Below are 288,358 nucleotides of genomic sequence, written 5' to 3'. Positions count from 1 at the left end.
TACTAGTTACGAGTATACTATCTCTTTATCAACCAGTCTATATATTAGCAGCAGACACAGTACAGTGCGGTAGTTCACGGCTGTGGCTACCTCTGTGTCGGCACTCGGCAGCCCGTCCATAATTGTATATACCACCTAACCGTGGTTTTTTTTTCTTTCTTTATACATACATACTAGTTACGAGTATACTATCTCTTTATCAACCAGTCTATATATTAGCAGCAGACACAGTACAGTGCGGTAGTTCACGGCTGTGGCTACCTCTGTGTCGGCACTCGGCAGCCCGTCCATAATTGTATATACCACCTAACCGTGGTTTTTTTTTCTTTCTTTATACATACATACTAGTTACGAGTATACTATCTCTTTATCAACCAGTCTATATATTAGCAGCAGACACAGTACAGTGCGGTAGTTCACGGCTGTGGCTACCTCTGTGTCGGCACTCGGCAGCCCGTCCATAATTGTATACTAGTATCCAATCCATCCATCTCCATTGTTTACCTGAGGTGCCTTTTAGTTGTGCCTATTAAAATATGGAGAACAAAAATGTTGAGGTTCCAAAATTAGGGAAAGATCAAGATCCACTTCCACCTCGTGCTGAAGCTGCTGCCACTAGTCATGGCCGAGACGATGAAATGCCAGCAACGTCGTCTGCCAAGGCCGATGCCCAATGTCATAGTACAGAGCATGTCAAATCCAAAACACCAAATATCAGTAAAAAGCCTCTTTTTTTCTTTGCGTCATGTGCTGTTTGGGGAGGGTTTTTTGGAAGGGACATCCTGCGTGACACTGCAGTGCCACTCCTAGATGGGCCCGGTGTTTGTGTCGGCCACTAGGGTCGCTAATCTTACTCACACAGCTACCTCATTGCGCCTCTTTTTTTCTTTGCGTCATGTGCTGTTTGGGGAGGGTTTTTTGGAAGGGCCATCCTGCGTGACACTGCAGTGCCACTCCTAGATGGGCCCGGTGTTTGTGTCGGCCACTAGGGTCGCTAATCTTACTCACACAGCTACCTCATTGCGCCTCTTTTTTTCTTTGCGTCATGTGCTGTTTGGGGAGGGTTTTTTGGAAGGGCCATCCTGCGTGACACTGCAGTGCCACTCCTAGATGGGCCCGGTGTTTGTGTCGGCCACTAGGGTCGCTAATCTTACTCACACAGCTACCTCATTGCGCCTCTTTTTTTCTTTGCGTCATGTGCTGTTTGGGGAGGGTTTTTTGGAAGGGACATCCTGCGTGACACTGCAGTGCCACTCCTAGATGGGCCCGGTGTTTGTGTCGGCCACTAGGGTCGCTAATCTTACTCACACAGCTACCTCATTGCGCCTCTTTTTTTCTTTGCGTCATGTGCTGTTTGGGGAGGGTTTTTTGGAAGGGACATCCTGCGTGACACTGCAGTGCCACTCCTAGATGGGCCCGGTGTTTGTGTCGGCCACTAGGGTCGCTTATCTTACTCACACAGCGACCTCGGTGCAAATTTTAGGACTAAAAATAATATTGTGAGGTGTGAGGTATTCAGAATAGACTGAAAATGAGTGTAAATTATGGTTTTTGAGGTTAATAATACTTTGGGATCAAAATGACCCCCAAATTCTATGATTTAAGCTGTTTTTTAGTGTTTTTTGAAAAAAACACCCGAATCCAAAACACACCCGAATCCGACAAAAAAAATTCGGTGAGGTTTTGCCAAAACGCGGTCGAACCCAAAACACGGCCGCGGAACCGAACCCAAAACCAAAACACAAAACCCGAAAAATTTCAGGCGCTCATCTCTAGTATATATATAGCGCTCTGGTGTGTGCTGGCAAACTCTCCCTCTGTCTCCCCAAAGGGCTAGTGGGGTCCTGTCCTCTATCAGAGCATTCCCTGTGTGTGTGCTGTATGTCGGTACGTTTGTGTCGACATGTATGAGGAGAAAAATGATGTTGAGACGGAGCAGATTGCCTGTAATAGTGATGTCACCCCCTAGGGGGTCGACACCTGAGTGGATGAACTGTTGGAAGAATTACGTAACAGTGTCAGCTCTGTATAAAAGACAGTGGTTGACATGAGACAGCCGGCTACTCAGCTTGTGCCTGTCCAGACGTCTCATAGGCCGTCAGGGGCTCTGAAGCGCCCGTTACCTCAGATGGCAGATATAGACGCCGACACGGATACTGACTCCAGTGTCGACGGTGAAGAGACAAATGTGACTTCCAGTGGGGCCACACGTTACATGATTGAGGCAATGAAAAATGTTTTACACATTTCTGATAATACGAGTACCACCAAAAAGGGGTATTATGTTCGGTGAGGAAAAACTACCTGTAGTTTTCCTGAATCTGAGAAATTAAATGAGGTGTGTGTGATGATGCGTGGTTTTCCCCCGATAACAACTGATAATTTCTAAAATGTTATTGGCATTATATCCTTTCCCGCCAGAGGTTAGGGTGTGTTGGGAAACACCCCCTAGGGTGGATAAAGCGCTCACACGCTTGTAAGAACAAGGGCTTTACCCTCTCCTGAGATGGCCGCCCTTAAGGATCCTGCTGATAGAAAGCAGGAGGGCATCCTAAAAGGTATTTACACACATACTGGTGTTATACTGCGACCAGCAATCGCCTCAGCCTGGATGTGCAGTACTGGGTTGGCGTGGTCGGATTCCCTGACTGAAAATATTGATACCCTAGATAGGGACAGTATATTATTGCCTATAGAGCATTTAAAAGATGCATTTCTATATATGCGTGATGCACAGCGGAATATTTGCCGACTGGCATCAAGTCAAAGTGCGTTGTCCATTTTTACCAGTAGAGGGTTATGGACACGACAGTGGTCAGGTGATGCGGATTCCAAACGGCATTTGGAAGTATTGCCTTATTAAGGGGAGGAGTTATTTGGGGTCGGTCTTTCAGACCTGGTGGCCACGGCAACAGCTGGGAAATCCACGTTTGTACCCCAGGTCGCCTCTCAACATGAGAAGACGCCGTATTATCAGGCGCAGTCTTTTCGTGGGCAAGCGGGCAAAAGGTTCCTCATTACTGCCCCGTGACAGAGGGAGAGGAAAAAGGCTGCAGAAATCAGCCAGTTCCCAGGAACAGAAACCCTCTCCCGCCTCTGCCAAGCCCTCAGTATGACGCTGGGGCTTTACAAGCAGAATCAGGCACGGTGGGGGCCCGTCTCAATGAATTTCAGCGCGCAGTGGGCTCACTCGCAAGTAGACCCCTGGATCCTTCAGGTGATATCTCAGGGGTACAAATTGGAATTCGAGACGTCTCCCCCTCGCCGTTTCCTAAAGTCGGCTTTACCGATGTCTCCTTCTGACAGGGAGACAGTTTTGGAAGCCATTCACAAGCTGTATTCCCAGCAGGTGATAATCAAGGTACCCCTCCTGCAACAGGGAACGGGGTATTATTCCACACTGTTGTGGTACCGAAGCCGGACGGCTCGGTGAGACCGATTCTAAATCTAAAATCTTTGAACACTTACATACAGAGGTTCAAATTCAAGATTGAGTCACTCAGAGCAGTGATTGCGAACCTGGAAGAAGAGGACTACATGATGTCTCGGTACATCAAGGATGCTTACCTTCATGTCCCAATTTACCCTTCTCACCAAGGGTACCTCAGGTTTATGGTACAGAACTGTCACTATCAGTTTCAGACGCTGCCGTAGGGATGGTCCACGGCACCCCGGGTCTTTACCAAGGTAATGGCCGAAATGATGATACTCCTTCGAAGGAAGGGAATTTTAGTTATCCCTTACTTGGACGATTCCCTGATAAGGGTAAGATCCAGGGAACAGTTGGAGGTCGGTGTAGCACTATCTCAGGTAGTGTTGCGGCAGCACGATTGGATTCTCAATATTCCAAAATCGCAGCTGATTCCGACGACTCGTCTTCTGTTCTTAGGGATGATCCTGGACACAGTTCAGAAAAAGGTGTTTCTCCCGGAGGAGAAAGTCAGGGAGTTATCCGAGCTAGTCGGGAACCTCCTATAACCGAGCCAAGTCTCAGTACATCAATGAGATGGTTCTGAAAAAAAAATGGTGGCTTCCTATGAAGCAATCCCATGCGGCAGATTCCACGCAAGAACTTTCCAGTGGGACCTGCTGGACAAATGGTCTGGGTCGCATCTTCAGATGCATCAGCGGATAACCCTGTCACCAAGCACAAGGGTGTCTCTCCTGTGGTGGTTGCAGAGTGCTCATCTTCTAGAGGGCCGCACATTCAGGACTGGGTCATGGTGACCACGGATGCCAGCCTGCGAGGCTGGGGAGCAGTCACACAGGGAAGGAATTTCCAGAGCTTATGGTCAAGCCTGGAGACATCACTTAACATAAATATCCTGAAGCTAAGGGCCATTTACAATGCTCTAAGCTCAGCAAGACCTCTGCTTCAAGGTCACCCGGAGTTGATCCATTCGGACAACATCACGGCAGTCACCCACGTAAACAGACAGGGTGACACAAGAAGCAGAATGGCAATGGCAGAAGCTGCAAGGATTCTTCGCTGGGCGGAAAATCATGTGATAGCACTGTCAGCAGTATTCATTCCGGGAGTGGACAACTGGGAAGCAGACTTCCTCAGCAGACACGACCTCCACCCGGGAGAGTGGGGACTTCACCCAGAAGTCTTCCACATGTTTATAAAACTCGACAAGTATTGCGCCAGGTCAAGGGACCCTCAGGCAATAGCTGTAGACGCTCTGGTAACACAGTGGGTGTACCAGTCAGTGTATGTGTTCCCTCCTCTGCCTCTCATAACCAAGGTACTGAGAATTATAAGATGGAGAGGAGTAAGCACTATATTCGTGGCTCCGGATTGGCCAAGAAGGACTTGGTAACCGGAACTTCAAGAGATGCTCACGGAGGATCCGTGGCCTCTACCTCTAAGAAGGGACCTGCTCCAGCAAGGACCCTGTCTGTTCCAAGACTTACCGCGGCTGCGTTTAACGGCAGGGCGGTTGAACGCCGGATCCTGAAGGAAAAAGGCATTCCGGATGAAGTCATCCCTATCCTGATCAAAGCCAGGAAAGATATAACCGCAAAACATTATCACCGCATTTGGCTAAAATATGTTGCGTGGTGCGAGGCCAGTAAGGCCCCGACGGAGGAATTTTCAACTAGGTCGATTCCTACATTTCCTGCAAACAGGAGTGTCTATGGGCCTGAAATGGGGGTCCATTAAGGTTCAAATTTCGGCCCTGTCAATTTTCTTCCAAAAAGAACTAGCTTCAGTCCCTGAAGTTCAGACGTTTGTGAAAGGGGTACTGTATATACAGCCTCCTTTTGTGCCTCCAGTGGCACCTTGGGATCTAAATGTAGTTTTTGGGTTCCAAAAGTCACATTGGTTTAAACCACTTAAATATGTGGAGTTAAAATATCTCACATGGAAAGTGGTCATGCTGTTGGCCCTGGCCTGGGCCAGGTGCGTGTCAGAATTGGCGGCTTTATCCTGTAAAAGCCCTCATCTGATTTTCCATTCGGACAGGGCGGAATTGAGGACTTGTCCTCAGTTTCTCCCTAAGGTGGTTTTCAGCGTTTCACCTGAATCAACCTATTGTGGTGCCTGCGGCTACTAGGGACTTGGAGGACTCCAAGTTGCTAGACGTTGTCAGAGCCCTGGAAATATAGGTTTCCAGGACGGCTGGAGTCAGAAAATCTGACTCGTTGGTTATTCTGTATGCACCCAACAAGCTGGGTGCTCCTGCTGCTAAGCAGACTATTGCTCGTTGGATTTGTAGTACAATTCAGCTTGCACATTCTGTGGCAGGCCTGCCACAGCCAAAAGCTGTAAAAGCCCATTCCACAAGGAAGGTGGGCTCATCTTGGGCGGCTGCCCGAGTGGTCTCGGCTTTACAACTTTGCCGAGCAGCTACTTGGTCAGGAGCAAATACGTTTGTAAAATTCTACAAATTTGATACCCTGGCTGAGGAGGACCAGGAGTTCTCTCATTTGGTGCTGCAGAGTCATCCGCACTCTCCCGCCCGTTTGGGAGCTTTGGTATAATCCCCATGGTCCTTACGGAGTCCCCAGCATCCACTTAGGACGTTAGAGAAAATAAGAATTTACTTACCGATAATTCTATTTCTCGTAGTCCGTAGTGGATGCTGGGCGCCCATCCCAAGTGCGGATTGTCTGCAATACTGGTACATAGTTATTGTTACCAAAAAATCGGGTAATTGCTAGAGATGAGCGCCGGAAATTTTTCGGGTTTTGTGTTTTGGTTTTGGGTTCGGTTCCGCGGCCGTGTTTTGGGTTCGACCGCGTTTTGGCAAAACCTAACCGAATTTTTTTTGTCGGATTCGGGTGTGTTTTGGATTCGGGTGTTTTTTTCCAAAAAACCTAAAAAACAGCTTAAATCATAGAATTTGGGGGTCATTTTGATCCCAAAGTATTATTAACCTCAAAAACCATCATTTCCACTCATTTTCAGTCTATTCTGAATACCTCACACCTCACAATATTATTTTTAGTCCTAAAATTTGCACCGAGGTCGCTGGATGACTAAGCTAAGCGACCCTAGTGGCCGACACAAACACCTGGCCCATCTAGGAGTGGCACTGCAGTGTCACGCAGGATGTCCCTTCCAAAAAACCCTCCCCAAACAGCACATGACGCAAAGAAAAAAAGAGGCGCAATGAGGTAGCTGTGTGAGTAAGATAAGCGACCCTAGTGGCCGACACAAACACCGGGCCCATCTAGGAGTGGCACTGCAGTGTCACGCAGGATGTCCCTTCCAAAAAACCCTCCACAAACAGCAAATGACGCAAAGAAAAAAAGAGGCGCAATGAGGTAGCTGTGTGAGTAAGATAAGCGACCCTAGTGGCCGACACAAACACCGGGCCCATCTAGGAGTGGCACTGCAGTGTCACGCAGGATGTCCCTTCCAAAAAACCCTCCCCAAACAGCACATGACGCAAAGAAAAAAAGAGGCGCAATGAGGTAGCTGTGTGAGTAAGATAAGCGACCCTAGTGGCCGACACAAACACCGGGCCCATCTAGGAGTGGCACTGCAGTGTCACGCAGGATGTCCCTTCCAAAAAACCCTCCCCAAACAGCACATGACGCAAAGAAAAAAAGAGGCGCAGTGAGGTAGCTGTGTGAGTAAGATAAGCGACCCTAGTGGCCGACACAAACACCGGGCCCATCTAGGAGTGGCACTGCAGTGTCACGCAGGATGGCCCTTCCAAAAAACACTCCCCAAACAGCACATGACGCAAAGAAAAATTAAAGAAAAAAGAGGTGCAAGATGGAATTGTCCTTGGGCCCTCCCACCCACCCTTATGTTGTATAAACAGGACATGCACACTTTAACCAACCCATCATTTCAGTGACAGGGTCTGCCACACGACTGTGACTGATATGACGGGTTGGTTTGGACCCCCACCAAAAAAGAAGCAATTAAACTCTCCTTGCACAAACTGGCTCTACAGAGGCAAGATGTCCACCTCATCATCATCCTCCGATATATCACCGTGTACATCCCCCTCCTCACAGATTATCAATTCGTCCCCACTGGAATCCACCATCTCAGCTCCCTGTGTACTTTGTGGAGGCAATTGCTGCTGGTCAATGTCTCCGCGGAGGAATTGATTATAATTCATTTTAATGAACATCATCTTCTCCACATTTTCTGGATGTAACCTCGTACGCCGATTGCTGACAAGGTGAGCGGCGGCACTAAACACTCTTTCGGAGTACACACTTGTGGGAGGGCAACTTAGGTAGAATAAAGCCAGTTTGTGCAAGGGCCTCCAAATTGCCTCTTTTTCCTGTTAGTATAAGTACGGACTGTGTGACGTGCCTACTTGGATGCGGTCACTCATATAATCCTCCACCATTCTTTCAATGTTGAGAGAATCATATGCAGTGACAGTAGACGACATGTCCGTAATCGTTGTCAGGTCCTTCAGTCCGGACCAGATGTCAGCATCAGCAGTCGCTCCAGACTGCCCTGCATCACCGCCAGCGGGTGGGCTCGGAATTCTGAGCCTTTTCCTCGCACCCCCAGTTGCGGGAGAATGTGAAGGAGGAGATGTTGACAGGTCGCGTAACGCTTGACTTGACAATTTTCTCACCAGCAGGTCTTTCAACCCCAGCAGACTTGTGTCTGCCGGAAAGAGAGATCCAAGGTAGGCTTTAAATCTAGGATCGAGCACGGTGGACAAAATGTAGTGCTCTGATTTCAACAGATTGACCACCCGTGAATCCTTGTTAAGCGAATTAAGGGCTCCATCCACAAGTCCCACATGCCTAGCGGAATCGCTCCGTGTTAGCTCCTCCTTCAATGTCTCCAGCTTCTTCTGCAAAAGCCTGATGAGGGGAATGACCTGACTCAGGCTGGCAGTGTCTGAACTGACTTCACGTGTGGCAAGTTCAAAGGGCATCAGAACCTTGCACAACGTTGAAATCATTCTCCACTGCGCTTGAGACAGGTGCATTCCACCTCCTATATCGTGCTCAATTGTATAGGCTTGAATGGCCTTTTGCTGCTCCTCCAACCTCTGAAGCATATATAGGGTTGAATTCCACCTCGTTACCACTTCTTGCTTCAGATGATGGCAGGGCAGGTTCAGTAGTTTTTGGTGGTGCTCCAGTCTTCTGTACGTGGTGCCTGTACGCCGAAAGTGTCCCGCAATTCTTCTGGCCACCGACAGCATCTCTTGCACGCCCCTGTCGTTTTTTTAAAAATTCTGCACCACCAAATTCAAGGTATGTGCAAAACATGGGACGTGCTGGAATTTGCCCATATTTAATGCACACACAATATTGCTGGCGTTGTCCGATGCCACAAATCCACAGGAGAGTCCAATTGGGGTAAGCCATTCCGCGATGATCTTCCTCAGTTGCCGTAAGAGGTTTTCAGCTGTGTGCGTATTCTGGAAAGCGGTGATACAAAGCGTAGCCTGCCTAGGAAAGAGTTGGCGTTTGCGAGATGCTGCTACTGGTGCCGCCGCTGCTGTTCTTGCGGCGGGAGTCCATACATCTACCCAGTGGGCTGTCACAGTCATATAGTCCTGACCCTGCCCTGCTCCACTTGTCCACATGTCCGTGGTTAAGTGGACATTGGGTACAACTGCATTTTTTAGGACACTGGTGAGTCTTTTTCTGACGTCCGTGTACATTCTCGGTATCGCCTGCCTAGAGAAGTGGAACCTAGATGGTATTTGGTAACGGGGGCACACTGCCTCAATAAATTGTCTAGTTCCCTGTGAACTAACGGCGGATACCGGACGCACGTCTAACACCAACATAGTTGTCAAGGCCTCAGTTATCCGCTTTGCAGCAGGATGACTGCTGTGATATTTCATCTTCCTCGCAAAGGACTGTTGAACAGTCAATTGCTTACTGGAAGTAGTACAAGTGGGCTTACGACTTCCCCTCTGGGATGACCATCGACTCCCAGCAGCAACAACAGCAGCGCCAGCAGCAGTAGGCGTTACACGCAAGGATGCATCGGAGGAATCCCAGGCAGGAGAGGACTCGTCAGAATTGCCAGTGACATGGCCTGCAGGACTATTGGCATTCCTGGGGAAGGAGGAAATTGACACTGAGGGAGTTGGTGGGGTGGTTTGCGTGAGCTTGGTTACAAGAGGAAGGGATTTACTGGTCAGTGGACTGCTTCCGCTGTCGCCCAAAGTTTTTGAACTTGTCACTGACTTATTATGAATGCGCTGCAGGTGACGTATAAGGGAGGATGTTCCGAGGTGGTTAACGTCCTTACCCCTACTTATTACAGCTTGACAAAGGCAACACACGGCTTGACACCTGTTGTCCGCATTTCTGTTGAAATACTTCCACACCGAAGAGCTGATTTTTTTGGTATTTTCACCAGGCATGTCAGTGGCCATATTCCTCCCACGGACAACAGGTGTCTCCCCGGGTGCCTGACTTAAACAAACCACCTCACCATCAGAATCCTCCTGGTCAATTTCCTCCCCAGCGCCAGCAACACCCATATCCTCCTCATCCTGGTGTACTTCAACACTGACATCTTCAATCTGACTATCAGGAACTGGACTGCGGGTGCTCCTTCCAGCACTTGCAGGGGGCGTGCAAATGGTGGAAGGCGCATGCTCTTCACGTCCAGTGTTGGGAAGGTCAGGCATCGCAACCGACACAATTGGACTCTCCTTGTGGATTTGGGATTTCGAAGAACGCACAGTTCTTTGCGGTGCTACTGCTTTTGCCAGCTTGAGTCTTTTCATTTTTCTAGCGAGAGGCTGAGTGCTTCCATCCTCATGTGAAGCTGAACCACTAGCCATGAACATAGGCCAGGGCCTCAGCCGTTCCTTGCCACTCCGTGTGGTAAATGGCATATTGGCAAGTTTACGCTTCTCCTCCGACAATTTTCTTTTAGGTTTTGGAGTCCTTTTTTTACTGATATTTGGTGTTTTGGATTTGACATGCTCTGTACTATGACATTGGGCATCGGCCTTGGCAGACGACGTTGCTGGCATTTCATCGTCTCGGCCATGACTAGTGGCAGCAGCTTCAGCACGAGGTGGAAGTGGATCTTGATCTTTCCCTAATTTTGGAACCTCAACATTTTTGTTCTCCATATTTTAATAGGCACAACTAAAAGGCACCTCAGGTAAACAATGGAGATGGATGGATACTAGTATACAATTATGGATGGACTGCCGAGTGCCGACACAGAGGTAGCTACAGCCGTGGACTACCGTACTGTGTCTGCTGCTAATATAGACTGGTTGATAATGAGATGTAGTATGTATAAAGAAGAAAGAAAGAAAAAACCACGGGTAGGTGGTATACAATTATGGATGGACTGCCGAGTGCCGACACAGAGGTAGCTACAGCCGTGGACTACCGTACTGTGTCTGCTGCTAATATAGACTGGATGATAATGAGATGTAGTATGTATAAAGAAGAAAGAAAAAAAAACCACGGGTAGGTGGTATACAATTATGGATGGACTGCCGAGTGCCGACACAGAGGTAGCTACAGCCGTGGACTACCGTACTGTGTCTGCTGCTAATATAGACTGGATGATAATGAGATGTAGTATGTATAAAGAAGAAAGAAAAAAAAACCACGGGTAGGTGGTATACAATTATGGATGGACTGCCGAGTGCCGACACAGAGGTAGCTACAGCCGTGGACTACCATACTGTGTCTGCTGCTAATATAGACTGGTTGATAATGAGATGTAGTATGTATAAAGAAGAAAGAAAAAAAAAACCACGGGTAGGTGGTATACAATTATGGATGGACTGCCGAGTGCCGACACAGAGGTAGCTACAGCCGTGGACTACCGTACTGTGTCTGCTGCTAATATAGACTGGTTGATAATGAGATGTAGTATGTATAAAGAAGAAAAAAAAAAAACCACGGGTAGGTGGTATACAATTATGGATGGACTGCCGAGTGCCGACACAGAGGTAGCTACAGCCGTGGACTACCGTACTGTGTCTGCTGCTAATATAGACTGGATGATAATGAGATGTAGTATGTATAAAGAAGAAAGAAAAAAAAACCACGGGTAGGTGGTGGTATACAATTATGGATGGACTGCCGAGTGCCGACACAGAGATAGCTACAGCCGTGGACTACCGTACTGTACTGTGTCTACTGCTAATATAGACTGGATGATAATGAGATGTAGTATGTATAAAGAAGAAAGAAAAAAAAAACCACGGGTAGGTGGTATACAATTATGGATGGACTGCCGAGTGCCGACACAGAGGTAGCTACAGCCGTGAACTACCGTACTGTGTCTGCTGCTAGTATAGACTGGATGATAAATAATGATATAAAAAATATATATATATCACTACTGCAGCCGGACAGGTATATATTATATAATGACGGACCTGCTGGACACTGTCTGTCAGCAGAATGAGTTTTTTATAGAATAAAAAAACACCACACAAGTCACACGACGAGTGTTTAACTTTTTCAGGCAGACAATCACAATATACTGGTGGTCAGTGTGGTCAGGTCACTGGTCAGTCACACTGGCAGTGGCACTCTGGCAGCAAAAGTGTGCACTGTTTAATATGTACTCCTGGCTCCTGCTATAACCTATAACTGCTCCCCAGTCTCCCCCACAATTAAGCTGTGTGAGCACAGTCAGATATTATACATAGATGATGCAGCACACTGGGCTGAGCACAGATATGGTATGTGACTGAGTCACTGTGTATCGTTTTTTTCAGGCAGAGAACGGATTATATTAAATAATAATAAAACTGCACTGGTGGTCTCACTGGTCAGTCACTAGTATAACTAACTAACTACTATCAGCAAAATTCTGCACTCTCTGAGTACTCCTCCTAAGCTCCAGTAAATGAAATGTTTCACTCTCACTCTCCTATCTATTTCTAAACGGAGAGGACGCCAGCCACGTCCTCTCCCTATCAATCTCAATGCACGTGTGAAAATGGCGGCGACGCGCGGCTCCTTATATAGAATCCGAGTCTCGCGATAGAATCCGAGCCTCGCGAGAATCCGATAGCGTGATGATGACGTTCGGGCGCGCTCGGGTTAACCGAGCAAGGCGGGAAGATCCGAGTCGCTCGGACCCGTGTAAAAAAACATGAAGTTCGGGCGGGTTCGGATTCAGAGGAACCGAACCCGCTCATCTCTAGTTATTGCTGTAGTGAGCCATCTTTTCTAGAGGCTCCTCTGTTATCATGCTGTTAACTGGGTTTAGATCACAAGTTATATGGTGTGATTGGTGTGGCTGGTATGAGTCTTACCCGGGATTCAAAATCCTTCCTTATTGTGTACGCTCGTCCGGGCACAGTATCCTAACTGAGGCTTGGAGGAGGGTCATAGGGGGAGGAGCCAGTGCACACCAGGTAGTTCTAAAGCTTTACTTTTGTGCCCAGTTTCCTGCGGAGCCGCTATTCCCCATGGTCCTTACGGAGTCCCCAGCATCCACTACGGACTACGAGAAATAGAATTATCGGTAAGTAAATTCTTATTTTTTCTTCTTGCCAGATACGAGTCATTCTATTTTAATGGGACCCGTACATCTATTTGCGGCTTCCCCTTTCTGACCACACCAATCCAATGCGCCCTTTGTTGATCAAAAATGCTGATTGACGTACATCGATGAAAGGTGATCCGACAGGGAATCCGCAACAAAATGCATGTTAAAAATTCCTGACTCACAGATCACGATTATTTTGAGATCAGAATTGACGAATCGAGGATTACCAACATAGAGTATATTGAGTACAGTTATCCTACGCGACTGCTGGGCTTCACGTGACTAATGTCACTAGAGGGACCGGCAGCCAATCAGAAGCAACAATAGCAACAGCTTCCTGATTGGCTTTGGTCTCCCCAGGCTCTGCCTATCACAGTTTGCCCATAGGAATGAATGGAGATGCGCGTCTCAATTCATTTTCTATGGTGGGTACCGCTTACTTGGAAAAACCACAAGGGTCACCCACAACTGACCTTGTGGTTAAAGGGGGAAACCACAAGATCAATTGGGGATGAACCTTGTGGTTTTTCCAATTAAGTGGTTCCCACCATAGAAATGAATGGAGCTGATCCCCAGCCACAGGCATCAGGAGAACGGATAAATGCCACGATACTCCCCTGATGTATGGGACCCATTAACTTAGGGATTTGTTTCCCTCACTGCCTTGCAGAACTTTTCTAGTCCAGAAATATTTATTGGGATTTACACTGAATGACTGACATGTCCCCGCACACATTACATTATATGTTATCCTGGAGACTGTGTTGGCCACTTCAAAACCTTAATGTTCAACATTGTACTCTGTGTTTGATTTTTTATTTCAACAAAATATACGTGAAACTGTTCAGTTTCAATTATTGTGCTAACTCCTTCACCAAATAAAAAGCATGCTTATATCTCACAATGGGGTAAATTTACGAAGATGGGAGTTCTATTTAAGATGGGATGTTGCCCATAGCAACCAGTCAGATTCCAGTTATTATCTTCTAGAAGGTGCTAGATAAAGGAGAAGTAGAATCTGACTCGTTGCTATGGGCAACATCCCGTCTTAAATATTACTCCCATCTTAGTAACTTTACCCCAATGTGTCCAGCTCAAAATCAATAGTAGACAGCCATTTTTATCCTTTAAAAAAACAAATGGGAGTCAACTTTCTTGCAGTGGAAGGGTTGCCCATAGCAGCCAATCAGATTTTGGCTATCATTTATCTGTCACATTCTTGAAAATGTTAGCTAGACTCTAATTGGTTGATATGTGCAACACCTCCATAGGTGGATCCAGGGGGTGGGGGGGTGGGGGTGGGGGCACTCGGGCCCGTGACCCCCCTGCCGTTTCTGACTTCATTTTTTTTTCAAAAGGAGAACAGCAGCAGCACTACTACTATTTCCGTCAGTCAGATTTGATAAAAGAGCCAGCAGGCACAAGGACCCGCCACGCCTCTAACAGCAATTCCGTGTGGTAACCAATGGGAAGCTCACACCGCAACCTACCTTCCCCACTGCCAGCCAGCCAGAGTCCAGCCCAGGCGCAGGGTTCAAATGCCAGCATGGAGTAAGACTGTTACTTATGACGGCACAGAAGGCTTCATTAGCCCTCACTGCACCGCACAGTTTCCCAGCACTTCCTCCTCCACTTCCTTTACCACCATGCTAGGTGCAGTCACACTCAGCCTCAGCTTGGAGAAGGCGGCCCGTGTGATTGTGACAGGGCTGTCCTGCAGATGTCTTATGCTGCTTGTTGGAGATCCAGCTGGCTGCTTCTGCTAATCAAAGATGGGCAGTTCATGTCCTGCAGTCTGAGTCTCAGTGCAATGCCCAAAACAAGGTATGCTGCACCTGCCACCACCAACTAAACACTTTAATAATTATATTGTGCTGGGGTGCCTTCCAGGATCCCATAACTAATGGAACAGGTGACCAACATTTCAAGGCCCAATCAGCCTTTTCATCAGGGTGAAACATTGGCAATAAACCAGGATGCGCTCTTACAGCCAATCATTACCTGATGGCATATTCTGTGAGGCCACGCCCCCTGAGATACCACACCCCTTATTTGGGTGCAGGCGTGCCTTAGGTGCATGTAAATATAACTAATGCCGTTTCCCTATTATGGTTCCCCGACTTTCATTTTCTTCTGGATCCGCCCCTGAACACCTCCACTATTGTAAACCTGCACTTTAGTAAATGTACCCTATGTGTCCTTCTGTGATGCACAGAAGTAGGAACCCTCCTGCAGTGTTTACTCACAAATTTTGGAATAAATGTACTGTATGAAGAAATGGTGACAGACAGTAAAGGTTTTCAGTGGCCGCCTATCACAGTAATATGAATATCTTCTGTTGCCGTAACTTTTATATTAAAGAGGGCAGCTGAGGGACGCCGGCTCTCTGTCAGGGCTGACTGGCAGCGGGGCAGCTTGCCGGGCCTCACATACGCAGTAGACTGGAAGCTGGGACTTGAGTTCAACTTAAAATCTAAAAAGGAAAAACTAAAAAAAAAAAAAATATGGAGCACTAGTCTCCTTACCATATATAGATATTTGGGGGGGGGGGGTAATGTAATAAATTGCGAGATAAAGGCATCATCGGGCTCCTGGCGAATGAGCTGATTTTTTTTATTTTTGAAGTGGCAATAGTTTGAAATACAAAAACAACCTGGTTTTGCTTATTAAACTATTGGCACTTAAAAAAAATACCCATCCCCTGAACTTCGTTTTGTAGGTAGATTTAAGCTTTAGAAATGTGGTCTAATAATAATAATAATAATAATTATATTTATATAGCACTTTTCTCCTACTAGGACTCAAAGTGCTTTACAATTGTCTTTACAGTTCAAAATACGAAATAAGCTTTACAGTAGATATTAGTGAAATGCGTGAGAAATAGATTAGTCTTTAGTCTATTTTTGAAGGATTCTATAATGGGGGCTTCTCGGGATCCGGTCTCTAGGTCGACAGTAACTAGGTCGACACTATCTATGTCGACCACTACTGGTCAACAGTAACTAGGTCGACAGGGTTACTAGGTCGACGGGGTCTCTAGGTCAACATGGTCTAGGTCGACAGATCAAAAGGTCGACATGAGTTTTTCACAATTTTTTTTCTTTTTTTTTTTAACCTTTTCAGATTTAAGGATCCACGTGGACTACGATTGGAATGGTAACCTTGCCCGAAGCTCGCGAGCCATGCGAGGGGACGATGTGCACTAATTGGGGTTCCCGGTCACTCTACGAAGAAAACGACACCAAAAACTAAATGTCGACCTTTTGACCTGTCGACTCAGACCATGTCGACCTAAATACCCTGTCGACCTAGAGACCCTGTCGACCTAGTTACTGTCGACCAATAGTGGTCAATCTAGACACTGTCGACCTAGTTACTATCTACCTTCCATACCACACCCTAATTCTCGCACTGAACTGGGAAGAGAGTTCCATAGAGTCAGAGCCAGTTGAAAGCTCGACCCCCAGATGAATTATGGGAGACTCTAGGTACTGCTAATAATCCTTCAGCTACAGATTGCAGTAACAGAGTGGGGCAGTATGGAATCAGAAGCTGCTTCAGGTACCTTGAACCCTGGTCGTGTAGGGCTTTGAAAGTCAACAAGCCAATCTTGAAAATGATTCACCATTTTACAGGCAGCCAGTGGAGGGAGTAGAGAATGGGTGTTATGTGGCTGGAACGTGGCTGGTTGGTTTATAGTCTGGAAGCTGCATTTTGTACCTTCTGCAAGCGGTGCAATTCTTTTGCTGGGAAACCCAGGTAGAGGAAGTTACAGTAGTCTAGGCGTGATGATACAAATGCATGTATGACTTTAGGCAGGTCTTCTGAGGGAATGAGATGATGGAATGAGGATTTGATTGTGGCTGATATCTGATGTTTACGTGTCAGGCCACCATCCAGGACAGCGCCAAGGTATCTGCAGACCAAGTTGAAGTATTTTGTGGTGCACAGCATAACACATAACAGGCATTCTGTAGACACCAGTGTCAATTAGTGTGACATATTTCACATAACATCACACAACAACACACCTCTCAAATTACATGATGTCGTATACAACCAAACTTACTCTTCAGCTGCGGAATAGCAATAACAATATCAGACTATGCAATCTGACATATTAATTCACCACAGATACATAACTCCGGGAACAGGCGTGACAGCAAACACAATCTCCAAAGCTATCTACAAGACAAACACACGAGGGAGAAAAAGATCATGATGTATCAAACATTGGAGAAAGATAAAGTAACAATTGATCAGCTTCTGTCATGTTACAGGGGATTTAAGGGTCTATTCATGAAGCAGTGAAAAGTGTAGAGAAGGGGGCCTGTGGAGAAGTTGCCCCTGGCAACCAATCAGCAGCTCTGTAAAATTTTATAATATGTAAATTATAAATGTTACATCAATGCCGATTGGTTGCCATGGTCAACTTCTCCACTGGCTCACTTCTCCACACTTTTCACTGCTTCATGAATAGACCCCTCAGTATGATTTCCCGGATGACAGGATGCCGACGGTCACATGACTGACACCAGCATCTCAATATTGAAGATCCCGATGTCAAAGGGGGCAAGCATTTTTACCGCCTCACTTCCCCTACCCTGCTTACCAGAATTTACAGTAGGTGGGTGACAGGGCCCCAAGAAACTGACATGGTTTGCTTGTTAGGCAAGTGTTGTGTATTGGGGCTGCGTCAATCCGAGTCTCCATCTTCTTTCCAGCAGAGGGGGTGATTGGATGCTATGGACCTAATTCAGACCTGATCGCTAGGATGTGTTTTCATACAGCCAGCGTCTGAACTGCGCATGCGTATGCACTGCAATGCACAGGCGCGTCGCTCCGTAGTGACGGGGGATCGGCGGGCTGCAACGGGATGTGTGAGAAAAGTGATCGCACGGGTGATCGCAAGGTGACTGACAGGAAGAGGCCGTTTGTGGGTGGCAACTGACCGTTTTTAGGGAGTGTCCAGAGAAACGCAGGAGGTACGCGGCGGTTGGAGGGAGGGTTTCTGACGTCAGCTCCGGCCCCAATCATCGCACTGGAAGAGTAGGTCCTGGGCTGTGCAGAGACTGCACAAACTTCTGTTTGTGCAGCTCTCCTGCACATGTGATCGCACCCTTGCACAGCGAGTTCCCCCTCCCCCTGTAGGTGACGACTACCTGATCGCAGGGATGCAAAAAACGCACCCTAGCAATCAGGTCTGAATTAGGCCCAATGTCCCTACTTTATTTTTCTCATAGGTTTCATACATCTCCCCTTGAGTCGTTAAACTGTACGTAGAGATCCAAAGCCCGACAGTACCCCAGTACTTCAAATCAGGGGCATCAACAAGGCAGGTTCCGCTGGCTCATTTCCTGAACATTTCCTTGTGAAATTTTCAAATTATAATTTGCTTGACCTCAAAGCCACTAAAACCCGTGGGTGGTCATTCCGAGTTGTTCGGTAGCTGCATTCGGTCGCTGTGCAGCAATGAGGCAAAAAAAACGGCACTTCTGCGCATACGGCGCAATGCGCAGGTGCGACATACTAGTACACCGAACTATGTAGTTTCACACAAGGTCTAGCGAAGCTTTTCAGTCGCACAGGCAGCCACAGAGTGATTGACATGAAGTGGGCGTTTCTGGGTGTCAACTGACCGTTTTCAGGGAGTGTTCGAAAAAACACAGGCGTGCCGGGAAAAACGCAGGCGTGCCGGGAAAAATGCAGGCGTGGCTGGACGAACGCAGGGCGTGTTTGTGACGTCAAAACAGGAACTGAACAGTCTGAAGTGATCGCAAGCGCTGAGTAGGTCTGGAGCTACTCTAAAACTGTACAAAAAAACTTTGTAGGCACTCTGCGATCCTTTCGTTCGCACTTCTGCTGAGCTAAAATACACTCCCAGAGGGCGGAGGCCTAGCGTTTGCACAGCTGCTAAAAACTGCTAGCGAGCAAACAACTCGGAATGACCCCCATGGTGCACTGAAATGGTGGAGAAACCTTGTTATTGGCTGTTACAGAGGTGGGGCTGCAGCACAGTCCAAAATTCAAATAGGGGAACCGCACCAACTGCCAGTGAGTCCCGGCTGGTGATGTCTGGCAGAGTTTGGGGTGGCAGTGGGTGTGGCTCATCTATTTGAATACTGGACTGTGCTGCAGCCCCATCCCTGGTGCAGCCACTGGCATGGAGGTCCAGGAACAGAGCATTTTGGGGCAGATGTAAGAACGTCCGCTATGTGCATTATGCACATAGCGCACGTTATATCCCGCTGTTACCCGCTTCCCCTGAATGTAAGAAGCGGCTAACATTGGGATTTTAACTAAATGCACACAGCGCATACAGCAATATCGCCTGCTGCCCTGTGTGCATAGGAAGGCGATGGCTACCTGATGTATGAAGGGTGAGGTAGCTCCTCACCGCACGTTACTCCCCTCCGGTCACTTCTCCAGGTTGGGGCTGGCGTTGGCTCTGTTCTTAAACAATCTTTTTTTTTTTTGTTCTTATTCATTAAACTTTATTGTTCCTCAGTGCTGGGAGATGTGGACAGCACCGTCACATACTCCTGGTGTGCCTTTCACGGGAGAGCCGGTGCATGCGCACAATGCACTCCACTGCACAGAAGGCAGCCTACTGCGCATGCGCCAGAGCAGAGGTAATTCCGGAAAGGAAAAAATGCGCGGGAGTGGGAACAGGTAATAGAGCGTATGCGCGGGAGCGCACCGATCGGCGCTATGAGTCAGAAGTTCACTTCACCTGGGGCCAGATATAGTGCATTGCTATCAGGCGAGGCAATCATAAATCAAGGTGTTATGTGACGGCAGATCACCGCGAAAAAGCGGTGAAGTGCCAAAGCAGAAATAAGCATCTTTAAGGTAATCATAATACATCTTCCCCTTTGTACCTAATGGAATGGGTCATGTTGGAGGCTATGCAGGCAGGTGTGATGGGGTAGTGAGATGGGGGGTGTGGTGGGGGGGGGAGTGGGAATTGTGGGGGGCAGTGGTGTGTCCAGGGCCGTCTTAACAGCAGTGTGGGCCCCTGGGCACAGCAATGCACTGGGGCCCCTACCCATCCTCTATGGGGGGGGGGGGGTTTCTATCTTCCGCTCAGCATGTAGGACCTGGAGCAGTAATTTCTGCTAATTACTCCTTTACTGCACAGATGGGGCGGGAGGGAGAACACTAAACTGTAGAAGGTGGTATTGGGCTGAATGAAGGGGCCCCGGTACATGACTTCCAGGGTGGTATGGGGTGTTTAATACGTAAGGGAGGGGTCGACAGTGGAGTGGGCTTAATATTTATCATTTTCTGGTCAGACAGCAGCTTGCTTGACTGCAGATATCTCAAGTTCCTGGAAAAAAAATTCTTAGCTTTGAATGGGATAAAAAAATTAGAGTGTCTCACTTGTCAAGAGGTACTGGGGACTTGGAGATCAGAGTTCAGGAGCCAGAGCAATTCACCAACAAATATATAAAACTGCATATTAGGCGTGTGGAGCTTGAGCAGTACCCAGCTGCTTGAAGGCTGATATCTCTGGCTCTTGGCACAGTAGAGACAAGCTGCTAGTGTCCACTGAAAGTGGAGAGTCTCAGCTTTTGAAATGTACCCTCAGAAAAACTCTAAGTCATACAGAGCCTGAGATATCTGGCTGGGAAGAGCAATTACCAGGCTTGGATGGGGACCACTGCTTTGAAGTCAGATATCTCTGGTTCCCTAGGGCCGATTTTCAAAAATCTGGTACCCCTGGAAAGAGGAGACCATCAGCTATCAGCTTATACTCCTGTATACCTTATACTCCTGGGGCCCTTGGGCAAGAGCCAATTGAGCCCATTCGAAAAGACGGCCCTGGGTGTGTCAGGAGAGCAGTGTGAGCTGTGTAAGTGGTGAGGGCAATGAGATATGGAGGGACCAGGAGAGAGCTATGAAAGGGGTAATGAGAGGGCTATGGGGAGATATGAGGGAGGTAACAGTTAGAGACAGACAGCGGAGGGCAGCCAATAATGTTGTGTTATGGAAAACAAATATGGTGTATGTGTGTGTTATGGTGCCCTTACACTAGTGCGATTTTGCCTGTTTTCATCCGATTTCGACGCGTCAGTCTGAGTAATTGGATGAAAAGTGGCAAACTGCAGGTCAATCCGATCCGATGCCTGGATCAGAACCTGTGGATCGCAGAGGCTGCACTATAGATTTCTCGGAGGCGGCGGGCTCCGGCAGCCTTGGCATATGATACATCGTATGCCAAAGTACTGTATACGATGTATCGTATGCGATCCTGCCGCCCGGGGAGATGTTGGGCAGTTCAAGGGCAACATATGTGACTTCTCCCCTCGGAGAAGTCGCACTAGTGTATTGCCATCTTTAGTGTGTGGGTGTGTGTGTGGATAAACGCATGACTTACATAATTATATAGATAGTGCTCTCAGCCATTCTACAGGGACTGCAGTCCGCAATGAACTGACAGGGCTCCAGCTACACTGCGATTCAGCCGTCTGCAGCATGCAGGATCAGCGTTCACCGGTGGGTCTCATGTCACAGTCCAGCAGCAGCAGCGGTGCGCTGTTACTTGCTGCAGCACAGGCGGAGCGGTACCAGGCAGGAGCTGTCCTGTCCCTTATTGCAGGTATTAGCAGGGTTCCTGGGACAGAGACGATTAACTCTGCAGCAATAGCGGGTGCGCCGCAGAGCTCAGTTTGAAGAGCAGTGGTCACACACTTGGATCCAACTGTGAACCACACACTGGTGCTGCTGTACATACAGAAGCCCCATTCAGGGTTTGGCGCCTGGAGGCAGATGTCTCCATTGCCTCTGGGAGTTATGACCCTGTTTGGATGACCCCAGATGCCATGATGCCACACACTTTTAGTTGCTGCAGATATAATGGTTGCTGCCACCAGAAGCCCACTTTGGATCTCATGTAGGAGATTAGATGGCGAGAGAGAAAACTATTTTGTTTGTTTTCTCCTCTTTCTCTGCTCACATTTGATTGGCAGCTGAGAACAGCTCTGCTGATTGGCTGCTGCCTGCGGGATCCAGTGATCTGGTGGTGGGGTTTATCCCTGCGATAAGTGTGAGCAGTCACTTTTGTTGTTCTGGGTAGTTTCACCACACACAGTAGAGATATAGGAGTGTGTTGCGACAGCCACCGTCGGAAGCACTGCACTAAGTATATCTGTGACTGGCCACATGCGTACACAGAGACAGGCACACTGTTGGGAGAACCGCTGCTTTAGTAACATCACAACGCTACAAAGAAGCATTTGGCTTCATATTCTTTGGCAGAAATTGCTCACAGATCAGACTGACTCATACACAAACCCATTCAATTAACCCGCAGTTCACGGCACAGGCATTTATGTCAATCATCCAATCCATTCATGTGTCAATTAAAGCGTAATATGGTAATCTGCCAGAGATTCTCAGGACAATTCTGCAACACTTCTCAGTTCCCATTATTATTACACAGTCTATAGTCACACACTAAAGGGCCGCTCCAACTAAATGCCCTGTCTACTGAAGCATAACACATATTGGGGGTCATTCCGAGTTGATCGTAGCTAAATTTAGCACAGCTACGATCATCTTCCCTGACATGCGGGGGGACGCCTAGCACAGGGCTAGTCCGCCCCGCATGACAGTCCAGCCCCCTCCCCGCACAAATACAAAAGCATCGCACAGCGGCGATGCTTTTGTATTTGTGGAGTAACTCCCGGCCAGCGCAGCTTCTGCGGCTGGCCGGGAGTTGATGGTCACTGCCACTGGCCAAAGCGGCTGCGTGAGACGTCACGCAGCTGCCGCGGCCCGCCCCCACAACGGTCCGGCCACGCCTGCGTTGCCAGGACCGCGCCTCCTAAACGGCGGCTTAACGCCCCCGTCCAGCCCCCTCCCGCCCTGCGACCGCCTCTGCCTGTCAATCAGTATGGTAAGCCTAGCTATATACAGTTCATATACACTGCTGACTTTTGCAATTGAAAGAATCTAAATTAATCTTGCTGTATTGTATCGTGCAACAAAATCAGTGGCCTAGGGGATAACTGAATGACAATATGGCCTGGTCTGCGTTATAACTGAATGACAATATGGCCTGGTCTGCGTTTCAGTTACATCGGCAATTAAGAAGTAGTTTTATCTGCGCAGTCTCCTCTCCTGTATGAATTGTAATCATTTAGAACTGAGGCTTCTCACCGCGACTTACACTCCGGGTCTGACTGTTACTTCCAGTCCGTCTTCGCCTCAAGGTCAGCAGAAGTAGAAGTACAAAAGTCAATCTGAATGTCACAGGGATTTAAGATGAAATAAACAGGGAAGCTGGATATGGTATTTGGAGATGGAATCTAATATGACACAATCTCTCTGCCAAGTACAGGACTATACAGAGTACAGGACACGTAGAGGCCAAGAGTCAATCAGTAAACAAATTGCGGTAGAATACGGTCATTAGGTCGACCACTATTGGTCGACATGCATTAGGTCAACATGGTTACGTGGAGAACGGTCGACATGCGTTTTTCACTTCTTTTTTATTAATTTTTTTAACTTTTTCATACTTTACGATCCATATGGACTACGATTGGGAACGGTAACCTGTGCCGAGCGCAGCGGTAACAGAGTGAGGCACCTTGTCCGAACCATGGCGAGCAAAGCAAGCCATGCGAGGGGAAACGGTGCACTAATTGGGGTTCCCCGTCACTGTATGATGAAAACGACACCACAAAAAGTTTTAAAAAAACAACATGTTTACCTTTTTCCACGTCGAACTTGTTCATTTCGACCTAATGACCGTGTCGATCTATTTCAGGTGTCGACCAATAGTGGTCGACCTAACGACTGTTGACCTAATGCATGTCGACCCTATTACCCATACCCGTATATTTAATATGAACTGGATCTTCCATAGAAAACATGGTCAATGGAAAATGATTCCAATCCTTAATTATTCATTCTCCCATATTAAAGTAGAAGTGAAAAGATTTGTGTAGACAGTTGATTTCTGGATCAGCTGTCTCTGCACCGGAACAATTATTAATTGCTCCGACGCTCACGGTGAATCAGAATGTTAATTATCGAGTGCCCGATCGATAAGTAACATGATGAATGTGCCCCAGAATCACAAGTGAAATAATTATTTCCAGCTGTAGATCTTTTAAAACAGATCAGAGATCAGGTATTTAATCCCACACAGAGTAAAGAATAATCCTCAAAAATCTAAATAATAATCAGCATATCACAAATACCATTTGGTTCTACAAGTTTTATAAGGTAGTGTGCTCCCAGGAATCGAATACCGGGTACTCAAACAAATGTAGATTAGAAAGGTATAGGTATTCGGTCAATTTGCCCGGCGGTCAGGATACCGCTGCCGATGGCGGTCCCGACACCCGCTGAAATGCCAGCGGTCGAAATCCCAACCACCACTTGGGTGGTAGTCCACGCTACCACCCGACGGGGAATAAATTAGTGTGGCATCCTAAGGTCGCCACTGGACCCGAAGCGTGGTGAGAGCAGCGAGCCCACAAGGGGACATGATACACTCATCACCGCCAGTATTCCAGCTGTAAGGATTTCGGCGTCAGTCTTCTGACAGCCGGGATCCCGACAGCTGGAATATCATACTGATTCCATTAGATAAACTAATCACAGAAGGTTATTCCTTTGTGGAGCACTCTTTTATATGAATATGTAATGTTGGTGGAGGAGGAAGGCAGCCGCCGTACTATGCACAGTTCACAGACACTGGGACCTGCCGTATGCACAGTAGCGGTGCGGGTACTGCGTATGCGCAAAACCATGGCATCAATGGACTGCATCTGCTGCAGTCCATAGAAGCTGGCTAGGGCTGACAAGGCAAGGAGCTAACTTCCTACAGGAATTCAGCTCTCTGCCTATCGCAGCCCGCGCTGGCAGTCCCGGACAGCTGAAACACCTCCCAATGGGACTGCCTGTAGTGTCTGTGAGTGACAGGTAGGACTTCCAATAGGAAGTCACTGCCAGTCACAGTGAAGCCAGTATAGTCTCATGGACTGCATCTGGCTCCAGTGACAGTGAGTTGGGTGGCTGCCACTGATAGAATAATACAAAGAAGATATTTCTAACGTATTCTTTGTATTTTTCATATACTTTGTAAAGTCAAAACTTTGGAGTATACTGGAAATCCATGCTGCCTGAAAATATGTTTCATAAAGTTGTGAAACTTTGGAGCTGGGGGTAATCCTTTTAAGGTACAAAATGAGCGGTGTTGGAATACCGGCCCACCACGACCCAGGTGGTATTGAGCGCTTAGCAGGAGGGAATTCAGCAATGAAGTCCATGGTGGTAACATGTATCCATGGAAGATCAGGAGTTGGAGGATATAAAATAGGTGTCGGAGTGGCCTTGCACTAGTCCACGCCCATGTTCGCAAATGTGACAATCAAAAGTGCTGGGTATGATATAAGTTGGTGCGTATTGTAATGGGCCGTATCACAATTTTCCAATGGGTCCCAGGCAATTCTAATTTAGCCCCTGCTACTTGTACATTGGTAAAAGGTCCTTTGTAAGACATTTAGACTCTGCATATTAATTTACATATCTAGGAATTTTTTTTTTTAAATTACTTTCCATCTCTGCTCCTTTAAGTTTCTCGCTCCGCAATGTTCCGCCGTCAACACCTCATAAATATACTGTTTATTTGTACTTCTTTCTCATCTAAACTATTTCCCATTATATTTATGTGCCAGGTTAGGATGGCAGAGGGGCCCATAAATCAAGGGAATTTTAGCCACTTCGCACCTCCTATATATAGGCTGCCACTTCTTCAGAAGCGTTTGGCAGTAGCTTTGGAATCAATCTATTTCTAACATAATGTTTGGGGCTGAAGTGTTTCATCGGTGAGGCATCCCAGGGGCTGAGGTCATTGTACTTCCAATGCAGGTTAAAGTGCTAGCTCTTGTTATTACTATCAATCAACTTGATCTTGTATCCTTGACAGATACTTTACTCGATTAAACACAGAATTCGTTTTTGATAATGAATCTCCCAGGGCGGATGCAGAAAAAAATAACATTATGGGCACTTGCGTTGCCAGTGCCACCCGCCTGGTATTATACAGGATCAACCTGTAATTGAAAGGGACATAGGGGGTAATTCCGAGTTGATCGCAGCAGGATTTTTTTTTAGCAGTTGGGCAAAACCATGTGCAGTGCAGGGGGGGGCAGATATAACATGTGCAGAGAGAGTTAGATTTGGGTGGGTTCTTTTGTTTCTGTGCAGGGTAAATACTGGCTGCTTTATTTTTACACTTCAATTTAGATTGCAGATTGAACACACCACACTCAAATCTAACTCTCTCTGCACATGTTATATCTGCCCCCCCCCCCCCCCCTGCAGTGCACACGGTGTTGCCCAACTGCTAACAAAAATCCTGCTGCGATCAACTTGGAATTACCCCCATGGTGCGTCCTGTATTGATTCAATATGGAATGCAGTTTCTGCAGTTTTTAGGTATGGTGTCACTGGTCTCACCGTGGTTCTGGTGCCCAGTGGTGACGGGGGCATCTGTGTGTAAGGCGGAGCTGAGTGACAGAGCTTTCAGGCTGTGTGATGCTTATGCTAATGAACGGTGTGCAGCGTTGGTATGATACCTGTTGTATGGCCACCCAGAAGCATTCAGGCTGAACATAGGCAGCCAGGCGCCTATCCAAAACAACCGCCACAGTCCTTCCTTGGCATCCTCTCCTGGCCCTGCAGGCTACAGTAGGTGAGACAACTTTAATGTGAGAGCGTCAGACAGAAAAGGAGCTAGGGCAAAAGGAGGCTGGAGTGAAAAGAAGCAGTTGGCTGGGAAGACAGGAGGCTGGAGTGTCAAGAGACAGAAGTCTGAAAAAACAGGAGGCTGAAGTGATTGGGGGCAGTAGATTGGAGTGACAGGAGGCTGGAGTGACATGAGCATGAGGCTGGAGTGACAGGTGGAAGAAGTCTGAAAAGACAAGAGGCTGGAGTGACTGGGGCAAAAGACTGGAGTGAAAAGAAAGGCAGGAGGCTGGAGTGACAGGGGGCAGAAGTCTGAAAAGACAGGAGGCTGGAGTGACAGATGGCAGGAGAGGCAGGAGGCTGGAGTGACAGGGGGCAGAAGTCTGAAAAGATGGGAGGCTGGAGTGACAGGAGACAGAAGTGTGGAAAGACAGGAGGCTGAAGTGATTGGGGGCAGTAGATCGGAGTGACAGGAGGCTGGAGTGACATGGGCATGAGGCTGGAGTGACAGGGGGCAGAAGTCTGAAAAGATGGGAGGCTGGAGTGACTGGGGGCAGAAGACTGGAGTGACAGGAGGCAAGAAAGGCAGGAGGCTGGAGTGACAGGGGGAAGAAATCTGAAAAGATGGGAGGCTGGAGTGACTGGGGCAGAAGACTGGAGTGACAGGAGGCAGGAAAGGCAGGAGACTGGAGTGACAGGGGGAAGATGGCTGGAGTGATGGGCAGGAGGCTAGAAAGGCAGGAGGCTGGAGTGACAGAGGGCAGGAGGCTGGAGTGACAGGGGGCAGGAGGCTGGAGTCACAGGAAGCAGGAGACTGGAAAGACAGGAGGCTGAAGTGAAGGGGCAGGAGGCTAAAGTGACATGGGCAGGAGGCTGGAGTGACAGAAGGCAGGTGGCTGGGAAGACAGGAGGCTGGAGTGACCAAGGGCAGTATTCTGGAGAGACATGGGCAAGAGGCTGGAGTGACAGAAGGCAGGTGGCTGGCAAGACAGGAGGCTGGAGTGACCAGGGGCAGTATTCTGGAGAGACATGGGCAAGAGGCTGGAGTGACAGAAGGCAAGAAAGGCAGGAGGCTGGAGTGACAGGGGGAAGAAATCTGAAAAGATGGGAGGCTGGAGTGACTGGGGCAGAAGACTGGAGTGACAGAAGGCAGGAGACTGGAGTGACAGGGGGAAGATGGCTGGAGTGATGGGCAGGAGGCTAGAAAGGCAGGAGGTTGGAGTGACAGAGGGCAGGAGGCTGGAGTGACAGGGGGCAGGAGGCTGGAGTCACAGGAAGCAGGAGACTGGAAAGACAGGAGGCTGAAGTGAAGGGGCAGGAGGCTAAAGTGACATGGGCAGGAGGCTGGAGTGACAGAAGGCAGGTGGCTGGGAAGACAGGAGGCTGGAGTGACCAGGGGCAGTATTCTGGAGAGACATGGGCAAGAGGCTGGAGTGACAGAAGGCAGGTGGCTGGCAAGACAGGAGGCTGGAGTGACCAGGGGCAGTATTCTGGAGAGACATGGGCAAGAGGCTGGAGTGACAGAAGGCAAGTGACATGTATTGAAAGAGGGCAGGAGGCTGGAATGAGAAGGGACAGGAGGCTGGAGAGACAGGAGGCTAAAAAGACAAGTAACAGGAGAAGGCTGGAAATACGTGGCAGGAGGCTGGAGAGACACAAGGGACAGGAAGCTGGATGGGACACAGGGACGAGCCTGGTTGAACCTCTGTTGTATAATGATGACATTGGTTATATTCCTACACAAGCAGGCATCTTCCGGACCATATGATCTCATACATGTATAGTAAATACCGACAGAAGACTGTCTGCCCAGGAATAATCAATATCTTCAAAGGTTCCTCATTGCAGAAAAACCACCATATCGGTAAGGTGTATTTTTATTTACTACACAAAAAAACAATATATACTCTTTCCCTGTGCCCGGGCATGTTGGAAGGGGAAGGGGGGGGGGGGGGTTACGGGGCAGCAGAGACCCAGGTTAGTTGCTGGGGGAGACATTGGAGAACTAAGGTTGATCCCTGGCAGCGGAAACGGATCCCTCACACCAGCACTGCAGAGAGTAGCCCATATGCTTCTATGGGATGTCGCCAGCAAAAGTTGGCATTCCCCTCTGTGGCGCTGTCCTGGCGACCGGGGGTTAATGCATTCGGAAAATGTGGGTAAACGGGGGTTACCCGCATTTTCTGTCCCACACCCTGTAATATGGCAGTTAGTAGCTGATCGGTTAGTACTTTATCTCTCTTTCTATCTCCTCTATATCTCCCCTTAAGAGGCAAATCTACTTTGCATGGGATTGGCTGTAAATTCAAATCCAACGACATCATGTAGTGTCTAAAGTAACAGTATTTACTAAGCATCATTTTTGACTGTCCAGTTTGTATTCGCTGTTGAGGTCCATCAGTTCGTAAGACCCTATCCCGCTGCAAGCCAGATGATTGGCGGCATTAATAAACCAACATTTATACCCCTTTCTCACTGCACAAATAACCCGGTATCGACCCGTCATATTGCTGGGTCGATAGGGGTCGGTGTGCGGTGTGAAAGGGGCCATGGTCGAATTCCTGGGTCACCTGACCCGGTAATTCAACCTGAGAATAAAGCAGTGTTATTCCCTGGTTGAATACCGGGTCATGGGCGACCGGGGATCCGTTCACTACTTAGGGAGAGGTGGCGCAGAGATGAGCTCATCTCCCAGTGCGCCCCCAGTGCCGGCTCCGCCCCCGGCCACTATGGCATCCCATATTGCCGGGTCGGGAAGCCTGCTGTTAGGGCCCAATGTCGGATCCCACTCGGGAAGGACCTGTCTCCAATTCCCGGGTGGGATCCGGCATTGGCGATTTGAAAGCGGTGTTAGTGAATCTACCCCCTAGTGTAAAAATCATCAATGGTGAACTAGTTTTCACTTGTGTTCTAAAATCTGTACTGATGACGGTTTCCCATAGGGTTTGCCTGGTATGAGAATATCACGTTCCCCGGACAGGCGCGGTGGCTTTCTGTCTCTTCAGCCATAACCCTGTCAGCCGTGTTCTCCAGATATGTGTGGCTATGGTGTGCATAGTGTTAGGGGCCTCTTTCCTGGGTGTAAAAGGAGATGCCTGAGTTTACATGAACGCTGACAGTGAGAAAAGTCCTCCCTATAATCAATCATCAACTGGTTGCAACACGTTAAAGTCACGTCTATGCAGATACGAGACACTGAGGAGACTGAAGGTAAAGCAATTAAAGAAAAAATGAAAATGTATGGGCAGAGAGAAGTGAACGGCAATAGGATTTATTACACAAGTACCAGAAGACTATTTGCTGCTAAGCTTTGTCACTGTATTATATTTATTGTCTGTTCTGTATCACAATTCCGCCTCATGTGACGCTATATCTGTACACACCTCTTGCTAGTTATATATATATATTACTGTATAACAGGAAGAATAAGTGTGTCAAGAGTGTGTGCGTGCTTGTGTATGTTTGCGGACATGTAAATCACTGCGTTAATGATTCATCTCCCTGCAGCTGGAATATCATCTGACCCAGGAGCGAGGATGACTTAGTGGGAGAACATTCATACAAACATTGTAAAAGCTCAGATTGGGACGAGAAGGGAAAGGATACAGAATGTTTTCCATATTAGCCAGGAAACAATCCAAAAAATGGGAATCAGGTATTTTGTAAGCAGGAAAAATCCCCCCCCCCCCCTTCATTGACCTGGCACCAACTGAAAAACTGAGCTCTCAGTAGGGATGGCCATCGACCATCGATGATTCAAAATAATCGATGGTCTATGATTGATGGTAACTACTTTTACCATCGATGGGGGAAAACCAGATGGTTTCCCACCATCGATGATAAAGAGCTATCAAATATTTTTTTCCACGCCCTGACACCCGCGAAGCCACACACCCGACCCTGATTGGCCCGCGTCTAGTTCAATACTAAAGTAATGGTGACTTTTGATGGGCAAAACCATAGATGGTTCCTATACAGATAGTTTCCCACCATCGAGGTTATCCACCGATGTTACCATCGATGGATAACCCACCGATGGCCATCCCAAACTCTCACTGCCTGGAGGCGGGGTTAGGGAGGAGGCCCCTATGCATCCTGGGACAGCTAAAGCTTTACCTGCTGGTGCCTCTGGATCAAGATCCACTCTACACTCCGATGTTTCCCTGTGGAAACCAATGTACCCTGCTGCAGAAAAATTATTCCTAAAACCTAGTTGTCATTCTATATATATACACCTTTGGTGAACTACAACTACCAGCTATAGGCGATGTGAATGGTAGATTTGAAGCTGTTAGGCAGGGTGGGGCAAATAAAAATCTTTTTTTATGCAAGTTACTTATACCACTTTCAGACATAAAATCCCGGCTACAACCCAGCTCGAACCCGGGACACAGAGCACGGGTTGAAGCCTGGGCTACCACTTTAATACATGGGTGACAACCCGGATTATTCCCGGGTCACCCCCCTTCACACCATAACCGGGTCTTCCAGCCTTCAGTAGGGGCGCTTGGAGGTGATCTCATCGCCCCTCACGCCTCCTTGTATCCTATTTTATGTCATGTTATGTGTTATGTCTGTACATGCACTTGGTAAGGCGCTGCAGAACCCTTGTGGCGCCCTATAAATAAAGGTCAATAAAAACTACAATAATACCTTTACTGGCGTGATACCGGTGGGGTGGTAAGAATTCGGATCACCCAAATCTGCATAGGTGTATACAGGGGTGCTTTAAGAGAGGAGGAGACCCGTGTTCAGCTTCCTCCGTTCGGACCCCTCCTCTCTGCCGGCAGCGCTGAGAGTCTGAGCACTAGAGGGCTCAGACTCTACTGTGCATGCACAGATCTCCGGGAAAATGGTGCGGCGGCCATTTTCCCTGAGATATCTCTACTGTGCATGTGCAGAACTCCGTGAAAATGGCCGCTGAGCCATTTTCACGGTGTTTTAACAGCGCTGCGGATGTTGGCGCTGGACTCCGGAGAAGTGAGTATTTTAAAAATGGGTGCAGCGTGTGCGGTGGGGGCCCCCTCTGGACACACTGCACCCATTATAGAAACTAGAGATGAGCGGGTTCGGTTTCTCTGAATCCGAACCCGCACGAACTTCATGTTTTTTTTCACGGGTCCGAGCGACTCGGATCTTCCCGCCTTGCTCGGTTAACCCGAGCGCGCCCGAACATCATCATGACGCTGTCGGATTCTCGCGAGACTCGGATTCTATATAAGGAGCCGCGCGTCGCCGCCATTTTCACACGTGCATTGAGATTGATAGGGAGAGGACGTGGCTGGCGTCCTCTACATTTAGATTAGGAGAGAGAGAGAGAGATTGACCTGAGGCTGATACTGTAGAAGAGAGTGCAGAGTTTAGTGACTGACCACAGTGACCACCAGCAGTGCAGTTGTTTTATTTAATATATCCGTTCTCTGCCTGAAAAAAACGGTACACACAGTGACTCAGTCACATACCATATCTGTGTGCACTGCTCAGCCCAGTGTGCTGCATGCCTGCATCATCTATGTATATATTATATATCTGACTGTGCTCAGCTCACACAGCTTATAATTGTGGGGGAGACTGGGGAGCACTGCAGTGCCAGTTATAGGTTATAGCAGGAGCCAGGAGTACAAGACAGTCACATACCATATCTGTGTGCACTGCTCAGCCCAGTGTGCTGCATCATCTATGTATATATTATATATCTGACTGTGCTCAGCTCACACAGCTTATAATTGTGGGGGAGACTGGGGAGCACTGCAGTGCCAGTTATAGGTTATAGCAGGAGCCAGGAGTACATATTATATTAAAATTAAACAGTGCACACTTTTGCTGCAGGAGTGCCACTGCCAGTGTGACTGACCAGTGACCTGACCACACTGACCACCAGTATAGTTAGTAGTATACTATATTGTGATTGCCTGAAAAAGTTAAACACTCGTCGTGTGACTTCACTTGTGTGGTGTTTTTTTTTTTATTCTATAAAAAACTCATTCTGCTGACAGACAGTGTCCAGCAGGTCCGTCATTATATAATATATATACCTGTCCGGCTGCAGTAGTGATATATATATATTTTTTATATCATTATTTATCATCCAGTCGCAGCAGACACAGTACGGTAGTTCACGGCTGTAGCTACCTCTGTGTCGGCACTCGGCAGTCCATCCATAATTGTATACCACCTACCCGTGGTTTTTTTTTCTTTCTTCTTTATACATACATACTACTACATCTCTTTATCAACCAGTCTATATTAGCAGCAGACACAGTACAGTACGGTAGTTCACGGCTGTGGCTACCTCTGTGTCGGCACTCGGCAGTCCGTCCATAATTGTATACCACCTAACCGTGTTTTTTTTTTCTTTCTTCTTTATACATACATACTACGACATCTCTTTATCAACCAGTCTATATTAGCAGCAGACACAGTACAGTACGGTAGTTCACGGCTGTGGCTACCTCTGTGTCGGCACTCGGCAGTCCGTCCATAATTGTATACCACCTAACCGTGGTTTTTTTTTCTTTCTTCTTCATACATACATACTACGACATCTCTTTATCAACCAGTCTATATTAGCAGCAGACACAGTACAGTACGGTAGTTCACGGCTGTGGCTACCTCTGTGTCGGCACTCGGCAGTCCGTCCATAATTGTATACCACCTAACCGTGGTTTTTTTATCTTTCTTCTTTATACATACATACTACGACATCTCTTTATCAACCAGTCTATATTAGCAGCAGACACAGTACAGTATGGTAGTTCACGGCTGTGGCTACCTCTGTGTCGGCACTCAGCAGTCCGTCCATAATTGTATACCACCTAACCGTGGTTTTTTTTTCTTTCTTCTTCATACATACATACTACGACATCTCTTTATCAACCAGTCTATATTAGCAGCAGACACAGTACAGTACGGTAGTTCACGGCTGTGGCTACCTCTGTGTCGGCACTCGGCAGTCCGTCCATAATTGTATACCACCTACCCGTGGTTTTTTTTTCTTTCTTCTTTATACATACATACTACTACATCTCTTTATCAACCAGTCTATATTAGCAGCAGACACAGTACAGTACGGTAGTTCACGGCTGTGGCTACCTCTGTGTCGGCACTCGGCAGTCCGTCCATAATTGTATACCACCTAACCGTGGTTTTTTTTCCTTTCTTCTTTATACATACATACTACGACATCTCTTTATCAACCAGTCTATATTAGCAGCAGACACAGTACGGTAGTTCACGGCTGTAGCTACCTCTGTGTCGGCACTCGGCAGTCCGTCCATAATTGTATACTAGTGTCCATCCATCTCCATTGTTTACCTGAGGTGCCTTTTAGATGTGCCTATTAAAATATGGAGAACAAAAATGTTGAGGTTCCAAAATTAGGGAAAGATCAAGATCCACTTCCACCTCGTGCTGAAGCTGCTGCCACTAGTCATGGCCGAGACGATGAAATGCCAGCAACGTCGTCTGCCAAGGCCGATGCCCAATGTCATAGTACAGAGCATGTCAAATCCAAAACACCAAATATCAATAAAAAAAGGACTCCAAAACCTAAAATAAAATTGTCGGAGGAGAAGCGTAAACTTGCCAATATGCCATTTACCACACGGAGTGGCAAGGAACGGCTGAGGCCCTGGCCTATGTTCATGGCTAGTGGTTCAGCTTCACATGAGGATGGAGGCACTCAGCCTCTCGCTAGAAAAATGAAAAGACTCAAGCTGGCAAAAGCAGTAGCACCGCAAAGAACTGTGCGTTCTTCGAAATCCCAAATCCACAAGGAGAGTCCAATTGTGTCGGTTGCGATGCCTGACCTTCCCAACACTGGACGTGAAGAGCATGCGCCTTCCACCATTTGCACGCCCCCTGCAAGTGCTGGAAGGAGCACCCGCAGTCCAGTTCCTGATAGTCAGATTGAAGATGTCAGTGTTGAAGTACACCAGGATGAGGAGGATATGGGTGTTGCTGGCGCTGGGGAGGAAATTGACCAGGAGGATTCTGATGGTGAGGTGGTTTGTTTAAGTCAGGCACCCGGGGAGACACCTGTTGTCCGTGGGAGGAATATGGCCGTTGACATGCCTGGTGAAAATACCAAAAAAATCAGCTCTTCGGTGTGGAACTATTTCAACAGAAATGCGGACAACAGGTGTCAAGCCGTGTGTTCCCTTTGTCAAGCTGTAATAAGTAGGGGTAAGGACGTTAACCACCTCGGAACATCCTCCCTTATACGTCACCTGCAGCGCATTCATAATAAGTCAGTGACAAGTTCAAAAACTTTGGGTGACAGCGGAAGCAGTCCACTGACCAGTAAATCCCTTCCTCTTGTAACCAAGCTCACGCAAACCACCCCACCAACTCCCTCAGTGTCAATTTCCTCCTTCCCCAGGAATGCCAATAGTCCTGCAGGCAATGTCACTGGCAATTCTGACGAGTCCTCTCCTGCCTGGGATTCCTCCGATGCATCCTTGCGTGTAACGCCTACTGCTGCTGGCGCTGCTGTTGTTGCTGCTGGGAGTCGATGGTCATCCCAGAGGGGAAGTCGTAAGACCACTTTTACTACTTCCACCAAGCAATTGACTGTCCAACAGTCCTTTGCGAGGAAGATGAAATATCACAGCAGTCATCCTACTGCAAAGCGGATAACTGAGGCCTTGGCATCCTGGGTGGTGAGAACCGTGGTTCCGGTATCCATCATTACTGCAGAGCCAACTAGAGACTTGTTGGAGGTACTGTGTCCCCGGTACCAAATACCATCTAGGTTCCATTTCTCTAGGCAGGCGATACCGAAAATTTACACAGACCTCAGAAAAAGAGTCACCAGTGTCCTAAAAAATGCAGCTGTACCCAATGTCCACTTAACCACGGACATGTGGACAAGTGGAGCAGGGCAGGGTCAGGACTATATGACTGTGACAGCCCACTGGGTAGATGTATGGACTCCCGCCGCAAGAACAGCAGCGGCGGCACCAGTAGCAGCATCTCGCAAACGCCAACTCTTTCCTAGGCAGGCTACGCTTTGTATCACCGGTTTCCAGAATACGCACACAGCTGAAAACCTCTTACGGCAACTGAGGAAGATCATCGCGGAATGGCTTACCCCAATTGGACTCTCCTGTGGATTTGTGGCATCGGACAACGCCAGCAATATTGTGTGTGCATTAAATATGGGCAAATTCCAGCACGTCCCATGTTTTGCACATACCTTGAATTTGGTGGTGCAGAATTATTTAAAAAACGACAGGGGCGTGCAAGAGATGCTGTCGGTGGCCAGAAAAATTGCGGGACACTTTCGGCGTACAGGCACCACGTACAGAAGACTGGAGCACCACCAAAAACTACTGAACCTGCCCTGCCATCATCTGAAGCAAGAAGTGGTAACGAGGTGGAATTCAACCCTCTATATGCTTCAGAGGTTGGAGGAGCAGCAAAAGGCCATTCAAGCCTATACAATTGAGCACGATATAGGAGGTGGAATGCACCTGTCTCAAGCGCAGTGGAGAATGATTTCAACGTTGTGCAAGGTTCTGATGCCCTTTGAACTTGCCACACGTGAAGTCAGTTCAGACACTGCCAGCCTGAGTCAGGTCATTCCCCTCATCAGGCTTTTGCAGAAGAAGCTGGAGACATTGAAGGAGGAGCTAACACGGAGCGATTCCGCTAGGCATGTGGGACTTGTGGATGGAGCCCTTAATTCGCTTAACAAGGATTCACGGGTGGTCAATCTGTTGAAATCAGAGCACTACATTTTGGCCACCGTGCTCGATCCTAGATTTAAAGCCTACCTTGGATCTCTCTTTCCGGCAGACACAAGTCTGCTGGGGTTGAAAGACCTGCTGGTGAGAAAATTGTCAAGTCAAGCGGAACGCGACCTGTCAACATCTCCTCCTTCACATTCTCCCGCAACTGGGGGTGCGAGGAAAAGGCTCAGAATTCCGAGCCCACCCGCTGGCGGTGATGCAGGGCAGTCTGGAGCGACTGCTGATGCTGACATCTGGTCCGGACTGAAGGACCTGACAACGATTACGGACATGTCGTCTACTGTCACTGCATATGATTCTCTCACCATTGAAAGAATGGTGGAGGATTATATGAGTGACCGCATCCAAGTAGGCACGTCACACAGTCCATACTTATACTGGCAGGAAAAAGAGGCAATTTGGAGGCCATTGCACAAACTGGCTTTATTCTACCTAAGTTGCCCTCCCACAAGTGTGTACTCCGAAAGAGTGTTTAGTGCCGCCGCTCACCTTGTCAGCAATCGGCGTACGAGGTTACATCCAGAAAATGTGGAGAAGATGATGTTCATTAAAATGAATTATAATCAATTCCTCAGCGGAGACATTGACCAGCAGCAATTGCCTCCACAAAGTACACAGGGAGCTGAGATGGTGGATTCCAGTGGGGACGAATTGATAATCTGTGAGGAGGGGGATGTACACGGTGATATATCGGAGGGTGATGATGAGGTGGACATCTTGCCTCTGTAGAGCCAGTTTGTGCAAGGAGAGATTAATTGCTTCTTTTTTGGGGGGGGTCCAAACCAACCCGTCATATCAGTCACAGTCGTGTGGCAGACCCTGTCACTGAAATGATGGGTTGGTTAAAGTGTGCATGTCCTGTTTTGTTTATACAACATAAGGGTGGGTGGGAGGGCCCAAGGACAATTCCATCTTGCACCTCTTTTTTCTTTTATTTTTCTTTGCGTCATGTGCTGTTTGGGGAGGGTTTTTTGGAAGGGACATCCTGCGTGACACTGCAGTGCCACTCCTAAATGGGCCCGGTGTTTGTGTCGGCCACTAGGGTCGCTAATCTTACTCACACAGTCAGCTACCTCATTGCGCCTCTTTTTTTCTTTGCGTCATGTGCTGATTGGGGAGGGTTTTTTGGAAGGGACATCCTGCGTGACACTGCAGTGCCACTCCTAAATGGGCCCGGTGTTTGTGTCGGCCACTAGGGTCGCTAATCTTACTCACACAGTCAGCTACCTCATTGCGCCTCTTTTTTTCTTTGCGTCATGTGCTGATTGGGGAGGGTTTTTTGGAAGGGACATCCTGCGTGACACTGCAGTGCCACTCCTAAATGGGCCCGGTGTTTGTGTCGGCCACTAGGGTCGCTAATCTTACTCACACAGTCAGCTACCTCATTGCGCCTCTTTTTTTCTTTGCGTCATGTGCTGATTGGGGAGGGTTTTTTGGAAGGGACATCCTGCGTGACACTGCAGTGCCACTCCTAAATGGGCCCGGTGTTTGTGTCGGCCACTAGGGTCGCTAATCTTACTCACACAGTCAGCTACCTCATTGCGCCTCTTTTTTTCTTTGCGTCATGTGCTGATTGGGGAGGGTTTTTTGGAAGGGACATCCTGCGTGACACTGCAGTGCCACTCCTAAATGGGCCCGGTGTTTGTGTCGGCCACTAGGGTCGCTAATCTTACTCACACAGTCAGCTACCTCATTGTGCCTCTTTTTTTCTTTGCGTCATGTGCTGATTGGGGAGGGTTTTTTGGAAGGGACATCCTGCGTGACACTGCAGTGCCACTCCTAAATGGGCCCGGTGTTTGTGTCGGCCACTAGGGTCGCTAATCTTACTCACACAGTCAGCTACCTCATTGCGCCTCTTTTTTTCTTTGCGTCATGTGCTGATTGGGGAGGGTTTTTTGGAAGGGACATCCTGCGTGACACTGCAGTGCCACTCCTAAATGGGCCCGGTGTTTGTGTCGGCCACTAGGGTCGCTAATCTTACTCACACAGTCAGCTACCTCATTGCGCCTCTTTTTTTCTTTGCGTCATGTGCTGATTGGGGAGGGTTTTTTGGAAGGGACATCCTGCGTGACACTGCAGTGCCACTCCTAAATGGGCCCGGTGTTTGTGTCGGCCACTAGGGTCGCTTATCTTACTCACACAGTCAGCTACCTCATTGCGCCTCTTTTTTTCTTTGCGTCATGTGCTGATTGGGGAGGGTTTTTTGGAAGGGCCATCCTGCGTGACACTGCAGTGCCACTCCTAGATGGGCCAGGTGTTTGTGTCGGCCACTAGTGTCGCTTAGCTTAGTCATCCAGCGACCTTGGTGCAAATTTTAGGACTAAAAATAATATTGTGAGGTGTGAGGTATTCAGAATAGACTGAAAATGAGTGGAAATTATGGTTTTTGAGGTTAATAATAATATGGGATCAAAATGACCCCCAAATTCTATGATTTAAGCTGTTTTTTAGTGTTTTTAAAAAAAAAACACCCGAATCCAAAACACACCCGAATCCGACAAAAAAAATTCGGTGAGGTTTTGCCAAAACGCGGTCGAACCCAAAACACGGCCGCGGAACCGAACCCAAAACCAAAACACAAAACCCGAAAAATTTCAGGCGCTCATCTCTATTAGAAACACCAGTGGGTGCATATAGAAAATAGATCTTTTTTGGGCATGTGCAGAGCATTGGGACAGATGTATTAAGTCTGAAGAATTGATAAAGTAGTGATAAGTGGAAGATGATAACGCACCAGCCAATCAGCTCCTAACTGTCAATTTACACATTGGAGCTGATTGGCTGATGCATTATCACCTTGCACTTATCACTGCTTTATCACTTCTCCAGGCTTAATACATCTGCCATTGGGGGTAATTCAGACCTAATCGCTAGCAAGCGATTTTTGCAGCGCTGCGAACAGATAGTCGCCGCCCATAGGGGAGTGTATTTTCACTTTGCAAGTGTGCGAACACATGTGTAGCAGAGCTGTACAAACAGATCTTGTGCAGTCTCTACGCAGCCCAGGACTTACTCAGCCGCTGCGATCACTTCAGCCTGTCCGGGACCGGAATTGACGACGTCAGACACCTGCCCTGCAAACGCTTGGACACGCCTGCGTTTTTCCAACCACTCCCAGAAAACGGTCAGTTGCCACCCACAAATGCCTTCTTCCTGTCAATCTCCTTGCGTTCGCCCGTGCAAATGGATTCTTCGCACAAACCCATCGCTGAGCGGCAATCCGCTTTGTACCTGTGCAATGAGCCTGCGCATTGCGGAGCATATGCATACGCAGTTCGGACCTGATCGCCCACTGTACGAAAATGCAGCCTAGCGATCTGTTATGGATAAAAGTTATAATTCATTATTATTATTATTATTATTAATAGTAGTAGTAGTAGTAGTAATAATAATAATATTTCAGTGTTGTAAAAGTAACATTTACATAAGGCGCAGTTAGAGTCCCGGCTATTGCTGGAACGCAGATTTTCCGAGCTATACTGCAGCAAGTGCAGGGCTACGGAGACACCAGACGAGCCTCTACGCTAGGGAGGGTTCCATGGGTAGAGGAAAACTATGAAATCTAAGCACATTCTCCATTACAGAGAGCAAGGCAGGCGAATGTCAGCTTATTGGACTAGCTGAGATGAAGCCAACAGGAAACAAACAAATCCATACACGCCTGCTGGGATTACTATCTGGAAAATGTAGTCTTGGAGAGAGATAAAGTGGAGAAGTTGCCTAAAGCAACCAATCAGGCACTGTCATTTATCTAGCACAGTCTTTGGATTGACAGTTAGCAGCTGACTGGTTGCTTTGGGCAACATCACTTTGCCAATACAGGCCTTCCGAACCTGGCGGAAATCCTGCACCTCTGCGAGAGCTTTCCCTCACTGGCAGCTTAGCGTTGCTGGCGATGGGTGGTGGTGAAATGTGCAGGCCTGAACCAGTGCTTTGTGTTCTGACCAGGGTCGGACTGGCCCACAGCGGAACAGGGGAAACCACCGGTGGGTCCCACTGCCTGTGGGCCCACCTCCTCCTCTAGGGATTAGGTTCCAAACCGTATCCTAGTGCACTTTTATTATACATATGTTACCTTATACTGCACAGGACTATGGGCCCAGCCCATGCACTCTCTTACAGTTAGCCGGGCCTCTGTTGTGGTTGGCCACACCTCCACTATTGCCTGGCCACACCCTTAACCATGGGCTCCTACCACTGCATTACCCCAGTGGGTCCTTCTTGTCCCAGTCATACACTGGTTCTGACCCAGCTTCTCAGGTCTCCATTGCTGACTTAGAGTAACATCATTTCAATATGGTGCTAACCAACTAATAGGCCCTACACACTACGTGATAACACTGAAAGAGATGTACTATCTCGTTCATGAATGAACGAGAACTCGTTCATATCGCGCAGTGTGTAGGCACCAACGATGAACGATGCGCGGCCCTGCGCTCGTTCATCGTTGGTGCCGGGTCGCTTGTTTATGCAATCTTGTCTATATTAGCATGCAGAGCTATGGGGCCGGGTGATGGAGGGAGTGAAGTAACTTCACTTCCCCCGTCACCTACACACCCCCCCCCGCCGCCGGGTCTGCCGCCGGCCGTATCGGCCGTCGGGCACCTCGGCGGCCAATCGCCAGGTGTGTAGTGCCTATAAGAATAGCACACTTGATGAATGGGGATGGAGCTAAAAGGAGCTAAATGGGTGATTACCGGGGAAAAACTCAGATTCCTCCGGTGTTAATAATAAGATTTTACTTACCGGTAAATCTATTTCTCGTAGTCCGTAGTGGATGCTGGGGACTCCGTAAGGACCATGGGGATAAACGGGCTCCGCAGGAGACATGGGCACTTTAAGAAAGAATTTAGGTTCTGGTGTGCACTGGCTCCTCCCTCTATGCCCCTCCTCCAGACCTCAGTTAGAGAAACTGTGCCCAGAAGAGCTGACAGTACAAGGAAAGGATTTTGGTAATCCAGGGCAAGATTCATACCAGCCACACCAATCACACCGTATAACATGTGATAACAACCAGTTAACAGTATGACAAATAACAGAGCATCAGGGCAAACCCTGATGCAACCATAACTTTACTTAACCCTTATTGAAGCAATAACTATATACAAGCATTGCAGAAGAAGTCCGCACTTGGGACGGGCGCCCAGCATCCACTACGGACTACGAGAAATAGATTTACCGGTAAGTAAAATCTTATTTTCTCTAACGTCCTAGTGGATGCTGGGGACTCTGTAAGGACCATGGGGATTATACCAAAGCTCCCAAACGGGCGGGAGAGTGCGGATGACTCTGCAGCACCGATTGAGCAAACACAAGGTCCTCCTCAGCCAGGGTATCAAACTTGTAGAACTTTGCAAAAGTGTTTGAACCTGACCAAGTAGCCGCTCGGCAAAGCTGTAATGCCGACACCCCTCGGGCAGCCGCCCAATAAGAGCCCACCTTCCTAGTGGAATGGGCCTTAACTGATTTTGGCAGCGGCAATCCAGCCGCAGAATGAGCCTGCTGAATCGTGTTACAGATCCAGCGAGCAATAGTTTGCTTTGAGGCAGGAGCACCAAGCTTGTTGGAAGCATACAGGATAAACAAAGACTCTGTTTTCCTGGGTATCCGGACTCCAGGTCGACAGCACAAAGGTCGACACACCTTAGGTCGACGCCAATTGGTCGACACACCTTAGGTGGACATGGACAAAAGGTCGACATGGACAAAGGTCGACAGGAACAAGGTCGACATGGAAAAAGGTCGACATGAGTTTTTTCACAATTTTTTTCTTGTTTTGAACCTTTTCATACTTAACGATCCACGTGGACTACGATTGGAACGGTAAAGTGTGCCGAGCGAAGCGGTAGCGGAGCGAAGGCACCATGCCCGAAGCATGGCGAGCGAAGCGAGCCATGCGAGGGGACGCGGTGCACTAATTGGGGTTCCTGGTCACTCTACGAAGAAAACGACACCAAAAAAACCATAAAAAACTCATGTCGACCTTTTTCCATGTCGACCTTGTTCCTGTCGACCTTTTTCCATGTCGACCTTTTGTCCATGTCGACCTAAGGTGTGTCGACCAATTGGTGTCGACCTAAGGTGTGTCGACCTTTGTGCTGTCGACCCTAAGTCCCAGACCCGTTTTCCTGACCCTAGCCGTTCTGGCTACATAAACCTTCAAAGCCCTGACCACATCAAGTAACTCGGAAACCTGCAAGTCAGTAGTAGCCACAGGCACCACAATAGGTTGGTTTATATGAAAGGATGAAACCACTTTCGGCAGAATTTTTTTTTTTTTATGTGACAAAGCCGCCAACTCTGACACACGCCTAGCCGAAGCCAAGGCTAATAGCATGACCACCTTCGACGTGAGATATTTCAACTCCACCGTTTTGAGTGGTTCAAACCAGTGGGATTTCAGGAAACTCAACACCACGTTAAGATCCCAAGGTGCCACTGGAGGCACAAAAGGAGGCTGAATATGCAGCACTCCCTTTACAAACGTCTGAACTTCAGGTAGAGAAGCCAACTCCTTTTGAAAGAAAATGGATAGGGCCGAAATCTGGACCTTAATGGAACCCAATTTTAGGCCCAAACTCACTCCGGACTGTAGGAAGTGAAGGAAACGGCCAAGCTGGAATTCCTCCGTAGGAGCATTCTTGGCCTCACACCAAGCAACATATTTTCGCCATATACGGTGATAATGTTGAGCTGTCACGTCCTTCCTAGCCTTTATCAGCGTAGGAATGACCTCATCCGGAATGCCTTTCTCTGCTAGGATCCGGCGTTCAACCGCCATGCCGTCAAACGCAGCTGCGGTAAGTCTTGGAACAGACAGGGCCCCTGTTGCAACAAGTCCTGTCTTAGAGGAAGAGGCCACGGGTCCTCTGTGAGCATTTCTTGCAGATCTGGATACCAAGTCCTTCGTTGCTAATCTGGAACAATAAGTATTGTTCTCACTCCTCATTTTCTTATTATCCTCAGCACCTTGGGTATGAGAGGAAGAGGAGGAAATACATAGACCGACTGGAACACCCACGGTGTCACCAGGGCGTCTACAGCTATCGCCTGAGGGTCTCTTGACCTGGCGCAATACCTCTGTAGCTTTTTGTTGAGGCTGGATGCCATCATGTCCACCTGTGGCAGTTCCCACCGACTTGTAATCTGTGCGAAGACTTCCTGATGAAGTCCCCACTCTCCCGGGTAGAGGTCGTGTCTGCTGAGGAAGTCTGCTTCCCAGTTGTCCACTCCCGGGATGAACACTGCTGACAGTGCGCTTACGTGATTCTCTGCTCAGCGAAGAATTCTGGTGGCTTCCGCCATCGCCACTCTGCTCCTTGTGCCGCCTTGGCGGTTGACATGAGCCACTGCGGTGATGTTGTCTGACTGAATCAGAACCGGTTGGTCGCGAAGCAGGGTCTCCGCTTGACGTAGGGCTTTGTATATGGCCCTTAGTTCCAGGATGTTGATGTGAAGGCAAGTCTCTTGACTTGACCACAGATCTTGGAAATTTCTTCCCTGTGTAACTGCACCCCAACCTCGGAGGCTTGCGTCCGTGGTCACCAGGACCCAGTCCTGAATGCCGAATTTGCGGCCCTCGAGAAGGTGAGCGCTCTGCAGCCACCACAGGAGTGACACCCTGGCCCTGGGGGATAGGGTGATTAACCGATGCATCTGAAGATGTGATCCGGACCACTTGTCCAGTAAGTCCCATTGAAAAGTCCTCGCATGGAACCTGCCGAAGGGAATGGCCTCGTATGATGCCACCATCTTTCCCAGGACACGAGTGTAGTGATGCACTGACACCTGTTTTGGTTTTAAAAGGTTCCTGACCAGTGTCATGAGTTCCTGAGCTTTCTCCATCGGGAGATAAACCCTTTTCTGGTCTGTGTCTAGAATCATGCCCAGGAAAGGCAGACGAGTCGTAGGAACCAACTGTGACTTTGGAATATTTAGAATCCAGCCATGTTGCCGTAACACTTCCAGAGAAAGTGCTACGCTGATCAGCAACTGCTCTCTTGATCTCGCTTTTATAAAGGAGATCGTCCAAGTATGGGATAATTGTGACTCCTTGCTTCCGCAGGTGTACCATCATTTCCGCCATTACCTTGGTAAATATTCTCGGTGCCGTGGAGAGACCAAACGGCAACGTCTGAAATTGGTAATGACAATCCTGTACCACAAATCTGAGGTACGCCTGATGAGGTGGATAAATGGGGACATGAAGGTATGCATCCTTTACGTCCAGAGACACCATAAAATCCCCCCCTTCCAGGCTTGCGATGACCGCTCTCAGCGATTCCATCTTGAACTTGAATCTTTTCAGGTATATGTTCAGGGATTTTAAATTCAATATGGGTCTGACCGAACCGTCCGGTTTCGGGACTACAAACATGGTCGAATAATAACCCCTTCCTTGTTGAAGGAGGGGAACCTTGACCACCACCTGTTGAAGATACAATTTGTGAATTGCAGTTAACACTATTTCCCTCTCGTGGGGGGAAGCTGGCAGGGCCGATTTGAGGTATCGGTGAGTGGGCATCTCCTCGAATTCCAGCTTGTAACCCTGAGACACAATATCAATTGCCCAGGGATCCAACTGGGAGTGAACCCTAGGGATGAGCGGGTTCGGTTCCTCTGAATCCGAACCCGCCCGAACTTCAGCTTTTTTCCACGGGTCCGAGCAGGCTCGGATCCTCCCGCCTTGCTCGGTTAACCCGAGCGCGCCCGAACGTCATCATCCCGCTGTCGGATTCTCGCGAGACTCGGATTCTATATAAGGAGCCGCGCGTCGCCGCCATTTTCACACGTGCATTGAGAGTCATAGGGAGAGGACGTGGCTGGCGTCCTCTCCGTTTAGAGAAGAGAGAGACACAGTATTTTGGGGAGCATTATTAGGAGGAGTACTACTATACTGTATACTACTATACTACTTGCTGAAGTGATATTTATAGAGTCATAGGGAGAGGACGTGGCTGGCGTCCTCTCCGTTTAGAGAAGAGAGAGACACAGTATACTATTTTGGGGAGCATTATTAGGAGGAGTACTACTATACTGTATACTACTCTACTACTTGCTGAAGTGATATTTATAGAGTCATAGGGAGAGGACGTGGCTGGCGTCCTCTCCGTTTAGAGAAGAGAGAGACACAGTATTTTGGGGAGCATTATTAGGAGGAGTACTACTATACTGTATACTACTCAGACACAGTATTTTGGGGAGCATTATTAGGAGGAGTACTACTATACTGTATACTACTCTACTACTTGCTGAAGTGATATTTATAGAGTCATAGGGAGAGGACGTGGCTGGCGTCCTCTCCGTATAGAGAAGAGAGAGACACAGTATTTTGGGGAGCATTATTAGGAGGAGTACTACTATACTGTATACTACTCCGACACAGTATTTTGGGGAGCATTATTAGGAGGAGTACTACTATACTGTATACTACTCTACTACTTGCTGAAGTGATATTTATAGAGTCATAGGGAGAGGACGTGGCTGGCGTCCTCTCCGTTTAGAGGAGAGAGACACAGTATTTTGGGGAGCATTATTAGGAGGAGTACTACTATACTGTATACTACTCTACAACTTGCTGAAGTGATATTTATAGAGTCATAGGGAGAGGACGTGGCTGGCGTCCTCTCCATTTAGAGAAGAGAGAGACACAGTATTTTGGGGAGCATTATTAGGAGGAGTACTACTATACTGTATACTACTATACTACTTGCTGAAGTGATATTTATAGAGTCATAGGGAGAGGACGTGGCTGGCGTCCTCTCCGTTTAGAGAAGAGAGAGACACAGTATACTATTTTGGGGAGCATTATTAGGAGGAGTACTACTATACTGTATACTACTCTACTACTTGCTGAAGTGATATTTATAGAGTCATAGGGAGAGGACGTGGCTGGCGTCCTCTCCGTTTAGAGAAGAGAGAGACACAGTATTTTGGGGAGCATTATTAGGAGGAGTACTACTATACTGTATACTACTCTACTACTTGCTGAAGTGATATTTATAGAGTCATAGGGAGAGGACGTGGCTGGCGTCCTCTCCGTTTAGAGAAGAGAGAGACACAGTATTTTGGGGAGCATTATTAGGAGGAGTACTACTATACTGTATACTACTCTACTACTTGCTGAAGTGATATTTATAGAGTCATAGGGAGAGGACGTGGCTGGCGTCCTCTCCGTTTAGAGAAGAGAGAGACACAGTATTTTGGGGAGCATTATTAGGAGGAGTACTACTATACTGTATACTACTCTACTACTTGCTGAAGTGATATTTATAGAGTCATAGGTAGAGGACGTGGCTGGCGTCCTCTCCGTTTAGAGAAGAGAGAGACACAGTATTTTGGGGAGCATTATTAGGAGGAGTACTACTATACTGTATACTACTATACTACTTGCTGAAGTGATATTTATAGAGTCATAGGGAGAGGACGTGGCTGGCGTCCTCTCCGTTTAGAGAAGAGAGAGACACAGTATACTATTTTGGGGAGCATTATTAGGAGGAGTACTACTATACTGTATACTACTATACTACTTGCTGAAGTGATATTTATAGAGTCATAGGGAGAGGACGTGGCTGGCGTCCTCTCCGTTTAGAGAAGAGAGAGACACAGTATTTTGGGGAGCATTATTAGGAGGAGTACTACTATACTGTATACTACTCAGACACAGTATTTTGGGGAGCATTATTAGGAGGACTACTACTATACTGTATACTACTCTACTACTTGCTGAAGTGATATTTATAGAGTCATAGGGAGAGGACGTGGCTGGCGTCCTCTCCGTTTAGAGAAGAGAGAGACACAGTATTTTGGGGAGCATTATTAGGAGGAGTACTACTATACTGTATACTACTCTACTACTTGCTGAAGTGATATTTATAGAGTCATAGGGAGAGGACGTGGCTGGCGTCCTCTCCGTTTAGAGAAGAGAGAGACACAGTATTTTGGGGAGCATTATTAGGAGGAGTACTACTATACTGTATACTACTATACTACTTGCTGAAGTGATATTTATAGATTAGATAGTGTGACTGTAAGTGTATTATCTGACTTGTGGGGGAGACACTGACAGTGGGGAGCAGTTAGAGTCTGAGAGCAGGACTCAGGAGTACATATAACGTACAGTGCACACTTTTGCTGCCAGAGTCAGTGCCACACTGCCATTGTTGTGACCACACTGACCACCAGTATAATAATATATTTTGTGATTGTCTGCTTAGGACTCGGAGTACTAGTTGCAAGTTGCAACGTGACCTGACCACCAGTTTAATAATCAATCACCACCAGTTTAATATATATATAATTGTATATAATATATATATATATATAATATTGTATACCACCTACCCGTGGTTTTTTTTTTTACTTTCTTCTTTGTACATACTACTATAGTATAGTAGCTTACTGTAGCAGTCTGCGGTGCTGCTGAGCTGACAGTGTCCAGCAGGTCCGTCATCAGTCCTCATTACCAATACCTAATAAATATATTATCTACCTGTCCGGCTGCAGTACTAGTGATATTATATATACATACATATATATATTGATTTCATCTCATTATCAATCATCCAGTCTATATTAGCAGCAGACACAGTACGGTAGTCCACGGCTGTAGCTTCCTCTGTGTCGGCACTCGGCAGTCCATCCATAATTGTATACTAGTATCCATCCATCTCCATTGTTTACCTGAGGTGCCTTTTAGTTGTGCCTATTAAAATATGGAGAACAAAAATGTTGAGGTTCCAAAATTAGGGAAAGATCAAGATCCACTTCCACCTCGTGCTGAAGCTGCTGCCACTAGTCATGGCCGAGACGATGAAACGCCAGCAACGTCGTCTGCCAAGGCCGATGCCCAATGGCATAGTACAGAGCATGTCAAATCCAAAACACCAAATATCAGTAAAAAAAGGACTCCAAAACCTAAAATAAAATTGTCGGAGGAGAAGCGTAAACTTGCCAATATGCCATTTACCAGACGGAGTGGCAAGGAACGGCTGAGGCCCTGGCCTATGTTCATGGCTAGTGGTTCAGCTTCACAGGAGGATGGAAGCACTCAGCCTCTCGCTAGAAAACTGAAAAGACTCAAGCTGGCAAAAGCACCGCAAAGAACTGTGCGTTCTTCGAAATCCCAAATCCACAAGGAGAGTCCAATTGTGTCGGTTGCGATGCCTGACCTTCCCAACACTGGACGTGAAGAGCATGCGCCTTCCACCATTTGCACGCCCCCTGCAAGTGCTGGAAGGTGCACCCGCAGTCCAGTTCCTGATAGTCAGATTGAAAATGTCAGTGTTGAAGTACACCAGGATGAGGAGGAAATGGGTGTTGCTGGCGCTGGGGAGGAAATTGACAAGGAGGATTCTGATGGTGAGGTGGTTTGTTTAAGTCAGGCACCCGGGGAGACACCTGTTGTCCGTGGGAGGAATAGGGCCGTTGACATGCCTGGTGAAAATACCAAAAAAACCAGCTCTTCGGTGTGGAAGTATTTCACCAGAAATGCGGACAACATTTGTCAAGCCGTGTGTTGCCTTTGTCAAGCTGTAATAAGTAGGGGTAAGGACGTTAACCACCTTGGAACATCCTCCCTTATACGTCACCTGCAGCGCATTCATAATAAGTCAGTGACAAGTTCAAAAACTTTGGGTGACAGCGGAAGCAGTCCACTGACCAGTAAATCCCTTCCTCTTGTAACCAAGCTCACGCAAACCACCCCACCACCAACTCCCTCAGTGTCAATTTCCTCCTTCCCCAGGAATGCCAATAGTCCTGCAGGCCATGTCACTGGCAATTCTGACGAGTCCTCTCCTGCCTGGGATTCCTCCGATGCATCCTTGCGTGTAACGCCTACTGCTGCTGGCGCTGCTGTTGTTGCTGCTGGGAGTCGATGGTCATCCCAGAGGGGAAGTCGGAAGACCACTTGTACTACTTCCAGTAAGCAATTGACTGTCCAACAGTCCTTTGCGAGGAAGATGAAATATCACAGCAGTCATCCTGCTGCAAAGCGGATAACTGAGGCCTTGGCATCCTGGGTGGTGAGAAACGTGGTTCCAGTATCCATCATTACTGCAGAGCCAACTAGAGACTTGTTGGAGGTACTGTGTCCCCGGTACCAAATACCATCTAGGTTCCATTTCTCTAGGCAGGCGATACCGAAAATGTACACAGACCTCAGAAAAAGAGTCACCAGTGTCCTAAAAAATGCAGCTGTACCCAATGTCCACTTAACCACGGACATGTGGACAAGTGGAGCAGGGCAGGGTCAGGACTATATGACTGTGACAGCCCACTGGGTAGATGTATGGACTCCCGCCGCAAGAACAGCAGCGGCGGCACCAGTAGCAGCATCTCGCAAACGACAACTCTTTCCTAGGCAGGCTACGCTTTGTATCACCGGTTTCCAGAATACGCACACAGCTGAAAACCTCTTACGGCAACTGAGGAAGATCATCGCGGAATGGCTTACCCCAATTGGACTCTCCTGTGGATTTGTGGCATCGGACAACGCCAGCAATATTGTGTGTGCATTAAATATGGGCAAATTCCAGCACGTCCCATGTTTTGCACATACCTTGAATTTGGTGGTGCAGAATTTTTAAAAAAACGACAGGGGCGTGCAAGAGATGCTGTCGGTGGCCAGAAGAATTGCGGGACACTTTCGGCGTACAGGCACCACGTACAGAAGACTGGAGCACCACCAAAAACTACTGAACCTGCCCTGCCATCATCTGAAGCAAGAAGTGGTAACGAGGTGGAATTCAACCCTCTATATGCTTCAGAGGTTGGAGGAGCAGCAAAAGGCCATTCAAGCCTATACAATTCAGCACGATATAGGAGGTGGAATGCACCTGTCTCAAGTGCAGTGGAGAATGATTTCAACGTTGTGCAAGGTTCTGATGCCCTTTGAACTTGCCACACGTGAAGTCAGTTCAGACACTGCCAGCCCGAGTCAGGTCATTCCCCTCATCAGGCTTTTGCAGAAGAAGCTGGAGACATTGAAGGAGGAGCTAACACGGAGCGATTCCGCTAGGCATGTGGGACTTGTGGATGGAGCCCTTAATTCGCTTAACAAGGATTCACGGGTGGTCAATCTGTTGAAATCAGAGCACTACATTTTGGCCACCGTGCTCGATCCTAGATTTAAAGCCTACCTTGGATCTCTCTTTCCGGCAGACACAAGTCTGCTGGGGTTGAAAGACCTGCTGGTGAGAAAATTGTCAAGTCAAGCGGAACGCGACCTGTCAACATCTCCTCCTTCACATTCTCCCGCAACTGGGGGTGCGAGGAAAAGGCTCAGAATTCCGAGCCCACCCGCTGGCGGTGATGCAGGGCAGTCTGGAGCGACTGCTGATGCTGACATCTGGTCCGGACTGAAGGACCTGACAACGATTACGGACATGTCGTCTACTGTCACTGCATATGATTCTCTCAACATTGAAAGAATGGTGGAGGATTATATGAGTGACCGCATCCAAGTAGGCACGTCACACAGTCCGTACTTATACTGGCAGGAAAAAGAGGCAATTTGGAGGCCCTTGCACAAACTGGCTTTATTCTACCTAAGTTGCCCTCCCACAAGTGTGTACTCCGAAAGAGTGTTTAGTGCCGCCGCTCACCTTGTCAGCAATCGGCGTACGAGGTTACATCCAGAAAATGTGGAGAAGATGATGTTCATTAAAATGAATTATAATCAATTCCTCCGTGGAGACATTGACCAGCAGCAATTGCCTCCACAAAGTACACAGGGAGCTGAGATGGTGGATTCCAGTGGGGACGAATTGATAATCTGTGAGGAGGGGGATGTACACGGTGATATATCGGAGGATGATGATGAGGTGGACATCTTGCCTCTGTAGAGCCAGTTTGTGCAAGGAGAGATTAATTGCTTCTTTTTTGGTGGGGGTCCAAACCAACCCGTCATTTCAGTCACAGTCGTGTGGCAGACCCTGTCACTGAAATGATGGGTTGGTTAAAGTGTGCATGTCCTGTTTATACAACATAAGGGTGGGTGGGAGGGCCCAAGGACAATTCCATCTTGCACCTCTTTTTTCTTTAATTTTTCTTTGCGTCATGTGCTGTTTGGGGAGGGTTTTTTGGAAGGGACATCCTGCGTGACACTGCAGTGCCACTCCTAGATGGGCCCGGTGTTTGTGTCGGCCACTAGGGTTGCTTATCTTACTCACACAGCTACCTCATTGCGCCTCTTTTTTTCTTTGCGTCATGTGCTGTTTGGGGAGGGTTTTTTGGAAGGGACATCCTGCGTGACACTGCAGTGCCACTCCTAGATGGGCCCGGTGTTTGTGTCGGCCACTAGGGTCGCTTATCTTACTCACACAGCTACCTCATTGCGCCTCTTTTTTTCTTTGCGTCATGTGCTGTTTGGGGAGGGTTTTTTGGAAGGGACATCCTGCGTGACACTGCAGTGACACTCCTAGATGGGCCCGGTGTTTGTGTCGGCCACTAGGGTCGCTTATCTTACTCACACAGCTACCTCATTGCGCCTCTTTTTTTCTTTGCGTCATGTGCTGTTTGGGGAGGGTTTTTTGGAAGGGACATCCTGCGTGACACTGCAGTGACACTCCTAGATGGGCCCGGTGTTTGTGTCGGCCACTAGGGTCGCTTATCTTACTCACACAGCTACCTCATTGCGCCTCTTTTTTTCTTTGCGTCATGTGCTGTTTGGGGAGGGTTTTTTGGAAGGGACATCCTGCGTGACACTGCAGTGACACTCCTAGATGGGCCCGGTGTTTGTGTCGGCCACTAGGGTCGCTTATCTTACTCACACAGCTACCTCATTGCGCCTCTTTTTTTCTTTGCGTCATGTGCTGTTTGGGGAGGGTTTTTTGGAAGGGACATCCTGCGTGACACTTCAGTGACACTCCTAGATGGGCCCGGTGTTTGTGTCGGCCACTAGGGTCGCTTATCTTACTCACACAGCTACCTCATTGCGCCTCTTTTTTTTTTTGCGTCATGTGCTGTTTGGGGAGGGTTTTTTGGAAGGGACATCCTGCGTGACACTGCAGTGACACTCCTAGATGGGCCCGGTGTTTGTGTCGGCCACTAGGGTCGCTTATCTTACTCACACAGCTACCTCATTGCGCCTCTTTTTTTCTTTGCGTCATGTGCTGTTTGGGGAGTGTTTTTTGGAAGGGCCATCCTGCGTGACACTGCAGTGACACTCCTAGATGGGCCCGGTGTTTGTGTCGGCCACTAGGGTCGCTTAGCTTAGTCATCCAGCGACCTAGGTGCAAATTTTAGGACTAAAAATAATATTGTGAGGTGTGAGGTATTCAGAATAGACTGAAAATGAGTGTAAATTATGGTTTTTGAGGTTAATAATACTTTGGGATCAAAATGACCCCCAAATTCTATGACTTAAGCTGTTTTTTAGTGTTTTTTGAAAAAAACACCCGAATCCAAAACACACCCGAATCCGACAAAAAAAATTTGGTGAGGTTTTGCCAAAACGCGGTCGAACCCAAAACACGGCCGCGGAACCGAACCCAAAACCAAAACACAAAACCAAAAAAATTTCCGGCGCTCATCTCTAGTGAACCCACTTGTGGCTGAAATTTCGAAGACGTGCCCCCACCGGGCCTAGCTCCGCCTGTGGAGCCCCAGCGTCATGCGGTGGATTTTGTAGAGGCCGGGGAGGACTTCTGTTCCTGGGAACTAGCTGTGTTGTGCAGCTTCTTCCTCTGCCCCTGCCTCTGGCAAGAAAGGACGCACCTCGGACTTTCTTGTTTTTCTGTGATCGAAAGGACTGCATTTGATAATACGGTGCTCTCTTAGGCTGTGAGGAAACATATGGCAAAAAATTTGACTTTCCAGCTGTAGCTGTGGAGACCAGGTCCGAGAGACCCTCCCCAAACAATTCCTCACCCTTGTAAGGTAAAACCTCCATATGCCTTTTTGAGTCTGCATCACCTGTCCATTGCCGAGTCCACAGGACCCTTCTGGCAGAAATTGACATAGCATTTATTCTAGAACCCAGTAGACTAATGTCTCTTTGAGCATCTCTCATATATAGCACTACACACCCAGGCCGACGCGATTGCCGGCCTCAGTAAGGTACCTGAATGTGTATAAATGGACTTCAAGGTAACCTCCTGTTTGCGATCCGCAGCATCTTTGAGGGTAGCCGTATCCTGTGACGGCAGGGCTACCTTCTTGGATAAGCGTGTTAAAGCTTTGTCCACCTTAGGGGAGGATTCCCAGCGTAACCTGTCCGTTGGCGGGAAAGGATACGCCATAAGAATCCTTTTGGAAATCTGCAGTTTTTTATCTGGAGATTCCCAAGCCTTTTCACATAACTCATTTAGCTCGTGTGAGGGGGGAAAGGTTACCTCCGGCTTCTTTTCCCCATACATATGTACCCTCTTGTCAGGGACTGGGATTTCCTCTGTGATGTGTAACACATCCTTAATTGCTATAATCATATAATGGATGGATTTAGCCAATTTTGGCTGTAACTTTGCATCATCGTAATCGACACTGGAGTCAGAATCCATGTCGGTATCTGTGTCAACAATTTGGGATAATGGGCGCTTCTGAGACCCTGACGGCCTCTGCGACATAGGATCAGGCACGGGTTGGGACCCTGACTGTCCTGAGGCTTCAGCTTTTTCTAACCTCTTATGCATGGAATTAACATTATCATTTAAAACCTTCCACATATCCATCCAATCAGGTGTCGGCGCCGTCGGCGGAGACACCACATTCATTTGCTCCCGCTCTGCTTCCACATAGCCTTCCTCATCAGACATGTCGACACAAGCGTACTGACACACCACACACACAGGGAATGCCCTTTTTGAAGACAGTTCCCCCACAAGGCCCTTAGGAGAGACAGAGAGAGAGTATGCCAGCACACACCCCAGCGCTATAAACCCAGGAATAACACAGTAACTTAATGTTAACCCAGCAGCTGCTGTTTATATATTGTCTTTTGCGCCTAATTATGTGCCCCCCCTCTCTTTTTACCCTCTTCTACCGTGTATCTGCAGGGGAGAGCCTGGGGAGCTTCTTCTCAGCGGAGCTGTGGAGAAAAAATGGCGCTGGTGAGTGCTGAGGTAGAAGCTCCGCCCCCTCGGCGGCGGGCTTCAGTCCCGCTTAAATATGCAATTTTTGGCGGGGGCTCATACATATATACAGTGCCCAGCTGTATATATGTTTAACTTTTGCCAAAAGAGGACCCAAATGCTGCCCAGGGCGCCCCCCCCCCCCCCCCGCGCGGTGCACCCTTACAGTGACCGGAGTATGTGAGGTGTGTGGGAGCAATGGCGCACAGCTGCAGTGCTGTGCGTTACCTCAGTGAAGAACGGAGTCTTCTGTCGCCTGTGAAGTCTTCTTTGCTTCTCATACTCACCCGGCTTCTGTCTTCCGGCTCTGCGAGGGGGACGGCGGCGCGGCTCTGGGATCGGACGGCGAGGGTGAGATCCTGCGTACGATCCCTCTGGAGCTAATGGTGTCCAGTAGCCTAAGAAGCAGGACCTAGCTTCAGAGAGTAGGGCTGCTTCTCTCCCCTCAGTCCCGCGATGCAGGGAGTCTGTTGCCAGCAGAGCTCCCTGAAAATAAAAAACCTAACAAAATACTTTCTCTCAGCAAACTCAGGAGAGCTCACTGAAAAGCACCCAGCTCATCTGGGCACAGTATCAAACTGAGGTCTGGAGGAGGGGCATAGAGGGAGGAGCCAGTGCACACCAGAACCTAAATTCTTTCTTAAAGTGCCCATGTCTCCTGCGGAGCCCGTCTATCCCCATGGTCCTTACGGAGTCCCCAGCATCCACTAGGACGTTAGAGAAATTTTGATACATTGAAAAAAGTGGAGAAAAGCACTTTCACTGGGGAAAACACCGGGTAAAGGGGGTCATTCCGAGTTGTTCGCTCGTTATTTTTTTCTCGCAACGGAGCGATTAGTCGCTAATGCGCATGCGCAATGTCCGCAGTGCGACTGCGCCAAGTAAATTTGCTATGCAGTTAGGTATTTTACTCACTGCATTACGAGGTTTTTTCTTCGTTCTGGTGATCGTAATGTGATTGACAGGAAGTGGGTGTTTCTGGGCGGAAACTGGCCGTTTTATGGGAGTGTGTGAAAAAACGCTACCGTTTCTGGGAAAAACGCGGGAGTGGCTGGAGAAACGGAGGAGTGTCTGAGCGAACGCTGGGTGTGTTTGTGACGTCAAACCAGGAACAACAAGCACTGAACTGATCGCACTGGCAGAGTAAGTCTCGAGCTACTCAGAAACTACACAGAGAAGTTTTTTCGCAATATTGCGAATCTTTTGTTCGCAATTTTGATAAGCTAAGATTCACTCCCAGTAGGCGGCGGCTTAGCGTGTGCAAAGCTGCTAAAAGCAGCTTGCGAGCGAACAACTCGGAATGACCCCCAAAGTGTTTTTCTCAGTCTAAGAATACTAAGGAGGTATTCAATTAGGTCAGTTTTTTTCGTTTAGGCGGCAAAAACGGCCTTTTCGCTATTTTTAGGGTGAATGGGGATTTGCACTATTCAATAGCATGGCCGTTTTTTCACCTACAGTATGTGAAAAATTCGGCAGGAGTATTAAAAACGTATGCCATTTTCGGCGATTTTGAGGCATTTTTCACCAATGTCTTTTCTCTAAAACAAAAGGTGAAAAGGCATTGGGGGTAATTCCAAGTTGATCGCAGCAGGAAATTTTTTAGCAGTTGGGCAAAACCATGTGCACTGCAGGGGAGGCAGATATAACATGTGCAGAGAGAGTTAGATTTAGGTGTGGTGAGTTCAATCTGCAATCTAAATTGCAGTGTAAAAATAAAGCAGCCAGTATTTACCCTGCACAGAAACAAAATAACCCACCCAAATCTAACTCTCTCTGCAAATGTTATATCTGCCCCCCCTGCAGTGCACATGGTTTTGCCCAACTGCTAAAAAATATCCTGCTGCGATCAACTTGGAATTACCCCCATGGTTTTGCTCAACTGCTAACATATTTGCTGCTGGCGATCAACTCAGAATTAGGCCCATTGTACCTAAAAAAAAGTGTGAAAACGGGCCTCAATTGAATAGGCAAATTCAATAGCTCTGAGATTACCGGTGCTAATAGAATACCCCCTAATGGGTAAATCTTACTTTATTCACAAGTTAGTCTCAATAATTAATACTGCAGCTATAAGAAATTATTGTGGTAGTATATTAACAATTGGGTGTGGTATAACTTACAGTAAAAAGATAGACAGTCAAGAGGTCGACCCCAAATGGTCGACATGCGAAATGTCAACAGGTTGAAATTGAAAAGGTCGACATAAAAAATGGTCCACATAAAAATTGTCGACACAAGATTTTTTGTATTTTTTTACTGTACAATGCATTTGCTGGAGACCACCCGCTCTAGATACTGGGAACTGGATTCAGCAGAGTGAGGGGTGCTGCATACTACCCCCAGAACACCAACAGCAGAAGTGATACTGTGCAGTCATGATGATGCATACAGAATTACTGTACACAATTTAGATGACGTGGGTATTGCAGCAATGGAGTAATGAGGAAACCCATATTGCCTAATTCTGGGCCTCAGACGGATTTCCACAAACATTTCTGCAGCTTTTAAGTGACACAGGAGCTGGTTTGGTGGTTTCACTTTCAGTTGTGTGCCAGGCTGTGCCAGCAGTACCCCCGGCCTCCAGTAGATGGCGGCACAGCAGACAGCCCCTTTGCAGAAGCATGTAGAGCAGGAAGGACAGAAGGAAATACTACTAGTTACATCAGTACCTTTGCAGCAGAGATGTCGGACCCTCAGCACTTCTATTCCCTCAATATCAATCTGCTGCAAGAGCCAGTGCTTCAGAGAGTGTGTGAGCTTCTGGACCAGACCAGTGACAGGGGATGGAGGAGGCTGGCAGGGGTCATTGGCAAGAACAGCCGCTTCAAGCTAAGGTACAGGCTCCAGAGCACTGACTTACTTTACCTGTCAGGCACATGAGTGCCCTAATTCCCTGACCACAGATGTCAGTGACACATCTTGTGCAGGGATTGTGTGTACAGTGAGGAGCTGCTGCACCTCATACCTCTATTATATTGCTACTTACAGGATACTTACTGTATATAACTTATAGAACTGTGAGTTGCAACCGCCGAATCCACTTGCTGCTGAGTGCTGCACATGTGACATTGTCATTGCAAGACGTTAAAACAATGTGGCAACATTTTAAGAGTGTCCTGTATTGTCTCCCACCGGGGCTCATTCTGAGTCTTGCGGACTTCCGCGTACTGCATGCGCCAAAAAAAGAAACCGGCTTCTGCGCGCACACGGATTAGGTATCCGCACATTCGTATTTGCACGCAATGCCTATGATCACGAAACTGAGCGGTTGTCGGTAGACTACGCATGCGCCACGATTGCACCTGCACGTGCCAAAGTATCTTTGCGATGGAAATGTAAATGCAGAGTGATTGACAGGAAAGGACCGTTTTGGGGGGAGGTAACGGGGAGTGGCGTCAAAAGCGCAGGCGTGTTTTTGGGGCTTGTATCTGCCTTCAGCTGCGATCATGTATGCAGAGAAACATGGCGCCTGCGTCGCCACTGCTGCGGCCAGTCTGGATGACCGTAGGCTCACTCGGGGAGTGGATGTTCCTCGTTTCTGCGTCGGTGCTGCGTATGCGTACACAGTTGCTGAATTGGGGGCTGATTTATGGAGAGAGATAAAGTATCAGCCAATCCGTTTCTAACTGTCATGTTACAGGCTGTGTTTGAAAAAGCACAGTTAGGAGCTGCTTGGCTGGTACTTTATCACTCTCCCCTTTAACTCTCCCCAATCTTTTATAAATCACCCCCTTAATATTTTTTTTAAAAATAAGCTTGCCAGCACAGCGTAAAACTTGTGATATGACTGTATGGGGGGGGGAATTCAATTGTTGCTCCCCGCGGTTGGCAGTAGATGGCACACAATGGAGCAATTCAATTGTTGCTCCGTTCAGGAGCGAATAGCTGTGGGGGAGCCTCCTGAGGTGCGAGCTGAAATGTGCGATAAGCCAAACTTGAGTTTAAGCGCTCCAAGCGGTACTTTTTAGATGGGTTTAGCCACTTTGCGCGGCTGAACCCGGTACTAATGGGCGTGCACATGTGACACTCGTGATCATGGGGGGGACACACAACTGAATTACTCGGGTACCTACAAAACAATTTTGAATTCCAGTGCATTGTACTGTACGTGTAACACATTTTAGAAGCCTGTCGTTGATCGCTGTTTTGGGTGGCTAAAGGTTGTACACCAGAAAAGAAAACAACTACAGTTTCTTCAGTCTTATTGTTTTGCTTTCAGTGACCTGACATTATGCTGGAAGCAATAAGCAGCTAATATTAATGCCAAGGAGACTACTGCTTAGGGGCTCAAGGGCTGCAGCCGCCCTAGTGATAACCATCACCCGCAGTGAGCTCCCAGCAGTGCTGTAACTAGACATTTTAGCGCTGTGTGCAAGAAACAGCATCGGCGCCCTCCCTATATTTAAAACAGGGCCCTCTGGCGCGCAACAAAATAATAGGGGCATGGCTTCATGAGGAAGGGGCGTTGCCACAAAATAATACCAATTCATATTACGCTGTACAGTAGTCTCCATTATTCAAATTACACCGCACAGTAGTGCCACTTACACACATCACACAAGGTAGAGCCCCTTTTACACATTACGCCAGGTAGAGCTCCTATCACACATTATGCCGGGTAGAGCCCCATTTTACACATTACGCCAGGTAGAGCCTCCTTTTACACATTATGGCAGGTAGAGCCCCCTTTTACACATTACGGAAGGTAGAGTCCCCTTTTACACATTACGGCAGCTAGAGCTCCCTTTTACACATTACAGAAGGTAGAATTTCCTTTTACACATTACGGCAGCCTGTCACACACACACACACACACACACACACACACACACACACACACACACACACACACACACTCAGCATGTCCCCTACACACACAGTTTATTCCCCCAATACACACACTCAGCCTGTCCCCTACAGTCTGTTCCCCCAATGCGCACACACGCACACACACACACACACACACACACACAGCCTGTCCCCTACACACACACACAGCCTGACCCCTAAACAAACACACACACACACACACACACACACACACACACACACACACACCCTGTCCCCTACACACACACACACACACACACGCGCACACACACACACACACACACACACACACACACACACACACACACGCACAGCCTGTCCCCTACATGCACAGCCTGTTCCCCAAATCCACACACACGCACTCACTCTCCCCACCCTCCCCTGTTCCCACTGTGTAACTTCCAGGAGAACCGAGGGACGTAGACACTACAGACCACAGGCAAAGTCGGGGGCGTGGCCTAATCATGGACCTGTGGTCACGCCCCCTTTGACGGAAAAAACAAAACGATACATCAATCACTGATAGGCGGCCTAGCAGAGGAGGCAGGACCGGAAAAACTGCAAACTCACCCCACGTCCCGATCCACCGCTGACGAGTGCTGCAGTTACTGAAACTTCTGCGGACTCACCTGCAGGTGTTGCTGCCAGTCCTGTGCCCTCAGTGCGCATGCACTGTGTGCCAGGCACCGCCGGCACACACCTAGTTATAGCTCTGTCTACCAGTGAGTGCTTTGGATTCATATAAGAAAGTCTTTGTTCTACTAATCGCATGCTGGACTGGCAATCCCAGGGGAAGTGCTTTCTCAGATCCTGGGACTTCAAATCTGGACTACTAAGCCACTTCCCCTTTTGTTATAGAAGCGTAGAAGCTCTGCAGAGGGTGGCAGGGGAGGCAGTAAGTGACTGGGGAGGCAGAAGGTGACAGGTAGGGATTGGGAGAGGCAGAAGGTGCCAGGGACAGGCAGTGAGTGACTGAGGAGGCATAAGGTGACAGGGAGAGGTAGATGGTGATAGGAAGAGGCAGATTGTGATGGGAGGCAGAGGTCAAGAGGGGAAAGGCAAAGGGAAACAAAAGAATGCAGTGGGTGACAAGGAAAGGCAGAGGGTGAAATATTAATTAAGTTTATAACAGGGAAAGGAAATGGGTGACAGGGGGAGCAAAGAGTGACAGTGGTGGGTGACAGGGAAAGGCAGAAGGTAACAGAGTGATGCATAGAGTGACAGGGAAAGGCAGAGGGTGACAGGGTGGCAGTGGGTGACAGGAGAAACAGAGTGTGACAGAGGAATTAAGTTTGTAACAGGGAGAGGCAGTGGGTGACAGGAGGAAGCAGAGAGTGACAGGTGTGGGTGGTGGGTGACAGGGTGATACATAGAGTGACAGGGAAAGGCGAGGGGTGACAAAGGGAGGCATTGGGAGAGGCAGTGGGTGATTGGGAGGCAGTGGGTGACAGGTAGAGGCAGAGGGTAACAGGAAAGGTAGAGGATGACAGATAAGCAGAGGTGACAGGGTGATGCATAGGATGACAGGGAAAGGAAGAGGGTGACAGGGGGAGGCAGTGGGAGAGGCAGTGGGTGACAGGGAGAGGCAGTGGGAGAGGCAATAGATGACAGGAGGAGGCAGTGTGAGAGATAGTGGGTGACAGGAGGAGGCAGTGGGTGACAGGGATCAGAGGGTGACAGGAAAGGCAGAGGGTGACGAAAAGCAGAGGGTCACAGGGCAATGCATAAGGTAACAGGAAAAGGCAGAGGGTGATAGAGGAATGCAGTGGGTGACGGGGGAAAGCACACAGACCGTCACTTAGGCATGGGGCACCAAGTTCTGTCCCACAGCCTCCTCCTAACAGTCATGCAGCATGAATGCCAGAAGCACACAATGGCCCTCATTCCGAGTTGTTCGCTCGCTAGCTGCTTTTAGCAGCTTTGCACACGCTAAGCCGCCGCCTACAGGGAGTGAATCTTAGCTTTGCAGATTAGCGAACGAAAGATTCGCAAAATAGTGAATAGAATAGCGATCAGAAATTTCTGTGCAGTTTCTGAGTAGCTCCAGACTTACTCTGCCACTGCGATCAGTTCAGTCCTTTTCGTTCCTGGTTTGACGTCACAAACACACCCAGCGTTCGCCCAGACACTCCCCCGTTTCTCCAGCCACTCCCGCGTTTTTCCCAGAAACGGCAGCGTATTTTCACACACTCCCATAAAACGGCCTGTTTCCGCCCAGAAACACCCACTTCCTGTCAATCACACTACGATCACCAGAACGAAGAAATTTCTTCGTTAAGCCGTGAGTAAAATACCAAACTTCTTAGCAAATTTACTTGGCTCAGGCGCGGTGCGAACATTGCGCATGCGCAGTTTGCGGAAAATCGCTGCGATGTGAAGAAAAATAACGAGCGAACAACTCGGAATGAGGGCCAATATTCTGCTGTAGTACTATTCTCATCTCCACCATCCTTCTTGCGACTTGTGACCATGCCCCTTAGCTCCACCCACAGGTCTGAAGGGAGAAGCGGACATATGTACTAAGCATTGGAGAAGGATATAATACCAGTAAATCAGCTCCTAACTGTCATTTTACAGGCTGTGGGGTCTATTTACTAAGCCTTGGATGGAGATAAAATAGACAGAGATAACGCACCAGCCAATCAGCTCCTAACTGTCATGTTACAGGATGTGTTTGAAAAACGATAGGAGCTGATTGGTTGATACTTTATCCCCGTCCATCTTTATCTCCATCCAAGGTTTAGTAAATAGACCCCTGTGTTTGGAATATGACAGTTAGGGGGGCATTCAGTTAGTGCCGAGCGGATTTTCCCGGTGTACCCGCCCGACACTGCCTCACTTTACTGTGTTGGGGATCTTGCTCAAAGTGCTCGTTACCACATAGGGTAGCAAGCGTTTTGAGGCGAATTGGGCATTCGTCAGCCAAGCGAAGGGGGCAGTCGGGCTGCCATTGCCAGTGTTTAAACGTTGCGGCAACGGCAGTTTGCCCCCTTCGCCCACATTTGAATTCCCCCCATAGAGGCTAATTGGTTGGTACTTTATCTCTCTCCCCTTTATCACTCTCCAAGGCTTAGCTCTTCTGCCTCAAGGTCGTAGTGGTGTATTACCCCTGGTCCGTTGAACCCTGCAAAATAGTCAGGTGACTTCGGCCAGGGAAAAACATTGTAGGTCTGGGCAGTGGCAGGCCCCTTAGTTCCCAGGGGCCCTGGCGCAGAGCACCTGCTGCATCACCGGTAGTTCCGCCCCTGATATGCACTAAGGGGGGTTATTCACAGTTGTTAGCAAACAAAAAAGTTAATTGGGCAAAACCATGTTGCACTGTAGGTGGGGCAGATGTAACGTGTTGAGTCAGTGAAAGTATTTGTTAAAGAAGCGATCGGTCTATAAGCGTTAACCTGTCACGTAAGCGCAACATTCAGCAGGGCGCATATTGGGGGTCATTCCGAGTTGTTCGCTCGTTATTTTTTTGTCGCAACGGAGCGATTAGTGGCTAATGTGCATGCGCAATGTCCGCAGTGCGACTGCGCCAAGTAAATTTGCTATGCAGTTAGGTATTTTACTCACGGAATTACAAGGTTTTTTCTTCGTTCTGGTGATCGGAGTGTGATTGACAGGAAGTGGGTGTTTCTGGGCGGAAACTGGCCGTTTTATGGGTGTGTGCGAAAAAACGCTACAGTTTCTGGGAAAAACGCGGGAGTGGCTGGAGAAACGGAGGAGTGTCTGGGCGAACGCTGGGTGTGTTTGTGACGTCAAACCAGGAACTAAACTGAGTGAACTGATCGCAGATGCCGAGTAAGTCTGGAGCTACTCAGAAACTGCTAAGAAGTGTCTATTCGCAATTCTGCTAATCTTTCGTTCGCAATTTTGATAAGCTAAGATTCACTCCCAGTAGGCGGCGGCTTAGCGTGTGCAAAGCTGCTAAAAGCAGCTTGCGAGCGAACAACTCGGAATGAGGGCCATTGTAACTTGAAACGAGTATCGCTCATAAACAAGATTAACAGGAGGGTTTGGGAAAAAGAAAGCGGGATTATGAAGATAAAGGTAAGCAATGGCAACTGTACTCAATATTTATATTCAGCAATATGCAAAGAAAACATTAAAAACAAAGTATGGTTTGAATATCTTAAAGAAGGAAAATGCTGGTAATTGGTGGCTGGATCACAAAGCCATTCATTTAAAATATTTCTGTTGAAAGTAAAAGTGAAGAGTGTTATAGTCACGTTTCCCGTACAAAGATCAGATTATTCTTGCTTGTGGGCAGAGAGATAAAGCAGCGGATCTCTAAGTGATTAATAAGATCTTTTACACTTGCTAATAATTAACTTTTCTAATGCAAAAACAAACGGATAGTTTCTTAAGAAGCTGTGATCTGGAGATATCAACCGAAATGTGTCAAGTGCATTGATAAAATGATCTGAGCGCCCAACCCCCGCTGCTAATCACTGCCAATAGAATTTGGCAGTGGGTTTTTGCAAAGTTGTCGCAGCTACCTGCAAACCAATTAACCTTTAAGGCTCGTCCAGGCTGGTGCTTTATTACATCTGCATCTCTAAAACATTTCCCCATATAGCTAAATAAAGGGCTTAAACACATACATTGCATTTTCACGGCTTTGTACATACCCATTTCAGATTTCAGAAAACGATCTGGTCATTTTCAGGCACGAGCCGGAGTGACCCGTGTCGTTATCTGTGTGAATGGGTCAACCCTGGTCAGAATTCCCAGGACTTGGACCCTGGTTTTCAGACACTGGTTACCTTTCAAAGCTGCTGATTGGCTCTGCATTCTGCTCCCATCATACTGCATCCAATGGGGTGATGGGTGTACACTGTCCCGAGGGTGAGGGGTGCACTCCATCCCCAGGGGCGATTGGATGCTGTGGAGTCCCTGCAGCAGCTCCTCCCTCCGGGTATGGGTCGTTGGATAGACACAACTTAGGTCGACCATGGAAGGTTGACATGCATTAGGTTGACATGGTCATTAGGTCGACATGTACTAGGTCGACAGGTCAAAAGGTCGACATGTTTTTTTTTTTTTTTTTTTTTTACTGTTTTTGGCGTCGTTTTCTTCGTAAAGTGACGGGGAACTCCAATTAGTGCACCGTGTCCCCTCACATGGCTCGCTTCGCTCGCCATGCTTCGGGCAAGGTCCCTCGCTCCACTACCGCTTCGCTCGGCACAGGTTACTATTCCCTATCGTAGTCCACGTGGATCGTAAAGTATGAAAAATCCCCAAAATGATTTAAAAAAAAACAAAAACTCATGTCGACCTTTTGACCTGTCGACCTAGTACATGTCGACCTATTGACCATGGCAACCTAATGTGGTCGACCTAATGACTGTTGACCTAAACTGTGTCGACCTAACGACCGCATCCCCCTCCCGACCCATCAGCGATCGCACTCCACTCTCCCTACTTGTCCGAGCAAAGAAGCCGGCCCCCTGGCATCCGGGACGAAGCCTCCAGCTGTCACCGAGCACCCAGGGTGCACCTCGATTGGGTGCTTACAGTACGGGCTCTGCCAGTGGGCAGAAGAGATGGTAAAGGGCAGACAAGGGTGCAGACACAAGCGCTGTGTGAAAGGGGTTGACCTGGGAATAACTCAGGACCTGAGTTCTGTGTGAAAGGGGGTAGGAGCTGTGACCCGTGTCCAACCTGTGTTCAGAAACATGGGAAACACTACTTTCTGTGTGAAAGTGGTAGCAGTGGCCTCCTCTGCAATAGGGACAAATGGAGGGGTGGGGAGAGGTCATATGGGGGGGGGGGGGGGGGTGCCACATCCTGCGGGAACATACTGTACCTAGCACTTCAGAAGAACCCCCCCCTCCCCTTATTATGAATGCCAGGTATACCTTCAGAAATGTGGAATAAAATCTGACCCCTTATTGTAGGGTTACTTTGTTGCGTTAGTGGGTTGTGACCTAGAAGACTCGTGACACCTCTATAATGATCCCGCAAGGAAGCAGGCAGGGCGAAGGGATATGGGGGCATCATGTGCATGCTGAATGTGGCTGGCCGGGGAGGGGGGCGCGGCCCTGCCGGTGTCACTATTGGGCGTGTGCCTTGCCGCCGACTTCGCTAATGGGGGAGCGTGCTGGACTTCCCCCAACCTCTCCCCTTAATGTGAATAGATGCCGTGCGGCAGAACAGACAGCGGTGGTCTGTTTTAGCAGGGCGGCGGTAAAAGGGCAGGGCGCATTTTGCCATTAAAAAATGATGGCGCCCTTCTAAAACAGCCTAGTGTGAAGACTACTATACTTTAGCTTGTGGGTTTTATTGGTACTGATTTATATAATCACCTAATACCATAAAATAAAATAAAAATTGGCAATATTTGGCATCATGAAGAACTATATAATAATGCTATTCACTTACCTAAACTCTGATATATAGAATATAATACTGTGTCACTTGCCGGAGCATCTGAGAAGATAAACCTATCTCAGACGTTCCCAAACACAGTCCTCAAGGGGCATACACACTTGCAGAGAAAGTAAACGACGTCGCTCAATTTCACACTTCCTGAGCGGCGTTGTTTACTTTCTCGGCAAGTATGTATGCCGACGACGATGAGTGATGCGCGGCCCCGCAGGTCGTTAACGACCCTCGCTGTCGGCAGTGCATGCAGCTAAATTTGGACTATCGTCCAAGAGCTGCCTGCATGGCCCGGCCGCAGCGTGACGTCACTGAGCGATATGGTCGACGGTGTGTATGCACTGCGGCCGACCCCCCAGAAGAAGGAGGCTGCGCTGTCAGAGGTAAGAACAACAATGTCATTCACTGAATGTGTAATTTTAAAACAATTTATTAAAAAGCAATAACTCATTAAAAAAACAGTATTCTGTGCAAGATAATATGCCAAATATATGCAAAAAATGGATTTTACCAATTATATGCAAAGGATGGAGTTTACCCAAGGTATTGGTTCAGGACTGATGGTTTATATTCTATAGGATCCGTTCCACATTTTGCCCATGAATGATATGTCCAGTTATAATCTACTGTAGAAAGTCCCTTTTAGATGGTAATTAAGAGAGTCCATATAAAAGTTCCATATGCCGCTAGAGGGTTATTGCAATGTCCCATAAATGGTGAATACCTCATGCAGTGCGGAGATAGGATGGTGCCTCTCTAACTGCAATTTCTATGCAGTGAAACGCGTCAGTTATTTACCCTTTGGAACAGGACATCTTTGAATTGGACCTGAACCAGCCCAAACCGTTTACCAGCAATCCAGAGGAGTCCTAGAGAGGCACCATCCTATCTCCGCACTGCATGAGGTATTCACCATTTATGGGACATTGCAATAACCCTCTAGCGGCATATGGAACTTTTATATGGACTCTCTTAATTACCATCTAAAAGGGACTTTCTACAGTAGATTATAACTGGACATATCATTCATGGGCAAAATGTGGAACGGATCCTATAGAATATAAACCATCAGTCCTGAACCAAGTGAGATCACTGGCGGCGTTCTGACAACTTCCTATATGTTCCAGTATGCGTTCTTTAAATTTTCTTGTCGTCATCCCAACGTATTTCAAATTACAGCTGCACATTATACAGTATATCAGTCCTTGAGTGCTGCAGTTGAAAAATGTTTGATCTGAATTGATTCCCCATAACAATCTATTACTGAATTGGTTTTGAGGATCTGGGGGCATGCTTTGCAATGCCCACATGGGAAAGATCCTGTGGGCACATTTGGTTTCGATGTTGAGTTTTGAACGTGACTCCGTACCAGGAGATTTTTGATATTCTTGGATCTCCTCCAACTCATCTGTATATTAGCATCTATAAAGGGTGCAAGGTCGCTGTCTAGCTGTAATATTGGGAGATGTTTTTCTATAGCTTTCTTCATCAATCTCCATTCAGGGCAAAAGGTCCCGATAAATCTGATCTTCTCATCCTTCTCATTGCGTATTTTGAGTTCAGTTGGAAAAATTAGGGTATCTTGGTTACTTCTATACGTGCCCGCTTTAATGATCTTTTGCTATATCCCCTTTTCAATAAAGGTTGCGTCAGTTCTTGACTTTTGACCTTGAACACTTCATCTTCTGAGCAGTGACGCCTGAGTATTAGGAATTCTCCCTTAGGGATATTTTCCACCATTGGGGGGAAATGTGCGCTCGTTTGAAACAGGCTATTTGTCGATGTGTCTTTCCAATATAGTTCAGTCGCTAGATTGCCCTTGGGAGATCTGTAGATGTAGATGTCAAGAAAGGCTATTCTTTCTTGACTAATAGTATGTGTTAATTTTATATTCAGGTCATTGGTATTCAGGAGTTAAATAAATTCCATTAGTAGATCTTGATCTCCATCCCAAATGACAAATATGTAATCTATGTACCTCAGCCATAGCGTGACATGTTCTGTATACTTGTCATTGGTGTCGGTAAAGACAAACATCTTTTCCCACCACCCTAGGAATAAGTTTGCATAGGTGGGTGCACATGCTACCCCCATAGCTGTACCTCTGACTTGGAGGTAAAATTGCTCTTGGAACATAAAGTAGTTCTTCTGTAATACAAATGCTAACAGATTGTATAGAAGATCGTTGAAAACACCTCCTACACCACCATCAAGGAAGTACTTGGTTGCCCTCAAGCCTGCCTGGTGGTCAATGCTAGTATACAGTGCCTCGACGTCTAAGGTCACCAAGAGAAAGCTGTCTTCGGAAATTATGTCATGAATCTTACGCAGCAGATCCGAGGTGTCCTTTAAATATGAAGGCAGCTGCAAGACATATTCTCTGAGATGTAAGTCTAGAAAGCGACTTGGCTGTTCTAGGAGGCCTCCGTTGCCAGACATAATTGGTCTCCCAGGTGGTTTCTTTAGATCTTTGTGTATTTTAGGGAGAAGATAGAAGGTGGGTGTCCTTGGATTCTTCACCATTAGGTATTTGTGTTCTTGTTTGGTGATAGTTCCTGATGCTGGCGCTTCCTCTATTAGATCAGTGTATTGTTTCAGAAATCGTGGCGTTGGATTATTGAGCAGCTGTTTGTAACAGGTGGTTTGTTTTAGCTGACGTAATGGTTCTGTGACATACATATTGGTTGGCCAGAGCACCATGTTCCCAATTTATCCGATGGTTTGATTATGACATCCTTCCATTCTTGCATTTCTTTGAGTGCTTCTCTTTCTCCAGAGTCCAAATTACGTTGAAAGTAATAGAGTTTCTTCTGATTTTTCTTTTGTATCGCATCAAATTCCTTGGACACCATGTCCAGGAAGACTCGGATTTCGGGGCTGTTACTGTCAGAGGGAAAGAAGGTTGATTTACCTTTGCATATACTATAGGACGTTGTTTATTTGCCATTCCTGTACTGGATTCTAACTGAAATTCCTCAAGAATCTCAATCGTATCCAGATCTTCTGTATTCAGAAGGGGATCTGTCATGATCTCTTCTCGTGTGGGATTCTGTCTGCTGAAGAATTTCTTTAGGAGTAATTTCCTCCCATACATTCTCAGATCTTTCTCCCACAGAAATCGATTAAAAGATTTAGAGGGTAAAAAAGACAGGCCTTTACCTAACACTTTAGTTTGTTCAGGGGTGATTGTTCTATCGGAAAGGTTAATAATTTTCAGATGTTTCGGGGAAAGTGGATTTAACGTGCTTTCCTCAGTCGTTCCGGGTACCTCGATGTCCTAGGGGTATCCCAGTTGCTGTTCCTTCCTCTGTCTCTTCTTTCTCCCCCTCCGTGTTGGCCTGTGGGTCTGTTTCTTCCTCTTATCTTTTGGCCTTGTCCTAAAAAATAGGGTGAGTCCTCTCGATCTTCTGAGTTGTAATTGCCACGTGTGATATCTGTCAATTCATTGGAGGAATCCTCACTATTAGATGACTCAAATTCTGAGAACGTATAGTCCTCTTTAGGTTTTCTATCTCTGTATCTAAATTGGTTACACTGAGCAAAGTCACGTTTGTCCCTTTGGAGTTTGTTACGCTTACTATCTATTATATTCCTTTCATAGACCTCCAAGTCTCTCTTATACTTCTCAAAGGTGGTTTGGAAGGAGAGATCCTTTTCCCACTTTTCTAGGCTTTTACCAACTTACTCAATTTCTTTTTCTACTTGATCAAGGATCAAGGTATCATGTTTGATAAGTATATGTAGTAGTTCACTGGAGCACTTCAAAAGTGTATTTTCCCACTCTGACTTAAGATTGTCTGTGGCTAGGGGGAAGGAGGGGAAGATCCTTGGTCTTAATTTTATGTTTGATATAATTCTCTAGAGTGGTAATATCCCAGCTAAGTCATGTTCTTCTCTGTATCATTTTCTGTAGTTTAGATAGGGGACCCCTCCAGTCTGTATTTAGACTGCCAGAATCCTCAGTTTCTGAAAACAGATCCTCAAAACCCTCAGTATTCCTCCTACGTCTAGAGAGCTCAGATTTTAGGGAGAATGTAGACATATTTTTAAGAGAATGTTTGGTTAGGTGGATACTAGGATGTATTGAGGCAGTGAAAAAAGGATAGAAAATACTCACTTGCCGTTAGTATCAGACCGTGCAGGAATCCAAAACTGATCTCAAGATCAGTAAAACAACTCATTTGCCAAAAAGGGGGGCGGGGGGGGGGGGGGGGGTTGTAATTCCGCACCAGTCTTACACAAATTAAGTGTGTGATTTAGACCAGCATTAACGATTTTGTGTCAGATCGTGAATGCTGTGATGTTAGATCTTGATCCGGATTGCTTCAGTTTATCATTGTACAACAGGAAAGTAAAAAGAACTTTTCACACAGAAAGTATCACACTTTCTAATAATGTACACGACAGAAGTGTTTGTTACAGTTTATTGCACTGGAAGCTCGTCTGGCTAGTTTTCTCTCTCTCGCTGAGTGAATTTTGGATTAGCCAACATAGCTAAATAAGCAATACAAGAAAATCTTGAACCGTGCAATAATACAGATAATACACATTCGTTACATGGAAACAACTTTCCAATAACATCAGTTACTAACAGATACTGTGGGGTATATTTACTAAAATTCGTAATTTCCCGTTTGAGGTCAAAGTTCAATCACGAATGACATCGAAAGTGTAAAGTTGCAACTTTTTGAATTTAGTACGACTAATTTACTAAGCTGCCGTATTCTGCATTTTCGGATTTACCGATGTCGATGTCATTCGTTTTTTTTGGCAGTGTTTTACGTGAGTGACTTGTAAAACACTGCCGACTTTAATACAATGAATCTCGGCCGGATCTGAGAGATCCGTGCTGGGCTTCATTGTGCACCTTTTTAAAAATTAAAATCAGTATTAAAATCCCCCAAAAAATTGCGTGGGGTCCCCCCTCCTAAGCCAAACCAGCCTCGGGCTCTTTGAGCCGGTCCTGGTTGAAAAAATATGGAAAAAAAAATGATAGGGGTTCCCCCATATTTAAACAACCAGCACCGGGCTCTGCGCCTGGTCCTGTTTCCAAAAATACGGGGGACAAAAAGCGTAGGGGTCCCCCGTATTTCTGAAACCAGCACCGGGCTCCACTAGCTAGATACATAATGCCACAGCCGGGGGACACTTTTATATAGGTCCCGGCGGCCCTGGCATTACATAACCAACTAGTCACCCCTGGCCGGGGTACCCTGGAGGAGTGGGGACCCCTTCAATCAAGGGGTCCCCCCCTCCAGCCATCCAAGGACCAGGGGTGAAGCCCGAGGCTGTCCCCCCCATCCAAGGGCTACGGATGGGAGGCTGATAGCCGTTTTGGAAAAAAATGAGAATATTGTTTTTAGTAGCAGTACTACAAGTCCCAGCAAGCCTCCCCTGCAAGCTGGTACTTGGAAAACCACAAGTACCAGCATGCGGAGGAAAACCGGGCCCGCTGGTACCTGTAGTACTACTACTAAAAAAATACCCCAATAAAAACATAAGACACACACCTTGAAAGTATAACTTTAATGCATACATCCACACCTCCATATACACATACTTACCTATGTTCACACGAGGGTCGGTCCTCTTCTCCATGTAGAATCCATGGTGTACCTGTTGAAAAAATTATACTCACAAAATCCAGTGTAGAAGGCTCCTCTTGTAATCCATTTGTAATCCAGGTACTTGGCAAAATAAAAAAACGGACACCCGACCTCGCACTGAAAGGGGCCCCATGTTTTCACATGGGACCCCTTTCCCCGAATGCCAGAAACCCCCTCTGACTTATGTCTAAGAGGGTTCCATCAGCCAATCAGGGAGCGCCACATTGTGGCACCCTCCTGATTGGCTGTGTGCTCCTGTACTGTATGACATGCAGCACCCGGCAGTGTTACAATGTAGCGCCTATGCGCTCCATTGTAACCAATGGTGGGAACTTTGTGGTCAGCGGTTGACCGAAAGTAACCTCACCGCTGACCGCTAAGTTCCCACCATTGGTTACAATGGAGCGCATAGGCGCTACATTGTATCACTGCCGGGTGCTGCCTGTCATACAGTACAGGAGCACACAGCCAATCAGGAGGGTGCCACAATGTGGCGCTCCCTGATTGGCTGATGGAACCCTCTTAGACATAAGTCAGAGGGGGTTTCTGGCATTCGGGGAAAGGTGTCCCATGTGGAAACATGGGGCCCCTTTCAGTGCGAGGTCGGGTGTCCGTTTTTTTATTTTGCCAAGTACCTGGATTACAAATGGATTACAAGAGGAGCCTTCTACACTGGATTTTGTGAGTATAATTTTTTCCACAGGTACACCATGGATTCTACATGGAGAAGAGGACCTACCCTCGTGTGAACATAGGTAAGTATGTGTATATGGAGGTGTGGATGTATGCATTAAAGTTTTACTTTCAAGGTGTGTGTCTTATGTTTTTATTGGGGAATTTTTTTAGTAGTAGTACTACAGGTACCAGCGGGCCCGGTTTTCCTCCGTATGCTGGTACTTGTGGTTCTCCAAGTACCAGCTTGCGGGGGAGGCTTGCTGGGACTTGTAGTACTGCTACTAAAAACAATATAATTTTTTTTCCAAAACGGCTATCAGCCTCCCATCCGTAGCCCTTGGATGGGGGGGACAGCCTCGGGCTTCACCCCTGGTCCTTGGATGGCTGGAGGGGGGGACCCCTTGATTGAAGGGGTCCCCACTCCTCCAGGGTACCCCGGCCAGGGGTGACTAGTTGGTTATGTAATGCCAGGGCCGCCGGGACCTATATAAAAGTGTCCCCCGGCTGTGGCATTATGTATCTGGCTAGTGGAGCCCGGTGCTGGTTTCAGAAATACGGGGGACCCCTACGCTTTTTGTCCCCCGTATTTTTGGAAACAGGACCAGGCGCAGAGCCCGGTGCTGGTTGTTTAAATATGTGGGAACCCCTATCATTTTTCCCCCCATATTTTTTCAACCAGGGCCGGCTCAAAGAGCCCGAGGCTGGTTTTGCTTAGGAGGGGGTACCCCACGCATTTTTTTTACAAAAAAATCACACTTTCCCATCCCCTTCCCACTGATAAACATGCACGGATCTCATGGATCCGTGCATGCCTATCGAAACACGGGATAAAAAAGCAGGTCTGTTTTTTTTTAGCACTTTTTCACGAATTGTATTTCAGCACGGCAGTGTTTGGCTATTGTCGGCAGTGTTTGTGATTTGCACTTTTTAGTAAATTACCGATTTCTACCAAATTGCAGGCGTATTTGACCAATGGTGTATTGATTCGTAATTTTTTCCTAGGACTTCCTAAATATTACGAATGCCCTCATCACTGCCGAGATTTTTGCTTAGTAAATTCCCGACATGACACTTTGAAGAAAAAACATCATCTCGGTCAAAATCCGGACCTTAGTAAATATACCCCTGTGTGCTTCTCACTTAACACTATGAAAATAAGATGTAACTGCGTGACCGGGTCAGCATACCTCCACCGGTATCCCGGATGCGGAATGCCGGTGGGGGGGGGGGGGGGGGAGGAGGAGTGCAACAGGACCCTTGCGGGCTAGCTGCACTCGCCATGGGTTCTATTCCTACTCTATGGGGGGTATTCAATTGTTTGAAAAGTCAGTTGGGAGTCTGGTTTTTCCTATCTAATAGACAGGAAAAAGCAGGCACCTAACCGACTTTTCAAACACAGGACACCCTCGAGTGGGAATAGTCCCTGTCGGTTGGCATGCCGACCGTCACCGTCGGGTATTGTGACCGCTGGCCAAATAACTGCAACCCACTTAGTGAAACCAAGTTCTAACATCTTTCAAGAACAATTCTCCCTTAAACCCTTCAGTGGCAAGTTTTTCATTTAAAAACACACCCTGGGGGTGTGTTTTTAAATGAAAGTGTGAGGGGATGGGGGGGTGACTGATGGGGCATGGCGAGTTAATCGCCTTACGATGCCCGCGGGGATCGCCAGCTCCAGCATAAGGCATTTTACTGCTAAGCCCGCCCCCCCGGCCAATAGGAGTCTGGGGGCATGCTAAACTCCATAATGGATTATACTGATTCCTGGGTGCTTTGCACGCTGTACGGCTGTCCCTGGGATATCAGTCAGTAGTATGCCCGGAAATCGTGAAGATTTCCGGGCATGCCACTGAAGAGGTTAAATTACCTTTTACAGTCACCCCAAAAATAGGTGCAGCTAATTAAACCTTGGAGCCCCATAAAGTAATATAGGGGTCTATGTACTAAGGTGTCTGTTTACTAAGCATTGGAGAGAGATAAAATGGACGGAGATAAAGTACCAACCAACCAGCTCCTAAGTGTCATTTTTTAAACACAGGCTGTGTCATGGCAGTTAGGAGCTGGTTGGTTGGTACTTTATCTCTTTCCACTTTATCTCTGTCCAAGGCTAAGTACATAGACCCCGTAATTAAGTTATGCCGCCGCCCACTGGGAGTGTATTTTAGCTTCGCAGAAGTGCGAACGAAAGGATCGCAGAGCGGCTACAAATTAATTTTTGTGCAGTTTTAGAGTAGCTTCAGACCTACTCAGCGCTTGCGATCACTACAGACTGTTCAGTTCCTGTTTTGACGTCACAAACACGCCCTGCGTTCGCCCAGCCACGCCTGCATTTTTCCTGGCACGCCTGCGTTTTTCCGAACACTCCCTGAAAACGGTCACTTGACACCCAGAAACGCCCTCTTCCTGTCACTCACTCTGAGGCAGCCTGTGCACTGAAAAGCATCGCTAGACCTTGTGTGAAACGACATAGTTCGCTGTAATAGTACGCCGCACGTGCGCATTGTGCTGCATACGCATGCGCAGAAGTGCCGTTTTTTGCCTCATCGCTGCACAGCGAACGAATGCAGCTAGCGAACAACTCGGAATGACCACCATGGTCTTTAGACGCAGCACTAAGGGGTACATTTACTAAGCAGTGATAAGAGTGGTGAAGTGAGCCAGTGGATATATTTCCCCATCAACCAATCAGCAGCTCTGTATCATTTTATAGTATGCAAATTATAGATGTTACTTCAGTGCTGATTGGTTGCCATGGGCAACTTCTCCACTGGCTCACTTCTCTGCTCTTATCACTGCTTAGTAAATGTACCCCTTAGTTTGAAGGGTTTGCAGGCTGCGGCTTTGATAATGTAATGCGAAAACCGAAGCTGGAATCCCGAACAACAGCATAAACCCGGCGTCTAACTACTGACAGGATTTGGAATCCTGGTGTAAAAATACAGACACCAAGAATCCTGATAGTTCTTTCAGCAGGACGCGCTTGCGTCCTGCCACGGGGGGTGGGAGGTTAGCTTTAGGCATTAGGAGGGGGGTTAGGGTGCAGGGACAGGTACCGGGGAGAGGGGGTTATGGGAGAGGGGGTTAGGGTTAGGCTTTGTATGGTGAAACTGAAGGGAACATGCCCTCTCCTATAGGTCTGCCGCTCACGTGCACTTGATGCAGCCAGTCTGTAGTGCACTGTAATATTTGTGAGCTGGTGCGCGCTGTCAGGGTGTAATCTATAATACCTCTCCTGGCGCCTGCAATGTACACTGAGCTGGTGTGCGCTGTCAGGGTGCAATCTATAATACCTCTCCTGGCGCCTGCAATGTACACTGAGCTGGTGTGCGCTGTCAGGGTGCAATCTATAATACCTCTCCTGGCGCCTGCAATGTACACTGAGCTGGTGTGCGCTGTCAGGGTGCAATCTATAATACCTCTCCTGACTCCTGCAATGTACACTGAGCTGGTGTGCGCTGTCAGGGTGCAATCTATAATAACTCTCCTAGCGCCTGCAATGTACACTGAGCTGGTGTGCGCTGTCAGGGTGCAATCTATAATACCTCTCCTGGCGCCTGCAATGTACACTGAGCTGGTGTGCGCTGTCAGGGTGCAATCTATAATACCTCTCCTGACTCCTGCAATGTACACTGAGCTGGTGCGCGCTGTCAGGGTGCAATCTATAATAACTCTCCTAGCGCCTGCAATGTACACTGAGCTGGTGTGCGCTGTCAGGGTGCAATCTATAATACCTCTCCTGGCGCCTGCAATGTACACTGAGCTGGTGTGCGCTGTCAGGGTGCAATCTATAATACCTCTCCTGACTCCTGCAATGTACACTGAGCTGGTGTGCGCTGTCAGGGTGCAATCTATAATAACTCTCCTGGCGCCTGAAATGTACACTGAGCTGGTGTGCGCTGTCAGAGTGTAATCTATAATACCTCTCCTGACTCCTGCAATGTACACTGAGCTGGTGCGCGCTGTCAGAGTGTAATCTATAATACCTCTCCTGGCGCCTGCAATGTACACTGAGCTGGTGTGCGCTGTCAGGGTGCAATCTATAATACCTCTCCTGGCGCCTGCAATGTACACTGAGCTGGTGCGCGCTGTCAGAGTGTAATCTATAATACCTCTCCTGGCGCCTGCAATGTACACTGAGCTGGTGCGCGCTGTCAGAGTGTAATCTATAATAACTCTCCTGGCGCCTGCAATGTACACTGAGCTGGTGCGCGCTGTCAGGGTGCAATCTATAATACCTCTCCTGGCGCCTGCAATGTACACTGAGCTGGTGCGCGCTGTCAGAGTGTAATCTATAATAACTCTCCTGGCGCCTGCAATGTACACTGAGCTGGTGCGCGCTGTCAGGGTGCAATCTATAATACCTCTCCTGGCGCCTGAAATGTACACTGAGCTGGTGTGCGCTGTCAGGGTGCAATCTATAATACCTCTCCTGGCGCCTGAAATGTACACTGAGCTGGTGTGCGCTGTCAGGGTGCAATCTATAATACCTCTCCTGACTCCTGCAATGTACACTGAGCTTGTGCGCGCTGTCAGAGTGTAATCTATAATACCTCTCCTGGCGCCTGCAATGTACACTGAGCTGGTGTGCGCTGTCAGGGTGCAATCTATAATACCTCTCCTAGCGCCTGCAATGTACACTGAGCTGGTGCGCGCTGTCAGAGTGTAATCTATAATACCTCTCCTGGCGCCTGCAATGTACACTGAGCTGGTGTGCGCTGTCAGGGTGCAATCTATAATACCTCTCCTGGCACCTGCAATGTACACTGAGCTGGTGTGCGCTGTCAGGGTGCAATCTATAATACCTCTCCTGGCGCCTGAAATGTACACTGAGCTGGTGTGCGCTGTCAGGGTGCAATCTATAATACCTCTCCTGGCGCCTGAAATGTACACTGAGCTGGTGTGCGCTGTCAGGGTGCAATCTATAATACCTCTCCTGACTCCTGCAATGTACACTGAGCTTGTGCGCGCTGTCAGAGTGCAATCTATAATACCTCTCCTGGCGCCTGCAATGTACACTGAGCTGGTGTGCGCTGTCAGGGTGCAATCTATAATACCTCTCCTAGCGCCTGCAATGTACACTGAGCTGGTGTGCGCTGTCAGGGTGCAATCTATAATACCTCTCCTGGCGCCTGAAATGTACACTGAGCTGGTGTGCGCTGTCAGGGTGCAATCTATAATACCTCTCCTGACTCCTGCAATGTACACTGAGCTTGTGCGCGCTGTCAGAGTGCAATCTATAATACCTCTCCTGGCGCCTGCAATGTACACTGAGCTGGTGTGCGCTGTCAGGGTGCAATCTATAATACCTCTCCTAGCGCCTGCAATGTACACTGAGCTGGTGCGCGCTGTCAGAGTGTAATCTATAATACCTCTCCTGGCGCCTGCAATGTACACTGAGCTGGTGTGCGCTGTCAGGGTGCAATCTATAATACCTCTCCTGGCGCCTGCAATGTACACTGAGCTGGTGTGCGCTGTCAGGGTGCATTCTATAATACCTCTCCTGGCGCCTGAAATGTACACTGAGCTGGTGTGCGCTGTCAGGGTGCAATCTATAATACCTCTCCTGGCGCCTGAAATGTACACTGAGCTGGTGTGCGCTGTCAGGGTGCAATCTATAATACCTCTCCTGACTCCTGCAATGTACACTGAGCTTGTGCGCGCTGTCAGAGTGCAATCTATAATACCTCTCCTGGCGCCTGCAATGTACACTGAGCTGGTGTGCGCTGTCAGGGTGCAATCTATAATACCTCTCCTAGCGCCTGCAATGTACACTGAGCTGGTGCGCGCTGTCAGAGTGTAATCTATAATACCTCTCCTGGCGCCTGCAATGTACACTGAGCTGGTGTGCGCTGTCAGGGTGCAATCTATAATACCTCTCCTGACTCCTGCAATGTACACTGAGCTTGTGCGCGCTGTCAGAGTGCAATCTATAATACCTCTCCTGGCGCCTGCAATGTACACTGAGCTGGTGTGCGCTGTCAGGGTGCAATCTATAATACCTCTCCTAGCGCCTGCAATGTACACTGAGCTGGTGCGCGCTGTCAGAGTGTAATCTATAATACCTCTCCTGGCGCCTGCAATGTACACTGAGCTGGTGTGCGCTGTCAGGGTGCAATCTATAATACCTCTCCTGGCGCCTGCAATGTACACTGAGCTGGTGTGCGCTGTCAGGGTGCAATCTATAATACCTCTCCTGGCGCCTGAAATGTACACTGAGCTGGTGTGCGCTGTCAGGGTGCAATCTATAATACCTCTCCTGGCGCCTGAAATGTACACTGAGCTGGTGTGCGCTGTCAGGGTGCAATCTATAATACCTCTCCTGACTCCTGCAATGTACACTGAGCTTGTGCGCGCTGTCAGAGTGCAATCTATAATACCTCTCCTGGCGCCTGCAATGTACACTGAGCTGGTGTGCGCTGTCAGGGTGCAATCTATAATACCTCTCCTAGCGCCTGCAATGTACACTGAGCTGGTGCGCGCTGTCAGAGTGTAATCTATAATACCTCTCCTGGCGCCTGCAATGTACACTGAGCTGGTGTGCGCTGTCAGGGTGCAATCTATAATACCTCTCCTGGCGCCTGCAATGTACACTGAGCTGGTGTGCGCTGTCAGGGTGCAATCTATAATACCTCTCCTGGCGCCTGAAATGTACACTGAGCTGGTGTGCGCTGTCAGGGTGCAATCTATAATACCTCTCCTGGCGCCTGAAATGTACACTGAGCTGGTGTGCGCTGTCAGGGTGCAATCTATAATACCTCTCCTGACTCCTGCAATGTACACTGAGCTTGTGCGCGCTGTCAGAGTGCAATCTATAATACCTCTCCTGGCGCCTGCAATGTACACTGAGCTGGTGTGCGCTGTCAGGGTGCAATCTATAATACCTCTCCTAGCGCCTGCAATGTACACTGAGCTGGTGCGCGCTGTCAGAGTGTAATCTATAATACCTCTCCTGGCGCCTGCAATGTACACTGAGCTGGTGTGCGCTGTCAGGGTGCAATCTATAATACCTCTCCTGGCGCCTGCAATGTACACTGAGCTGGTGTGCGCTGTCAGGGTGCAATCTATAATACCTCTCCTGGCGCCTGCAATGTACACTGAGCTGGTGCGCGCTGTCAGGGTGCAATCTATAATACCTCTCCTGGCGCCTGCAATGTACACTGAGCTGGTGCGCGCTGTCAGAGTGTAATCTATAATACCTCTCCTGGCGCCTGCAATGTACACTGAGCTGGTGTGCGCTGTCAGAGTGTAATCTATAATACCTCTCCTGACTCCTGCAATGATCCACGAGCTGGTGCGCGCTGTCAGAGTGTAATCTATAATACCTCTCCTGGCGCCTGCAATGTACACTGAGCTGGTGTGCGCTGTCAGAGTGTAATCTATAATACCTCTCCTGGCGCCTGCAATGTACACTGAGCTGGTGCGCGCTGTCAGGGTGCAATCTATAATAACTCTCCTGACTCCTGCAATGATCCACGAGCTGGTGCGCGCTGTCAGAGTGTAATCTATAATACCTCTCCTGGCGCCTGCAATGTACACTGAGCTGGTGTGCGCTGTCAGAGTGTAATCTATAATACCTCTCCTGACTCCTGCAATGATCCACGAGCTGGTGCGCGCTGTCAGAGTGTAATCTATAATACCTCTCCTGGCGCCTGCAATGTACACTGAGCTGGTGTGCGCTGTCAGAGTGTAATCTATAATACCTCTCCTGACTCCTGCAATGATCCACGAGCTGGTGCGCGCTGTCAGAGTGTAATCTATAATACCTCTCCTGGCGCCTGCAATGTACACTGAGCTGGTGTGCGCTGTCAGAGTGTAATCTATAATACCTCTCCTGGCGCCTGCAATGTACACTGAGCTGGTGTGCGCTGTCAGAGTGTAATCTATAATACCTCTCCTGACTCCTGCAATGTACACTGAGCTGATGCGCGCTGTCAGGGTGTAATCTATAATACCTCTCCTGACTCCTGCAATGTACACTGAGCTGGTGCGCGCTGTCAGAGTGCAATCTATAATACCTCTCCTGGCGCCTGCAATGTACACTGAGCTGGTGCGCGCTGTCAGGGTGTAATCTATAATACCTCTCCTGGCGCCTGCAATGATCCACGAGCTGGTGGAGCCTGTCAGGGCTGTTGTTCCATCTCAGCGCTGGCTGCTCCCCGTCTGTTGGTCTGTTCTTCAGCCACTGCGTCGTTTTCCACACATGGGTAAATGTATGAAAGGTCGTTATGGGGGAGGAGCTGTATCAGTGCACGCTATGTGCCCCTGTCATTATCAGCGCTGATATCTAGAAGATAGCAGGCCACTATGCGGGGCGGCAATGTAAGAACGGGCTGCAGGTTTTAATGGGTATGGATCATTGGGTCGACAGTAACTAAGTCGACAGTCATTAGGTCGACCACTATTGGTCGACAGTGACTAGGTCGACATCTGAAATAGGATGACTTGGTAATTAGGTCGACATGGAAAAAGGTCTACATGACTTTTTGTAATTTTTTGGTGTTGTTTTCTTCGTAAAGTGACCAGGAACCACAATTAGTGCACCGTGTCCCCTCGCATGACTCGCTTCGCTCGCCATGCTTCAGGCAGGTTACTATTCCCAATCATTGTCCACGTGGATCGTAAAGTATGATTTTTTTTTTTTAGAAAATCTTGTGTCAACCTTTTCATGTTTCGACCTTTGCCATAGACCAGGGACGTGCGGTGAGGTAAATGGCTCAAGAGGCACTGGCTAGCACTAGAGCCAGATTTACATGCAATATATGAGCCAATGGGTACATCTGGTCATTATACACAGGTGCAGCAGTATATACATGTTGGTATTATACACAGGTGCAGCAGTACATACATGTGGGCATTATACACAGGTGCAGCAGTATATACATGTGGGCATTATACACAGGTGCAGCAGTATATACATGTGGGCATTATACACAGGTGCAGCAGTATATACATGTGGGCATTATACACAGGTGCAGCAGTATATACATGTAGGCATTATACACAGGTGCAGCAGTATATACATGTGGGCATTATAAACAGGTGCAGCAGTACATACATGTGGGCATTATACACAGGTGCAGCAGTATATACATGTGGGCATTATACACAGGTGCAGCAGTATATACATGTGGGCATTATACACAGGTGCAGCAGTATATACATGTGGGCATTATACACAGGTACAGCAGTATATACATGTGGGCATTATACACAGGTGCAGCAGTACATACATGTGGGCATTATACACAGGTGCAGCAGTATATACACGTGGGCATTATACACAGGTGCAGCAGTATATACATGTAGGCATTATACACAGGTGTAGCAGTATATACATGTGGGCATTATACACAGGTGCAGCAGTATATACATGTGGGCATTATACACAGGTGCAGCAGTATATACATGTGGGCATTATACACAGGTACAGCAGTATATACATGTGGGCATTATACACAGGTGCAGCAGTATATACATGTGGGCATTATACACAAGTGCAGCAGTATATACATGTGGGCATTATACACTGGTGCAGCAGTATATACATGTTGGCATTATACACAGGTGCAGCAGTATATACATGTGGGCATTATACACTGGTGCAGCAGTATATACATGTGGGCATTATACACAGGTGCAGCAGTATATACATGTGGACATTATACACAGGTGCAGTAGTATATACATGTGGGCATTATACACAGGTGCAGCAGTATAAACTCCTGGAAATTTGGTGATTTTTGATCAGAGATGTGCGGAATAGATAGGGGAGGCACTGCTTCACCTGCCATAGACTTTTTACTCCAGAGTTTTGGCTATAAAAATGATTAGAATAATACAAAGAAGATATTTCTAACATATTCTTTGGTATTTTTCATATACTTTATACAGTAAAAACTCTGGCGCAAACGTTAGTATGACAGGAAAGGCTCTGCCTCACCTGCCTCACCCCACCGCACGTCACTGCCATGGACCATGACGAACAATGGCATGTCAACCAATAGTGGTCTACCTAATGGGTGTCGACCTAAAGACCGGATACCGGTTTTGATACCACAGCAGAGACAGTTGTTAGATACGTATCCGCTGCTGTCGAATAATAATAAAATAATATGTATAATTTACAGTAAACGCAAGGAAACATGTCTCCTTATTCCTGTAGTAAGGCAATGCCAGTGTCTCCTGCATACAGATACACACAGAACATGTCAGGGCAGCTGAGCGGTGACTCTTACTGATGTTACATATATACCTTATGTTTAGTTACATGGAGCTTCATCAGTGTTCTCTGAAGGTGATGGAGCCGGAAGGAAGCCCCGCCCGCAGCTTACTGAGATTAATGGGCGACCAAGGATGTACCACAAAGGAACTGGCGGACCTCCTGCACAACATTGGCCAGTCTAATGCTATCCAGATCCTACGGCCCCCAGGTGAGAGTTTTACACTGTACGCTGATATGTACTAAGACATGCCGGGGCATGCGTAGAACTCTTCTCAGGATTTATGTCCAGGAAAGACAGAAAACCTGGAACTATGATGTAGAGACAAAGCCACTTGGTGAGTTACAGTCATTTGTTGTGTAGGTGTGTTTGATTAGCACAATATTCATTCATGAATGAATTAACACAACAGGACTGTTTCTAGGGCTGGGCAAGCCGGGCATTCATTCACTCAAATGCACATGGTACAGCAGGATGTGTTAAATCAACCTGCATAGAGCCGGAGCATTAGTAATAGTAAAGCAGCACAGAGTATTTAAGCTCGACCAACTCCTGCATGTCCATTTGTAGGCAAGTTTTGACTAGGAGGTATAAGGCCAGTATATAGCCAATCCAAGGATCTAAGGTGGTCATTCCGAGTTGATTGCTAGCTGCATCTGTTTGCAGCGCAGCGATCAGGCTAAAAAACGGCAGTTCTGTGCATGCGTATGCGGCGCAATGCGCACGTGCGTCGTACGGCCACAACGAATGATTTCGTTTTGCACAGGGTCTAGCGAAGCATTTCAGTCGCATTGCTGGCCGCAGAGTGATTGACAGGAAGAGGGCGTTTCTGGGTGTCAACTGACCGTTTTCAGGGAGTGTTTGGGAAAAACGCAGGCGTGCCAGGAAAAACGCAGGCGTGGCTGGGCGAACGGTGGGCGGGTTTGTGACGTCAAAAGTGATCGCAAGCGCTGAGTAGGTTTTGAGCTACTCTAAAACTGCGCAAAAAAACTTTGCCGCCGCTCTGCGATACATTCGTTCACACTTCTGCTCAGCTAAAATACACTCCCAGTGTGCGGCTGCAACTTCTGCTAAGCTAAAATACACTCCCAGTGTGCGGCTGCATAGCGTTTGCACGGCTGATAAAAACTGCTAGCAAGCGATCAACTCGGAAAGACCCCCTAAGCCTCAACAGCAATGCGGAGTAATAATGTGAGGCTGCTGCCATACTGGCGCAGGACGATTGTGATGTCAAATGCACATACACAGTTCTTATTTTATTTCTATAGCTATATCTGTAAAGGGTATTTGGAATAGGGCTAATATTGCTATACGATGCATATCAATAATGGAATTTATTGAATTTTTCAGTAGTGTCCCCTCAAGTAGCCACGCCCCGTGTGTCCGATTACCCCCCCCCCCCCCCCCCCCCCGTTACCGCCCAGATACGCCCCATACATTTTCAATACAGTTCTGCTACAGTGCGGTTCAAATCTGTACTGCGTCTCTGTACGTCCAACAATGGGACGCACGTATAGTCTCATGGCATCGCTCCACTGTGTCTGACGTCGCTGCTGGGTCTGACTCAGAAGCCTAAGCAAGGAAATTGACACCCTTCATGTCTCAGCACCCTTCCTTATCTCAGCCTTGTAGTTCAGTGGGTTCGCTGATTAAAGGTCAGATGCCACATAATAAACACAGGCATTGTCACAGTTATACACACACACACACTGATTTGTCAGGGCATTTTAATTGAGAATAATCAGAATATTATTAATGTAGGTTATATGTCATGATATCCCTTCCTGACTATGGTGGTCATTCTGAGTTGTTCGCTCGTTGCCGTTTTTTGCAACGCAGCGATTCGTTGGAAAATGCGCATGCGCATGGTACGCAGCGCGCATGCGCTTAGTAATTTAACACAAAACTTGGTAGTTTTACACAAGCTCAAGCAACGTTTTTTCATCGCTCGAGTGATCGTAGTGTGATTGACAGGAAGTGGGTGTTTCTGGGCGGAAACTGGCCGTTTTCAGGGAGTGTGCTAAAAAACGCAGGCGTGCCAGGTAGAAACGCAGGAGTGGCTGGAGGAATGGGGGAGTGGCTGGCCGAACGCAGGGCGTGTTTGTGACGTCAAACCAGGAACTAAACGGACTGATTTGATCGCAGTCTAGGAGTAGGTCTGGAGCTACTCAGAAACTGCAGGGAATTATTTAGTAGCAGTTCTGCTAATCTTTCGTTCGCTATTCTGCTAAACTAAGATACACTCCCAGAGGGCGGCGGCCTAGCGTGTGCAATGCAGCTAGCGAGCGAACAACTCGGAATGAGGGCCTATGTCCTGTACATTGTACATTGGGCCTAACTCAGACCTGATTGCAGCAGCAAATTTGTTCTCTAATGGGCAAAACCATGGGGTTAAATCAAACCTGATCGTAGCCGCGCAAAATTTTGCACGACTACGATCAGCCACCCTGACATGCGGGGTGACGCCCAGCACTGTGCTAGTCTGCCTCGCATGTCTCCCCCCCCCCCCCCCACACCGCACAGGTACAAAAGCATTGCACGGCGGCGATGCTTTTGTACCTGAGGAGTTGCCCACTACCAACGCAGCTCCTGCGCGCTGGCAGGAAGCTACCCGTCGCTCTCCAGGTCGCAGCGGCTGCGTGTGACGTCACACAGCCGTCGTCGTCCGGGCACGCCTGCGTAGCCCGGAACGCACTCCCAAAACGGCGTGCCAACGCCGCCGGCCCACCTCCTCCCGCCCAGCGAACGCCTCTGACTATCATTCAGGTGGAGGCGATCGCTGGGAAGAGATGCTGATCGCATCTCTGACAAGCGCCGGCACACACTGCGGCGCCGGTGCATGCGCAGTTCAGACCTGATCGCCCGCCGTGTGAAAACGCACAGCAGTGATCAGGTCTGAATTAGCCCCCATGTGCACAGCAGGTGGGGCAGATGTAACATGTGCAGAAAGAGTTAGATTCGGGTGGGGTGTGTTCAAACAAATCTAAATTGCAGTGTAATAATGAAGCAGCCAGTATTTACCCTGCACAGAAACAATAACAAATCTAACTGTTCTCTGCACATGTTATATCTCCCCCCCCCCCTGCAGTGCAACATGGTTTTTCTCATTAGAGAATTCAGGAGGTCATTCCGAGTTGATTGCACGCTAGCAACTTTTTGCAGCGCTGCGATCAGATGGTTGCCGCCTATGGGGAAGTGTATTTTTGCTTTGCAAGTGTGCGAACGCCTGTGCTGCCGAGTGGTACAAAAACAGTTTGTGCAGTTTCTGAGTAGCTCTGGACTTACTCAGCCACTGAGATCACTTCAGTCTTTTTGGTCCCGGAATTGTCGTCAGACACCCGCCCTGCAAACGCTTGGACACGCCTGCGTTTTCCCAAACACTCCCAGAAAACGGTCAGTTGACACCCATAAACGCCCTCTTTCTGTCAGTCTCCTTGCGATCAACTCTGCGAATGGATTCTTTGTTAAATCCATCGCCCAGCTTTGTACACGCACGAAGCGCCTGCGCATTGCGGTGCATACACATGCGCATTTTTGCCGAGTTTTAACCTGATCTCAGCGCTGCAAAAAGTTGCTAGCGAGCGATCAACTCGGAATGACCCCCAAATTTGCTTCTACGATCAGATCTGAATTAGGCCCATTGTCTGCCGTAGTGCTATTGTACGCTCACATCTATTGTCTGTCATACTTACTGACTTTCTCCTCAGCCATGCTGGTGATCTATTTGGGGTCAGAGATATGGGGGGGGGGGAGGGGGGGCGGGGAGTGTGGTTAAACAAAGCATTATTTTATTTTTATTGTGGCACAAAATAATTTATTATAACACACGATCAGTTTTAAACACACTGCATTGATGTCCTGGTAAGAAAAGGACTTTTAGTGGCAAATTGACGTTGCTGCACAAGCAGTTTTTCAGCCCCCAGGATTTTGTGCATCTGTCATAGGTTCTGCGTTGTGTTGTAGAATTTATTTAAATCAATTGCTCAGACATTTATTTTGTGGCAGAGTAACCAATTAATTGCAGGTTTATGCTTAAATCACATAGATAAAATGACTGATTGACATATTTTATTATTATCCTTTATTTATATGGCGCCACAAGGGTTCCGCAGCGCCCAATTACAGAGTACATAAATAATCAAACAGGAAAACAGCAACTTACAGTTGATGACAGTATCAGGTGGCAGAAGACTGCTGGATGTGGTACAGTTGAAGATTATTAAAGTAAGACAAAGGATAAGCACATGAGGGAAGAGGGCCCTGCTCGTGAGAGCTTACAATCTAAAGGGGAGGGGTAGACAGACAGGGGTGACACAGATGGGGTACATAGAGAGCGTAGAACAGAGGGCTAGGATGAGATTTGGCTTGGTTTGGTGAAGAAGTGGGTCTTGAGAGCCGTTTGAAGTTTTGTAGAGAAGTGGAGAGTCTGGGGGGTAGAGGTAGGGAATTCCAGAGAAGTGGTGCAGCACGTGAAAAATCTTGGAGGTAGGAGTGGGAGGAAGTAATCCGTAGGCAGGAGAGTCGTCGTGCATTAGCAGAGCGAAGAGGACGGGTGGGAGTGTAAAGGGAGATGAGATCAGAGATGTAGATGGGAGAGGAGTGGGTGAGGGCTTTGTAAGTGAGTGTGAGAAGCTTGAAATGGATTCTGAAAGGGAAGGGGAGCCAGTGAAGGTCTAGGAGGAGAGGAGAGGCAGACGTAGTGCGTTTGGTGAGGAAAATGAGCCGGGCAGCAGCATTGAGGATAGATTGGAGTGGAGAGAGGTGTTTGTCAGGAATGCCAGTCAGGAGGAGATTACAGTAGTCCAGTCTGGAGATGACCAGTGAGTGGATAAGAGTCTTAGTAGCATCCTGGGTCAGAAAGGGTCTGATCCTGGAAATATGTTTTAGATGAAAACGGCAGGTTTGTGAGAGGTGCTGAATGTGTGGTTTGAAGGAGAGGGAGGAGTCAAGGATTACTCCAAGACAGCGCACTTGGGGGCTACAGGAGATAGTAGTGCCATCAATAGATAATGAGATTGTAGGAGGTGAGGTTATGCGGGAGGGAGGAAAGATGATCAGTTCGGTCTTAGACATGTTAAGTTTAAGAAAGCGCTGGGACATCCAGGAAGAGGTAGCAGAGAGACAGTTGTAGATACGAGTGAGGAGAGCAGGGGAGAGGTCTGGAGAGGAAAGATAGATTTGGGTGTCACCAGCATAGAGATGATATTGGAAACCAAAAGAACTAATGAGCTTACCTAGTGAGGATGTATAGAGAGAGAAGAGAAGAGGACCAATGACAGAACCTTGGGGTACACCTACAGTTAGTGGAAGTGAGGGGGAGGTGGAGTCATGAGAGGAGACAGAGAATGAACGGTCAGAGAGGTAGGAAGACAGCCAAGAGAGGGCAGTATCACGCAGACCAATGGAGTGAAGGATTTGCAGTAGGAGAGGGTGGTCCACAGTGTCAAAAGCAGCAGAGAGATCAAGTAGAATAAGTATAGAGTAGTGTCCCTTAGATTTAGCATCATGGAGGTCATTGCATACTTTTGTAAGGGCAGTTTCAGTGGAGTGGAGAGGACGGAAGCCAGACTGGAATGGGTCAAGTAGTGAGTGTGAGGAAAGAAAGGAAATAAGGTGGTTGTAGACAATACGCTCAAGGATTTTGGAGGCAAAAGGGAGGAGAGAGATGGGTCGGTAGTTGGAGAGAGTGTTTGGATCAAGGGTAGGTTTTTTAAGAATAGGAGAGATGAGTGCATGCTTGAAGGCAGAGGGGACAGTGCCTGATGAGAGGGATAGATTGAGAAGGTGGGAAAGATGGGAACAAGCAGAAGGAGAGAGGTAGCGAAGGAGGCGGGAGGAGATAGGGTCAAGTGGGGAGGTGGTGACGGGAGAGGAACGGATGAGGGCCATGACTTCCTCTCCAGATGCATGGGAGAAAGATGACAGAGTTGGTGGGAGGGATGGGGAGGGTTGGTAAGGGATGGGAGAAAGCTGGTTACTGATGGTCTGGTGTGATGTGATGTCCTTACGTATGGAGTCAATTTTGGATGTGAAGTAAGTGGCAAATTCAAGAGCAGAGAGTGAGGAAGGGAGACGAGGTGGAGGTGGGCAGAGGAGTGAGTTGAGAGTGGCAAAGAGGCGCCATACGATATGTCCTCCAGCTAGCCTCAATATACAGTACCATGCGGCACAAAACGACCAGCTGGCATCAGCCGCACCGAGCGGTGTAACATATTGGGGGGTATTCAGTTGTTTCAAAAGTCAGTTGGGTGTCTGTTTTTTCCTATCTAATAGACAGGAAGAAACAGACACCCAACTGACATTTCAAACATTTGAATACCCCCCATCATCTTTTTCTTTAAACTTGCGTCTTATTTGCAAACACTTCACAATGTGTGCCAGAGGCGCCGGGCTGTGACTTTAACTGCACAGGAATTTGTTTTAAATATGCACAGAGTCGCAGATGGAGCATAGCGGAACTTGGCGTGAAAAGAAACCGCTTATCAAATGAATCAGTGCAGTATTGTGAAGCGGTTTTGTCGCATCCGATTCTTTCATTTCTGCAAATAAAACACATCTCAGCAAAAAAGATGCTCAGCGCAAGTGGAATCGCATGGGACCTGGTGCACCAAGGGGAACTGTTTGGCGTGACTGTATATTACCTCAAACAGTCTGGGATATTACAGTAGCGTTTATATTGTGAATATTCTATTGTCATGTCATGTGAGTATTGTAATGCAGCGGTATTCCACATTCGGCACTCCAGCTGCTGTGAAACTACACATCCCAGCGTGCTCTGCCACGGTTTTAGCATTCCCTAACGGTAAACCTGTGGCAGGGCATGATGAGATGTGTAATTACAAAGCAGCTGATAATCAGCATGTGGATACCCCTGTTGTAAAGCCTCGCTTGTCTGCAGATTGTTACGCCACCGCATGTTACAGGATTTCCCTGCACTTATCTGTGCCATCACTGTAATAGTTTGAGTTGCAAAAGTCTTAATTGCATAAGTAAGCAAATATAGGTGTCAGCTATTCACCGCTTCTGCTAATTGCTGGTGTGTAACTCAACGTGCTGATATTGGGTAACACATTAATGTTTCTTCTTTCCTGTTGTACTGTATTGTAGAAACCTGAGAATGTATAAAGCTCTGTTTCGCTACAGGTCAGTTTAAGCGGCCGTCAGAGCCTACACCTTGCTATTGTCGGGTTCGGAGATATTTTGAGATGAGTGAAGAGATGTACATTGGTGTAGTTTGCTTAATAGCCTTGTGTGTGAGTGAACGTATTTGATATTGAGTACGGTAGAATACCGGTAACCAGTGGAGGGACTGACAGAGCGGACCTGCAGACGATGAACGCCTAGCGAGGAAGATAATACCCCTTTTACACTCGCACACCCGGGTCGCTTCCCGGGATGCATTCCCGGGACTGACCCCTTTCACACTGCACTAAGACCTGGGATCGACCCGGGACAGCCCCATTAACACTGATCCCGGTATATCCCTGCAAATGCATATGTATGTCATTAGAAATGGCCTTTTTCTGGCTCACATAGATGAGGTCACAATAGTCAACAAAGGGAGGGGTGAAGAAGAATCAGAACAACATGTTTGGCGAATTAAACATTTTTTATTTTTTATTTCACCTTTGATCTTTGGTTTAATTTTTTATGATTTCCCCCAAAAAAACACATTGCCAGCAACTGTGTATATATGGAGAAACAATGATTTAGAAAACACTGAAAACATGGCCTACTGTTACGCACATTTGGCTATGTTATGCATAGATTTGCAATCAAGTTTTGATTGGCATTAAAAAAAATAAAAAATAAACACTGGTAGGCTTGTAGATACAATTACCACAGAAAAAAACACAAATACAGACAGCGCTACCAGATTTCTTATTAAAATACAAATTTATTTAATTTATTCTGTTATCATTAAACTTTCATTAACCATTCTCATCTCTAAGGCTAATTTGCATACATTTATAATACTGGTATTTAAAATAATGGCCTAATCAATGAACAATCATACCATAAAACTCTGTTCCCTATACCACTTAATACTCCCCTGCTGCACAGAGCCTCCAGCTGTAATCAATTACCTAACACTGTTTCACTTGAATATTGAGTGTAACAGTTTAGTATTTAGTACATTGATACAAAGAATACCAGCTCTGATTCAGATGTAAAATGTCTCTATTCCATTCCAGATAGGAGTATATATTATACTGATACTTTTTGTAGCAAAAGAATCACTTATTTCGAATCAAGTTGTATATTTGAGACTCTTTGCTTCCAACAGTTCATGTGAAATGTAGATATTTAGACAGCTGTTTACTTTCTTTTGTAGAATCAATTTTGATTTTGTGCACAATCCATATCAATAATTATTTGATTTAGTTGATTAAATGTGCATGCATATATGAATTGATCTCAAAGCAGCAGAGTTAATATAATGTCTCAGCAGACATTTAAAACATGGCCATGTTAAAATCCCGTCTTTACCGCAGTTACTTCTGGGTTTCTTTTTACCAAGCTCCCGGCTTCTGGTGCCAAATACCTTTATCCAAAGCCTTATCCGGAGACCCAGGTTCCTTCCCAGCACAGCAGCCGTCTCGCTGCGCAGCGGTCACGGGTTTCACAAGTATAAAAGACGCGTTTCTCCGCCTATCGGCATCGGCGGCTTCCTCAGTCAGATGTAGATACAACACCATAAACCACAGTGTCCCTGCAGTATATTATTACTGTGTAAAAAATAAATAAAAAGTTCTTTAATGTAGACACTATACAAAACAGAACATAGAAAAAAAATGAAAGAATGCACAAATAGTTGTGCATAAACACTGACCATACTGTGGTTATTTAACAACAAATAATAACAGTAAGAAATTCACTGTGTTTCACGGCAAATTGCGCAATACAGTAAACTCTGTGTTTTGCGTGCTAGATGGTGCAGTATTTGGGGCATAGTATGGGGCAGGATTAAATGATGAAAAACCCTGCTCAGGGTATTGTGAGTTGTGGTGTTGGATTGGTGCTCTTGAGGTATTGCTCATACGCTCATAGAACGCCATGTTCATTTGGTGCAATTCCCTGTGCCGGTCATACTGCTCTCTACTCATGCGTTCCTGCATTGTCATGACTTGGGAAAGAAATGCATCATGCATTGGCGTTCTGCCTCTAGAAACCTGTCAAGCCTTGCATCCTCCTGTGCGGACATTGCAGCGTCCCATCTCTCGGAGTTGGTCAACAAGGACATTTGACATGGCTTTAGCCACTTACTCCGCTCTGCTTAGTTTCTTCCTTCTTGGCGGTACGGCAGTGCCGTAACTAGACATTTTAGCGCTGTGTGCAAAAAAACCGCATCGTCGCCCCCTCCCCCAAAATATAAAACCGGGCAAATGCGCGCGCCAAAATATAGGAGCTTGGCTTTATGGGGAAGTGGCGTGTCCACATAGCTCCCTTTTACACAGTACGGCAGGTAGAGTCCTCTTTTACACATTAGGCAGGTATTTTACACAGTACAGCACATAGAGTACACATTTTACACATTACAGCAGCAGAGTCTCGTTTTACACATTACAGCAGCAGGGTCCCGTTTTACACATTATAGCAGCAGAGTTACCCTTTGTTACATATCACAGCAACAGAGAGTGAGAGTGAGTGAGAGTGTGTGTCTCAAGTCACCTGTTAGGGCGATGCGGCATCCAGGACTACCAGGCGCAGACACTCATTTACTGGCGCTCACAGTCCCCTCTCCAGTGATCAGGCTGCGGCGGGTGTCACAGTAGAGGCAGCAGCGGCTCCTATACGGCAACAGGCGGCTGAAGGAGCGCTCTCTCCACTTCAGAGGTGGCGGCGGCGGGTCTCCCTGGTGGCATCAATAGAGGCAGCGGCGGCTCCTATACGGGACCAGGTGGCTGAAGGAGCGCTCCCTCTCCACTTCAGAGGTGGAGGCGGAGCACAGAGCCAGAATTACCGCACAGAGGGTAACACCAAATGGCGCGCTCCCCATCGCTTACAGAGGCAGGCACCGGCGGACAGCGGAAATTTCACTACTCCTTCACTGACCAAAACAGCCGTACCCTTTCACACTGAGAAAAATCCTGGGATGATGCGCGTTCACGTGCAAAATCCCGGGATTTTCATGCGAGTGTTAAAGGGGTATTAGCCTCGCAGCTGCATTCAGAATGGAGTGTAGTGGTGAGAGTCTCGTTTTGGGAAGACCAGTTAGGAGACTATTGCAAGAAACAATGCGGGAGATAATGAGAGCATGGATTAGAGTTTTTGCTGTGTCTTGTGTGAGATATTGTCGTATTTTGGATATGTTTCTTAGATGCATGGCCATGTAACATGATTTTGAGACAGATTGAATGTGGGGAGCAAAGGACAGTTAAGAGTGAAGAATGACACCTAGGCAGCGAGCTTGTGGGGTAGGGATGATTGCTGAGTTCTCAACAGTGATAGAGATATTAGGTTGGTTCCTACTACTGGCCGGTGGAAATATAATTAATTTTGAAATATTAAGTTTGAGGTGGCGAGATGTCATCCAAAATGAAATGGCAGAAAGGCATTCAGTGACACAGCCCAATACAGATAGGGACAAATCAGGGGAGGATAGGTAGATTTGAGTATCATCCGCATACAGATGATACTGAAATCCAAAAGAGCTGATTAGTTTACTAAGAGATGTGGTATAGATAGAGAAAAGCAGAGGACCTAAGACTGAACCTTGCGGTACTCCAACTGAGAGAGGTAGCGAAGAGGAGGTGGGGAGAAGCGGACACTGAAGGAGCGATTAGATAGGTAGGATGAGAACCAAGAGAGGACTGTGTCTTTAAAACCTAGGGATTGTAGTGTTTGTGTGAGAAGAGAGTGGTCAACAGTGTCAAACGCAGCAGAGAGATCAAGAAGAATAAGAATAAGTAGTGAGTAATGGCCTTTAGACTTTGCAGTGACCAAATCATTAACCACTTTAGTCAGTGCTGTCTCTGTGGAGTGTTGGGAACGGAAGCCTGACTGAAGTGGGTCCAATAAATTGTGTAAGTGAAGAAAGTGTGTGAGGTGAGTGTAGGCAAGTCTCTCAAGTAGCTTAGAGAGGCATGGCAGCTGAGAGATGGGAAAGTAGTTTGAGAGAGAGTTAGGGTCAGAATTTTGTTTTTTCAAAATGAGAGTGATCACTGCATGCTTGAACAGTGATGGAAAAATTCCAGTAGAGAGAGAGAGATTACAGAGGTGAGCACCTGAAACAGAGCTTTACTTATTTGTGCGGGTAAAGGATCAAGGCGAGAGGTAGTAGAGAAGCAGGATGAGAAGAGTGATGATACTTCATCTTCATTTGTGGGATCAAATGAAGAGACAGTGCCAGAGGGTTCAAGTAAAGAACTGAGCAGGTCACTGGCTGACGAAGAGCATACCATTTCATATCAGATCTTATCAATCTTCTCCTTGAAGTAGGAAGCAAGATCTTGTGCCTTGATAGTGGCTGGTGGGGTAGGTAAGGGAGGATTCAGAAGTGACTTAAATGTATTAAAAAGTTGTTTGGGGTTAGAGGCTTGAGCAGAGATGAGAGTTTGGAAATGTGTTTGTTTAGCAGTGTCCAGGGCATTTCTATAAGAGTGGTAGACAGTCTTATATGTGAGGAAGTCGCTTGAAATACAAGATTTACGCCACTGACGTTCAAGTTTATGTGTGAGATTTTGTAGATATCTTGTTAATTTAGAGTGCCATGTTTGACATCTAGGCCTACGTGGAGTGTGATGGGTAGCTGGAGCCACGTCATCAAACACTATTTCTAGAGTCTGGCTCAGGTGTGATACAGCCATCTCAGGAGAGGTGAATGCAGAAATAGATTAAAGCAGTTGTTGGAGTGAGGTGGAAAGTTCTTGAAAATTAATTGTGTTAATATTTCTGCGGGTTTGAGGAGGATTGGAGGACTTCAGCAACACAGAGTTTGAATTAATGGAGGAGAATATGCAGGTGATAAGGTTGTGATCCGAGAGAGGGAAAGGAGTGAAAATGAATTTGCTTTCTAGGTCTAAGTGAATAAAACAAACTAGACCTTGACGTGTTTGATTGTAAACGCTGATCCCACCATTCCACACGCGAAATGCGTGGAGGAAGAGAGCAGACCAAAAAAAAAGATTCTCCATCCCAAGAAGGCTTGGTTTCGCAGATGGTTAGCAGATATGGTATACTTTGGAAGACAACCGTCCTGCATCCCATCCACTTGTGTAGTGACGTTGGTGGGGTGGGGCTGTGATGATGTATTCTGAGGTGAAACGCGTCACTGTGGCCAATTCTCCCACTGCAAATTCTGCAAACAATATTGCTCTGGGGGCCGTGATTACATAAAGCGTGGATCCACACCCCCTGCATTTGCCTCTGGGAACCCCCCTCTGTTCCTCCAGGATTTCCACACAGTTGGCAAAGGCAGGATGATACAGTGCATCCGGAAAGTATTCACATCGCTTCACTTTTTCCACATTTTGTTATGTTACAGCCTTATTCCAAAATGGAATAAATTCATTTTTTTCTCTTAAAATTCTACATACAATACCCCATAATAACAATGTGAAAAAAGTTTTTTGGGAGATTTTTACTAATATATTAAAAATAAAAAACTAAGAAATCACATGTGCATACTGTAATTATTAACAGCCTTTGCTCAATACTTTGTTGATGCACCTTTGGCAGCAATTACAGCCTTAAGTCTTTTTGAATATGAGGCCACAAGCTTGGAACACCTACTGTATCTTTGGGCAGTTTCTCCCATTCCTCTTTACAGCACCTCTCAAGCTCCATCAGGTTGGATGAGAAGCATCGGTACACAGCCATTTTCAGATCTCTCCAGAGATGTTCAATCGGATTCAAGTCTGGGCTCTGGCTGGGCCACTCAAGGACATTCATAGAGTTGTCCTGAAGCCACTCCATTGATATCTTGGCTGTGTGCTTAGGGTCGTTGTCCTGCTGAAAGATGAACCGTTGCCCCAGTCTGAGGTCAAGCGCGCTCTGGAGCAGGTTTTCATTCAGGATGTCTCTGTACATTGCTGTATTCAGCTTTCCCTCTATCCTGACTAGTCTCTCAGTTCCTGCCACTGGAAAACATCCCCACAGCATGATGCTGCCACCGCCATGCTTCACTGTAGGGATGGTATTGGCCTGGTGATGAGCAGTGCCTGGTTTCCTCCAAACATGACGCCTGGCATTCACGCCAACGAGTTAAATCTTTGTCTCATCAGACCAGAGAATTTTGTTTCTCATGGTCTGAGAGTCCTTCGGGTACTTTCTGGCAAACTCCAGGCAGGCAGCCATGTGCTTTTTACTAAGGAGTGGCTTCCGTCTGGCCACTCTTACTGTACAGGCCTGATTGGTGGATTACTGCAGAGATGGTTGTCCTTTTGGAAGGTTCTCCTCTCGCCACAGAGGAATGCTGTAGGTCTGACAAAGTGACCATCGGGTTCTTGGTCACTTCCTTGACTAGGGCCCTTCTCCCTCGATCACTCAGTTTAGACGGCTTGCCAGCTCGAGAAGAGTCCTGGTGGTTCCGAACTTCTTCCATTTACTAGTGATGGGGGCTGCTGTGCTCATTGGGACCTTCAAAGCAGCATATATTTTCCTGTACCCTTCCCCAGATTTGTGCCTCAAGACAATCCTGTCTCGGAGGTCAATTCCTTAGACTTCATGCTTAGTTTGTGCTCAGACATGCACTGTCAAGTGTGGGACCTCATATAGACAGGTTTGTGCCTTTCCAAATCATGTCCAATCAACTGAATTTATCACAGGTGTACTCCAATTATGCTGTAGAAACATCACAAGGATGATCAGTAGAAACAGGATGCAGCTGAGCTCAATTTTGAGCTTCATGGCAAAGGCTGTGAATACTTATGTATATGTGATTTCCTGTTTTTTTTTGTTTTTTTTTTATCAACTTGCAACATTCACCCAAAAACTTTTTTCATGTTGTCATTATGGGGTATTGTGTGTAGAATTTTGATGGTAAAAATGTATTTATTCCACTTTAGAATAAGGGTGTAACATAACAAAATGTGGAAAAAGTGAATCGCTGTGAATACTTTCCGGGTGCACTGTAGTATGATGCTGTGTAACCAGGTCAACATCTACCTTAAATGGCATGTATATTTTAGGCACAATTTTTTTTAAATAATCATTACAGTGTTCCCCTCTGCCTGATCTGTACAGTGCTGAGCGCATCCAAATGTGTCACACCGAAACCACTTCCTAATGTCTGCTATTGTCTGCTCTGCGTGACTAAGACGCACCCCTGTGAGAGTAGGCTTCCTGTAATGTACAGCAGACAAGTGACGATCACGCCAATGCCTCAGATGCCGTAACCACTACTGTATATAGCATCTCAACAGACAGAATAGTATTAATGATGCTGCCTTTACAATGTAACCATTTTCATATATGTATATTATACAATATATATATATATATATATATATATATATATACATTATATGCATGGTATGATTCGCAATATGAGTTTTACTTGCAGCAGATCCATTAACACACCTTTTTTATTGCCTCTTCTGCTGTTTCCCTTTGTGGTATATTTGTGCTGTATAAATAGGAGCGGCACTGGAACTGTTTTTGCTGTCTTCATACAGATGGAGCCTTGCTCATCTAGGCTGCTCTGCTGCACCTAGGTGCACCGAGGCTTATTAGCATAAGCATTTCATCTGTTAGTTCTCAGCTGCAATACAATACAGAGAGAACAATGCGGCAGGGGATTAAGGGGAACATGTACTAAGCAGTGATAAGAGCGGAGAAGTGAGCCAGTGGACAAATTTCCCCATCAACCAATCAGCTGCTCTGTATCATTTTATAGTATGCAAATAATAAATGTTACTTCAGTGCTGATTGGTTGCCATGGGCAACTTCTCCACTGGCTCACTTCTCCGCTCTTATCACTGCATAGTAAATGTACCCCTAAGTCATTACAGCAGGGGATTAAGTCTGACTGCCCTGGCTCAATTAATCCTATTAAAAGGATAAATGAGTAGGCCTCCATCTGTACATTGTTAATCTGCGGTACAAATGAACTGAACTCTTCTCTCTTCTAGGGATCAAAGTGGTTTTTCAGCCAGAATCTGTGGCCGTTCAGTCTGGACAAATGGTCAAGCTGTGTTGTATAGCGGCCGGGCATCCCATTGTTAATTACCAGTGGTTCAAAATGGATAAAGAGGTACTTTCCCATTACTCCGCACAGAGGGCCTTATTTAGATTTGGTGGGAGGTGCTGCGAATAGCGCAAAGTACCGATGTTTGATACATTGCGATGTGCGTGTGCGATATGGGTACCGTGATGTAGGATGCAGATCAGCAGAAGACTGTCAGCGATTGACAGTCCGATGTTGTTTGGGGGCAGGGAGGGGTAGGAGTGCCTCAGTTTCCCAAAACATAGGGGGTAATTCCAAGTTGATCGCAGCAGGAAATTTTTTAGCAGTTGGGCAAAACCATGTGCACTGCAGGGGAGGCAGATATAACATGTGCAGAGAGAGTTAGATTTGGGTGGGTTATTTTATTTCTGTGCAGGGTAAATACTGGCTGCTTTATTTTTACACTGCAAATTAGATTGCAGATTGAACACACCCCACCCAAATATAACTCTCTCTGCACATGTTATATCTGCCTCCCCTGCAGTGCACATGGTTTTGCCCAACTGCTAACAAAAATCCTGCTGCGATCAACTTGGAATTACCCCCATGGGCGTGTCACCGCCGTTGTGTGGGAGGGACGTGGCCAGGGTCTCTGTCGGAGGAGGGAGATTTCCTGTCCTCTTTGTTGTATCTGCAGCGGCCGGCTTGTGCGACCCCATGGGTCACGCAGCCGGCCAGTGGTGTCGCAGTTGATCCGATACTGCGTCTTCAGACGCAGCTTGGATCAGTAAAACAGCAGGCGGTGTGGCGCCCCCTGCTGCATTACCATATTATTGCTATCGCTGCTGTTTCCCTGTAAGCAGCAGCAATAGCTTCTCCAGCTACATCTGAATTAGTCCCAGAGTCTTACGTCTTTTCATACTTCCACAGATACAATTTCGCACCGTCCGAGTTAATATGTCTGGGCCGTGGAGTAGATTGTCAGCCTAGTTTTCATACAATCACATCTGCTTAATATCATAAACTGAACATCAGTCCAGTCTATGGGGCCTATTTACTAAGCCTCAGAGAGAGATAAAGTGGACGGAGATAGCGTACCAACCAATCAGCTCCTAACTGACATTTTTCAAACACAGGCTGTAACATGGCAGTTGGGAGCTGATTAGCTGGTATTTTATCTCCGTCCAATTTATCTCCATTCAAGGCTTATTACAGAGACACCCTTACATTTTATGATAATCCAGCCAATCTGTCGGTGCACAGGGAACTGTTATCCCACCAGAGCAGGCGAGCACGTAGACACTTCTGTAGGTCTATGGGACCCAGGCAGCAGCATCCGTTGCTTGACATTGCCCTGATAATACAGTGTTAACATGATAACTTTTATAGCAGATGGACTGAGCACCGGGATTCTCCAGCCATGAGAAACACGAGCAGTAAGAGAGCAGCTGCAAGTAACGACTCCTTCAAGCTCTGAGATTAGGCGGAAGTGTCAGCTTGTTAAGGATGCAGCTACCCTTGCGGGGAGTACCCACGTTTTGACTGGCAGGACAGTTGCTGGTGCATAAATCAGGACTATGTGCCTAATTCACGGTTGATTGCAAAACAACATTTTTCTCTAATGGGCAAAACCATGGGCTTAATTCACACCTGATCGTAGATGTGCTAAATTTATACACTTAAACTAATGCTCTCTAAAGCAAATGAAAGCAACTTGCTAAGAAATGTTCAATGCACATAAGCGACTTACTGTGACTCAGCGGAGATCAGACCTTGCTCATCTTATAACCTGACCCGCAGGTCCCCTACGGGAATTCATCAGAGCTGGCATTTAACCCTGTGGATGCGAACGACGCTGGATTTTACATCTGCCGAGTCAACGACATACAGTCTTTTGATTTCAGCAATTGGGCACAGATGGACGTCATCGAGGGCCATGCGGCCTGTACTGGTAAGTTATACGTTGGGACAAGTGTCACCGGTATGACAGGTGTGTGATGGTTATTCTGAATGCTCTTTGTCTAGTAAGTAGACTACAGAACAGCTGAAACAAAAGAATTGAAGAAACAGTCCAATAGTTTAACCCCCCCCCCTTCTTATATCTTGGGAGTTTTAATGTACAGGAAAAGTGATGCAGCACAAACCTCCCACCAAAAGCGTTGCATCTGCTCCGGAGTTGTGAAGCAAGATTGCAACTTTTGCGGAATTGCGCAAGATTTACCCTGATAATGGGCATAGTAGGGCGTCCACTATGGATTTTGACTTATGAACTGCGGGTCAAGGAGGACGTATACTGTATATTGTGAGGATTTCCATGCCCATCTTGCCTCTTAATGTGGCTGAACGGTGTTCATGGAGCAATCTGGAGGGTGTTCACCACACTGCCGGCACTTACAGCCTGTGAGGGTCCAACATTACTAAGGGGTCTATTCATGAAGCAGTGAAAAGTGAGGAGAAATGAGACAGTGGAGAAGTTTCCCGTTGCAACCAATCAGCATTGAAGTAACATTTATAATTTGCCTATTATACAATTGTACGGAGCAGCTGATTGGTTGCCATGGGCAACTTCTCCACAGGCTCACTTCTCCACTCTTTTCACTGCTTCATGAATAGACCCCCATGTATTTTATACTTGCAAATATTTTATTTGGACATTTTTACTAAAGACAGTGGCCGTGTTTGTCTAAGCGATGAATCGAGGTCGCTGGGGTCAATGTAGAGTTTAATGCGAGTCCATTTGCAGAGCTTATCGTGGGTGATTTGGTCCCGCGCTTGCTCCGGAACGAGCTTATGCAACTCAGATGCATTCTCCGCTTGTGGGTGGACAGGAGTAACTGTGCTGCAATGGGGTGATCTCAAGTTCAGTTTGGTCATTTTCGATAAGGTCTAACGTTCCATTGAACACTCTGTCGCATAGATGCAGCTGTAATGAGTCTGGTTTGCCCGTGTCTCTGGAGCATGCATTGCAAGATACGCTCTCTAAGCAGGCGCATACTGTATGTTCTGGGCTCTTTATGTGCAATGCGTTCCGTCCCCCTCTGCTCAAGGAAATTTGAGGCATGTATAGAAAGGTGCAGAATTGTCGCCCCAGTCGTGCAAACACATAAAACACGTCAGTCAATGCTGCAGGGTCCAGACCTGAAACAGACCCGCTGGGAGCTGTACATTTCTACAGACATCCAGTAGAGCCATGCTTTGACACATACTGTAAGTGTATTTATGCAATCTGCCTCATTACGATCCTTGTATTCTGCTGTTTCTATGTATGTAACAATGAGTACATCAAATTAATAGAAATAAACTATTGTTACCCATTTAGGCCTATCTATGTTACCTGACCACAAACTGCAGATCTGTAACCAACCTCAGTGCCAAAACCTAGTGGCGGGGGACAAGCTGATTTTGGAGTGTGCCGCTGTAGGGAAGCCCCTCCCCCGGTACCAGTGGTACAGAAACGGTGTCGCCATGTTGGATGCGGCAAGCAAAGTTTACACGGTATGCATAATTATTATATAATTACACAGTTATTTATATAACCCACCCATATTATGATTCTCTTTGCAGAGAATATTTATTCACTTCAGCCCTTTTCCCAGAGGAACTTACAATATACATATCCTGTATTCCATCAAAATATATGTGTGTTATGTCACTGTTATTATTATCCTTTATTTATATGGCGCCACAAGGGATCCGCAGCGCCCATTACACAGTACATAATCAAATGAGCAAACAAGAAAACAGCACTTGCAGTTCAAGACAATATAGGAGAGGTATAGAAACCCCGGGGTTAGGTGCCATCAAAGGGAGTATGGAGTATAAGATAAAGTAAGAAAAGGAAAGGCACACGAGGAAAGAAGGCCCTGCTCTTGCGAGCTTACAATCTAAAAGGTGAGGGGCTAAGAGACCGAAGTGACACAGAAGGGCTAGACAGTGAGCATAGACAAGAGGGTTAGGAGGATAGTTTGCTGGGTTTGGTGAAGAAGTGGATCTTGAGAGCCCGTTTGAAGTTTTGTAGAGAGGTGGAGAGTCGGATGGGGAGAGGTAGAGAATTCCAGAGATAGGGAGCAGCACATGCAAAATCTTGTAGTTAGGAGTTTGAGGAGGTAATCAGTTGGCAGGAGAGACGGCGTGCATTAGCAGAGCGAAGAGGACGGGTGGGAATGTAAAGAGAGATAAGGTCAGAGATGTAAGAGGGAGAATAGTAGGTGAGGGCTTTGTAGGTGAGTGTGAGAAGCTTGAAATGGATTCTGAATGGCTAGAGTAGCAAGTGAAGGTCCTGCAAGAGAGGGGATGTGGATGTAGTACGTTTGGTGAGGAAGATGAGACGGGCAGCAGCATTGAGGATAGATTGGAGTGGAGAGAGGCATTTTTGAGGGAGGCAAGATAAGAGGAGATTGCAGTAGTCCAATCTGGAGATGACCAGTGAGTGGGTGAGGGTCTTAGTCGCGTCCTGGGTGAGAAAGGGTCTGATCCTGGAGATGTTTTTGAGATGGAAACGGCAGGTTTGTAAGAGGTGCTGAATGTGTGGTTTGAAGGAGAGGGAGGAGTCAAGGATTACTCCAAGACATCGCACTTGGGGGCCAGAGGAGATAGTTGTGCCATCAATGGATAATGAAATTGTGGGAGCTGAGGTTATGCGGGAGGTTGGGAAGATGATCCGCTCAGTCTCAGACATGTTAAGTTAAGTTAAGAAAGTGCGGGGATATGGAGGAGATAGCAGAGAGACAGTTGGAGATACGAGTGAGGAGAGCAGGGGAGAGGTCAGGGGAGGAAAGGTAGATTTGAGTATCGTCAGCATAGAGATGATATTGTAAGTCAAAAGAGCTAATGAGCTCACCTAATGAGGATGTGTAGAGAGAGAAAAGGAGAGGCCCAAGAACAGAATCTTGGGGGACACCTATTGGTAGAGGAAGTGGGGGGGGGGGTGGAGTCATGAGAGAAGACAGAGAAGGAACGGTCAGAAAGGTAGGAGGACAGCCAGAAGAGAACAGTATCACGCAAACCAAGGGAGTAAAGGATTTGCAGGAGGAGAGGGTGGTCTACATTGTCAAAAGCAGCAGAGAGGTCAAGGAGAATAAGCAGAGAGTAGTGACCCCTGGATTTAGCAGCAAGGAGGTCATCGCAGACTTTCGTGAGGGCAGTTTCAGTGGAGTGCGGAGGACGGAAACCAGACTGGAAAGGGTCAAGCAGTGAGTGGGAAGAAAGAAAGACATTGAGGCGGTTGTAGACAATATGCTCAAGGAGTTTGGAGGCAAAAGGGAGGAGAGAGATGGGTCGGTAGTTGGAGAAAGTGGTTGGATCAAGGGTAGGTTTTTTCAGAATAGGGGAGACAAGGGCATGCTTGTAGGCAGAAGGGGCAGTGCCTGATAAGACTGAGAGATTGAGTAGATGGGCAAGATGGGAACAGGCAGAAGAAGAGAGGAAGCGGAGAAGGCGGTAGGAATAGGGTCAAGTGGGGAGGTGGAGGGGGGTGAGGACCAGATGAGGACCATGACTTCCTTTCCAGACAAGGGGAAGAAAGATGTCAGAGTTGGTAGGAGGGAAGGAGAGGAGGGGTCGGGAAATGGAGGAGGGGGGGGGTTGCTAAGGTTCTGGTGGGATGTTATTTCCTGATGAATGGAGTAAATTTTGGATGTGAAGTAGGTGGCAAAGTCAAGAGCAGAAAGTGAAGAGGGCAGTTGAGGCGGGGCTGGGCACAGGAGCGAGTTGACAGTGGCAAAGCGGCGCCGGAGGTTTGAGGATTGAGAGGAGATGAGGTTTTTGAAGTAAGATTGTTTAGAGAGGGTAAGGGCAGCAAAGTAGGATGAAAGCATAAATTTGTAGTGGAGGAAGTCGGCCTATACAGTATACATGTTCTGCAGCATACCTGTTTGCAAAACCAGGACAAAGTAGGCTGCACCCGTGGTCTGTGCAAATCATGTACCCCTCCATCTACCCGTACGGTACCCAGGGGCTGTGCTATTTTACATTGCTTCGCTCCCTTATACTTTTCTGTATACTAAATAAAATATCTGGGTTTGATGCATGAAAGTCATTGTTAAATTACCTTATTGTCCTCTGATCTCCTATATAATAGCCCTGTGACTCTGTGCCTGCATTTCTAACGCTGGGCGGAGTCACAGCGCCTGTCCATCACATGTGCAGGAAGTCTCTGCTCCTGCTGCCTGTCCATCTCCCCACTCCGAGTCCCCCATCAGCAACTCTCACTCACCGGCCGCGGTGCCGGGGAACAACAACTGCTTCCGCCGCCGCCGCTGCCATACACATTTCCGAGGGACGGGTGGTGCAGGAGAAGAGTTTCATAGCCCTCCCTGCGCCGCGTACACACACCCGCCGACTCCTCCTCCTCCGCACACGTGAAGTTACTCCGCTGCCTCCCACCATCGCCAGAGGCCCGGACTCCACAGCACAGGGCCTGCCCTGCCGCCCGAAAGCACCGAGACGGGGACACGGACAGCGTGCGTCCGACTGTGAGTGCAACACTGAGAGTGACAGGTACGAGCTGGGGGACAGGAGAGAGAGCTGCCACCCCGGTTAGGTGTTTGGGATCACGCTGACAGCACTTCCACCACTGCCCACATCCACCAGGCCCCCCATACTTTACCTGTATCCCCGGGATCAGGAGCAGACTCGGGTCACTGCCCTATCTAGCCTGTGCAGTATCACTTCCTTTTCTCTGTTCCCTAGGTCTCCGCTTCTGGTGTCCACCCCCTCCACTACTTTCCCTGCTCTCCAACACCTTCCTCACTGGAGACTCTCCCTACCGCCCCGCGCCTCTGTATCCCCTCCCTACCGCCCCGCGTCTCTGTGCCCCCTCCCTGCCGTCCGCCTCTCCGCATCCCCTCCCTGCCGCCCCGCCTCTCCGCGTCCCCTCCCTACCGCCCCACGTCTCTGTATCCCCTCCCTACTGCCCCGCGTCTCCGTATCTCCCCTCTACTGCCCCGCATCTCTGTATCCCCTCACTACTGCACCGCGTCTCTGTATCCCCTCACTACCGCACCGCGTGTCCATATCCCCTCCCTACCGCCCCGCGTCTCTCTATCCCCTCCCTACCGCACCGTGTCTCTGTATCCCCTCCCTGCCGCCCCGCCTCTCTGTATCCACTCCCTACCGCCCCGCCTCTCTATCCCCTCCCTACTGCACCGCGTCTCTGTATCCCCTCCCCGCCGCCCCGCGTCTCTGTATCCCCTCCCCGCCACCCCGCGTCTCTGTATCCCCTCCCTGCCGCCCCGCCTCTCTGTATCCCCTCCCTACCGCCCCGCGTCTCTGTATCCCCTCCCCACCGCCCCGCGTCTCTGTATCCCCTCCCTACCGCCCCGCGTCTCTGTATCCCCTCCCTGCCGCCCCGCGTCTCTGTATCCCCTCCCTACCGCCCCGCGTCTCTGTATCTCCTCCCTGCCGCCCCGCGTCTCTGTATTCCCGCCCGCGTCTCTGTATCACCTCCCTGCCGCCCCGCGTTTCTGTATCACCTCCCTGCCGCCCGCATCTCTGTATCCCCTCCCTACCGCCCCGCATCTCTGTATCCCCTCCCTGCGTCTCTGTATCCCCTCCCCGCCGCCCTGCGTCTCTGTATCCCTTCCCTACCGCCCCGCGTCTCTGTATCCCCTCCCTACCGCCCCACGTCTCTGTATCCCCTCCCTACCGCCCCGCGTCTCTGTATCCCCTCCCTGCGTCTCTATATCCCCTCCCCGCCGCCCTGCATCTCTGTATCCCTTCCCTACCGCCCCGCGTCTCTGTATCCCCTCCCTACCGCCCCGCGTCTCTGTATCCCCTCCCCACCGCCCCGCGTCTCTGTATCCCCTCCCCGCGTCTCTGTATCCCCTCCCCGCCGCCCCGCCCCTCTGTGTCCACTCCCTACCGCCCTGCGTCTCTGTATCCCCTCCCCACCACCCCGCGTCTCTGTATCCCCTCCCCGCCGCCCCGCGTCTCTGTATCCCCTCCCCGCGTCTCTGTATCCCCTCCCCGCCGCCCCGCGTCTCTCTATCCCCTCCCTGCCTCCCCGGCTCTCTGTATCCCCTCCCTACCGCCCAGCGTCTCTGTATCCCCTCCCTACCGCCCCGCGTCTCTGTATCCCCTCCCTACCGCCCCGCGTCTCTGTATCTCCTCCCTGCCGCCCCGCGTCTCTGTATTCCCGCCCCGCCTCCCTACCACCCTGCATCTCTGTATCCCCTCCCATACCGCCCCGCGTCTCTCTATCCCCTCCCTGCCGCCCCGCGTCTCTGTATCCCCTCCCTACCGCCCGCGTCTCTCTATCCCCTCCCTGCGTCTCTGTATCCACGCCCCGCGCCCCTGTATCCCCTCCCTGCCACCCCGCCTCTCTGTATCCCCTCCCTACCGCCCCACGTCTCTGTATCCCCTCCCTACCGCTTTGCGTCTCTGTATCCCCCCCCCTCATCTCTGTATCCCCTCCCTACCGCCCTGCGTCTCTGTATCCCCTTCCTAACGCCCTGCGTCTCTCTATCCCCTCCACTACTTCCCCTCCTTTCTCCATCAGCTTCCTCACTGGGGATTACCCTCCCTACCGCCCCGCGTCCGTGTATCTGCTCCCTGCCACCCCACGTCTCTCTGTCCCCTCCCTACCGCCCTACACAATCATCTCCTATATATTAGCCCTGTGACTCTGTGGCTGCATTTCTAACGCTGGGTGGAGTCACAGACCTGGGCGGACTTAGCAGCTCCTGGCCTGTCCCAGTGGTAGCACACCACACACCATTAGCAGAAGGGACCAGCAACCACAGATTCAACAGACCATTCCCAGGCACAAACCAGCAGCGCACTGACGCCCCACACTGCCAGGTAAGCATGGACACCCACACAGCCAAACCCCACACCACCCCTCCACTGCAAACATCCACCACCACCTAGCACACCCACCTTCCCCACCACGGCGGGACACACACCCGCTACCGAGGCCGCCGCTAACCCCCCTACCATCTGTAAGAGTGCAGCCGCGCCGCGGCCACACACTCACGGCTAAACGCCCTCCACACCTCTGCCGCACACACCGCTCCCCAACACCGCTGCACACACTGTGGCACGGAGGCGGCCGACACCAGTCCGCCAGCCTCCCACACAACCACGCCAGCTCCCTCTGGCCTTCACCAGCCCCGTCACCCGCACCTATCTTCCGCCGCCCAACACGCCTCTCGCCACTCCCGCATCACCCAGCGCAACCTTTACCCAACACCCTCTTCATGCACCCGCAGACCCCACCACCATCAGTCACACAATCATACATGGCTTACATACGAACCAGCAGCAGCGCACCCACATACACCGCTGCCCCACCTTGGGAGGAAAGCTGATCTTGGGAAGGGGGTGGGGAGGGAGTGAAAGGGAGAGAGAACGGGATGCCTGATATTGTGGGGGAGGAGGGTGATGGGGGGGGGGGGGGGGGAGATGACTGAGAATGGCCCAGCGGGATTGCTCATTTTATGGGATGGGGGGGCATCTATTATTGTGTGCCTTTATTCGTCTCTGTATCCCCTCCCTACTGCCCCGCGTCTCCGTATCTCCCCTCTACTGCCCCGCATCTCTGTATCCCCTCACTACTGCACCGCGTCTCTGTATCCCCTCACTACCGCACCGCGTGTCCATATCCCCTCCCTACCGCCCCGCGTCTCTCTATCCCCTCCCTACCGCACCGTGTCCCTGTATCCCCTCCCTGCCGCCCCGCCTCTCTGTATCCACTCCCTACCGCCCCGCCTCTCTGTATCCCCTCCCTACTGCACCGCGTCTCTGTATCCCCTCCCCGCCGCCCCGCGTCTCTGTATCCCCTCCCCGCCACCCCGCGTCTCTGTATCCCCTCCCTGCCGCCCCGCCTCTCTGTATCCCCTCCCTACCGCCCCGCGTCTCTGTATCCCCGCCCGCGTCTCTGTATCACCTCCCTGCCGCCCCGCGTTTCTGTATCACCTCCCTGCCGCCCGCATCTCTGTATCCCCTCCCTACCGCCCCGCATCTCTGTATCCCCTCCCTGCGTCTCTGTATCCCCTCCCCGCCGCCCTGCGTCTCTGTATCCCTTCCCTACCGCCCCGCGTCTCTGTATCCCCTCCCTACCGCCCCACGTCTCTGTATCCCCTCCCTACCGCCCCGCGTCTCTGTATCCCCTCCCTGCGTCTCTATATCCCCTCCCCGCCGCCCTGCGTCTCTGTATCCCTTCCCTACCGCCCCGCGTCTCTGTATCCCCTCCCTACCGCCCCGCGTCTCTGTATCCCCTCCCCACCGCCCCGCGTCTCTGTATCCCCTCCCCGCGTCTCTGTATCCCCTCCCCGCCGCCCCGCCCCTCTGTGTCCACTCCCTACCGCCCTGCGTCTCTGTATCCCCTCCCCACCACCCCGCGTCTCTGTATCCCCTCCCCGCCGCCCCGCGTCTCTGTATCCCCTCCCCGCGTCTCTGTATCCCCTCCCCGCCGCCCCGCGTCTCTCTATCCCCTCCCTGCCTCCCCGGCTCTCTGTATCCCCTCCCTACCGCCCAGCGTCTCTGTATCCCCTCCCTACGCCCCGCGTCTCTGTATCCCCTCCCTACCGCCCCGCGTCTCTGTATCTCCTCCCTGCCGCCCCGCGTCTCTGTATTCCCGCCCCGCCTCCCTACCACCCTGCATCTCTGTATCCCCTCCCATACCGCCCCGCGTCTCTCTATCCCCTCCCTGCCGCCCCGCGTCTCTGTATCCCCTCCCTACCGCCCGCGTCTCTCTATCCCCTCCCTGCGTCTCTGTATCCACGCCCCGCGCCCCTGTATCCCCTCCCTGCCACCCCGCCTCTCTGTATCCCCTCCCTACCGCCCCACGTCTCTGTATCCCCTCCCTACCGCTTTGCGTCTCTGTATCCCCCCCCCCCCTCATCTCTGTATCCCCTCCCTACCGCCCTGCGTCTCTGTATCCCCTTCCTAACGCCCTGCGTCTCTCTATCCCCTCCACTACTTCCCCTCCTTTCTCCATCAGCTTCCTCACTGGGGATTACCCTCCCTACCGCCCCGCGTCCGTGTATCTGCTCCCTGCCACCCCACGTCTCTCTGTCCCCTCCCTACCGCCCTACACAATCATCTCCTATATATTAGCCCTGTGACTCTGTGGCTGCATTTCTAACGCTGGGTGGAGTCACAGACCTGGGCGGACTTAGCAGCTCCTGGCCTGTCCCAGTGGTAGCACACCACACACCATTAGCAGAAGGGACCAGCAACCACAGATTCAACAGACCATTCCCAGGCACAAACCAGCAGCGCACTGACGCCCCACACTGCCAGGTAAGCATGGACACCCACACAGCCAAACCCCACACCACCCCTCCACTGCAAACATCCACCACCACCTAGCACACCCACCTTCCCCACCACGGCGGGACACACACCCGCTACCGAGGCCGCCGCTAACCCCCCTACCATCTGTAAGAGTGCAGCCGCGCCGCGGCCACACACTCATGGCTAAACGCCCTCCACACCTCTGCCGCACACACCGCTCCCCAACACCGCTGCACACACTGTGGCACGGAGGCGGCCGACACCAGTCCGCCAGCCTCCCACACAACCACGCCAGCTCCCTCTGGCCTTCACCAGCCCCGTCACCCGCACCTATCTTCCGCCGCCCAACACGCCTCTCCCGGATCACCCAGCGCAACCTCTACCCAACACCCTCCCCATGCACCCGCAGACCCCACCACCATCAGTCACACAATCATACATGGCTTACATACGAACCAGCAGTAGCGCACCCACATACACCGCTGCCCCACCTTGGGAGGAAAGCTGATCTTGGGAAGGGGGTGGGGAGGGAGTGAAAGGGAGAGAGAACGGGATGCCTGATATTGTGGGGGAGGAGGGTGATGGGGGGGGGGGGGGGGAGATGACTGAGAATGGCCCAGCGGGATTGCTCATTTTATGGGATGGGGGGGCATCTATTATTGTGTGCCTTTATTCTCTCTTGGCAGGGTGGGGGTGCCCCAGGATACTGCTGCAATGGGAGACTTTTCTTTTTACACCTGCTGCTGGGGACAGGAGTGCCAACATCCCTGTCACCCCCACCCAGGCAGCTGCGGGTGACGCTGCTGTGGACCTGCACAGGGTTCCGCCGTTTTGCTGATGGTGGCTCACGGTACAGTGTGGGACGGAGTCCCCTGTATCATACAGTTTGTGCTGGGTTAGTGGGGAGGCCTGGAACCTTCACTGTGGCCCCTGTGTTTCCACACTGTGTGCCCATGCCACTCTACCACACACACGACAAGAACCCAGCCACCTGACCAACCCTCAGCGCACCGCACAATAAAAAACCAATACAAATCTCCACCATACATACCTACCACCCATTTAACAGACATACATCACCCCCTAACACCACACACAGCTCTACACACCCTTCGCCTTTCACAAAGCCCATCCCCAACACATACCCACCAAAAACCACCCTCCATCACCATGTGACACTCAAACTTCCATGACACCTTACAACACCCTCACCCATTCCCCTTCACCCCACACCCACTATTCCTACAATTCCTATGTCTTTTGTTCCCTACGACATCCATCAAGCATACACACCCAACTGCACCCTTACACCATCCTGCCTAATCATCCACCACCCACACCATCTTGGCCACCCACAGGCCACCCCAATTACACTTCACAACCACAAGGGTGTGCAAGGGTTAAGGGGGCGTAGCCCCTTACGACGGTGTGAAGAGCGCCCGTAGGGCGCGATGAATCACCTAGTATTATATAATCACTAAACAAATATATATTATAAAATATAGATATTGATAAATTGTTGTACTATTCTATTATTATTATTATTATTATTATTAATAATGACCATTACTTATATAGTACCAGCATATTCCGTTGTGCTTTACAACTGCCAACAAACAGTAATAAAATTAGAATGGGTAATGATAGACAGACATAGAGGTAAGAGGGCCCTGCTTGCAGTCTTACACCTTATAGGGAAATAGGCATTAATATTGAAAATAGGTCCAGCCAGATTGCAGAGGCTCTTGGTGGACTGTATGATGTGGTCACACAGGAAAGTTGGCCGAGGGGTCAGCAGGATGTGTGAGTGTAGACTGAGAACATGTAATGTTATGTGTGGAATGTATAAAGGTGACCTGGTTGGGCAGGATATCTTATGGAGGTTATGTGGGTGGTTCTGCAATCTGATAAGCTTGTCTGGAGAGGTGAGTTTTCAGGGAATGCAAGAAAGGTTTGGAGACTAGAGGAAAGTCTTATTGTGTGTGGATGGGGAATCCTCAGAGAGGGTGCAGTCCGAAAGAAGTACTGTAACCATGAATGGGAACAGGTTACACATGTGGATGAGAGACGCAGATCTTGCGTGGAGTGGAGAGCGTGGAACTGGGAAATATTCTGAGATAAGCGAAGAGATGTATGTTGGTGTAGTTTGGTTCTTTAATATGATATTAAATTACTTAGTGTGTATGCAGTTGGGTCTGTATACACAAGAGTAGACAGTTCTTAATGACTGCCATGTGCTAAAATATAATCGTGAATTGTAGATACAAAATTCCTCATACACAATGGTGTCTGCCAGGTGTCCATAGCGCATTACTTAAGCTTTGTTAAAGCATATATGTAAATGTAATAAAGATTAGGGATCCCTGATCCCTATGGTGAATGTGCTCTATCCACACACGGACAGAGCTTGTCCAGCAAACACTAAGCATGTTTGTGAATGACCGACAAGATGTTCAGCACACAATAAGACTTTCCTCTAGTCTCCAAACCTTTCTTGCATTCCCTGAAAACTCACCTCTTCAGACAAGCTTATAAGATTCCAGAACCACCCATATAACCTCCATAAGATATCCTGCCCAACCAGGTCACCTTTATACATTCCACACATAACATTACACGTTCTCAGTCTACACTGTTCCCTATTGATTCTTATTTTGAATTGAGTGCTTCAGCATACTTTGGCATAGTAGTGGCCCAAGGACACATAAATTCCGCTTGTGTATGACAGCTTTGATTTTTAATTTTGTTTTGTAACTCCCCGGCCAGTCTGAAACCACTTCCTGTGGTCATACAGCTGACGAAAAATCAGAATAAAAAGGAAATGTTTTTTTTTCCCATCAAACATGAAAGATCGTCACTGGTCATACTCTGCAGTACTTCCTTGCTCAAGGTCCCCACTTCCCTGTCCTGCAAATCCTGCACCCTGTATATATTCTGCCTGCTCTAATCTTGGGGGTCATTCAGACCCTGCCACTATTGCGGCGCGCAGTGCAGTTTGACGTTGACTGCACTGTGTGTGGGCACACACATTGCGGTCGCATCCCCAATAGATGACAGCGTTTGACAGCGGCGGGCATCTTCAGTGCAGTGACGCGGCGTTGGGAGGGACAAGGCGAACGGGCCGGGCCCGTTTTCGTGGTGGCTGCGTGACATCACACAAAGCCGCTCTGAAAAAAAATGGCCACTGACCGCCTGACCTCGCTGCACTGCCTGGGGTCAACCTTAGATCCGATGCATTTGCAATTAGATTGCGGACGCATCGGGAGGCGGATTTACACATGCTGGATGGCCTTGCCCTGTGCTGGGCGGCCCTCAACACGATCAGAGATGAACACAGATTTGACGCAGACACCCCTTTGTGTATTTCACGTATACAGTGCATCCGGAAAGTATTCACATCGCTTCACTTTTTCCACATTTTGTTATGTGACAGCCTAATTCCAAAATGGAATAAATTAATTTTTTCCCTCAAAATTGTACACACAATACCCCATAATCACAATGTGAAAAAGGTTTTTTTGAGATTTTTGCAAATTTATTAATAAATAAAAAACTAAGAAATCACATGTACATAAGTATTCCCAGCCTTTGCTCAATACTTTGCTGATGCACCTTTGGCAACAACTACAGCCTCAAGTCTTCTTGAATATGACGCCACAAGCTTGGAACACCTACTGTATCTTTGGGCAGTTTCGGCCATTCCTCTTTGTAGCACCTCTCAAGCTCCATCAGGTTGGATGGGAAGCTTGGTTGCACAGCCATTTTCAGATCTCTCCAGAAATGTTCAATCGGATTCAAGTCTGGGCTCTGGCTGGGCTACTCAAGGACATTCACAGAGTTGTCCTGAAGCCACTCCTTTGATATCTTGGCTGTGTGCTTAGGGTCATTGTCCTGCTGAAAGATGAACCTTCACCTCAGTATGAGCTCAACAGTGCTCTGGAGCAGGTTTTCATCTAGGACAGGCATTCCCAACCGCAGTCCTCGAGGCACACCAACAGTGCAGGTTTTAGTGATATTCAGGCTTCAGCACAGATGGTTAAATCAAAATAACTGAGGTACTAATTAAGTCACCTGTGTTCAGGCCTGGATATTACTAAAACCAGTACTGTTAGTGTGCCTTGAGGACCGAGGTTGGGAAACACTGATCTAGGATGTCTCTGTAGATTGCTGCATTCATCTTTCCCTCTATCCTGACTAGTCTCCCAGTTCCTGCCGCTGAAAAACATCCCCAAAGCATGATACTTCCACCACCATGTTTCACTGTAGTGATGGTATTGGCCTGGTGATGAGCTGTGCCTGGTTTCCTCCAAACATGACGCCTGGCATTCACGCCAAAGAGTTCAATCTTTGTCTCATCAGACCAGAGAATTTTGTTTCTCATGGTCTGAGAGTCCTTCAGGTGCTTTTTGGCAAACTCCATGCGTGCTGCCCTGTGCTTTTTACTAAGAAGTGGCTTCCATCTAGCCACTTTACTATACAGGCCTGATTGGTGGATTGCTGCAGAGATGGTTGTCCTTCTGGAAGGTTCTTCTCTCCCCACAGAGGAATGGTGTAGCTCTGACAGAGTGACCACCGGGTTCTTGGTCACCTCCCTGACTAGGGCCCTTCTTCCCCATTCGCTCAGTTTAGACGGCCGGCCAGCTATAGGAAGAGTCCTAGTGGTTCCGAACTTCTTCCATTTACAGATAATGCAGCATTTTTTCTGTACCCTTCCCCAGATTTGTGCCGCGAGACAATCCTGTCTCGGAGGTCTACAGATTCCTTTGACTTCAATTCCTTTGACTTCAATTCCTTTGACTTCATGCTTGGTTTGTGCACAGACATGCACTGTCAAGTGTGGAACCTTATATAGACAGGTGCGTGCCTTTCCAAATCATGTCCAATCAACTGAATTTACCACAGGTGGACTCCAATTAACCTGTAGGAACATCTCAGGGATGATCAGTGGAAACAGTGGCCCTCATTCCGAGTTGTTCGCTCGTTGCCGAGTTTCGCTATATTGCGATTAGTCGCTTACTGCGCATGCGCAAGGTTCACAGAGCGCATGCGCTTAGTTATTTTACTCAAAAGTTAGGTATTTTACTCACGGCATAACGGGGATTTTTCATCGTTCTGGTGATCGGAGTGTGATTGACAGGAAGTGGGGGTTTCTGGGCGGAAACTGGCCGTTTTATGGGAGTGTGCGAAAAAACGCTGGCGTTTCTGGGAAAAACGCGGGAGTGGCTGGAGAAACAGGGGAGTGTCTGGGCGAACGCTGGGTGTGTTTGTGACGTCAAACCAGGAACGAAACTGACTGAACTGATCGCAATGGCTGAGTAAGTCTGGAGCTACTCAGAAACTGCTAAGAATTTTCTATTCGCAAATCTGCTAATCTTTCGTTCGCAATTCTGCTATGCTAAGATACACTCCCAGAGGGCGGCGGCTTAGCGTGTGCAATGCTGCTAAAAGCAGCTGGCGAGCGAACAACTCGGAATGAGGGCCAGTATGCACCTGAGCTGAATTTTGAGCTTCATGGCAAAGGCTGTGAATACTTATGTACATGTGATTTCTTAGTTTTTTTTGTTTTTAATAAATTTGCAAAAATCACAAAAATCATGTTGTCATTATGGGGTATTGTGTGTAGAATTTTCAGGGGGAAAAATGAATTTATTCCATTTTGGAATACGGCTGTAACATTACAAAATGTGGAAAAAGTGAAGCGCTGTGAATACTTTCCGGATGCACTGTACAAGTTAACACTGACCTCTAAATAAAATGTGTACTGTATATATTTTTCTAGGTTTCCAATGTTTCAGCTGAAGACCAGGGCATTTACTATTGTCAGGTGTCTAATGGTAATGAGAGTGAGAACAGCCAGAGCGTGGAAGTCCTTATAGGTAAGTCTTCAAGGATATTATGAGTTAATACTAGTGTGTATATCTGTGTCTGTGCTCGGTAGTGCCGGCTGGCACGTTACCCTCATCCACATTCATAAACCGAGATTTTAAAGCCGAAACCGCTTTAACCTTAGCATTACTGATAGGGTGCAGTACCATCTCATTTCCTGCAGAGGCCCCTGTAGGCTACAGCTGCTTTAGAGTACAGTATAGAGAACACCAGCTGCCTGAGTCTCTCCAGCTGTTATGGAATTTCATACCCTAACAGTTCCAACCATTGGAGCAGCAGTTCTATAATAATCACAGAGACATAGGTTGCCTGTCTCTAATTTAGACATTTTATTGCAAAGCTTGTAGTACTTCCTCACAGCCTGCAGGTGGAGCTATGTACTACGACACATGCAGTACCTTTGTGACGGCCTGCAGATGGAGTTCTATACGATAATGCATGCAGTACCTTGTCACAGCCTGCAGAGATCACTGTGTATTACAGCTGTCTAAACAGGAAGCAGTCAAGAGGGCCCTGCTGGAGAGAGCATACAGTCTAAAAGTGTGTGTGGGGAGGGGGGGCAAACAGACAGGGGTGACACCGAGGGGAGAGGTAGTGCGGAAGGACCATAGAACAGAGGGTTAGGATGAGAGCTAGATGGCATCTGTGAAGAAGTGTGTCTTGAGAGCCTGTTTGAAGTTTTGTAGTGGTGGAGAGTCTGATAGGGAGAGAGTTCCAGTGGTAGGGAACAGCACAGGCCAAATCTTGCAGACGTAAGTGGGTGGAAATAATCAGATGGGAGGAGAGGTGGCATTTTTTTGTGGAGCGGAGTGGTTAGGTAACCTTGGGATGGAGTCATATGTTTATATGTAGCCGCGGGATCTAGGCTCTCGCGGGCTGTGTCGTGTGGCCGGTACGGGTAGAAATTGCATAATTTCCAGCATTGTTCAACATTTCATTACTATAAAATAGGTCAACATTAAATGTTGTTTCTCTAACGTCCTAGTGGATGCTGGGGACTCCGTAAGGACCATGGGGAATAGCGGGCTCCGCAGGAGACTGGGCACTCTAAAGAAAGATTTAGTACTATCTGGTGTGCACTGGCTCCTCCCTCTATGCCCCTCCTCCAGACCTCAGTTAGAATCTGTGCCCGGCCAGAGCTGGGTGCTCCTAGTGGACTCTCCTGAGCTTGCTAGAAAAGAAAGTATTTTGTCAGGTTTTTTATTTTCAGAGAGCTTCTGCTGGCAACAGACTCTCTGCTACGAGGGACTGAGGGGAGAGAAGCAAACCTACCCACGGCAGCTAGGTAGCGCTTCTTAGGCTACTGGACACCATTAGCTCCAGAGGGATCGAACACAGGTACCTAACCTTGATCGTCCGGTCCCGGAGCCGCACCGCCGTCCCCCTCGCAGAGCCAGAAGAACAGAAGCAGCAGAAGCATGAAGACATCGAAATCGGCGGCTGGAGACTCCTGTCTTCACTTAAGGTAGCGCACAGCACTGCAGCTGTGCGCCATTGCTCCCACAGCACACCGCACACTCCGGTCACTGTAGGGTGCAGGGCGCAGGGGGGGGGGCGCCCTGGGCAGCGATTAAGTACCTTTTTGCCAAAAATAGACATATATACAGTCTGGGACTGTATATATGCCCGAGCCCCAGCCATTTTTTATACATTAAAGCGGGACAGAAGCCCGCGGCTGAGGGGGCGGGGCCTTCTTCCTCAGCACACCAGCGCCATTTTCTCTTCACAGCTCCGCTGGAAGGACGCTCCCCAGGCTCTCCCCTGCAGTATACAGGTGCATTAGAGGGTGAAAAAGAGAGGAGGGGCACATAAATTTAGGCGCAGAAATATATTAACAGCAGCTACAGGGTAAACACTAAGGTACAGTGTAATCCCTGGGTTATATAGCGCTGGGGTGTGTGCTGGCATACTCTCTCTCTGTCTCCCCAAAAGCCTTTGTGGGGTCCTGTCCTCAGTCAGAGCATTCCCTGTGTGTGTGCTGTGTGTCGGTAAGCCTGTGTCGACATGTTTGATGAGGAAGGATACGTGGAGGCAGAACAAGTGCAGCTGAGTGTGGTGTCGCCGCCGACGGTGCCGACACCTGATTGGATGGATATGTGGAAGGTGTTAAATGATAATGTAAACTCCTTGCATAACAGGTTGGATAAAACTGTAACCTTGGGACAGTCAGGGTCTCAACCCATGCCTGATCCTACAGCGCAGAGACCGTCAGGGTCTCAACAGCGCACACTATCCCAGATAGTTGACACAGATGTCGACACGGAATCTGACTCCAGTGTCGATGACGATGAGGCAAAGTTGCAGCCTAAAATGACTAAAGCCATCCGCTACATGATTGTAGCAATGAAGGATGTATTACACATTTCTGAGGAAAATCCTGTCCCTGATAAGAGGATTTATATGTATGGGGAGAAAAAGCATGAAGTGACTTTTCCCCCTTCACATGAGTTAAATGAATTATGTGAAAAAGCGTGGGATTCCCCTGACAGGAAGGTGATAGTTTCCAAGAGATTACTTATGGCGTATCCTTTCCCGCCAACGGACAGGTTACGCTGGGAATCCTCCCCTAGGGTAGACAAGGCGTTGACACGCTTGTCTAAGAAGGTGGCCATGCCGTCTCCGGATACGGCCGCCCTGAAGGATCCTGCGGATAGAAAGCAGGAAGCTATCCTGAAGTCTGTTTATACACATTCTGGCACACTGCTGAGGCCAGCAATTGCTTCGGCCTGGATGTGTAGTGCGGTAGCTGCATGGACGGATTCTCTGTCTGAGGAGATAGATACCCTGGACAGGGAGACTGTTCTATTGACCCTGGCACATATCAAGGACGCGGTCCTATATATGCGGGATGCCCAGAGGGACATTTGCCTGCTGGGCTCTAGAGTTAACGCAATGTCCATTTCTGCCAGCAGGGTCTTATGGACTCGGCAATGGACAGGGGATACTGACTCTAAAAAACACATGGAGGTTTTACCTTATAAGGGTGAGGAATTGTTTGGGGACGGTCTCTCGGACCTAGTTTCCACAGCTACGGCTGGGAAGTCAAATTTCTTGCCTTATGTCCCTCCACAACCTAAGAAAGCACCTTATTACCAAATGCAGTCCTTTCGTTCTCAGAAGAGCAAGAAGGTCAGAGGTGCGTCCTTTCTTGCCAGAGGCAGGGGTAGAGGAAAAAAGCTGCACCATGCAGCTAGTTCCCAGGAACAAAAGTCTTCCCCGGCTTCCACTAAATCCACCGCATGACGCTGGGGCTCCACAGGCGGAGCCAGGAGCCGTGGTGGCGCGTCTCCGACATTTCAGCCACCAGTGGGTTCGCTCACAGGTGGATCCTTGGGCTATACAAATTGTGTCTCAGGGATACAAGCTGGAATTCGAGGTGATGCCCCCTCACCGTTACCTAAAATCGGCCTTGCCAACTTCCCCCATGGAAAGGGAGATAGTGTTGGTGGCAATTCACAAACTTTTTCTCCAGCAGGTGATGGTAGAGGTTCCCCCCCTTCAACGGGGAAGGGGCTACTATTCCACTATGTTTGTGGTACCGAAACCGGACGGTTCGGTCAGACCCATTTTAAATTTCAAATCCCTGAACATTTATCTGAAGAAATTCAAGTTCAAAATGGAATCGCTCAGAGCGGTCATTGCAAGCCTGGAGGAAGGGGATTTTATGGTGTCTCTGGACATCAAGGATGCTTACTTGCATGTCCCCATTTATCCGCCTCATCAGGAGTACCTCAGGTTTGTGGTACGGGACTGTCATTACCAATTCCAGACGTTGCCGTTTGGCCTGTCCACGGCACCGAGAGTTTTTACCAAGGTGATGGCGGAAATGATGGTGCTCCTTCGGAAGCAAGGGGTTACAATTATCCCATACTTGGACGATCTCCTCATAAAGGCGAGGTCCAGGGAGCAGTTGCTGATCAGCGTAGCACACTCTCAGGAAGTGTTGCGTCAGCACGGCTGGATTCTGAACATTCCAAAGTCGCAGCTGATTCCTGCGACGCGTTTGCCCTTCCTGGGCATGATTCTGGACACAGACCAGAAGAAGGTGTTTCTCCCGGAGGAGAAGGCTCAGGAGCTCGTGACTCTGGTCAGAGACCTCCTAAAGCCAAAACAGGTGTCGGTGCATCACTGCACACGAGTCCTGGGAAAGATGGTGGCGTCATACGAAGCCATTCCCTTCGGCAGGTTCCATGCGAGGATCTTTCAGTGGGATCTGCTGGACAAGTGGTCCGGATCGCATCTTCAGATGCATCGGATGATCACCCTGTCCCCCAGGGCTAGGGTGTCTCTTCTGTGGTGGCTACAAGGTGCTCACCTCCTCGAGGGCCGCAGATTCGGCATACAGGACTGGGTCCTGGTGACCACGGATGCAAGCCTCCGAGGGTGGGCGGCAGTCACTCAAGGAAGAAACTTCCAAGGGCTGTGGTCAAGTTAGGAGACTTGTCTGCACATAAATATCCTGGAGCTACGGGCCATATACAACGCCCTGAGTCAAGCGGAGCCTCTGCTTCGAGACCAACCAGTGCTGATTCAGTCAGACAACATCACGGCAGTCGCTAATGTAAACCGCCAGGGCGGCACAAGAAGAAGGGTGGCAATGGCGGAAGCCACCAGGATTCTTCATTGGGCGGAGAATCACGTGCAAGCACTGTCAGCAGTGTTCATTCCGGGAGTGGACAACTGGGAAGCAGACTTCCTCAGCAGACACGACCTCCACCCGGGAGAGTGGGGACTTCATCAAGAAGTCTTCACGCAGATTGTAAACCGATGGGAACTGCCACAGGTGGACATGATGGCGTCCCGCCTCAACAAAAAATTAAAGAGGTATTGCGCCAGGTCAAGGGACCCTCAGGCGATAGCTGTGGACGCATTGATGACACCGTGGGTATTCCAGTCGGTCTATGTGTTTCCTCCTCTTCCTCTCATACCCAAGGTACTGAGAATCGTAAGAAAAAGAGGAGTGAGAACAATACTCATTGTTCCGGATTGGCCAAGAAGGACTTGGTACCCGGAACTGCAAGAAATGCTCACAGAGGACCCTTGGCCTCTGCCTTTCAGACAGGACAGTTGCAACAGGGGCCCTGTCTATTCCAAGCCTTACCGCGGCTGCGTTTGACGGCATGGCGGTTGAATGCCGGATCCTAGCAGAAAAGGGCATTCCGGATGCAGTTATTCCTACGCTGATAAAGGCTAGGAAGGACGTGACAGCAAAACATTATCACCGTATATGGCGAAAATATGTTGCTTGGTGTGTGGCCAGGAAGGCCCCTACAGAGGAATTCCAGCTGGGTCGATTCCTGCACTTCCTACAGTCAGGTGTGACTATGGGCCTAAAATTAGGGTCCAAAAAGGTCCAGATTTCGGCCCTATCCATTTTCTTTCAAAAAGAACTGGCTTCACTGCCTGAGGTTCAGACGTTTGTTAATGGAGTGCTGCATATTCAGCCTCCTTTTGTGCCACCAGTGGCACCTTGTGATCTTAACGTGGTCTTGGGTTTCCTGAAATCCCACTGGTTTGAGCCACTTAAGACAGTGGAGCTAAAGTATCTCACGTGGAAAGTGGTCATGCTGTTGGCCCTAGCCTCAGCTAGGCATGTGTCAGAATTGGCGGCTTTGTCATGTAAAAGCCCCTATCTGGTTTTCCATGTGGATAGGGCAGAATTGCGAACTCGTCCGCAGTTTCTGCAAAAGGTGGTGTCATCTTTTCATTTGAACCAACCCATTGTGGTGCCTGCGGCTACTCGTGACTTGGAGGATTCCAAGTTGCTTGATGTAGTCAGGGCTTTGAAGATCTATGTTGCCAGGACGGCTGGAGTCAGGAAAACTGAGTCGCTGTTTATCCTGTATGCATCCAACAAGCTGGGTGCTCCTGCTTCAAAGCAAACCATTGCTCGCTGGATCTGTAACACGATTCAGCAGGCTCATTCTGCGGCTGGATTGCCGCATCCAAAATCAGTGAAAGCCCATTCCACAAGGAAGGTGGGCTCTTCTTGGGCGGCTGCCCGAGGGGTCTCGGCATTACAGCTTTGCCGAGCTGCTACTTGGTCGGGTTCAAACACATTTGCAAAATTCTACAAGTTTGATACCCTGGCTGAGGAGGACCTGGTGTTTGCCCATTCGGTGCTGCAGAGTCATCCGCACTCTCCCGCCCGTTTGGGAGCTTTGGTATAATCCCCATGGTCCTTACGGAGTCCCCAGCATCCACTAGGACGTTAGAGAAAATAAGAATTTACTCACCGGTAATTCTATTTCTCGTAGTCCGTAGTGGATGCTGGGCGCCCGTCCCAAGTGCGGACTTTCTGCAATACGTGTATATAGTTATTGCTTAACAAAGGGTTATGGTTATGTAGCATCGGTTGAGTGATGCTCAGTTGTTGTTCATACTGTTAACTGGGTAAGTTTATCACAAGTTGTACAGTGTGATTGGTGTGGCTGGTATGAGTCTTACCCGGGATTCCAAAATCCTTTCCTTGTAATGTCAGCTCTTCCGGGCACAGTTTCCTTAACTGAGGTCTGGAGGAGGGGCATAGAGAGAGGAGCCAGTGCACACCAGATAGTACTAAATCTTTCTTTAGAGTGCCCAGTCTCCTGCGGAGCCCGCTATTCCTCATGGTCCTTACGGAGTCCCCAGCATCCACTACGGACTACGAGAAATAGAATTACCGGTGAGTAAATTCTTATTTTTTCTTTTAAAACAAAAGGATGTGGAAAGCTTTGGACAAATGTCGCAATGGAGTGCACAGAAGGTAGTGTAACTGCATGACCACTTCCTGCATGTTTTCATTGGGGACTTTCCTTGCTGGGATTGGGCAGAACCGATGTTTTATAGGAAGATGAAATGACACAGAATAAGTATTTATACAGTGCTGCAATAAGTAACATCGCCAGCACTGCGATATGTATACAAGATCAAACAGACGCTCTGAGCTACGAACACACTATGGGGGAGATTTAAGCTACCAAGGGGTCTATTTACTAAGCCTTTTAGAGAGATAAAGTGGACGGAGATAAAGTACCAGCTAGCCAGCCAGCTCCTAACTGTCATTTTTCAAACCCAGCCTGTAACATGGCAGCTAGGAGCTGATTGGCTGGTACTCCATCCACTTTATCTCTTTTCAAGGATTAGTAAATAAACCCCCAAATCCTGGAGAGAGATGAAGTGGAGACGTTGTTCATAGCATCCTATCAACTGTCATCTTTCTAGTGCAGCCTGTAACTTGACAGCTAGGAGCTGATTAGTTGGTATTTTGGGGGTCTATTTACTAAGCCATGGAGATAAAGTACCAGCCAATCAGCTCCTAACTGTCATTTTTCAAATGCAGCTTGTGACACGGCAGTTAGGAGTGGGTTGGCTGGTACTTTATCTCCGTCCATTTTATCCCTCCCCAAGGCATAGTAAATAGCCCCTTAATCTTTCTCCACTTTGTCTCTCTCCAAGATTTGATACATCTCCCAGAACGGGCAAATTCTATTGCATTTTGTATCAGGGCAAATAATCGGAGCATCTCCTGTATGACGTCATGTATCACTGGACAAGCAGCTGAGAGACTTTCTGTTAAATAAAACATTTAGGAGGCAGTTCAGTTAGTGGCGATGGACGTAAGGGGTGTAATATAATAGATCTACAGTGTCTAGGCCAGTGGTTCCCAAACTGTGTGCCGTGGCTCCCTGGGGTTCCTCAGGACACTTGCAGGGGTGCCTTGGATTGGTGGTCCAGGACTAATCAAAATTATCTCTGGTCAATGTAATAGGCAAAACCAGTGCTGGTGGCTGTCAATCATAAAATATGTGGACAAACAGAAGCAAATCTTGTTCCTCACCACATAATAGAACCTAAAGATGACATTTAAACACAATTTTTGATTTAATATTTATTTCAAAATTTCTCGCTAAGACATTTTTGGCCTAGGGGTGCCACGCATAAAATTCTGATACTCTAGGGTGCCATGATTCCAAAAAGTTTGGAAACCACTGGTCTAGGCAAACAGTCAAAAAGTTGACAACACAACTTTTTGTGTTTTTTTTTGTAGGCCAAATCTTGTATATTCCATGTTATGTGACCACCATCAGTACAAACGTTGTCAATCCCAATACTGTTAATGTCTACATGGATAGTAAATCAAGGAAATGTTGGGAAAACACTTCAAAAAACGTGTCCACCATTGCCATGTCAACTTTCTGAACCTGTCGACTTTAAGCATTGCTGACCTTTTATCTGTCGGCCATTTGTACCTGTCGACTTAATCCATGTCAGCCATATGGTTTTGACCTGTTGACTGTCAATCAATACATTGTCGATCTATCAACCGGATACCGGGCGTAAGGGGCCCTCCTTCAGATTGTCATGGCAACCAACATCACAGATTATTCGCTGCATCACATCAAGGGGCCTGCGCCCTGAGTTGCAGACGCGAATGAGATGCGCGGTCTTGGAAATGTCTTGATGATGTATTGGGTGTTCCTGGAAGCCGGCTGCACGGACGCACACAGGTGGTCGGGCGTATGGGCGTGCTATGGGAGTGCTGAAGTGGTTGCGAATGCAGACGCATAGCAGCTCACCTTGGAGGCCGTACTCTGTCAGAGAATCTGCACCTAGCATGGGGATAGTGAAAGTTTAGCTAGTGAGACAGATGTTGGCGTCTAAATACGCACCAAGCACAATGACAGCGTCTCCAGATGCGTCTCAGCACTTTTTAGTTTGATATGATTGGATAGTCTCCTCCGTATTTTTGCACTGCTTGTCCTGATACATGATATAAGGATATATTTTTCTCTTTTTTTTTATATCAGTCCATATTTATGTTTTTTGTTATTTTTTACATAAATTACTATACATGAAACAGCGGTCTGCCCTCTTCTCCAATTCATTTAGCTGATGTCTGAGGCTTATTCATACAGTATGTGACAAAAGGTAGAATGGCTCCCCCTGGTGGCTGGGTGCATGTGCACTGACAGGATTTTTCCTGCCCTGTGAATCAGCTATTGGTAATCTCCACAATTCTATATAAAAGTTCCCAGAATGGAAGATATTGCAGAAGGGCTGTGCTGAGGATATTCTGTCCAGCAGAACGCCAAAGGGAGCTCTCATTGATGTAGCGTTCAGCGCAAGTTGTCCGTAATCGCTCGTACATTACATGCACAGAACTATGGGGGTCATTCCGAGTTAATCGCTAGCTGCATTTGTTCGCAGCGCAGCGTTCAGGCTAAAAAACGGCACTTCTGCGCATGCGTATGCTGCGCAATGCGCACGCGCCACGTACGGGCACAATGAACGATGTAGTTTTGCACAGGGTCTAGCGAGCATTTCAGTCACACGAGTGATTGACAGGAAGTGGGCGTTTCTGGGTGGCAACTGACCGTTTTCAGGGAGTGTTTGGAAAAACGCAGGCGTGCCAGAAAAAAGGCAGGCGTGGCTGGGCGAACGCAGGGCGGGTTTGTGACGTCAAAGCAGGAACTGAACAGTCTGAAGTGATCGCAAGCGCTGAGTAGGTTTTGAGCTACTCTGAAACTGCACAAAAAACATTGTAGCCGCTCTGCGATCCTTTCGTTCGCACTTCTGCTAAGCTAAAATACACTCCCAGTGGGAGGCGGCATAGCGTTTGCACGGCTGCTAAAAACTGCTAGCGAGCGATCAACTCGCAATGACCACCTAAATGAATGTATTCTCCATTTCTATATTACGCTCATCTCTGTGGGTGCCCATCCCTACCCGTAGTACACTTGGTGTGATACCATCATCATCAGTGCTCATTAAGTGTATTTAGGCCTCCAGCTAAATCTACTCAGTCTGTCTACATGTAGTGCACATACTCTGCTGCAACATGGTAACCTTTATACCTTTGTGGATGTTAACAAAAGCAGTTTCCTATTGGATCAGTTATTAATGTTTTCTTTTAAATGTATCTCCTCTTCTTCTTGGTGATGGTTTAATGTAACAATTGAGGATAATGGTGTTATTACATTGTTTCAGATATTAGCAATGCCTTAGTAGCGTTATCAGATAATATTACAATGCGCCTGGATTTTGTTTTAGAAATCAGTTGTGTGTAATGGGCCCTACACACTGGGCGAGAATACTGAAAGATATGAACGAACAATCTCGTTCATTAATGAACGAGATACCGTTCATATCTTTCAGTGTGGAGGCACCAGCGATGAACGATGCGCGCCCCGCGCTCGTTCATCGCTGGTGCCCCGTCGCTTGTGCATGCAGGCCAATATGGAGGATCTCGTCCATATTTGCCTGCACAGCTATGGAGCCGGGTGGAGTGAAGAAACTTCACTCCCCCTGTCACTGCCCCCCCCCCCCCCCGCCGACGTGTCGCCCGTCGGCCGTATCCGCCGTCGGGCAGCTCGGCGGCGGATCGACAAATGTGTAGGGCCCATTAGTCATAGGCAAAAAGAAATAAAAATGATCTTTAAACTTAAGATAACATCAATATCGGTTTTAGAGCGGAATGTATTAAGATACATCGTCGCCGCTTACCGCAGCGATGCGGTGACGGATGCCCCCCGCGATACCTGTTATGTGGTCTGCGGGGGGTCTCCGTCATCTCCCCGGGATCTGTACACTGGCTAGACGGCGGGAAGCAGTAGCAGGCTGCGCCCGGCGCCTCCTCCTCCCCCCAGCAGCCGGAAGGACCTCCGGCTGCGTTGCTAGGGGGAGGAGGAGATTACCTTCCGGGTAGGAAGGTAAGCCAGGGGGGAGGGTGGGAGGCGGGTGCGGCGGTGTCGGCGGGTTGCGGCGGTCGGCGATAAAAAGCCCATAGGCTTCTATAGGGTATCTCCATCCAAAGATGGTGATACCCTGGACGGCGAAAATGCGGCGGTAGAGTCTTAGTAATTTTGAAAATGCGGTAACCGTAAATCCCCCGTTTTTGGGGGTTTTACGGCATTTTTGCTTTAGTACATCCCGCCCTTAGACTCCACCGTGGAGACGTGTAAGCTCTTGGAGAGAGATAAAGTGGAGGGAGATAAAGTAGCAGTTAATCGGCTCCTAACTCACTTTTCAAGCACAGCCTATAAATCGACAGGAGCTTATTGGTTGGTACTTTGCCCCCCCCCCCCGCCCCCTTCCACTTTACCGCTCTCCAAGGTTTCCGTTCCGCTATGTTACCAAGGCCGTTATGGCGGGCAGCCTAAGGCTGTATCCGGCACCTGTGTGGGACTATCAGGCTGACATCCATGTAATGATAATGATAATAAGCAGGGGTGTCAGAACGTTTTTAGGTTGGGGGGGGGGGGGGGCAAGATATAATTTCCCCTTAATCGCTAAATGTCACCCCCCTCTGTGTTATACCTCATAACAAAAATGGAGAGAGAGAGAGAGAGAGAGACATGAAGAGTGACAGAGAGAGAGATGGAGAAAGAGAAAGAGAGGTTTATCATCATCAGCAGAATGTAAGGTGCCCAGGAGAGCAGTTACCTGGAGGTCTCCGGGAGGAGGCTGCATTGTTCTCCGGCCAGGCAGTGGTTCTGCAGGAGCTATGGCGGACTCCCAGGCCATAGGCATTTGTCCGGCAAAAATGAGGTGGTCGTGGGAGGGAGGGGGAGAGATAGGCGGGAGGAGGGGAGGATGGGAGGATAGACAGTGACTAGGTGGCTTAGGGGTAGCAGGAGAGATTGAGACAGACAAAGCCGGTATCAGGGGGAGAGAGAAAGAGAGAGAGTAGAGAGAAAGAGGGTTTCATGGAAAAAGAGGGAATGAGCAAAATAGAGGAGCAAGAGAGAGAGAGGGTGTCAGGGAGAAAGAGATGAGAGATTGTCAAGGAAAGAGAGAGAGGGAGAAACAGTGTCAGGAGAGAGGTGGTGTCAGGGAGAGAGACAGTGTTGGCGAGTGAGAGGGAGAAAGACAGTGTCAAAGAGAGGGAGAGAGAGAGACATACAGTGTCAGGGAGAGAGAGAGAGAGAGAGAGAGAGTGTCAGGGACAGAGAGACAGTGCCAGGGAGAGCTATTTAGACAGCATCAGGGAGAGACAGTGTCACAGAGAGAGAGAAAGCTAGAGTGCCAGGGAGAGACAGACAGTGTCAGGAAGAGAGCGGGGGAGACAGTGTCAAAGAGAGAGCGTGTGGGGAGGGGACAGAGAGACAGTGTCAGGGAGAGAGCGATATAGTGTCAGGGATAGAGGAAGAGGGAAAGAGAGAGGGAGCCAGCTGGACATACACTACCTGACTACAGTACAGGTATCTTATGGGGACGGACACTTCCCGGCATTAGGCTCCACCCCCAAATGCGCGCAAATCACGGCACTGCCACTGTGAGCCAACCAGGGCAGGTAGGACAGGGACAGATCAGGCTGGGTCAGGCTTGGTATCCCCTCTCTCGCTACATCCTCCATAGCTGCAGGGCTTCCAGTGTTTTGGGGTTAACCATGCCCCGTCATCAGGATAAATAACAAAGGTCCCGCAATGCCTAAGAAAATACATAAACAAATGGGCAAGACAAGACAACAATGACTTAAGGCCCATACACACTTGCCGTAAAATGAGCGACGTCGCTCATTTCCCCCTCCCTGAGCGACGTCGCTCATTTTATCGGCAAGTGTGTATGCCGCCAGCGACGACCAATGCGCAGCCCCACGGGTCGGCAACGATCGTCACTGTCGGCAGTGCATGCATGCAGGATCTGGACTGTCGTCCACGACCTGAATGCGGGGCTGCCGGAGGCGTGACGTCACTGAGCGATATGAGCGGTCATATCACTCAGTGTGTACAGTCGGCCGCCGACCGGCCAGCCCAGGAGGTGAAACATTAGACAACGTCGCTCAAAGAGTGACATCGTCTAATGTGTAGGGACCTTTGAAGTACAAGACAATGTAGGACAAGTATAGGGTATATAAACATTGTTGCATCGAGGGTTAGGTAGCGATAAAGAGAGTATGAAATAGAAAATAGTCTAAAAGAATTAAAATCACATGAAGGGAGAGGGCCCTGCCCAAGAGAGTTTACAATACACATATATATATATATATATATATATTTCTCTGACGTCCTAGTGGATGCTGTGGACTCCGTAAGGACCATGGGGAATAGACGGCTCCGCAGGAGACTGGGCACATCTAAAGAAAGATTTAGGACTATCTGGTGTGCACTGGCTCCTCCCCCTATGACCCTCCTCCAAGCCTCAGTTAGATTTCTGTGCCCGGCTGAGCTGGATGCACACTAGGGGCTCTCCTGAGCTCCTAGAAGAAAGTACATTTTAGGTTTTTTATTTTACAGTGAGATCTGCTGGCAACAGGCTCACTGCAACGAGGGACTAAGGGGAGAAGAAGCGAATCTACCTAAGTGGTGGTAGCTTGGGCTTCTTAGGCTACTGGACACCATTAGCTCCAGAGGGATCGCACACAGGACCCGACCTCGTCGTCCGTTCCCGGAGCCGCGCCGCCGTCCCCCTTACAGAGCCAGAAGCAAGAAGGTCCGGAAAATCGGCGGCTGAAGACTTCTGTCTTCTCCAAGGTAGCGCACAGCACTGCAGCTGTGCGCCATTGCTCCTCATGCACACCACACACTTCGGTCACTGATGGGTGCAGGGCGCTGGGGGGGGGGGGGGGGGGGGGCGCCCTGAGCAGCAATATTAACACCTTGGCTGGCAAAACTGACACCATATATAGCCCCAGAGGCTATATAGGTGTAAATTACCCCTGCCAGAATAACACAAAAAGCGGGAGAAAGCCAGCCGAAAAAGGGGCGGAGCCATCTCCCTCAGCACACTGGCGCCATTTTCCCTCACAGCTCCGCTGGAAGGATCGCTCCCTGGCTCTCCCCTGCAGTCCTGCACTACAGAAAGGGTAAAAAAGAGAGGGGGGGCACAAATTTAGGCGCAGTATAATATATATATGCAGCTATAAGGGAAAACACTCTGTATAGTGATATCCCTCTGTTATATAGCGCTCTGGTGTGTGCTGGCATACTCTCCCTCTGTCTCCCCAAAGGGCTTTGTGGGGTCCTGTCCTCTGTCAGAGCATTCCCTGTGTGTGTGCTGTGTGTCGGTACCGCTGTGTCGACATGTATGATGAGGAAAATGATGTGGAGGCAGAGCAAATGCCTGTAAATGTGTTGTCACCCCCTGAGGGGTCGACACCTGTGTGGATGGACTTATGGAAGGAATTACGTGACAGTGTCAGCTCCTTACATAAAAGGTTTGACGACATAGGACAGCCGGCTACTCAGCTTGTGACTGTTCCAGCGTCTCAAATGTCATCAGGGGCTTTAAAACGCCCGCTACCTCAGATGGCAGACACAGATGTCGACACGGATACCGACTCCAGTGTCGACGACGATGAGACTAGTGTACCCTCCAATAGGTCCACCCGTTACATGATTGAGGCAATGAAAAATGTATTACACATTTCTGATAGTACCCCAGGTACCACAAAAAAGGGTATTATGTTCGGTGAGAAAAAACTACCAGTAGTTTTTCCTGCATCTGAGGAATTAAATGAGGTGTGTGAGGAAGCCTGGACTTCCCCCGATAAGAAATTGATAATTTCTAAACGGTTATTGGCAGCGTACCCTTTCCCGCCAGAGGATAGGTCACGTTGGGAAACATTCCCTAGGGTAGATAAAGCACTTACACGTTTATCAAAACAGGTGGCACTACCGTCTCAGGATACGGCCGCCCTAAAGGATCCTGCTGATAGAAAGCAGGAGGCTACCCTAAAAGCTATATATACACACACGGGCATTATATTGCGACCAGCGATTGCATCAGCATGGATGTGCAGTGCTGCTGCTGCGTGGTCAGATTCCCTGTCGGATAATATTGATACCCTGGATAGGGACAATATTTTGCTGACAGTAGAGCATATAAAAGACGCTGTCTTATACATGCGCGATGCACAGAGGGATATTTGCCGGCTGGCATAAAAAAAATAAGCGCAATGTCCATTGCCGCCAGAAGGGGGTTATGGACTCGGCAGTGGTCAGGTGATGCCGATTCAAAAAGGCACATGGAAGTTTTGCCTTATAGGGGGGTGGAACTGTTTGGGGATGGTCTTTCAGACCTCGTTTCCACAGCTACGGCTGGGAAATCGACATTTTTGCCACAGGCTACCCCACAGCAAAAGAAAGCACCGTATTATCAAGTACAGTCCTTTCGGCCCCATAAACACAAGAGGGCTCGAGGCGCATCCTTTCTGCCGAGAGGCAAAGGTAGAGGGAAAAAGCTGCAGCATACAGCCAGTTCCCAAGAGCAAAAGTCCTCCCCCGCGTCCGGTAAGTCCACAGCATGACGCTGGGGCTTCACAGGCGGACCCGGGTACGGTGGGGGCCCGTCTCAGAAATTTCAGCACGCAGTGGGCTCTCTCACAGGTGGATCCCTGGATCCGTCAAGTAGTATCTCAGGGGTACAGGCTGGAATTCGACACGTTCCCCCCCCCCCCCCCCCCCCGCCGTTTTCTAAAATCTGCCTTACCAGCAACTCCCTCTGCCAGGGAGGCAGTGTTGGTGGCTATCCAAAAACTGTATTCACAGCAAGTGATTGTCAAGGTACCCCTCCTTCAGCAAGGAAAGGGTTACTATTCCACAATGTTTGTGGTACCGAAACCGGACGGTTCGGTGAGACCCATCTTAAATTTAAAATCCTTGAACACGTATATCAGAAAGTTCAAGTTCAAGATGGAATCGCTCAGGGCGGTTATTGCGAGCCTGGACGAGGGGGATTACATGGTCTCTCTGGACATCAAGGATGCCTACCTGCATGTCCCCATTTACCCTCCTCACCAGGAGTACCTCAGATTTGTGGTACAGGATTGTCACTATCAGTTCCAGACGCTGCCGTTTGGGTTATCCACGGCACCGAGGGTCTTTACCAAGGTAATGGCCGAAATGATGATACTCCTTCGCAAGAAGGGAGTTTTAATTATCCCGTACTTGGACGATCTCCTGATAAAGGCGAGGTCCAAGGAACAGTTGGTAGTGGGGGTAGCACTTTCTCGGGAAGTGCTACAACAGCACGGCTGGATTCTCAATATTCCAAAGTCACAGCTGGTCCCGACGACACGTCTTCTGTTTCTGGGAATGATTCTGGACACAGACCAGAAAAAAGTGTTTCTTCCAGTGGAAAAAGCCGAGGAGTTGTCATCTCTAGTCAGAGACCTCCTAAAACCGGGACAGGTGTCTGTACATCAATGCACACGAGTCCTGGGAAAAATGGTAGCTTCGTACGAAGCAATTCCATTCGGAAGGTTCCACGCAAGGACTTTCCAGTGGGACCTGTTGGACAAATGGTCCGGGTCCCATCTCCAGAAGAAATTTCCAAGGACTGTGGTCAAATCAGGAGATTTCGCTTCACATAAATATTCTGGAGCTAAGGGCCATTTACAATGCCCTAAGCCAAGCAAGGCCCCTGCTTCAGAACCAACCGGTACTGATCCAATCAGACAACATCACGGCGGTCGCCCATGTAAACAGACAGGGCGGCACAAGAAGCAGGAGGGCAATGGCAGAAGCCACAAGGATTCTCCGATGGGCGGAAAATCATGTGTTAGCACTGACAGCAGTGTTCATTCCGGGAGTGGACAACTGGGAAGCAGACTTCCTCAGCAGGCACGACCTCCACCCGGGAGAAGGGGGACTTCATCCAGAAGTCTTCCAAATGCTGGTAAACCGTTGGGAAAGACCACAGGTGGACATGATGGCATCCCGCCTCAACAAAAAGCTAAAAAGATATTGCGCCAGGTCAAGGGACCCTCAGGCGATCGCTGTGGACGCTCTAGTAACACCGTGGGCGCTCTAGTAACACCGTGGGTGTACCAGTCGGTTTATGTGTTTCCTCCTCTGCCTCTCATTCCCAAGGTACTGAGAATAATACGAAGGCGAGGAGTGAAAACTATACTCGTGGTTCCGGACTGGCCAAGAAGAGCTTGGTACCCGGAACTTCAAGAGATGCTTTCAGAGGACCCTTGGCCTCTGCCGCTCAGACAAGACCTGCTGCAGCAGGGGCCCTGTCTGTTCCAAGACTTACCGCGGCTACGTTTGACGGCATGGCGGTTGAACACCGGATCCTGAAGGAAAAGGGCATTCCGGAGGAAGTCATCCCTACCCTGATCAAAGCCAGGAAGGATGTCACCGCAAAACATTATCACCGCATTTGGCGGAAATATGTTGCTTGGTGTGAGGCCAGGAAGGCCCCAACGGAGGAATTTCAACTGGGTCGATTCCTGCATTTCCTGCAAGCAGGGGTGACGTTGGGCCTCAAATTGGGGTCCATTAAGGTCCAGGTTTCGGCCCTGTCGATTTTCTTCCAGAAAGAACTGGCTTCACTGCCTGAAGTTCAGACTTTTGTCAAAGGAGTTCTGCATATTCAGCCTCCTTTTGTGCCCCCAGTGGCACCTTGGGATCTCAATGTGGTTTTGGAGTTCCTAAAATCACATTGGTTTGAACCACTTAAGACTGTGGATTTGAAATATCTCACGTGGAAAGTGGTCATGCTGTTGGCCCTGGCTTCGGCCAGGCGTGTGTCAGAATTGGCGGCTTTGTCATATAAAAGCCCTTATCTGATTTTCCATATGGATAGGGCAGAGTTGAGGACTCGTCCTCAGTTTCTCCCGAAAGTGGTATCAGCGTTTCACTTGAACCAGCCTAGTGTGGTGCCTGCGGCTACTAGGAACTTAGAGGATTCCAAGTTACTGGACGTAGTCAGGGCCCTGAAAATTTATGTTTCCAGGACGGCTGGAGTCAGGAAAACTGACTTGCTGTTTATCCTGTATGCACCCAACTAACTGGGTGCTCCTGCTTCTAAGCAGACTATCACGCGCTGGATTTGTAGCACTATTCAGCTGGCGCATTCTGCGGTGGGACTACCGCAGCCTAAATCTGTAAAAGCCCATTCCACAAGGAAGGTGGGCTCATCTTGGGCGGCTGCCCGAGGGGTCTCGGCTTTACAACTTTGCAGAGCTGCTACTTGGTCAGGGGCAAACACGTTTGCAAAATTCTACAAATTTGATACCCTGGCTGAGGAGGACCTGGAGTTCTCTCATTCGGTGTTGCAGAGTCATCCGCACTCTCCCGCCCGTTTGGGAGCTTTGGTATAATCCCCATGGTCCTTACAGAGTACCCAGCATCCACTAGGACGTCAGAGAAAATAAGAATTTACTCACCGGTAATTCTATTTCTCGTAGTCCGTAGTGGATGCTGGGTGCCCATCCCAAGTGCGGATTGTCTTCAATACTTGTAAATAGTTATTGTTACACAAATCGGGTTGTTATTGCGAGCCATCTGTTCAGAGGCTCCGTTGTTATCATACTGTTAACCGGGGTTCCTATCACGAGTTACACGGTGTTATTGGTATGAGTCTTACCCGGGATTCAAAATCCTTCCTTATTGTGTCAGCTCTTCCGGGCACAGTGTCCTAACTGAGGCTTGGAGGAGGGTCATAGGGGGAGGAGCCAGTGCACACCAGATAGTCCTAAATCTTTCTTTAGATGTGCCCAGTCTCCTGCGGAGCCGTCTATTCCCCATGGTCCTTACGGAGTCCCCAGCATCCACTACGGACTACGAGAAATAGAATTACCGGTGAGTAAATTCTTATTTTATATATATATATATATATATATATATAAAAAGACCAACGATGGTCGGCACTCCGACAAACAAATGTCAACTGCCCCGGTGCCCTCCAAAGGATTTAGTATAGACACTGTGGTTCCTAGGGAGGATATAGCACACTCCCAAATGTTGAAAGAACCAGGCGGCACTCTGGGGACTGGTGCAACAAATAATTAAATTTTAGTGAAAAATCACATAAGTGAATGGCATAGCGTTGCCGACGTTTCAGCGCCGCGCAGGGCGCTTTTTTCAAGGCTGTATGCTGTGGAAAGAACAAGATCTTTCAGCATTTGGGAGTGTGCTATATCCTCCCTAGGAACCACAGTGTCTATATATATATATATATATATATATATATATATATATATACTGCACTACAAAGCACAAAGATGCTTTAACGCACATAGCGGGGTACGTAACTCTATCATCAGGACACACCTGTTTGTATGATTTGGGGATGTCCACCATTTCCTTAGGATACAGCAAAGTGTACACTGCAGAAAACCTTAAATATTTTACCTACTAGACCCTCCGCAGCTGTCTTCACATGTACGCCGTCTGACCTCTTCCGGTTGCAGCGCTGGTCTGGACAATCAGAAATGGTTTGACAGCAAACACATGGAGACAGCTGCAGGGGGTCTAGAAGGTAAGACGTTTAAGGTTTGTTTTTTGCACGGTATACTTTGCTGTATCCTGAAGAAGGGAAGCACATCCCCAAATCATTGATGTATTAAAGAACAGATTTTTCACCATCAAAAAGTCACTAAATGATTCCCTCCATCTTTGCGGTCTATTGCGAGTGCCGTCGACCTAGGAATGGCACCGATCCAGGATTTGTCTCCTTGGGGACTGCTAGAGTGTGGGATCCTTTGTATGGTGTGTGTTTACAGGCCCGGTGACAAGGGGGGGTCAAAGGGGACACGCGTCCCAGGCCTCACCACTGTGAGCAGCCCAAAGGTCCAGCGGCAGCAGCAGCATGGCATGGATCCAGATTTAAATGATTATACAGACTGCGGCTTTGCTGCATCGTGCCAGTTGCGGCCCGCCCGCTATGTAGTAAAGGGCATTTTGGTGGTTCAGCTGCAGCAGCACCCCCGTGGTCACCACCCAGACCAGACCCAGCTCAGCTATCTGGGGCTCCAGCAGCCAGTCCCCGTGTGCAATGACGTTGCATGGCTATACGTAAGACCCTCGTCCTTCCCTCCTCTCCTCTCCGCCCGCCCTGTCTCTGCTTTGTGAGGAGCGGCCGAGTGGGACTGTGGCTAGAAAGAGTGCCAGCCCGGCGCGCAGACACTCAGGCAGGCTGTCACTCATTTTTATTCTCTGGACCCTGGACCACAAACATAATCAGTGACTGAGCTATGGTGATATATCAGCTCTCTAGGAGGGATGTGTGGGTCTGAGGTCAAGGAGGGTTTGGTCCACACAGAGTTGGGCTGGGGGGGGGTGCAAGGTTTCTGTTGCCGGCCATGTGTGTGTGTGTGTGTGTGTGTGTGTGTGTGTATGTATGTATGTATATATATATATGTATATATGTGTGTGTGAAGGACGCAATTATGCGGTGCGCAGTCACCCAAAAGGGGCGTGGTCACCGAAAAGGGGGCGTGTCCAGTGTAGTAGAACCCCTTAAACTATCTAGTACTGGTGCCCCTTTCACCTTATAGCACATAGTACGAGCTGAAATTCACATTATAGCACACGGTACGAGCCGAAATTCACATTATAGCACACGGTACGAGCCGAAATTCACATTATAGCACACGGTACGAGCCGAAATTCACATTAAAGCACACAGAATGAGCCGAAATTCACATTGTAGCACACTGAATGAGCCGAAATTCACATTGTAGCACACTGAATGAGCCGAAACTCACATTGTAGCACACTGACTGAGCCGAAATTCACATTGTAGCACACTGAATGAGCCGAAATTCACATTGTAGCACACTGAATGAGCCGAAATTCACATTGTAGCACACTGAATGAGCCGAAATTCACATTGTAGCACACTGACTGAGCCGAAATTCACATTGTAGCACACTGAATGAGCCGAAATTCACATTGTAGCACACTGAATTAGCCGACATTCACATTGTAGCACACTGAATGAGCCGAAATTCACATTGTAGCACACTGAATGATCCAAAATTCACCTTGTAGCATGCTGAATGAGCCGACATTCACCTTGTAGCACACTGAATGAGCCGACATTCACATTGTAGCACACTGAATGAGCCGAAATTCACATTGTAGCACACTGAATGAGCCGAAATTCAAATTATAGCACACTGAATGAGCCGAAATTCAAATTATAGCACACTGAATGAGCCGAAATTCACATTGTAGCTCTCTGAATGAGCCGAAACTCACATAGTAGCACACTGAATGAGCCGAAACTCACATTGTAGCACACTGAATGAGCCGAAACTCACATTGTAGCACACTGAATGAGCCGCAACTCACATTGTAGCACACTGAATGAGCCGAAATTCACACTGTAGCACACTGAAAGAGCTGAAATTCACATTGTAGCACACTGAATGAGCCGAAACTCACATTGTAGCACACTGAATGAGCCGAAATTCACATTGTAGCACACTGAATGAGCCGAAATTCACATTGTAGCACACTGAATGAGACGAAATTCACATTGTAGCACACTGAATGAGACGAAATTCACATTGTAGCACAATGAATGAGCCGAAACTCACATTGTAGCACAATGAATGAGCCGAAATTCACATTATAGCACTTAATGAGCCAAAATTCACATTATAGCACACTGAATGAGCCGAAACTCACATAGTAGCACACTGAATGAGCCGAAACTCACATTGTAGCACAATGAATGAGCCTAAATTCACATTATAGCACACTTAATGAGCCGAAACTCACATAGTAGCACACTGAATGAGCCGAAACTCACATTGTAGCACACTGAATGAGCCGAAATTCACCTTGTAGCACATTGACTGAGACGAAATTCACATTATAGCACACTGAATGAGCTGAAATTGTGACAGCAGGGACAGCCAGAGTGACGACAGGGAGAGAGGGAGTGACGACAGGGAGAGAGAGAGTGACGACAGGGAGAGAGAGAGTGACGACAGGGAGAGAGAGAGTGATGTCAGGGAGAGAGAGTGTGACTACAGGGAGAGAGAGTGTGACTACAGGGAAAGAGAGTGTGACTACAGGGAGAGAGAGTGACGACAGGGAGAGAGAGTGACGACAGTGACGACAGGGAGAGAGAGTGACGACAGGGAGAGAGAGTGATGACAGGGAGAGAGAGAGTGACGACAGGGAGAGAGTGACAACAGTGACGACAGGGAGAGAGAGTGACGACAGGGAGAGAGCGTGACGACACTGACGACAGGGAGAGAGTGACAACAGGGGGAGAAAGTGACGACAGGGGGAGAGAGTGACGACAGGGAGAGAGAGTGACGACAGGGAGGACAGGGAGAGAGTGACGACAGGGAGAGAGAGTGACGACAGGGAGGACAGGGAGAGAGTGACGACAGGGAGAGAGAGTGACGACAGGGAGGACAGGGAGAGAATGACGACAGGGAGAGAGAGTGAAGACAGTGATGACAGGGAGAGAGAGTGACGACGGAGAGAGAGTGACGACAGGGAGAGAGCGTGACGACACTGACGACAGGGAGAGAGTGACAACAGGGGGAGAGAGTGACGACAGGGAGAGAGAGTGACGACAGGGAGAGAGCGTGACGACACTGACGACAGGGAGAGAGTGACAACAGGGGGAGAAAGTGACGACAGGAGGAGAGAGTGACGACAGGGAGGAAGAGTGACGACAGGGAGAGAGAGTGACGACAGGGAGAGAGTGACGACAGGGACAGAGAGTGACGACAGGAAGGACAGGGAGAGAGTGACGACAGGGAGAGAGAGCGAAGACAGTGACGACAGGGAGAGAGAGTGACGACAGGGAGAGAGCGTGACGACACTGACGACGGAGAGAGTGACAACAGGGGGAGAGAGTGACGACAGGGGGAGAGAGAGTGACGACACTGACGACAGGGAGAGAGTGACAACAGGGGGGAGAAAGTGACGACAGGGGGAGACAGTGACGACGGAGAGAGAGTGACGACAGGGAGAGAGAGTGACGACAGGGAGGACAGGGAGAGAGTGACGACAGGGAGAGAGAGTGAAGACAGTGACGACAGGGAGAGAGAGTGACGACGGAGAGAGAGTGACGACAGGGAGAGAGCGTGACGACACTGACGACAGGGAGAGAGTGACAACAGGGGGAGAGAGTGACGACAGGGGGAGAAAGTGACAACAGTAACGACAGGGAGAGAGAGTGACGACAGGGAGAGAGCGTGACGACACTGACGACAGGGAGAGAGTGACGACAGGGAGAGAGAGTGACGGGTTCGGACAGGGACGGTAACGACAGGGAGAGAGGGAGCATTACCTCATTTGTTGCGGGTGAGCGGCGGGAGGCTGGTGGCTGACGGCGGTGAGCGGCTGGCGGCGGTGAGCAGCTGTGAGCTTGTACAGCGCTCTACACAGCTGCTGGCCGCCGCGCAGGGATGGGGAGCAACATGTGCAGCAGGATGGCCACTTCCCTCGCCTCCTGCTGCACTTTAATTTGCTCATTTTTGGGTCAGTGGAAGAAATGGCGGTATACCGCCCCACTTCAACCACTGTATACATATATATATATATACACATACATACAGCACATCTGTACATATGCATAGACATACATATACACACACACACACACACACACATCTTACTTACAAGCACACGCACAGCATACATACACAAAACATACATACACACTGAGTACATACATACATACAGGCCCACAACCCCCCACCCCCTCCCCCACCCCCCCAATAACAGAAAGCAAAACTTTTTTTATAATAGACTGCCAACCCTGTCATATGTCATCCCCACTCCCTGTATGTGACACAAACCTGGCTTCCGCACAGTCACTGCCTCGCCTGTTCAGAGGCTGCGCCTCAATTGAGGATCTGTGTTCAAGAACTGCTTGGGGTGGGAGGCGCTGCGCGCGGCCACTGCAGCTCCCCCTACATGCAGCCAGTGCTGAGCCCAGCCTCTCAGTGTCAGCCGCTGCCTCATGCCTGTGCCAGCAGCTCCGATGAATCGGCGCCGGGGGTCTGTAGGTACTCAGACCCCCCCCCTTCCTTGCGTGCGCGTGTGGCCACTGTAGTTGGGGGTGGAGCCACTGCGGGGGAGGAGGCGTTCGGGACCACCTGAGAGTGACACCCGAGTAAGCAGGAGGAGCAGCCAGCAGCGGGTATTCACCTGACCGTCTGGCGCTCCTCTGATTGGTAGATCGGCGCCTGTCTCATCTTTGCGGGGGGCGAGCTGCCCCCTTGCCCCCCCCCATTCCGACGCCCCTAATAATATTATTAATAAGGGAAACCAATTCTGTAATAGTTGGAAGCTGTTAGGACACAAATGTTCGCATTTTCGGACGAAAGTTTACATAAGTGTGAGAGGTGCGGCTGCTGTGTGGTGGTGCCTGCTGCCGTGCAGGTGTAGACTCTGTACTCACCAGGCGCCGCTCTCTCTCACCTTCAGGTACCGGAACCTCCAACGGACCTGGAAATCTTCAGTCGGATCCGGACACGGCGATTCCCTCTCGGAGCTGACCGACGACCGAGCTGAGGAGAGAATAATATACCTTAACGGGGGTATCGACCCTTCTTCCTCTGGAACAGGGGATACCCCAGGGGTGACCGCGACCTTCACCGGTTGGGTGAATGGTCATCACCGGCACAAAGCCTCAGCCACCCAGATTTCACACACTCGCGCTCTCGCACGTAGTGTGATGAAAAGGATTCTCACGTCCGTGAGCAATCCCGATTCCGGCGCTCGGGGACAGACAAGGGACAAACGCACACAGATGTTACTCACCGTCCGTTTCGCACTGCGAACGTCTTCTTCTCTTACAGGTCCCTGTAAGGAGATAAACAAACAAGCAAACAGCCGTGCAGGGCCTAACTCTAACCTAGTGTCACACCCTATACTAACTACAACGGCAGAGCCCTCAAACTAGCTCTGTGGGTGTGGTGCAACAAAACTAACACACTTAACGAGCTCACACATCGCCCCGCACGGTAACATACATCACGATACACAATGCAAGCGACGGTACGGTCCCTTTATCTACCAGACTCAGAACACCCAGTAGTGGGGGCCGCATAGCTCACCCACCTACCGTACTCTCTCCTTAGGGGCTCAGGCCGAGCGGGCCTGCCTACTTAACACCTCCGGGTGGCCTGGGCCTAGCGCCCAGGGCCACCTGTACTCACCTCGGGGAAACACTGATTCACTGGGCCTAGCGCCCCCTAACTGCACACAGGCCGGAGGCCTGACTTCGCCCACGGGCCTAGCGCCCGCCTAACTTGCTGCCCGTTGGGTGACCTGGGCCTTGTGCCCAAGGTCACCTTATCGTATCCCTAATCGGCCAAAATACACCCCCGGGCCTAATGCCCGCGTAACTGTGCCACAGGGAGGGTGGCTTGGGCCTAATGCCCAAACCACCTAATAAAATAGTGACCCCAAACTCCTATCTGCGCCCCAGGCCTAGTGCCTGAATTGTGCCCTCGGGCCTAATGCCCGTCCCTGGTGGTCGAGGGAGGAAAAGGGGAGGGGGAAGGATAGCCTCACTGAGGCCTCACCTAATCCGGGGGCCTCCGGCACCGTCTTCTGCCGCTGACCCGTCCTGGCCAGCGGCGTCGCCTCCGTTGCTCCGCGTCCAGCCGCCGCTGGACATCTTCTTCCCGGAGCCCGACCGCTGGCCTTCTCCTCGCGCTCTTCCGCTCCCGCCTGTCTTCTTCGCCGCTCTTCGGCGCGGCCTTTTCTTCAGGCTCCCGCCCGGCGTCTGACGTCAGACGCCGGGGGCGGGGCCTATGACGCGGCGAGCGCCGATTGGCTCGCCGCGTCCCTCTCCGATTGGCTGCCGCTCCGGGAGCCGCGATTGGCTCCCGGAGGGCGCCAAGATTCAAACGCCCCTGCAGTCTCTGGTCCGGTGCAGGGAAAAAGGTAATCCCTGCACCGGACACCCGCCGCCACGCACCCAGCGCTGGGGACAGACAAGCTGCCCCAGCGCTGTCCCCAGCTAGGGACAGCAACATGGATGTGCCCACAGGGCACATCTTTACATTCCCCCCCCCCCCTTTTTCCTTTGTAGTCCCTACAAAGTTCTTCACGACTTCCATTGTCCGCGGGTCAGGGAATTCCGAGGTCCCTCCGGCGAGGTTGTGTTCGAGGGCCCAGCCTGGACCGGCCGTGACCCCACACCCTTCCTCCTCCAGCTCCGGGTTCCTCTTACGTCCTGACCTCCATCGGCGGATCCTCTGGGGGAGTGGCACCTCCTCACGGTCGCTCGACGTTGGCCACCAAGGGGAATCTTCCTCCACGGGGACAACAGTCACCCACTCTTGACCTCCGATATCGTCTGTGGCTTTGTCCCTGTCTTCCGGGTGTGGTATCGACCACCACCCAACAGCGGAATCCTCCGGGGCATCCGTTTCCTCCCGGGCAACAGCCACCATATGTTGCATTTCCTCGTGGGGCATCTCCAAAGGTCCTGTGTCTTCCTGTGGAACGGGTCCTCCCACGGCATCACGATCCTGTCCCCGTACGTCCGTCCATTTCGGCACTCCCGGCAGGTACTCTTGCTCCAGGACTATCTCCTCCTCTTCACGGAGGGCATTCAACTGGGAGCATGACTCCACCCGATCCTGCCAGTCACTCTCGTCGGCGCTTCCGATGCCAGAGTCGTCCTCCATCTGTTCTGGGAGGGATTCGTCGGCGGACAGCTCACCGTAGTCCGAGTCTTCCTCCGATATCTGGACTGGGGTATTATTTTCCTCCTCAGCGTACTTAGTCCTTTCCGCTGGCACCTCTGTTTCCTCAGCGTACTCCTTCGCTTCCGCTGGCATCTCTTGGTACCCAGGACACTCCTGTTCCGCACGTCCTGGTCGTGGACGGTTCCATCGCGGGGAGATTCCGGACGTCTCAGTCACTGGGTCTTCACGCTTTTCTTCGCAGCTTGGTCTCTTCACCTCCCAGTCGTCCACCTCCGCCTCATGCGGGAAAGGATTCTGCCTTACTGGGGTCACTTTCTTGGGACAGAGTAGGTCCGCAGCATCTTCCCAGGGGCACTCACTGGCCGCATGTCCTGGTCGCCGACACTTCCAACAAGGGAGGGCCACTGCCACCTTCTCCAAGACGGGTTCCTGGTCCACCTCCTTCACTGGGGAATCTTCACCCGTTGGTTCCGGCTCAGAGGAAATGGGCACCTGCGAACTAACTTCCAGCAGGGTCTTCCGCTCCATTTCCCTGGTTTCCTCCTCCCATCTCTGGGCGCGACCATCCGCAATCATCCGGTCTTCATTCCACGAACAGTCGGGAAGCGCATGTCCTCTCGCCTCGCAGAGCGCACACACAGGCTCTGCAGCCACCCGGTCCCAAAGCTGCTGACGAGACTCCGTCATCTGCTTCACCGTGGCCTCGTAGTCCGTCCTGTCTTCTGTCCATGGACATTCCAGGAACCGATGTCGGGGATCTCCACAGTTTTCACACCAGGAATCAACCTCGTCTTGGCTCAACTCTTCGTCCCAGGGACAACTGTTGTGCTCATGCCCGTAGTTTCCGCAGAGCAAACACCAGGACTCCTTCTTCGCTTGGCCCTTCTGACGTCTTCGGTCCGCTTCCTGGACCACCTTCTTTGGGGACGTCTCTCGCCAAGTACACTCGCTGGCAAAGTGCCCTGTTTGCCGACATTTCTTGCAGGGCGTCACAGCGGCCTTCTTGCGCCCCTTCTCCCGGCGCTCTTCTTTTCCACGCTGGATCGACCGCTGCACCATCTTCAGTATGTCTGCCCCAGACACCGTCACCCAGTCGCTCTGGTCCGCACACATTTAGGGGTGAGTCTTCTCCGGAGCCGTCCGCAGGGAGGTCTTCTTGGTGGCGTTCCACATCGTGTCCGTGATCCGGTCTCTTTGATCCTGCCGACTACGCCAAGTGTGAGAGGTGCGGCTGCTGTGTGGTGGTGCCTGCTGCTGTGCAGGTGTAGACTCTGTACTCACCAGGCGCCGCTCTCTCTCACCTTCAGGTACCGGAACCTCCAACGGACCTGGAAATCTTCAGTCGGATCCGGACACGGCGATTCCCTCTCGGAGCTGACCGACGACCGAGCTGAGGAGAGAATAATATACCTTAACGGGGGTATCGACCCTTCTTCCTCTGGAACAGGGGATACCCCAGGGGTGACCGCGACCTTCACCGGTTGGGTGAATGGTCATCACCGGCACAAAGCCTCAGCCACCCAGATTTCACACACTCGCGCTCTCGCACGTAGTGTGATGAAAAGGATTCTCACGTCCGTGAGCAATCCCGATTCCGGCGCTCGGGAACAGACAAGGGACAAACGCACACAGATGTTACTCACCGTCAGTTTCGCACTGCGAACGTCTTCTTCTCTTACAGGTCCCTGTAAGGAGATAAACAAACAAGCAAACAGCCGTGCAGGGCCTAACTCTAACCTAGTGTCACACCCTATACTAACTACAACGGAAGAGCCCTCAAACTAGCTCTGTGGGTGTGGTGCAACAAAACTAACACACTTAACGAGCTCACACATCGCCCCGCACGGTAACATACATCACGATACACAATGCAAGCGACGGTACGGTCCCTTTATCTACCCGACTCAGAACACCCAGTAGTGGGGGCCGCACAGCTCACCCACCTACCGTACTCTCTCCTTAGGGGCTCAGGCCGAGCGGGCCTGCCTACTTAACACCTCCGGGTGGCCTGGGCCTAGCGCCCAGGGCCACCTGTACTCACCTCGGGGAAACACTGATTCACTGGGCCTAGCGCCCCCTAACTGCACACAGGCCGGAGGCCTGACTTCGCCCACGGGCCTAGCGCCCGCCTAACTTGCTGCCCGTTGGGTGACCTGGGCCTTGTGCCCAAGGTCACCTTATCGTATCCCTAATCGGCCAAAATACACCCCCGGGCCTAATGCCCGCGTAACTGTGCCACAGGGAGGGTGGCTTGGGCCTAATGCCCAAACCACCTAATAAAATAGTGACCCCAAACTCCTATCTGCGCCCCAGGCCTAGTGCCTGAATTGTGCCCTCGGGCCTAATGCCCGTCCCTGGTGGTCGAGGGAGGAAAAGGGGAGGGGGAAGGATAGCCTCACTGAGGCCTCACCTAATCCGGGGGCCTCCGGCACCGTCTTCTGCCGCTGACCCGTCCTGGCCAGCGGCGTCGCCTCCGTTGCTCCGCGTCCAGCCGCCGCTGGACATCTTCTTCCCGGAGCCCGACCGCTGGCCTTCTCCTCTCGCTCTTCCGCGCGCGCGCTGACCTCCGCTCCCGCCTGTCTTCTTCGCCGCTCTTCGGCGCGGCCTTTTCTTCAGGCTCCCGCCCGGCGTCTGACGTCAGACGCCGGGGGCGGGGCCTATGACGCGGCGAGCGCCGATTGGCTCGCCGCGTCCCTCTCCGATTGGCTGCCGCTCCGGGAGCCGCGTTTGGCTCCCGGAGGGCGCCAAGATTCAAACGCCCCTGCAGTCTCTGGTCCGGTGCAGGGAAAAAGGTAATCCCTGCACCGGACACCCGCCGCCACGCACCCAGCGCTGGGGACAGACAAGCTGCCCCAGCGCTGTCCCCAGCTAGGGACAGCAACATGGATGTGCCCACAGGGCACATCTTTACATATGTATTCAGGAGTGATGTGTTGTATGTACAGATGTGTCCTCACGCGTCTACCCTCAATAAGCCGCGCAGCAGGAGATACCTGGCGTGAGTGAGCCTCCAGGTCCCGCGCAACTCTGCTAGCGTTGGGCGTCTTTTTTGCTAAAAATGCATCTTAGTCGCAATGCAGAACTTGTAGTGGAAAAAAAGCCACGACTGACGCATCATAGCACTTTGTATGCAGACTCAGAGACTCAGTTGCACACAGATAAACAAGTGTCACATTTCACATTAATCAGCACAGTCTCCTGGTGCGTCCTAGCCGCATCTTGTTGCGTCTAAGACGCAGTTTCGGCAAAAAGACACCCGGCCCTTGCAGCATCTCACAGGACTTGGCACGCGGAGAGGGGCCTTTTGGCATGACTGCAGCAATGATGTATCAGGACACATCTGACCCCGTAACCCCCAACAGTGCTGGACCCGGAAGCTATTCACCTTCCATGAGATATAGGGCCTGGTTAACACCACAACACAACAGAGCCTGAGTGGTAGTGAGCCGCTGGTGTATACTCACCATCCTCGTCCCCTCATTGCTCCCCCCTCTGCACCGTCTTGAATATGTTCCACCTACAGTATAATTTTCCTGTGTCATCTATCCTAGTATATATGACTGTCACAGTACAGTGGGGGAGATGTATCAAACCTTGGAGAGAGATAAAGCTTCTGTCATTTTTCAAACAGCCTGTAAAGTGACAGAAGCTCGTTGGTACTTTATCTCTCTCCAAGGTTTGATAGACCCCCCCATCCTTCCCAATAGCAGGTTCTTTAGCAAAATCAAACTAGATGATAGATAAGCAGAGAATGACATTACATATGTAAAGCAGGTTTGGTTCAGGAAAAGGATGGTAAAATTACAGTGCTCCGGACACATTTTATGAAGGCTAGAATAGTACATCTCCTGTATTTGCATACTGTGTGCTATCTATGTAAATAGCCCTCTTGTCTATCTCTATTTGTACAAAGGTGAACACCAGACATAAGAAAGGAAATAATAAACTGTGAAGGCTACTGTACTTACTACCATTGCAAAAAGGAACAAATCTGCATGAATTTGCAGCAACCAATCAGGAGCTAACATTAAACTGTCTTGAGCATATCAAATAATGGAAGCAGATGATTGGTTACCTGGGTTTTAGTGCAAAGTTTACATTTTGAGCAGCCCCCCCCCCCACACACTGTTATTATGTATTTCCCGGCATCATACATGCAGATCAGTGAATCTAAACAGCACAGACCTACTTGTATAACATCGGTGACAGGGTGTAAACATGCAACATTCCCTGTGGCAGAATATGTACATTTCAGAACGTGCCCCGATTCATCCTGCCACACCCTGATGTGTGACTGTATTATTCTTACTTCTATAGTGGAAATCATATTATGCAGGGCTGTAGAGAGAACATATAGTCGTGCTAGATATAACAGTCTATGCGGGTTATTCAGGTTTGTTAGCAAACCATGTTGCACTGCAGGGGAGGCAGATGTAACGTGCAGAGAGAGTTAGATTCGGGGGGGTTATATTTTTTCTGTGCAGGGTAAAGACTGTCTGCTTTATTTTTAGACTGCAATTTAGATATCAGTTTGAACACACCATACCCAAATCTAACTCTCTCTGCACATGTTACATCTGCCCCACCTGCAGTGCAGCATGGTTTTGCCCAATTGCTAACTTTTTTGGTTTTCTAACAAAATTGAATAAGGCCCTATATTCCACGCTATACACATGCCAAAAGCCAGTTGTCTTACCTGAAAGTTTTTGGCGTGTGGGAGGAAACTGGAGTGACAGGAGAAAACCCCACTCAAACATGGAGAGCACATACAAACGCCACACCTATAGGTTAGAATCAAATTCAGGACCTCGGTGCTATAAGGCAGCGATGTGACCACTGCACCGTCCTTCCGAAAGCTTGTTTCAGATGAGACTAAGCTCCGATTACAATAGGCTATGTCCATTTTAGACAACGTGGTATGATATGTGCATCAACATATTAGCCCTTTGTTATAGTGGGAAGGGGGAGCAGCCTAAATAATAGGGGTATGTCTAATACCCCAATAGACGTTCACTGAGTACTTTCCATATTACCACCACATATATTATTTTTTACCATCTGTGAATTCTGTACGACATAACACTCACATCCGGGTGTAACACATAATTCCACCCATCCCTGAATTCGGGACTGTTGACAGGTACAGTATATTGGGGTTGGGTTCAGGTGACCGGCGGTTGGGAGACCGCATAACCTCATCCCGTATATTGAAGTGTTCAGTTAAGATCAAGGTTCTAAGGGATGCAGTCAATTTACCTCCAATCAAAATCCCGACAGCAATTGACCGACAAGGTCAAAATCCTGACATGGACAAAATACCGACATTTAAAATACTGACAAGTTCAAAATACCGACATGTAAAATGCCGACAGGTCAAAATGGCGACGTGAGGTTTTCATGATTTTTTCATTGAAACCGACTTGTTCATACTTTACCATCCCAGTGGACGTGGAGGGGGAATATAATAGTGTGCCGAGCGCAGCAAGCCATGCGAGGGGACGCGGTACACTTATATGGTGTCCATGTCGACCTATGTCGACATACACAAAAAGCAATGAAAACCTGCATGTCGGTATTTTGCCTGTCGGCATTTTACATGTTGGTATTTTGACCTTGTCGGTATTTTAAATGTCAATATTTTGTCCATGTCGGGATTTCGACCGTCGAGATTTTGATTGGAGGTATTTCATACCGATCCCGGTTCTAACACAATCAACGCAATGGATTATTTTCATGCTAAACACAAGCCACTTGATTACAATTATACTTTTTGTTTTCTTTTGTTTTAGATGAATTGAGTGATTTAATCATTAATGGTAAGTTCTAAATATTGAACCCATTTATTTCTGATGGCCTTAAGTCTGACATTTATCTTGTGACATAAGAATATTTTAGGTATATAATAAATACAATCTTTTATTTTGCTTGTGTAGACTGGTCTGTCTGTAGGCTGTGACAGTTTTCTAGTGACACATTTAAAATACAGGCAGCAGTCCAGTGACATAAATACGATATAGGGGTATATTTAGTAAGAGTCGGATCCATTCCGACATCCAGTTGTCGGAATGGATCCGACAACCCCTATTCAATGGACGGCCAAATCCGACTGTCAGATTTGGCCTTACACAGGGTCCTGTCCTGACGCTGTTGTCAGCGGCTGCGGATGCGCTGACAGCAGCGGCCAGGGGTGCCGAGGGCGGCGGCCGGCAGGTTAACAGCGGCGGGCGTGAGCGGGACGGCAGCGGGGGGAGCAGAGATCGGCAGCCGGTGGGAGGAGCTGGCTGCGGGGGACATGTCTGCGGCTGCAGGGGGAGGCGCTGCATGGAGAGAGGTGCCTGGCCGAGAGGTGCTCCTCCAGCGGGCCGCCGATCTTTGCTCCCCCAGCCGCACACAGCACCGCTTGACTCCTTACCTCAATCCGACTTGTTTTCAAGTCGGATTGAGTTTGTGTCGGAAAGGGGGCCAAAACCTGTCGGATTTGGCGCCATTTCCGACAGAAGCACGTGGATCGGCGGCTATTCCGCCGATCCATGTGTTTTCCGATAAGTCGGGAATTCCCGACTTGTCGAAAAAATCAGCCCCTATTGAATAGGTCGGAACCCCTTCCGACCTATTTCTTTCGGAAGCTGCCGTCTTTCCGACAAGACGGCAGCTTCCGACAGTTATTGAATACACCCCATAGAGAGTTTTCAGGTGGTTGATACGTAGCGCATTGATCATTCTGGTGGCCGATATACAATCCAGAGAGCATCCCAGTGACTGATAAACAATACAAAGGTTATTCTAGTGACTGATACACGCGATAAAGTCACATTATAATGACCACCTCCTATATTTGACGTCGGCATTGCGTAGCCCATGAAGTACGTCACATGATGTGCGCTGGCTTGGTGGGTATATAAGGTGTGTGATAGGCCGTCTGCACACATATCACTCGTTGCTGTCATGGATAATAGGGGTGATTTATCCGAGTTGCAAAAAGGGATGATTATCGATTTCTGACACAGCGCAGTGTGTGAACTGCCCGTGTGCTTCTGCGGTGAAGGCGTATCGTGACTGGACAAATGGCACCATTGCTAATAACCAATGTGGAAACTGCGGAGCACCGCGTGCCATTGATGTGAGATGTGAAAGTCAGCTACGAGTGCGTGAGGGCCGACCGACACACTTTAGTTGAGCAGCTCACTGTCACTGACAAGTAGACTTCAGTATGGGGGGAATGCCAGCCTGCCACACCCATAGGCCTTTGTGAAATAGGTACATCTCCTAAGTGGGAAGTGTAATGTGGTTACTAAGGTATGAAGTACTGCTGACTATTAAAGTGTTAATATTGTCTATATTGACATTTACGTAGTAATATCTGAAAAAAAATTTATATTAAAGAAGCAAATTAAGAAAAATCGCAAGGCATGGCTTAATCTCTGAGTCTGTGGCATGCACAACTGTGCCATACATGGCGGGATATAGCAAAGATGTGTGTGGACACATCTGTACCTTCATTTCTTTTACATTTATAAATCAGTTGAATATACTGTTTCGTTGTGAGATTATACCTAATTGAAATTTAAATAAATAATGAAAGTAATTATGGAAAACATCACCAAGGGCAGAAAGCTGGGAATCTTCTTGCACAGTTTTGTAGCATTTGTTCAGGATACAACAACGTCCACGCGTTTCATTATCCGAGAGAGAGACAGTGACAGATATGTTATAGAAATATACATTTAGACCAAGCAGGCGACTCAGTTAGCCACAAGGTTCAGTCAGGTTCCAGAGACCAGATCCGGCCCTAACCAATATGATGCCCTAGGCAAGATTTTGGCTGATGCCCCCTAACACCGCCGCTAGTTCCGCCTCCGATCATGCACCCCTTTCCCAGCACCATTACCCCTTACACAGTCCTCATTTTGGTTCTTACCCCCTATTTTTTAAATAGGAACAGTGCGCATATTCAGCGCACATCCAAAAAAGGGGCGTGTTCTTGCTGGGAAGGGGCATGGTCACACAATAGTACCCTGAATTCAAATTACACAACACAGTATTGCAACGTTATTCACATTTTATCATGTGATAGTGTCCCTTATTCACGTTACATCACACAGTAGTACCACTTTACCTTATATACCTTACTCCTCACAGTAGTGCCCCTTATTCACATTACATCACACTGAATTGCTCCTTATTCACATTACACCACACCATATTGCTCTTTATCCACATTAGACCACACAGTAGTGCCCTTTCTATACGTTACGCCACACAGTAGAGCACCTTATACACATAATGCCACACATTAGTAACGCCTTTATTTACATAATACCACACAGTAATGCCCCTTACACATATGACACACATTATTAATGTCCTCATAAACATAATGCACCTTACACATCATGCCAACCTTTATTAATGCCCTTATACACATAATGTCCCTTACACATATGCTGCACATTATTAATGCCCTTCTACACATGATACACATAATGTCCCTTACACATATGCCGCACATTACTAATACCCTTATATACATAATGACACACATAATATCTCTTACACATATGCCGCACATTATTAATGCATTTATACACATGACACACATAATGCCCCTTACACATATACCGAACACTATTGCACAACCAACCAACCAACCAACCAACCAACCAACCAACCGGTACACAGCACTCACACGGCCGCTAACACTGTGACCTCTGCTCCGCTTGGATACAGATGTGTCCTGCTACATCTTGCCTCAATACGCCATGCAGCAGGAGATGCCTGGCGTGAGTCAGCTGGCAGCTCTGCTAATGTCAGGTGCCTTTGTCTGCCAATAATGCATCTTATTTGCATTACTATGTGAATAACACACACAAGCAGCTTCTGCTGATTAAAATGATATGTGGCATGCCTATATTCTGTGTGCGAATGTGGCTGTATCTGCATACGTAATGCTACGTTACAGTGATTTCCAGGAATGCACTGTAATGTAGCATTTCATATGCAGATATAGCCACAATCACACACAGAATATAGGCATGCCGCATATCATTTTAATCAGCATAATCTACTTGTGCCCTTAGGCATGACAAATGCCCTAGACATTTACCTAGTTTGCCTATGCCTAGGGCCGGCTCTGCCAGAGACACTCGCCGTCCTGGTAGCCATCTAATGGATGATTATCCTGCTGCTGACATGTGACATAATATTGATTTAATACACTGCAGTGTAAAATGCGTTAGCAATACTAACATATCAGTGCTCTCAACACATGATGTGTGCCGTGTGTCAGAAGACCAGCATCCTAAAATGGTGGTAGCATAATCAGCCAGCTGCCTGTAGGGTACGCCTGTCTCCTGAATGGCAGGGATTATCAGGCATCAGTCCCTGTGAATCTGATATACGGGAGGGGGCAGGGTTACAGTTGCTCATCAATTCTGTAATCTCTGAATTGTAAATATCTATAAATACTAATGACAATTCACTTTTTTGTCAAACTTTATATTTGATTAAATCAGTTTCAGTACAAATGTGGATTTTTCAAATGTGTATAGTTTTTTTGCCGTTTTTTGCTGATACGTGCAAATGTTTGTGCTTTCTTAATAATTCTTTTCCCTTACTGTTGTTTTGCAGTACCCACAAATGAGCCACTGTTTGGTAAGCATGACCAGTTTATCCTGGTTTAAAGTCTAATTGCACCTTTCTTTTTGTTAATTATAACTAATCACCATCTTTCTTGGGTGTCTCTCCCTTTGGACACGCTTATACAGCACTTATACTGTGCTCTTGGGTTTCCTAATGCATCAGTGTTTTACAATTCCTGAGCAATAGTTTACGGGGCCCATACATCAGCTTAGAACAAGGCAATTCTCCGTTCTGCCGATACTCGTGTCGAGGGATCAGTGAATCCAACATGTTGGAAATCCTTGATCCGCCATTTTCGATCAAAAATTGATTGGGTTTCGGCGAGTCTGGGATTTTTAACATGCAGGATTTTATATCTGAATTTTTACAAAGTGGTAGCATTGAATATGCAAATCATACTTATAATCGTTTGGTCCAAATGACAAGAACAGTGGGTGTGGTGAGGAGGCTTATGTTATCAGAGCTCCGCCCCCTCACTAGGGAAGGGAGTAGGATCTGGGAGGGTTGCCTGCTCTCCTGGAAAACACCCCGAAATTCAGGCGTCTCGGACATTCCCCGAGAGGGGAAATGGTTGGAGGGGAAAACCATGTATTTGAAATGACCTGTGTGAAAGGTGTGTGAATGGGGTATTGGGGGAGGGGGCGGTGACACTCAATACCTCTCAACACCCCCTGATTTATAAAATAAAAAGGAGCTGTGCTTTTCAGATGGTAAGGACATCATCAAGTAAATGTGGGTGTGGCCTGCGTGTAATGTGGGCGAGTTTTGGGGAGGGGCATGTTTTTACCTGATTTTGCCCATGTAAATATATCAGGAGCTGTCTCATACTTTCTGCATTCCAGTCACTGTAGTCACACTAATACACGCAACAGTAAGCCCTTATAGAAAATATTTCACGGCATTTTAAGGAGACATTAATATATTTAATGATGAATAATTCCTGCCTGCACTTGTGTGATACCTGGTACAGTCTGCCCTGCCTTACTTCACACTTTACAGCTGTATCCAGCCATTGCAATCCTTTCTCTATTTTATTCAAAGTACTAAGGCCCTCATTCCGAGTTGATCGGTCGCAAGGCGAATTTAGCAGAGTTACACACGCTAAGCCGCCGCCTACTGGGAGTGAATCTTAGCTTCTTAAAATTGCGACCGATGTATTCGCAATATTGCGATTACTAACTACTTAGCAGTTTCAGAGTAGCTCCAGACTTACTCTGCCTGTGCGATCAGTTCAGTGCTTGTCGTTCCTGGTTGACGTCACAAACACACCCAGCGTTCGCCCAGGCACTCCCACCGTTTCTCCGGCCACTCCTGCGTTTTTTCCGGAAACGGTAGCGTTTTCAGCCACACGCCCCTGAAACGCCGTGTTTCCGCCCAGTAACACCCATTTCCTGTCAATCACATTACGATCGCCGGAGCGAAGAAAAAGCCGTGAGTAAAAATACTTTCTTCATAGTAAAGTTACTTGGCGCAGTCGCAGTGCGAACATTGCGCATGCGTACTAAGCGGATTTTCACTGCGATGCGATGAAAAATACCGAGCGAACAACTCGGAATGAGGGCCTATATACAGTTGGCCGTAAACGAATAAATAAATCAGAAATGCAAACTACTCAGTATTATAAAACGCAAAGTTAATTACACTTGTAATCACCGCATACGTTTGTTGGAAAAGCAGATGTTTGTACCAAATTATTCTTTTGTATTATAGCAGTATAACCGGAACAGGGATCTCCTATAAATGAAATTGACGCCATCGTTCAGCAATAATAGCGGTCCCTATTGTGTGTGACGCAGATGCAGTGAGTCACTCCCGGCAGTCAGAGGATGGGAGATCTCAGTGCAGTGTTATATACTGTATCACCTGCACAGTGACTGCCCCATAGATCTCCTATGCCAGTCTGCTACAGTCTGAGTCATGGATAGGATAATTATTCTATTAATAAAGCCGATTTGCTTCTTCTTATATTACGCATATAGGCTCATTCTCAAACTGAACTAAAATAAGAATTTACTCACCGGTAATTCTATTTCTCGTAGTCCGTAGTGGATGCTGGGAACTCCGTAAGGACCATGGGGAATAGACGGGCTCCACAGGAGACTGGGCACTCTAAAGAAAAGATTAGGTACTATCTGGTGTGCACTGGCTCCTCCCTCTATGCCCCTCCTCCAGACCTCAGTTAGGGAAACTGTGCCCGGAAGAGCTGACATTACAAGGAAAGGATTTTTGGAATCCAGGGTAAGACTCATACCAGCCACACCAATCACACCGTACAACTTGTGATAACCTTACCCAGTTAACAGTATGAACAACAACTGAGCCTCACTCAACGGATGGCTCATAACAATAACCCTTATTTAAGCAATAACTATTTCTGCAATAACACGTATTGCAGAAAGTCCGCACTTGGGACGGGCGCCCAGCATCCACTACGGACTACGAGAAATAGAATTACCGGTGAGTAAATTCTTATTTTCTCTGACGTCCTAGTGTATGCTGGGAACTCCGTAAGGACCATGGGGATTATACCAAAGCTCCCAAACGGGCGGGAGAGTGCGGATGACTCTGCAGCACCAAATGAGCAAACACAAGGTCCTCCTCAGCCAGGGTATCAAACTTGTAGAACTTTGCAAAGGTGTTTGAACCCGACCAAGTAGCCGCTCGGCAAAGCTGTAAAGCCGAGACCCCTCCGGCAGCCGCCCAAGAAGAGCCCACCTTCCTTGTGGAATGGGCTTTTACTGATTTTGGATGCGGCAATCCAGCCGCGGAATGAGCCAGCTGAATCGTGCTACAGATCCAGCGAGCAATAGTTTGCTTTGAAGCAGGAGCACCCAGCTTGTTGGGTGCATGCAGGATAAACAGCGAGTCAGTCTTCCTGACTCCAGCCGTTCTGGAAACATATATTTCTCTATCGTCCTAGTGGATGCTGGGGTTCCTGAAAGGACCATGGGGAATAGCGGCTCCGCAGGAGACAGGGCACAAAAAGTAAAGCTTTTCCAGATCAGGTGGTGTGCACTGGCTCCTCCCCCTATGACCCTCCTCCAGACTCCAGTTAGATTTTTGTGCCCGGCCGAGAAGGGTGCAATCTAGGTGGCTCTCCTAAAGAGCTGCTTAGAAAAAGTTTAGCTTAGGTTTTTTATTTTACAGTGAGTCCTGCTGGCAACAGGATCACTGCAACGAGGGACTGAGGGGAGAAGAAGTGAACTCACCTGCGTGCAGGATGGATTGGCTTCTTGGCTACTGGACATCAGCTCCAGAGGGACGATCACAGGTACAGCCTGGATGGTCACCGGAGCCGCGCCGCCGGCCCCCTTGCAGATGCTGAAGTCAGAAGAGGTCCAGAATCGGCGGCTGAAGACTCCTGCAGTCTTCTAAAGGTAGCGCACAGCACTGCAGCTGTGCGCCATTTTCCTCTCAGCACACTTCACACGCAGTCACTGAGGGTGCAGGGCGCTGGGGGGGGGGCGCCCTGGGAGGCAAATGTAACCTATATAAAGGCTAAAAATACCTCACATATAGCCCCCAGAGGCTATATGGAGATATTTAACCCCTGCCTGGATTCACTAAATAGCGGGAGACGAGCCGCCGGAAAAGGGGCGGGGCCTATCTCCTCAGCACACGGCGCCATTTCCTCTCACAGCTCCGCTGGTCAGGACGGCTCCCAGGTCTCTCCCCTGCACTGCACTACAGAAACAGGGTAAAACAGAGAGGGGGGGCAAATTTATGGCGATATTTTGATATATATAAAGCAGCTATAAGGGAGCACTTATTATAAGGCTATCCCTGTTATATATAGCGCTTTTGGTGTGTGCTGGCAAACTCTCCCTCTGTCTCCCCAAAGGGCTAGTGGGTCCTGTCTTCGTTAGGAGCATTCCCTGTGTGTCTGCTGTGTGTCGGTACGTGTTTGTCGACATGTATGAGGACGATATTGGTGTGGAGGCGGAGCAATTGCCAAATATGAGGATGTCACCCCCTAGGGAGTCGACACCAGAATGGATGCCTTTATTTATGGAACTACGGGATAGTGTCAACATATCTGCACACTGGCATCACGGGTAAGTGCTATGTCCATTTCGGCCAGAAGAGCTTTATGGACGCGACAGTGGACAGGCGATGCGGATTCAAAACGACATATGGAAGTTTTGCCGTATAAAGGGGAGGAGTTATTTGGAGTCGGTCTATCAGATTTGGTGGCCACGGCTACAGCCGGGAAATCCACCTTTCTACCTCAAGTCACTCCCCAACAGAAAAAGGCACCGACTTTTCAACCGCAGCCCTTTCGTTCCTTTAAAATTAAGAGAGCAAAGGGCTATTCATATCTGCCACGAGGCAGAGGTCGAGGGAAGAGACAGCAACAGGCAGCTCCTTCCCAGGAACAGAAGCCTTCCCCGGCTTCTACAAAAGCCTCAGCATGACGCTGGGGCTTCTCAAGCGGACTCGGGGACGGTGGGTGGTCGTCTAAAAAATTACAGCGCGCAGTGGGCTCACTCGCAGGTAGATCCCTGGATCCTGCAGATAATATCTCAGGGGTACAGGTTGGAATTAGAGACAGATCCACCTCGCCGTTTCCTGAAGTCTGCTTTACCAACGTCCCCCTCCGAAAGGGAGACGGTTTTGGAAGCCATTCACAAGCTGTACTCTCAGCAGGTGATAGTCAAGGTACCTCTTCTACAACAAGGGAAGGGGTATTATTCCACTCTTTTTGTGGTACCGAAGCCGGATGGCTCGGTAAGGCCTATTCTAAATCTGAAGTCCTTGAACCTGTACATAAAGAAGTTCAAGTTCAAGATGGAGTCACTCAGAGCAGTGATAGCGAACCTGGAAGAGGGGGACTTTATGGTATCCTTGGACATCAAGGATGCGTATCTCCACGTTCCAATTTACCCCTCACACCAGGGGTACCTCAGGTTCGTTGTACAAAACTGTCACTATCAGTTTCAGACGCTGCCGTTCGGATTGTCCACGGCACCTCGGGTCTTTACAAAGGTAATGGCCGAGATGATGATTCTTCTTCGAAGAAAAGGCATATTAATTATCCCATACTTGGACGATCTCCTAATAAGGGCAAGGTCCAGAGAACAGCTAGAGATGGGATTAGCACTGTCGCAAGAAGTGCTAAAACAGCACGGGTGGATTCTGAATATTCCAAAATCCCAGTTAATGCCGACAACTCGTCTGCTGTTTCTAGGGATGATTCTGGACACGGTTCAGAAAAAGGTTTTTCTCCCGGAGGAAAAAGCCAAGGAGTTATCCGAGCTTGTCAGGAACCTCCTAAAACCAGGAAAGGTGTCTGTACATCAATGCACAAGAGTCCTGGGAAAAATGGTGGCTTCTTACGAAGCAATTCCATTCGGCAGATTCCACGCAAGAATTTTCCAAAGGGATCTGTTGGACAAATGGTCAGGGTCGCATCTTCAGATGCACCTGCGGATAACCCTGTCTCCAAGGACAAGGGTGTCTCTTCTGTGGTGGTTGCAGAGTGCTCATCTATTGGAGGGCCGCAGATTCGGCATACAGGATTGGATCCTGGTGACCACGGACGCCAGCCTGAGAGGCTGGGGAGCAGTCACACAAGGAAGAAACTTCCAGGGTGTATGGACGAGCCTGGAAACGTCTCTTCACATAAACATTCTGGAACTAAGAGCAATATACAATGCTCTAAGCCAGGCAGAACCTCTGCTTCAGGGAAAACCGGTGTTGATCCAGTCGGACAACATCACGGCAGTCGCCCATGTGAACAGACAGGGCGGCACAAGAAGCAGGAGTGCAATGGCAGAAGCTGCAAGGATTCTTCGCTGGGCAGAGAATCATGTGATAGCACTGTCAGCAGTGTTCATCCCGGGAGTGGACAACTGGGAAGCAGACTTCCTCAGCAGACACGATCTTCACCCGGGAGAGTGGGGACTTCATCCAGAAGTCTTCCACTTGCTGGTAACCCGTTGGGAAAGACCAATGGTGGACATGATGGCGTCTCGCCTCAACAAAAAACTGGACAGGTATTGCGCCAGGTCAAGAGATCCGCAGGCAATAGCTGTGGACGCGCTGGTAACGCCTTGGGTGTACCAGTCGGTGTATGTGTTTCCTCCTCTGCCTCTCATACCAAAAGTATTGAGAATTATACGGCAAAGAGGCGTAAGGACGATACTAGTGGTTCCGGATTGGCCAAGAAGGACTTGGTACCCGGAACTTCAAGAGATGATCACGGAAGATCCGTGGCCTCTACCTCTAAGGAGGGACTTGCTTCAGCAGGGTCCCTGTCTGTTTCAAGACTTACCGCGGCTGCGTTTGACGGCATGGCGGTTGAACGCCGGATCCTAAAGGAAAAAGGCATGCCGGAAGAAGTCATTCCTACTTTGATTAAAGCAAGGAAGGAAGTAACCGTGCAACATTATCACCGAATTTGGCGAAAATATGTTGCGTGGTGCGAAGATCGGAGTGCTCCGACGGAGGAATTTCAACTGGGTCGATTCCTACATTTCCTGCAATCAGGATTGTCTATGGGTCTCAAATTGGGATCTATTAAGGTTCAAATTTCGGCCCTGTCGATTTTCTTTCAAAAAGAATTGGTTTCAGTCCCTGAAGTCCAGACCTTTGTTAAGGGAGTGCTACATATACAGCCTCCTGTGGTGCCTCCAGTGGCACCGTGGGATCTCAATGTGGTTTTGGACTTTCTAAAATCTCATTGGTTTGAACCACTAAAGAAGGTGGATTTGAAATATCTCACATGGAAAGTGACCATGCTTCTAGCCCTGGCTTCGGCCAGGAGAGTGTCAGAACTGGCAGCTTTATCTTACAAAAGCCCATATCTGATTTTCCATTCGGACAGGGCAGAACTGCGGACTCGTCCGCATTTTCTCCCTAAGGTGGTGTCAGCATTTCATCTGAACCAGCCTATTGTAGTGCCTGCGGCTACAAGTGACTTGGAGGACTCCAAGTTACTGGACGTTGTCAGAGCATTAAAAATATATATTGCAAGGACAGCTGGAGTCAGAAAATCTGACTCGTTGTTTATATTGTATGCACCCAACAAGATGGGTGCTCCTGCGTCTAAGCAGACGATTGCTCGTTGGATCTGTAGCACAATCCAACTTGCACATTCTGTGGCAGGCCTGCCACAGCCTAAATCTGTAAAGGCCCACTCCACAAGGAAGGTGGGCTCATCTTGGGCGGCTGCCCGAGGGGTCTCGGCATTACAACTTTGCCGAGCAGCTACGTGGTCAGGGGAGAACACGTTTGTAAAATTTTACAAATTTGATACTCTGGCTAAGGAGGACCTGGAGTTCTCTCATTCGGTGCTGCAGAGTCATCCGCACTCTCCCGCCCGTTTGGGAGCTTTGGTATAATCCCCATGGTCCTTTCAGGAACCCCAGCATCCACTAGGACGATAGAGAAAATAAGATTTTACTTACCGATAAATCTATTTCTCGGAGTCCGTAGTGGATGCTGGGCGCCCATCCCAAGTGCGGATTATCTGCAATAATTGTACATAGTTATTGTTAACTAATTCGGGTTATTGTTGAAGGAAGCCATCTTTCAGAGGCTCCGCTGTTATCATACTGTTAACTGGGTTTAGATCACAAGTTGTACGGTGTGATTGGTGTGGCTGGTATGAGTCTTACCCGGGATTCAAAATCCTCCCTTATTGTGTACGCTCGTCCGGGCACAGTACCTAACTGGAGTCTGGAGGAGGGTCATAGGGGGAGGAGCCAGTGCACACCACCTGATCTGGAAAAGCTTTACTTTTTGTGCCCTGTCTCCTGCGGAGCCGCTATTCCCCATGGTCCTTTCAGGAACCCCAGCATCCACTACGGACTCCGAGAAATAGATTTATCGGTAAGTAAAATCTTATTTTTCAAAGCCCTGACTACGTCCAGCAACTTGGAGTTCTCCAAGTCCCGAGTAGCCGCAGGCACCACAATAGGTTGGTTCAAATGAAACGATGATACCACCTTTGGGAGAAATTGGGGACGAGTCCGCAATTCTGCCCTGTCCATATGGAAGATCAGATAGGGGCTTTTACATGACAAAGCCGCCAATTCTGACACACGCCTAGCCGATGCTAAGGCCAACAGCATGACCACTTTCCACGTGAGATACTTTAGTTCCACGGTCTTAAGTGGCTCAAACCAGTGGGATTTCAGGAAATCCAACACAACGTTAAGATCCCAAGGTGCCACTGGTGGCACAAAAGGGGGCTGAATATGCAGCACTCCCTTAACAAACGTCTGAACCTCAGGCAGTGAAGCCAGTTCTTTTTGAAAGAAAATGGATAGGGCCGAAATCTGGACCCTTATGGACCCTAATTTTAGGCCCATAGACACTCCTGACTGTAGGAAGTGCAGGAATCGACCCAGCTGGAATTCCTCTGTAGGGGCCGTCCTGGCCTCACACCAAGCAACATATTTTCGCCATATACCGTGATAATGCATTGCTGTCACGTCCTTCCTAGCCTTTATCAGCGTAGGAATAACTTCATCCGGAATGCCTTTTACCGCTAGGATCCGGCGTTCAACCGCCATGCCGTCAAACGCAGCCGCGGTAAGTCTTGGAACAGACAGGGCCCTTGTTGCAGCAGGTCCTGTCTGAGAGGCAGAGGCCATGGGTCCTCTGTGCGCATTTCTTGCAGTTCCGGGTACCAAGTCCTTCTTGGCCAATCCGGAACAATGAGTATTGTTCTCACTCCTCTTTTTCTTACAATTCTCAGCACCTTTGGTATGATAGGAAGAGGAGGAAACACATATACCGACTGGAACACCCACGGTGTCACTAGCGCGTCCACAGCTATCGCCTGAGGGTCCCTTGACCTGGCGCAATAACTTTTTAGCTTTTTGTTGAGGCGGGACGCCATCATGTCCACCTGTGGCAGTTCCCATCGATTTGCAATCTGTGTGAAGACTTCTTGATGAAGTCCCCACTCTCCCGGGTGGAGGTCGTGTCTGCTGAGGAAATCTGCTTCCCAGTTGTCCACTCCCGGAATGAACACTGCTGACAGTGCTTGCACGTGATTCTCCGCCCAACGAAGAATCTTTGTGGCTTCCGCCATTGCCACCCTGCTTCTTGTGCCGCCCTGGCGGTTTACATGGGCGACCGCTGTGATGTTGTCTGACTGAATCAGCACTGGTTGGTCTCGAAGCAGGGGCTCCGCTTGACTCAGGGCGTTGTATATGGCCCTTAGTTCCAGTATATTTATGTGCAGACAAGTCTCCTGACTTGACCACAGCCCTTGGAAGTTTCTTCCCTGAGTGACTGCCCCCCATCCGCGGAGGCTTGCATCCGTGGTCACCAGGACCCAGTCCTGTATGCCGAACCTGCGGCCCTCGAGAAGATGAGCACTCTGCAGCCACCACAGAAGAGACACCCTGGCCCTGGGGGACAGGGTGATTAACCGATGCATCTGAAGATGTGATCCGGACCATTTGTCCAGTAAGTCCCATTGGAAGGACCTCGTATGGAACCTGCCGAAGGGAATGGCCTCGTATGAGGCCACCCTTCTTCCCAGGACTCGAGTGCAGTGATGCACTGACCCCTGTTTTGGTTTTAATAGATTCCTGACCAGTGTCACAAGCTCCTGAGCTCTCTCTATCGGGAGATAACCCTTTTCTGGTCTGTGTCTAGGATCATGCCTAGGAGAAGCAGATGAGCTGTAAGAACCCACTGCGACTTTGGAATATATAGAATCCAGCCGTGTTGCCGTTACACTTCCAGAGAAAGTGATACGCTGTTCAGCAACTGCTCTCTTGATCTCCTCGCTTTTATGAGGAGATCGTCCAAGTACGTGATAATAGTGACACCTTGCTTCCGCAGGAGCACCATCATTTCCGCCACTATCTTGGTGAACATTCTCAAGGCCGTGGAGAGACCAAACGGCAACCTCTGAAATTGGTAATGACAATCCCGTACCGTAATTCTGAGGTACGCCTGATGAGGTGGATAAATGGGGACCTGAAGGTATGCATCCTTTATGTCCCGAGTCACCCTTCAGGCTTGCAATAACCGCTCTTAGCGATTTCAACGTGAACTTGAACCTTTTCAGGTATATGTTCAGGGATTTTAAATTCAATATGGGTCCCACCGAACCGTCAGGTTACGGGACTACAACATGGTCGAATAATAACCCCCTCCTTGTTGAAGGAGGGGAACCTTGACCACCACCTGGTGAAGATACAATTTGTGAATTGCAGTTAACACTGTTTCCCTCTCGTGGGGGGAAGCCGGCAGGGCCGTCGGTGAGGGGGCATCTTCTCAAAATCCAGCTTGTATCCCTGAGACACAATATCTATTGCCCAGGGATCTAACAGGGAGTGAACCCACTTGTGGCTGAACTTACGAAGGCGTGCCCCCACCGGGCCCAGCTCCGCCTGTGGAGCCCCAGCGACATGCGGTGGATTTTTGTAGAGGCCGGGGAGGACTTCTGTTCCTGGGAACTAGCTGTGTTGTGCAGCTTCTTTCCTCTGCCCCCGCCTCTGGCAAGAAAGGACGCACCTCGGACTTTCTTGTTTCTTTATTTGAAAGGCTGCATTTGATAATGTCGTGCTTTCCTAGGCTGTGCAGGAATATAAGGCAAATATCAGAATTACCAGCTATAGTTGTGGAGACCAGGTCCGAGAACCCTTCTCCACACAATCCTCAGCCTTCCATATGCCTCTTAAGTCGGCATCATCTGTCCATTGCATATTCTACAGGGCACGTCAAGCAGAAATCGACATAGCTTTGACTCTAGGACCCAGTATACTCATGTCTCTTTGGGCATGTTTTATATATATATATATATATATATATATATATATATATATATATATATATACATACATATCTCTTAAGACAGCATCTTTAATATATATATATATCTCTATATATACATATATATATCTATATGCATACTAGGGTCTCAATCTCTGCTGATAAGGTACCTGTCCACGCTGCCACAGCGCTATAAACCCATGCCGACACAATCGCCGGTCTGAGTAGTGTACTAGAATGTGCACGCTATCTACAGGATCCCTGAGAACAGCTAGTGCTACCGTCTGGGCAAACGTGACACCCTAGGGGAAGATTCCCATACATCTTGGCCCTAGTGGGGAAAGGATACTGCCTGAGAATTCCTTGTGGGAAGCTGCAGTTTCTTGTCTGGAGATTCCCGCCCTTTTTCCTTATGAGAGGAGGGAAATTTACCTCAGCTTTCTACCCCTTAAACATGTGTACCCTTGTGTCAGGGACATGAGTCATCAGTGATATGCAAATCATCTTTTATTACAATAATCATATATTGAATACCTTTCAGCCATTTTGGCTGTAACTTTGCATTATCGTAGTCGACACTGGAGTCAAACTCCGTGTCGATATCAGTGTGTATTATTTTGGATAGTGATCATTGCGAGACTCTGAAGGTCTCTGCGACATAGGGACAGACATGGGTAGATTTCCTGTCTGTTCTTTAATCTTTTGTGCAATAAATTCACCTCAGCACTTACACATATCCAAACAGGTGTCGGCGTTGTCGACGGAGACACCCTCTCACGCACATATTTTCTCTATGTCCTCCTTAGGGGAGCCTTTTACCTCAGACATGTCGACACACACGTACCGACACACCACACACACAGGGGATGCTCTATTTGAAGACAGTTCCCCCACAAGGCCCTTTGGAGAGACAGAGAGAGAGTATGCCAGCACACACCCCAGCGCTATATAACCCAGGGATTACACTACAACTCAGTGTTTACCCAGTAGCTGCTGTATATACAAATTTGCGCCTAAATTTATGTGCCCCCCCCTCTTTTCACCCTTTGTGTATCTGGATACTGCAGGGGAGAGCCTGGGGAGCTTCTTTCCAGCGGAGCTGTGAATAGAAAATGGCGCTGGTGTGCTGAGGAAGAAGGCCCCGCCCCCTCAGCGGCGAGCTTCTGTCCCGCTTTCTGTGAAAAAATGGCGGGGGTTTTTACATATATACAGTGCCAGACTGTATATATGTATTTTTATTGCCAAAAGGTACTTCAATTGCTGCCCAGGACGCCCCCCCCCAGCGCCCTGCACCCTACAGTGACCGGAGTGTGTAAGTGTGCTGGGAGCAATGGCGCACAGCTGCGGTGCTGTGCGCTACCTTAAATGAAGACAGGAGTCTTCTGCCGCCGATTTCGTCGTCTTCAAGCTTCTGTTCTTCTGGCTCTGCGAGGGGGACGGCGGCGCGGCTCCGGGAACGGACGATCGAGGACAGGTGCCTGTGTTCGAACCCTCTGGAGCTAATGGTGTCCAGTAGCCTAAGAAGCACAAGCTAGCTGCAAGCAGGTAGGTTTGCTTCTCTCCCCTTAGTCCCACGTAGCAGTTAGTCTGTTGCCAGCAGAAGCTCACTGAAAATAAAAAAACCTAATAAATACTTTCTTTACTAGTAAGCTCAGGAGAGCCCACTAGGAGCACCCAGCTCTGGCCGGGCACAGATTCTAACTGAGGTCTGGAGGAGGGGCATAGAGGGAGGAGCCAGTGCACACCAGATAGTACCTAATCTTTTCTTTAGAGTGCCCAGTCTCCTGCGGAGCCCGTCTATTCCCCATGGTCCTTACGGAGTTCCCAGCATCCACTAGGACGTCAGAGAAAACAGAGTTAAAACCTCTTGATACATATTGGTACTGCCTGTCTGTCTGTTTAGTAAATACAGCTCTTTGTAATCAGGAGCGGTGCTGGAACTTTAAGGGGGCAATGGGAAAGTTTAGCTATTGTTTGTACGGAATACATACCTATTACCGGCAGGCGACAGCGGAATCCCGGCCACCAGTATTGCGGCAGTGGGGCGAGCGCTAGAAACGCCCATTGCGGGCATGGTGGCTTGCTGCGCTCGCCACAGAATCTATTCTCCCTCTATGGGTGTCGTGGACACCCACAGAGGGAGAAAAGCCTGTGGTGCCGGTATTCTGGAGGCAGCATTATACCGCCTGTCAGGATTCTGCCGTCGGCATTGTGACCGTCGCGGTCCCGACAGGCGGGCTCGTGATTGCCTCCCGTTTGTACTGTGCACTGACAATAAAATAAAACAGCCATTTATCAGCCACATATTAAAAAAGCTTCTCAAACGGATTGGCTGGGGGCCTCACTCCATAAGGAGGCCAGGGTGCAGAATGCTTTCTCATTTTTGGAAAGCTATGTGGATACTTTGCCGTCTTCCACAAAGCTGCAGGTTAAAACTTGCTTTCAACACACGAGTTGGTTTGAGACAAGAATATTGTTGGTATGAGACGAGAATATGTGGGAATGTAGGTTTGAGGCGGCCCCCTTGGAGGACTAAGTCCCCCCCCCTTACCTCCCCACTTTTTTTTTCTTTTTATGTTTTTCTTCCTTGATAATACCATTTGCTGATTATTGTTGTTGGTTACCTTTTATATGTACAAAGGAAACATTTTTTTCTTATTCTGATACTAGAATAAGTCTGTGCTGTTTTAGAGTACAGTGTACTCCGTACGGACATTCTGTTCCCTTCTGATTGTCTTTTTTTTTTTTTTTTTTTGCAATTATTGGGCCTAATTCAGAGTTGATCGCATCAGAAAATTTGTTAGCAGTTAGGCAAAACCATGTGCACCGCAGGGGTGGAGTGGGGCAGATACTGTATAACATGTGCAGAGAGAGATTAGATTTAGGTGGGATGTGTTCAAACTGAAATCTAAATTGCAGTGTAAAAATAAAGCAGCCAGTGGGTACTCACCGTTTTCCGGGCGTGGAGATCTGAACGCAGGCGTGTCCAGGCGTTTGGAGGGCGGTTGTCTGACGCAGGCGTGTCCAGGCGTTTGGAGGGCGGTTGTCTGACGTCAATTCTGGGACCTTCATCGCTGGATCCATCGCACAGGGTAAGTAGCTGCAGGGCTAGTCTTGTTCTGCACAAAACTTTTTTAGCATAGCAGGGCTGCACAAGCGATCGCAGCCCTGCTATGCAGAAATACACTCCCCCATGGGCCTAATTCAGAGTTGATCGCAGCAGCAAATTTGTTAGCAGTTAGTCAAAACCATGTGCACTGCAGGTGGGGCAGATGTAACGTAACATGTGCAGAGAGAGTTAGGTTTGGGTGTGGTGTGTTCAAACTGAAATCTAAATTGCAGTGTAAAAATAAAGCAGCCAGTATTTACCCTGCACAGAAACAAAATAACCCACCCAAATCTAACTCTCTCTGCACATGTTATATCCGCCACACCTGCAGTGCACATGGGGGATCATTCCGACCCGTTCGCACGCTGCGGTTCATCGCTGCGTTGAGAACGGGTCGGAAATGCGCATGCGCGGCGCCCGCAATGCGCATGCATGGTGCCTGCAATGCGCACACGCGTCATTGCCCAGCGACAGCCATCACGGGCAACGACCAGCAGAAAGAAGAAAGTGATCGCTAGCGCGATTGCAAGAAGATTGACAGCGGGGAGGCGTTCCGGGGCGGATACTTACCGTTTTCCGGGCGTGGAGATCCGAACGCAGGTGTGTCCAGGCGTTTGGAGGGCGGTTGTCTGACTTCAATTCCGGGACCTTCATCGCTGGATCCATCGCACAGGGTAAGTAGCTGCAGGGCTAGTCTTGTTCTTCACAAAACTTTTTTAGCATAGCAGGGCTGCACAAGCGATCGCAGCCCTGCTATGCTAAAATACATTCCACCATAGGCCTAATTCAGAGTTGATCGCAGCAACAAATTTGTTAGCAGTTAGGCAAAACCATGTGCAGTGCAGGTGGGGCAGATATAACATGTGCAGAGAAAGTTAGATTTGGGTGGGGTGTGTTCAAACTGAAATCTAAATTGCAGTGTAAAAATAAAGCAGCCAGTATTTACCCTGCACAGAAACAAAATAACCCACCCAAATCTAACTCTCTCTGCACATGTTACATCTGCTCCCCCCCCTGCAGTGCACATGGTTTTGCCCAACTGCTAACAAATTTGCTGCTGCGATCAACTCTGAATGACCCCATAGGTGGCGACTAGTTGATCACACGAGCAGCAATAAGTTGCTACGTGCGATCAACTCGCAATAACCCCCATTGTTATTTGTACTCTCTAAATTTGGATATGTTCAATAAAAAAAATAAAAAAAAAGCTCTAAAAATGTTGGTTTCTACATTTAAGGCCTGAAAACTATTTTCAAAAACCTATACAAAAATGTCTGCTGTTTCACAATACCAGCACTGGTGTAAATGTCCCCCAGAAGCGGCAGTAATAAATCATGAATCATTTTGTACTCTGTGTTTGTACAGACGCTGCTCTAAATAGTACAACCAGAGGCTAGCACCCCCGCTACTGTTCTACTGAAAATGCTAAATACATTTTGCAGACACGTTTGGGGCAGGCGTACACCTACGTGCCTACTCTCCCAGATTGTCCGGGAGACTCCTGAATTCCGAGGCATTCTCTCAAACTCCTGGAATAATAGGACGCACTTACGGATCCCAGTTCTCGCTCCTGTGAGCAGGGCCATAACTAGGGGTGTATATGTGGTACCGCCTCCCAGGGTGCAAGGACTGCGGCACCGTCGCAGACCCGTGGATGCTGTATTTGGCTTGTAGGATGCCCACTTTAGACGGCATGATATCACGCGTGTGTCTGTGTGTGGAGGGAGAATGCGAATGATCCAGCCCAGGTTGCATTAGCGTCACATTACATCACTGCTTGTAAAATCGACAGGACTAGCCTTGATGGCGATGTTTCCACCATCATGCTCTACCTGTGCCACAAATGGGCTCTTCTTTTAGTGGCGTAGGCAGGATGGGCGGGAAGCTGTTAGTTTTGTGGCTGTCGGGATCCCGGCGGCCAGGATACCAACGCCAGAATCCAGACAGCCAAGGGAATCCCAATCGGGGCCCTGAATCCCCACTCAGAGGGTGGTCCACGCCATCCCTCGAGGGGGGAAAAATTAGTGTGGCGAACGAATCTCGCCACCAGGCCCGAAGCGTGTCCGGAATCCCATACTGAATCCTGATGGGCCTTGATAACCTAAACTGAGTCACCACACCCCTTTACTGCAAAAAAGTAGACCTTATGGGTAAACGTCATTAGTGATAGCAAAGTTTCTGAATACGTATTTCTTAACAGTTTATTATATAGCGCAGTATATTCCGTTGCGCTTTAAAAAAAAATACGTTATGGTAAGAACATACCGTTGATAACGTGATTTCTCTTATGTCCACAGGTATCCACAGGATAACATTGGGATATGGTTGAGCGACAGCGGAAATGGCACCAACACGGTCACGAGCTTTCTGGCCTCCCAGGATGCATCGGGGCTTCCCCATATAATCCCGCCCACTGACTCAGTCAGATCAGTTCTTTCCACAGCGATTTAGGCAGGAGCATCAGGTAGAAACCTATTCAGGCGATAAGAACACACATGTACACCCTTCCATACAAGAGGGAAGAGGTTTAGTGATTGTCAAGATCCTCAAATCAGGTGCGTCAGGGTGGGATCCCTGTGGATACCTGTGGACATAAGAGAAATCACGCTATCAACGGTAAGTTCTTATCATAATGTCTATTTCTCTGGCTGGGTCCACAGGATTATCCACAGGATAACATTGGGATTCCCAAAGCCAATTTTAGTGGTGGGGACGCTCCTGATTACACAGGAGGACCTTTCGCCTGAAGTCTGCGTCATGAGAGGCAAAAGTATCCAAGGCATGTGGCTGCCTTGCATATCTGTTCTGCTGAAGCACCCTGTTGTGCTGCCCATGAAGGACCTACCTTATGTGTAGAGTGTGCAGAGACATTAGCCGGAGTAGGGACATCTGCATGAGAATAAGCTTCTGATATTACCATTCGGAGCCATCTCGCCAGCGTCTGTTTACTAGCAGGCCATCCTCTTCTATGAAATCCGTAGAGGATGAAGAGAGAATCTGTTTTCCTAATGGCACTAGTTCGATCTATGTAGATTCTTAAAGCTCGGACTACGTCCAGCGACGCTTCTCCCGCAGATAGTCCCGATACCTGAAAAGCTGGGACTACAATCTCTTCATTCAGGTGAAACTTTGAAACCACCTTTGGAAGATAACTAGATCTCGTTCTGAGAACTGCTCTGTCTGGAAAAAAACTTAGGAAAGGAGACTTACACGATAACGCTCCTAAATCTGACACTCTTCTGGCTGACGCCATTGCCAGTAGAAAAAGTACTTTAGCCGTTAACCATTTAAGATCTGCTCTCTTAAGCGGTTCAAACAGAGGACCCTGGAGGAATTTAAGAACTAAATTCAAATCCCAAGGAGCTGCAGGAGGAAAAAATGGAGGTTGAATATGTACTACTCCCTGAAAGAAAGTACGTATATCCTGTAAATTAGCAATCTTACGCTGAAACCATACAGTTAATGCTGATACTTGAACTCTCAAGTAAGCCACTTTCAAACCTTTATCCAATCCTGCTTGAAGGAAATCCAAAATCCTGGATACTTTAACAGATCTTGGATTCAAACTTTTTCCAGTACACCAATGAATATAGGCTTGCCATATTCTATGATACACACGAGCTGAAGAAGGCTTTCTTGCTCTAAGCAGAGTTTGGATTACTTGTCTTGAAAATCCTCTAGCTTCTAAGATAGAGGTTTCAACAGCCACATCGTCAAAGACAGGCGATCCAGATGACTGTGACAACAAGGACCCTGCAGTAGCAGATCTGGATGTTGAGGGAGCAGTATACCAATGCCTTCTTGGCCAAGCTGGAGCTATTAGAATTATTGCTCCCTTTGCTTGCTTTATTTTTCTCACTACTCTGGGTAACAGAGATATTGGAGGGAACAGATATGCCAGACGAAATTTCCATTCTACTGACAGTGCGTCTACAAGGACCGCTCCGGGATCTTTTGTTCTCGATCCGTACCTTGGAACTTTGTTGTTTAGACGAGACGCCATGAGGTCTATCTCTGGTAGACCCCATCTGTTCACTATTGCCTGAAACACTTCTGGGTGTAATGCCCATTCGGTTTCCTGAATGGTGTGTCGACTGAGAAAATCCGCTTCCCAGTTCAGTACACCTTGGACAAACACTGCTGACAATGCTGGTAGATGGAGTTCTGCCCATCTTAGAATGGGAGTTACTTCCTCCATCAGTCTCTTGCTGTGAGTTCCTCCTTGATGATTGAGGTACGCTACTGCTGTCGCATTGTCTGAGCGAATCTGGACCGGTCTTCCTTGCAGACTGTCCTTTGCCTGAACCAAAGCCATGTAAATGGCCCTTATTTCCAACAGATTTATTGGCAGGCGACTTTCCCTTGCGGTCCATTTTCCCTGGAACCAAAGGCTTCCGAGTACCGCACCCCAGCCTTGCAGGCTGGCATCTGTTGTCAGGACTTGCCATTCTTTTATCCAAAAGGGTCTCCCCTTGTTTAAATGGTCTGTCTGTAGCCACCATACTAGAGACCTTTTTACGTTTACCGGAAACTTTATCATCTGCTTTTTTATCGTCTGATGATTTCCGTTCCATTTGGTCAGAATAAGGTGCTGCAATGGTCTGGAGTGGAACTGCGCATATTCCACCATGTCGAAGGTTGATACCATCAGACCCAACAGTCGCATTGCTGCATGGACTGACATTGTCTGGGCGTGCAACGCTTCCTGAGCCATGACCTGCACCTTGACTATCTTTTTCTCTTTTAAGAGAACTTTCTGTAGGTCTGAATCCAATATGGCCCCCAAATGAACCATCCACTGTGACGGATTCAGAGACGACTTTTCCCAATTTATGAGCCACCCGTGTCTCTGTAAACAAACTATTGTCTGTTGAAGATGGCTCAAAAGTAAATCTTGCGAATGTGCTAAGATTAACAGGTCGTCGAGGTATGGGAATATTCTTATCCCCTGTTTGCGCAGACAAGCTGCCATAACCACCATAACTTTGGTAAACACCCTGGGTGCTGTTGCTAGCCCGAAGGGCAAAGCTTGGAACTGAAAATGTTCCTGGAGGATGGCAAACCTGAAGTAACACTGATGAGACAGTGCTATAGGCACATGTAGGTAAGCATCCCTTACATCCAGAGATACCATGTGATCTCCCGGTTCCATAGCCAACATTATGGAGCGTAACGTCTCCATGTGGAACCTTGGGATCCAAATGTATTTGTTCAATATTTTCAGATTGAGAATTGGTCGAAATTACCCATTTGGCTTCTGGATCAGAAATAGATTGGAGTAAAACCCCTGTTCCCTCTGTGATGGCGGTACTGGGACAATTACACCTGACTGCAGTAACTTTTGGACTGCTTCTTGCAGGGCATTGGCCTTCGACTCTATACAAGATGGGCTGGTGCAAAAAAAATCTTTGAGGAGGCTGCCTCCTGAATGGGAACCCATACCCCTGAGATACCACCTTCTGCACCCAAGCATCTGTTGTTGACTGTTGCCATATGAGTGCAAAATGAAGAAGTCGGCCCCCAACCCTGGAATCCTCCAGACGGAGGCCCGTCTCTTCAGGCTGATGGTTTCTGTTCAGGCTTGGAAGCTGGCTTTTTGCTAGCCCACTGCTTCCTACCCCTGGTTTTGAACTGGGGTTGCTTAGACTCCTCTTTAGCTTTCGCTTTGCTTTGCCAACGAAATGAGCGAAACTTTGAACCCTTAGACTTAGGGTTATAAGTAGCCGGAAATCTGACCTTCTTTGATTCAGCCTCTGATTCTAGGATATCAAATAATGGTTTCCCAAACAATATATTACCAATGAAAGGCAATGCTTCCAATTCCTTCTTGGATTCCGCATCTGCCTTCCAGGTACGTAGCCAAACTGCTCTGCGAGCGGCTACTGTCAAGGCTGAAGCTTTAGAAGCAACTGTACCCATATCAATTGCTGCTTCTTCCAAGTATTGGGCAGATTGTCTTAAACGGCTTAAATGATACTCTTGCTCCCTAGTAGGAGAAGAGATGTCATTCTCTAGTTCCTCTATCCATTCGTCCATTGCCTTTGCTACCCAGGCCGAAGCCATAGCAGGTCTTACCACTGCTCCTACTAGAGAAAATAAATTTTTCAAGAAGCTATCTACCCTTCTGTCTGTGACATCATTCAATGAGGTAGATGACAGTGGTAAAGCAGATTTATGCACCAGTCGCAGAACATGTGCATCTACTTTTGGAGGAACTTCTCTTTTTGAACAATCCGCAGCTGGAAATGGGTAATAAGAATCCCATCTTTTCGGCATCTTATACTTTTTACTGGGCGTCGCCCAAGACTCATCCATCATTTCCGTCAGCTCCTCTGACACTGGGAATTCAGTTTTAACTATTTTGTTCGTTCAAACACAGGTGCTTTAGATTTTAACACTGTCTTGGCTGGATCTTCCAAAGAGAGAACAGCCTTCACAGCATCAATAAGTTCAGCCACATCCTCTGAACTAAAACTCTGCGACTGATCATCATACGGAGTATTTGAATATACTGTATCATCATCTGTTGTATCATCTTGTGTAGTCTGCCACATAGACGCATCTGTCTTAGTCTTACCTGTCCCTTGGTTTCTTGTAGAGGCTACTGGAACCAGGCCGTAGGAAGGGAGCTGCATGTATGGGTTCATAGTGTAACCTAACCCTTGAGGTGGTGCTACCGGAGTTAACCTGTCCGCTATTGAGGCTAAAGCCTTTGCAAACATATTCCATGGTGGCTCTGTTGGTGGTTGAACCAACTCCTGTTTTTTACTTTGCTGAAAAGCAAAACAGTTCGCACACAAGCCCTCATAAGTGACCAATTGGTCCATACCAATTAACCCTGTCTTACAAGATAAGCATGTTAGGGATGTAGGAGTGCTTGATAAATTCTCCTCGTCACTTTTGCTGCTCACAGACATGGTAATAATCTTTTAATGACTACACAAATTGTGACTGAAAATCACCTATATATGAGTATATAGAAGTGAAATCAATCTGACCACAGTGCACCTGAATTGAGGGTCAGAACAGGACTGACGTTACATAGAAAAGTCAGCACACATACTAGCAGTCAGTCACATGTTAAAGCATTAGACATTGTCATATGAGAATACAACCTCCATAACAACTTATAAATAAGTAGGAAAATTGTACTTCTGTTTCAACTGGTTCTTTTTCAACTTAACATGCAGAAAACACAGTAACATACAGGTCTCATATGCAATAGGTACTAAAAATTAACAATTCATACTAACAAGTAGAGAGAATTTTTAGAACTGTATATATACCCTTCCTCTGTAGAGCGGGATACAGGGAGACTCACCACACTTCCATATCCAAGCAAATGCGCTCGTAAGACGCTGAGTGGATTCAGACGCTACTGATGTACACTACCGCTCCTGATAACGGACACGGACGCTCACTGACGGACACGGACGCTCAGCGACTTCCACGTGTATGCAGACGCTAAGGCCTGCGGCTCAGTCTAGGCGGGATCTCTAGTGTACACAACCGCAGCGTCTAAGCTGCGACCGAGTACCCTCGTGCGTAGTGTCTGAGACGGAAGTGAGGTCATTCAGTTCATGGACGGGAGACGCGCGGAAACTGGTCATGAACTCGGAGGAGGGGCGGCTAGGAGAGCGTCTGAATCCCCCTGTTGACTTAAACTCTAAGAATCGCGGCCTCTACCTAGTCCTGGCGCCTATGATCCCTGGAGCATAGCGCTGTCGCACTCGAGATGTTTGGCGCATCAACACACTGTTTGTGTTCTCCACCAATACAGTGTAGCTGTGTCCGGACCCCCCTAGTAAGAGGAAATCCATAGACTCACCTTCCCCCCATGCTCCGGCCACAGCCTGGTTACGTCTGCTGGACCTGCTAGAACATCCGACACAGACGCCCGTCGAGACAGCACTGTACCGCAAAGGTAAGCGTTGTTGCGACCCGGTGGGGAGTTGTTGGAGCGACTCTTTCCAGTATGCGTTTAAGACGCTGTTAAGAAAAGTCGCTCAAAAAATAAAAATAAAATAATAAAAGCTGCAGGCTGCTTTATCTACAGCTTCCTGCCGCACCAAGCAAAAAACTGATCTGACTGAGTCAGTGGGCGGGATTATATGGGGAAGCCCCGATTCATCCTGGGAGGCCAGAAAGCTCGTGACCGTGTTGGTGCCATTTCCGCTGTCGCTCAACCATATCACAATGTTATCCTGTGGATAATCCTGTGGACCCAGCCAGAGAAACTTCCATTGTAAATTTCTGTAGTAACTAGGCTTCTTAGTGTGTGCGGGATTACAGCCTAGATATGTTTTCATCGGCATCCATTTTATTGTCCCACGCACTGTGCCACGAGAGGGGGAACATCGTATCAGCCTGTGTCTGTTTCTTTACAGCTACAGACAAAGTCGCACTGGTCATCGGGAACATGTCCTACAAGAACCACTCCCAGCTGAAGGCGCCGATGGTTGATGTGTATGAACTTACCAACTTACTGCGGCAGCTGGATTTCAAGGTTGTGTCTCAGCTTGACCTCACCGAGGTAGAGATGAGGAATACGGTGAACGAATTCTTACTCTTACTGGACAAAGGCGTATATGGTAAGACACGGGATCGATGTAGCTTTGTATCGTATCTGTATCGTTATATAGACTGTTTGGAAGATAGTGATAAAGAACATTGGTCCCGATTCAGGGGGTGCCGCAGTGTCGATGTCGGACGCGGAGCCAAAGCCGCACTGCGCACGTGTAGTAAGTGATTCGCGATTGCAGATACACAGAGGATTTATTTGCAGAGTGACGGGTAGTCAGCATTTGGGGGTTATCAAAGGTAGTCGCGTCGAGACCATTGCTGGGTGTTCCCTAATCAGCCACTCCAAACTCCTGGGCCTTAGGTGATTAGAATTACATTGACGTGAAACAGAAGGTAAATATGGCCCTGCTCAAAGGAGCTTACAATCTAAGAGGTGTGGGGAGCAACTGATACATAAAGTAGCGGAATCACAGTTGTATCTGATAGTGGGGAAATAACTTGTGGCTACTGTAAGCAGCCATTGGTGTCCGGCGTCTCTCTGCAGCCTCCAGCGGTTAGGTACGGCTGGACTGGGGAGGCACTGCAGAAGACAGAGGCACGAGACATGAGGCAGTCACTGTACATATCCTGCAACAGTCATCTGCTGGTACCATTACTGTCCTTCATCATCTATTTTACCTGGATCTCCTTCATATGTTGGTTCTGTATTAGGATTTTGCTGTCATGCTGCACAGGCACTTACGGGGTTAATAGTCCCCTTGTAGTAATTGCGTCCAGCCCACTGTTGTTTCTTATTGCAAGTTATTCCTACTTCTAACCAGTCATCTGCTCGTTTGGAGTTAAACATACGTCTGTTTTTGTTTTGCGCAAGATATGCATTTCCATACTCTACATGTGAACCAAACATGTGTTCCATATGTCCGTATTTAGGTGGTCATTCCGAGTTGTTCGCTCGTTGCCGTTTTTTCGCTCGAGTGATCGGAGTGTGATTGACAGGAAGTGGGTGTTTCTGGGCGGAAACTGGGCGTTTTCAGGGAGTGTGCTAAAAAACGCAGGCGTGCCAGGTAAAAACGCAGGAGTGGCTGGAGAAACGGGGGAGTGGCTGGCCGAACGCAGGGCGTGTTTGTGACGTCAAACCAGGAACTAAACGGACCGAGGTGATCGCAATCTAGGAGTAGGTCTGGAGCTACTCAGAAACTGCAGGGAATTATTTAGTAGCAGATCTGCTAATCTTTCGTTCGCTATCCTGCTAAGCTAAGATACACTCCCAGAGGGCGGCGGCCTAGCGTGTGCAGTGCTGCTAAAAGCACCTAGCGAGCGAACAACTCGGAATGACCACCTTACACTTCTGTGCGTCATTGACTTGCATCCCCTGGAGAGAGGAAACATGGATGAGCTCCCGTGGAACGATTGTACGTGGACACATCCGCAATTACTGTAATTCATTATGGTAATGAAGACTGCACTGGTCAGTTATTACAAATATTCTATTAATGGGAGGTGTGCAGTGAATGAGGCATGTGATTGGACAGGAAGCCATCCAATCAGGCACGACATTCCGTACACACCTCATGTTCTGTCTTTTTAAATATCTAGGACAGCTTCAGTCCACCAACGCCAAACGTTCTCTGCTTCTTTTCCTGCCAGAGACGCCTAGCAGCTCATACTAGGTGACTGGTGGTTATATCAGAGGTGTACTCACTAAGCAGTGGCATCGATGGGGGCTTTGTCACCTAATAGTCACATAAGTGGCTTGTGTATTAGTTTCCTGTAACGGCAAAGTCCGCGGGGGGGAAGGGGCGCACACCATAGGGTCGAAAAGGTCAACGGGGTCAAAAGTCGACATGAACAATGGTCGACACACATATGGTCTACACGTGTTTTTTTATGTTTTCTCTTACGTCCTAGAGGATGCTGGGGACTCCATAAGGACCATGGGGTATAGACGGACTCCGCAGGAGACATAGGCACTATAAAGAACTTTAGATGGGTGTGCACTGGCTCCTCCCTCTATGCCCCTCCTCCAGACCTCAGTTAGATCCTGTGCCCAGAGGAGACTGGGTGCATTACAGGGGAGCTCTCCTGAGTTTCTCTGAAAAATAATTTTGTTAGTTTTTTTATTTTCAGGGAGCCCTGCTGGCAATAGGCTCCCTGCATCGTGGGAGAGAAGCAGACCTACTTAAATGATAGGCTCTGCTTCTTAGGCTACTGGACACCATTAGCTCCAGAGGGTCGGAACGCAGGTCTCACCCTCGCCGTTCGTCCCGGAGCCGCGCCGCCATCCTCCTCACAGAGCCGGAAGATAGAAGCCGGGTGAGTATTAGAAGAAAGAAGACTTCAAAGGCGGCAGAAGACTTATTTATTATTTATTTATTAACAGTTTCTTATATAGCGCAGCAAATTCCGTTGCGCTTTACAATTTGAAATAACAATAACAAAATGGGTGATAACAAACAGTTATAGAGGTAGGAAGGCCCTGCTCGCAAGCTTACAATCTTCAGTTCTTCTCTGAGGTAACGCGAAGCGGTAACGCGCAGCGGTAACGCTGCGCGCCATTGCTCCCACACACAACACACACTGATGGGTGCAGGGCGCAGGGGGGGGCGCCCTGGGCAGCAATAATAAACCTCTAGGACTGGCTAATATAGTTATATAGGCTGCGGAGGCAGTACATTATACAATCCCCCGCCAGTATTGAAAATTTGAGCGGGACCGAAGCCCGCTGCCGAGGGGGCGGAGCTTGATCCCACAGCACTAACCAGCGCCATTTTCTCCATAGCACACTGCAGAGAAGCTGGCTCCCCGGACTCTCCCCTGCTGAACACGGTGACAGAGGGCAAAAAGAGGGGGGGGGGGCACTTATAATTGGCGCAGTGAGGGTATATTGATATATATATGTAAAAGCGCTGTTTATATGGGAATTTGATTTCCAGTGTCAGTTGGCGCTGGGTGTGTGCTGGCATACTCTCTTTCTGTCTCTCCAAGGGGCCTTATTGGGGAACTGTCTCCATATACATATATCCCTGTGTGTGTGGGGGTGTCGGTACACGTGTGTCGGCATGTCTGAAGCGGAAGGCTCATCTAAGGAGGAGGTGGAGCAGATGATTGTGGTGTCTCCATCGGCAACGCCGACACCTGATTGGTTGGATATGTGGAATGTTTTAAATGCAAATGTGACTTTGTTGCATAAGAGATTGGACAAAGCAGAGTCCAGAGATAATACAGGGAGTCAATCAATGGCTTTGACGGTGTCACAGGGCCCTTCAGGGTCTCAAAAATGTCCCCTATCTCAGATAGCAGACACTGATACCGACACGGATTCTGACTCCAGTGTCGACTACGATGAGGCAAGGTTACACCCAAGGGTGGCCAAAAGTATTCATTATATGATTATTGCAATAAAAGATGTTTTGCATATCATAGATGACCCCTCTGTCCCTGACACGAGGGTACACATGTTTAAGGAAAAGAAACCTGAGGTAATGTTTCCCCCATCTCATGAGCTGAAGTGGCGCTACCGTCTCCAGACATGGCAGCCCTCAAGGATCCTGCTGATCGCAGACAGGAAACGACTTTAAAATCAATTTATACACATACGGGTGCCTTGCTCAGACCGGCAATAGCGTTGGCTTGGGTTTGTAGTGCGGTAGCAGCTTGGACAGATACCTTGTCAGCTGACATTGATGCCCTGGACAGGGAGACCATTTTATTAACCTTAGGTCACATCAAAGACGCAGTCTTATATATGAGAGACGCTCAGATCGACGTTGGGCTACTAGGTTCAAGGGCCAACGCCATGGCGATTTCTGCTAGGCGAGCCCTGTGGACCCGCCAATGGACGGGTGATGCCTACTCAAAGAGGCATATGGAAGTTTTGCCTTACAAGGGTTTTATTTGGGGAAGGTCTCGCGGACCTAGTTTCCACAGCTACCGCGGGTAAATCTACTTTTTTGCCTTATGTTCCCCCACAATAAAAGAAAACACCACAATATCTGATGCAGTCCTTTCGGTCACACAAGTCCAGAAGAGGTCGAGGCTCTTCCTTCCTCGCCAGAGGTAAGGGTAGAGGGAAAAGAATGCCTGCTACGGCTAGTTCCCAGGAGCAGAAGTCCTCCCCGGCTTCTACTAAATCCACCGCATGACGCTGGGGCTCCACTGAGGGAGTCCGCGCCGGTGGGAGCACGTCTTCGACTCTTCAGCCACGTCTGGGTTCAGTCGGACGTGGATCCTTGGGCGATGTAAATTGTATCCCAAGGCTACAAGCTGGAATTCGAAGACGTGCCTCCTCGCCGATTCTTCAAATCGGCTTTACCAGCTTCTCCCCCAGAGAGGGAGATAGTTTTGGCTGCAATTCAAAAGTTGTGTCAACAGCAAGTGATTATCAAGGTTCCCCTAATACAACAGGGAAAAGGGTATTATTCAACCCTGTTTGTGGTCCCGAAACCGGATAGCTCGGTCAGACCCATTCTAAATTTAAAATCCCTAAACCTGTACTTAAAAAGGTTCAAGTTCAAGATGGAATCGCTCAGGGCAGTTATCTCCAGCCTGGAAGGGGGGGATTTTATGGTGTCACTAGACATAAAGGATGCATACCTTCACGTCCCCATTTATCCTCCTCATCAGGCATACCTGAGATTCGCTGTACAGGACTGTCATTACCAGTTTCAGACATTGCCGTTTGGGCTTTCCACGGCCCCGAGGATTTTCACCAAGGTAATGGCGGAAATTATGGTGATCCTACGCAGGCAGGAAGTCACAATTATCCCGTACTTGGACGATCTCCTGATAAAAGCGAGATCAAAGGAACAGTTGCAGAAGAGCGTGTCGCTCTCCCTGAGAGTGCTGCAGCAGCATGGTTGGATTATAAATCTACCAAAGTCACAGTTGATTCCAACGACTCGACTATCTTTCTTAGGCATGATTCTGGACACGGAACAGAAGAGGGTTTTTCTCCCAAAGGAAAAAGCCCAGGAACTCCTGTACATGGTCAGAGACCTGCTAAAACCTAAAAGAGTGTCAGTCCATCAATGCACTCGAGTACTGGGGAAAATGGTGGCGACCTACGAGGTCATCCCCTTCGGCAGGTTTCATGCGAGGACTTTTCAGTGGGACCTTCTGGGCAAGTGGACTGGGTCCCATCTTCAAATACATCAGAAAATAACCCTGTCCCCCAGGGCCAGGGTGTCTCTCCTGTGGTGGCTGCAGAGTGCTCACCTTCTAGAGGGTCGCAGGTTCGGCATTCAAGACTGGGTATTGGTGACCACAGACGTGAGCCTCCGAGGATTGGGAGCAGTCACACAAGGGAGGAATTTTCAGGGACTATGGTCAAGCCAGGAGGCTTGTCTACCCATCAACATACTGGAATTAAGGGCCATATACAACAGCCTACGACAAGCGGAGAATCTTCTTCGCGACCTACCGGTTCTGATTCAATTAGACAACGTCACAGCCGTGGCTCATGTAAACCGCCAAGGCGGGACAAGGAGCAGTGTGGCAATGGCGGAAGCCACCAGGATTCTGCGCTGGGCAGAATATCACGTAAGCGCTCTGTCAGCGGTATTCATTCCAGGAGTGGACAACTGGGAAGCAGACTTCCTCAGCAGACACGATCTCCATCCAGGAGAGTGGGGACTTCATCAAGAAGTTTTTGCAGAGTTAATAAGTCTTTGGGGACTTCCTCAAATAGACATGATGGCGTCACGCCTCAACAAGAAACGTCGGAGGTATTGTGCCAGGTCAAGGGACCCTCAGGCGGTAGCGGTGGACACCCTGGTGACACCGTGGGTATTTCAGTCGGTCTATGTGTTCCCTCCTCTTTCGCTCATCTCAATAATATTGAGAATCATAAGACGAACAAGAGTGCAGACAATACTCATTGTTCCAGATTGGCCTCGAAGGGCCTGGTATTCGGATCTTCAGGAAATGCTCACAGACGATCCGTGGCCTCTTCCTCTCAGAGAGGAACTGTTGCAACAGGGGCCCTGCGTGTTCCAAGACTTACCGCGGTTACGTTTGACGGCATGGCGGTTGAACGCCGAATCCTAGCTGGGAAAGGTATTCCGGAGGAGGTCATCCCTACTCTGATAAAGGCTAGGAAGGAGGTGACGGCGAAACATTATCACCGTATCTGGAGGAAGTATGTATCTTGGTGTGAAGCTAGGAATGCTCCTACGGAAGATTTCTACTTGGGCCGTTTTCTCCACTTTCTACAGACAGGAGTGGATATGGGCCTAAAGTTAGGCTCCATTAAGGTACAGATTTCTGCCCTGTGTATATTCTTCCAGAAGGAATTGGCTTTTCTCCCAGAAGTCCAGACTTTTGTAAAGGGAGTGCTACACATCCAGCCTCCTTTTGTGCCCCCAGTGGCACCATGGGACCTTAACGTGGTGTTACAGTTCCTAAAATCTCACTGGTTTGAGCCTCTTCAAACAGTTGAATTAAAATTTCTCACTTGGAAGGTGGTCATGTTGTTGGCCTTGGCATCTGCTAGGCGGGTGTCCGAATTGGCGGATTTGTCTCATAAGAGCCCCTATCTCATTTTCCATGTGGATAGAGCTGAGTTGAGGACTCGTCCTCAATTTTTGCCTAAGGTGGTGTCATCGTTTCATATGAACCAACCTATTGTGGTGCCTGTGGCTACAAGAGACTTGGCGGATTTCAAGTCCCTTGATGTAGTCAGGGCCTTACAAATTTACGTAGCCAGGACGGCTCGGTTTAGGAAAACAGAGGCACTTTATATCCTGTATGCAGCCAACAAGGTTGGCGCTCCTGCTTCTAAACAGACTATTGCTCGCTGGATCTGTAACACGATTCAGCAGGCTCATTCTACGGCTGGATTGCCGTTACCAAATTCGGTAAAGGCCCATTCCACTAGGAAGGTGGGCTCTTCTTCCCGTGGCGTCTCGGCCTTACAGCTTTGCCGAGCGGCTACTTGGTCGGGTTCAAACACTTTTGCAAAATTTTACAAGTTTGACACCCTGGCTGATGAGGACCTCATGTTTGCTCAATCGGTGCTGCAGAGTCATCCGCACTCTCCCGCCCGGTTGGGAGCTTTGGTATAATCCCCATGGTCCTTACGGAGTCCCCAGCGTCCTCTAGGACGTAAGACAGGGGTGGGGAACGTCCGGCCCGCTCACAGTACCGCAGCCGCAGAAGAGGAGTGAGGAGGGAGAGACGGCATTTAACAGAGGGGGACGCTAGGTAACCTGGCAACCGTGCAGCGTGCGCACGGGGGGGGGGGGGTGGCGCTGCGAGGGGACGCATAGAGGAGGAGGGACAATGGGAGGCTGTCACCTGCTCATCCCTTCCCGCTCTTCCTCTGAGTCCTGCACAGGAGAATTGGGGGGAGCGTGGCTGAGACAACGCTGTGAGGAGAAGGATGGAGATTGGAGAGCAGAGGGGGAGAACTATGGGGAGCCGGCCAGTGGAGAGCGGGAGCTCAGAGAAGGGGAGATTCCGCGGCGTTAGACACTGCCATGTGTGGCAGTCAATGCTGAAAGAAAAAAGGTAAATAAATTAAAGATGTGGGGACTAGCCTACTGTTGAGGGTAAGCCTGTTGGTGTGCAAGGGGGATCATATTGCTGTGCAGAGGGGACATTTCAATGTGCAGGAAGATAATGTTGATGTACACTACAGGGGATGGTGTGCAGGGGATCATACTACTGTGTTTGGTAGAGTATTGTTGGTGTGCAGGGGGATATTGGTTTGATGTTAACGTTAGTGTGCAAGAGAAGTATTTTTTGTGCAGGAGGAGTGTGTTCGTACAGCCTTGTTCCTCTCATCCTCAGAGGACTGGATGAGTGTTGAGGGGGAGGCACAAGACTGAGCCACGCTGCAATGATTGTATGGCGTAATGTGAATGTGGCTCATACTGTGTGGTGTAATGTGAATGTGGCTCATACTGTGTGGTGTAATGTGAATGTGGCTCATACTGTGTGGTGTAATGTGAATGTGGCTTATACTGTGTGGTGTAATGTGAATGTGGCTCATACTGTGTGGTGTAATGTGAATGTGGCTCATACTGTGTGGCGTAATGTGAATGTGGCTCATACTGTGTGGTGTAATGTGAATGTGGCTTATACTGTGTGGTGTAATGTGAATTTCGGCTCATACTGTGTGGGGTAATGTGAATTTCGGCTCATACTGTGTGGTGTAATGTGAATGTGGCTCATACTGTGTGGGGTAATGTGAATGTGGCTCATACTGTGTGGCGCAATGTGAATGTGGCTCATACTGTGTGGTGTAATGTGAATTTCGGCTCATACTGTGTGGCGTAATGTTAATGTGGCTCATACTGTGTGGCGCAATGTGAATTTCGGCTCATACTGTGTGGCGCAATGTGAATTTCGGCTCATACTGTGTGGTGTAATGTGAATTTCGGCTCATACTGTGTGGGGTAATGTGAATTTCGGCTCATACTGTGTGGGGTAATGTGAATTTCGGCTCATACTGTGTGGGGTAATGTGAATTTCGGCTCATACTGTGTGGCGCAATGTGAATTTCGGCTCATACTGTGTGGTGTGGTGTAATGTGAATGTGGCTCATACTGTGTGGTGTAATGTGAATGTGGCTCATACTGTGTGGTGTAATGTGAATGTGGCTTATACTGTGTGGCGTAATGTGAATGTGGCTCATACTGTGTGGTGTAATGTGAATGTGGCTCATACTGTGTGGCGTAATGTGAATGTGGCTCATACTGTGTGGTGTAATGTGAATGTGGCTCATACTGTGTGGTGTAATGTGAATGTGGCTCATACTGTGTGGCGTAATGTGAATGTGGCTCATACTGTGTGGTGTAATGTGAATGTGGCTCATACTGTGTGGTGTAATGTGAATGTGGCTTATACTGTGTGGCGTAATGTGAATGTGGCTCATACTGTGTGGCGTAATGTGAATGTGGCTCATACTGTGTGGCGTAATGTGAATGTGGCTCATACTGTGTGGTGTGGTGTAATGTGAATGTGGCTCATACTGTGTGGTGTGGTGTAATGTGAATGTGGCTCATACTGTGTGGGGTAATGTGAATTTCGGCTCATACTGTGTGGTGTAATGTGAATGTGGCTCATACTGTGTGGCGCAATGTGAATGTGGCACATACTGTGTGGTGTAATGTGAATGTGGCTCATACTGTGTGGTGTAATGTGAATGTGGCTCATACTGTGTGGTGTAATGTGAATGTGGCTCATACTGTGTGGTGTAATGTGAATGTGGATCATACTGTGTGGCGCAATGTGAATGTGGCTCATACTGTGTGGTGTAATGTGAATGTGGATCATACTGTGTGGTGTAATGTGAATGTGGCTCATACTGTGTGGTGTAATGTGAATGTGGCTCATACTGTGTGGTGTAATGTGAATGTGGATCATACTGTGTGGTGTAATGTGAATGTGGATCATACTGTGTGGTGTAATGTGAATGTGGCTCATACTGTGTGGGGTAATGTGAATGTGGCTCATACTGTGTGGTGTAATGTGAATGTGGATCATACTGTGTGGTGTAATGTGAATGTGGCTCATACTGTGTGGGGTAATGTGAATGTGGCTCATACTGTGTGGTGTAATGTGAATGTGGATCATACTGTGTGGTGTAATGTGAATGTGGCTCATACTGTGTGGCGTAATGTGAATGTGGCTCATACTGTGTGGCGTAATGTTAATTTGGCTCATACTGTGTGGTGTAATGTGAATGTGGCTCATACTGTGTGGTGTAATGTGAATGTGGATCATACTGTGTGGCGCAATGTGAATGTGGCTCATACTGTGTGGTGTAATGTGAATGTGGATCATACTTTGTGGCGTAATGTGAATGTGGCTCATACTGTGTGGTGTAATGTGAATGTGGCTCATTCTGTGTGGTGTAATGTGAATGTGGCTCATTCTGTGTGGTGTAATGTGAATGTGGCTCATACTGTGTGGTGTAATGTGAATGTGGCTCATACTGTGTGGTGTAATGTGAATGTGGCTCATACTGTGTGGTGTAATGTGAATGTGGCTCATACTGTGTGGTGTAATGTGAATGTGGCTCATACTGTGTGGTGTAATGTGAATGTGGCTCATACTGTGTGGTGTAATGTGAATGTGGCTTATACTGTGTGGCGCAATGTGAATGTGGCTCATACTGGGGCAGATGTATTAACCTGGAGAAGGCATAAGGAAGTGATAAACCAGTGATATGTGCAAGGTGATAAACACACCAGCCAATCAGATCCTAACTGTTAATTTACATATTGGAGCTGATTGGCTGGTGGCTTTATCACCTTGCACACATCACTGGTTTATCACTTCCTTATGCCTTCTCCAGGTTAATACATCTGCCCCACTGTGTGGTGTAATGTGAATGTGGATCATACTGTGTGGCGCAATGTGAATTTCGGCTCATACTGTGTGGCGTAATGTTAATGTGGCTCATACTGTGTGGCGCAATGTGAAGTTCGGCTCATACTGTGTGGCGTAATGTGAATTTCGGCTCATACTGTGTGGCGCAATGTGAATTTCGGCTCATACTGTGTGGTGTATTGTGAATGCCCTGCCCTAAGCCATGGCCCTAAATTTTTGCTGCGCGCCTACGGCGCACACTATCCGTGCTCTGCGGTATGGGAGGAGGAGCACCAATTCACTTTCTGATGAAAAGCACCAAAATGTCTAGTTACAGCTCTGGTGCAGAGTGTCCTGTATGCTACACAGCCCAGCAACACTGTCACTCCCTCCAAGCGGCACTACTAGGGGGCATATCTACAGGGGGGAAAACATACTGGTGGCATATCTATAGGGGGCAGGCTAATTTTTAAGTTTAAATTTTTATATGGCCCCCGAAGGATTTTCTAAATATCCAAATGGCCCTTGGTAGAAAAAAGGTTCCCCACCCCTGACATAAGAGAAAATAAGATTTTAAACCTACCGGCAAATATTTTTCTCCTAGTCCGTAGAGGATGCTGGGCGCCCGTCCCAGTGCGGACATATTTCTGCATGACTTGTATATAGTTGTTGTTTACATAAGGATTATGTACAGTTAAGATCAGTTGTGGTCTGATACTGTTTTGTTCATACTGTTAACTGGTTGCGTATATTCCAGGTTATACGGTGTGGATGGTGTGGGCTGGTATGATTCTTGCCCTTAGATTAACAAAATCCTTTCCTCGTACTGTCCCTCTCCTCTGGGCACAGTTTCTCTAACTGAGGTCTGGAGGAGGGGCATAGAGGGAGGAGCCAGTGCACACCCATCAAAAGTTCTTTATAGTGCCCATGTCTCCTGCGGAGCCCGTCTATACCCCATGGTCCTTACGGAGTCCCGAGCATCCTCTACGGACTAGGAGAAAAAGATTTACCGGTAGGTTTAAAATCTTATTTTTACAACTTTTGCTGCATTTTACTATCCTTGTCAACTATTACCTTTAGTAACCTTGTGGCGTGCAGAGCGGAGAGAGCAACCGTATCCAAAGCATGGCGAGGGGGCACATTTCAACAAATATGGGTGAAATATGTTTAAAAACACAAAATAACAGCAAAAAAAAAAGTGAATTTATTGTGTCGACCTTTGGCCCCTATCGACCTTTGAATGTCAATCCAATGGTGTTGATGTATTGACTGCTGACCTTGTTACTGTCTGACTAACAGACCACACCCATTTACAGCCCAGACGGGGAAGGTGTACGGGTATGTATATTACTGTATATACTTTGTTGTGCATTGTGGTCATTTTAGCTTATCGTCCCTGACACTTGAAATTATACCCACCCTCATTTCCTGTGGTTTTGTTTTGCAAGCTATTGTTCACCGATAAAATCTCTCCTTCCCTCTTTGCAATGTTGTTCGAAACTGCTCGGGTGTTGCTTTTTAGTTTTCCTTCACACACCGTGGGGGAGATGTATCAAACCTTGGAGAGAGATAAAGCACCAACCTATCAGCTTCTAGTATTTTTTCAAATACAGCCTGTAATATTACAGTTAGGAGCTGATTGGTTGGTAATTTCTCTCTCTCCACTTTATCTCTCTCCAAGCTTTGATCAATCTCCCGCACAGTGCGCCCTGCTTGTTTCACAAAAGCGCTATTTACAAACTATGCATTCAGTGGGCTGGAACAATAGTTCCTGGGGAATTGTTAGGCCAGACTTGGGTACGGTGCAGTTCAGTCATACAGATGGCTTCCTCAACTGTGTGGTTCAGGCTACAAGATGGCTGCCTCTACTGTGCAGTACAGTCTGCCAGGTGGCTTCCTCCACTGTGGGGCTCAGTCTACAAGATAGCTGCCTCCAGTGTACAGATCACTCATACAGATGGCTTCAGTTTACAAGATGGCTACCTCCACTTTGCGGTTCAGCCTTCACTGTGCAGTTCAGCCTGCAAGATGGCTGCCTGCACTATGTGGTTCAGTCTACAAGATGGCTGCTTCCACTGTAAGCAGGTCACAAACAGGTGTGTGTCTACCATAAGTGAACCTGAGGCAGGTGTCTCTGGCAGAAAAATAAAAGGAATTAATTTAAAAAAATGGCAACAAAGGCTCAGTTAGTGTTTGCCATATTGGTAGATCTTCTTATGCTTAAAAATACAAATATTTTTGTTTTAAAGTGCACATAATTCATAGACAGCTGTAGTTTGTGTAAGGGATGTGTCCATTTGGTGCCACAGACAGTATGGCCTTGTAAAATGGCAATTGCACTTGACAAAGGAAGATTCTTTAGCTCCACACCGAACGTGACTGAAAAATGTTTTTAGTTTAAAGCACTTTTCAGTGATGACCCCAGGGAGTTCCGCTGGAGACAAGATAGTCGCAGAGGGCATATCTTCTGTTCACTGACAGATTACCGACGCAGAACGCCAACGTCCCATCCTTATGTCAGGATGGGGATTGCTCTATTAATCATCCGCTGGAATGAGACGCTCCGCATGCGTAATGACAGATTTATGCAGCGGTGATGATGGGCCTCTATCAGTGCAGATGAAGCGTCTCTTTAGCAGAAGTGATTTGTGCCGTTTGTACATGAAGCTGTGACATCTCGATGCCTGATGAGATTCTCCCCACTGACAGCCGCAGACTTATAGCAAATGATCAAATCCCGAGCGAGTCTGTCCTGCCTTTGCTGCGCGTGTGATTGACTGGGAGTAGACACTCAAGTAAATTGGTGGCTTTACAAAGAAGAGTATCTGTGAAAGAATGCATTTCCAATGTAATGGATTGCAATTAAGATGACTTTAAGTACAGTGTATGTGACTGTGTACAAACATGTTGTCTCCTGCATGCAGTGTATATAGGCCCTCATTCAGAGTTGATCGGTCGCTAGCAACTTTTTGCAGCGCTGCGATCAGATAGTCGCCGCCTATGGGGGAGTGTATTTTCGCTTTGCAAGTGTGCAAATGCTTTTGCAGCCGACAGCCCAGAACTTACTCAGCCCTTGCGATCACTTCAGTCTTTTTGGTCCCGGAATTGACGTCAGACACCCACCCTGCAAACGCTTGGACACGCCTGCGTTTTTCCAAACACTCCCAGAAAACGTTCAGTTGACACCCACAAACGCCCTCTTTCTGTCAATCACCTTGCGATCGGCTGTGCGAATGGATTCTTCGTTAAATCCATCGCCCAGCACCGATCCTCTTTGTACCCGTACGACGCGCCTGCGCATTGCGGTGCATACGCATTCGCAGTTTTGCCGAGATTTTACCTGATCGCAGCACTGCAAAAAGTTGCTAGCGAGCGATCAACTCGGAATGACCCAAATAGGTTTTTAGATCACCTTAGTATAGTGAGAATGAACTGTTCAGTCAGTCAAGGATCTGTCACTGGTAACCAAAAGATGATCAAGGGAAAAAGGGCCCTGATCCAGATTGGAACTTAGAGAAGCCGTATAGAGAAAGTGACACAGTGGGGGTAATTCAGACCTAATAGTAGCAGCAAATTTGTTAGCAGTTGGGCAAAACCATGTGCACTGCAGGTGGGGCAGATGTAACATGTGCAGAGAGAGTTAGATTTGGGTGGGGTGTGTTCTAACTAAAATCGAAATTGCAGTGTAAACATAAAGCAGCCAGTATTTACCCTGCACAGAAACAAAATAACCCACCCAAATCTAACTCTCTCTGCACATGTTACATCTGCCCCACCTGCAGTGCACATGGTTTTGCCCAACTGCTAACAAATTTGCTGCTACGATCAGGTCTGAATTACCCCCAGAGAAAAGTTCCAGATTGGGCAATTGGTATCAGCCGATCAAATTGTCAGCTGTTGATGGTCTTTCTATGGAGTCTATTTACTAAGCCTCTAATGGAGATAGAGTGGCCGGAGATAAAGTAGCAGCCAATCGGCTCCTAACTGTCATTTTTCAAACCCAGCCTGTGACATGGCAGTTAGGAGCTGATTGGCTGGTACTTTATCTCCAACCAAGGCTTAGTACATAGACCCCTATATCCTAGGTAGGATATACAGCCGTCATGGCAGAACAATGATTCATTAGCACTAGATAGAGCTAAACGACCGGGATCAGTACTAAATGCCGCTGGTCGGAATCCCGGCGGTCGAAATACCGACGCGGTCGGGATTCCGGCGTCGGTATTTCGACCGCCGGGATTCCGTCCGGCGGCATCTTGACCGGATCCCAAACGACCTACTTCTCCAAAATACCAAGATTTTAGTGGGTCTTAAGTTATAGGGTAAGGCATTGCTACTAAGCAATTAAGTTTTCATATAACAACAATTTAACCAGTTTAAAAGGAAAAAAATAAATAAATGTGTGTGATGTACGGGACTATATGTTCGCTTTCTGGAGAATCACCCTGTAGATCCTCAGTCTCGGAATATAAACTTCAGTTATAGAAGGAACATATCAATAGGCTATACACAAGATTTATTAAATTCTATATACTATAGACGATTTCTTGTCTGCTAGAATGGCATCAGCCCACTTCTGGTAATCAACACGGTAATCCTTAATTACCATCAATTCAGGCAGAAGAAAGAAGCATTACTGCTGCCTGTTGCGCGTTTCGCCATGTAGATTCATCAGAGGGATGTTCTGCTACTGGGAGTGAAGTTTTACATTGTCGCGCCTTAATGGTAATTGTGAATCAATACAATGTGCATGGCATTTTTTTTTTTTTTTGCTTACCTTTATGTATTGTCAAAGATACAGAAATTGTAGTTTAAAATGCCATCACATTAATAAAACTGATTTGGTTGTAAAGACTTACACAAACTGGTGGGCATTTAACATTGGTGCTTTCTCTTACGTCCTAGAGGATACTGGGATCCACATTAGTACCATGGGGTATAGATGGGTCCACTAGGAGCCTTGGGCACTTTAAGAAATCAATAGTGTGCACTGGCTACTTCCTCTATGCCCCTCCTACCAGACTCAGTTTAGAAAATGTGCCCGGAGGAGCCGGTCACGCTTTGGAGAGCTCCTGAAGAGTTTTCTACATTTATTTTTTCTGTTTGTTATTGTCAGACAGTGCTGCTCAGCAGCAGCCTGTCAGCTTCATGGGACTTAGGGGGGAGAACGGCCCAACTTCCCGAAGAGTTAATGGTCCCGTTTCTCCGCTGACAGGACACTGAGGGGGTCATTCCGAATTGATCGCTAGCTGAAAATGTTCGCTGTGCAGCGATGATGCAAAAAAACGGCACTTCTGCGCATGCGTATGCGGCGCAAAGCGCACGCGCAACGTACTTTCACAACGGCCGATGTAGTTTCACACAAGTTCTAGCGAAGCTTTTCAGTCGCATTGCTGGCCGCAGAGTGATTGACATGAAGTGGGCGTTTCTGGGTGTCAACTGACCGTTTTCAGGGAGTGTCTGGAAAAATACAGGCGTGCCAGTAAAAATGCAGGCGTGGCTGGGAGAACGCAGGGCGTGTATGTGACGTCAAAACAGGAACTGAATAGTCTGAAGTGATCGCAAGCGCTGAGTAGGTCTGAAGCTACTCTAAAACTGCACAAAAATATTTTGTAGCCGCTCTGCGATCCTTTCATTCGCACTTCTGCTAAGCTAAAATACACACTCGGTGGGCGGCGACTATGCATTTGCACGGCTGCTAAAAACAGCTAGCGAGCGATCAACTCGGAATGACCCACTGAGCTCCTGAGGGTTCTATTCGCAAGCCACACTACGGCGAGCATACAGACCCACAGCACGCCGCCACCCCTAACAGAGCCAGAGTGGTGAGTATAACGCTGGCATCCCGGAAAGCGGGTCGCCAGCGCAAATGGCGGCAGATGGGTAGGAGCACAGCGCTGTAAGGTTGCGGCTCCAGACTTTCAGTACACACTGCAGTGTCATCGCGCTGAGGGGCGAGCTGACAGTCACCAGATACCCAGAACACTGGCAAGGCAGCCTTACAGGGGTCTCAGCCATCTTGTAAGCAAAAAAGTACCTCAGGCCAGTATAAAATGCGGGAAGACCATGCGCCATTAAGGAGGCGGGGCCTTCACTATGAGCGGATCCAGCAGCTCACCAGCGCCATTTTCTCTCTGCAGCTCACACAGTAAATGCTGGCAGAGATGCACTGCCCCTCCACATCAACTCCAGACTACCTCAGCGGTACCAGGGGGTTATCGAGGGGGGGGGGGGGGGGGGGGCAGATTATATCCATACTAATATCCTATTAAGGGTATTTAGTCTGCGCCTGGCTAAATTTATTTGTTAGCTAAAGGGGCGCTGTGTGGAATTGTGCTTACTGCATATTCGTGTGTGTGTGTGTGTGTGTGTGTGTGTGTGTGTGTGTGTGTGTGTATACCTCACATTACAATGTCCAAGATGTTTCCTTCACAGCAGAATGTTTTTCCTCCCCAGGGGGATCGATACAGTGTACTCCGAACAGTAGACATGCTGAGGCTACTGGGTCGGTACCTTCTTGGTTGGACTCCATAAGGGGGATGATTACTAATATTTCTAATAACCTATCCTATACTGAGAAGGAGACACAGTATTTGAGAAAGTCTGTGAAGGACCTGAGGAATAAAGATTCAGCTCCCACACCTGCACCTCTAATGGGCCCTACACACTGGGCGATAATACTGAAAGATATGAACGATTTCGTTCATTAATGAACGAGATACCGTTCATATTTTTCAGTGTGGAGGCACCCGCGATGAACGATGCGCGGCCCCGCGCTCGTTCATCGTTGGTGCCCCGTCGCTTGTGCATGCAGGCCAATATGGACGATCTCATCCATATTTGCCTGCACTGCTATGGAAACGGGTGCCGTCGGGCAGCTCGGCGGCGGATCGCAAAGTGTGTAGGGCCCATAACCCCTTCCATTTATCCACAAAAGCGTACACTGGCCCAGATATTGCAGGCAGACACTGATGACGATGCCTCAGATACAGGGGACGGTGAGGTGGATCTGGGGGGGAGGGGATGCAGTTCTCGATCAGGGGGTGCAAGCTCTGATAGAGGCCATTAGGAATGTATTGCAGATATCAGAAAAATTAACAGTAGAAGAGGAAGAATCTTATTTTAATGATAAAAAGAAATCCTCAGTTACTTTCCCTGCATCAAAATTCTCTTTTTGAAGAAACTTGGGCAAATCCAGAGAAAGAGTTTCAAATCCCTAAAAGATTGCTCACCTCATTTCCTTTCCCTCAAGATGATAGGAAGAAATTGGAAAATCCACCGATAGTGGACGCCTCAGTATCTAGATTGTCACGTAAAATTATTTTACCTGTCCCAGGCACAGCCTCCTTAAAGGATACAGCTGACCGCAAGATTGAGACCACACTGTACACAACTACTGGGGTGACCCAAAGACCCGCTATTGCTTGCGCATGGATATCTAGGGCCATTGCAAAATGGTCAGGTAATCTAATTGTTGATTTAGAATCTTTGCATAGAAGTGAAATTGATTTACTCTTGCATCACATTCAGGACTCTGCAAACTTTATGGTGGAGGCCATGAAGGAAATTGGCCTGCTCAACGCACGTGTTACGGCCATGGCAGTGTCAGCACGCAGAGGCTTATGGCTACGCCAATGGCCTGTGGATGCGGATTCCAGGAGAAGTGTGGAGAGCCTCCCCTTCACAGGTGAGGCCTTGTTCGGAGATGAACTGGATACGTGGATATCCAAGGTGACTGCAGATAAGTCGACATATCTTCCTTTCGCAGCTGCCCCGGCGAGAAAATCATATTCTGTCCCTATGTTGCAGTCCTTTCGGACAGCAACATTTAAAATCAAATCCAAAGGTTTCTGCACTGCCTTCAGAGGTGGTCGAGGAAAATCCAGAAAACCTGCAACTACAGGTTCTCAGGAACAGAACTCAGGTTCTGCTTCCTCAAAGCCTTCAGCATGACGGTGGACCACACTGCCTGAAGAACAAGCAGGTGGGAGCACGTTTAAAGGATTTCAGTCACATCTGGCCAACATCATGCCTGGATCCCTAGGTCAAGGATCTTATTACCCAGGGATATAGACTGGAGTTTCAAGAACTCCCACCTCACATATTCTTCAAATCAGGCTTACCATCTTCTCAGGAAGCAAGTACAATCCTGCAAGAGGCAATTCAAAAGTTTGTACAGACCGAGGTCATTGTCCCAGTTCCACCTCAGCTACAGAACAAGGGTTATAGGGGGTAATTCCAAGTTGATCGCAGCAGGAAATTTTTTAGCAGTTGGGCAAAACCATGTGCACTGCAGGAGGGGCAGATATAACATTTGCAGAGAGAGTTAGATTTGGGTGGGTTATTTCTCTGACGTCCTAAGTGGATGCCGGGACTCCGTAAGGACCATGGGGAATAGCGGCTCCACAGGAGACTGGGCACAACTAAAGAAAGCTTTAGGACTACCTGGTGTGCACTGGCTCCTCCCACTATGACCCTCCTCCAGACCTCAGTTAGAATCTTGTGCCCGGCTGAGCTGGATGCACACTAGGGGCTCTCCTGAGCTCCTAGAAAAGAAAGTATACTTTTAGGTTTTTTATTTTCAGTGAGATCTGCTGGCAACAGACTCACTGCTACGAGGGACTAAGAGGAGAAGAAGCGAACCTACCTGCTTGCAGCTAGCTTGGGCTTCTTAGGCTACTGGACACCATTAGCTCCAGAGGGATCGAACACAGGGCCCGACCTCGATCGTCCGGTCCCGGAGCCGCACCGCCGTCCCCCTTACAGAGCCAGAAGCAAGAAGAAGGGTCCTGGAAATCGGCGGCAGAAGACTTCGGTCTTCACCAAGGTAGCGCACAGCACTGCAGCTGTGCGCCATTGCTTCCCATGCACACCTCACACTCCGGTCACTGATGGGTGCAGGGCGCTGGGGGGGGGGGCGCCCTGGGCTGCAATATTAAGACCTTGGCTGGCAAAATAACACATAATATAGTCATAGAGACTATATATGTGTAAAATACCCCTGCCAGATATACTTAGAAAAAAGCGGGAGAAGTCCGCCGAAAAAGGGGCGGGGCTATCTCCCTCAGCACACTGGCGCCATTTTCTCTTCACAGTGCAGCTGGAAGACAGCTCCCCAGCCTCTCCCCTGTAGTTTTCAGGCTCAAAGGGTTAAAAAGAGAGGGGGGGGGCCACTAAATTTAGGCGCAAAATTGTGTATTATAGCAGCTATAAGGGAAAAATCACTGTGGGTAGTGTGAATCCCTGTATTATATAGTGCTTTGGTGTGTGCTGGCATACTCTCTCTCTGTCTCCCCAAAGGACTTTGTGGGGTCCTGTCCTCAGTCAGAGCATTCCCTGTGTGTGTGCGGTGTGTCGGTACGGCTGTGTCGACATGTTTGATGAGGAAGGTTACGTGGAAGGCGGAGCAGATGCCGATAAATGTGATGTCGCCCCCTGTGGGGCCGACACCAGAGTGGATGGATAGGTGGAAGGTATTAACCGACAGTGTCAACTCCTTACATAAAAGGCTGGATGACGTAACAGCTGTGGGACAGCCGGCTTCTCAGCCCGCGCCTGCCCAGGCGTCTCAAAGGCCCTCAGGGGCTCAAAAAACGCCCGCTACCTCAGATGGCAGACACAGATGTCGACACGGAGTCTGACTCCAGTGTCGACGAGGTTGAGACATATACACAATCCACTAGGAACATCCGTTGCATGATCTCGGCAATGAAAAATGTGTTACACATTTCTGACATTAACCCAAGTACCGAAAAAAAAAAAAAAAAGGGGTTTTATGTTTGGGGAGAAAAAGCAGCCAGTGTTTTGTTCCCCCATCAGATGAGTGAATGAAGTGTGTGAAGAAGCGTGGGTTCCCCCGATAAGAAACTGGTAATTTCTAAAAAGTTACTGATGGCGTACCCTTTCCCGCCAGAGGATAGGTCACGTTGGGAGATATCCCCTAGGGTGGATAAGGCGCTCACACGTTTGTCAAAAAAGGTGGCACTGCCGTCTTAGGATACGGCCACTTTTAAGGAGCCTGCTGATAAAAAGCAGGAGGCTATCCTGAAGTCTGTATATACACACTCAGGTACTATACTGAGACCTGCAATTGCCTCAGCATGGATAGTGCTGCTGCAGCGTGGTCTGTTACCCTGTCAGGACAGGGATACTATTTTGCTAACCATAGAGCATATTAAAGACGTAGTCTTATATATGAGGGATGCACAGAGGGATATTTGCCGGCTGGCATCCAGAATTAATGCAATGTCCATTCTGCCAGGAGGGTTTTAGGGACCCGGCAGTGGACAGGTGATGCTGACTTTAAAAGGCACATCTGCCTTATAAGGGTGGGGAATTGTTGGGGATGGTCTCTGGGACCTCGTATCCACAGCAACAGCTGGGAAGAAAATTTTTTACCTCAGGTTTCCTCACAGCCTAAGAAAGCACTGTATTATCAGGTACAGTCATTTCGGCTTCAGAAATGCAAGCGGGTCAAAGGCGCTTCCTTTCTGCACAGAGACAAGGGAAGAGGGAAAAAGCTGCACCAGACAGCCAGTTCCCAGGATCAAAAATCTTCCCCCGCTTCCTCTGAGTCCACCGCATGACGCTGGGGCTCCACAGGTGGAGCCAGGTGCGGTGGGGGCGCGTCTCGGGAACTTCAGCGACCAGTGGGCTCGCTCACAGGTGGATCCCTGGGTTCTGCAAGTAGTATCACAGGGATACAAGCTGGAGTTCGAGGCGACTCCCCCTCGCCGTTACCTCAAATCAGCCTTGCCTGCTGCCCTCGGAGAAAGGGGAGGTAGTACTGGCGGCAATTCACAAGCTGTACTTCCAGCAGGTGATAATCAAGGTACCCCTCCTTCAACAAGGCCGGGGTTACTATTCCACAATGTTTGTGGTACGAAACCAGACGGTTCGGTGAGACCCATTCTAAAATTGAAATCCTTGAACACTTATATACGAAGGTTCAAGTTCAAAATGGAATCGCTCAGGGCGGTTATTGCAAGCCTGGATGAAGGGGATTACATGGTATCACTGGACATCAAAGTTTGCTTGAAAAGATTATACCTGATGGCGCAAGCGATATAAAATAATTATTGTTGTATAAAATTCTGCCACCTTGTGATCATAAGAAAAATGGTTCTATTTCGTCAGACCCCAGAAGCCTGTCTCTAATGGCTTCAATATAGCAATTGTAGTTAAATGGAAAAGAGGTCGCGCTATAGAACCAATTTAATTGTTCCACACCGTTCTTAATTGTAAATATTTATTAAAACATATAACCATGTAAAAACATCGATGTATAATTTGTTTCTAAAATATTAAGATCTGGTGTGGTCACAACACCCTCAACTGTATACCAATAATCATTTAATAATTCTCATTCGTAAATTTAGTGTGCTGATTAGAATAATGTCCAGACCGGCAATATATTATGCCACAGATTCAGTCCGTAATAGGATCCTTTATATTAATTTACACCCAATAATAGAAGGACACCGGTGTTTTCATCCAGAAACTGTGCACCACAAATAAATACAGTCACAGGTACCTTTGCTCACTCTGTCCCTTGTGCTTGTGATACGGGACCTGTTTGCAAGTTTGAGGAGCTTTAAGTGTGACCCGAGCGTCCCCGGGATTACACAGTGTAATGGACAACTGTTACCTGTGCGTTGTAGCGGTGTGGTGATATATGAGACAGCTTCTGTGTCCGTGCTGCAGGGTGAAATAAGGTTTCCGTACGGGCAACCCGACTGTTCTCACGAGGGGGCTAATATTGTTGCTCAACCCACTTCAGCAATCAGCCGCCTCGCTACTCCGGCAGTCAGCTACTCCAGCAGTCAGCAGTCACTTAAACGAGGAGTCCTCGTTTAAGTGACTGCTGACTGCTGAATTGTCCAGACCGTCTCCCGGCATCTCCAGAGCACTTGGCACCTGCTACGAGCAAACCGTGGAAATTATATCCACACAGTGTCGGAGAGAACAGTGATCTTTTGAAGCCGGAGTAGCGAGGCGGCTGATTGCTGAAGTGGGTTGAGCAACAATATTAGCCCCCTCGTGAGAACAGTCGGGTTGCCCGTACGGAAACCTTATTTCACCCTGCAGCACGGACACAGAAGCTGTCTCATATATCACCACACCGCTACAACGCACAGGTAACAGTTGTCCATTACACTGTGTAATCCCGGGGACGCTCGGGTCACACTTAAAGCTCCTCAAACTTGCAAACAGGTCCCGTATCACAAGCACAAGGGACAGAGTGAGCAAAGGTACCTGTGACTGTATTTATTTGTGGTGCACAGTTTCTGGATGAAAACACCGGTGTCCTTCTATTATTGGGTGTAAATTAATATAAAGGATCCTATTACGGACTGAATCTGTGGCATAATATATTGCCGGTCTGGACATTATTCTAATCAGCACACTAAATTTACGAATGAGAATTATTAAATGATTATTGGTATACAGTTGAGGGTGTTGTGACCACACCAGATCTTAATATTTTAGAAACAAATTATACATCGATGTTTTTACATGGTTATATGTTTTAATAAATATTTACAATTAAGAACGGTGTGGAACAATTAAATTGGTTCTATAGCGCGACCTCTTTTCCATTTAATCAAAGTTTGCTTACCTGCATGTCCCCATTTACCCTCCTCACCAGGAGTACCTCAAAATTGTGGTACAGGACTGTCATTACCAATTCCAGACGTTGCCGTTGGTCTGTCCCCGGCACCGAGGGTATTTACCAAGGTAATGACCGAAATGATGATACTCCTTCAAAAAAAGGGAGTTATAATTATCCCTACTTGGACGATCTCCTTATAAAGGCGAGGTCCAGGGAGCAGTTGTTGGTCGGAGTAGCACTATCTCGGGAAGTGCTACAACAGCACGGCTGGATTCTGAATATTCCAAAGTCGCAGCTGGTTCCTGCGACGCGTCTACTGTTCCTGGGTATGGTTCTGGACACAGAACAGGAAAAAGTGTTTCTCCCGGAGGAGAAGGCCAAGGAGTTGTCATCTCTAGTCAGAGACCTCCTAAAACAAATACAGGTGTCGATGCATCAATGCACGCGAGTCCTGGGAAAGATGGTAGCTTCTTACGAAGAAATTCCATTCGGCAGGTTCCATGCAAGGATCTTCCAGTGGGATCTGTTGCACAAGTGGTCCGGGTCGTATCTTCAGATGCATCGGCTGATAACCCTGTCTCCAAGGGCCAGGGTGTCGCTGTTGTGGTGGCTGCAGAGTGCTCATCTTCTAGGGGGCCGCAGATTCGGCATACAGGACTGGGTCCTGGTGACCACGGATGCCAGCCTTCGAGGCTGGGGGGCAGTCACACAGGGAAGAAACTTCCAAGGACTATGGTCGAGTCCGGAGACTTCACTACACATAAATATTCTGGCACTAAGGGCCATTTGCAATGCCCTAAGTTAGGCTAGACCCCTGCTTCAACACCAGCCGGTGCTGATCCAGTCAGACAACATCACGGCGGTCGCCCATGTATACCAACAGGGCGGCACAAGAAGCAGGATGGCGATGGCAGAAGCCACAAGGATTTTCCGATGGGCGGAAAATCATGTGTTAGCACTGTCAGCAGTGTTCATTTCCGGAGTGGACAACTGGGAAGCAGACTTTCTCAGCTGGCACGACTTCCACCCGGGAGAGTGGGGATTTCATCCAGAAGTCTTCCAAATGATTGTACACCATTGGAAAAGGCCACAGGTGGACATGATGGCGTCCCGCCTCAACAAAAAGCTAAAAAGATATTGCGCCAGGTCAAGGGACCCTCAGGCGATAGCTGTGGACGCTCTGGTGACACCGTGGGTGTACCAGTCGGTTTATGTGTTCCCTCCTCTTCCTCTCATACCCAAGGTACTGAGGATAATAAGAAAAAGAGGAGTAAGAACTATACTCATTGTTCCGGATTGGCCAAGAAGAGCTTGGTACCCGGAACTTCAAGAACTGATCTCAGAGGACCCATGGTCTCTGCCGCTCAGACAGGACCTGCTGCAGCAGGGGCCCTGTCTGTTCCAAGACTTACCGCGGCTGCGTTTGACGGCATGGCGGTTGAACGCCGGATCCTGAAGGAAAAGGGCATTCCGGAGGAAGTCATCCCTACGCTGATTAAAGCTAGGAAAGAAGTGACCGCAAACCATTATCACCGCATATGGCGAAAATATGTTGCGTGGTGTGAGGCCAGGAAGGCCCCAACGGAGGAATTTCAGCTGGGCCGTTTTCTGCACTTCCTACAGTCAGGGGTGACTATGGGCCTAAAATTGGGTTCCATTAAGGTCCAGATTTCGGCTCTGTCGATTTTCTTCCAGAAAGAACTGGCTTCACTGCCTGAAGTTCAGACATTTGTTACATTTTGTGCCTCCAGTGGCACCTTGAGATCTCAACGTGGTGTTGGATTTCCTAAAGTCGCATTGGTTTGAGCCACTTAAAACCGTGGATTTGAAATATCTCACGTGGAAAGTGGTCATGCTGTTGGCCTTGGCTTCGGCCAGGCGTGTTAGAATTGGCGGCTTTGTCATGTAAAAGCCCTTATCTGATTTTCCATATCGATAGGGCAGAATTGAGGACTCGTCCCCAGTTTCTCCCTAAGGTGGTATCAGCTTTTCATTTGAACCAACCTATTGTAGTGCCTGCGGCTACTAAAGACTTAGAGGATTCCAAGTTGTTGGACGTAGTCAGGGCCCTGAAAATTTATGTTTCCAGGACAGCTAGTGTCAGGAAAACTGACTCGCTATTTATCCTGTATGCACCCAACAAGCTGGGTGCTCCTGCTTCAAAGCAGACTATTGCTCGCTGGATCTGTAGTACGATTCAGCTTGCACATTCTGCGGCTGGACTGCCGCATCCTAGATCAGTGAAAGCCCATTCCACGAGGAAGGTGGGCTCTTCTTGGGCGGCTGTCCGAGGGGTCTCGGCTTTACAACTTTGCCGAGCAGCTACTTGGTCGGGGTCAAACACATTTGCAAAATTCTACAAGTTTGATACCCTGGCTGAGGAGGACCTAGAGTTTGCTCATTCGGTGCTGCAGAGTCATCCGCACTCTCCCGCCCGTTTGGGAGCTTTGGTATAATCCCCATGGTCCTTACGGAGTCCCAGCATCCACTTAGGACGTCAGAGAAAATAAGATTTTACTCACCGGTAAATCTATTTCTCGTAGTCCGTAGTGGATGCTGGGCGCCCATCCCAAGTGCGGATTGTCTGCAATACTTGTATATAGTTATTGTTTAACTAAAGGGTTATTGTTGAGCCATCTGTTGAGAGGCTCAGTTATATTTCATACTGTTAACTGGGTATAGTATCACGAGTTGTACGGTGTGATTGGTGTGGCTGGTATGAGTCTTACCCGGGATTCAAAATCCTTCCTTATTGTGTCAGCTCTTCCGGGCACAGTATCCTAACTGAGGTCTGGAGGAGGGTCATAGTGGGAGGAGCCAGTGCACACCAGGTAGTCCTAAAGCTTTCTTTAGTTGTGCCCAGTCTCCTGCGGAGCCGCTATTCCCCATAGTCCTTACGGAGTCCCAGCATCCACTACGGACTACGAGAAATAGATTTACCAGTGAGTAAAATCTTATTTTTGTTTCTGTGCAGGGTAAATATTGGCTGCTTTATTTTTACACTGCAATTTAGACTGCAGATTGAACTCACCACACCCAAATCTATCTCTCTATGCACATGTTATATCTGCCCCCCCTGCAGTGCACATGGTTTTGCCCAACTGCTAAAAAATTTCCTGCTGCGATCAACTTGGAATTACCCCCATTATTCCAACCTGTTTGTGGTACCGAAGCCGGAGGGTTCGGTAAGAGCCATCCTAAACCTAAAATCTCTGAACCCGAATTTACGGGTATTCAAAATCAAGATGGAGCCTCTGATAGCGGTGATCTCAGGTCTTGAGGAAGGGGAATTCCTGGTGTCTCTGGATATCAATGATGCGTACCTTCATTTTCTGATCTGGCCACCTCATCAGGCTTATCTAAGGTTTGCAACACAGGACTGTCACTACCAGTTCCAGGCACTGCCATTTGGCCTTTCCACAGCACCGAGGGTGTTCACCAAGGTCATAGCAGAGATAATGCTCCTCCTCCGCACACGGGGAGTGAACATAATTCCATACCTGGACGATCTACTGATAAAGGCATCCTCCAGGGAGAGGTTGTTGCAAAGCATTGCACTCTCAACCCGACTACTCCAGGATCACGGGTGGATTCTGAACCTACCAAAATCCCACCTGGAACCAACACGGAGGCTTCCGTTCCTGGGGTTGATACTGGATACGGAGGAACAGAAGGTATTCCTTAGAAAAGACATTGGTAATCCAGTCAATGGTGCGGGATGTCCTGATGCCAACTCGGATATTGGAGCATCAGTGCATTCGCCTTCTGGGGAAGATGGTAGCCTCTTACGAGGCTCTGCAGTACGAAAGGTTTCATGCAAGGCCCTTCCAGCTGGATCGGTTGGACAAATGGTCTGGATCGCATCTTCACATGCACCAGAGGATACGTCTGTCGCCAAAAGCCAGGATTTCTCTTCTGTGGTGGCTTCAGACTTCTCACCTGACCGAGGGTCGAAGGTTCCGGGATTCAAAATTGTATTCTGCTAACCACATACGCAAGCCTCAGAGGTTGGGGAGCAGTCACCCAAGGGGAACAGTTCCAAGGAAAATGGTCAAGTCAGGAAACCATCCTTCTGATCAACGTTCTGGAGCTAAGGGCCATATACAAAGCCCTTCTACAGGCGTCGCATCTTCTTCAAGATCATGCCATTCAAGTTCAGTTGGACAATGTGACGGCAGTAACGTACATAAACCGACAGGGCAGAACAAAGAGCAGAGCAGCAATGTCAGAGGTAACAAGGATTCTCCTCTGGATAGAAAGACATGCGGTGGTGCTGTCGGCAATCTTCATTCGGGGAGTAGATAATTGGGAAGCGGACTTCCTCAGCAGACACGACCTCCACCCAGGAGGGTGGAGCCTCCACCCACAGGTGTTCAAGTCCTTGACACGTCGGTGGGGAATTCCACAAATAGACATGATGGCCTCTAAGCTCAACAAGAAGCTCAAGCGGTATTGTTCCAGGTTGAGGGACCCACAAGCAGTGGCGGTGGACGCTGTGGTGACTCCATGGGTCTACCAGATGGGTTACTTGTTTCAACCTCTTCCACTGAATTCTCAAAAGAATAAAAAGGGAACAGGTTCAAGCAATTCTCTTTGCTTCGGACTGGCCAAGAAGGGCCTGGTACGCAGATCTACTGGAGAGGCGTCTACAGGACCCGTGGCCTCTGCCTCTTCGAGAGGATCTTCTACAACAGGGGCAGTTCATCTATCAAGACTTAACACGGTTATGTTTGACGGCATGGAGGTTGAACGTCTTATCCTAGCCCGGAAAGGAATTCCGGACAAGGTTATTCCAACCCTGATTCAAGCCAGGAAAGGGGTAACGTCTAAACATTACCACCGTATTTAAAAAAAAATATGTCTCGTGGTGTGAAAACTGGAAATTTCCTACTGTGAAACGTTTTCTCCTTTTTCTACAGTCAGGTGTGGATGTGGGCCTACGTTTGGGCTCCTTAAAAATCCAGATTTCGGCCTTAATAATTTTCTTCCAGAAACAGTTGGCTTCCCTCCCTGAGGTTCAGGCGTTCTTGAAGGGTGTTCTGCACATCCAACCGCCCTTTGTGCCTCCCTCGGCACCTTGGGATCTCAACGTGGTGTTGCAGTTTCTACAATCAGAATGGTTTGAGCCTTTACAGGAGGTTGACATAAAGTTTCTTACGTGGAAGACCGTTTCACTGTTGGCCTTAGGTTCCGCAAGGCGTGTGTCGGAACTGGGGGCGTTGTCTCACAAAAGCCCCTATTTGATTTTTCATGAAGATAGAGCTGAACTCAGAACTCGTCAGCAATATCTTCCTAAGGTGGTGTCTGCGTTTCATATCAACCAACCTATTGTGGTTCCGGTGCTTACGGACACCTCTGTTACCTCAAAGTCCTTGGATGTTGTGAGGGCTTTGAAGATCTATGTGACGCAGACAGCTCGTCATAGAAAATCTGACTCGCTGTTTGTTCTCTATGATCCCCAGAAAATTGGGTGTCCTGCTTCAAAGCAGTCTACTGCTCGCTGGATCAGACTTACTATCCAGCAGGCTTATTCATCGGCAGGATTGCCGGTTCCTAAAGTACAGGCCCACTCTACTAGGTCGGTGGGTTCTTCCGGGGTGGCTGCCCGGGGTGTCTCGGCTTTACAGCTCTGCCGAGCAGCTACTTGGTTGGGTTCGAACACGTTTGTAAAGTTCTACGTGTTCGATACTTTGGCCTCTGAGGACCTTTAGTTTGGTCAGTCAGTTCTGCAGGAACCTCAGCACTCTCCCACCCAGTTTGGGAGCTTTGGTACATCACCATGGTACTAATGTGGACACCAGTATCCTCTAGGACGTAAGAGAAAATCGGATTTTCCTTACCTACCAGTAAATCCTTTTCTCGTAGTCCGTAGAGGATACTGGGCGCCTGCCCGGTGCTTCGTGTTTCCTGCACTGTTACTTCGTTAAGTATTATTGTTGGTTCAGCTGTTGCTGTTCCTGTTCAAGTTTGGTTAGCGTGGCTTTCCTCTAGTTTGTGTGTGCTGGTTCAAATCTAATCACTGATCTGTTATATCCTTCTTCAGGATATGTCTGTCTCCTCGGGCACAGTTTCTAGACTGAGTCTGGTAGGAGGGGCATCGAGGGAGGAGCCAGTGTACACTATTGGTTTCTTAAAGTGCCCAAGGCTCCTAGTGCATCCGTCTATACCCCATGGTACTAATGTGGACCCCAGTATCCTCTACAGACTACGAGAAAAGGATTTACCGGTAGGTAATTAAAATCCTATTTTCTTGGTGCTGGTGGTGTATGCGCAGCATAGTATACATGGCATTCATAAAGTATTCACCCCCTTTGTCTTTTTACCTATTTTGTTACAACCTGTAATTTTATTTTATTTTTATCTTTATTTTATGTGATGGAACTGCACAAAATAGTCTAAGTTGGTGACGTGAAATGAGAAAAATGTATATAAAAAATAATTTTTATAAATAAAAATTTGAAAATTGGCATGTGCATATGTATTCACCCCCTTTGCTATGAAGCCCCTCAAAAGTTCTGGCGTAACCAATTACCTTCAGAAGTCACATAATTAGTGAAATTAAGTCCACCTGTGTGCAATCTAAGTGTCACATGATCTGTCAGTATAAACACACCTTTTCTGAAAGGCCCCAGAGGCTGCAACACCACTAAGCAAGAGGCATCACAGCATGAAGACCAAGGAGCTCTCCAAACAAGTCAGGGACAAAGTTGTTGAGAAGTACAAGTCAGGGTTGGGTTATAAAAAAAATATCCAAATCTTTGATGATCCCCCAAAGCACCATCAAATCCATCATCTTCAAATGGAAAGAACATGGTACCACAACAAACCTGCCAAGAGAGGGCCGGGCCACCAAAACTCACAGACCGGGCAAGGAGGGCATTAATCAGAGAGACAGCACAGAGGCCAAAGGTAACCCTGAAGGAGCTGCAGAGTTCCACAGCAGAGACTGGTGTATCTGCGCATGGGACCACAATAAGCCATATACTCCATAGAGCTGGGCTTTATGGAAGAGTGCCCAGAAAAAAGCCATTACTTAGTGTTAAAAATAAGAAGGCACATTTTGAGTTTGCCAAAATGCATGTGAACGACTCCCCAAATGTTTGGCGGAAGGTGCTCTGGTCAGATGAGACTAAAATTGAACTTTTCGGCCACCAAGGAAAACGCTATGTCTGGCGCAAACCCAACACATCCCATCACCCCAAGAACACCATCCCCACAGTGAAACGTGGTGGCAGCATCATGGCGTGGGGATGTTTTTCAGCAGCAGGGATTGGGAAACTGTTTCGAGTCGAGGGAAAGATGGATGGTGCTAAATACAGGGATATTCTTGAGCAAAACCTGTTTCAGTCTGCTTGTGATTTGAGACTGGGACGGAGGTTCACCTTCCAGCAGGACAATGACCCGAAGCATACTGCTAAAGCAACACTCAAGTGGTTTAAGGGGAAACATTTAAATGTGTTGGGATGGCCTAGTCAAAGCCCAGATCTCAATCCAATTGAGAATCTGTGGTCAGACTTGAAGATTGCTGTTCACAAGCGGAAACCATCCAACATGAAGGAGCTGGAGCAGTTTTGCCTTGAGGAATGGGCAAAAATACCAGTGGCAAGATGCGGAAAGCTCATAGAGACTTATCCAAATGACTTGCTGCTGTAATTGCCGCAAAAGATGGCTCTACAAAGTACTGACTTTAGGGGGGTGAATAGTTCTGCACGCTGAAGTTTTCTGTTATTTTGTCCTATTTGTTGTTTGCTTCACAATAAATTTAAAAAAAACATCTTCAAAGTTGTAGCCATGTTCTGTGAATGAAATGATGCAAACCTTCAAACAATCCATTTTAATTCCAGGCTGTGAGGCAACAAAACATGAAAAATGCAAAGGGGGGTGAATACTTAAGTAAGGCACTGTAAATAGTTTAGTTTGCAGAGACAACTATCCAGTAATCTGTGTGCAGTCTCTGCCCCTCCCCCCCCCCCCCCCCTTCCCACCCGCGGCACCTTGGAATACGCACTGTGCCAGGCTATACTGCTCAGAGTGCGTGGGACATTCCAGCAGTGGGGGTAAAAACCCAAACTCATAGAGCTCTCCTCCAAAGATAAGACTGCCCCATCTAACTGTGGGCTTCCTGGAGGAGTGACCCATTACATTTTTTTCCATCGGTTAATAGCAAAAACATTCCTGTAGTCTGGGATATAATTAGGCACAAAGATGTCCTGATTCCCAAACATAGGGGGTCATTCCGAGTTGATCGCTCGCTGCCGATTTTCGCAGCGCAGCGATCTGGTAAAAAAATGGCAAAACTGCGCATGCGTATGCGCCGCAAGAGCATCGTTGTTGTGCACTGGATCTAGCGAAGAATCCATTCACACAGCCGATCACAAGGAGATTGACAGGAAGAGGGTGTTTATGGGTGTCAACTGACCGTTTTCTGGGAGTGTTTGGAAAAACGCAGGCGTTTGCAGGGCGGGTGTCTGACGTCAATTCCGGGACCTCCGTCGCTGGATTCATCGCACAGGATAAGTAACTACAGGGTTGGTCTTGTTCTGCACAAAATGTTTTTGTACCGCTCGGCTGCACAGGCGTTCACACACTTGCAAAGTGAAAATACACTCCCCCTGTGGGCGGCGACTATGCATTTGCATGGCTGCTAAAAGTAGCTAGCGAGTGATCAACTCGGAATGACCCCTGTAGAACGTTGGGTGGTTATGTGTCTCCCTTACACGTATGATATCCAGTGCCTATGGCGCCACCAGGACGTGGCCCTGGGGCCTCATTCAGAGTTGTACCATAACAAGAAATTGTAGCGCGCGACTACGTTAGTGTACACTGATGCATGTGCAGTGCGACTTAGACGCTTGCGCTGTTTACAGATAATCTCTCAGCTGCAAAAACTCCGGCATATCGTACGTTTCTGAATCTGACCCTCATTTAGATTTGTTATCCAATTCTTCATTTATTTATTCTGTTCTCAAAAACTAGTTAGAAAACACACTTATGTGATGGTGACTGTATCCTGACTTGCAGGGCTGCTGTACTATGCCGGCCATGGTTATGAAAACTTTGGGAATAGTTTTATGGTTCCGATTGATGCTCCGAAGCCGTACCGATCCTCCAACTGCTTGTGCGTCCAGAGCATCCTGAAACTAATGCAGGAGAAGGAGACCGGCCTTAATGTGTTTCTGCTGGACATGTGCCGGAAAAGGTGAGTAATGACCGCCACACAGCGCGTCCATCAGCGTGTAGCGATTACCGCCTCAGTAAGTGAGAGCGCGGGTGACATTTGACCACACAGTGGAAAGGTCATTATTTTTACAAGACAGTGAAGGAATTACCTTGTAATGACAGTGCTAATAATGGGGGTCATTCCGAGTTGTTCGCACTGTAAATTTCTTCGCATCGCAGCGATTTTCCGCTTAGTGCGCATGCGCAATGTCTGCACTGCGACTGCGCCAAGTAAATTTGCTATGCAGTTAGGAATTTTACTCACGGTTTTTTCTTCGTTCTGGTGATCGTAATGTGATTGGCAGGAAGTGGGTGTTTCTGGGCGGAAACTGGCCGTTTTATAGGTGTGTGTGAAAAAACGCTGCCGTTTCTGGGAAAAACGCGGGAGTGGCTGGAGAAACGGAGGAGTGTCTGGGCGAACGCTGGGTGTGTTTGTGACGTCAAACCAGGAACGACAAGCACTGAACTGATCGCAGATGCCGAGTAAGTCTCGAGTTACTCAGAAACTGCACAGAGATGTCTTATCGCAATATTGCGAATCTTTCGTTCGCAATTTTAAGAAGCTAAGATTCACTCCCAGTAGGCGGCGGCTTAGCGTGTGCAAAGCTGCTAAAAGCAGCTTGCGAGCGAACAACTCGGAATGACCACCAATGACAGAGGTAAGGTGACCAGTGGCAATTCAGCTGTGCAGGCGCAAAACAGAGCATGCCAACCTCTGACAGACTATGCTGGGACTTGTAGTTCCACAACGGATTGGGATGCCAGCAGTTGCTGAACCCCACCAGAGTAAATCTACTTTGATCTGTAGAGTGTAAGCCTGCGAGCAGGACCCTCTTACCTCTCTGTCTGTCTGTTATTACCCAGTCTCGTACTAAGCTTTGGAGAGAGACAAAGTGGAAAGAGATAAAGTACCAGTCAATCAGCTCCTAACTGTCATTTTTTTAAACACAGCCAGTAACATGACATTTAGGAGCTGATTGGCCGGTACTTTATCTCTCTCCACTTTATCACTCTCCAAAGCTTAGTACATAGGGGGTCATTCCGAGTTGATCGCTAGCTGCCGTTGTTCGCAGCGCAGCAATCAGTGAAAAAAACGGCGAATCTGCGCGACGTACGGGTACAAAGAGCATCGTGGTTTTGCACAGGTTCTAGCGAAGCTTTCAGTCGCACGGCCGAATGCAGGAAGATTGACATGAAGTGGGTGTTTCTGGGTGTCAACCGACTGTTTTCAGGGAGTGCTTAGAAAGACGCAGGCGTGTCGGGAAAAACGCAGGTGCGACTGGGCGAATGCTGGGCGGGTGTGAGACGCCAAAAGACGTCCCTCCGTCGCTAGAATCAATGCACACAAAGAGTAACTACAGGGCTGGTCTTGTTTTGCACAAAATGATTTTGCAGGCGCTCTGCCGCACAAGCGTTCGCACTCCTGCAAAGCTGAAATACACTCCCCGGTGGGCGGCCACAATGCGTTTGCACGGCTGCTAAAAACTGCTAGCAAGCGATCAACTCGGAATAACCCCCATAGACCCCATAATCATTAATTAGTGTCTGCATTTTGTTGCTATCCAAGATTGTTACTGCTGATCCGATGGTAAAGACTCAGAATAACCTTATACTCTCCTTACATCTATAGTATTCAGAACATGTGTCAGTCATCATATATAATGTGTCTCATTGCAGAAACCAGTATGATAATACTATCCTGATTCCAGAGAACCTGCAGGTGACGGCAAACATTGTCTTTGGATATGCCACGTAAGTTACGGTTTGCGTGTCAGATTTCCCAGCTGTTTGGTGTTTATAGTTCTGGGGACTCTTCTGAATGAATCTTCAATTGTCTAACAAAATATTAGAAATTACTTTACATATAAAAGAAGAACAAAACAGCATATACCGCACCAGTAATAGTAACAGAATAACAGATTATATAGCAATACTACAATATATGTCATTAGGAAATCATACACAGATGTGATTATAATAAGATTTTATGAAATGTTTCATATTTTGCTGTCCCGGCTGAGTTTTTAGTCGCCGACTAAGAGCCTTATTGAGACCCAAACGCTGCTGTGTGTTTTCGCACAGCGGGCGATTGGGTCTGAACTGCGCATGCGTATGCACCGCAATGCGCAGGCACGCCGGTCCGCAGGGACAGAGAGCGCCGGTCAGCGACGGGATGGTGCGAACAAAGCGATCGCACGGGCGATCGCAAGGTGACTGACAGGAAGAGTCCGTTTGCGGGTGGCAACTGACCATTTTAGAGGGGTGTCCGGGAAAACACAGGAGGATCCAGGCGTTTGGAAGGAGGGTTTCTGACGTCAGCTCCGGCCCCGATCATCGCAGCGGCTGAGTAAGCCCTGGGCTGTACAGAGACTGCACAAACTTTTGTTTGTGCAGCTAGTCTCTGCACATGCGATCGCACCCTTGCACAGCGACTACCCCCTCCCCCTGTAGGCGGTGACTACCTGATCGCAGGGATGCAAAAAACGCACCGTAGCGATCAGGTCTGAATTAAGGCCCTAAATCTCTTTAGCAACCGCAGTGAAAGCCATGACACCTACAGGTGACAAACAAGAAAGTTAGTAAATACCTATGGAAGGGAACATTGTGATGAAAAGAGGTCATGAAAATTTGGTTTTTCTGTTAAATAGGTTGGAAATGCTTTTGGTTGCAAATATCTGGACTGTCCTGGGGTCATGTTATGGCCACTTCTCAAGCCTTTAGAAGCGTTCCACATTTGTATTTGTGTCCACTGCTTACTGCTATCCCCGGTAACTGCAGGTCTTCCTCGGATGTGTGTTATACAAAGGGTAGAATATCATTTTCTCCACCGAATTGAGTCTAACTAAAGTAGATAGGGGGTCATTCCAAGTTGATCACTAGCTGCCGTTGTTCACAGCGCAGCGATCAGGCTAAAAATCGGCATTTCTGCGCATCGTACTTTCACAAAAGCCGATGCAGTTTTACACAGGGTCTAGCGATGGTTTTCAGTCGCACTGCTGGCCGCAGAGTGATTGACAGGAAGTGGGTGTTTTTGGGCGGAAACTGACCGTTTTCGGGGAGTGTGTGAAAAAACGCAGGCATGTCGGTTAAAAACGCAGGCGTGGCTGGCCGAACGCAGGGCGTGTTTGTGATGTCAAAACAGGAACTAAATAGTCTGAAGTGATCGCTAGCTAGGAGTAAGTCTCGAGCTACCCTGAAACTGCACAATCTTTTTCTCTTAGGTCCGAGAGGATGCTGGGGACTCCGTAAGGACCATGGGGATAGACGGGCTCCGCAGGAGACATGGGCACTAAAAAGAACTTTAGATATGGGTGTGCACTGGTTCCCCCCTCTATGCCCCTCCTCCAGACCTCAGTTTGATACTGGGGCCAGAGGAGACTGGGTGCATTACAGGGAGCTCTCCTGAGTTTCCTGAAAATAAATAATTTTTGTTAGGTTTTTTATTTTCAGGGAGCCTGCTGGCAACAGGCTCCCTGCATCGAGGGACTGAGGAGAGAGAAGCAGACCTACTTAACTGCTAGGCACTGCTTCTTAGGCTACTGGACACCATTAGCTCCAGAGGCAGTCGGAACGCAGGTCTCTCCTAGCTGTTTGTCCCGGAGCCGCGCCGCCGTCTTCAGAGGCGGCAGAAGACTTCAGATCTTCATAGAGGTAACGCTGCGCGCCATTGCTCCCACACAACACACACAGGGCAGGCACTGTAAGGGCGCAGGGGGGGCGCCCTGGGCAGCAATTTAAACCTCTGTTCTGGCTATATAGGACATACATGGGCTCTGCACTGTATAGTCTAACATCCCCCGCCAGTTTAAACGAAATCGAGCGGGACCGAAGCCTGCCGCTGAGGGGGCGGAGCTTGATCCTCAGCACTCACCAGCGCTATTTTCTCCACAGCACACTGCAGAGAAGCTGGCTCCCCGGAATCTCCCCTGCTGAACACGGTGACAGAAGGTTGGAAAGAAGGGGGGGGGGAGGGGGGCACATAATTTGGCGCAGTGTTATATATTTAAGAAATAAAGCGCTATCTGGGTAATTTTTTTCCATGGGTCATTGGCGCTGGGTGTGTGCTGGCATACTCTCTCTCTGTCTCTCCAAAGGGTCTTGTGGGGGAACTGTCTCCAGATAGAGAATTCCCTGAGTGTGTGGTGTGTCGGTACGCGTGTGTCGGCATGTCTGAAGCAGAAGGCTCTTATAGGGAGGAGGTGGAGCAAATGAGTGTGGTGTCTCCGTCGGCAACGCCGACACCTGAATGGTTGGATATGTAGAATGTTTTAAATGCAAATGTGAATTTATTGCACAAAAGGTTGGACAAAGCTGAGTCCAGGGACTGTACAGGGACTGTAGCCCTGCCTTTCACTATGTCACAGGGACCTTCTGGGTCTCAAAAGCGCCCACTATCCCAAATAGTAGACACTGATACCGACACGGATTCTGAGTCCAGTGTCGATTACGATGATGCAAAGTTGCAGCCAAAAATGGCTAAAAGTATTCATTATATGATTATTGCTATAAAAGAGGTGTTGCATATCACGGATGAACCCTCTGTCCCTGACACGAGGGTACACATGTTTAAAGAAAAGAAACCTGAGGTAACCTTTCCTCCATCTCATGAGCTGAACGAATTATTTGAAAAGGCTTGGGATTCTCCAGATAAAAGACTGCAGATTCCCAAAAGGATTCTTATGGCGTATCCTTTCCCGGCTAAGGACAGGATACGGTGGGAATCCTCCCCAAGGGTGGACAAAGCATTGACACGCTTATCCAAAAAGGTACCGCTGCCATCTCAAGATACGGCAACCCTCAAGGATCCTGCTGATCGCAGGCAGGAGACTACCTTGAAGTCTATTTGCACACATACTGGTACCTTACTCAGACCGGCGATAGCGTCGGCTTGGGTTTGTAGTGCTGTAGCGGCGTGGACAGATACCTTATCTGCTGATATAGATTCGCTGGATAAGGAAACCATTTTATTGACCCTGGGTCATATTAAAGATGCTGTCCTATATATGAGATATGCTCAGAGAGACATTGGCCTACTGGGTTCCAGAGCCAACGCTATGGCGATTTCGGCTAGGCGAGCCCTATGGACCCGACAATGGACGGGCGATGCCGACTCGAAGAGGCATATGGAGGTTTTACCTTACAAGGGTGAGGAATTATTTGGGGAAGGTCTCACGGGCCTAGTTTCCACGGTTACGGCAGGTAAATCAACTTTTTTGCCTTATGTTTCCTCACAGCCTAAGAAAACGGCACATTATCAGATGCAGTCCTTTCGGTCGCATAAACCCAAGAGAGTGCTGGGATCTTCCTTTCTTGCCAGAGGTAAGGGCAAGGGGAAAAAGCTGCCAGCCACAGCTAGTTCCCAGGAGCAGAAGTCCTCCCCGGCCTCTACAAAATCCACCGCATGACGCTTGGGCTCCGCTGAGGGAGTCCGCCCCAGTGGGGGCACGTCTTCGACTTTTCAGCCACGTCTGGGTTCAATCACAGGTGGACCCCTGGGCAATAGAAATTGTTTCCCAGGATTACAAGCTGGAATTCGAAGAGGTGCCTCCTCGCCGGTTTTTCAAATTGGCCCTGCTGGCTTCTCCCCCAGAGAGGGAGATAGTGTTAAAGGCTATTCAAAAATTGTGTCTTCAACAAGTGGTGGTCAAAGTCCCCCTGCTGCAGCAGGGAAAGGGTATTACTCAACCCTGTTTGTAGTCCCGAAACCGGACGGTTCGGTCAGGCCCATTTTGAATTTAAAATCCTTAAACCCATACTTAAAAAGGTTCAAGTTCAAGATGGAGTCGCTCAGAGCGGTCATCGCCAGCCTGGAAGGGGGGGGAATTATATGGTGTCCCTGGACATAAAGGATGCATACCTTCATGTCCCCATATATCCGCCTCATCAGGCGTTCCTGAGGTTTGCTGTACAGGATTGTCATTACCAATTTCAGACGTTGCCGTTTGGGCTTTCCACGGCCCCGAGGATTTTCATCAAGGTAATGGCGGAAATGATGGTGCTCCTGCGCAAGCAGGGTGTCACAATTATCCCGTACTTGGACGATCTCCTAATAAAAGCGAGATCGAGAGAACAGTTGCTGAACAGCGTATCACTCTCCCTGAGGGTGTTGCAACAGCACGGCTGGATTCTCATTATCCCAAAGTCACAGTTGATTCCAACGACTCGTTTGCCCTTCTTAGGCATGATTCTGGATACAGACCAGAAAAGGGTTTATCTTCCGATGGAAAAGGCCCAAGAACTCATTTCTTTGGTCAGGGACCTATTGAAGCCAACGAGGTTGTCGGTGCATCACTGCACTCAAGTTCTGGGAAAGATGGTGGCGACTTACGAGGCCATTCCATTCGGCAGGTTCCATGCGAGAACGTTTCAATGGGACCTTCTGGACAAGTGGTCCGGGTCACATCTACAGATTCATCAGATGATCACCCTGTCCCCCAGGGCCAGGGTATCTCTCCTATGGTGGCTGCAGAGTGCTCACCTTCTGGAGGGTCGCAAGTTCGGCATTCAGGACTGGGTTCTGGTAACCACGGACGCGAGCCTCCGAGGTTGGGGTGCAGTCACACAGGGAAGAAACTTCCAGGGTCTCTGGTCAAGCCAGGAGGCTTGTCTTCACATCAACGTATTGGAGTTGAGGGCCATATACAATGCCCTTCGACAAGCGGAAAATTTGCTTCGCGACCTACCGGTTCTGATCCAGTACATCACCGCAGTGGCCCATGTAAACCGCCAAGGCGGAACAAAGAGCAGAGTGGCAATGGCGGAAGCCACCAGGATTCTTTGCTGGGCGGAAAATCATGTAAGCGCCCTGACAGCAGTCCTTATTCCGGGAGTAGACAACTGGGAAGCAGACTTCCTCAGCAGACACGATCTACATACAGGAGAGTGGGTACTTCATCAGGAAGTCTTCGCAGAGATTGCAAGTCGGTGGGGACTGCCTCAGATAGACATGATGGCGTCACGCCTCAACAAGAAACTACCGAAGTATTGCGCCAGGTCGAGGGACCCTCAGGCAGTGGCGGTGGACGCCCTGGTGACTCCATGGGTGTTTCAGTCGGTCTATGTGTTCCCTCCTCTTCCGCTCATCTTAAAGATATTGAGAATCATAAGACGAAGAGGAGTACAGACTATTCTCATTGTTCCAGATTGGCCGCGAAGGACCTGGTATCCGGATCTGCAGGAAATGCTCACAGAAGATCCGTGGCCCCTTCCTCTCAAACGGCTAAGTTTGACGGCATGGCGGTTGAACGCCGGATCCTAGCGGAAAAGGGCATTCCGGATGAGGTCATTCCTACTCTGATAAAGGCTAGGAAAGACGTGACAGCGAAACATTATCACCGTATATGGAGAAAGTACGTATCTTGGTGTGAGTCCAGGAATGCTCCTCCGCAAGAATTCCATTTGGGCCGTTTCCTTCACTTCCTACAAACTGGAGTGAATTTGGGTCTAAAATTAGGCTTATTAAGGTTCAGATTTCGGCCCTATCCATTTTCTTTCAGAAGGAACTGGCTTCTCTCCCAGAAGTCCAGACTTTTGTGAAGGGAGTGTTGCATATCCAGCCTCCTTTTGTACCTCCAGTGGCACCCTGGGACCTTAACATGGTGTTGCGGTTCCTTAAGTCTCACTGGTTTGAACCACTTAAAACGGTGGAATTAAAATATCTCACTTGGAAAGTGGTCATGTTGTTGGCCTTGGCATCAGCAAGGCGAGTGTCGGAGTTGGCGGCTTTATCTCACAAAAGCCCCTATCTGATTTTCCATGTGGATAGAGCAGAGTTGCGGACTCATCCTCAATTTTTGCCCAAGGTGGTTTCTGCTTTTCATATGAACCAACCTATTGTGGTACCTGTGGCTACACGGGACTTGGAGGATTCCGAGTCCCTTGATGTGGTCAGGGCATTGAAAATTTATGTGGCCAGAACGGCCCGGGTTAGGAAAACAGAGGCACTGTTTGTCCTGTATGCAGCCGACAAGGTTGGCGCTCCTGCTTCGAAGCAGACTATTGCTCGCTGGATCTGTAACACGATTCAGCAGGCTCATTCTACGGCTGGATTGCCGTTACCAAATTCTGTAAAGGCCCATTCCACTAGGAAGGTGGGCTCTTCTTGGGCGGCTGCCCGAGGTGTCTCGGCTTTACAGCTGTGCTGAGCTGCTACTTGGTCGGGTTCAAACACCTTTGCGAAGTTCTACAAGTTTGATACCCTGGCTGATGAGGACCTCATGTTTGCTCAATTGGTGCTGCAGAGTCATCCGCACTCTCCCGCCCGTTTTGGAGCTTTGGTATAATCCCCATGGTCCTTACGGAGTCCCCAGCATCCTCTGGGACGTAAGAGAAAATAAGATTTTAAACCTACCGGCAAATCTTTTTCTCCTAGTCCATAGAGGATGCTGGGCACCCATCCCAGTGCGAACTACATCTGCAAGACTTGTATATAGTTTTTGCTTACTTAAGGGTTATGTTACAGTTTTGATCAGTCTCGGTCTGATGCTGTTTGGCTTCATGCTGTTAACTGGTTCGTATATTCCATGTTATACGGTGTGGATGGTGTGGGCTGATATGAATCTTGCCCTTAGATTAACAAAAATCCTTTCCTCGTACTGTCCGTCTCCTCTGGGCAGTTTCTCTAACTGAGGTCTGGAGGAGGGGCATAGAGGGAGGAGCCAGTGCACACCCATATCTATAGGTTCTTTTTAGTGCCCATGTCTCCTGCGGAGCCCGTCTATCCCCATGGTCCTTACGGAGCCCCAGCATCCTCTACGGACTAAGAGAAAAAGATTTACCGGTAGGTTTAAAATCTTATTTCTCTGACGTCCTAGTGGATGCTGGGAACTCCGTAAGGACCATGGGGAATAGACGGGCTCCGCAGGAGACTGGGCACTCTAAAAGAAAGATTAGGTACTATCTGGTGTGCACTGGCTCCTCCCTCTATGCCACTCCTCCAGACCTCAGTTAGATTTCTGTGCCCGGCCGAGCTGGATGCACACTAGGGGCTCTCCTGAGCTCCTAGAAAGAAAGTATATGTTAGGTTTTTTATTTTACAGTGAGACCTGCTGGCAACAGGCTCACTGCAACGAGGGACTAAGGGGAGAAGAAGCGAACCTACCTGCTTGCAGCTAGCTTGGGCTTCTTAGGCTACTGGACACCATTAGCTCCATAGGGATTGACCGCAGGACCAGTCCTTGGTGTTCGTTCCCGGAGCCGCGCCGCCGTCCCCCTTACAGAGCCAGAAGCATGAAGATGGTCCGGAAAAATCGGCGGCAGAAGACTTCAGTCTTCACCAAGGTAGCGCACAGCACTGCAGCTGTGCGCCATTGCTCCTCATACACACTTCACATCCGGTCACTGAGGGTGCAGGGCGCTGGGGGGGGGCGCCCTGAGCAGCAATAAAAACACCTTGGCTGGCAAAATAATCACAATATATAGCCCCAGAGGCTATATATGTGATAATTACCCCTGCCAGAATCCATAAAAAAGCGGGAGAAAAGTCAGCGAAAAAGGGGCGGAGCTATCTCCCTCGGCACACTGGCGCCATTTTCTCTTCACAGTGTAGCTGGAAGACAGCTCCCCAGGCTCTCCCCTGTAGTTTTCAGGCTCAAAGGGTTAAAAAGAGAGGGGGGGCACAAAATTTAGGCGCAATATTGTTTATACAAGCAGCTATTGGGGAAAATTCACTCTGTGATAGTGTTTATCCCTACATTATATAGCGCTCTGGTGTGTGCTGGCATACTCTCTCTCTGTCTCCCCAAAGGGCTGTGTGGGGTCCTGTCCTCAGTCAGAGCATTCCCTGTGTGTGTGCGGTGTGTCGGTACGGCTGTGTCGACATGTTTGATGAGGAGGCTTATGTGGAGGCGGAGCAGATGCCGATAAATGGGATGTCGCCCCTGTGGGCCGACACCAGAGTGGATGGATAGGTGGAAGGTATTAACCGACAGTGTCAACTCCTTACATAAAAGGCTGGATGACGTAACAGCTATGGGACAGCCGGCTTCTCAGCCCGCGCCTGCCCAGGCGTCTCAAAGGCCATCAGGGGCTCAAAAACGCCCGCTCCCTCAGATGGCAGACACAGATGTCGACACGGAGTCTGACTCCAGTGTCGACGAGGTTGAGACATATACACAATCCACTAGGAACATCCGTTACATGATCCCGGCAATAAAAAATGTGTTACACATTTCTGACATTAACCCAAGTACCACTAAAAAAGGGTTTTATGTTTGGGGAGAAAAAGCAGGCAGTGTTTTGTTCCCCCATCAAATGAGTGAATGAAGTGTGAAAAAGCGTGGGTTCCCCCGATAAGAAAGTGGTAATTTCTAAAAAGTTACTGATGGCGTACCTTTTCCCGCCAGAGGATAAGTTACGCTGGGAGATATCCCCTAGGGTGGATAAGGCGCTCACACGTTTGTCAAAAAAGGTGGCACTGCCGTCTTAGGATACGGCCACTTTGAAGGTACCTGCTGATAAAAAGCAGGAGGCTATCCTGAAGTCTGTATTTACACACTCAGGTACTAGACTGAGACCTGCAGATAGTGCTGCTGCAGCGTGGCCTGTAACCCTGTCAAACAGGGATACTATTTTGCGAAGATAAGTCGTCGTCTTATATATGAGGGATGCACAGAGGGATATTTTGCCGGCTGGCATCCAGAATTAATGCAATGGCCATTCTGTCAGGAGGGTATTAGAGACCCCACACTGGACAGGTGATGCTGACTTTAAAAGGCACATAGAGCCTTATAAGGGTGAGGAAATGTTTGGGGATGGTCTCTGGGACCTCGTATCCACAGCAACAGCTGGGAAGAAATTTTTTTACCTCAGGTTTCCTCACAGCCTAAGAAAGCACTGTATTATCAGGTACAGTCCTTTCGGCTTCAGAAAAGCAAGCGGGTCAAAGGCGTGGCCTTTCTGCGCAGAGACGAGGGAAGAGGGAAAAAGCTGCACCAGTCAGCCAGTTCCCAGAATCAAAATTCTTCCTCCGCTTCCTCTGAGTCCACCGCATGACGCGGGGGCTCCACAGGCGTAGCCAGGTACGGTGGGGGGCCGCCTCAAAAATTTCAGCGATCAGTGGGCTCGCTCACAGGTGGATCCCTGGATCCTTCAAGTAGTATCTCAGGGGTACAGGCTGGAATTCGAGGCGTCTCCCCCCCGCCGTTTCCTCAAATCTGCCTTGCCGACAACTCCCTCAGGCAGGGAGGCTGTGCTAGAGGCATATTCACAAGCTGTATTCCCAGCAGGTGATAGTCAAGGTGCCCCTACTTCAACAAGGACGGGGTTACTATTCCACACTGTTTGTGGTACCGAAACCGGACGGTTCGGTGAGACCCATTTTAAATTTGAAGTCCTTGAACACATACATAAAAAAATTCAAGTTCAAGATGGAATCGCTCAGGGCGGTTATTGCAAGTTTGGAGGAGGGGGATTACATGGTATCCCTGGACATCAAGGATGCTTACCTACATGTCTCCATTTACCATCCTCACCAGGAGTACCTCAGATTTGTGGTACAGGATTGCCATTACCAATTCCAAACACTGCCGTTTGGACTGTCCACGGCACCGAGGGTCTTTACCAAGGTAATGGCAGAAATGATGATACTCCTTCGAAAAAAGGGAGTTTTTAATTATCCCGTACTTGGACGATCTCCTTATAAAGGCGAGGTCCATGGAGCAGTTGTTGGTCGGAGTAGCACTATCTCGGGAGTGCTACAACAGCACGGATGGATTCTATACACACAGCTGGTTCCTACCACACGCCTGCTGTTCCTGGGGATGGTTCTGGACACAGAACAGAAAAAAAGTGTTTCTCCCGCAGGAGAAAGCCAAGGAGCAGGTATCGGTGCATCACTGCACACGAGTCCTGGGAAAAATGGTAGCTTCTTACGAAGCAAAATTCCATTCGGCAGGTTCCATGCAAGAACCTTTCAGTGGGACCTCTTGGACAAGTGGTCGGAATCGCATCTTCAGATGCATCGGCTGATAACCCTGTCTCCAAGGACCAGGGTATCTCTACTGTGGTGGCTGCAGAGTGCTCATCTTCAAGAGGGCCGCAGATTCGGCATACAGGACTGGGTCCTGGTAACCACGGATGCCAGCCTTCGAGGCTGGGGGGCAGTCACACAGGGAAGAAATTTCCAAGGACTTTGGTCAAGTCAGGAGTCGTCCCTACACATAAATATTCTGGAACTGAGGGCCATTTACAATGCCCTAAGTCTGGCAAGGCCTCTGCTTCAAAACCAGCCGGTACTGATCCAATCAGACAACATCACGGCAGTCGCCCATGTAAACCGACAGGGCGGCACAAGAAGCAGGATGGCGATGGCAGAAGCCACAAGGATTCTCCGATGGGCGGAAAATCACGTCTTAGCACTGTCAGCAGTGTTCATTCCGGGAGTGGACAACTGGGAAGCAGACTTCCTCAGCAGACATGACCTCCACCCGGGAGAGTGGGGACTTCATCCAGAAGTCTTCCAACTGTTGGTAAACCGTTGGGAAAGGCCACAGGTGGACATGATGGCGTCCCGCCTAAACAAAAAAATAGATATTGCGCCAGGTCAGGGGACCCTCAGGCAATAGCTGTGGACGCTCTAGTGACACCGTGGGTGTACCAGTCGGTTTATGTGTTCCCTCCTCTGCCTCTTATACCAAAGGTACTGAGAATAATAAGAAAACGAGGAGTAAGAACGATACTCGTGGTTCCGGATGGGCCAAGAAGAGCGTGGTACCCAGAACTTCAAGAAATAATATCAGAGGACCCATGGCCTCTACCGCTCAGACAGGATCTGCTACAGCAGGGGCCCTGTCTGTTCCAAGACTTACCGCGGCTGCGTTGGACGGCATGGCGGTTGAATTCCGGATCCTAAAGCAAAAGGGCATTCCGGAGGAAGTCATTCCTACGCTGATAAAAGCCAGGAAAGAAGTAACCGCAAACCATTATCACCGTATTTGGCGAAAATATGTTGCGTGGTGTGAGGCCAGGAAGGCCCCAACAGAGGAATTTCAGCTGGGTCGTTTTCTGCACTTCCTACAGTCAGGAGTGACTATGGGCCTAAAATTGGGTTCCATTAAGGTCCAGATTTCGGCTCTGTCGATTTTCTTCCAGAAAGAACTGGCTTCACTGCCTGGAGTTCAGACATTTGTAAAGGGAGTGCTACATATTCAGCCCCTTTTTTGTGCCTTCTGTGGCACCTTGGGATCTCAACGTGGTGTTGAGTTTCTTAAAATCACATTGGTTTGAGCCACTTAAAACTGTGGATTTGAAATATCTCACGTGGAAAGTGGTCATGTTATTGGCCTTGGCTTCGGCCAGGCGTGTGTCAGAATTGGCGGCTTTGTCATGTAAAAGCCCTTATCTGATTTTCCATATGGATAGGGCAGAATTGAGGACTCGTCCCCAGTTTCTCCCTAAGGTGGTATCAGCTTTTCACTTGAACCAACCTATTGTAGTGCCTGCGGCTACTAAGGACTTGGAGGATTCCAAGTTACTGGACGTAGTCAGGGCCTTAAAAATTTATATTTCCAGGACGGCTGGAGTCAGGAAAACTGACTCGTCTTTTATCCTGTAGGCACCCAAAAAAATAGGTGCTCCTGCTTCTAAGCAGACTATTGCTCGCTGAATTTGTAGCACAATTCAGCTGGAGCATTCTGCGGCTGGATTGCCGCATCCTAAATCAGTAACAGCCCATTCCACGAGGAAAGTGGGCTCATCTTGGGCGGCTGCCCGAGGGGTCTCGGCTTTACAACTTTGCCGAGCTGCAACTTGGTCAGGGGCAAACAACGTTTGCTAAATTCTACAAATTTGATACCCTGGCTGAGGAGGACCTTGAGTTCTCTCATTCGGTGCTGCAGAGTCATCCGCACTCTCCCGCCCGTTTGGGAGCTTTGGTATAATCCCCATGGTCCTTACGGAGTTCCCAGCATCCACTAGGACGTCAGAGAAAATAAGATTTTACTCACCGGTAAATCTATTTCTCGTAGTCCGTAGTGGATGCTGGGCGCCCATCCCAAGTGCGGATTGTCTGCAATACTTGTATATAGTTGTTGCCTAACTAAAGGGTTTTTGTTGAGCCATCTGTTGAGAAGCTCAGTTATATTTCATACTGTTAACTGGGTATAGTATCACGAGTTATACGGTGTGATTGGTGTGGCTGGTATGAGTCTTACCCGGGATTCAAAATCCTTCCTTATTGTGTCAGCTCTTCCGGGCACAGTATCCTAACTGAGGTCTGGAGGAGGGGCATAGAGGGAGGAGCCAGTGCACACCAGATAGTACCTAATCTTTCTTTTAGAGTGCCCAGTCTCCTGCGGAGCCCGTCTATTCCCCATGGTCCTTACGGAGTTCCCAGCATCCACTACGGACTACGAGAAATAGATTTACCGGTGAGTAAAATCTTATTTTTTTTGTAGCAGCGCTGCAATCCTTTCGTTCGCACTTCTGCTAAGCTAAAATACACTCCCAGAGGGCGGCGGCTTAGCGTTTGCACTGCTGCTAAAAGCAGCTAGTGAGCGAACAGCTCGGAATGGTTGGCTGTGTGTATCTGTTGTATCATTTTCAGCTCACCTTGTGTAAACGCTTCAAATAATTCAAGGATTTTTGATACTGTATATTGTAATTAGTTTTCATTCTATTTGTGAAGCTATTTCATATTTAAATATTATAGTATTGTATGTAAATATTGTAATAATCAGTAGAATGAGTTTATTCTATTGCGACACTACAAGTGATAATTAAAAAGTTGATCAACTGGTAATTAAAATACTTACCGCACATACTTTTCCTACATACATAGTAAACTAGACTACAAAGACTAAAGTATACAGTGTATACTAAAGGGATAAGTATTTTAATGACTGATTTTCTTCTTTTCTGTGCTTTTTACTTTTTTGTTTTTCGTTTTAAAAATATTACTAAGGTTTTTTATAGCCCACAGATTGTGCAGGTAATAAATACAAAATAGTTCTTAAGTGAGTAAAATAAATAAAGACTACACAGCAATGATATAGTTCTTTTGTGCTTGCGTTGATGGATGTTACAGAATTATGGGCAATAGTACCACCTATAATAACTAATGGAGACCTACATTTCCCAATCAGTAAATTAATAAACTAGAGTACAAACGGTATAAAATTGTAAAAATTTTTACCGGTTTGTTTGATTTTTGTTCTGCATTGAAAATACAACTGGACGGAATTTATCCAATAGCGTAGCAGAGACTAAAATACATTTAAAAAACATATTTTGCTTTGGGTTTTTTTTCCCTAATAAGACATCTAGAATAGAATATACTGTAGTACAGAGGAAGACAGACTTTTGTACTCAGTGATCTACTCTAAAAGTTGAAAAGCGCTCATGATCTACCAAGTAGGCACATTTGCTAGCGGCCAAAAAAGAAAACATGATGTGCCAAAAGATGTGGCATTGCATAAAAAGAGTATGGGGACTGTACCACCAAAATCACGCATTGGCTTCCACAGGGAAAAAAAACATTGCCCCTTACAGGAAAAAAACACATCCCCAGAAGACAAAAAAAAACCTCAAACACTGCCCCACACAGGAAACAGAAACAAAAACAAACACATTGTCCCTCATAGGAAAAAAAACCCGCAAACACATTGTCACCCACAAGACAATAAAACAACCCACACACATTGTCCCCCACAGGAAAATCCCCAAACACATTGTCCCACACAGGATAAACACAAACCCCAGATACATTGAGCCTAATTCAGACCTGATCGCTCGCTAGAGTTTTTTTGCAATGCTGCGAACAGATAGTCACCGCCCATAGGGGAGTGTATTTTCGCTTTACAAGTGTGCGAACGCATGTGTAGCAGAGATGTACAAACAGATCTTGTTCAGTCTCTGAGTAGCCCAGGACTTACTCAGCCGCTGCGAACACTTCAGCCTGTCCGGGACCAGAATTGACGTCAGGAACCCTCCCTGCAAATGCTTGGACACGCCTGCATTTTTCCAACCACTCCCAGAAAACGGTCAGTTGACACCCACAAACAGCTTCTTCCTGTCAATCTCCTTGCGATCGCCTGTGCAAATAGATTCTTCGCACAAACCCATCGCTGAGCGGCAATCCGCGTTGTACCTGTGCGTAGCGCCTGCGCATTGCGTTGCATACTGTTGCGCAGTTCTGACCTGATTGTAGCGCTGAAAAAAAACGCTAGCGAGTGAGCAGGTCTGAATTACCCCCATTGTTCCCAACAGGGAAAACAAACAAACACGTTGTCCCGCACAGGAAAATAAAAACACATTGTTCTCCACAGGAGAAACCCCAAATACATTGGGAGAGATTCAAATGTTTGAAAAGTCAATTGGATGTCTATTTTTCCCTATCTAATAGGAAAAAACAGACACCCAACCGACTTTTCAAACATTTGAATCTCCCCCATTGTCTCCCATAGTTAAAACCCCAAACACGTTGGGCCTAATTCAGAGTTGATTGCAGCAGCAAATTTGTTAGCAGTTGGGCAAAAGCATGTGCACTGCAGGGGGGGGGGGGGGGGGCATATATAACATGTGCAGAGAGAGTTAGATTTGGGTGTGGTGTGTTCAAACTGAAATCTAAATTGCAGTGTAAAAATAAAGCAGCCAGTATTTACCCTGCACAGAAACAAAATAACCCACACAAATCTAACTTTCTCTGCAAATGTTATATCTGCCACACCTGCAGTGCACATGGTTTTTTGCCCAACTGCTACAAATTTACTGCTGCGATCAACTCTGAATAACCCCCATTGTCCTCCACAGGGAAACTAACAAACACAATAGCCCCCAAAGGAAAAAAACACAAACATTTTGTCTCAATAGAAAAAACACAAACACATTGTCCCCCACAAGAAAAACAAACAAATACAGATGTAGCCATGCTCATCATACTGCGATGTGGCATGTATTGCAGTAAAATGTACATTGTCCTCCAAAGGAAAAGCTTCAAACATATTGTCCCCCACATTGAAAACATTGTCCCCCACAGGAAAAACCCAAAACACATTGACCCCACAGGACAAACCCTAAATACATTGTCCCCGAGAGGAAAAACCCCAAACGCATTGTACCCCTGCAGGAAAAAACCCAAACACATTGGCCCCCACAGGAAAAACCCCAAACACATTGGCCCCCACACATTGTCCCTTACAGGAAGAAAAAAACTTCAAACACATTGGCCCCCACAGAGAAAACATTGTCCCCCCACAGGAAAAAAACAAAACACATTGTCCCCCACAAGAGAAACCCCAAATACATTGTCCCCAACAGGAAAAAAACAACGCATTGTCCCCTGCAGGAAAACCCCCAAACACATTGGTCCCCACAGAAAAAAAAAAAAAAACCATTGTCCTTCACAGGAAAGCCCCAAAACACATTGTCCCACACAAGGACAACAAGCAAACACATTGTTCCCTGCAAGAAAAAAACCCAAACACATTGTCCCCCAAAGGGAAAAAAAACACAAGTTATGCTTTTTATCATGGAAAGGTCCCAACGAAATTGTCCATGCCTGTATAAATATATATTTATGTAAAGCAGCCATAATTAAATATAAATTGCCAGCTAAACAAGGGCGATAATAAGCCATCATGTCCATCAGATACCCCCTATTGTATGTATGAATGTGTCACTGACCGCCCTTCGGTCTTCGTATATTCTCATCTACTTGACAGTAAGCACCAGAGTTATAATTATAAAGGGAAGCAGCGTTTTCTGTCGGCTGCAGATTGAATATAGTCCAAGTAACTTCTTTCTGTTTCTGCAGAATACAGGAAATATAAGGTTTTGACGTTTTTAATATTTTTTTACACCTTCATTTTGTGTCGCTTGGAAATCACTGGCGTCATTTACAGTGTATATGACAGCGCGTAAAACCTCCACTAACAGTATTTCTGATTCAATTTAAGTTGAAAAAATGTATCTAATCTTAATGGGGCCTATTCAGTTCTCAGTGGTCAAAGAGGGTACCGTAGAACGGATTCTGAATCGGCTGGCAAGTGGCTGTAATTGCGGAAAGCCGCATAAGCCAGATTTACTACTTACGTAATGTGAGTATCCGTAGGCTGAGTGTGAGGTTCTGCGCAGCTGCTAGCAGGAAGTTGCTCCATGTACTGTCTTTCCGTCCACAGCCCCAACTGTCACCATTGGTAAAGGCACTTGCAGCTCAGGTTCCATGCTTGGGGCTAGAGATCCATCAGGAACAGGATTTCCTTTCCCATACGCACGGCTCAGAATAGCACAGAGCTCTAGCTACAAGCCCACAAGATGGATCTCTCGTGTGCGACCGCCATATCACCATCCAAAAACTCACCCACAAGAACCAAACTTGAGGCATAGGGAAATTACATTTTAAATTCACGCACAATTCCACCGGGCTGCCCGCCTAGAACTATTCAGTGTAATCATTCTCCTCATTGGCCGCTAGTGATACATTGATAGAACTATTAGCATCTGCCAGCCTTTAAATATTCTGGCAGACACTGCACGGGATCATTTGCTTTTTAAATCTCTTTAGTTTTTCATCATACCGTTATTTGTGTATTCATTTCTCTAGGTGCCAAGGTGCGGAAGCTTTTGAAATTCAACATTCAGATCTAGCAAATGGTATTTTTATGAAGTTTTTGAAAAAACGCTTATTAGAGAACAAGAAGATCACCGTTTTGCTGGATCAGGTAGCAGAAGGTGAGAACTGTTTCCCTGCGGGTTATGTAGTGCTGACGTCTGAATGGAACAGTGGAATGCAGATGAGCGCGTCCGTTTGCCTTGTGTTGCCTAAAAGAATAAAAGTCAATTTCTACCATTTATAGGAATTAACAATTGCAGCAGGGCATCTGGACCATACGCATACTGGGGGTCATTCCGAGTTGATCGTAGCTGTGCTAAATGTAGCACAGCTACGATCATTCACACTGACATGCGGGAGGACGCCCAACACGGGGCTAGTCCGCCCCGCATGTCAGTGCCCCCCCCTTCCCTGCAGAAGTGTAAAGGCATCGCACAGCGGCGATGCCTTTGCACTTCAAGAGTAGCTCCCGGCCAGCGCAGCTTTAGCATGCTGGCCGGGAGCTACTCGTCACTCACCGGCCCACAGCGGCTGCGTGTGACATCACGCAGCCGCCACGGCTCGTCCCCCCAACAGTCCGGCCACGCCTGCTTTGGCCGGACCGCTCCCCCTAAACGGCAGCTTAACGCCGCCGTCCAGCCCCCTCCCACCCAGCGACCGCCTCTGCCTCAGAGGCGTTCGTTAGGCAACGACGGCTGCCGTGCGCCGGTGCACTGCGGCGCCGGTGCATGCGCAGTTCCAACCCGATCGCTGCGCTGCGACAAACTGCAGCGAGTGATCGGGTCGGAATGACCCCCACTGTACATGACACAGGTGGGGGTGTCCAGATCTCAAATATCCAGGCAGTCATACATGTCCATGTGTGGTCATTGACCATCTATTACAAGATCAGATCACACATTTCCTGAAATACTCCATGCTGCTGTGAACATTCTGTTGATCTGATTGGCTGCATGTTGTTCTTCCCCTGCCCAGAATGACCTGCCTTCTCATATATTTTCTATAAAGACTAAAGACACATCTTTATTTATTTATTTTTAATTTGGTATAATGTGTGCCAGAACAGGCAACATATGAAGCATGGTTGATTGCAAACACCCGTAATAATATTATGCCGCTGTCCGCAGACATGGGACGATGCCTGCTCACACAAGGAATGCAAGCTCTTGAGATTCGCAGCAGCTTATCAGCTAGAAGGGCACTGACAGACCCCATACAGCAGATGGCCTGCTTCCCTGAATCTCTGGCACGAAACCTGCAATGGGCAAAGGCAAATGGTAAGTTGTCTAACGTATATCAATGTATGATTGTTTTTATAGAGTCACAGTTTCTAGTTTCGTAATGGTTAATGTATCAAACCTTCTAAAGAGTGGAGAGAAGTGGACAGGGGAGAAGTTGCAATGTTACTTATGTTTGCTGGAAAAGCCGCCAATGATCTACAGCAGTGGTTCCCAGTCTTGGTCCTGAAGTACCGCCAACAGTTCATGTTTTCCAGGTCTCCTCACAGGATTGCAAGTGAAATAATTTGCTCCGCCTGTGGGTCTTTTAAAATGTTTCATTGAGTAATGACTTCACCTGTTCAACTGCTAGGTGACCTGGAAAACATGACCTGTTGGGGTACTCGAGGACCGAGGTTGGGAAGCATTGATTTACAGTATCGGCAGTAGACAGGGTTGGACTGGCCCACAGGGGTACAGGGGAACCACCGGTGGGCCCTACTTACTGGGGCCCCACCCCCTCCCCTAGGGATCAGGTTCCAGACTCTGCTGTTACTAATATAGCACATTATCTTGCATACACTACAGTATTTATTGTATATATTTATCTAGAGGACCAACTCATGCAAAATGGTTAGGCAAACCAATGTGGCAGCTGGCGCACCCCCTCTAGAGATTGGCCACACCCCTAAACATGGGTTCCTACCACTGCATTCCCCCGGTGGGCCCTACATGCCCCAGTCCGATACTGGCAGTAGATGCCTGGGAACCAGATGTTGGATGCAAGGTGCACAAGTCTAGATGTGAATGGGCCGCTGCATATTCCAATGATGCATACATAAGGAAGATCCTGTTGAACCTGCATGCTGGGTGCAGTAGTGCGTCAGTGTTTGCGACGATCTCAGCACCGCACATTCTGTTAGTCTTCTGGACTGGTTTGCACTGATTGGAAGTGGCAGCGTTGTATAGAATGACAGAGACACTTGGAGAGCAGCAGAATTTACGAAGAGGACGGATGAATAAATATTTACTCAAACAGGGGGTCAGAGAAAGAAGACCGCAGGGAGCAGGGCTGGCGCTATGCGGTTAGCAGTGCAGGTAGATGTCGAGACGGAACGGCTCCTTCCCCACTCTGCCGAGAGGCGGCTATCCACTGTTAGCTGCACTGCCACTACTGTCATGCTGTGGAGGCAGATGTACTAAGCCACAGAGATAAAGTGGAGAGAGATAAACTACCAGCCAATCAGCTTGTGTCATTTTTCAAAATAAGCCTGTAAGCCTGTACCAGTGTCAGACACTTAGGTGGAGTCTTTTGAAAAAAGGTGAAGGACTCCGATGTCACAGGGAGAGCCGTTCTCGCCACCGCTGTCCCGGTGACTGACATTTTAATACATAGTGGAGATTATTTTGTTGAGGAAGAAAAAACCCCACTCCATTACTGACCACAAGTCCGCCGATGCAGCGATTGTTACAACATAGGCCCCATATTATGCTATGTTAAACAACAGATACAATTTCTCACTAGGGGGTAAATGTATGAAGTAGTGATACGAGTGGAGAAGTGATCCAGTGGTGAAGTTGCCCATGGCAACCAATCAGCTGCTCTGTATAATTTTATAGTATGCAAATTGTAAATGTTACTTTAATGCTGATTGGTTGCCATGGGCAACTTCTCCACTGGCTCACTTCTCCACTCTTATCACTGCTTAGTACATTTACTCCTAAATTCTATAAAATAAATAAATTTTTGGAAGCTGAAAGTTTATTTTTCTAATTAGTCACAGGACAGCACAGGATAGCAATTAGTCACGCAATAGCAGGATTAGTTAAAAAACGGTCAAAGTTGTACTGTATATCAACTAATCCTGTTATCCTGTGATAACTTGACTAATCCATATTGCAAAGTTTCTAAACACTATTTTTCACAGAAAAAAAGGCTCCTTAAAATAAACATTATGGGGCCCATTTATCAACGAGTGATAAAACTCGTTATGTATGATAAATGGTGCTCCATCCAATCAGCTCCCAACTGTCATTTTTTAAACACATGACCGTTAGGAGCCCTCCCGCAGCCAAACCCTAACTGCCCCCTCAGGCAGCCTAACCATCGCCACCTCCTGCAGCCTAACCCCCCTGTGCCTAACCTCTCCCCCCAGCAAAACTCTAAATGTCCCGTCCCACTGCCTATCCATAAACGTGCCCCCCCCCCCGAAACCTAACCCTCCCCCTAGTGCCTAACCCACCCCCCAGCCTGACTCTAACCCTCCTCCTAGTGCCTAACCCCCTCCATCAGTCAGACACTAAACCTTCCCCTAGTGCCTAACCCTAACCCCCCATCAGCCTGACACCAACTCTCCCCCTAGTGCCTAACCCTAAGCACCCATCAGCCTGACACTAACCCTCCGCCTAGTGCCTAGCCCTAACCCCCCCAGCCTGACTCTGACCCTCCTCCTAGTGCCTAACCGTAACCCCCCATCAGCCCAACACTAACCCTCCCCCTAGTGCCTAGCCCTAATCCCCCCCCAGCCTGACTCTAACCCTCCTCCTAGTGCCTAACCCTAACCCCCCATCAGCCCATCACTAACCCTACTCCTAGTGCCTAACCCTAATCCTCCCCAGCCTGACTATAAACCTCCTCCTAGTGCCTAACCCTAACCCCCCATCAGCCTGAAACTAACCCTCCCCCTAGTGCCTAACCCTAACCCCCCCATCAGCCTGAAACTAACCCTCCCGCTAGTGCCTAACCCTAACCCCCCCATCAGCCTGACACTAACCCTCCTCCTAGTGCCTAACCCCCCCATCAGCCTGACACTAACCCTCCTCCTAGTGCCTAACCCCCCCCCATCAGCCTGACGCCAACCCTAACCCCCCATCAGCCTGACACCAATCCTAACCCCCCCATCAGCCTGACACTAACCCTCCCCCTAGTGCCTAGCCCTAAGCCCCCATCAGCCTGAAACTAACTCTCCCCCTAGTGCCTAACCCCCCCATCAGCCTGACACCAACCCTAACCCCCCCATCAGCCTGACACTAACCCTCCCCCTAGTGCCTAACCCCCCATCAGCCTGACTCTAACCCTCCCCCTAGTGTCTAACCCCCCCCCCATCAGCCTGACACTAACCCTCCCCCTAGTGCCTAACCCTAACCCCCCATCAGCCTGACACTAACCCTCCCCCTAGTGCCTAGCCCTAAGCCCCCATCAGCCTGAAACTAACTCTCCTCCTAGTGCCTAACCCTAACCCCCCATCAGCATGACACTAACCCTCCGCCTAGTGCCTAACCCTAACCCCCCCATCAGCCTGACACTAACCCTCCCCCTAGTGCCTAACCCTACCCCTCCCATCAGCCTGACACTAACCCTCCCCCTAGTGCATAACCCTAACCCCCCATCAGCCTGACACTAACCCTCCCCCTAGTGCCTAACCCACCCCCCCATCAGCCTGACACTAACCCTCCCCCTAGTGCCTAACCCTAACCCCCCCATCAGCCTGACACCAACCCTCCCCCTAGTGCCTAACCCTAACCCCCCCATCAGCCTGACACTAACCCTCCCCCTAGTGCCTAACCCCCCCATCAGCCTGACACCAACCCTCCTCCTAGTGCCTAACACAAATTCCCCCCATCAGCCTGACTCTAACCCTCCTCCTAGTGCCTAACCCTAACCCCCCATCAGCCTGACACTAACCCTTCCCCTAGTGCCTAACCCTAACCCCCATCAGCCTAACAATGACCCTCCGCCTAGTGCCTAGCCCTAACCCCGTCCATCAGTCAGACACTAAACCTTTCCCTAGTGCCTAACCCTAACCCCCCATCAGCCTAACTCTAACCCTCCCCTAGTGCCTAACCCTAAGCCCCCATCAGCCTGACACTAACCCTCCGCCTAGTGCCTAGCCCTAACCCCCTCCATCAGTCAGACACTAAACCTTCCCCTAGTGCCTAACCCTAACCCCCCATCAGCCTGGCACTAACCCTCCCCCTAGTGCCTAACCCTAACCCCCCCATCAGCCCGACACTAACCCTCCCCCTAGTGCCTAACCCTAACCCCCCCATCAGCCTGACACTAACCCTCCCCCTAGTGCCTAACCCTAACCCCCCATCAGCCTGACTCTAACCCTCCCCCTAGTGCCTATCCCTAACCCCCCCATCAGCCTGACACTAACCCTCCCCCTAGTGCCTAACCCTAACCCCCATCAGCCTGAAACTAACCCTCTCCCTAGTGCCTAACCCTACCCCTCCCATTAGCCTGACTCTAACCCTCCCCCTAGTGCCTAACCCTAACCCCCCATCAGCCTGACACTAACCCTCCCCCTAGTGCCTAACCCTAACCCCCCATCAGCCTGACACTAACCCTCCTCCTAGTGCCTAACCCTAACCTCCCCCATCAGCCTGACACTAACCCTCCTCCTAGTGCCTAACCCCCCCCATCAGCCTGACACTAACCCTCCCCCTAGTGCCTAACCCTAACCCCCCATCAGCCTGAAACTAACCCTCTCCCTAGTGCCTAACCCTACCCCTCCCATTAGCCTGACTCTAACCCTCCCCCTAGTGCCTAACCCTAACCCCCCATCAGCCTAATACTAACCCTCCTCCTAGTGCCTAACCCCCCCATCAGCCTGACACTAACCCTCCTCCTAGTGCCTAACCCTAACTCCCCCCATCAGCCTGACACTAACCCTCCCTCTAGTGCCTAGCCCTACCCCTCCCATCAGCCTGACTCTAACCCTTCCCCTAGTGCCTAACCCTAACCCCCCCATCAGCCTGACTCTAACCCTCCTCCTAGTCCCTAACCCCCCCATCAGCCTGACACTAACCCTCCTCCTAGTGCCTAACCCTAACCCCCCATCAGCCTGACTCTAACCCTCCTCCTAGTGCCTAACCCTAACCCCCCATCAGCCTGACACTAACCCTCCCCCTAGTGCCTAACCCTAACCCCCCCATCAGCCTGACACCAACCCTCCTCCTAGTGCCTAACACTAACTCCCCCCATCAGCCTAACCCTAACCCTCCCCCTAGTGCCTAACCCTAACCCCCCATCAGCCTGACTCTAACCCTCCCCCTAGTGCCTAACCCTAACCCCCCCATCAGCCTGACACCAACCCTCCTCCTAGTGCCTAACACTAACTCCCCCCATCAGCCTAACCCTAACCCTCCCCCTAGTGCCTAACCCCCCATCAGCCTGACTCTAACCCTCCTCCTAGTGCCTAACCCTAACCCCCCATCAGCCTGACACTAACCCTCCCCCTAGTGCCTAACCCTAACCCCCCATCAGCCTGAAACTAACCCTCTCCCTAGTGCCTAACCCTACCCCTCCCATTAGCCTGACTCTAACCCTCCCCCTAGTGCCTAACCCTAACCCCCCATCAGCCTGACACTAACCCTCCTCCTAGTGCCTAACCCCCCCATCAGCCTGACACTAACCCTCCTCCTAGTGCCTAACCCTAACTCCCCCCATCAGCCTGACACTAACCCTCCGCCTAGTGCCTAGCCCTACCCCTCCCATCAGCCTGACTCTAACCCTCCCCCTAGTGCCTAACCCTAACCCCCCATCAGCCTGACTCTAACCCTCCTCCTAGTGCCTAACCCTAACCCCCCCATCAGCCTGACACTAACCCTCCCCCTAGTGCCTAACCCTAACCCCCCATCAGCCTGACTCTAACCCTCCTCCTAGTGCCTAACCCTAACCCCCCATCAGCCTGACACCAACCCTCCCCCTAGTGCCTAACCCTAACCCCCCCCATCAGCCTGACACCAACCCTCCTCCTAGTGCCTAACCCTAACTCCCCCCATTAGCCTGACACTAACCCTCCCCCTAGTGCCTAACCCTAGCCCCCCCATCAGCCTGACTCTAACCCTCCTCCTAGTGCCTAACCCTAACCCCCCCCCCATCAGCCTGACACTAACCCTCCCCCTAGTGCCTAACCCTAACCCCCCATCAGCCTGACTCTAACCCTCCTCCTAGTGCCTAACCCTAACCCCCCATCAGCCTGACACTAACCCTCCCCCTAGTGCCTAACCCTAACCCCCCATCAGCCTGACATTAACCCCCCATCAGCCTGACACTAACCCTCCCCCTAGTGCCTAACCCCCCATCAGCCTGACTCTAACCCTCCTCCTAGTGCCTAACCCTAACCCCCCCATCAGCCTGACTCTAACCCTCCTCCTAGTGCCTAACCCTAACCCCCCATCAGCCTGAAACTAACCCTCCCCCTAGTGCCTAACCCTAACCCCCCATCAGCCTGAAACTAACCCTCCCCCTAGTGCCTAACCCTAACCCCCCATCAGCCTGAAACTAACCCTCCCCCTAGTGCCTAACCCTAACCCCCCATCAGCCTGACACTATCCCCCCCCTAGTGCCTAACCCTAACCCCCCATCAGCCTGACACTATCCCTCCCCCTAGTGCCTAACCCTAACCCCCTCCATCAGTCAGACACTATCCCCCCCCCCTAGTGCCTAACCCTAACCCCCCATCAGCCTGACATTAACCCCCCCATCAGCCTGACACTAACCCTCCCCCTAGTGCCTAACCCCCCATCAGCCTGACACTATCCCTCCCCCTAGTGCCTAACCCTAACCCCCCATCAGCCTGACACTAACCCTCCTCCTAGTGCCTAACCCTAACTCCCCCCATCAGCCTGACACTAATCCTCCCCCTAGTGCCTAGCCCTACCCCTCCCATCAGCCTGACTCTAACCCTTCCCCTAGTGCCTAACCCTAACCCCCCCATCAGCCTGACTCTAACCCTCCTCCTAGTCCCTAACCCCCCCATCAGCCTGACACTAACCCTCCTCCTAGTGCCTAACCCTAACCCCCCATCAGCCTGACTCTAACCCTCCTCCTAGTGCCTAACCCTAACCCCCCATCAGCCTGACACTAACCCTCCCCCTAGTGCCTAACCCTAACCCCCACATCAGCCTGACACCAACCCTCCTCCTAGTGCCTAACACTAACTCCCCCCATCAGCCTAACCCTAACCCTCCCCCTAGTGCCTAACCCTAACCCCCCATTAGCCTGACTCTAACCCTCCTCCTAGTGCCTAACCCTAACCCCCCATCAGCCTGAAACTAACCCTCTCCCTAGTGCCTAACCCTACCCCTCCCATTAGCCTGACTCTAACCCTCCCCCTAGTGCCTAACCCTAACCCCCCATCAGCCTGACACTAACCCTCCTCCTAGTGCCTAACCCCCCCATCAGCCTGACACTAACCCTCCTCCTAGTGCCTAACCCTAACTCCCCCCATCAGCCTGACACTAACCCTCCGCCTAGTGCCTAGCCCTACCCCTCCCATCAGCCTGACTCTAACCCTCCCCCTAGTGCCTAACCCTAACCCCCCATCAGCCTGACTCTAACCCTCCTCCTAGTGCCTAACCCTAACCCCCCCATCAGCCTGACACTAACCCTCCCCCTAGTGCCTAACCCTAACCCCCCATCAGCCTGACTCTAACCCTCCTCCTAGTGCCTAACCCTAACCCCCCATCAGCCTGACACCAACCCTCCCCCTAGTGCCTAACCCTAACCCCCCCATCAGCCTGACACCAACCCTCCTCCTAGTGCCTAACCCTAACTCCCCCCATTAGCCTGACACTAACCCTCCCCCTAGTGCCTAACCCTAACCCCCCCATCAGCCTGACTCTAACCCTCCTCCTAGTGCCTAACCCTAACCCCCCCCCCCATCAGCCTGACACTAACCCTCCCCCTAGTGCCTAGCCCTAACCCCCCATCAGCCTGACTCTAACCCTCCTCCTAGTGCCTAACCCTAACCCCCCATCAGCCTGACACTAACCCTCCCCCTAGTGCCTAACCCTAACCCCACATCAGCCTGACATTAACCCCCCCATCAGCCTGACACTAACCCTCCCCCTAGTGCCTAACCCCCCATCAGCCTGACTCTAACCCTCCCACTAGTGCCTAACCCTAACCCCCCCATCAGCCTGACTCTAACCCTCCTCCTAGTGCCTAACCCTAACCCCCCATCAGCCTGAAACTAACCCTCCCCCTAGTGCCTAACCCTAACCCCCCATTAGCCTGAAACTAACCCTCCCCCTAGTGCCTAACCCTAACCCCCCATCAGCCTGAAACTAACCCTCCCCCTAGTGCCTAACCCTAACCCCCCATCAGCCTGACACTATCCCCCCCCTAGTGCCTAACCCTAACCCCCCATCAGCCTGACACTATCCCCCCCCCTAGTGCCTAACCCTAACCCCCCATCAGCCTGACACTATCCCTCCCCCTAGTGCCTAACCCTAACCCCCCATCAGCCTGACACTATCCCCCCCCCTAGTGCCTAACCCTAACCCCCCATCAGCCTGACACTATCCCTCCCCCTAGTGCCTAACCCTAACCCCCCCATCAGCCTGACACTATCCCTCCCCCTAGTGCCTAACCCTAACCCCCATCAGCCTGAAACTAACCCTCTCCCTAGTGCCTAACCCTAACCCCCCATCAGCCTGAAACTAACCCTCCCCCTAGTGCCTAACCCTAACCCCCCATCAGCCTGACACTATCCCCCCCCCCCCTAGTGCCTAACCCTAACCCCCCATCAGCCTGACACTACCCCCCCCCTAGTGCCTAACCCTAACCCCCCATCAGCCTGACACTATCCCTCCCCCTAGTGCCTAACCCTAACCCCCCATCAGCCTGACACTACCCCCCCCCTAGTGCCTAACCCTAACCCCCCATCAGCCTGACACTATCCCTCCCCCTAGTGCCTAACCCTAACCCCCCATCAGCCTGAAACTAACTCTCCCCCTAGTGCCTAACCCACCCCCCCATCAGCCTGACACTAACCCTCCCCCTAGTGCCTAACCCTAACCCCCCATCAGCCTGACACTAACCCTCCCCCTAGTGCCTAACCCTAACCCTAGTATTACCTTCATCAGAATCTCAACTGACGGAATAGTAAGTAAATCCCATACACCGGGGAAGGAGTTTGTAGACCATTTGCAGACAGCAACCGCCAATAGAAGCTGCTGCTTGCGCATTTTGTGTGCTGGTATTACACTGACCCCTTTACCAGCTTGAAATACAATTTTTTATAAGCAACATTGCATTCCGTCTATTCCCCACAGAGGTATGGATTGTTAGGTGGACATTCAATAGGTAGATACCATAGGGTAGACAGTCAAAAGGTCGACCGTGTCTAAAGGTCAACAGGGTCAGAAGGTCAACACAGAAAAGTAAACTTTATATTTTTTTTGTGTTATCTTGTGTTTTTAAACCTATTTTACCCAAATTTGATGAAATGCGTCCCCCTGCTGCTCGCGTTGCTCGCCGTGCTTCTGGCGTATTGGCTTGCTCCGCTCGCCACTAACTTACAGCAGGCCTCAGTCACAGCCCCAAGTGCTGGGAGCGAGCTGTCATTGCGGTTCCGGGCGAGTGCCCAGTCCCGGAAGTCTGGCAGCCAGCGCGACAATTCCATCCTGCAGTGAGGAATAGAGTCCACATTTACCAACATGCCCGACAATGGCCGCTAGGCAGCACAATAGCTTTGAGGCCAAACGCAGCATCTCGTAGATATGCCGTTGTGTTATTTTAGATAGCGTATTATAATATTAATATATCGGAGTATTAATTATTAGATGCATTAATATGAACAGAATGACTTTGTTCTCTCCCATCTCCAGAGCTCCCGGACAGTATGTGCATCGAGTTTGACTGCGGTGTAAAAATCAAGCTGGGATTCGCTGCAGAATTCTCCAACGTGATGATAATTTACACGCAGATTATAAGCACGCCCTCCAATATCATGGAGTGCAGAGCGAACGTCACCGACTTCCCGCTGGTAAGTACCTGTCCAGGGATGCGGGTGCAGGCAGGTTATGCCTAAACAGCGACCTCTGCATAAAATGTTATTCTCCCCAATATTTTTTCCACACACCTCTTGTCCTAAACTTCCCGTACCTGCCTCCTCCCTAAGGGTTATTTACACACGTCACTTCAAACGCCCCTTAATACCGCTACGCATCTCATTTTCCTTTTCATGGCTTCCACCTCCCCTTTCTGTGATTTCCTACACTGGCTCCCTGTCCCCCTCAGAATCCAGTTCGAACTTCTCAACCTCATACTTACCTCTCCACCCACCCTTCCTCTTGCTCTCTCTGCACCTACTCCAACTTCTGCCTCATCAGGGCTGGATCAAGGTGTGTGGGGTCCCCAGGGCAATTACCTTGTTGGGACCCCACCGATAAAATTGTCCATATGGTATGCTGTTGAGCTTAATAAAAAGTATAATTTGTAAATACTGCCAGCACCATAAACACATTGCATTGCCCCCAGTTCACTCTCATTATGGCACGCAGAAACCCTTGTTCACATATGCGGGTATAGTATGGTATGCCGGCGGCCGGGCTCCCGGCGACAAGCAAACCGGCGCCGGGAGCCCGACCACTGGCATACCGACAGCATGGCAAGCGCAAATGAGCCCCTTGCGGGCTCGCTGTGCTCGCCACACTGAGAGCACGGTAGCGCGCTACGCGCACCACGTTATTTATTCTCCCTCCAGGGGGGTCGTGGACCCCCACGAGGGAGAAAAATCTGTCGGTATGCCGGCTGTCGGGATTCCGGTGCCGGTATACTGTGCGCCGGGATCCCGACAGTCTGCAACCTGAAGACCACCCCACATATGCCATAATGCTCCTTTTGCTGGTGATGTGGAAACCCCCCCAGTGTGTGGCCCAGTCTGCCCTGTTGTTTATCTGGCACTGCGCCTCGCCTCTCCTCTGGTTACTTTCTCCCCTGACTGCTTTCAAGGTGTCTCCCGCAGCAGCCCCCTCCTCTGGAGCACACGTCCTCTCCAAATCCGACTTTCTTCCACTCTCTTCAGCTTTAAACTTTCCCTAATAACACAACTTTTTACTATAGCGTACCAGCCCTCCTTCTAACTCCTCTCTCACTCCCTCCTCCTTCCCACCTTCACCCTCGCACTGGTAACCCACTCCCTGTAGAATGCAAGCTCTTGGGCAAGGCCCTCTTCCCCTTCACTGTCCGTACCACCAATGCTCCTTGTCTTTTGTCCCCTTCTTCCCTTCAGTCACTGACACTGCCTGCTTGCACATATGCTCCAAAGTTGTACGGCCCCAAAAAGGGAGTGGTGCCGGGGAAGGGGTGTGGCCTTGCAACACATCCCCGTTTTCATCACTCTGGGGGCGTGCCCAGTATTCCCGGATATGCTGGGCAGCACCTAGAGACTCTCCCTGCACCATAATGTCACCCTACAGCACCTGGCTTCTAGTCACAAAATCAGGACAAAGTAAGTCCCTCCCATGTTCATCCTAAACCATGCCCTGATAGGCCCAAACTATGCTTCTCATGAAGCCACGCCTCTTTCTGATATTTGAATTGAGCAATATCGCCAACCGGCTACCTATTGGGAGGCGTACTGTACATGCACAAATACATTTATACATGTAAAACTATAATCCTGCGTCCTTGTACTTACCCAGGATTTATACGTGGACCCTAAAGAAACAAATAAAGGCACCCCAGAGGAAACGGGAAGCTTCCTGGTGTCTAAGGAGCTCCCTAAGCACTGTCTCTATACTCGGCTGAGTTCCTTGCAAACACTAAAGGTCTGTATGCAGATCACATTCGTTTGTGTAGCTCTGAGCATTAGTTAGACATTTCCGAGGTCACTGTATTAACAATAAATATGAAGATATTGTAAGGACTTCTGAAAGCCGTTTCTTTCCAGATGTCTAAGGAGGGAATTCAATTACCCGCCATAAATTACAGCTGGTGAAAACGAGAGGTAGCCTTGGGCTTTAACGCCCTATTCAATTGCACTCCCGGGTTCTCTTGATAGCCTTGTTAGCGCCCATTAAAGTATCTTGTTAATGGGCGTTGACAGGCGTTAACGCACAGAATTCGTGAAAATGTTACCGATTTGTGCGATAATAGGGTCATAGCACCCGTTAACCCTCAAGTCATCATGAAATTTTTTTCAACCTGAGGCAGGTGGAAGAAAAAAAATCCCAGATAACTCCTGGTTTCGGGGATAATTGGATAGCCCCGGGGGATCAATTCGCTCACGGTAATATACCACGACTAATTGATCTCCGTCCTAAGTGTACCTGTAGCATAACACCCACACCAGATGGATACACTAATATACTAGTATTTATTAATAATTCCTAGCTGATGTTCAGGTGAATTGCAAAAAATGTGTCGTTCAACTTCTGGCCTGATTACACATAGTAGCTGCTCCGCCACATAAAGGGGTGACTGTTTTTTTGTTGTCATTACAAATGTTGTTTACTAGAATTCCTAGTGTACCGATTATGGGGGGTTTTACGTACAAATCCAATGTTTGGGTACGTGTGCATGAGCAAGACCGGTAATCCGGTCTCTAGGTTTGACAAGAAGTAGGTCGACAGTGTCTAGGTCGACCACTATTGGTCTACAGTAACTAGGTCAACAGGGTTTCTAGGTTGACAGGGCCCCTATGTCGACAGGTCAAGAGGTCGACATGAGTTTTTCACGTTTTTTTTTCTTATTTTGAACTTGTTCATACTTTAGGATCCACGTGGACTACGATTGGGAATGGTAACCTGTGCAGAGTGCAGTGGCAACGGAGCGAGGCACCTTGCCCGAAGCATGGCGAGGCACCTTGCCCGAAGCATGGCGAGGCAAAGCGAGCCATGCGAGGGGACACGGTGCACTAATTGGGGTTCCCCGTCACTGTATGGCGAAAACACCAAAAAATATTTAAAAACTCATGTCGACCTTTTGACATGTCGACCTCGAGACCCTTTTGACCTAGTTACTGTCGACCAATAGTGGTCGACTTAGACACTGTCGACCTAAGTGTGGTCGACGTTCAATACCACTCCCAGCAAGACCTGTGCAGGACAGGTCCTGCGGTATTTCTTGCACCCCCCCTTAGCTGCAGCATCATTTAGCTGCTGCAGCATTAGGAGGGCGGTGGCCAGGTCCGTCAGATGCAGACTTCCTGGACCCGGCTGTCCAGATCTGACGGCCAATCTAAGTAATTGTCGGCTTGTGCAGACTGACTGTGGTGCTTCCCTGAAAACTCAGAATCAAGCCCCTACAATTTAAATAAAATATTGGTTACAAAACAGTTAATATATGCTGAAAAATGACGAAAAATGTTTTAAAATGATTTTAATATAAGATGAGTGCCGTTATAATAAAACAAAAATGGGCAGAGTTCTCTTTCGCCACCAAAGTATGTAATAAAGCATAACAGCGTAGTATTATAATAGAATATATATCTCATTAACTTTTTTATTTTTTTATTGTACATTAAGGAAAACTTAACCTTCTCAGTCTGTCTGACCTATATGTATGACGGAGTTGATGACATGGTGGATGAAAGAAAGAAGATTGACGTGGGAAAGCCGCTAATTGCTAAGTTGGACCTCCATTCCGGCCTCCGATCCTTCCACGCACAGTCCGGTCGTACACCTCACGCTCCCTGCCACAGTTCTGAGACGGCCTCGTCGGCTCTCCATACCCCTCATGTTTATACAAGCCCCCGTTATCCACAGTCACCGCTCAGTGTTCACCACCAGAACTTAGCCAGCAGCATGCAGCCAGAACACTATTGGCAGGACAGTTACTCAGGATTTCCTCATAGTGGCGGCCGGAGGTATTTCTCAGAACCAAAGTCACCGTATAGCAATGTGAGGACAACAAGGCATAAGAACGTGCCGGAGGAGAGTACGGAGGAGGAGACAGAGGAGAACTTTGCTCTATGATTGTGATGTGTAAAAACGAGTATCTGTAGTCACAGGTCTTTGTGCGTTGACCGGCGGCTCGTATTACTCTCGCCATTGGTATGGTCATGTTATCAGTATTCACAATGGATTTCAGTTTCTGAAGCACATACAGTATCTGTAGTATTATTGCTATTGTACATGAGATGAGAGAGGCCTGGTTCAGAGTTAGATGTAAATGGACACTTAGAGCCCGATTTAGAGTTGCATGCCAGGGCTGGCACAAGTACAGATGACAGTGGCGGTGTCTGGTCTCACAAGCGGAAAGCTGGCAGCAGACTGAATCCAGGCGGGTGCTCGCATAGATTTCCGATTGCTGGAATCGTCCACAATTGCACCCGCCTTACGTGCAACTCAGAATCATGGTCTTACATTGTCTTTTCAGTTCTGGGCATCAGACGAGTCATGAAATGAAGGGGTCTATTCATGAAGCAGTGAAAAAGTGGAGAAGTGAGCCAGTGGAGAAGTTGCCCATGGCAACCAATCAGCTGCTACGTATCATTTTATAGGATGCATGCTATAAATGTTTACCTAAACAATGATTGGTTGCCATGGGCCACTTCTCCACTGGCTCACTTCTCCACTTCTCCACTCTTTTCGCTGTTTCATAAATAACCCCTAAATCTGACGGGTCTGTAAAAGGACACGATGATGTCACACAGGGGCTAACTGGGAGCCAAATACCCTAATGACAATGTAATGTCTACTCATTAACGAGTCACTCACATAAGTGCTGTAGTTTCCAATGTATCCAAGAATCCTTAGCTTACCTACAGTGTACTCGGTACTGAGGATTAGTGTTTTGCCGTGGCTAGGTCGCAAACTCAATTGCTCGCGATCTGAGGACAAGTATATGTGGACATTCAGACACAGACAATAACAAACTTCCTACAGAAGTCACATACTGCAATAAGTATCCTCCTGTTATTAGTATCCTCCCAGCCACTTACACACAGATTCTGTTATACCTTCATAGAGTATGAACTAATAATCATACATAAGGTACACAAAACCCATCGTAGGGACAGTGGTACATTACATGCATACGCCTTCATTTGAGTTGTATATTTACTGTTATTAATGCAACAATCTTACACACAAAATATAACCCAGTGTAGCACAGATGGTACAACACATCATCAAGTTTACTCTGAACTATTTAACTTTTTTATATATCCTTATTTTATAAGTACCTTATGCGTGTGTTGGCAAGATGCATGATGGGGGTCATTCCGAGTTGACCACTAGCTGCCGTTGTTCGCAGCGCAGTGATCAGGCTAAAAATCTGCATTTCTGCGCATGCGTGTGCACCGCAATGCGCACGTGCGACGTACGGGTACACAGACCTTTGTGGTTTTGCACAGGTTCTAGCGAAGCTTTAGGTCGCACGGCACAGCGCAAGAAGATTGACAGGAAGGGGGTGTTTCTGGGTGTCAACTGACCGTTTTCAGGGAGTGTTTGTTAAAACACAGGCATGCTGGGAAAAAACGCAGGCGTGGCTGGGCGGACGCTGGGCTGGTGTGTGACCTCAAAAGCCAACCCTCCAACGTTAGAATCAACGCACACGAAGAGTAACTACAGGGCTGGTCTTGTTTTGCACAAAATGTTTTTGGAGGCGCTCTGCTGCACAGGCGTTCGCACTTCTGCAAAGCGAAAATACACTCCCCGGTGGGCGGCGACAATGCGTTTGCACGGCTGCTAAAAACTGCTAGCGATTGATCAACTCGGAATGACCCCCTATGTGCGATGTATCCCGTCACTCATCGCAAGCACAAGGGCGGTAATATCTGTCCTTTGCAATAGAAGGACTTCTGCGCTTGCGTCGAGTGACGCACGTGATGCGGGGGGAGTGGCGATTGGATCTCTCTGAAGGGGACAGGCGAAATTAAGCCCATAGGCTTAGATGGCGTTGCCCACTACATCCAAGCTCCACTGCATTCAAGCTTTGTGAAATGTTTTAAAAATGTATATCTATTATATAAATCCTATTCTACTATCACCAGTCATTTGTCAGATACACTCTCCAGCAGTGTGTATCCAGCACTCACCTTTCCTGCACACTTTTCATCTTCAATCTGCTGGGAATATGGGGGGTCATTCCGAGTTGATCGTAGCTGTGCTAAATTTAGCACAGCTACTATCATCTTTCCTGACATGTGGGGGGACGCCCAGCACAGGGCTAGCCCGCCCCGCATGTCAGTGCCGCCCCCCCCGCAGAAGTGCAAAGGCATCACACAGCGGTGATGCCTTTGCACTTAAGGAGTAGCTCCCGACCAGCGCAGCTTTAGCGTGCTGGCCGGGAGCTACTCCTCGCTCCCCGGCCCGCAGCGGCTGCGTTTGACGTCACGCAGCCGCTGCGGCCCGCCCCCCGTTCGGTCCGGCCACACCTGGGTTGGCCGGACCGCGCCTACGAAACGGCGGGCAAACGCCGCCGTTTCGCCCCCTACCGCCCATCGATCGCCTCTGCCTGTCAATCAGGCAGAGGCGATCGCTGTCCTGCTACGGCCTTCGGCCGCCCGGCATGCGCAGGCGCACTACGGCGCATGCGCAGCAGTGACCCGTTCGCTCTGCTGCGTTAAAACGCAGCGAGTGAACGGGTCGAAATGACCCCCATGGAGTCCTCTGTCTCCACCGTGCCCCATCTGGTCAGCATCAGCAATGATAAACAAGTAGTGGGACGGTCGTAAACAAAGGGCGACATAATCCTGGTCCTGCGTACATGACAAATCTGTAGGAGAAGCTAAGTACCAGATACATGCTACAGGAAAGTGTGTCTAGCAAATCACTTGTGATAGGATTGATATTTATAAAAGAGAAATCCAGAATGGTGCTCCATAATCCTGTCTACTTCCATTAAAACTTTGTCAGTTCCACTCGAACATTTATATATGTGTTGCAAATGATTTTGTCAGTTGTTATAATGAAGGGTTTGTGAGTTAAGGCTGCGATCATGGACAAAACATCTTAATTTTCATACCAAATTCTCTGACTTTATGGCCAGAGAACACGACTTCTGGGGCCACTGTAACTCTGGAGATGCTGCAACACTATTGGACGTACGATACCCTGACTCAGACATATACAGATGGAGCCTCGCTCATCTAGGCTTCTCTGCTGCACCTAGGTGCACCAAAGTTTATTAGCATAAGCCTTTCATCTTTTGTTCTCAGCTGCAATACAATACAGAGAGAACAATACAGCAGGGGATTAAGGGGGACATTTACTAAGCAGTGATAAGAGCGGAGAAGTGAGCCAGTGGAGAAGTTGTCCATGGCAACCAATCGGCACTGAAGTAACATCTATAATTTGCATACTATAAAATGATACAGAGCTGCTGATTGGTTGATGGGGAAATTTCTCCACTGGCTCACTTCTCCGCTCTTATAACTGCTTAGTAAATGTACCCCTAAGTCATTACAGCAGGGGATTAAGGGGGTCATTCTGACCCGATCGCATGCTGCATTTGTTCGCAGCGGTGCGATCGGGTCAGAACTGCAGCGCCGGTGCATGCCAGATGGCTGAAGGCCATTGTTGCCTAGCGATCGCCTCTGTTTGATTGACAGGCAGAGGCGGGAGGGGGCTGGATGGCAGCGTTAAGCCACCGTTTAGGGGGCGCAGTGTGGCTGGACCGTTGGGGGGGCGGGCCGTGGCGGCTGGTGATGTCACACGCAGCCACTGCGACCCGGGCAGCGAAGAGGTTCTCCTGGCCAGCCGCAGCAGCTGCGCTGGCCGGGAGTTACTCATGAAATGCAAAAGCATCGCCGCTTTGCGATGCTTTTGCACTCCTGGGGGGGGGGGGGGGCACTGACATACGGGGTGGACTAGCCCTGTGCTGGGTGTCCCCCCGCATGTCCGAATGCCTGATCGTAGCTGTGCTAAACTCGGAATGACCCCCTAAGTCCGACAGCACTGTCTCAGTTAAATCCTATTAAAGGGATAGATGAGCGGGGCTCTGTAAAAGTAACCGTTGCGTTTCATCGGGATGCAGTCAAACTTCTGCAGTTGGGATCCCGACAGTCAGAAGACCGATAGTGGGATCCCAATGTTCAGAATCCCAACAGATCCCGTCATTTTTTGTTTATTTTTTGCACGATATATGGAGGCGATCTGCAATCACAGTCTTAAGTTGGCTCCACACCTGTCAGGAGGATTGGACAGTGTCATGAAGCGGGGTTTTAGCCCTACATACCGGACCCGTTGCTGTCATGTTTCTGTTGTCTGCAGGTTTCCATGACATTCGGGATGATTTCTGACGTGTTTGTAAAGAAACCATCAAACGTTATTGATCCATCTGCTTAATTCTATATTATGTTATTTAGGATTTGTTGCAAATAAGTTGTAATCGTCTGCGACTAAATCACATGCAACATAAAATCGCCCACGACCAAACTGAGCGATTTGTGACCTGTATTAAGAAACGCCTTCATTCAATATATCTGACAGCTGCGTCCTATCCTATAGCAATGGAAATACACATTTCTGTCTGCTCCTATTAATAAATGGCTGAAAAATACAGACACAGGGCCTAATTTAGATCTGTTCGCTCGCTAGCATTTTTCGCTGTGCAGCGATCAGGTAACTACTGCGTATGCACTGCAATGCGCAGGCGCGTGGTACGGGTACAAAGCAGATCGTTGCTGTGCACTGGTTCTAGCGAAGAATCCATTCGCACAGCCGAACGCAAGGAGATTGACAGGAAGAAGGCATTTGTGGGTGGCAACTGACCATTTTCTGGGAGTGTTTGGAAAAACACAAGCGTGTCGAGGCGTTTTCAGGGCGGGTGTCTGACGTCAATTCCGGGCTCGAACAGGCTGAAGTGATCGCAGCGGCTGAGTAAGGTCAGAGCTACTCAGAAACTGCACAAGCTGTTTTTGTACCGCTCGGCTGCACATGCGTTCGCACACTTGCAAAGCTAAAAATACACTCCCCTGTAGGCGGCGACTATCTGTTCGCAGCGCTGCAAAAAATAGCTAGCGAGCGAACAGATCTAAATTAAGCCCAGAAGCCAGAATTACAATTGCAATATATTTAGTAAAAGTTGCAGGAGGCCATGTATGGTTAGATGAATGAAAGCCATCTGAAATTAAATAATCTGTTTAGTAGATTGTCCCCAAAGATTTCTAATAAGGGCTACACAATCGTCAAACTAAAAATCAATGCAAAATGGTCCATAAATATAAATCCGTGTTGTTTTCACAGCATTGCAATTTTTATTTCACAGATTATTGATTGAATAAACATTATTCCTTAGAATTATTATTTTTAGATACTTTGCAGAAATCATGTAGGTCCTTCCTCAACAGATGTTCTCATTCTTTAATTCATAAGAAAACTACAGGAAAATGTGGTCTCACCACTAACTGGTTGCAAGGAAGTCTTGGGTCATACAAATGTCACACTGATAAGTAGCAATAAATGGCATTTCTGAGATTTTACATGTAAACTTAAATCTAACACTATCCCTAATTGCAATCTAATCCTAAAGGGTTTATTCAATTAAAGTCGAAAGCTGCCGTCTGTCGAAAAGACGGCAGTTTTCGACTTTTTAAGGTCGAATCGTGATTCGACCTATTCAATATATACCAAAAATTTTCAACAAGTCGATGAATTTGACTTGTCGAAAAGCATGTGGATCGGCGGAATAGCTGCCGATCCATGTGCTTGTGTTGAAAATGGGGCGGCCCCCTTTTCGACCATCTCAGTCCAACATAAAAAAATGTCGGACTGAGATGAAGGATTAGAGCAGGAGAGGTGTGGTGGTGGTGGTGGTGGGGAGCTGCAGGGAGATGGGGGACAGCCGCGGGCACATAGAGGAGATCAGCGCTACAGTAGCGCTGCAGGAGGATGTCACACAGCCGCGCCGCTCACGGCAGCTTCCACCCGGCTCCAGCAAGTGAGGTCACGCTTTCTGAAGCCGGGTGGACACTGCCGTGAGGTCGGGCGGCTGTGTGACATCCTCCTGCAGCGCTACTGTAGCGCTGATCTCCGTCTGCCGGTGGCTGTCCCCGCTGGTCTCCCCGCCTCCTCCTCTGGGTCCCTCATCTCAATTCGACTTCAAAAGTCGAATTGAGATGAGATTTGAATACGGGTTGTCGGATCCATTCTGACAAATACATGTCGGAATGGATCCGACGCTAATTGAATATACCCCTTGGAATCAAGAAGGGGGAGGGACCTTATGCAGCCTCATGCCCCCCCTCCTTTACCAGTGCATGTCTTGTGTAGATTCTGGCCTTATACTGGTGTCATACAGTCAACACAAGCTAGTGCTGGAACTTCATGTATTATTAGTGTCAATGATTATGATGATCTGAGCACCGTATTTATTATGAGGTGTAGCGTCATGATATCTGACATTAATAATTGTAAAAAACTGTAAAAATCTTATTTCTGATTCAGAATTATCAAGGTTATCCATATAAATGTTTCTTAATTGTAATAATTTCAACATTGCCAGAATTAAAACAATGGAATTTTACATGTAAACCTAACACTAACCCTAATTGCAGTCTAATCCCAATTCAGGGGGAATCAAGAAAGGGGAGGGACCTTGTGCAGCCTTATGCCCCACCCCCCACCTTTATGGGTGCATGTCTTCTGTAGTCGCTGGCATTATACCAATGTTTACTGTACATGCGCCGATCTCCAGAAAATGGTGCCTGCACCACATTTTCAGTGATCTTTCCAGATAGCTTTTCCAGAGCTCTGGGTAACGCCATGTTCCTGGTGATATCAGCAGAATCAATGGAGAGTTAAGTATTATAAATGGGTGCAGGGTTTAATATGTAATAAATACAGTATGCATGTGTAAGGAATCTACTAATTAGAGGAATACAAATAAATAACAAATAATGCCAAACAACCTATTTCCTCAAGAGAGAGCCCTACAGGCGAAACGTACATCAGGACCCCACGGGGGTTTAGTATGAAATGCCTATAATCAAAATACAGACGGTCAAAATCCCAACAACGATTGACCGACGGTCAAAATCCTGACAAGGTCAAAATGCAGACAAGGTCAAAATACAGAAGTTTAAAAAACCAACAAGGTCAATATACCGACATTTAAAATGTCGACAGGTCCAAAAGTTAACACAAGTTTTAATAGTTTGTTGGTGTGTATGTCCACATGGACACCGTATAAGTGTGCCGCGTCTCCTTGCATGGCTTGCTGCGATCGCTGTGCTCGGCACACTATTATATTCCCCCATGAGGTCCACTAAGATGGTAATGTATGAACAAGTCAGTTTCAATGAAAAAATAATGAAAAACTCATGTTGACTTTTTGCCCTGTCGACATTTTAGATGTCGGTATTTTGACCTCGTTGGGATTTTGACCTTGTTGGGATTTTGACCGTCGGGATTTTCATTGTAGGTAAATTGACCACATCCCCCCCACGGGTACCACGTTTTTACGCAGAACGGGACACCCCCTGCACTAAGGTTGTACATAGCTGAAAGATTTCAGGGGTGACAAATTATATTTAATCTTGAAATACTTACCTAATATTTTACTAATAAGTGACATAGGTGCAGATGTACTAACCCTTGGAGAGATAAACTACAAGTCATTTTTCAAACACAGCCTGTAACTGCAGTTTAGAGCTTATTGGCTGGTACTTTATCTCCACTTTATCATTTCTGAAGGCTTAGTACATCTCCACCATATATACGTAATGTATTTTTGGGTTAATTACATTCAGACTAACAATAGTTCAAATTGTTTTCCTCTAATATTGATTATATTGCAAATGAGATTGATTAAATCCCTGAATTGCTTTCTCTAGATTAGTTTATGACATGTAATGAATATGCAAGTGTAAGGGATCTACTAATTAGTGGACTGTAAATAGAAGCACAGATAATGCCAACCATTTTGTAGCATATGAGCTACAAGAGATAAGTAACTAATAAAACTGTATCCTCCACATTATTCTGTTTTCCTTTTCTATTAGCAACAATATCAAATTAGTAATTCTCTCATTGACTGTTCAATGCCACTTGGCAAACAGCCAAAAGCAGAAATACTGTAGGCAGCTTATGTCTTGTGCTGACATGGCCTGTTGTTTCTCAAGCAGGGCATCTATTATGCAATTACTGCTCTGATCTGCTGTTAATTGGCAGATCAGGGCAATAACTGCATAGTGAGCCTGATTCTGAAATGGACATAAATCCCGTCACAGTTGCGATTCTGTACGCAGTAGCTGTGCGAAGATATGCAAATGTTGCAGCCGCCCATAACTGACATCTAACCATTGGTTGTATAAAAAGATGCAACCATAAGTCCAACATCGCTCATCTGTGTAACCCCGAGCAAAGAGCTGAAAGTAAGATGCAGGACCCGTTTCCACTGCATATGGCAACGCAGTTGCAAGCAGCAACGTGCCCATAAAGCGGTCGCAACTCACCTGCATTACCTCCGCCAAACCCTGACTACTTGTCAATCACTTTACAAGTAAATCCTGTATACACAGGATCGGCTTAACGTTGCCCAAAGCTGCAGCCAGATTGACAGGCTGCAGCCGATTGGGGATGGGACGGAGGAAGGGATGACCAGAGTTCCTGAAAACGGGCGTGACACCATTGTATCCAGGGCAGGATCTGCTTCTTCTGACGCAAATATTTTGGCCGCGCAATCGATCTGCGATGGCCAATCTGAGCAACCCCAGGCTCACTCAGATGGCTGATGGTTTTGCAGAGTGATCTGATGCTGCATGTTAGGAGAAGCAGCGGACCACAGCAGTGGCAAACGCAGGATTTGCATGGGGGGGTTTCCAGAACTGGGCGGAGCCAATCACGGGGGTGGGGACTGAGGGGACCCAGTATATGCTGGGTCCGTAAAACTAGTGTCTGTGTGTGTGTGTGTGTGTGTGTGTGTGTGTGTGTGTGTGTGTGTGTGTATATATGCTTGTGCCATTATGCCACAGTTTACACTGCACCACTGGCTGTTGGAGTGATGCAGGTCGTTGATTAAGTGGATGCATTAAAATCATTTATACTAAAGTCCTGGAGTGCCATGTCCTGTCTTGGACATTTGTTTGTTCTGACTCTTCTACATATATATACATATATCTACACACACATATATATATATATATATATATACATACATACACACACATACATATACACGGGTGGTCTTCAGTATGCCGGCGGTCGGGCTCCCGGCGACCAGCATACCGGCGCCGGGAGCCTGACCGCCGGCATACCGATACTTATTCTCCCTCGTGGGGGTCCACGACCCCCCTGGAGGGAGAATAGAATAGTGTGGCGCGCGTAGCGTGGCGAGCGCAGCGAGCCCGCAAGGGGCTCATTTGCGCTCGCCACACTGTTGGTAAGCCGGCGGCCGGCCTCCCGGCGCCGGTATGCTGGTCGCCGGGAGGCCGGCCGCCGGGAGATCGTAGTGAACCCATATACACATATACATAGCATATTAAACATGCATACATATATATATATATATACACACATACAGTACACATATATATACACATGTATATATATATATCATATGTGTATGTGTGTGTGTTTATATGTATGTATGTATGTATGTATATACATGTGTATATATGTAGGCACATGGATATATATGTACTATAATTAAAATAAATTAAACTTTTATTGCACTTGCAAGTGCCACCAGGAAGACAGCAGGCTGCAGAGGACGCTAGACAGTCATTAATAATACTCATGCAGCTAAAAAAAAAAAAAAAAAAAATTATTTTTTTTTTTAGTGGAGGGGGTTTCTGGGTACTCGGAAACCACCCCTGGGTGCGCCACTGCACAGAAGCAGACATGAGGCACCTATTACACATGACACCTCCTGCATTAGCATCGTATCACACAGCTGCTGCACCCAAGACAAAAAAAAACTTGCTCCACTGCATACAAAATCAACACCTCTCTGAATCAACTGAAGCTTCAGCATTGAGCAATGATCAGGTGGTCGGCATGAAAAATCCTCCAACATGCCCAACTGATCCGATCATTGGGGGTCATTCAGACCTGATCGCTCACTAGCTATTTTTTGCAACGCTGCGAGCAGATAGTTGCTGCCCACAGGGGGAGTGTATTTTCGCTTTGCAAGTTTGCGATCGCATGTGCAGCCAAGCACTACAAAAAAGCTTTGTGCAGTTTCTGAGTAGCTCAGAACTTACTCAGCCGCTGCGATTACTTCAGCCTGTTCTGGCCCGGAATTGACGTCAGACACCGCCCTGCAAACGCTTGGACACGCCTGCGTTTTTCCAACCACTCCCAGAAAACGGTCAGTTGACACCCACAAACGCCCTCTTTCTGTCAATCTCCTTGCAATCGGCTGTGCGAATGGATTCTTCATTAAATCCATCACTCAGCAACGATCCGCTTTGCACCCGTACGACGCGCCTGCGCATTACGGTGCATATGCATGCCCAGTTTGGACCTGATCGTAGCGCAGTGAAAAAACCTAGCGTGTGATCAGGTCTGAATGACCCCCATAGGTCAGATGCGTCTGGCAGTGTATGTACTGCTGTGGCCGACCGTTCAACATGGGAGGAATGGGGAAATGTCTCCTCCCTAGGGGAAGGACGCAGATATTGTGGTCTTATACACGGTAAGATATCTCACAGTGTATGGCCACGATATGTGCTGGCTGTCAGATAAAATGTCTTTCCAGATATATAATGTCCCAGTTAAAGTGCATAACATGGACAGACTGCAGACAGATAAGTCCCAGAGTTCCGGCAGAGAGCAACACTAGAGACAGACACGTCAGACGGGACACTATTGTCAGGCTCCAAAGCCTTACCTCCGGCGAGTGCTCTCGCGGGATACCATCTCGCTGGTTGGCGCAGCTGCGGCAGCAGGGAACTGCTGGCGGCGGGTCCTTCTGGACGGATGTGCGGCTGCCGCGGGCCGAGGGTCTGGAGAGCCGGGCGCTGTGGCGGGGATCGCTGTGGTAAGGTCCTCCAGTGGTGACACAGTATAGTGTGTCAGAGACAGAAGCTGGCTAAAGCCGTGTGCTAACAGCTAAGTATGTCTCCTGTGCTGGGGGCAGCCATGTTGGAGACCAGAGTATTACCAATGAAGTTCCCAATCTGTGTCCAGCCAATCCTGCGTGTTCTCCCCTTACAAAAGGGGGCTGGCTCAGAGGGAGAGTGCCAGTGCTTCAAGTTACCTCCTTGTGAAAGGTTCTCCAGCTCTGTGCTCCCAGGTTACTTCTGGTTCCCTGGTCCTGGTTGCTCTCATCCATCGGTTACCTAAACGCTGCTGCAGTCCTGCTGTCTAAGTCCGTTGCCACTCGTGGAAGTACTCACCGGGTTCCAGGTCGTAGAGGAGCTCCAGGTGCTACCGGTGGTTCCCGCAGACGTCTTCATTTCTTCAAAGTCCAAGTTCTTCAGCCTCATCTTTCAATCACAAACCACAGTCTTCATTTCTTCAAAGTCCAAGTTCTTCAGCCTCGTCTTTCAATCACAAACCACAGTCCTCATTTCTTCAAAGTCCAAGTTCTTCAGCCTCGTCTTTTAATCATTAAACACAGTCTTCAGTTTTTCTTTACCGGAGTTCTTCACTTCACTCTTCAAGTCATTTAACCATAGACTCTAATTCTTCCAGTTTCTTCAATTGCTCCAATATTCGTGTACAGCCTGATTATTTATTAAAACTACAGTTACCTTCCTAAGGAGACCTCCTTTTCTTTACGCCCTCCGGCCAACGTTAACACTTAGTTTGGCTTCCACCCCATGAGGAGGAATTACATTCAGCCACCTCGTTTACTCTCCTCACAGGTAGCTGTCCCTTCAGCCAAAACTCGGTTGTCGGAACCCCAACTTACGCCGAGCGTGACAACTATCCAGGAACATCATAGAAATGTCAGTATCTTCAGAGACAGATCCCAAGAATGGCACAGGAATGAAATGTCCAGCCATGCACAGTCTCAAGGAGAGGAGTTAAGTACCAGCACCACATGTGCCACAAATCACACAAATTAACTCCTAGCAGGTCAATAGTCCATAACAGAAGGAGCTGAATCCAGACAGCAGCCCCTACTGGTGCACGTCAGTACTACATAGGTCAAACAGAACATTGGGGCATACAGTATGTATTAAACCTTGAGAAGTGATAAAGCAGTGATAAGTGCAAGGTGATAACGCACCAGCCAATCAGCTCCAATATGTAAACTGACAGTTATGAGCTGATTGGCTGGTGCATTATCACCTTGCACTTATCACTGCTTTATCCCTTCTCCAGCCTTAACCCTCTGTCAGGCGCACCTCTGGGACTCCTAGGTTCAGGCGCAGTGCGCACGACAGGCACCTGTTCGAAAATCATCATTAGCACCTAATTAACTAAATTCTAACGCTCTCATAGTGGTCAGTGACCTTCATTAGGACGTACAAAGAGAGAAATCGTAGGTTTTACGGGCCATTTCAGCAGAAAATCTGAAGCAAAAAAGAGAAAACACCAGGGCCGGCCCGAGCTTAATTTTTTTGGTAAGAGAATTTAGAATTTAGCGCTCCTTGATGGGATAAAATTTTAAAAGAGGTGTGGTCTCACAAAGAAGGGGTGTGGCCACACAATAGTACCCCCAGGAGTCCAGGGAGATTGTCAGTGACAGGAAGAAAGTGCGTGACTGGGTGGCAGAGGTGATGGAGATAGTGGGTGACTGAGGAGGCTGGGGTCACAGGGAGATAGTGGGTGACAGGGAGATAGTGGGTGCCATGTGCCCACAGTGCTAGATATGCCCCACAGTGCCACATATGACCCGACAGTGCCAGATACAGATATGCCCCCACAGTGTCATGTGCCCCACAGTGCCAGATATGCCCCCACAGTGCCAGATACAGATATGCCCCCACAGTGCCATATATGCTCCCACGGTGCCAGATATGCCCCCACAGTGCCAGATACATATATGCCCCCACAGTGACATGTGCCAGATACAGATGATATGACCCCACAGTGCCATGTGCCCACAGTGCCAGATATGCCCCCACAGTGCCATGTGCCAGATATGCCCCCACAGTACTAGATATGCCCCCACAGTGCCACATATGACCCCACAGTGCCATGTGCCCACAGTGCTAGCTATGCCCCCACAGTGCCACATATGCCCCCACAGTGCCACATATGCCCACAATGCCAGATATGCCCCACAGTGCCACATATGCTCCCATAGTGCTGCTCGCCTCACCGTTTTGCTGTGCTGCTTTGAGGAAAGCGCAGCGCGCGCCTCTCCTGCCTGCCGCCCTTCCCCCCAGTCTGGTCTCCGGCGGTGACGGCAGCGTGTATATCTCAAATCAGGCGCCGGTCCGCGAGCTCTGATTGGCTAACGAACCGGCACCTGATTTGAGCTATACACTCCGCCGTCACTGCCGGAGACCAGACTGAGGGGCAGGGCGGCAGGCAGGAGAGGCGCGCGCTGCGCTCTCCTCACCTGTTGTGGATGGGCCGGGTGGCGGATCGCGATCAACTGGTCGCATGTCCGCGATCGACTGTTTGGTCACCCCTGCGGCTGCCGGCGCCTTCAACACTGTGGCGCCTTACCCGTGCACGTACCACGCGTAACGGGCGGGCCGGCCCTGGAAAACACGAACATGAGTATAAGTTTGGGTGCAGTGTGCCTGAGAGGCCACCCTGGACAAACCTAAATATTTCCGCAAAATATTCACAACCTTTGTAATTTTCATTCATAAAATGAGCAAAAATAGGATTTTAATTACCTACTGGTAAATCCTTTTCTCGTAGTCCATAGAGGATACTAGGGTCCACATTAGTACCATGGAGTATAGACAGGTCCACTAGGAGCCATCGGCACTTTAAGAAATCAATATTATGGGCTGGCTCCTCCCTCTATGCCCCTCCTACCAGACACAGTCTAGAAACTGTGCCTGAGAAGACGGACATACTTCAAGAGAAGGATTAAACTGAATAGTGGTGAGATTCGAACCAGCACACACAAATAAGAGGAAAGCCATGCTAACCGACTTGAACGTAACAGCAACGGCTGAACCAACAAAAATACGTAGCCAAGTAAAAGTGCAGAAAAAATGAAGCACTGGGCTATGAGAAAAGGATTTACCGGTAGGTAATTAAAATCCTATTTTCTCTTACGTCCTAGAGAATATTAGGGTCCACATTAGTACCATGGGGATGTACCAAAGCTCCCAAACCGGGTGGGAGAGTGCTGAGGTTCCTGCAGAACTGATTGACCAAACTGAAGGTCCTCAGAGGCCAAAGTATCGAACTTGTAGAACTTAGCAAACGTGTTTGATCCTGACCAAGTAGCTGCTCGGCAGAGCTGTAAAGCCGAGACACCCCGGGCAGCCGCCCAGGAAGAACCCACAGACCTAGTACAGTGGGCCTGTACTTTCGGAACCAGCAATCCTGCGAATGAATAAGACTGCTGGATAGTAAGTCTGATCCAGCGAGCAATAGACTGCTTTGAAGCAGGACACCCAATTTTCTTGGGATCATAGAGAACAAACAGCGAGTCAGATTTTCTGTGACGAGCTGTCCTCTTCATGTAGATCTTCAACGCCCTCACCACATCCAGGGATTTAGAGGTAGCAGCGGCGTCAGTAAACACCGGAACCACAATAGGTTGGTTGATATGAAACGCAGACACCACCTAAGGAAGAAATTGCTGACGAGTTCTGAGTTCAGCTCTATTTTCATGAAAAATCAAATAGGGGCTTTTGTGAGACAACGCCCCCAGTTCGGACACACGCCTTGCGGAAGCCAAGGCCAACAGTGTAACAGTCTTCCACATAAGAAACTTAAGGTCCACTTCCTGTAAAGGTTCTTAAAACCAGTCCGACTGCAGAAACCGCAATACCAAGTTAAGATCCCAGGGTGGTTGGATGTGCAGAACACCTTTCAAGAATGTCTGAACCTCAGGAAGAGAAGCCAACTGTTTCTGGAAGAAAATGGACAAAGCCGAAATCTGGACTTTCAAGGAGCCCAAACGGAGGCCCACATCCACACCTGACTGTAGAAAAAGGAGAAAACGTCCCAGTTGAAATTCCACTGCAGGAAATTTTCTGTTTTCATACCACGAGACATATTTTTTCCAAATACGGTGGTAATGTTTAGACGTTACCCCTTTCCTAGCCTGGATCAGGGTAGGAATAACCTTGTTCGGAACATCCTTCCGGACTAAAATCTGACATTCAACTTCCATGCCGTCAAACGTAGCCACAGTAAGTCTTGATAGATGAACGCCCCCTGCTGCAGAAGATCCTCTCACAGAGGTAGAGGCCACGGGTCCTCCAGGAGCAACCCTAGGAGATCCGCGTACCAGGCCCTTCACGTCCAATCTGGAGCAATGAGAATTGCTTGAACCTTTTCCCTTTTTATTCTTTTGAGAATTCTTGGGATCAGTGGAAGAGGTGGGAACACATAAACCATCTGGTAAAGCCATGGAGTCACCAGAGCATCCACCGCCACAGCTTGTGGGTCCTCGACCTGGAACAATAGCGCTTTAGCTTCTTGTTGAGACGAGAGGCCATCGGGTCTATCTGTGGAATTCCCAACTGACGTGTTAAGGACTCAAACACCTGTGGGTGAAGGCCCCACTCTCCTGGGTGGAGGTCGTGCCTACTGAGGAAGTCCGCTTCCCAGTTGTCTACTCCTGGAATTAAGATTGCCGACAGCGCCACTGAGTGTCTTTCTGCCCAGAGGAGAATTTTTGTTACCTCTGACATCGCAGCTCTGCTCTTGATTCCTCCCTGTCAGTTTATGTACGTTACAGCCGTCACGTTGTCCAACTGAACCTGAATGGCTTGATCTTTAAGAAGATGTGACACCTGAAGAAGGGCGTTGTATATGGGCCTTAGTTCCAGAATGTTGATCGGAAGAACGGCTTCCTGACTTGACCATTTTTCTTGGAACTGCTCCCCTTGGATGACTGCTCCCCAACCTCTGAGGCTTGCGTCTGTAGTTAGCAGAATCCAATTTCGAATCCCGAACCGGCGACCCTCGGTCAGATGAGATGTCTAAAGCCACCACAGAAGGGAGGTCGTGGCTTTTGGCAACAGACGTATCCTCTGGTGCATGTGAAGATGCGATCCAGACCACTTGTCCAAAAGATCCAGCTCGAATGGTCTTGCATGAAACCTTCCGTACTGTAGTGCCTCATAAGAGGCTACCATCTTTCCTAGGAGGCGGATGCAAAGATGCACTGATATCAGGGACAGTTTCAGGACGTCCCACACCATTGACTGGATCACCAATGCCTTTTCCATCGGAAGAAACACCTTCTGTGCCTCTGAATTCAGCATCATTCCCAAGAACGGATGTCTCCTTGTTGGGTCCAGGTGACATTTTGGCAGGTTCAGAATCCACCCATGATCCTGGAGTAGGCGAGTGGACAGAGCAATGCTGTGCAACAACTTCTCTATGGACGGTGCCTTGATCAGCAGTGTCAGGAATCAGCGCGCTGCTGCGTCTCACTTACCAGCGCGCTGGTGTGCAGGCCTCCGGAGGTCGTGGCCCCAGTTGCGGCTGTGTGAGTGCAATGGCCGCGAGCGTCATCTTCCGCATTGCTGAGTACCCCTGAGTCTGGTCCTGTGTGGGTTTTGCTGCGTGCCGGTGTCCGGCCTGTGTGGACGTTGCCATGACACCTGCACTCAGCTGATCCTGGTGTTCAATCCAGCGCTGTGTCTCCGCCTGCAGCTCTGTGTCCAATCACTGCTGAGCAGGGGGTTTAACTTCCAGTCCGTGGCTCTCTCACATTGCCTCGGACAACGAGTCACATACCGTGTGCCTAAGTTCTCCTGGTTCCTGTGTTCCTGTTTCCAGCGTTCCCCGTGGTTATATCCTTTGTTCCAGTTTTCACCTTCACAGCTCTCCTGTTACTCCGGACTTCAATTACATCCAGCCACAATCCACCAGCAGCAGAGACTCTCCTCAGGTGTTCGTATTACCATCTTACCTGTGCACTTGCTATCAGTATTCCATCTGTGCATTCCTGCAGTATAACAACTAGTTGCTTGGAGACTGTCTCCTGCTTGAGCCTAGTAAGGCTACCTGGACTTGTGCCTTATAGAGACTGTGTGTTTCTTATGCATATCGGAGTTCTGCTTTTCAAGTTACTTTATCTTATGTTATACCGAGACTGTGTGCTATCAAGTACTACTGGACTTTAGTTGATATCATCTGCCTTCAGTATATGTTGTTTCATATTTCCTTTACAAGAGACATCAGTTATTCAAATTCCGTTATCAAACATTGTCATTCCATTACCGGTTTTCTGTTCACTCTGTGTTATCCCATCTGCTCAGTTATAATAAAACATCAGCGCCTATGCGCAGGACTTTTATATTGCCTCCACGTTTTATCCACCATACCAACACTGACCCACTAGCGCCCCCGCCGGGGACAGACAAACCTAGAGACCTGACAGCTTGTCCGAGGCCCATGGACCCGGACGGTGGTCAGAGTGTGGGGTCAGGGACACCTAGTGTCATGACTGGATGGTCAAGAGGCTGCGCAGCAGCAGATTATTCAATTTCTGCAAGGAATGTCTTCACGTTTAGATACTCTGCAACAATCATTTCCAATTTCAGTTTCCCCAGTGTCCTCTTCAGTTCCTGTTTCTAGTTCCTCAGTTTCTAGCTCTCCAGTTGCTTCTGTTTCAATGTCTCGCATCCATCTTCCTACACCAAGTAATTTTGATGGTAATGCTAAGATGTGTCGTGGATTTCTAAATCAATGCGAGGTTCAGATTGAATTGCAGCCACAGAACTTTCCAACACCCAGATCAAAGGTTGCTTATATTGTTTCTCTTCTAGCTGGCTCTGCTCTGAACTGGGTCTCTCCGCTGTGGGAGCGAGCAGATGCATTATTGAACAACTATACTGAATTTGTTGCCGCATTCCGACGCATCTGTGACGAACCTGGGCGTACGACCTCTGCTTCTTCAGACCTCCTTCAGATCCGCCAGGGAACACGTACTGTGGGTCAGTACGTTATCCAGTTCCAGACATTGGTATCAGAGGTGAAGTGGAACAACCAGGCATTGGTTGCCGCCTTCTGGCATGGTCTGTCCGACCGCATAAAGGATGAGTTGGTTACTCGAGATTTACCAGAGCAACTGGAAGCTCTAATTTCCCTATGTGTCAAGTTGGATCTACGTTTACGCGAGCGAGCCGGTGAACGTTCTCGAGGTGATCTTCACAAGCACCGAGCTATGCCTCCTGTACAGTCTCTACCTATTACTGCTGATGAACCCATGCAGGTAAACAAATTTCGTTTAACACCTGAGGAGCGGTCCAGAAGATTAAAGGAAAGACTGTGTCTCTATTGTGCTGCTGCTGGTTATCTGATTGGTTCCTGCCCTGCTTGGCCGGGAAAGCCAGGTCCTAACTTGTAGAGGAGGAGTCAAGTTAGGGACCTTGAATAAAGCTCCTTCATCGCAAGATCTGATATTACCTGTCACCTTGGAAAGGCCAGAGGGACTCCAGTCTTTGTCTGCCTTAGTGGATTGTGGTGCTGCTGGGAATTTTATCACGCAAGCTGCAGTGGATAGACTTCATCTATCAGTGTCTAAGCTGTGTCGTCCCGTGTATCTCACGGCCGTGGACGGAAGCCGTATTCCTGAGGGTTCCATCTCTCAGCAAACCAAGCCGGTAGTTCTGGGAATAGGCTTTCTGCATTCCGAGCTCATTGAGTTCCTGGTTATACCTAAAGCGAGCTATGAGATTGTACTGGGTATGCCTTGGCTCCAACTGCAACACAATTCGACTGGTCTACATTACAGTTAACGTCATGGAGTTGCTCCTGTCATCAGTCTTGTCTTGCTCAAATATTTCCAATAAAGTCTTCAAGTGTAAAGTCCCAGTCCGGACTTCCGGAGTCCAATCAGGAATTCACTGACATCTTTAGTGAGAAAGCAGTGGATGTCTTGCCTCCCCATTGAGAGTGGGATTGTCCCATCGATCTGGTTCCAGGGAGCAAGCCGCCTAGAGGGCGTACATACCCTCTTTCAGTCCCAGAGACTCAAGCAATGAGTGAATACATAAAGGAAAATTTAAAGAAAGGATTCATCCGTCCATCTTCTTCCCCAGCTGGTGCTGGATTCTTCTTCGTCAAGAAGAAAGATGGAGGACTTCGCCCCTGTATCGATTACCGGGGTTAAATGACATCACGATCAAAAATAGCTACCCATTACCTCTCATCACAGAGTTGTTTGACAGAGTTAGAGGGGCTTCCATCTTCACGAAACTAGATCTTCGCTGGGCTTACAATCTTATTAGGATTCAAAGTGGTGATGAGTGGAAAACCGCCTTCAATACTCGTGACGGCCACTATGAATATCTAGTGATGCCCTTCGGTTTAAGTAATGCCCCGGCCGTGTTTCAAAACTTTGTCAACGAAGTGTTTAGAGATCTCCTGTATAAATGTGTGGTAGTTTACCTCGATGACATCTTGATATTTTCCCGTGATTTAGTTTCTCATCGCCAACAGGTGAAGGAGGTTCTTCACCGTCTTCGACAGAATCATCTGTATGGCAAGCTGTCTAAATGCACATTTGAAGCTTCTTCAATATCTTTCTTAGGATACATAATTTCCGGAACAGACCTTCAAATGGATCCAGCTAAACTGGAGGCTATAGAAAGCTGGGCTCTTCCAACAACACTCAAGTCAGTTCAACGCTTTATTGGCTTCGCCAATTACTACAGAAAGTTTATTAAAGGCTTTTCCACGTTAATAGCTCCAATTACCTGCCTTACCCGGAAAGGGGGAAATCCTTCTCAATGGTCTGACGAAGCACTGTCTGCTTTTCATAAAATAAAACAAGCTTTTATTTCAGCTCCTGTGTTACAACAGCCGGATGTCAGTAAGGCCTTCATCTTGGAAGTTGATGCCTCAACGGTTGGCGTGGGCGCAGTTCTGTCTCAGATTGGCATTGATGGTAAGATTCACCCATGTGGGTTCTTTTCTCGTAGGTTCTCGCCCGCAGAAATGAACTATACTATCGGTGACCAGGAGTTGTTGGCAATTAAATTGGCCCTTGAAGAATGGAGGTATCTGCTGGAAGGTACGAGATTCCCCATTACCATCTACACGGATCACAAGAATCTTCTCTACTTGAAAGCCGCGCAGTGCCTGAATCCTCGGCAAGCAAGGTGGGCCCTATTCTTTTCTCATTTTGATTTTAAGTTAATGTTTAGACCTGGCTCACAAAACGTAAAAGCAGATGCTTTGTCTCGCTCTATGAGCTCAAATGAGGAATCCTCAGAACAGGCTGCTCGACCAGTATTAAATCCGGTGGTTTTCGCAGCTACAGGGATGTCGCAAGTCCCGCCTCAGGCAAGATGTTTGTCTCTCAAGAGCTTCGTCCAAACCTTCTGTCCTGGGCTCATACGTCCAAATTTACTGGTCACCCTGGAGTTCTAAAGACTTTTAAGTTTCTGTCTCAAACGTATTGGTGGCCTCGTATGAAGGTCATATGAATTCAAGAATTCATAGCTTCATGTCCCAAATGTGCTCAGCATAAAATTTCTCGTTTGGCTCCCGCAGGCCAATTGATACCCAATTCCATTCCCAGGCGCCCCTAGTGCCATTTGTCGATGGATTTTATTTCTGATCTCCCTCCATCCAAAGGGTATGACACCATCTGGGTAGTAGTCGATAGGTTTTCAAAAATGGCGCACTTCATTCCACTCATGGGGTTACCATCTGCTCCAAAATTGGCACAGTTGTTTCTTCACGAGATATTCAGGTTACATGGACTTCCAACAGAAATCATATCTGATCGGGGTGTACAATTTGTGGCCAAGTTTTGGAGGGCTCTGTGTTCAGCGCTGCAGGTAAAACTGAAATTCTCTACGGCCTATCATCCTCAAACAAATGGGCAGACACAGAGGGTAAATCAAGAACTTGAGACCTATTTGAGATTTATTGCCCTGGGCGGAGTTTGCTCATAATTTCCGTTATCATACTTCTACAGATACAACTCCTTTTTTCGCAGTTTATGGTCAGCATCCTAGAGTTCCAGACTTCCAAGAGTTACCTGCCATAGATGTGCCTGCGGCTGATTCTGCTCTTCAGCGGTTCGCTCAAATTTGGAAGAAGATCCATTCATCTCTTAAAAAAGTTTCTCAATGGTATAAAATGTTTGCTCATCGGAAGAGACGAGCAGTTCCTAGTTTGAAACCGGGCGATAAAGTCTGGTTATCTACTCTAAATCTCCGTCTCAGAGTGCCATCAATGAAGTTTGCTCCACGGTTTATTGGACCATTTCCAGTAGAAAGTGTCATTAATCCGGTGGCTTATTAGTTAAAACTGCCTGCTTTTTTGAAAGTACCCAACTCATTTCATATTTCTCTCCTCAGACCACTAATTCTCAATCGTTTCCAGAGAACGCTTCCAGCGGCTCCAAAGGTACAAACTCATCGGGGCGTGGAATACGAGGTGGAAAAGATCTTAGACTCTCGACATCGTTATGGTCATCTGCAATATCTCATTGACTGGTCTGGATATGGTCCTGAAGAGAGGAGTTGGGTCAACGCCACGGATGTTCATGCTCCATGTTTGATTCAAGCTTTCCACAGACTCTTCCCTGCCAAGCCTCGTGGGTGTTCGGTGCCCACCCATAAAGGAGGGGGTAATGTCAGGAATCGGCGCGCTGCTGCATCTCACTTACCAGCGCGCTGGTGTGCAGGCCTCCGGAGGTCGTGGCCCCAGTTGCGGCTGCGTGAGTGCAGTGGCCGCGAGCGTCATCTTCCGCATTGCTGAGTACCCCTGAGTCTGGTCCTGTGTGGGTTTTGCTGCGTGCCGGTGTCCGGCCTGTGTGGACGTTTCCATGACACCTGCACTCAGCTGATCCTGGTGTTCAATCCAGCGCTGTGTCTCCGCCTGCAGCTCTGTGTCCAATCACTGCTGAGCAGGGGGTTTAACTTCCAGTCCGTGGCTCTCTCACATTGCCTCGGACAACGAGTCACATACCGTGTGCCTAAGTTCTCCTGGTTCCTGTGTTCCTGTTTCCAGCGTTCCCCGTGGTTATTTCCATTGTTCCAGTTTTCACCTTCACAGCTCTCCTGTTACTCCGGACCTCAATTACAACCAGCCACAATCCACCAGCAGCAGAGACTCTCCTCAGGTGTTCGTATTACCATCTTACCTGTGCACTTGCTATCAGTATTCCATCTGTGCATTCCTGCAGTATAACAACTAGTTGCTTAGAGACTGTCTCCTGCTTGAGCCTAGTAAGGCTACCTGGACTTGTGCCTTATAGAGACTGTGTGTTTCTTATGCATATCGGAGTTCTGCTTTTCAAGTTACTTTATCTTATGTTATACCGAGACTGTGTGCTATCAAGTACTACTGGACTTTAGTTGATATCATCTGCCTTCAGTATATGTTGTTTCATATTTCCTTTACAAGAGACATCAGTTATTCAAATTCCGTTATCAATCATTGTCATTCCATTACCGGTTTTCTGTTCACTCTGTGTTATCCCATCTGCTCAGTTATAATAAAACATCAGCGCCTATGCGCAGGACTTATATATTGCCTCCACGTTTTATCCACCATACCAACACTGACCCACTAGCGCCCCCGCCGGGGACAGACAAACCTAGAGACCTGACAAGCAGGTTGTCCAGATATGGTATAATGTCCACCCCGTGCATGCGGAGGAGAAACATCATCTCTTCCATTACCTTGGTAAACACCCTCGGTGCCATAGAGAGGCCAAATGGCAGGGCCTGGAACTGGTAGTGACAGTCCTGCAATGCAAACTTTAGATAAGCCTGATGAGGTGGCCAAATCGGAACATGAAGGTACGCATCCTTGATATCCAGAGACACCAGGAATTTCCCTTCCTCCAGACTCGAGATCACCGCTCTCAGTGACTCCATCTTGAATTTGAACACCCTTAAATACAGATTCAGTGACATGAGGTTCAATATGGGCCTTACCGACCCGTCCGGTTTCGGTACCACAAATCCTTTGTATTGTAGGTGAATTAAAACTGGAACAATGACCTGGGCCTGCACCAGTTTCTGAATTGCTGCCTGAAAGGTCAAACTTGCTTCTGGAGAAGCTGGTAAGCCTGATTTGAAGAATCTGAGAGGCAGGAGTTCCTGAAACTCCAGTCTGTAACCCTGTGTGATAAGATCTTTTACCAAGGGATCTTGGCATGATGTTGCCCAAATGTGACTGAAAAAACGCAACCTGGCTCCTACCTGCCAGTCTTCCAGGCAGTGTGCGCCACAGTCATGCGGAGGGCTTTGAGGAAGCAGACCCGGAGGCCTGTTCTTGAGAACCTGCAGCAGCGGGTTTTCTAGGTTTACCTCTAATCCCTTTGAAGGTTGTAGAAGAATCCTTGGATTTGCCTTTAAATTTTGCTGTCCGAAAGTACTGCAGAGTTGGAGCAGAGTAGGTTTTCCTAACTGGTGTTGCTGCGGAAGGAAGGTATGTAGACTTACCCGCCGTAGCCTTGGATATCCACGTATCCAGTTCATCTCCAAACAGAGCCTCACCTGTGAATGGTAGGCTTTTCACGCCTTTCCTGGAATCCGCGTCTGCAGTCCACTGGCGTAGGCACAAGCCCTTGTGTGCTGACACTGCCATGGCAGAGGTGCATGCGTTGAGTAGACCAATTTCTTTGATGGCCTCCACCATAAAGTTAGCAGAATCCTGAATATGCTGCAGGAGTAAAACAATATCGTCCCTGAATCTAAACCGTCAATTAGATTACCTGACCATTTAGCAATGGCCCTAGTGATTCGTGCACAAGCAATAGTGGGTCTCTGGGACACCCTAGCCGATGCGTATAAAAACTTGAGAGTGGTCTTAATCTTGCGGTCAGCAGTGTCTTTTAAGGACGCAGCCCCGGGAACCGGTAAGACTATCTTACCCGACAACCTGGACACAGATGCGTACACAATCGGCGGGTTTTCCCATTTCTTCCTATCCTCTGCAGGAAAGGGAAAGAAAGAAATCAATCTCTTAGGGATCTGAAACTTTTTATCAGGGTTTACCCACATTTCTTCAAAAAGGGCATTTAATTCCTTTGACGCGGGGAAGGTGGCAGAGGATTTCTTTTTAGTATTAAAATAAGATTCCTCTTCAACCTGTCTTGTCAGGAATATGTAGGACAGTTCTGATAGCCTCAATCGGGGCCTGTATTCCCAGTGACATGACGGCATCCCCCCCCCCCGCTACTCGTATCCACTTCACCCTCCTCAGAATCTGATGTATCAGGATACGTATCAAGCTGCATGATTTGGACCACAGTACGTTTTTGTGGGCAAATGGCGAGAGCTGGGGTTGCAGGCATGGGAGCTGAATCTCTATGTATCAGGTCCTCCATAGACTGCCGTAAGAATTCTGTTTCCTTTTCATTTTTAGACAGCTTAGTTGAAATATTTGAAATCATCCCTTTAATGGAAGCCAACCACGGGGGTTCAGCCACACTGGACTGGAAGTGAACACTATCCTGAGTACAGGGTAGTGAGTCCCTAGGGGATGAGGGACATTCAGCTGTACAAGAAACACAGTCCCTGGACATGATTGTAAAGGGACACACACACACACACACACACACACACACACACAATATGTGAAAACACAGTATATGTATTATGTAGGCAGGGTCTTAGAGAGACACAGAATGCAGAGCCAGCCACACAGCGCCCCTTTAGCAGTAGTAAAAACTAAGCTGGGTCACAATAACTAAGCACTGGAGTAGTGGTAATAATATTAACCCTGCTCTTTCCCCTCCCTAAGACCCCCTGGTACTGCTAAAGAGACTTGGGGTCCTGTTAGAGGAGCTGCGCATCCCTGTGTAATGCTGCTTGTATGAGTTGCAGAGGGAAATGGCGCCGGAGAGCCGCTGGATCCGTTCAGTGGGAAGCCCCGCCCCTTGTAATGGCGTGCGGCTTCTCGCTATATTTTATACTGGCCCTGAGGTAATTTTTATCTAAGCGTAGAAACGCTTGTTAGCAGTGTTTTGCCAGTGTGGGTATCTTGGGTGGCCCAGCGCGCCCCTCATAGCGGGACCCGCCGCAGCGTGTGTCCTTCTGAGCCTCCTTGGAGCGCAGCCTGCACTTAGAGCTGCACTCCTAACCTATTGCCGCCATTACCGCCGGTGACCCGCTAACCGGGATGCCGGCGTTGTAGTCACCACTCTTCAATCTGCAGGCTCTGTTAGGGGGTGGCGGCTTGCTGCGGGAGGGTACGCTGCACCATGGTGTGGCTTGCGAATAGCTCCCTCAGGAGCTCAGTGTCCTGTCAGCAGAGAAACGGGACCATTAACGCTCAGGAAATTGGGACTTTCTCCCCCCTAAGTCCCACTAAACAGCCCTGACTGAAAATAACAAACATTGAAAATAAAAGTAGAAAACTCTTCAAGAGCTCTCCAAAGCGTGACCGGCTCCTCCGGGCACATTTCTTAAACTGAGTCTGGTAGGAGGGGCATAGAGAGAGGAGCCAGCCCACACATTTGATTTCTTAAAGTGCCCATGGCTCCTAGTGGACCCGTCTGTACCTCAGGGTACTAATGTGGACCCCAGTATCCTCTAGGACGTAAGAGAAATAAACAATTAATAGATGAAAATAAAAGGAAAAACAAACCTTCAAAAGTGGGAGGAGTTTGGGCGCAGTGTGCCTGAGAGGACAGGAGGGTCACAACTGCACTCCACGCAGGCGGCGGGAAAACTGACTAAGGGGGTTTCGAACAGCACCTAGAGATAGGAAGGTACTAGGAGGGACAGGCCCCTGCACCCCCTTGGGGTGGAGAGGGGAGCGAGAAGAGCTTTGTGGCGCCTGTCAGGCCAGCTGCGCCTGACTGAGGGTTAATACATCTGCCCCAATGTTTTAACACCTTGGCCTACACTTCCCTGCACGTACCAGATGTATGTGAGCAAGATTCAGCAAGTGATGTTACAATGGAGAATTATAACTGCGCTTTCAGTAAATTAGCTTTATTGACAGCAATGGAGGGTGCGAGGAGACGTGTCAGGAAGAAGGATGCTAATGTGAAAGGTGAAGGATTTGGTAATGAGAGCTGGGATGGTGAAGTATGAAAACAGAGCATGTCAGACATAGGGCATTCATGATGAAAGCGCACGGAAACCGATTCTTGCTGAAATAAAGCTGCTACAATTTATCTAGACATGACACGATCCTATTTGCTTAGACCGGGCTCCCGAAGGGTCTGTTTAGACGTATATCTGCATATAATTGTAGAAAATATTCGTGTCAGGAAGATCTCAGTGTGCATCCAGTAAAGCCACTGCATGTCTTGTAGAATGTTCTGTGTCTGATTCCTGACAAAAAATCCTTGCACGTTGTGTGGCAGTTGAGTATTTAATCGCAGAAAGACAGACATTTATTAAGTCAATTACAGTATATATCGATTACAAATGTAGCACTTTACAAATAATTTTGACTCATTCCCGACCCCAGAGGAGCTTCAATCTATTTCCCTACCAAATGGACACACATAAAGGTTTCATTTCTGTCAAAAGCAATTTAACCTACCGATAAGTCTGTAAAATGTGGTATGCGGCATGCATACGTGGGGAGAACGTACAAACTCCACACCGTCATAATCCTGGTCAGAGTCAACCGAACGACCCCAGTGCTGTGAGGGAGCAATGCTAACCGCTGTGCAATCGTGACACCTAAGGGGGTCATTCCGAGTTGATCGCAGCCAGCAACTAGCCACGCCTATGGGGGAGTGTATTTTAGCTTAGCAGGGCCACGATCGCTTGTGCAGCCCTGCTAAGCTAAAAAAATTTCAAGCTGAAGTAGACTAGGCCTGGACATACTTACCTTGTGCGACGATCCCTGCGATGCTGGAGCCGGCTCTGACATCAGACATCCGCCCTCCGTTCTGCTGGGCACGCCTGCGTTTTACTCACCACTCCCCGAAAACGGTCTTCAACGCTCCGGATCCGCCCAGGTATGCCTTCTTCCTGTCAATCTTCTTTGCGGTCCGCTCTGCGACCGCTTCCTTCTTTAGACGCGACATAACCCGGCGACCCCTGTTGCCAGGCAACGTCACACACGCTGTGGCTGCCACGCATGCGCATTCCACACCCGTTCGCACCTCAGCGATAAACCGCTGCGTGTGAATGGGTCGGAATGACCCCCTAAGTTACATTTAGTTTTGCCACTAGCGGTAACACAGAACATCAGTTTCCTACAGCTAAAGTGTAGTCTGGATCAGCAATTATTACATTCCATCATGCAGCCAATATGCAGTTACCAGAGTAACTGAGAGAACAGCACTGATCTATTCAGCAGAGGAATAATGATGTGACACCTCCGGCCTGGATAAAAGCCATTTTCTTACAGCATTCTAGAGCATGAATAAGAGGATAGATACAACCTAACATCCACCTTTCATACAAGCATCAGAAACATTGCACACATCGAGGTGTTATCTGCAAACACAGAGACAGACCATTGTATATCAACTGTACTCTCCCTAGATAGAAAACAGGAAGCCTGGATATAGGAGAAGCAGGAGAAAGTAGGGATCTAGGCTTAACTTAAAAGCGGTCTTTAGTAAAATAATATCTCCACTGCATATTTATAATGGGTGCAGGATCAAGGCTGGTCCGCATCGCCCAACCTGCACCCATTGATTATTCTTACCTCGCATTTTTCTGGAGCCATGTGCATGCGCACAGTGCCATAACTAGACATTTTAGCACTGTGTGCAAGAAACAGCATCGGCCCCCAGTGCCCCCACCATATACAAAACAGGGCCAATACGCTTCGCAGGCACGGGTCAAATATATAGGTGCGTGGCTTCACGGGGAAGGGGCATGACCACAGGGCTCCATTTTACACATTACGGCAGGCAGAGCTCCCTTTTACACAGTACAGCAGGTAGAGTCCCCTTTTACACATTAGGTAGGTAGAGTCCCCCTTTTACACAGTATGGCACGTAGAGTCTCCTTTTACACGTTAGGCATGTAGAGTCCCCCTTTTATGCTATACGGCAATTAGAGTCCCCTTTTACACAGTACGGCAGGTAGAGTCCCCCTTTTACACAGCACGGCAGGTAGAGTCGCCTTTTACACAGTATGGCAGGTGGAGTCCCCTTTAACACAGTACGGCAGGTAGAGTCCCCTTTTACACTGTACAGCAAGTAGAGTCCCCTTTTACACATTAGGCAGGTAGAGTCCCCCTTTTACACAGTAAGGCAGGTAGAGTCCCCTTTTACACAGTACGGCAGGTAGAGTCCCCTTTTACACATTAGGCAGGTAGAGTCCACCTTTTACACAGTAGGGCAGGTAGAGTCCACCTTTTACACAGTACGGCAGGTAGAGTCCCCTTTTACACATTAGGCAGGTAGAGTCCCCCTTTTACACAGTATGGCACGTAGAGTCTCCTTTTACACATTAGGCAGGTAGAGTCCCCCTTTTACACAGTACGGCAGGTAGAGTCCCCTTTTACACAGTACGGCAGGTAGAGTCACCCTTTTACACAGCATGGCAGGTGGTGTCCCATTTTACACAGTACGGCAGGTAGAGTCCCCTTTTACACAGTACAGCAGGTAGAGTCCCCTTTTACACATTAGGCAGGTAGAGTCCCCCTTTTACACAGTAAGGCACTAAGAATCCCCTTTTACACATTAGGCAGGTAGAGTCCACCTTTTACACAGTAGGGCAGGTAGAGTCCACCTTTTACACAGTACGGCAGGTAAAGTCCCCTTTTACACAGTACGGCATAGCTCCCTTTTACACAGTACAGCAGGTAGAGTCCCCTTTTACACATTAGGCAGGTAGAGTCCCCCATTTACACAGTACGGCACATAGAGTCCCCTTTTACACATTAGGCAGATAGAGTCCCCATTTTACACAGTACGGCAGGTAGAGTACCCCTTTTACACAGCACGGCAGGTAGAGTCCCCTTTTACACAGTATGGCAGGTGGAGTCCCCTTTTACACAGTATAGCAGGTAGAGTTCCCTTTTACACAGTACAGCAGGTAGAGTCCCTTTTTACACATTAGGCAGGCAGAGTCCTCCTTTTACACAGTACGGCAGGTAGAGTCCCCTTTTACACAGTACAGCAGACAGATTCTCCCTTTTTTACACATTAGACAGGCAGAGACCCCCTTTTTCACACATTAGGTAGGCAGAGTCCTCCTTTTTTACACATTAGGCAGGCAGAGTCCCCCTTCTTTACACATTAGGCAGCAGAGTCCCCGTTTTTTTTATATATTACAGCAACAGAGCCCCCTTTTTTTACACATGAGAGTTATTCACCTGTGGGGGCGATCCGGCAGCAAGGGCTTCCAGGCACTGACACTCCTATCTGGGAGATGCAGGCTGCAATAGCGCTCCCTCTCCATTACAGTGGTGGCGGCGGGACTCACAGGCAGTGGAGGTGGGTGGGTGTGTTAACACATGGCATCTGTGGCACCATTCCCCATGGAGGTGGTGGGACTCACAGATGGGATAACGGCACGGGGGTGTGCTACCACATTGCAGCTGCAGAGGCGGTGTCGGGAGACAGGCGCTGGCGGGACTTTATCCAGTGCCTCACTGGGTAGAATGGCCATATGGGTGGGGGGTGCTGCCAGATGGTGCGCCTGCAATGAATTTGCGCTGTGGGCAAGGCACCATCGGCACACACCTAGTTACGGCCCTGCATGCGCAGGAGACTCTAGCACACTTCTCCGTACATGCTCTCGAGTGAGGGGCAGGGCCATCTTTTTCTATGGGCTCAAGGGCAGTTGCCCAAGGAGCCCAGAAGTATAAGGGTCGTAGGCTGATAGCTGAGGGTCCCACCAGATTTTTGAAAATCGGACATGGGGAACTGGAGATATCTGACTTCAAAGCAGTGGCCCCTACCGAGCCTGTTAATTCCTCGTCCCAGCCTGATATCTTGGGTTCTGTCTGATTTAGAGTTTTTCTGAGAATATGCTCTAAATGCTGGGACTCTCTCCTTTCAGTCAACAATGGCAGCTTGTCTCTACTATGCCCAGAACCAGAGATATCAGTATTCTAGTAGCTGATCCCTGCTCCAGCTCCACACGCCTGGTATGCAGTTTTATATATCTGTCGGTGGATTGCTCTGGCTCCTGAACTCTTATCCCCAAGTCCCCAGAACCTCCTGAAAGGTGGGACTCTCTAAATTTTATCCCATTGAAAACTAAGAAATCGATTTCCAGGAACTGGAAACATCTGCAGTCAAGAAAGCTGCCCTCCCACTAGAAAATTATGAATATTAAGCCCACTCCACTATCCACCCCTCCCCTTCATATTAAACACCCCCTACCTCCGTGAAAGACATGTACCAGGGCCCCTTCATTCAGCCTAATGCCCCCTTCGACACTTTAGAGTTCTCCCTCCCGCCTCATCTCCCACCATCTGTGCAGTAAAGGAGTAATTATCAGAAATTACTGCCCCAGGTCCTACATGCTGAGCGGAAGGTAGAACACCCCCTGCCGCCCATGGGACATCAAAGATGCCACTGCTCGCACCTCACACCCCTACCGCTGGAGGATGGGTAGAGGCCCCAGTGTATTGGTTTGCCCAGGGGCCTACATTGCTGTTCAGACAGCCCTGGTGAGGGGGGTGCCACATGGAGAATGCACGCAGGCTCCCTCTTCTGAAAAGCACCTATGATGCTAGGTACAACAACTTATTACAGTGCTTTCTTATTCTTAAACTGGGACTTCTGCCTACAATTGCCTGTTGAAAACTGAGAAACTGACTGTAGCTGCCATTTCACAGAATATGTACCTTTCTCAGCAATATGTGTGAACATGGAAACGAAATGTAGTCTGTGCTGATTGCTCCTATGGTTTCAGAAGATTCTAAGTGAAGTCAATTCTTAACACCTTATTTGTCAAAGTTAAACAGCACCAATAGTTTGCATGAGTCTTCAGCATGCAATTTCAGGCAAAAGTCTTATTATTACTAGGATCAATAGGTATTAACTTGTAGGCTCTAGAAAAACAATTTAGAAGAGCAGCATCATTCTGGGAATGGATTCTATGAAACCTTTTATGCTTTTGTACAGAAAATATTTTGGAACTAACACACAAGTTCTACATGTTAGTAATGTAACCACCTTAGTAATACAAGTTAGTAATGAAAACCCCTTAATATTAATGCCACATCCTGACTACCCCTACACTTAATGCTGAGTACACTGTAAAATTGGGGATTCCCAGGAAGTGAGGGAGTGCGGGAGGTAGGGTTTTCCATATGATCTGAAAGGATTTTCCACAATACAGAAACGCCCATTACTGATATCCCTCCCTGCCCTTTGCTTAATTAAGATGGGTGCTAATAATTACAGTTGTGGCTGAACCTCATAAATATCTCTGTGCACCAGTGGAGCTACTGACCCCAGCAATATCAGCCAACTCCTGGGTGGAAAACGTCCATACCAATCTGTTCAGGAGCTGGACACAATCACTAGAGATGCATCAGACCGTTCCGCTTTCAGTTATCATTACGGAGGAGGTATGCAGAGAAATAGGCCCCCACCATCCTGCAATTTGGAATGAGCTAGTACATAATTATGGCATCACGCAGTGAGAAACTTCAATATTGCATTTCAGGGGAAACCGATTTCTAAAACCACTCAAAAAAAGAAAACAAAATATTGTGTTTCCTTCTTCTGTGTAACAATAAAGTATTTATTTTTGGCATAGATTAATTTAAAGATGCCTCATTGAAAAACTGGTTCTCACAGTATTCCCTATACTGTTCCTGCACAACTTAAATCTAATTGCTGGAAACTGGTCAAACAAGCATATTCAGTGAGAAAGGGGTGAACAAATGTAACGTGAGATTATGTCAGAGGGGAATGTGAAAGAATATTGTTATTTCTTCTGAAACAATCATCACAATACTATTTTGTAGCGTACATTATATATATCTACAGTGCATCCGGAAAGTATTCACAGCGCTTCACTTTTTCCACATTTTGTTATGTTACAGCCTTTTTCCAAAATGGAATAAATTATTTTTTTCCCTTCAAATTCTACACACAATGGGGGTAATTCCAAGTTGATCGCAGCAGGACATTTTTTAGCAACTGGGCAAAACCATGTGCACTGCAGGGGAGGCAGATATAACATGTGCAGAGAGAGTTAGATTTGGGTGGGGTATGTTCAATCTGCAATTTAATTTGCAGTGTAAAAATAAAGCAGCCAGTATTTACCCTGAACAGAAACAAAATAACCCACCCAAATCTAACTCTCTCTGCACATGTTATATCTGCCTCCCCTGCAGTGCACATGGTTTTGCCCAACTGCTAAAAAATTTCCTGCTGCGATGAACTTGGAATTACCCCCAATGCCCCATAATGATAACGTGAAAAACGTTTGTTTGTTTTTTTGAGATTTTTGCAAATGTATTGATAAAGCTAAATATTTATCTTATATAATACCCTTTATGAGGTCTAAGAACGCTGTACGCTATCTACGTATGAAGTACCGTAAGGGTACGCTCGTTGCGTAACGATCGCTTAGCCGTGGTCGAGACGCTCAAGCGTCACGTTCGCTCACGGCCAAGAGATCACAGGCAGGCACGCTATTGGCTGCCGACTAACGTAATGATTCGCTATAGCGTAGCGGACGCTCGGGACCACGGGGAGATCACCAGCGGCGCTGACGCTCACAATGTTAAACCTTTGTATCTAAACCATAAACAGTGTATTATGCAATAAAACCCTAGTGTAATGATAGAGTGTAAATGCAACACAGTATAACCTTATTACCTTTAAAGCTGTTCTAGCGTCACCGACGCTCTGAGAATACTTAACACTATAAGAAATACACAGATACCTGGGCTTAGGGTCCAACGCCTAATATGTATATATTTTGAATGATAAACTTGCAAAAGAATTAATACAAATACAAATCATACACTACAATATAACATAGACTACCTAACCAGATAACTACACAGGAAATATAATACAATTACTATTTAAAGGACAATAAGAGAGAAAGAGGAGAAAGGAGAGGGAGAGAGAGAAATTGGCCCACAATAACAAGAAGATCAATATAGTTGCGGAGAAACACTTACGCACAAAGGGAAACGATCGCATGCTGCTCGATATCCAGCTCCTGATTATCAGCAATGAGAACCGTTGAAGAGAGTGAACTGGATATGGTCGGCCTGCCTATTTATGCCCCACACACAATGCAATTCAATGGTCCCTACAATCTCATTGTTCATTGGACACAGGAATTCGGCTTCGCATTATAACAAAAGGTCATAGGTTGATTCATACAGGTGGGCTGTGACTGCTTCCAACTGTTCAGGTGGGTGGGACACTGAGTTTCCCGCCGCATGACTAAATAAGAACAAATAATAGTAAATGGACATAAACTACTTATGTCCATAACTATTCGCACGAGCGATTAATCCGCTCCAAACCAACACCGGAATATTGCTATTTAAATACTCTTCCGATGGGTACCAAACACCACTGTATGACCCCTGTTAGACCCTTCGTATCAAACAAAGAGGGATTTCTCTGTTCACGAACATTCTATATTAACCAAACTTTCAGAATCTATCAAAGGGACCATGATCTACAAAATACATTATATAGTGAAAATATGTAACGATTTAGTCGCATGCTACGATCACATAAACTCTACCGTAAATACGCATACCGTGCGCCTGCGGGTGCCCGCGACTGTGAGTATGCGCACGTACGGGAGAGCGTACGCATGCGCAGCACGGACCTGTGTGAGGTGCAAATATGGTAGTGTGCATAGAGATATTTTTCTGACTTTGACAGTCCACCCTTTGGCAGTCAACAAAAACTGCCACCTTCTAAAACATTTCAAAAAGAGAAAAATATATGTCAGGGGTTAATACATTTACATGGTTGGGTAGGGGAGGAGAGGAGAAGGTAGGAAAAGGGTATGACCTAGTGAGATAGCAGAAGCATGTGTGTATGAATCCGTGCTTGGGGGTCATGTATCATCGTGCCGTACGTGTTTTAAATCAAGCTTCGAGGTATTGCGAAGTATACATTTGAATTCCTTCTTATCCCGTGGTACGGGTCTGTGGATGGGCTGTCAAACTTTACCGAGCTCTTTTCGGCTTTGGTGGTAACAAAATGGGGGAGCACATTTTAGTTGATGATACATGAATGGGGGAGATATGTGATTGCTGATATCTGTGCCTGTATTCCCTATCGACTATGTGTGTCATTACCTGAGGGTTGTAGAAAGGAAGAAAAGACATAATTACGGTAAATGTGGTGGTATTCTATGTCAGGTAAATGTACATTCGTCGATTGAGGTCTTGTTTGGTGTCTGTTGAATGCAGTCTTCTTTGTGCTTTTGCCCATAAGGTGCGAGCAAAAGCTGTCAATGTCCATAGATTTACAAAAGTGTTGGGCTAGCGTAATTTTAAAATTTCTAGGGAAACTGGGGATCCATGGCATAGTTCATCAAAAATCTGTGTATCAGGTTGTCAAAACTTCTTCTTTAATCCCTCTGTTGTCTGTATATCGGCTCATCAAATTCCTCGTCCAAGTGGGTCTTTTTACCTTGGAGGAAACGGAAAAACAGGTGAAAGAAACGGACCGTAGAAATCGCATTTTCATCACATCATTGTTTCTACATTTGGGTCATAAATCAAGTCCATTGGAATTACAGTTTCCTCACTCCTTAAACTCATTACCCTAGTACGACGATTGCACCTCATTAAAGCCTGACCGCATCTAAATATCAAGCCAATCGTTATGATAACACCTAAGATACATAGGAGAAACTTCCCAACATCCATTATGACTCCTTGAGCCCAGTCTCCCAAACCAGAGAACCAATTTCGCGGGTTCAACCATGACACCCAACCAGTCAGCTCATTACCTACAGCAGCAAGAGTGAGATTGTGTCTCCTGCGAAATTCCCACTTCAGTTGGAGAATATCGTCCATCTTTTGGTCTATGACCTCGACCGGGTCCTCGGTGCTATTCGTAATATATGTGCAACATTTCACGCCGTATTGTGTTGCCAGTGTGACACAATATCCGCCTGTCACTGCTGTGAGGTAATTAAGAACCATTCTATGCTGTACCAGTTCTGTTTTATAAGCTTGAAGTTCTCTTCCAGTATACCTAAACGTGTCATCATACATTTCAGTGATATTATCTACCAAATTGGCGAGCGCAGATATGTATTTATAATTCAACACTCCTCTAGCGGTGCGAGTGATATCTAACGCGATTAGAAACTGAATCCCGGTGGATTCATGGATCATGTCAGAGGCCGGATGCTCTGTTCTTTCTATCAGGTGCCGTTTAACTACGTGCTCGTAATGGGTGTGAGTATAAGGAGTTTGGGCAACACGGTGTATGTCTTTCATTTTGTCATGTGATACAGTCATTACTTCAGGCAGTACTTTTCCAATATAACACAATCCTTCAGAGTTTGGGGCAAGCCACTTATACGCCTTTCTCCCGCATATGAAATATGCATCATCGGGGAGAACATATGGGACGGAGTAGGACATAACCATATTACACACCTTCCATGTGAAATCTCCTAACCCTAATTCTTCCATCTGCTTAGTACACGTATCAGGTTGTACGATATGTGCACAGTATCCTGGTGATACCTCTCCAACTCTCGTAATCCTATTTCCTAAGGTATACCTATACCGGAAAGATTTTCCTCTACTGGCTATGTGGCGTATAAGCTCTGTATCTGTAGGCATTCTATCTGCTCTATGCGAAAAGGTCATGGTTTGATTACTCCATGACACTTCCCAATTTCCCGGCTTTCGGGGATTGGAGATGTTAAAGCATAATAGGGACCTATCCACATGGTATTGGTGGAGCTTCAAACTAGGAGGGCTGGAGATATTAAATCTCCTGTCCACCGGTCTCCCACCACTTAACTCAAGTACCTCCCCTAACGTTAAAGGAAATGGTACTAGCCCTGATTTGCTATGACCTTGAGGTACTTGAGAGCATACCCAACAATCTGTTTTATTTAACACACTACCCACTAGGGAGTGATAGTCACTCAATGGATGCCGGTCCATATGGATATTAAAACTGGATTGGCATTTCTTTATGCACCCATCCTCAATGACATTGTTACAGAGCCGACAGATACAGTTTTCTTCAGCTAACAATCCTTCACAATTCCTTCTATGGTCAATGCTATCGGATCGTTTTCTGATACTCGCCTTTGCTTGTTGATTATGTTGTTCTTGGAAAACTACGCCTCCATCTCTGTCATCAGAACCCATTCCAGAACCTCTCTCGACCTCCATGGTACTCTCGCCGGAACAGACTGCTCTGGTCAACATCATGGTCAACAGGAAAATCCGGATCACAGTCTCTTGGGGCAAGTCCATCTTGTGGGAGGAAACGGAGAAGAATGAGAAGGGGAAAAAAAAAAAAATTTGAGGGAGAGGGGATGGGAAGTTGGAGGAAAACAATAAAAGGGAACAGGGGATCGACAACTGCTTTTGGTCTTGTGATTTTCAATGCTCAGGTGCCGCCTCAATCTTCCTGGAACAGACACTCTAGTGATACAACCTCTACCGTCTGTTCCTTATCACGGGACCTCTCTGGATCAGCAACCTTCTTACAGTGGGACGAATGAACCCAAGTCTCTCTCTCAGCAACCTTCAATGCTGTAGTGCTAGTCAATAAGACCTGGTATGGTCCTTCCCATCTGTCAATAAGGCAACCTGAGCGTAGAAAATTCCGTATCATTACATAATCCCCAGGTTCAATGTCATGACAATTACTATCTGGTAAATCAGGAATCACTAACTTCAGATTATCATTTTGATTCCTTAACTGTTTACTCATGTTAATCAAGTATTTTACAGTCACTTCATTGTTACACTTCAAATCATCCTGAGGGTTAATCATAACATGCGGTTGTCGACCAAACAAGATTTCAAAGGGAGACAGATTAAGAGGGGACCTGGGAGTGGTTCTGATGCTGTACAGTACAATGGGTAAAGCTTCTGGCCATGTCAATCCTGTCTCTGCCATCACTTTACTCAGTTTATTTTTAATAGTGCTGTTCACTCTTTCCACTTTTGCACTCGCCTGTGGACGGTATGGAGTGTGCAGCTTGCTATCAATTCCCATCAATTTACACATTCCTTGAAAGACATCACCTGTAAAATGGGTACCCCTATCACTTTCGATAATTCTAGGGATACCATATCTACATACAAATTCCTGCACAATTTTCTTAGCAGTAAACATAGCGGTATTTGTGGCCGCCGGAAATGCTTCGACCCAATTTGAGAAAACATCTATACAAACAAGTACATATTTCAAATTTCGACAAGGGGGTAATTGAATAAAGTCAATCTGTATTACCTGGAAAGGGCCGCCGGCAGGTGGGATATGAGATGGTTCTGTAGGTATTGCCTTTCCGATGTTCTTTCTCAGACAGGTAAGGCATGACATTGCCCTTTTACTCGCATGAGAAGAAAATCCTGGGGCACACCAATATGCTCTTACCAACTTGCACATCCCTTCCTTGCCCAGATGAGTCAGCCCGTGAGCTGCCTCAGCTAAGCATGGAAGGTATGCTTTGGGGGCCACTGGTTTACCGTGTCCATCCGTCCAGAGTCCTGAGGACTCCTGACCATATCCCTTTGCCTTCCAGACTGCCTTTTCCTGTGTGGAACACAAATTTTGCATCTCACACAACTTCTGTGTGTTGATGGTATTAAATACCATCAGTTGTGTAGTGTCTGTCTGTCTGGGGGTAGCAGCTGCTAATTTAGCAGCTTCGTCTGCTCGGCTGTTACCAAGTGATACTGGGTCTTGGCTATATGTGTGTGCTTTACATTTGATAACAGCCACTCTATCGGGTTCCTGTATCGCTGTTAGAAGCCTTTTTATGTGAGCTGCATGCGCTACCGGTGTACCAGCTGCCGTCATGAAATTTCTGAGGCGCCATAGGGCTCCGAAATCATGGACTACCCCGAATGCGTATCTAGAGTCGGTGTAGATATCGGCTGATTTGCCCTTAGCCAATTCACATGCTCTGGTTAGGGCGACCAGTTCAGCAACCTGGGCTGAGTGAGGTGGGCCTAGCGGTTCCGCTTCTATGGTGCCTTGGTCATCTACGACTGCGTATCCAGTACACAAGTCTCCCGAGTCTGACTGTCTATGACAACTACCGTCCGTGTAGAACGTAAGTTCTACGTCTTCCAGTGGGTTGTCACTGATGTCAGGCCTTGCGGTAAAATTTTGGGTCAAATATTCCATACAATCATGAGTGTCTTCCTTTGTGTTAAATTCTCCTTCCCCACCACTCTCATCCTCCACCCTTTGTGCCTGTCCAGGCACACCTGGGAGATATGTTGCAGGATTTAATGCACTGCATCTCCTTATGGTGATGTTTACTGGGGCCATTAGTGCCAATTCCCATCTTGTAAACCGCGCTGATGAGACGTGTCTGGTTTGGGCAGAATTCAACAAGGCTGACACTGCATGTGGTGTATGAATTGTGAGGTTGTGACCTAGCACGACGTCTTCGCTTTTCGTTACTAGCAATGCTATCGCAGCAACGCTTCACAAGCATGTGGGGAGGGATCGCGCTACCGTATCTAGCTGAGCGCTGTAATATGCTACTGGCCTGCTGGCATCACCGTGCTTTTGGGTTAGTACGCCTGCCGCGCAACCAGCACTTTCTGTTCCGTATAGTTCAAAGGGTTTCCCATAGTCTGGCATACCCAATGCTGGTGCCTGCGTTAGGCACTGTTTAAGTCTCTCGAATGCTGTCTCAGACTCGTCTGTATGCGAAATCCGATCAGGTTTGTTTGAGGAGACCATCTCCTGCAAGGGTAACGCTAGAATGGAAAACACTGGGATCCAGTTACGGCAATACCCACACATTCCTAAAAATGTTCTGATCTGTTGCTGGGTTTGTGGCAGAGTCATGTCTCTAATTGCTTGAATTCTATCAGCGGTCAGGTGTCTCAGTCCTTGTGTTAGACAGTGTCCCAAATATTTTACCTTAGTTTGGCATAATTGCAACTTGTCTTTGGAAACCTTGTGTCCTGTGTCTGCAAGATGAAACAGGAGCTGTTTCGTATCCTTCAGAGATGCTTCCAATGAATCAGAACACAGTAGTAGATCATCCACGTACTGTATTAATACTGATCCATTCACTGGTTGGAAAGACTGTAAACAATCATGCAAAGCCTGAGAAAATATACTTGGGCTATCTATGAATCCTTGTGGTAATCGAGTCCATGTGTATTGGACTCCTCTGTATGTAAATGCAAACAAATATTGACTGTCAGGGTGCAGAGGTACCGAAAAGAAAGCGGAGCAGAGGTCAATAACAGTGAAAAATTTCGCAGTGGGAGGGATTTGCATTAGGATGACAGCTGGATTTGGCACTACGGGGAACTGACTCTCAACTATTTTGTTAATCCCCCTTAGATCCTGCACTAGCCGGTAACCCCTCCCCCCACTCTTTTTAACAGGGAAGATGGGACTATTGGCAGTGCTGGACGTTCTTACCAGAATGCCCTGTTGTAGCAAGCGCTCTATTACGGGATACACTCCTAACTCCACCTCTGGCTTCAGAGGGTACTGTGGGATTTTTGGAGCTATCCTACCATCTTTTACTTGTACAACTACCGGAGCTACGTTTGCCATTAATCCAGTGTCCTGTCCATCTTTAGTCCAAAGTGACTCTGGTATCTGAGATGTCATTTCTTCTACTTGGGAGGGAGTCCTATTTGTCATAATGGTATGTGACATTAATTTTGACGGGGAGTCTAACATGTCTCGCACTTCCTGAGCGTGATTCTCAGGTATGTCCAAGAATACACCTTCAGGAGTACAATAAATGACGCACCCCATTTTACACAGTAAGTCTCTTCCCAGGAGATTAGTCGGTGCCGATGCAGCCAGCAAAAAGGAATGCTTGGTATGTAAAGGCCCTATTGTAATCTCGGCTGGTTTGCTAACAGGGTAGTGCTGGACTACTCCCGTTACCCCTATGGCTGGAATTGTCTTACCAGTGGTTCTCATGCCCACTGTCGAATTTATCACTGATTTGGCCGCCCCTGTGTCTACAAGAAAGTTTAATGATTTACCAGCTACATTGATTGCAATTTCTGGTTCACTTCCAAGACTTGCAATCAATTTTACTGGCTGCAGATTACAGGTATGGCCACACCCCTATTGGGTATGGTGACCTCCCTGAATCCCGCTGGCAGCAACTACTTGTGATGGAGTTAATTGGGAGCTACCAGAGGCTTGCCAGTCTCTGTTCGGGGGGTATCTTTTTGTTTCCCCTGTATGTGGCTCATAACTCCGTTTCTGCGGACCTTGCTCCCAATGTCGTGTGTCGTGTCGTTGTCTAGGGGGTTGGTATGAGTTTCGTGAATTCTTCATTCTACAATCTCGTGCCATGTGTCCCTGTTTATGACAAGAATAACAAGTAACCACATTTGACTTACCCACAGGGTTTGGTGTTATAAACAAAGGCTGCCTTGTGGTCAGGGCCTGTATACTTACTGCCATTAACTTATCACCTTGTTGTTCCCTGTGTCTGGTGATGTTCCTATCGTGATCAATAGCAGCCTCTCTCAAAGTAGCCACAGACAGACCTCGCCAACATGGTTGTGTGGTCTGTACCCTAGTCTTCAATGACTCTTTTAAACCATCCATCAGTACCGATACTGCTACTTCTCGATGGTTTACGTTTGTTTTAATGTCCTCTATGCCTGTGTATTTTGCCATTTCTGATAATGCTCTGTGAAAATACTCTGCAGCTGTTTCTGACTCCTTCTGTTTAATGGAGAATATTTTGTTCCATTTAACTACGGCTGGGAAATACTCCTTTAACTGTAAACTTATTCTTTTTACATTGTCTTTGTTGTACACATCTGTAAGAGGTACATCCTGATCTAATCCACAGTCAGCTAAAAATTGAGCTGCGTCGACATTGGAGGGTAAACATGCTCTCAGCAATATCTGCCAGTCTTTGTTGTTGGGCTCTACAGTGTTACCTAGGTCTCTGATGTATTTTTGGCTTGCAACTAAGTCTTTTCTAGGGTCAGGGAATTCCGACACTATGGTCCTTAATTCCATTCGGGAAAATGGGCTGTACATGGCAATGTTCCTAACAGGAGTGACTCCTGAAGTGTCTGTTTTCCCATTTGGAACTACTATTACCTTAACAGGATTAACTCTAACAACCTCATTCTGTGTAGATTCTACAGGCTGTGGTGAAATAGTTTCAGCATAGTGTATGGTGCCGTACTTACCCGTTGATACGACCTCACCTATCCCTCCGCTAGGGGCTTTCGTTACTAATCTCGGGGGTTGAGCTGTGCCTACAGTGGTCTCTGCTATGGTGGCTGCTAGAGAGAGCGCTGAAATTGTTGCCGATTCGTCCTCTTGATCACACTCCTGAGGAAAGTTCAAAACAGGGTACAACTTGCACGGGTTAATACTTGCATTGGTTAATTGGTTAACATTATCTTTAACATTTACACAGTTGCTAAGTGTTTGTTTGTTACACCTTAATGCGTCATTCTCCGCAACCAATTTTTCTCCCGATATATATGGTGGCGGTGGGGCCGTGGCTATCAGTTTTCTGATAGAGCCAGATCCCGCCGCCTGAGCCAATCCTCTCTGTATGTCACCCTCCTGTTGCCACAACTGTAAATAATCGTAATGTTTGATTCGTCTCTTGGCTGATTTAATGAGACATATCCTTCTCCTTAAATTCGTTAACACTTCTGTGCTGAAGCTACCTACTCTTGGGAATTTCTCCCCGTCATGTATTGTCATTCTCTCCCATTCATCACATAAAGCTTCTGTGTGACTTCCGTATTTCTCACACATTACGTATCTTGCCGACCCGACTGGTCGGTTCACTGAATCAACCCGAACCGAGGTTGATCGCCCCCTACCTGAACAAGTGGCCCCCATAGTTCGAAGGTGTTGCTTTATACAACCAACCCTTACGCAAACCAAAATGTTCAAAATAGGCTGACGGTGGCGGTTTACCGAGTACCCCACTCACTCGCCCACGCCGACCAATACGACCTGATCACACCGATATGGTGCTGGCGTACTCGACCCAGGGCCCCTGCGACCTGAACCTCTATTTACTGGAACCTGTGAGGGTGATCCGAAGAACACTTACTCTTTCTAGTAACTATTGGTTGTTGGATAGTTCCTGAGTGAGCAGCGAACCTCCCTTAAAATAAAAAAAATTACACAAATCACGTTAGAATGTACAAATAGCGTTTATGACCTTCGTACACAAATAGTACCGGTCAGGTTTACTAATGCACACAATTACGTGCGGTACAATCGTTCAGCACATAAGCAACTAATCTTATGTACGGAGCAACCAGTGGAATCGAAAATTGCGGCTGCGAATTCCTTCAGCCAGAGCTTGTATGGCCTATATGGGTGTTGCACCAACCCTTTCTTGGTGTTGTGCCTGTGGACTGTATAGCGGACTTCCTTGTCTGCTGTACCTGAACCTGCTGGTCTGCTATGACCTCCTGGTCTGTTACAGTATGACCTCCTGGTCTGCTACACTCTAATGCTCAAATTGTATGTTTTAACCAGGGATGCCTCCCTAGCCACCATGTACGTCACTTACACGCATGTACCTCACGAGAACTCGACTTTTCTTGTGGTTCAACCTCAAAAATTGTAAAAACAAACACTCACTCCCCACATATACACTTTTGTTTCTATTTCTATTTCTGCGCAGAAATTTCTCTTTAGACCAGATGTGTTACAAATTAGAAGGATCTGTTAATTTAAATTTCGAATGTTAAAATAGATTTGCGCGATTTATCGCCTTGCGTTATTTACCGCGTTGCGCTATTTATCGCGTTGAAAAAAAATTAACACTTGTGATTTGGGTTACGTGGGCGTACCCGTACGCTCCGTTGCGTAATATACGCTGCGTGCGTCGGCCCTTGGATTGCGTACACAAGTTTCAGTCCTTTGTTAGAGACACGTGTACGCAAAGCAAAGATCCACCGTAACACAATTTATACGTTTATCAATGTAGATGATCCTTTATCATCTACCGCGCACCACACTGACTTCGCCTTGTCTCTTAGGCACAGCTGTGTTTGTCTATACTTTAACTATATTACCTTTACTCTTAAACTATTAAAATAGCGGCAAATCTCTCTTAGCACGTTTACCAACTATAAAACTGGCAAACAGGAGAGTGATATACGAAAATACACAAATGAAAAAAAAGAAATGCAGATATGCGTGCGTGTGTACGCAAGACAGAAAAATAAACAGTTTTAAAAGAGACTAGCGTGTTGTTCTTACCTCCGGTTCCCGGATTCCTTCAGCACCCTTTACTAAGAGAAGCAGACGCTTATCCAAACAGCACTACGAGGAATATGATCTCCCGCCCTTTGCTGCTGGATAATGTCTGCTGAAATTACCTAGTGCAGATATGTGAAGGACAGGACGAGCCCGCAATTGATAAAGCTAAATATTTATCTTATATAATACCCTTTATGAGGTCTAAGAACGCTGTACGCTATCTACGTATGAAGTACCGTAAGGGTACGCTCGTTGCGTAACGATCGCTTAGCCGTGGTCGAGACGCTCAAGCGTCACGTTCGCTCACGGCCAAGAGATCACAGGCAGGCACGCTATTGGCTGCCGACTAACGTAATGATTCGCTATAGCGTAGCGGACGCTCGGGACCACGGGGAGATCACCAGCGGCGCTGACGCTCACAATGTTAAACCTTTGTATCTAAACCATAAACAGTGTATTATGCAATAAAACCCTAGTGTAATGATAGAGTGTAAATGCAACACAGTATAACCTTATTACCTTTAAAGCTGTTCTAGCGTCACCGACGCTCTGAGAATACTTAACACTATAAGAAATACACAGATACCTGGGCTTAGGGTCCAACGCCTAATATGTATATATTTTGAATGATAAACTTGCAAAAGAATTAATACAAATACAAATCATACACTACAATATAACATAGACTACCTAACCAGATAACTACACAGGAAATATAATACAATTACTATTTAAAGGACAATAAGAGAGAAAGAGGAGAAAGGAGAGGGAGAGAGAGAAATTGGCCCACAATAACAATATAGTTGCGGAGAAACACTTACGCACAAAGGGAAACGATCGCATGCTGCTCGATTTCCAGCTCCCGATTATCAGCAATGAGAACCGTTGAAGAGAGTGAACTGGATATGGTCGGCCTGCCTATTTATGCCCCACACACAATGCAATTCAATGGTCCCTACAATCTCATTGTTCATTGGACACAGGAATTCGGCTTCGCATTATAACAAAAGGTCATAGGTTGATTCATACAGGTGGGCTGTGACTGCTTCCAACTGTTCAGGTGGGTGGGACACTGAGTTTCCCGCCGCATGACTAAATAAGAACAAATAATAGTAAATGGACATAAACTACTTATGTCCATAACTATTCGCACGAGCGATTAATCCGCTCCAAACCAACACCGGAATATTGCTATTTAAATACTCTTCCGATGGGTACCAAACACCACTGTATGACCCCTGTTAGACCCTTCGTATCAAACAAAGAGGGATTTCTCTGTTCACGAATATTCTATATTAACCAAACTTTCAGAATCTATCAAAGGGACCATGATCTACAAAATACATTATATAGTGAAAATATGTAACGATTTAGTCGCATGCTACGATCACATAAACTCTACCGTAAATACGCATACCGTGCGCCTGCGGGTGCCCGCGACTGTGAGTATGCGCACGTACGGGAGAGCGTACGCATGCGCAGCACGGACCTGTGTGAGGTGCAAATATGGTAGTGTGCATAGAGATATTTTTCTGACTTTGACAGTATTAAAAATAAAAAAACTAAGAAATCAAATGTACATAAGTATTCACAGCCTGTGCCATGAAGCTCAAAATTGAGCTCAGATGCATCCTGTATCCACTGATCATCCTTGAGATGTTCCTACAGCTTAATTGGAGTCCACCTGTGGTAAATTCAGTTGATTTGACATGATTTGGAAAGGCACACCTGTCTATATGAGGTCCCACACTTGACAGTGCATGTCTGAGCACAAACCAAGCATGAAGTCAAAGTAATTGTCTGTAGACCTCAGAGACAGGATTGTCTCGAGGCACAAATCTGGGGAAGGGTACAGAAAAATATCTGCTGCTTTGAAGGTCCCAATGAGCACAGTGGCCACCATCATCCGTTAACGGTAGAAGTTCGGAACCACCAGGACTCTTCCTAGAGCTGGTCTGCCGTCTAAACTGAGCGAACGGGGGAGAAAGGCCCTAGTCAGGGAGGTGACCAAGATCCCGATTGTCACTCTGTTAGAGCTACAGCATTCCTCTGTGGAGAGAGGAGAACCTTCCAGAAGGACAACCATTTTATTTATTTATTTATTTATTATTATTTATTAACTGTAGCATATTCCATTCCGCTTTACAATTAGAACAGCAGTAATAGAACAAAACTGGGTAAAAAAATAGACAAACATAGAGGTAGGAAGGCCCTGCTCGCAAGCTTACAATCTATAGGGAAATAGGTATTGATACACAAGGATAGATGCTACCTATTGCATAATGGTCCACCAGATTGCTAGGTTTTTAATGGGTTGTATGATATGATCACCCCGCAATGTTGGCCGAGGGTCAGGAGGGTGTGGGAGTAAAGAAAGACAAAATATGTGATGTTATGTGTACTGTACAGAGAGGATGTAATTAGATAGGGAAGCACTGAAGGTTATGTGGGTGGGTCTGGAATTTGATAGGCTTGTCTGAAGACGTCAGTTTTCAGGGAACGTTTAAAGGTTTGGAGACTAGAGGTGAGTCTTATTGTGCATGGGAGAGCATTCCACAGTGTGGGTGAAGCCCGGATAAAGTCCTGTAATTTTGAGTGTGAACAAGTAATGCATGTGCATTCCACAACCATCTCTGCAGCAATCCACCAATCAGGCCTGTATGGTAGAGTGGATAGACAGAAGCCACTCCTTAGTAAAAAAGCACATGGCAGCCCGCCTGGGGTTTGCCAAAATGCACCTGAGGGACTTTCAGACCATGAGAAACAAAAATCTCTGGTCTGATGAGACAAAGATTGAACTCTTTGGCGTGAATGCCAGGCGACATGTTTGGAGGAAACCAGGCACCGCTAATCACCAGGCCAATACCATCCCTACAGTGAAGTATTGTGGTGGCAGCATCATGCTGTGGGGATGTTTTTCAGCGGCAGGAACTGGGAGGCTAGTCAGGATAGAGGGAAAGATGACTGCAGCAATGTACAGAGACATCCTGGATGAAAACCTGCTCCAGAGCGCTCTTGACCTCAGACTGGGGCGACGGTTCATCTTTCAGCAGGGCAACGACCCTAAGCACACAGTCAAGAAATCAAAGGAGTGGCTTCAGGACAACTCTGTGAATGTCCTTGAGTGGCCCAGCCAGAGCCCAGACTTGAATCCAATTGAACATCTCTGGATAGATCTGAAAATGGCTGTGCACCGACGCTTCCCATCCAACCTGATGGAGCTTGAGAGGTGCTGCAAAGAGGAATGGGCGAAACTGCCCAAAGATAGGTGTTCCAAGCTTGTTGCATCATATTCAAAAAGACTTGAGGCTGTAATTGCTGCCAAAGGTGCATCAACAAAGTATTTAGCAAAGACTGTGAATACTTATGTACATGTGATTTCTTAGTTTTTTAGTTTTAATAAATTTGCATAAATCTAAAAAAAACTTTTTTCACATTGTCATTATGGGGTATAGGGGGTAATTCCAAGTTGATTGCAGCAGGAAAATTTTTAGCAGTTGGGCAAAACCATGTGCACTGCAGGGGAGCAGATATAACATTTGCAGAGAGAGTTAGATTTGGGTGGGTTATTTTGTTTCTGTGCAGGGTAAATACTGGCTGCTTTATTTTTACACTGCAATTTAGATTTCAGTTTGAACACACCCCTCCCAAATCTAACTCTCTCTGCACATGTTATATCTGCCCCTCCTGCAGTGCACATGGGTGGTCATTCCGAGTTGTTCGCTCGCTAGCTGCTTTTAGCAGCATTGCACACGCTAAGCCGCCGCCCTCTGGGAGTGTATCTTAGCTTAGCAGAATTGCGAACGAAAGATTCGCAGAATTGCGAATAGAAATTACTTAGCAGTTTCTGAGTAGCTCCAGACTTACTCAGCCATTGCGATCAGTTCAGTCAGTTTCGTTCCTGGTTTGACGTCACAAACACACCCAGCGTTCGCCCAGACACTCCCCCGTTTCTTCAGACACTCCTGCGTTTTTCCCAGAAACGCCAGCGTTTTTTCACACACGCCCAGAAAACGTCCAGTTTCCGCCCAGAAACACCCACTTCCTGTCAATCACACTACGATCACCAGAACGATGAAAAATCCTCTTTATGCCGTGAGTAAAATACCTAACTTTTGTGTAAAATAACTAACCGCATGCGCTCTGCGAACCTTGCGCATGCGCAGTAAGCGACTAATCGGAATATAGCGAAAATCAGCAACGAGCGAACAACTCGGAATGACCACCATGGGGGGTAATTCTGAGTTGATCGCAGGAGCAAGTTTGTTAGCAATTGGGCAAAACCATGTGCACTGCAGGGGGGGGGCAGATACAACATGTGCAGAGAGAGTTAGATTTGGGTGGGTTATTTTGTTTCTGTGCAGGGTAAATACTGGATGCTTTATTTTTACACTGCAAATTAGATTGCAGATTGAACACACCACACCCAAATCTAACTCTCTCTGCACATGTTAAATCTGCCTCCCCTGCAGTGCACATGGGGGGTCATTCCGAGTTGTTCGCTCGCAAGCTGCTTTTAGCAGCTTTGCACACGCTAAGCCGCCGCCTACTGGGAGTGAATCTTAGCATATCAAAATTGCGAACGAAAGATTAGCAGAATTGCGAATAGACACTTCTTAGCAGTTTCTGAGTAGCTCCAGACTTACTCGGCATCTGCGATCAGTTCAGTGCTTGTCGTTCCTGGTTTGACGTCACAAACACACCCAGCGTTCGCCCAGACACTCCTCCGTTTCTCCAGCCACTCCCGCGTTTTTTCCCAGAAACGGTAGCGTTTTTTCACACTCCCATAAAACGGCCAGTTTCCGCCCAGAAACACCTACTTCCTGTCAATCACATTACGATCACCAGAACGAAGAAAAAACCTTGTAATGCCGTGAGTAAAATTCCTAACTGCATAGCAAATTTACTTGGCGCAGTCGCACTGCGGACATTGCGCATGCGCATTAGCGACTAATCGCTCCGTTGCGAGAAAAAAATACCGAGCGAACAACTCGGAATGACCCCCATGGTTTTGCCCAACTGCTAAAAAATTTCCTGCTGCGATCAACTTGGAATTACCCCCATTGTGTGTAGAATTTTGAGGGGAAAAATGCCATTTTGGAATAAGGCTGTAACATAACAAAATATGGAAAAAGTGAAGCACTGTGAATCACTGTATATATTATTTATTTATTAACAGTTTCTTATATGGCACAGCATATTCCGTTGCGCTTTACAATTTTATATATATATATATATATATATATATATATATAGAGAGAGAGAGAGAGAGAGAGATGTGCACCGGACATTTTTCGGGTTTTGTGTTTTGGTTTTGGATTCGGTTCCACGGCCGTGTTTTGGATTCGGACGCGTTTTGGCAAAACCTCCCTGAAAATATTTTGTCGGATTCGGGTGTGTTTTGGATTCGGGTGTTTTTTTACAAAAAACCCTCAAAAACAGATTAAATCATAGCATTTGGGGGTCATTTTGATCCCATAGTATTATTAACCTCAATAACCATAATTTCCACTCATTTCCAGTATATTCTGAACACCTCACACCTCACAATATTATTTTTAGTCATAAAATTTAAACCGAGGTCGCTGTGTGACTAAGCTAAGCGACCCAAGTGGCCGACACAAACACCTGGCCCATCTAGGAGTGGCACTGCAGTGTCAGACAGGATGGCACTTAAAAAAATAGTCCCCAAACAGCACATGATGCAAAGAAAAAAAGAGGTGCACCAAGGTCGCTGGATGGCTAAGCTAAGCGACCCAAGTGGCCGACACAAACACCTGGCCCATCTAGGAGTGGCACTGCAGTGTCAGACAGGATGGCACTTCAAAAAAATAGTCCCCAAACAGCACATGATGCAAAGAAAAAAAGAGGTGCAATGAGGTAGCTGTGTGACTAAGCTAAGCGACCCAAGTGGCCGACACAAACACCTGGTCCATCTAGGAGTGGCACTGCAGTTTTCTAGCGAGAGGATGAGTGCTTCCATCCTCATGTGAAGCTGAACCACTAGCCATGAACATAGGCCAGGGCCTCAGCCGTTCCTTGCCACTCTGTGTCGTAAATGGCATATTGTCAAGTTTATGCTTCTCCTCAGACGCTTTTAATTTAGATTTTTGGGTCATTTTACTGAACTTTAGTTTTTGGGATTTTACATGCTCTCTACTATGACATTGGGCATCGGCCTTGGCAGACGACGTTGATGGCATTTCATCGTCTCGGCCATGACTAGTGGCAGCAGCTTCAGCACGAGGTGGAAGTGGATCTTGATCTTTCCCTATTTTACCCTCCACATTTTTGTTCTCCATTTTTTAATGTGTGGAATTATATGCCAGTAATATATCAATAGCAATGGCCTACTACTATATATACTACGCACAACTTAAATGCACCACAGGTATGGATAGATAGTATACTTGACGACACAGAGGTAGGTAGAGCAGTGGCCTACTGTACCGTACTGCTATATATTATATACTAGTGGTCAGCAAAATTATGCACTGTCCTACTACTATATAAATACTGCGCACAACTTAAATGCACCACAGGTATGGATGGATTGTATACTTGACAACACAGAGGTAGGTAGAGCAGTGGCCTACTGTACCGTACTGCTATATATTATATACTGGTGGTCAGCAAAATTATGCACTGTCCTACTACTATATATATACTGAGCACAACTTAAATGCACC

The 288,358-nt window shown here is 48.3% G+C and overlaps 1 protein-coding gene across 4 annotated transcripts; it reads left to right on the top strand.

Annotated features, from left to right (window-relative positions):
* The first annotated feature begins 57,057 nt into the window (after window positions 1-57,057).
* Window positions 57,058-240,640, top strand: MALT1 (MALT1 paracaspase). 4 transcript variants are annotated; one of them, XM_063959428.1, is made up of 17 exons: window positions 57,058-57,304; window positions 82,220-82,386; window positions 97,251-97,372; window positions 99,086-99,236; window positions 100,605-100,780; window positions 114,303-114,399; window positions 121,110-121,154; window positions 146,552-146,578; window positions 150,390-150,413; window positions 172,638-172,841; window positions 204,722-204,899; window positions 206,597-206,671; window positions 223,458-223,585; window positions 224,594-224,743; window positions 234,305-234,462; window positions 236,123-236,248; window positions 237,947-240,640. In XM_063959428.1, exons 1-17 carry the CDS (start codon window positions 57,153-57,155, stop codon window positions 238,394-238,396), a joined length of 2,430 nt encoding a protein of 809 aa, XP_063815498.1. In that variant the 5' UTR covers window positions 57,058-57,152; the 3' UTR covers window positions 238,397-240,640. The 4 variants fall into 4 exon arrangements, with proteins under 4 accessions (XP_063815498.1, XP_063815516.1, XP_063815505.1 ...); XM_063959446.1 differs by lacking the exon at window positions 121,110-121,154; XM_063959435.1 differs by lacking the exon at window positions 146,552-146,578.
* Window positions 240,641-288,358: the final 47,718 nt, after the last annotated feature.

The sequence above is a fragment of the Pseudophryne corroboree genome, chromosome 1, assembly GCF_028390025.1.
Source record: "Pseudophryne corroboree isolate aPseCor3 chromosome 1, aPseCor3.hap2, whole genome shotgun sequence".
NCBI classification, from domain to species: Eukaryota; Metazoa; Chordata; class Amphibia; order Anura; family Myobatrachidae; genus Pseudophryne; species Pseudophryne corroboree.
The sequence above is the reverse complement of the archived record's forward strand: the minus strand, read 5'-3'. Positions and strand labels throughout refer to the sequence as shown.

Coding starts and splice junctions, on each gene's coding strand:
- MALT1 (XM_063959428.1), top strand. CDS start 57,153: ATGTCGGACCCTCAGCACTTCTATTCCCTCAATATCAATCTGCTGCAA. Junction 150,414..172,637: donor CACAAATGAGCCACTGTTTG/GTAAGCATGACC, acceptor GTTTCTTTACAG/CTACAGACAAAGTCGCACTG. Junction 234,463..236,122: donor ACGTCACCGACTTCCCGCTG/GTAAGTACCTGT, acceptor GTACTTACCCAG/GATTTATACGTGGACCCTAA.